Source organism: Aedes aegypti, chromosome 2, assembly GCF_002204515.2.
Source record: "Aedes aegypti strain LVP_AGWG chromosome 2, AaegL5.0 Primary Assembly, whole genome shotgun sequence".
Classification (NCBI taxonomy): domain Eukaryota; kingdom Metazoa; phylum Arthropoda; class Insecta; order Diptera; family Culicidae; genus Aedes; species Aedes aegypti.
The window spans coordinates 321,651,805-321,940,162 of record NC_035108.1 but is presented as its reverse complement, the minus strand read 5'-3'; the positions used below and the strand labels follow the sequence as shown (position 1 = coordinate 321,940,162).

Genomic DNA, 288,358 nt, shown 5'->3' with positions numbered 1-288,358 from the left:
CCCGAAGCTCAATTCTCGAAATTTACAGCAGTAGTTGCTTGCGCTAGAAATAATCAGCGATGCCAGATTTCTTAGGAAATCATTCCGTAGACGAAAAGTGATAAGTGGGGGAGAGATCCCCGGCATTGCAATTCCGTAGATTTCGGTTGGAAAAATCCGTAAATTACCGTAGAATAATGAGAATTTCCGTAGCTTTCTGTAGAAAATATACATTTTCCGTAGAATTATCTTACGGATCCGTAGAAAGTGCTCAATTCCGTAGATCTACGAAAATTTCCGTAGATCTGGCAACGCTGCTATTTACAACTCAAACGGAATCTATTGACCTCTTAGAATCTCAAAAGCTTTTCCAAACTATCCTGAAGCTCAGAACTTCAAATCTGCCCTTGTGGCAGTGTTTTTTTTTGCTAAATAGAGTTCAGTTATATAATCTACCAGGTTATATAGGGCCCCCATAGCCAAAGTTGTAAAGACGCGGGTATTCATCATGACCATGCTGAGGGTTCCGGGTTCGATTCCCGGTCGGTCCAGGATCTTTTCGTAATGAAAATTGTTCCCAAATCGGCAACAAGTCGGTCGACAGACTTCCGTAAATTTAAACAAATTCGCTGGTGTGATTTTACGTATATTGTATTAACGAATAAGTTAAATTTTTCCTAAAAAATACAATTGAATTTAATAGATATCTCTAGCACTAATACTAAATTAATTGTTCAAATGTTACTCACCTTTATTGCCTACACTTATCTTCGTTGGGTCCGGAAAGCGGTACACTACGGTAGCTTTATAATATGTGTATGCCTCGATTACTACTTTCTGCTTCGTAATGCACGCAGAAGTATTCATCAACGACGATTTGGATAATTTCACTAATTATAATAGAATAAGGACATGAATATTAGGATTCATTGAACAATAACTATTTCGAATTCATGCTTCTAAATTAATTTTACTTTAGTATTCACTGCCCGCACTTCTTACTAATTCAGTTCGGGTCTTAAGTACAATGGAGCACTTAGTAATTACAGGTTATTACTATGAAATTTTGATCTTAATGAACAGCGGTTTTAGAAAGCTTTGTTTGTTTTTGTCTGGGTTTTGATCAATATCAAGTAGATGACGTTTCTCCGCTCTTTCGGCTACGCTTAGCTGAGCCAGAGACGACGAGTCTTTGTGGGGTCGTTGGTAACGGAGGCGCGTCCGCAGATTGCGGAACAAAAATATTCTTGACTGCCTTGGGCATAGAGTAAAGGGTGTCCACGATGAAATTGCCACACTCAAAATTGATTCGCAAAATTCGAGTTTTCTTCCGATTGCCATCAAAACTTCAAGGATTGAGAAATAACTATTAAACTTCATTTTACCATTTTACTCGTATTTTATTTACAGTCCATACGTAAATGCCCTCACCTTGGCCTCAACCCCGGCCATGAGATTCTACACAACCTGTGAATCAACCGTTTTTTGCATGTAAACCCATACTTTCATGGACAACGAAACATATGTGAAGGCCAACTTCAAACAGATCCCCGGCAACCTGTTTTTCACGGCCAAGGATAAGTTCAGTGTTCCGGAGCATGTCCGCACTCAGAAGAGGTCCAAATTTGCGAAGAAATTCCTGGTTTGGTAAGCCATCTGCACGTGCGGGAAGCGGAGTGCACCTTTCGTGACCTAGGACACGATGAACGGACAAGTGTACATGAAAGAGTGCCTCCAGAAGCGGCTGCTCCCTCTCCAGAAGGCCCACAACGTCCCAACAATCTTCTGGCCGGATTTGGCCTCATGCCACTACTCCAAGGACGTGCTGAAGTGGTATGCGGATAATAAGGTCAATTTCGTGCCGAAAATGTTCAACCCTTCCAACACTCCGGAGCTCCGCTCCATCGAGAAGTACTGGGCGATTATGAACAAGGTTGTTAACGTTAATCAACGAGTAACGCCGTTTCGCTAATTCGTTAACGTTAACCAGTAACGGTTAACGAAGCTTGCGTTGATTCATTCGAAAATCGATTTAACGATAACGTTGACGTTCAGCGTTGATTTAACGTCAACGACTTCGTTATTTTTAACGTTAACAAAGATTTCAATATCTAAAAATAATAACTTTTGTCTTATGTGATGTATTTAAAAATAAGCAAATGTAGAACAGTAGAAAATGATTCAGTTTACGTAATAATAACGGCTGATCAATTTATTACCACCATAAGAACAAGATAATTACGAAATGTGTGGGCAGTTTGCATCAGTTTTAACTTAGACCCAGAAACATGGCATGTCCTTGGAAGAAAAATATGCGTGATGTTATTGCAGTTTTCATGCAATGTTAACTGAGAGAGGAAGCCCTTAGTCAGCTTCAGTGAGAAAATGATGTTTAGATTAGAGCTCCACAGTCTTGGAAGTAAGCAAATCTGTTCCACGGCCATTGCCAGTTTCAATTTAAATTAAAATTGAATCGGTCATGTTTAGTTAGGGCAGTATGGCAACTTGTATTTGAAAATGAGAGATCGGGGTCATCCTGGTGGCGGTTACTCAGAAGCATTTGATTGTTTGCTGGGTGCTTCACGGCGACAAAGAAAGTCGCTCTCTGGCAACGATTTCGGTCTATTGCTGTGGGGGCTGGAACGATGAGAGGATACAATATATTGCTTGGAAAATCTTTGCAATTTATGAAAGTTCTTCCAAGCAAAGTTTGTGACGTTTGAAGCGGCTGACTGTTGGGAGCCAAATAATTGCTCTGCACAGTGAACATAGATTTTTCATTCAATTTTCCATGGATACGGGATATCAGCATAGAAACAGGTTGTGCAGAATTTCATGGCCGGGGTTAAGGCCAAGGTGAGGGCATTTACGTATGGACTGTTAATAAAATACGAGTAAAATGGTAAAATAAAGTTTAATAGTTATTTCTCAATCCCTGAAAATTTGATGGCAATCGGATGAAAACTCGAATTTTGCGAATCAATTTTGTGTGTGGCAATTTCATCGTGGACACCCTTTATCTTTGTGCCTGCCACACTGTGGAAGTACTCAAAGAACACTAAGCTGAGGAGCAGGCATTGTCCCAGTGGGGACGTTACGCCAAGAAGAAGAAGAAGAAGAATCTACCAGGTTCACTGAACTTTCCGTGTGATCAAATGGTATTGCAAAATACTTTTGAGATCCGCAATGCCCTGCAGCAGTCCCTGAAATCTACAGTCGTAGCCTAGTCCGTAACAGCAGTTGTTTTCGCTTACATAACCAATCGAAATCTGTGAACCTGGAGGTCAGCTCTGGTCGCTTGGTTTGCTGCTAGGGTTTGATTAACATCAATAAAGAGGAGTAAATATCAATAGAATGATTCTTTTATAAGGATTTTTCAGTAACACCTTCAGAGAATGCTTCAGGAATAGTTCTTCTTTAGCCCTTTGGTGCCTCCAAGTTTTGACGCTAATCAAACTACAACACACACTCAACCTCGAATCATCTGAAACGTTTCCAAACCACACTTCCTCTTCTGATATGTATTGGAGATTTGTAATAAAAAACAAGTTTTTTACACGTTTTACGTCATTTGTTTTATTCGCTTGAAGCCTTGTAATTCATTCGGCAGGGAAACGTTTTGAAACGAAAAACGCACTACGATGCATTTTCCAGCCGAATAAAATGGAGCCGTTTAGCACCTAAACAAAGCCACCAAGTGCCCTATGGAAGACTCTCAACTAGATTTAGGTAAATCTCGTTAATAAAGTCAAACCAACCAACTAGATTTGGGTGAGAGTGTCGTGAAACTTCTAAAGCCTCTCGGCTATACGGAGCGACGCCGAATGAGAGAAAGAGGTGGAGATAAATAATGTCGTCACTGCGCAAGCTTCCATTGAAGTGTTAGCTTATGCGTGCGGAAAAATTTGCACCCTTGGCAAAGAGTGTACCAAGTGCTTAACTGACAATAAGGCAATCCATGAGACAGCTGTGATCAGCTAAATTTTTTTGTTTACCATGAATTTTTGACAATCATCGCTTGGGGAACAAAGGAGATTGGTAAGCACTGATGACGCTCAACGAAGTTTCGGTAAGTTTAGTGTTCACTGTGCTTGCACTTTGAGCTGTCAACCCAATCGCGAAGTGTCCTCATGGATAGTCTTATAGTCCACACTGCCATCTGTTGCAAGAACCGCGCGAAGCACAGTCTGCCATGATGGATTTTTAGTTGACGTTTGCCTAACAAGCACACTACTACACGAATTGCCTGTAAGTTTTGTTCGCATCATTCAGCAACGTGTACACTATCAAAAGCCAAAGCGGTCGAACACTAGCGCCTCTGGTGGAACGATCGCGTCGGTCAAATGAAATTCAAATTCATCGTTAAACGCATGTACCATGAGCTTCTCAAGAGTGTTACATCTGTTTGTCTGTGACAGTACAGTAGTGACGCCTCTTCACGGATAGTCGTGTTGCACGATTGCAAAAAAGAAGTAGAGCTCGAGATTTGTTTGACGATTACCGGATCTTTTCGTAAAGGAAAGAGTCTTGACTTCCTTGGGCACATAGTATGGGCGCATGCCTGCCACACGATATATCCATGCAAAAAGGTCATTAGCTGAGAAAGATCTCAGGTAATAAATGTGGAAGTGCTAAACTAACACTAAGCTGAGAAGCCAGCTTCCTCCCAGTGGGAACGATATGCCAAGAAAAAGCACAAAAAGTCGACAAGCACATATATTCAAAACGTGTTTCTACTCGTTTACGCATTAAGACTCTACTGACGTTTTCACAAATTGTTCTCAAACAAAAGGTGAAAAGCAGGGGGGTTGAAAATAGTATATTTTTACGTGACATAATTTATGGATGCTTCCGAATAGATGTCACTAATTATGACTGGAAACTTTGTCGAATACACTATGTTTCGGAAGTGCTTCGTTTCGTGGTTATTAATTTATTACCACTAAATCCTGACTCTCATTGCGTTGTAGATCTTATGTACTGAACATCCCGACAAGTTAGATAATCTAGAACATTCGAAATAATCTGATAATATTTGCTGAACACTCAGAAGGTTCAGAATATACGGTAGATTACAGTTCATCACCTTGTATGATGAACAAGGTTGTTATTACAAGCATAGACTTCAAGTTATGAACTCAAGAGCAGTTTGGAAGACCTAGCACCTCCCAAAAAAATATTTGCATCATTTCTTGTTATGTTTAGCATTTTGAGCACCAAAACTATCGAAAGGCGTTCAAAAAACTGTATAATAGTTCTTGGGAAAAATCAGGCCCCAAAGGGTTAAACAAGAGCTTCTTTATACCACACAAATCGCTCCCCGCCACTCCACGCGGATATATCTTGCTCAAACGCGCGTTCAAGACTAAGGATTCGATTGAAGAAGACTCTTCGTGCCTAAGCTTGCCTAAACGATAGTTGTTTGAAAAAGTTGAGAGCCAAAAATTGTATGAAAAACAGCATTTTCGTTAGAATTTGGCCCTATGACTACCAAAAAATTGTGACTATGCCCAAAATAGAGTCTACCACCTTGAACCATGTTCCAAAACACTTGTAATGGCTAAAAAATTGAAGTATATAGAATGCGCAATGTTTGCCGTGATTTTCCAAAACTGGACCAATGTGCGACGGCGATCTTGAAAACTTCTTAAAATGCTTGTAGATCACCACAGCTACTTCACATCGTTTTGGTGTCTTCTGCGTTGACAAATGTATAGCAAGTAATATTGCAGAATTTCAGAAAACAATTCCAAAATACTGTATATCAGCAAAACTATGTATTGCTGGAATGATTTCAGCAAATTAGATTCTAAACTTACCTCTACTGATCATTATAATACGATTATCCATAAAGCAACCAATATGTTGAGCTTTATTAAGCGTTTTAGCTTCAGCATATTAGATTCTAAACTTACCTTTACTGATCATTATAATACGATTATCCATAAAGCAACCAATATGTTGAGCTTTATTAAGCGTTTTAGCTACAATTTTCGGGATCCATATACGATTAAAACCTTGTACATTGCTTATGTAAGATCAGTTCTAGAATATTGTAGTATTGTGTGGTCTCCGCATATAAAAATACATGGTGATAGAATCGAATCAGTACAGAAGCAATTTCTTTTATATGCCTTACGCAAATTAGGCTGGACAACGTTTCCACTGCCATCATACGAGGCTCGATGCATGCTTATCGATATTCAAACCTTAAATGAGCGTCGCGAAATAGCCATGATTTCATTTATCAATGATATTGTATCGCAGCGTATTGATTCCACCAATCTTTTATCATGTTTGAATTTCTACACGCCCGCTAGACAGTTAAGAAATCGGAATTTGTTTGCATCAAATAATCATCGAATAAACTATGAAAAATTCGGCCCAATGAATCGAATGATGTCTCTTTATAATCAGCATTGCACAGAAATTGATCTGACCATGTCGCGAACAAAGCTAAGACAATATTTTAATTCCTTAAGATATAATACAACATAGAATTAAGCAAATGTGTAGTCTACTATTGATTGACGAAATAAATAAATAAATAAACGATTTGGTGTGTAGACATGTTGCCACGATAGAGGAGTTCCAATAAAATTGTCAGATTTAGTTAAGTATCATTAGTCCTAGATACTAGACAAAAAATTATCTTTCAAAATTTCTTTAAAATCAATGTATAAAATGCTTTTCAACCTGAATTTTCAGGTTGGCCGTGTTGCATGCTGTACTAATAGGAACTAGCTGTTGTTATAATAACAGGAAGAAACGTAGAGTTTTACAAATACGCTGTATTTTAATCTTTTAAAACAATGTATAGAATGTACTGATTTTCTATGCTGACCGAATTGTATGGTGGTATTTTTGCTACCAGCTACGCTCTAAAGATAAATCATTTGAACGAATTATACTTCCATGCGTCCTGTTCAGTACCATCTCCTTTGGCCAATGTGTTGAATTAGGATTAAGTGTACCATTCCCCTACTTGCGTACCTGTATAGAACATTGGCACATGGTTCCGAAGGCTCAAGCTTCCTTACGATAGAATAATAGGAATCTACTGAAGCAGAAATACTCATAAATGTAATCTAACAGATAGCTCAGTTAAAAATCAATGAGGTGGAGCATTATCCAGAGCTCAACTGGCACTGGTAAGGTGAAGATTGAACAACTATTGAAACGAACTTTCGCCTCAAGCCGATAAAGATGGGTTTGGACCGATTCATCGGATGAAAGGCCTCCCACAGGAGATTCCTTTCTGACCGGCCAAAGTGTCATGGCTCAACAAAGATATAACGATAACAATTTATCTCCGGCCAGAATCGATTTATGTGGCAGATAATTCATTCGATTCCAAATGGGCCGCCAGTTTCAGCCGGTGGGCGTCAGAAGCAGAAGGTAGGGATGTTTAAACACATTTCAACTTAAAATGGTTCCTTCAGTACGAAGTAATCGAATTCCGGCCCCAGACAGATTGTTTCAATGACAGAATAAACCATGTGGATACCGGAGAAGGGAAATAAAATGTTCCAGGACCCATCCATTATTTGCTACATCGTATTTTTCTGGAATACCTAGAACAATTAGTTGGTTCATCAATGTTCATGTCAACGTATAAATCGCTTTATGTGAGCAGTAGCCAGTAGCATTTTAATCCATTGATATGTGTCCCAGAATTCTCGATTTCGGGAAAAAATCCACATGTCAATTAATGTAGTTACTGAGGATGAATGAATGTAATAAGTGGAATCATTATGGGTTTGGCAGTGGCAACTGATGCTGTTGTTTGGCAATCAATTGAAGTTGACGATTGATTAATTAGCAAACTGATCTGGTGTGAGACAGCTCTGATACAATGTTGGACCCATAAAAGATTTATATTCGATAAATACTGTGTTGAATGCAGAAACAGGGAAAATATTGTGTTTGTTTCTGTTTTGCTCGAAATCGTGATACATACGTCATACATCTCTATTATAAGAGAATTTTTTTTTACATCTTAATAAGTATCATTTCAAACATCATATTCATTTCTTATGCACGGTGTCTTTGTGGAGTAACTTTATTACAAAAAATAGGTAAGTCTGAAATTTCGAACTAAAAACAATTAGACTTTGCTCTTTAATTTGCGACCAAAATCAAAATAATCAGTCGGGGGGTCCAGAACATTTTTTTTTTATTTTGTGTGATGTATGGATATGTGTTTTTTACCGACACACATTGCGTTGAACATAGATACGGGACAAACTGCAAGATCAAACCATTTGAACACCTTGGCTTGGAAGGTAAAGTTGTTCTTGCTCAAAAGAGCTGTAATAAGCATATATGACATATGATATACGCATAATTGCAAAACTGTCTCAAACGTCATTTTAGTTCTTATTCTTCTTTTTGGCGTTACGTCCCAACTGGGACAAAGCCTGCTGCTTAGCTTAGTGTTCTTATGAGCACTTCCACAGTTATTAACTGAGAGCTTTCTTTGCCAATTGACCATTTTTGCATGTGTATATCGAGTGGCAGGTACGAAGATACTTTATGCCCTGGGAAGTCGAGAAAATTTCCAACCCGAAAAGATCCTCGATCGGTGGGATTCGAACCCACGACCCTCAGCTTGGTCTTGCTGAATAGCTGCGCGGCTATCTGGGCCCCCACGTCATTTTAGTTATTGTTCACGAAAAACCTTGAAAATCGTACTTAAATTGGTCATAATGATGTAAGAAGTTATTAGGAAATATTTTTAATAAGTGAAGATGCATCGATATCAAACCTCGAATTTTCAAGAGCTTGTTTGTAGATTTGTATCTTGAGAACCTGACAACCTTTTGCGTTGAACATTTTATTGATTAGTCGCCACCAGCGAGTGACCAGTGAGTTACCGGTTGTCTGCTTCTCTAGATTTGTGCTTTTGAAAATTTGAGGTTTGGCTTCTATGTATATTCACCCTTAAAACCATTGATAACCGAGTGTGTGTGTGTTCGTTGTTATTAAGCAGATAAACGGACCAAAATAAAAACTGTCACCGCTGGGAGACAGAGGAAGATCTTCTCTTCGTCGTAGCATTGTGAAATAAAGTGTAAATCTATTCGTTTGCTCAGTAATAACAAGCTATGGCTTGTAACCGTTCAGTCACAGAATTTCTAGATTTATTTTAATTTTGTGCATTTTGTAGGGTGAGCTGTAGTGTTTTTTTGGTTTGTGTTTGGTAAAATTCGTAATTGTTTGTGACAAGCATAAATTGTAATTTAAATAAACTGTGGATAAAATGGGCGTTGGGTGGAAATCAACTGTGGTAGGAAATGTAGGCAACATGCAAGGTAATGGACGATGTTTATGCTACCAAGGATGGAAATATGGAGTAAGGATAAGGAACACAAGGAAATTATGGACTGGAGGGAATCATAAGGCTTGAGCTAGATCGCCATGATCACTTTTTGATCGGCGTTCGTGTGAGACACAAGTGAGTGAGAGTTAAGTGGCAAAATTTGTGAAGTTCGGTGAACCGTAGGAGAGGACATTGAACCCGTTCATTCAGGTATGCCACATTATTCGGCCACCATAATACCAGTGCCCTAATTCCTGTATGCCTTCAACAGGACCTTTTATTAGTGCCTTTTGGTACTGAGCGATAATACGCCATCCTCACAGTCCACACGATTCGGCCTAGATCGGGTATCCGATCTACGCCTAACCGCAAAAGACTACTCTCAGGTCTCATTCTTACCGACCGTATGAGAGATCCTCGGGCTGTTGTGCCCTAAACATAAAGGAGGACCCTTCTCGGCGTGGCCAATACGGTCTCGTCCGTGGTCCGTCGATTCCGACAAAGAAGGAAGACGCCGTTAGCCAAGCCTAGGTCACGTAAGTGGCCGATTCACAGTGGAAACGCCATTCCACTTGTCCACCGTCACCAGACCCGATCCTCAGTAACCGACGCCATCAACCGCCATTGCCATCAGCAGTCATCAGCGAGCGCTCGCCATCGCAACGGTACGTACCCAACGATCCTGAACCGCCCTAAAACCACAATAGCCCAATAAACACAATAGACACTCCACAGTAGCTTTTCAATAAATTAGATCTTTTTCCTCCAAACACACACACTTCTCAATAGCCAAAGAAAGACCATAGTTCCCGCACACTTAGATCCGCGTAGCCCATCCGAATTACCCAGTAGCATGCCGGCCCTGCGACACAGTTCAGGGGTCTCATGCTACTGAGCTAGATATCCGGGGGTCTTGGTTCTGCCGTGAGCCTATAGAGCTGCATCAGTGTAAGTCTCAAACAGTCTCAGGCTTTTAGGACGAGATCATAAATTATGCGAGATTTCTCTTTTTACTCGTTACAAAAGTGACTTATCCGCCTTTCAAACAACACAATTTCAGTTATTCGAATTAACTAGTAGAGGGCATGTGATTAACCTTGTTATAAGGCATGTAATATACTTGCCCCATGGTGCTGAAAAAAATTTTGTTTCTCAATATTTTTGAAAAAAAATAAAATTCCACAACTTCTCAAAAAACTCTCTTATTTTCAGAATCTGTATCGGTTTTGAGCATTGGTCATCTATATTCGGAGATATTCCAAAATTCCTTGGGGGACCGACGCATAGCCATAACTCTCGTAGCTATCTCTGGCTACAGATTTTTTCTCATATTCGATTATTCGCTTTTCAAAACTAAACTTTGATGAAAGTCTATTGTGAAGAAATTATACAAATCGGTGTAACTGTTTTTGAGCAATGAGCTTTTATGTCTTTGGTACCACTCTAGCCGTAACGAGATCTTGAAAACTTCTTAAAACATCATTTTGAAATTTTATATGGGAAGTGTCGGTCCCCCAAGGAACACCGAAATATTTTTGAAACTAGTTGACCAATGGTCAATACCGACATATATTCCAAAAGTGGAAGAGTTTTTTGAGAAGTTGTGAAAAAATGGTGGAAAAATATGGAAAAACAAAAAAGTTATCGCGATTCAAATATATTTTTGTGCTGAAAAAATGAAGCTGCCGGTAGAGGGGTTAAGCTAAATAATAGCAAACAAACTCATGAATATCTCTTCTGCTATCTGTCGAATTGACTTTCTCTCTTCAGCAAATTTCTTTATAATGGTTTCAAGAATGAGCTTTTACAATGGGATAATAAGTTTGTACTTACATTACAGTACAAGCGTGTTTGGAACATACCTCAAAATTTCTTCATAGTAATTTCCATATAAACTTAATTGTCTTTGGGCCACCTTAAATCACCACCTAGAAAGCTGCGAATTTCACAGAACACTATTGTTATAGAAAGGATAGTAAGGAACATATGTGAGATTGAATTCTCAAACATTTTTTAATTTTGAACCACCCTAATGTACATAAACACATAAATAGGCAAATTCAAACATATGTGCAAGTCTCTCGAAATCAAACAAAAAAAATTTTACTCTGGACCCCCCGACCGATTATTTTGGTTTTAGCAGCAAATGAACGCGAGAAACCTAGACTTTATTGTGGAGAAGTTTCAGACTTACCTATTTTTTTGTAATAAACTTTTTTTTGTAATTTCTTTATTAGGATCATTCCAAACATTACATTCATTTCTTATATCTAGGTGTTCTGTGTTATTAGACAACACTATCATCCTAATTTGGTAAAACTAATTTAAGATTTTATTAACATTTTGTTAACAACATATAACATTTCATTTGCCGTAGCAGTTCCAATTTTTTACAGGTGAGTTGATTTCACCTGCTTATAAAAGAAAAAAGAAGGTTTTGAATATACTTAACCTAACTTAACCTAAACATATAACGCATTAATCGTGGCAATAGAAGATTGTAACGATTTTTGCCTGAAATTATAAATTATTTTATTTGACATTTGTTCCAATGTTTCAACATTGGATATTCTATGTAACTCATTGGTACTATACCAGGGAGGAAGCCTCAGAATCATTTTCAAAATTTTATTTTGAATTCTCTGCAGAACTTTCTTCCTGGTATTACAACACCTAGTCCATATTGGTACAGCATACAACATGGCTGGCCTGAAAATTTGTTTGAATATCAAAAGCTTGTTCTTAAGACAAAGTTTTGATTTTCTATTAATAAGGGGATAAAGACATTTTACATATTTATTACATTTGGCTTGAATGCCCTCAATGTGATTTTTGAAAGTTAAATTCTTATCAAGCATGAGCCCTAGATACTTAGCTTCATCTGACCAATTTATTGGAATCCCTCTCATCGTGACAACATGTCTACTTGAAGGTTTTAAATAAAGAGCTTTTGGTTTATGTGGGAATATTATTAGTTGAGTTTTGGAAGCATTAGGAGAAATCTTCTATTTTTGCAAGTATGAAGAAAAAATATCCAAACTTTTTTGCAATCGACTACAGATGACACGCAGGCTTCGTCCTTTGACGGAGAGGCCTGTGTCATCCGCAAACAAAGATTTTTGACATCCCTGAGGTAACTCAGGTAAGTCAGATGTGAAAATGTTGTATAATATTGGTCCCAAAATGCTGCCTTGAGGAACACCAGCTCTTACAGGAAGTCTTTCAGATCTGGAGTTCTGATAATTAACCTGAAGTGTACGATTTGACAGATAACTTTGAATTATTCTAACAATGTATGTTGGAAAATTAAAGTTTTTCAATTTTACAATCAAACCTTCATGCCAAACACTGTCGAATGCTTTTTCTATGTCTAGAAGAGCAAGACCAGTAGAGTACCCTTCAGATTTGTTGGAACGGATCAAATTTGTTACACGTAAAAGTTGATGAGTGGTCGAATGTCCATGGCGGAATCCGAACTGTTCATTGGCAAAAATTGAATTTTCGTTGATGTGGGCAATCATTCTGTTCAAAATAACCTTTTCAAAAAGTTTACTGATGGAGGAAAGCAAACTGATTGGACGATAGCTAGAAGCTTCTGTAGGATTTTTGTCTGGTTTTAAAATTGGAACAACCTTAGCATTTTTCCATTTGTCAGGAAAATATGCTAATTGAAAACATTTGTTAAATATATCAACTAAAAATGATAAGCTACTTTCTGGAAGTTTCTTGATGAGGATTTAGAAAATTCCATCATCACCAGGAGCTTTCATATTTTTGAATTTTTTAATAATATTTCTCACTTCTTCCAAATCAGTCTCCCAGGCATTTTCGAAAACGTTCTCTTGATTGAGAATATTTTCCAACTCCTGAGTAACTTGATTATCAATTGGACTTACTTACTTTACTTTTGCTGGCGCTACGTCCTTCAAGACATGACCTGCGCCACAATGTTACGCCAACTAACTTGGACTAGTAAGTCCTAAATTAAAATTGTGCGCACTTTCAAACTGCATAGCAAGTTTTTGAGCTTTTTCGCAATTATTTAGTAATAATTTGTTTTCCTCTTTCAATGCCGGTATAGGCTTCTGAGGGTTTTTCAAGATTTTAGATAATTTCCAAAAGGGCTTAGAGCCAGGGTCCAATTGAGAAATTTTATTTTCAAAATTTTAGTTTCTTAATTGAGCAAAACGCTTTTTGATTTCTTTCTTTTTCCATATAATTTTCATAGCAGGATCGCGAGTGCGTTGAAATTGCCTTCTCCTCACGTTTGTAAGACGGATCAAGAGTTTAAGATCAACGTCTATAATCTCGGATTCAAATTTTACTTCACATTTTGGAATTGCAATGCTTCTGGCTTCATCAATGGAATTTGTTAAAGTTTCAAGAGCATTGTTAATATCAAGTTTAGTTTCTAAAGAAATGTTAACATCAAGATTAGAGTCAACATACGTTTCATATATATTCCAGTCGGCTCGTAAATAATTGAAAGTGGAGCTGATAGGATTTAGAATCGCTTCTTGGGATATTTGAAATGTAACAGGGACATGATCAGAATCAAAATCAGCATGAGTAACTAATTGGCTACAAAGATGACTAGAGTCGGTTAAGACCAAGTCAATCGTAGATGGATTTCTAGAAGAGGAAAAACATGTAGGGCTATCAGGGTATTGAATTGAGAAATATCCTGAAGAGCACTCATCAAATAAAATTCTGCCGTTGGAATTACTTTGAGAGTTATTCCATGACCGATGTTTGGCATTTAAGTCATCAATGACAACACATTTAGACTTATTGCGAGTCAATTTTCGCAAGTCAGTTTGGAGCAAATTAACTTGCTGTCCAGAGCATTGAAAAGGCAAATAGGCAGCTATGAAAGTATATATATACCAAGTTGTGTTTCAGCAGAAACACCTAAAGTTTCAAAAACTTTAGTTTCAAATGATGAAAACAGTTGATGTTTTATACGCCTATGAATGATGATTGCAACTCCCCCACATGCCCCATCAAGTCGATCATTACGATAAATAAAAAAGTTAGGATCTCTTTTGAGTTTAGATCCAGGTTTTAAATACGTTTCGGTAATAACTGCTATATGCACGTTATCAACCGTAAGAAAATTAAACAGCTCGTCCTCTTTACCATTCAGAGAACGAGCATTCCAATTTAAAATATTTAAATTATTATTTGGATCCATTAGAAAAACGTAATCCAATAACAATTTGATTTGTAAATTTTACACCTACTTGGACTGCTTCAGTCATAGTGGTGGCTTTGATCATTGCATCAATCATTAGATTCAATTGTTCAGTTAGAAAATTAAAATCAGAGGCAGACATGTCATGTGATTTCCCATTGGAATTTCCGGTAGACGAAGAAGCGGAATTACCTGTGGCGGTAGGGTTTTTTTCCATTTGATTTGAAACAAGTAGAATGGGTACCCATGGATCGAACAGGGGAGGAGTTAAATTTCCTGCTACGATATCGGCAAAGGATTTACCGTGGGTAGATACATTCGAAATTGAAAGATTCGAACGGCTACCCGACGGAATAAAATTAGTTTGTGAATGAGCATGATTATGATCTTCCTGATGGGTATGATTCATGATCAAGTCGTTAACTGAAAAATGAGCATTGTTCGATACTCTACCAGGCAAATTGCGGAAACGACCGTTATCGTAACGGATATTATCTTTCATTTGCCTGGCACGAGCCTCAATGACCCTTTTGCGTGAAGGGCATTCCCAAAAGTTAGCTTTATGAGGGCCCTTGTAATTGGCGCATTAAAACTTTCTGGTATCCTCTTTCACAGGACAGATGTCCTTAGCGTGAGAAGAACCTCCGCAAATCATGCATTTAGCATCCATGCGACAATTTTTTGTACCATGACCCCACTTTTGGCACCGACGGCACTGAGTGGGGTTCTGGTAATTTCCTCCAGGTTTCTGGAAATGTTCCCATGTCACACGGACATCGAACATAAGTTTTGCTTTTTCTAAAGCTTTAATATTATTTAGTTCTTTTTTGTTAAAGCGAACTAAATAATATTCTTGAGAAAGCCCTTTCCGAACAATGCCAGATTGGGTTCTCTTTTTCATAATGATTACTTGGACTGGGGAAAATCCAAGTAAATCATTTATTCCATTTTTGATCTCTTCAGGTGACTTATAGTCACTTGAGAGACCTTTCAAGACAATTTTGAACAAACGTTCAGTTTTGTCGTCATAAGTAAAAAAATTGTGCTTCTTCTCTTCAAGATGTCTGAGAAGAAGTACACGATCTTTAAGAGTTTCCGGCAAAACGCGACAGTCTCCTTTCTTTGCGATTTGGAAGGAAACCATGATTCCCCTAATGGAGTTCAAGATCTTCTGCCCAAATCCCGCAAATTCGGAACAACTGACCACGATAGGCGGCACTCTTTGCTTCCTCACTTGAATCAAAGAGCCTGGGCTAGAGGCTGCTTCGATTTGGTGTTCGGAAAATTTGTCTAGAGCATCGAACTGATTGCTCATTTCTATACAATTATTCATTTCACTCTTGGAAGAAAGTTCGCATTCCGGGGAAGCATCCTTTCTTCCATTCTTGCCACGTGTAGTGACAGTTTTAAAACCCACTTTTTTGGAAGGAAGTAGTGAATTCAGAGATTCACCCTTCCTTTTGTTAGTTGTTGATACCATGTTTAGTTAATAAACGAAAGAAGACGTGACCTTCGAGAGGTTTTTTCCCAAGACGGTGTCCAAGAAGAATTACCACCGCTAGCTTTCGCCAACGGGTCCAACGAAAAATCGAAGGCACGGGTCCAAACAAGGATCGTAAAGGGATCAATAGTAGAAAAAATAGTACTGAAAAGTACTGTTTTAGTAGCACTGAAAAGTACCGTTTTTAATTTTAGCACTGAAAAGTACTGTTTATGTAGCACTGAAAAGTACTGATTTATTGCTTTAGGTAGTTTTTAAGAAAACTTCCAAGAGTAGAGAGAATTCGTGTACGCACAGCACGAAGGTACGATGCGCACTGAGTTGTAATAACCCAAGGAACAATTGGTAGCTTTTAAGATACTTACGTGTTTAATACAAGCTGCATAGCAGCAACCATTGCTGAACAAATTTTTAGTTGAATCATTAATTGAATAAAATTAATTTCCGCTTATAAAAAAGCTGTTATTCCACTGGCAGTTTGTGTTTTGAATAAGAGCTGAATAAACCTCCGAAAATGCAAATATAGTAGCTTTTGTTCTACAACACATAAGAAGTTTAACAATTGACTGATTAAAAGCTTCTATAGGTTGTAGCCATCATTTTAGTAGCATATTGAACATTTGATTAACAACAAATCGTACAAAAGTTATAGTGTCTAATACTTAAAATGTTGACCAGCTTGATTAGTAAAACTTATAAACAATGTGAATAACAGTACATGAGTATGCTCTTATTCAAGCAAAACATATTATGTCTTTTTATGTTATTTTCAAATGTTTCAAATGTTTTTCAAATCAAATCCAAGACGTGTATGCGATGGATGGATTAACGTAATGGACGTAATGGCGACGTAATGGATCAACGAGGGAAAAGTTCGAATCACATTGGATTAAAAATATCAAAATTTAAATTTTCCAAATGTAGTGATCATCATCTGCGACGTTATTGATATCGGAAAAAGTTACTAATCATAACATTTTTAATGATAATCGAAGTATAAATAATAATTTAACAATAGTTACATGAAAGTGGTTACCCAACTTACAGTCAAGTGTCACAAATAAACATACATAGTTAATTATTGTTGAATAATGATGACAGCTGAAAAAATGCCCTACAAAGAGCTGAGAAGATGGTATTTAGATCCAAATTTAAGTCAATGTTCAACGTTTTTCATTGGAATGAATAATAGTAGAATCAACACTTATTAAACTTCTCCAAAGAATCTCTGCCGACTTGTTAAGATTGTTTTACTAATGAGTTGAACAAGTCATTTTTTCTTATATTAAAGAGCCAATATTCTACCAAACAAATATAATTGTGTAAACAGATGTACAGGAGACGAACTAACGTTTTGGTAGCTTCGCACTTCAGCTGTTTACATGTTTAACATGAACATGACCAAAAGCTGAATAGGTATTTTATAAAATCCTAATACAACATAGATATATCATCCGAGCAGGTCATCCAAAGAAGTCCAAAATAACGATTACTAAACACATTGTTCAGCAACAAAGAAGCCTTACAAAAGAGGTCACACCATAGCCAAATTTTTGAAAAATGGACAAAATATCTAAAAATTGCGTTGTATTCCTAATGTATTGCAATGTTCAACTTACTAATATTATTATTATTTATTTTTATTTGAGTGGCTTTTCGCCCTTGGCGAATTCGCCACTAACTTACTAATATATAAACACATGTTGGATACAATAATAACTGATGCTTTCTCAATACAATATTCAATTATGTTTAGAAAATATTTTGAATTAGTCTTCTGACATAGGATTATTGATTGAAATATATTTTATATTTGTATAATGTTTAATAGATGGAAAAAGTACGACAAATAATTAAAATATTAACCTAGTAGAAATATTATACATTTAATAAATGAATTTTAGTATAGTTAGATGAACAATTCAATTAAAGTTTTAATAAGTTAAAACATATTATGAAATACGATTAATCATTTCAGACTGTTTTTACTTTGTGAATAAACTTTATTTTTGACCAGCATTGAAATAAATTTTCTCACTGTGCGCTATAAATAGCCGACTAAGTTCAGCTCGCATCAGTACTGAACAGCAGCCGAAGTAATGCGCTTATTCAGTTGTTGATCAGCATAGCACGAGTTGACTTGTTATTGTAGAAGCTCAAGCATGATCAATAATCGGCTACAAGAGGTTTATATTGGGCACTGGAAGGCTGATATATGAATTCAAGGATGGCGCAGATGGCAAGGTATGCCGCTGACGATGGGAAGGTCTCGAGTTTGAATCCAGTATTCAGGTAATTATTAAAAGTGTGGTTATTAATTCATGGTAAAGGTATACACTGCATTTGATGTATAAAATGTTATCTATTTTTGATCATTCATTTGTTTTCAATCAATTTTGTGGCAGTTGAATAAAAGCTGAGATGAATGCTTATAAAGCGATTTTGAAGTTGTAGAATTAAGTCAATATACAACGACACGCTTTATAACTTCTCCAAATTTGTGTGAACAACGCCTGAACAAAGGCTTCACTTGCAAATAGTTAAAGTGTTGTTAAACATGATGCTGAATTAAACTGCAATAATGTAGTTTGTTAAACTAGCGTTGTTAAATCATCAAACCTTATTAAGCTGAGTGGAACCAATATATGATTACAGTCACTAAATGATAAGAAGCTTAATAATTTCGCCAGATTTGCTTGAACAATGTGTGCGTAGCAGCTGCAAAGTAATATAATAAAGCAACTAATCAGTATGTAGTTGTCAAAAATTGCTTAATAAATGATTATAAAATAGGCAAATGTTTCTTGGGAAACTTGTTCTACGAAACACACCGTGTATGTCTAGATGTTAGGCAACACCACATGGTGTACATTAGTGTGTGTGTGTGTGTGTGTGTGTGTGTGTGTGTGTGTGTGTGTGTGTGTGTGTGTGTGTGTGTGTGTGTGTGTGTGTGTGTGTGTGTGTGTGTGTGTGTGTGTGTGTGTGTGTGTGTGTGTGTGTGTGTGTGTGTGTGTGTGTGTGTGTGTGTGTGTGTGTGTTTTTTTTTTTTTTTTTTTTTTCATGCATCTCTAGGAGTTAAAAAATCTTCTCAAGACTGGCCTGTATTTGTTCATGCTCATGCCACAGTGTATGGTTTGGCACTGTGTGGGATTCGCAATGGGGCGCCTACCCACTAAAAAACAGTCTCCTAGGTACACCGTCACCGTAAAGAATTCTTCTCCGGCACCACCTTGCGGTATTACTTCGAAGAAGAGACGACACATGCTACGCGCACCCTTCATTAAGCCCTTCGGCTCCATCATTAATTTGTTAGTTCCTAATCCATGCCATGCTGAGCCCTTCGGCTCCCATTAATAATTTGTTAGTATTCCTAGTTTGTGATCTAAACATGCCATATTCAGCCATTCGGCTCACGATACCATGGGTGCCAGAAACTCCCTGACGAAGGAAGTTCTCTCGGTGCTGGACGCATGCCATTTAGCACTCCAGGTTCTCGCGCACTATTCGGATAGTCCCCGGCGGTGAATCTACCCTACCCCGACGAAGACTTCCCCGGAGGTGGAAGTTCTTCCGGTACCGATGCTGCCCGGATAGGTGCCAAGGTCGATCCTGCGATTCCGGTTGGTGGATGACTTCCGGTTCACAGGTGCCCTGACGACCAATTTGGCAAGACAATTTACACCGTCTTCAGCTCAAGGCTGCACAGACTGAACAATCACAAACATTAGGCAACGGACAACACGAAACACCCAGTAGCCCAATGATGAATTTTTCGTTTGACGAAAAGTTTCCACCGACTGGAGTGGGAATCGAACCCACACTTCATGGCACAATATGCCTAAACGACTGACGCCGCTAACCGCACGGCCACGAAGCCTACAATTTCCGGGGCTTTTCCACGATCTACTCGGTCTTGTCCCCGACGGTGGATCAAGCTTACCTACCGGTTGGGTGCCGAGGTCGGTTCGGCGATTCCGGTTGGAGACTGACTTCCGGTTCACCGGCTTGTTCCTCCCTCCACTTCCGCTGAAGCAATGACATTATTTTCGTCACCGCCATGTTCACCGCGTTCCACATCACCTCATCGCTACACATTCTATCCACTACGTTGTCTACGGTTACGTCAGCACCGCAGACCGCTGTCATCTCGCTACGTTCCGCAGCAAAACGTGGACACTCGAAAATGACGTGTTCCGGCGACTCCTCTACGACTGGGCACTCAGCGCAGAGCGGCGACTCTGCGTGGCCGAACCTGTGCAGATATTTCTTGAAGCAGCCGTGACCTGACAAGAACTGCGTCAAGTGGAAGTTGACTTCTCCATGGGATCTGCTCACCCATTTCGCCAGATTTGGAATAAGGCGATAAGTCCACCTTCCCTTCTCAGCGGTATCCCACTCGCGTTGCCATTTCACCATCGTGTCGGCTCGGGCAATCTTCCGGGCTCCTCTAGTACTACTAGCTTCGTAGCACTCCTTATCCTCTTCCAAAACGTAGCCGATAGGGACCATTCCGGCAATCACGCATACTGCCTCCGAAGATATGGTTCGGTAGGCACTCGCTACCCGCATGGCCATCAGCCTATACGTGCTGCTAAGCTTGACTCGGTTCCTCTTCGTCTTCATTGCGGTTCCCCACGCCGGGCTAGCGTACCTCAGGATCGACGTAGCCACGCTAGACAATAGCCTCCGCTTACTGCTGCAAATCGCTGAGTTATTCGGCATGATCCTGGACAGCGCCGTGACTGCCCTTGCTGCTTTCTCGCACGCGTAATCGACATGGCAGTTGAAGTTCAGCCGATCGTCGATCATTACGCCGAGGTGTTTTAGCTCCCGCTTTGAGGCTATGGTGTGTTCTCCCACTGTAATCTCAGCCTTCTGCACCACTTTTCGATTGCTGATAAGCAACAGCTCCGTTTTTTGGTGGGCTATCACCAGTTTCTTCTCGTACATCCAGTTTTCGACTGCGTCCACTGCTTCTGTAGCGAGAACCTCCACCCTTTCCAGTGAGTCACCAATGACCACAAGCGTGATGTCGTCTGCAAATCCAACGATTTTGACGCCTGTTGGCAGCCTAAGCGTCAGCACTCCGTCGTACATAGCATTCCACAACGTTGGACCCAGGATAGAGCCCTGTGGAACTCCCGCATTTACCGACCTCGTCTTCTGTCCTTCGCTAGTGCTGTAGCTCAAGACCCGGTTTTCAAAGTAGCTTCCTAGTATCTTGCACAGATAATCCGGAACCTTCATTTTATGTAACGCCACAGCAATGGCTTCCCAGCTTGCACTGTTAAAGGCGTTTCTCACATCTATCGTCACGACAGCACAGTAACGGTTACCTCTACGTTTTTTGTCCTTGCTTTGTCGGCTGTGTCAATCACTGTTTTGATGGCATCTACCGTTGACTTTCCTTTCCGGAATCCATACTGCCACTCCGACAGTCCACGCTCTCCCTCAGTGAACGCCATCAGTCTATTGAGGATGATCCTCTCCAACAGCTTTCCGAGTGTGTCAAGCAAACATATCGGCCGAAACGAGCCTGGTTCACCGGGGGGCTTACCCGGTTTCGGTAGCAGAACCAGTTTTTGCCTTTTCCACTGTGCTGGGAAATGTCCCTCATCTAAGCAGATCTGGAGTGATGTCCGGAACATATCTGGGTTGGCCGTGATAGCTGCTTTCAACGCTACGTTGGGGATACCATCAGGGCCAGGCGCTTTCTTCGGCTTCATTTTCTTGGCCGCCTCTATGAGCTCCTCATTGGTAATGATTGCTCTTTCTTCACCTTCCTGGCCATACGGTGTCGGTGGCCAGACCGTTGGCGCGTGTTGTGGGAACAACCCGTCGACGATAATCTGCAACTTCTCTGGGCATGTTTCAGCGGGTACGGCTGGACCACTGATCTTGGCCATCGCCACCCTGTATGCATCTCCCCACGGATTTGCATTGGCATCGCGACACAACTCCTTGAAGCACGTTCTCTTGCTCAGCGAAATTTCTCTTTTCAGATCGGCTTTCGCCGCCCTCAATGTTACTCTTCGCTCTTCCCTCTCGCCATCGGTTTTGGCTCTTTGCATCCGTCTCCTGGCTTGGAGACATCTTTTGCGGAGGTTGCCAAGTGTCTCATTCCACCAGTATACCGGACGACGTCTGTATTTCGGCTCGACCTTCCGTGGCATGGCAATGTCGCATGCTCGTACCATCGCAGCCGTTAACTCCTCCGATCTCAAGTTCAGAACCTGCTCTTCTCTTCTGAGGGCTTCCACGAAAAGCTCTTCGTTAAAACGTTTCGTTTTCCACATCTGCTCATGAGGTGTACTCGCTCTCTGTGAGCATTGTGTTCTTCCACCAATTCTATACCGGACCTCCTGATGATCGCTATGAGTGTACCCATCGCAGACTCTCCAGTTCAGGCCTCCCGTCAACACAGGACTACAGAAAGTGATGTCGATTAATGATTCCCGGCCATCTCTACGGTAGGTGCTGGTTGTTCCTTCGTTACCCAAGTCTACGTCCAGCCTTGCCAGCGCTTCTAGTAGACTACGCCCTCTTGGGTTGGTGAGACGGCTGCCCCACTCAACTGCCCAAGCATTGAAGTCGCCAGCGATGACGACTGGTCTCCGGTCGGCTAGCTTATCGGTTAGCTCGTCCAGCATCTCGTTGAACTGGTCCAATGTCCAGCGGGGGGGTGCGTAGCAGCTACACACGTACACATCGTTAAGCTTTGCAATAACGAAGCCTTCGTCCGCCTGGAACACTATTTCCTGGATAGGATACCTCCCCATCGTCCAGATTGCCGCTGTCTTCGCCTTATCAGCGATCCAGTTACCGTTTCCAGCTGGTACTCGATACGGCTCGGCAAGGATAGCTACGTCGCACTTCGATTCCGATACGGACTTCCACAGCAGCTGTTGCGCTGTGTCACAGTGGTTGAGGTTTAGCTGAGTTACCTCCACTGCGGTTTAGAATTTCTCGCTTGCTTGAAGGCCGGACACTTAGGGCCTCCCGTCGCGTGTCTGTTGCGACTTTTGTCCTTGCAGATCAGGCACCTTTGCTTATTGTTGCAATCTTGCGCCTTGTGACCTTCGTCGCCACACCATCTACAGAGCTTGCTTCTGTCTGGTCCTTCGCAGTTCCGTGCCAGGTGGCCGTATTCCAGGCACCTGTAGCATCCCTCCGGTCTCTGGGAGATCTTCAGTGGACATACTGAGCAACCGACTCGAATTTTCCCGACTTCCAGCGCTTTGTTGGCTGCGTCTACTGGGAGCTTTATGGACGCCGCCTGAGTACCAAGCGGTGCTCTTCTTAGCCGTACTGTCATCTGCACCGTTTCCAGATCGCACTGCTCCTTTATGGCGGTCCTCACTTCCTCTTCGGTGGTGATCCAATCCAGATCCCGCAATTGGAGTGTCACTTCAGGGCACATGGCTTTCACCTGCACCTTTTCGCCCATGACTCTCTCGGTTAGCTCTTTGTATGTCGAGCTTTTGTTCACCGAGTCTTTTTTTAGCTCGATGAGCATGTCTCCCGTCTGGGTGCGTCTGATCTTCTGAACGTCGGCACTAAACTCCTTTAGTTGAGGGTCCGTCCTCATGGCCCGCAAGACTTCAGCATAAGTGTCCTCGCTAGTTTTGACGACAACAGCTTCGCATTTTGCCTTCTTCCTGATTGGCCTTTGCTTTCTGGCACTCTCCTGTTTGCCTCTCTTCTTCTGGTTCCGGACCTCTTGCCATGGGATATCGCCAGGTCCCCCTCTGAGCACTTCATCCGCCGGTTTTGGATTTACGTTTTTCGGCTTCTTGGATACAGCCTGTCTTTCGTCTCCTGGTGACGACCTATGTCTTTTGGGGGTGAAACTTGGCGTAGTTCCTATTCCCGCTGACCTTTCTTTCCCCTTGCTGTCTTTCCGAGGGGCTATGCCGGTTTTTTCCGGCTGCACTACCGCAGCTGCCAGGGCCTTTTTGGTCGCCGCTAACTCGGTTTCAACAGCTTCAATCCTCTGCATCACTTTCCTCCAGTCCTTGACGGCGGATCCGAGGGTTCCTTGAATCCTTGCCACGAGGTCCTTAATGTCTTTGTGCACGTTGTGCCTCTTATCGACGAATTCCCGAAGCTCATCTACGACGGTTTTCGCCGCTTCCACCTTCGATTGCCTCGGGGGTAACTTCCACGCACTTTGCAGCTGATGTTGCTGCTGTCTCTCACGCTGCTCCTGCTCACTTTGCGACTTATCCCGCCGCTCCTGTTCACGTGTTCGCTGCTCGTGCAGCTCATCTTCGCTCTGCTGGTGTTCCAGCTGCTGCTGTTCCAGCTCCTGCTGTTGGCATTGCTTCGGTGGCGACCTCGGCAAGCCACTTTTTGCGAACGGATTCGCTGTTTCACCTACGTTGATGTTGTTAACTTCCATGCTTAAGGGTCCCCCCTCCAAGCCGCTATCTCCACCCGTCGTAAGTAGTCGTCCTTGTGATCCCATGGGTACCTTTGCTTGCAGTGAGGTCCACGCGAGGGCTGACACGGTCCTTCATGGGGTACCGGGTTCAGAGCCAGATCGACGCTAGTCAGGAATATCCATCTGAGCCTACTTCCACCAGCTAAGGTGGCGAGCTTTGAACGTACTAGGAGGCCTGCCACGGTTTTAACGGGACGGGGGCAACCGTTCCATTAGCCCACCTGCCGTTTCAGAATAGTGTCACCCATTCTTACTAAGGAAGTGGAATAGAGCGATTGTCAGCTCTATAACGTCGTGTTGATACAGTCCTTGACCTTGTCCTTGTCCTTGCAGCCAGTATGCCGTAATTAGGATCTTACTGGCATCGATCCTAATGTGCCGGTTGGCACTCCAATGGTTGGGCTAAGGCACTTTGAAAGCGGTACCAGGTCGCTTGTTCAGGGTTACTTACAGATATGTGGTTTTTTGTAGAGATTCACCAGAGCCCACTGATGAACCCCCGCCACATCCTAGGTAGACCATGCTTGAGCCCCTGGTCAGATGGACCAGACGCTCGGCCACCTCCCGAAGGAAGTACCAAAGGTGGTATTCCATACGGCTGTATGTATGAGTTTCGCTTGGAAAGGGTAAAAATCCCAAGCTTCCACCTGGCACCTCCTCACTCTAGCTGATGTCAGAAGGACAACAGTGCCCAGGTTGCACTACCAGCTAAGTACGCAACCCTTAGCTGGCGGTCTTTGTCATCGTTAGACCCGTGGAAGCGTGAGGTAGGGGCTTGTGAGGACCAGAGCTATGTTGGACGCTCCTTCCTGGTTGTCGACTCACCATTTTGCAACCCTGTGTGTGTGTGTGTGTGTGTGTGTGTGTGTGTGTGTGTGTGTGTGTGTGTTTTTTTTTTTTTTTTTTTTTTTTCATGCAACTAGGAGTTTAAAAATCTTCATAGACTGGCCTGTATATGTTCATGCTCATGCCAGTGTAATTTTTGGCGCGGTGTGGGATCCACAAAGTGCTTTCCCCACTAAAAACACTCTCCTAGGTTTAGTACCATAACCCTCCGGAACCACCTTCCGGTATTACTTCGGAGGGGAGGCTAACGTGCTGAGCGCACCTCTTCAATTTGTTATTCTACATGCTGAGCCCTTCGGCTCCTGAGCCCTTCGGCTCCTGAGCCCTTTGGCTCCTGAGCCCTTCGGCTCCTGTTAGCAGTTTTAAAACCGTTCAACGTTGTGCCTCATGCTGAGCCCTTCGGCTCCTCCCGTTAGTAATTTGTTAGTACCTATTTTCGCCCATTGGCGACCCGTCAATTTGTTAGTACCTACATGCAACATTCTGAGCCCTTCGGCTCCAGTTTGTACACTACTCTGCACTCATTCAGAGCGCGTACTCACACAATTACGACGACCTTCTCCTTTTCTTTGTTCAGCTGGTAGGATGCCGGGGTCGGTCCAACGATTCCGGTTGAGCATAACTTCCGGTTCGTAGGCGCCTCGACTACCCATTACCAGCGTCCCGACGCACTCTACTCGACTAGTCCCCGACGGTGAACCTAGTCTACACCGACGAAGAATTCCCCGGCGGTGAAAATTCTCCCGAGACCGATTCTTCTTTTTCTACGTTTCGAGCCGACCGGAAGGGTGCCGAAGTCAGTCCAGCGATTCCGGTGGAGCCTAGCTTCCGGTTCACTGGTGCCCCGACGACCCTAAAACCGGCGCTATGACACGTCTACTCAACTAGTCCCCGGCGGTGGACCTAGCCTACACCGACGAAGAATTCCCCGGCGATGGAAGTTCTTCCGAGACCGATTCTTCTTCTGCTGCTGCTACTGCTGCTCTTCAATTTTTTTTACGGGCCGACCGGTAGGGTGCCGGAGTCAGTCCAGCGATTCCGGTGAAGGCTAACTTCCGGTTCACTGGTGCTCCAACGACCCGGGACCGGTGCTACGTCGCGTCTACTCAGCTAGTCCCCGACGGTGGATCTAGCCTACTCCGGCGGAGAGTTCCCCGGCAAAGGAATATCTCCCGGAACCGAGCAGCCATTCTTCCCTTTCGTGCGTTCACTCTAGCTAGCAGATCGTTGGTCGCTACGCCACTTCCTCTGAAGCTCGGACATTATTCTCGATACCGTGCTATCGACAGCGTTCCAAATGCTTTCTTCTCGGCACATCTCTTCGACAACGTTATCGACAGTGACTCCTCGCATGTCCCTCCTCACTTCTTCGAACCTAGGACATTCGAAGACTACGTGCTCCGGTGTTTCCTCCACATTCTCGCAATCCGGGCAACAAGGTGAAGAAGCATGTCCGAACCGATGCAGATACTTCCGGAAACAGCCGTGTCCGGACAGAAACTGCGTCAGATGGAAGTTCACTTCTCCATGCTTCCTATTAACCCACAGTGACACATTTGGAATTAGACGGTAAGTCCACCTTCCCTTCTCCGCGTTGTTCCACTCTTGCTGCCACTTAGCCAACGAGTCCGTTCTAACGATCCTTCTCACATTTCTGGTGCCTCTTCGCTCATAACACTCCACGTCCTCGGCCAGGGTGATGCAGATGGGCATCATGCCAGCGATAACGCATACTGCCTCCGATGAAATCGTCCTATAGGCGCTCGCTACTCGTATGGCCATGAGACGGAATGTGCTGTTCAACATCCTCCGATTACGCTTGGTCTTTACCGCTGCGGCCCAGACTGGGACTCCATACCTGAGAATAGAGACCGCTACACTCGCTAGGAGACGCCTCTTACTACTTCTCGGTCCTCCGACGTTCGGCATGATCCTCGCTATCGTGTTGACCGCCTTCGACGCCTTTTCGCAGGCGTAGTCCACGTGGGCGTTGAAGTTTAGACGGTCATCTACCATCACCCCCAGATGCTTCAAAGCACGTTTTGATGAAATATCTTGCCTACCGATGTTGATTTCAACCCTCTGAACAGCTTTGAGGTTGCTAACCAGCACTAGCTCCGTCTTATGATGAGCCAGCTGCAGTTTTGCTCCAGTCATCCACGCTTCAATCGTGTCAATCGCTTCCGTCGTCAGCATTTTGACCTCTTCCAACGTCTCGCCAGTCACCGTTAGAACGACATCATCTGCGAATCCAACAATTTCCACTCCGTTAGGTAGCACCAGCATTAATACTCCATCGTACATCGCGTTCCAAAGCGTTGGACCAAGGATTGAGCCTTGTGGCACTCCTGCCGTGATCCTGATCGACTTTTGACCCAACTCCGTTTCATATACCAGGACTCTGTTTTGGAAATAGCTTTTTAGCATACTGCACAAGTAGCCAGGAACTCGCATTCTATGCAGTGCTAAGGCTATAGCCTCCCAGCTGGCGCTGTTGAAAGCATTTTTGACGTCAATCGTCACTACGGCGCAGAACCGATTGCCTCTCCTCCTCTGTTTGGATGCCTTCTCCGCATTCTGTACAACTGTCCGGATTGCATCCACCGTCGAGACCCCTTTCCGGAATCCGAATTGTCTCTTCGATAAGCCACTCTCGCTCTCTGTGCATTGTGTCAGCCTGTTAAGGATGATCCTTTCCAGGAGCTTACCAAGTGTGTCCAGCAAACATATAGGTCTATACGATGCTGGGTCCCCTGGTGGCTTCCCTGGTTTTGGCACCAACACCAGCTTCTGAACCTTCCAACTGTCTGGGAAACAGCCTTCATCCAAGAGTTTCTGCAGCGTCGTCCTGAACAAATCCGGGAACGCCAATATCGCCAAAATCTTCTTAAGACTGGCCTGTATTTGTTCATGCTCATGCCACAGTGTATGGTTTGGCACTGTGTGGGATTCGCAATGGGGCGCCTACCCACTAAAAAACAGTCTCCTAGGTACACCGTCACCGTAAAGAATTCTTCTCCGGCACCACCTTGCGGTATTACTTCGAAGAAGAGGCGACACATGCTACGCGCACCCTTCATTAAGCCCTTCGGCTCCATCATTAATTTGTTAGTTCCATTATTAATTTGTTTCGCTTTCAGCGAATGCCATGCCAAGCTGAGCCCTTCGGCTCCCATTAATAATTTGTTAGTATTCCTAGTTAGTGATCTAAACATGCCATATTCAGCCATTCGGCTCACGATACCATGGGTGCCAGAAACTCCCAGGCGAAGGAAGTTCTCTCGGTGCTGGACGCGTGCCATTTAGCACTCCAGGTTCTCGCGCACTACTCGGATAGTCCCCGGCGGTGAATCTACCCTACCCCGACGAAGAGTTCCCCGGAGGTGGAAGTTCTTCCGGTACCGATGCTGCCCGGATAGGTGCCAAGGTCGATCCTGCGATTCCGGTTGGTGGATGAATTCCGGTTCACAGGTGCCCTGACGACCAATTTGGCAAGACAATTCACACCGTCTTCAGCTCAAGGCTGCACAGACTGAACAATCACAAACATTAGACAACGGACAACACGAAACACCCAGTAGCCCAATGATGAATTTTTCGTTTGACGAAAAGTTTCTACCGACTGGAGTGGGAATCGAACCCACACTTCATGGCACAATATGCCTAAACGACTGACGCCGCTAACCGCACGGCCACGAAGCCTACAACTTCCGGTGCTTTTCCACGATCTACTCGGTCCGGTCCCCGACGGTGGATCAAGCTTACCTACCGGTTGGGTGCCGAGGTCGGTTCGGCGATTCCGGTTAGAGACTGACTTCCGGTTCACCGGCTTGTTCCTCCCTCCACTTCCGCTGAAGCAATGACATTATTTTCGTCACCGCCATGTTCACCGCGTTCCACATCACCTCATCGCTACACATTCTATCCACTACGTTGTCTACGGTTACGTCAGCACCGCAGACCGCTGTCATCTCGCTACGTTCCGCAGCAAAACGTGGACACTCGAAAATGACGTGTTCCGGCGACTCCTCTACGACTGGGCACTCAGCGCAGAGCGGCGACTCTGCGTGGCCGAACCTGTGCAGATATTTCTTGAAGCAGCCGTGACCTGACAAGAACTGCGTCAAGTGGAAGTTGACTTCTCCATGGGATCTGCTCACCCATTTCGCCAGATTTGGAATAAGGCGATAAGTCCACCTTCCCTTCTCAGCGGTATCCCACTCGCGTTGCCATTTCACCATCGTGTCGGCTCGGGCAATCTTCCGGGCTCCTCTAGTACTACTAGCTTCGTAGCACTCCTTATCCTCTTCCAAAACGTAGCCGATAGGGACCATTCCGGCAATCACGCATACTGCCTCCGAAGATATGGTTCGGTAGGCACTCGCTACCCGCATGGCCATCAGCCTATACGTGCTGCTAAGCTTGACTCGGTTCCGCTTCGTCTTCATTGCGGTTCCCCACGCCGAGCTAGCGTACCTCAGGATCGACGTAGCCACGCTAGACAATAGCCTCCGCTTACTGCTGCAAATCGCCGAGTTATTCGGCATGATCCTGGACAGCGCCGTGACTGCCCTTGCTGCTTTCTCGCACGCGTAATCGACATGGCAGTTGAAGTTCAGCCGATCGTCGATCATTACGCCGAGGTGTTTTAGCTCCCGCTTTGAGGCTATGGTGTGTTCTCCCACTGTAATCTCAGCCTTCTGCACCACTTTTCGATTGCTGATAAGCAACAGCTCCGTTTTTTGGTGGGCTATCACCAGTTTCTTCTCGTACATCCAGTTTTCGACTGCGTCCACTGCTTCTGTAGCGAGAACCTCCACCCTTTCCAGTGAGTCACCAATGACCACAAGCGTGATGTCGTCTGCAAATCCAACGATTTTGACGCCTGTTGGCAGCCTAAGCGTCAGCACTCCGTCGTACATAGCATTCCACAACGTTGGACCCAGGATAGAGCCCTGTGGAACTCCCGCATTTACCGACCTCGTCTTCTGTCCTTCGCTAGTGCTGTAGCTCAAGACCCGGTTTTCAAAGTAGCTTCCTACTATCTTGCACAGATAATCCGGAACCTTCATTTTATGTAACGCCACAGCAATGGCTTCCCAGCTTGCACTGTTAAAGGCGTTTCTCACATCTATCGTCACGACAGCACAGTAACGGTTACCTCTACGTTTTTTTGTCCTTGCTTTGTCGGCTGTGTCAATCACTGTTTTGATGGCATCTACCGTTGACTTTCCTTTCCGGAATCCATACTGCCACTCCGACAGTCCACGCTCTCCCTCAGTGAACGCCATCAGTCTATTGAGGATGATCCTCTCCAACAGCTTTCCGAGTGTGTCAAGCAAACATATCGGCCGAAACGAGCCTGGTTCACCGGGGGGCTTACCCGGTTTCGGTAGCAGAACCAGTTTTTGCCTTTTCCACTGTGCTGGGAAATGTCCCTCATCTAAGCAGATCTGGAGTGATGTCCGAAACATATCTGGGTTGGCCGTGATAGCTGCTTTCAACGCTACGTTGGGAATACCATCTGGGCCAGGCGCTTTCTTCGGCTTCATTTTCTTGGCCGCCTCTATGAGCTCCTCATTGGTAATGATTGCTCTTTCTTCATCTTCCTGGCCATACGGTGTCGGTGGCCAGACCGTTGGCGCGTGTTGTGGGAACAACCCGTCGACGATAATCTGCAACTTCTCTGGGCATGTTTCAGCGGGTACGGCTGGACCACTGATCTTGGCCATCGCCACCCTGTATGCATCTCCCCACGGATTTGCATTGGCATCGCGACACAACTCCTTGAAGCACGTTCTCTTGCTCAGCGAAATTTCTCTTTTCAGATCGGCTTTCGCCGCCCTCAATGTTACTCTTCGCTCTTCCCTCTCACCATCGGTTTTGGCTCTTTGCATCCGTCTCCTGGCTTGGAGACATCTTTTGCGGAGGTTGCCAAGTGTCTCATTCCACCAGTATACCGGACGACGTCTGTATTTCGGCTCGACCTTCCGTGGCATGGCAATGTCGCATGCTCGTACCATCGCAGCCGTTAACTCCTCCGATCTCAAGTTCAGAACCTGCTCTTCTCTTCTGAGGGCTTCCACGAAAAGCTCTTCGTTAAAACGTTTCGTTTTCCACATCTGCTCATGAGGTGTACTCGCTCTCTGTGAGCATTGTGTTCTTCCACCAATTCTATACCGGACCTCCTGATGATCGCTATGAGTGTACCCATCGCAGACTCTCCAGTTCAGGCCTCCCGTCAACACAGGACTACAGAAAGTGATGTCGATTATTGATTCCCGGCCATCTCTACGGTAGGTGCTGGTTGTTCCTTCGTTACCCAAGTCTACGTCCAGCCTTGCCAGCGCTTCTAGTAGACTACGCCCTCTTGGGTTGGTGAGACGGCTGCCCCACTCAACTGCCCAAGCATTGAAGTCGCCAGCGATGACGACTGGTCTCCGGTCGGCTAGCTTATCGGTTAGCTCGTCCAGCATCTCGTTGAACTGGTCCAATGTCCAGCGGGGGGGTGCGTAGCAGCTACACACGTACACATCGTTAAGCTTTGCAATAACGAAGCCTTCGTCCGCCTGGAACACTATTTCCTGGATAGGATACCTCCCCATCGTCCAGATTGCCGCTGTCTTCGCCTTATCAGCGATCCAGTTACCGTTTCCAGCTGGTACTCGATACGGCTCGGCAAGGATAGCTACGTCGCACTTCGATTCCGATACGGACTTCCACAGCAGCTGTTGCGCTGTGTCACAGTGGTTGAGGTTTAGCTGAGTTACCTCCACTGCGGTTTAGAATTTCTCGCTTGCTTGAAGGCCGGACACTTAGGGCCTCCCGTCGCGTGTCTGTTGCGACTTTTGTCCTTGCAGATCAGGCACCTTTGCTTATTGTTGCAATCTTGCGCCTTGTGACCTTCGTCGCCACACCATCTACAGAGCTTACTTCTGTCTGGTCCTTCGCAGTTCCGTGCCAGGTGGCCGTATTCCAGGCACCTGTAGCATCCCTCCGGTCTCTGGGAGATCTTCAGTGGACATACTGAACAACCGACTCGAATTTTCCCGACTTCCAGCGCTTTGTTGGCTGCGTCTACTGGGAGCTTTATGGACGCCGCCTGTGTACCAAGCGGTGCTCTTCTTAGCCGTACTGTCATCTGCACCGTTTCCAGATCGCACTGCTCCTTTATGGCGGTCCTCACTTCCTCTTCGGTGGTGATCCAATCCAGATCCCGCAATTGGAGTGTCACTTCAGGGCACATGGCTTTCACCTGCACCTTTTCGCCCATGACTCTCTCGGTTAGCTCTTTGTATGTCGAGCTTTTGTTCACCGAGTCTTTTTTTAGCTCGATGAGCATGTCTCCCGTCTGGGTGCGTCTGATCTTCTGAACGTCGGCACTAAACTCCTTTAGTTGAGGGTCCGTCCTCATGGCCCGCAAGACTTCAGCATAAGTGTCCTCGCTAGTTTTGACGACAACAGCTTCGCATTTTGCCTTCTTCCTGATTGGCCTTTGCTTTCTGGCACTCTCCTGTTTGCCTCTCTTCTTCTTGTTCCGGACCTCTTGCCATGGGATATCGCCAGGTCCCCCTCTGAGCACTTCATCCGCCGGTTTTGGATTTACGTTTTTCGGCTTCTTGGATACAGCCTGTCTTTCGTCTCCTGGTGACGACCTATGTCTTTTGGGGGTGAAACTTGGCGTAGTTCCTATTCCCGCTGACCTTTCTTTCCCCTTGCTGTCTTTCCGAGGGGCTATGCCGGTTTTTTCCGGCTGCACTACCGCAGCTGCCAGGGCCTTTTTGGTCGCCGCTAACTCGGTTTCAACAGCTTCAATCCTCTGCATCACTTTCCTCCAGTCCTTGACGGCGGATCCGAGGGTTCCTTGAATCCTTGCCACGAGGTCCTTAATGTCTTTGTGCACGTTGTGCCTCTTATCGACGAATTCCCGAAGCTCATCTACGACGGTTTTCGCCGCTTCCACCTTCGATTGCCTCGGGGGTAACTTCCACGCACTTTGCAGCTGATGTTGCTGCTGTCTCTCACGCTGCTCCTGCTCACTTTGCGACTTATCCCGCCGCTCCTGTTCACGTGTTCGCTGCTCGTGCAGCTCATCTTCGCTCTGCTGGTGTTCCAGCTGCTGCTGTTCCAGCTCCTGCTGTTGGCATTGCTTCGGTGGCGACCTCGGCAAGCCACTTTTTGCGAACGGATTCGCTGTTTCACCTACGTTGATGTTGTTAACTTCCATGCTTAAGGGTCCCCCCTCCAAGCCGCTATCTCCACCCGTCGTAAGTAGTCGTCCTTGTGATCCCATGGGTACCTTTGCTTGCAGTGAGGTCCACGCGAGGGCTGACACGGTCCTTCATGGGGTACCGGGTTCAGAGCCAGATCGACGCTAGTCAGGAATATCCATCTGAGCCTACTTCCACCAGCTAAGGTGGCGAGCTTTGAACGTACTAGGAGGCCTGCCACGGTTTTAACGGGACGGGGGCAACCGTTCCATTAGCCCACCTGCCGTTTCAGAATAGTGTCACCCATTCTTACTAAGGAAGTGGAATAGAGCGATTGTCAGCTCTATAACGTCGTGTTGATACAGTCCTTGACCTTGTCCTTGTCCTTGCAGCCAGTATGCCGTAATTAGGATCTTACTGGCATCGATCCTAATGTGCCGGTTGGCACTCCAATGGTTGGGCTAAGGCACTTTGAAAGCGGTACCAGGTCGCTTGTTCAGGGTTACTTACAGATATGTGGTTTTTTGTAGAGATTCACCAGAGCCCACTGATGAACCCCCGCCACATCCTAGGTAGACCATGCTTGAGCCCCTGGTCAGATGGACCAGACGCTCGGCCACCTCCCGAAGGAAGTACCAAAGGTGGTATTCCATACGGCTGTATGTATGAGTTTCGCTTGGAAAGGGTAAAAATCCCAAGCTTCCACCTGGCACCTCCTCACTCTAGCTGATGTCAGAAGGACAACAGTGCCCAGGTTGCACTACCAGCTAAGTACGCAACCCTTAGCTGGCGGTCTTTGTCATCGTTAGACCCGTGGAAGCGTGAGGTAGGGGCTTGTGAGGACCAGAGCTATGTTGGACGCTCCTTCCTGGTTGTCGACTCACCATTTTGCAACCCTGTGTGTGTGTGTGTGTGTGTGTGTGTGTGTGTGTGTGTGTGTGTGTGTGTGTGTGTGTGTGTGTGTGTGTGTGTGTGTGTGTGTGTGTGTGTGTGTGTGTGTGATCCAACTAACACCCACTGTCCGGCAGTGATATTATGGAAGAAATCTTTCTGCAATGCTTTTTGATGCTCTTGCAGAAAGCTTTAGTCCAGGAGTTAGAAGGTGATAGCTCTATTGCAGATCCAGTGACCCATTTCAGAATGGCTGAAGAGACACGTCCATTCAGAAGTCACTTTCACCAACAATAAGCCCCGCATGTGTGCATTACCGTTATCAAATGGATAATGATAATACAAACACACTTCCAAATCCAAAGATATGCTCTTTTGAACTGGCACGTATTTAGTTTATCAGGGTAACAATAAAGATCGGAACAATCTCACCGATTTCATCCAAGATGACTACGACGCTGTCTACCCATCAATTCGAAGCACTTACTCCAACTTTCCACGTAGTACAGAAACACTCGGTCATCACTAAACCACACGCCCAAACGGTATTTCTGTGCAACTATATCTCAAATAACAACGAAACAAACATCAATCGTGATACACAATTTGGCTCTGTGACACTGTGAAGCGTGCTTCGGATCCGGGTGGCATAGTACCATCCAAACCACGTACCGCAATCGCAAAATTATTTCTTGAAAATCATTCTCACACCAACACAAAACACTACTGATTATAAAAACCTAACTGATTTACCATCTTCACACTGATCACTAGCTTCACAAAGCATCACTTTTCTTCTGTCGAGTGGCATAGCACCATCAGCCATTTTGCTCTTCCATCAGCCGAATGGAAAACAACACGAAATCGAAATAAACGTGACAGCGAATTCCACACCACATGGTGTACATTAGTGTGGGACGAAATTTAAAATCTCGCTCCAGTCCACTTTTTGGATTGGATTTAGGTCCCACAACAACTGTGCAAAATTTCAGCTCGATCGGAGAAACTATATTTTAGCGCCAGCCGTTCAAAGTTTGTATGGGATTTACTATGGGAAAACTTACTTTTGCAAACAAAAATCGCCAGAGGTCGCCTATTGACCTCTATAAAATTCTGAAAACACACCTCGATAGGTATTTTTACGATGAAGAATATTGCCGAAGACCGCGAAACAATCCGACTCTTGTAAAAAAAGTTATTGAATGAAAACCTATTGGCAAGCCGACGTTGATTAACACGTAACGGAATAACAATAATAACAAAATCAGGTAAAATTTCCGAATAGTCTATGCTTAATAACTTTTGTCACAAGCATCCGATTGCTTTGCGGTCTTCGGCAATGTTGTTCATCGTAGAAATGCCTATCGAGATCTGTGTTCAGGATTTTTATAGAGCAATATGGGCGACCTCTGGTGATTTTTCTTTGCAAAAGTAAGGTTTCCCATAGTAAATCCCATACAAACTTTGAACGGCTGGCGCTATAATATAGTTTCTCCGATCGAGCTGAAATTTGGCACAGTTGTGGGACCTAAATGCAATCCAAAAAGTGGACTGGAGCGAGAATCTAAATTTTTCATATAACCGTGTCCCAGGCTAGTGTACATGTTCTCGCCATTTATATTAAGTGTTACATCTGTTTGCATGTGTTTCAACCGTTGGCTATACAGTAAAAAAATGTGCTATGTCAATTTTGTTATTTACAATAACTTGAAGACGACCAAAACATTACTACTAGAGAGTTTTAAATTGTTTCAGATATGTTTCGCAATAATTAAAAGTTCTGTTATATTATGACATATATGGAAATAAAGACTATAGCAGAAACTTTGCAACATAAAACCAATGAAGTGCTATTCCTTTCAATATCCCAACCTTCATTCAAAACTGAAAGACATAAACTTTAATATGACTATTCCTATTCCTTTTGAAGATGGAGTCCTTTTGAAGATGGAGTCTAATGTAAACGTCCAATATGATTGAAAGTTGCGATTACGAGTAGAAACAATCGCAAACGCTAAACGATAGTTCCATTTTCATTGACCGATTTAAATAAAAACAAAAAACTTTTTAATTAAATTTCCGAAAAACGATTGCTGTACTTATGCTGTAGGTCTGCATAACTACAAGAAAAAACTTCTCTGCGAGATCGTAGAGAGGGTGTACGGTCATGACAGGTCAAGGTTGGGCAGAAAAGTGGAAAAGTTAATTTTAATTTAACTTTGGTTACGTTTCATGTCGACGCTTTGGTCTCTGTCTGAATCTGTAAAGGATTCAGCATCTAAGGCAGGGACAGAACAAGTCGTCAACAGTCGTTTCCCCACTTAAAAAGTGTTTAAGCCGTTTCGTAGGTTGAAGGAAAGGGGAGAACGCCGTTTAGTAGGTTGGAGAAAGCCAAAAATAACTCGAAAGTGTAATTAAATTTATTATTCTCCTTACATAGGATTTTTACAACGTTGACTGTAAATCGCGAGCTCGAATATCCGATTTGTCCTGATCCGAATCTTCTGAAAGAAGCTAAGTCATTGAAATTCCTTCTGAGCGTAACTCTAATCTTAACCACATCGACTAAATTCCACTATAAATTCCTACAGAAAATCACCCATTAATTCCTCCATGGATTTCATCAAATAGAATGAAAAATTCTCCAGGTTTCACCAAAAGATTTTTTATATTCTCCAGAAACTCCTTTCCTGAAGTTTTTTGAGAATTCTCTGGATAAATTCCTGAAAGGATTCCAAGAGCAATCCATGGAGAAACCTCTTTAAAAAATTTAGAGTAATCTATAGAGGAATGCTCAGTGAAATTTCTGGAAAAAAATCCTGAAGAAATTTTTGCATAAGCTGATGGAGAGATTCCCTAGACAATCTCTGGAGGATTTCCTGAAGAAATCCCTGGAACATAAAACATGCTTTTGGGCTACACAATCTTTATTTTTTCAACGTTTTTTTATAATAAAGACTGCGTAGACGAAAATCATATTTCATTAAAATCTACAGACGATTCTCTACCAGCTCATCCCTGGAAAAAAATCAGGAGAAACCATTAGAGATTTTCTGGAGCCTTGAAGGAATTCCTGAAAAAACTGGAGAAATCCCTGTAGAGATTTTCCTAGACTAATTCCTGGAGGAGTCTCTGGGTAAAATCTTGTAGGAAGGATTATCTAAATTAATTGAGAAATTTTGTAGGAATCCCAGGTGAAATCTTCGGAGCGATCCATAAATAGATTTTCCAAGGAATTGATGTAGTGGAGGAATTTTTGTATACATATTCCTTATGTAATTCCTGGAGAAATTATTAGGATAAATTCTTTTGGAATTCCTGCAGGAATTCTTGTGAGAATCTCTGGAAGAATTCCAAGAGGAACTCTTAGAGGTATCCTTGGATGCTCTTTTGGAGGTACATCAGCAAACTGCCCATAACTGCATAACAGTCACATTCGACATTTTTCACAAATTGGAGTTAATACCATGGAGAGTCATCAAATGATAAATACTTTCGATCAACTTACTAAAATCTGTGAGATCGTTCAGAAATCTCGAAAAAATACCAAGTTGTTTTGTCACATTGGTAATTATAACCGCATAACAGTCACATTGAGATTATAAATGAGCCTCGTAATGTTATAACAATGAAATTTCTATCAGAATTATTTTCTGATTATTCACATAGTATGCGATATGACTTGTACAAAATATCAGCCTAAAATAATCACTTTTGAGTTCTTGGTAATTTTTAGACATTCTAGTTTCCTCCCATATGTAGAGAAGAAACTTGTCATGGATAAATCATTAAAATATCCTGAGTTGTGACTTTGAATCAATTTATAAATCAGTAATTAGAAAAATATCACTTTCCCCTTGTTCTGTTCGGGTTTACTTGTTGACATGAGAGAAAATCGAAAAGGCGGAGCCTACCATATTCGATGACACAGCACCGTTGTTCAATTATAAAACCGACAGTGCCATCACAGTGTGGCTCATTCAAGTGACGAACGGCAAGACGAACGGACCGGAATCGAGCGGAGCAGCAAAAGCGATCGGTTATAAAACCGACAGTGCCATCACAGTGTGGCTCATTCAAGTGACGAACGGCAAGACGAACGGACCGGAATCGAGCGGAGCAGCAAAAGCGATCGGTTATAAAACCGACAGTGCCATCACAGTGTGGCTCATTCAAGTGACGAACGGCAAGACGAACGGACCGGAATCGAGCGGAGCAGCGAAAGCGATCGGTAATAAAACCGACAGTGCCATCACAGTGTGGCTCATTCAAGTGACGAACGGCAAGACAAACGGACCGGAATCGAGCGGAGCAGCAAAAAGCGATCGGTTATAAAACCGACAGTGCCATCACAGTGTGGCTCATTCAAGTGACGAACGGACCGGAATCGAGCGGAGCAGCAAAGCAGTGCCATTACAGTGTGGCCCATCCAAGTGACGAACGGATCACGTGTTAGCAGCAGCAGTGATTGACTCTAAAGTCGATTGCACCTTGCTGTAGTGTTTATCTGAAGAGCTACTGGCGAAGTCATCAAGTTTGTCAAGATGGCTAACAACGACGAACAGCAGGCTTCCTTGTTGCCACGGTCCAGGAACGCAGCCGGAAATTACGACAATGGCGCAGCTGGTAGTAGCAGAACTAAGGCGTCTCCCTCTCGGTAAGTATCTGAAATGAAGTCACAAGGATCTGTAGTCGAGGCAGTTTCCTTTGTGTTGAATGGGAGCTCTGGTAGTCGAGACAGAGTATCCAATACTAGAAGCATTAGTGCTCTGATAGTCGAGGCAGAGTAACTAAATATGCGCTTTTCTGTTTTGACAGGAAATCGAAAACAAAGGTTACGAGAAAGATGCTTCTGGAAGAATTGGCGGCCATCAAAACCGAGCTTGCCACCGCGAGACTTGAGAACGAGCAGTTGATTCATGGCTCGGGAGCGAAGGTTGCAGGAAGTGATGTGAACTTCAGACCCAGTGAAGATCTGGATGATCGATCGACGTCATCGGGAAGCGGGTCTATGTTGACCACCATGAGCAACATGTCGCTTGGTGCCTTAAACATCCCTGAATGCAAACCATCAGATGGTGAGACCGATATAGACAAAAAGGCCTATGAACACTGGAAGGAAATTCTGAATGCATCCTTCAACCTGGTAAGAGCAGCTGATGAGCGTGCTAAGATGGATATATTCAGGATCAAGGCTGGCTCAAAATTACTGGAGGTGATGCAAGGAACCTCATCCACACCGAATATGCCAGATGAGTGTGTCTATCCTTACTCCAATGCTATCGCGCGGCTAGATAATTACTTTGGATCCAGAACCTACATTATCGGTCAACGGAGTAAATTGATGAATACAGTACAACAAAAAGACGAATCCAGCGTATCGTTTGTCAGGCGTGTTGCAGCTGCCGCAAAATTATGCGGCTACAAGAACGATGAGGAAATGGAAGCCGTAGTTCGTACTATTGTCAAGGGAACTTCCGACAGCCGTGTTCGAGTATTGGCACATCGAAACTGGGTTAACCAAGGTGATATGAACAGCCTCATTGCACTGGTACGTGATCGAGAAATGGAAATCTTCAATGAACAGGAATATCAAAAGTTCAACCGACCAAGTTGCTCGCCGATAGCTGCAGTGATGGATCAAACAGAGTCACGAACACCAAGTCGTCGCGGTTTTGGATCCAGGTTCAGCAGCACCCAGCGAGGTCGAGGAACATTCCGACGTGGACACGCACAATACCAAGGAACATCTCGGAGTGCTTGTTGGCGGTGTGCCAGCTTGTATCATGAACCATCGGCCTGCCCTAATATTGACAAGGTATGTCACAATTGCAAGCGTCGTGGGCACCTGGCCCGCTCTTGCGCAAGCGTACCTAAGTTTGCACCGGGGCAAAAGCGTTCGGCTATCGAACCAGGAGAGGACGAACCACGACCAAAAGTTGCAGCGATCAAACAAAATGGTGAAGAGAATATCGATAAGGTAACAGACAATCTTGATGTTGAATAAGCTCAGCTTGATTTCATAGCTATTTCATCTGATATGTGAATTGAATTTGAACTCTGTATTACTGAAGACCGAAATATTCAATAAATAAGTTGTTCCTCAAAAGCTGTTATTTCATTCTGAAAGAACTCCTTTGGTTTTCAGCTATTAGCAGTTGGTTTACAATTATTCGTTTTAGTCATCTGAAGAATCTTCCCTGATGAGAAAAGTGTGGATAAAAGTCAATTTCATATAGGCTGTTAGATGAGATAGCTAGGAATCAAATCTAAGTTGTAGCCAATATTCTGAAGGAGAGGTTGATTTCAGGTTCAACACGCATCTATAGACAATCTTCCGAACGAAGAGAGCTGTACTGAGCAGGTTATTTGTGCAATCCCCACTGTTAATCTGCCGACGGAAGAAGATGCCTTTGTTGTTGGGCACGTAGCAGGAGTCCGTGTAATTTTTTTCATTGACTCGGGTGCCCAAGTAAATACCATCACCAGGAATACTTTCGATAAAATGCTTCGCGATGAATCAAGGATGAAGAAACTGGTTGATTTAAGTTACTCATCAGATAAAACGTTGCGTGCGTATGCTTCGCACGGCGAGATCAGCGTATTTGCAACTTTTTCAGCGAAACTCCATGTATCTAAGGATAGACCGGTGTATTTAGAGAAATTCTACGTCGTTAATGAAACAAGATCATTAATGAGCTTCGGCACAGCAGCTCGATACAGTCTCCTAGATGTGGGCTTCCGGGTTCCTGTTGGTGGATATGGGAACGTCTGGAAATGTGAATTCGCAATGGTGAACAATATTCTGAGCACAAGTGTAGAGCAATTTCCTAAATTTAATGTACCACCGGTGCTGCTACATTACAACAAGGAAATGGCTCCGGCTAGAAATGTGTACACACACATACCACCAGGATTTAAAAATTTAGTACAACAAAAGCTAAGTGAGCTTTTGCTATCCGGGATCATAGAACCAGTAAAGGCCGGAGCACAATGGATACGTTGCGTTTTGCGTTTGAGTTTGCGTTTATCAATCCGTTTGATCCGGTTGGTACTAAAATGGAAAACGTACGCAAAACGGATAATCAACGCAAATCAATACGTTTGGTTGCAGTTAACCAGTTGGGAACAATCTCTTTTTTCACATTTTAAAGATTTGCATCAAGTAGATGCTGAACCGAGTCGAATTAAGAATTTTATAGGAAATTAAACACTATCATCAAGGTTTCAGAAAAATCACAGTACAGTTTTGACTGATGCCTTGGAAGGTGTTAGGTGGGATTATTTGATAACTGCTCAATACTTCTTGATGCAAATCCCTGAGACAATGCGCAAAGAAACATAGACGAAATTTTATTTTATTTTATTTTATTGATGTACAAGGGGGTCAGGGGCCAAGTCTCCAGCATAAGTTTGAAAACTCACACCGTCCATAATACACCAAGGGGGTTTTGGAGTTTGGGAAGTAGGCAACGCAACATCTTTGACCAGAAGGTTCTTTAAGTTTTGCTTCTACTCTTGACTTCCAATACACGTATGAATGATGCAAGGCCAAAAGAACATGAATCAGTCATACATATAGCGGTAGTGAAGTGTTTTGCCTAAGGATATGGAAAAGGAGGGATTTTGTGTGTTTTTTTGTAAATAGCTCTGTGGAACAACTTTGTTATTAGTTAAAAATTTAGTTGATCTTATTCACCTTGCAATCAAGCAGGTTTGCAAGAATATTTACAGAAACAAAAATCCACGTGCTCGGCTGGAGGACAAAAGATTTCTAGAACCGATCCGTAAACAGGTCCTTGGCCAACAGGTTAGATACCATCTTTCGAGGTGATATTGACCCACTCGGGGTGACTTTGGGCCACTATTTGTCAAATTGAAGCTTCGGCGTTCCATGAAGTGGCGATGCAGATGAATGGAAAGTCAAAATGCGTGAATTTACGCAGCGTCGACGCCATGGTAATCTATCAAATGTGCGCTCTTGAGTTGTTTCTGTATATCCCACTAGCGTTTTCCCACAATCTTTAGCTTATTTCTTTATCAAATCCACCAGCAGTTCTATCTGTGATTCCAACATAAGTTCAATAAGGAATTCCTCCATGGATTGTAACATGAATTCCTACAAGGTATTTCACCAGGAATTCCTACAGGTAACGCTGCAAGAATTTCTTTAGAAATTCTACCAAAATTTCTTCATGAATTTCATTGGTAATTCCTTCAATCATGATTTTTACCAGTGATTTAATTAGGAATTCCTGTAAGGATTCCTTTTAGAAATTTCTTCCGAAAGTTCACATGGAATTCTTCACGAAATTCCATCAGGAACTACATCAAAATTTCCTCCTGAGACATTATCAGGAGTTCTTCTAGGGGTCAGGAGATTTTGTGGGTATTTAAACACGAGCTCGTCCAGGAATTCCATCAGGAGTAGGGGGAGATCCCCCAGTGCCGGACAGCACCCAATACCGGACATTGGGTCGAATAGTCGAAACATTGAGAAATCATGGTCCAATCAAGATGGTGTATTAGTAGAAAAGAAAGCTATTATGTAGACTACTGTTTGCATAGAATAACACATCCTTGAAATATGCATGCCTTTTTAAAAAAGTAGAAAAGTTTGAAAATCTTTTAAAAATTGACGTATTCTCTTAATGTTGAGCCTATTAAGTAATTATTTTCAATATGAAAAAATACTTTGCATCACGCAAGCATGATCGGAAATAATTCTTATTTGATAGTATGAATGTATTTTGTACCATAATTGAACTAAATATGGACAAATTACAATTGGGTCCTAAAATTTTTAATGAAATCTTGTTTTTATTTAATAACACGAAAAAGCATGTTATTGTAACTACTTTAGCAATTTTTCCCCCTCAAATAATGGCTTAAACTTTAATTTAAAAATTTGGTTCATAAATGAACCTTGACACTTTTGATCATGTTTGACGTTTGCTTAGTCGACAAAAACACCACAGGGGTTTTAGTTCGACCACTGGGGTTGTTCCTATCTGACATTTCGTAAGGGACACGGAAAACAAAATACACCCAAAATTTGAGTTTAAGCCAAAGGATGTGACAAAATCTAAACAAATGTTTTTTGGGCTTAAACCAACGGAAAACATTAGAAAATTGAGTAAACATGAAGTTTCTCTAGGGATTCCATCAGGAGTTTCTTTGCAGATTATATCAGAGGTTTTTTAAGAAATTCTATCAGGATATAATCTTGGGATTTCATAAGGAGTTCCGCTGATATTTTATCAGGAATCCCATCAGGGATTTCATCAAGAGTTCCTGTAGGGATCCCCTCTGGAGTTCCTTCAGAGTTTCTATTAAAAGTTACTCCAGAAATTGCATCAGAAGTTCTTCTAGGGATTACAGCAGGAGTTTCTCCAGGATTTCCATTAGTAGTTTCTTCAGAGATTCTACCTATAATTCTATTAAGAGTTTTTCTTTTGAATTTCATCATGAATTCCTCCAGGGATTTCATCAGAAGTTCTTTAATAGATTTCATTAGGAGTTTCTGCAAGGATTCCATCAGAAGTTCTTCCATGGATTCCATTTGAAATATTTATAAGATTTCATTATAAAATCCTCCTGGGATTCCTCTATGGATACTTTTTGAGATTCCATCAGAAATTCTGTCAAGGATTCTATCAGTTTTTTTTCTAAACGTTCGTTCAAGAATTCCTCTAAGGTTATTTTGGGCCCATCAGGTCATTTACCACGGATTCCTCCCGGAATTTATTCAGGAATTCTATCAGAATTTTCTTCCATTGGTTTCTCTAGGGAATTCCTCAAGAGATTACTCCAGGAATTCTTCAATGGAGTCCTCACATAATACCTCAAAGGATTCCTCCTGAAAGGGATTTCTCCCAGAATTAATCAAGGGATGTCTGTCGAAATTCCCCAAGGAATTAATCTCGGAAGGCCTTAAGGAATTCCCTCCAGAATATTTCCAAGGATTCTCGAAGGTTATCTGGAATTCCTCCAGAGATTTTACCAGAAATTTCTTTTAAGGATTTCATCAATAGATTCCTCCCGGAATCCCTTATAGAATTAATCCCGGAAATCCTCAAGAGGTTACTCTCGGATTTTTTTAAGGAATTTTCCGTGGAATATCTCCAGACATTCTTGCGGGTATTCAGGAGTTCCTCCAGCGCTTTTACTGGAGAATATAAGGATTTAACTAGTGATTTGGGAATCCACCAGTATATCCTCCAGTAACAGTCATATCGGGGATTTGACATCGTTTTCATTAAAGATTCCACTAGTAATTCCTTCAGAGACTTCACCAGTATTTCCTTTGATTATTTCATTATTAGAATTTCCGCCAGAAAAATATACCAGAGTTTCACCAGTAGTTCTATCAGAAAATACTTGAAAGGTTTTACCAGGATTTCTTTTCTTTATTCGGGGGAGCTATCCTCCAAGGAATTCATTAAAAAATTTCCAAAGAGTCCACAAGATTTTTTTCTGAAAAACCATAAATATTTCCACGAAAGAATCGATCAGGAACCCTAGGTATTCCTGGAATTTTCTGCAAAGTTCCAAAAGAAAATTCCTCCAGGGATACCACTTAATTTATTCAGAGTATTAAACAAAGCATTTTCATAAGGGGTTGAACACCTAGAGTAGCACATGGAAGTATTTTTACGAAAATTTCTGGAAAAATCAATGGAGCAATGTCTTGGAAAATCCTTGGAGGAATCACCAAAGAAATCACTGGAAAAATTCCCAGGGAATTCCCTGGAGAAATTCCTTAATATAACTTTGGAAGAACTTTAAAGCGATCCCTGACGAAGCTCCTAAAGGATTATCTAAGTCGATTCCTGGTGAATTCCTTGGAAAAAATCCTGCAAAAATACTGAAAGAAATTGATGGATAAATTCCTTTGGGAATCCTCGGAGAAATTTTTGGTAGATCCTTGATGCAATTTCTGAAGGAATCCCAGGACGAATGCTTCGTAGGGTTTCTTCAGGGGTACAAAGAAGAATTTATAAAATAATTCCTGGTGGAATTTCTGAAGCAACTCCTAGTGGAATTTAAGGAGGAATCCTAGGAGGAACGCGTGGTAGAATCCATGGAACTAACTTCTAGAGAAATTCTTGAAGAAATTGTTATAGCAATCTCTTAAGAAATTCTTGGAGGCAGCCTTGAAGTAAATTCTGAAGAACTATTGAAGAAATCACTTGAGGATTTTTTTAGATTGATCTTTAATGGAATCATTGGAGGAAATACTGAATAGTTTGTAGAGCAATCTTTGAAGGAATCTCTGGAAGAATGCCACCTGAAGGTATGCTTGAAGAATTTTACTCGGAGGAATTTCTTGTGGAATCTGTGAATAAATGTATAGAGGAATTATTGATAAAACTCCTGGTGCATCACCAATAGCACCACTAGTGTGCATCTTTCTTCTTAGAGTAAAGATACATTTAAGCCCCAGGACCTGACAGCAATCATGCTGATCACAAGGTTGTACCTTTACCCAGGGATTTTTGTTTGTTTTTTATTTTTAAATATTGCTGAGGATTTAATAATGGATTTCAGAATCTTAAGAGAATGTCAAGCAACAAGCGGAGGAATTTTATAAAAGTTTATTGAAGAAATTCCAAACGCAAATGTTGGAAGAATTCCAGAAGAAACTCTTGTGAGAACATCAGGAGAAATTCTTGAAGAAATTACAGAAGCAATTTTTGGAAGAGTTTCTAGAAGCAAATTTTGAAGAAATTATTTAACCATTCGGTCGTCGCGCGAATTTTTGTAACGCGAGTAGTCGCGCGTTGTACTTTGTACAACACCCTTAGTTTTGCGAATATCTCAGGAGTCTGACCACTTAGATAGATGACGTTTTCGGCAAAATTGATCAGTAGCTTATGGGCTATCATTATTATAGGCAAAAAATTCGGAATTTTGCCACTAGGCGGCGCTAGAGAGCATTAAGCTTTTGTATCTAAGATCTCATGATCCTGACCATTTAGAAAGATGGCGTCTTCGGCAAAGTTGTTCGGTAACTCAAGGACTATCATTGTTCGAGCTAGTTGATTCAAAATGTTGCCACTAGGCGGCGCTAGTGAGCATAAAACATTTGTTTCGCAAATATCTTAGGAGCCTGATCACTTAGAAAGATGGTGTCTTCGGCAGATTTGTTCAGTAGCTCAAATTCTTTCTTTGTTTAATCCTTAAAGTAAGAGATTTATTAAAATAATAATAGTCCATGAGCTTCTGAACAACTTTGCCAAAGGTGCCTGTCTAAAAAGTCAAGATCCTGCAGTATCCGAAAAAAAAATTTCATGCTCACTAGCGCCGCCTGATGGCAAAATATCGTATTTCTTGGCTCAAATAATGATAGCCCTTGAACTACCAAACTACTTTGCCGAAGACACCATCTTTCTAAGTGGTCAGGCGCCTGAGATATCTGCAAACAAAAGTTTCATGCTCACTAGCGCCGCCTAGTGGCAAAATTTTGAATCAACTAGCTCGAAAAATGATAGTCCTTAACTTACTAAACAACTTTGCCGAAGACGACATCCTTCTAAATGGTCAGGATCCTGAAAAATCTGCAAAACAAAAGTAAAACTTCCATGCACACTAGTGCCAACTAGCGGTTAAATTCCGAATTAAATTAGGTACCATCAGATAGCGCTTCACCTCCAGAACAACTTTACTAAATACCCCAAGTTTAAATATTATCTGGATTTCGAGATATGACGATTTCAAACTGTGGTTTCCTCGCACCGTACATAGTGCGTTCATTATTATGCGACTTGCATGTACATTTGTTGATATTACCGTATTATAAAGGGTCATACTGTAAATAAAAACTGTCGAGTATTGTTCTTAAGAAGATTCTTGAGGAATACATTTTGGTTTGGTGTCGATAGATATCTTTGTTGCAAAATAATAGCATATAAATCACAACTGTTGTACAAAGTACAACAGCGCGACAGCCCGAAGGTTAAGAATCTCCGTGGCAAATTTCAGAAACTAATAAATTGAAGAAATGAATGCAAGTCCCAGATAAATATCAGAGTTCATTAAAACACCAGAAGTTATTAATTCAGTATTTCTAGAAGCAACTCCTTGAAGAATTTTACAGGCAACTCCCTGAGGAATTCCAATGGAAACTTTTTAAGGAATTCCAAAAGTATCTTCTTGAAGAATTGCAACAGAAACTTTTGTAGGAATTTCAGAAGCATCTCCTTGAGGAATACCAGCATCAACTACAAAGTAAATTGAAAAGCAACTTTGCGAGAAATTACAGAAGAAACTCGTGGAGGAATTCCGAATGAAATTCTTAAAAGAATTCCTTAAGCCACTCCTTGAGAAATTCCAGAAACCATTCTCTGAGGATTTCGAGAAGGAACTCTTGAAGGAATTCCAATACAACAACAATAACAACTTAATGAGTAATTCCAGAAGCATGGCAGAATTCGAAGAGCGTTAACGTGAGGAACTCCAAATTGATAAATTTCAGAAGCAACTCCTGGAGGAATACCAGGAGGATTTTCTAAAAGGATCCAATAAGTAATTCCATAGGGAATTGAAAAAATCCAGAGGGAGCTCCAGAAGAAACTTTTGAAGGAATTCCCGAAACGACTCCTTGAGAAATCCCTGAAGCAACTCCCACAGGTATTCCAAGAGGAACTCCAGACAGAGTTTCAGAAGCAATTTTTGAAGGAAATTTAAGAACAGTTTTATTCAAGAAGGTCGGCCAAATGCAACTTCGTGTGAAATTTCAGGAATATCCACTAAATCAATTCCAAAATCTATAACTTTAAGAATTCAGAAGCGGTTTGTAGAGTAAGCGTAGAAGGAACTTTCGGGAAAATTCCAGATAAAACTCAATTAGAGAAATTTCAATTTTCAAAACAACTCTTCAAGGGTTTCAGATAGACCTCCAGAAAGAATTTCAGAAGCAACTTCTGAAACAATTACAAAAGAGTTAAAAGAATCCAAGAGGCAATTTTACAGAATTTTAGAAGCAGCTCTTGGAGGAATTTGAGGACGAATTTCTAGAACAATTCCAGAAAAACTCTTGAAGAAATTTCTCGAGAAATACCCAAGGACGCCTTAAAGGAATTCCAGGAGACACAATTAAAGGGACTGCAAGAACAACTTTGTAAAATATACTCATGCAACTTCGTGGGAAGACCTTCTGAACGACATCCGGGAGCAATTACACAGCGCAACAAAAATGACATTTTCGCGTGTCTCAAGAATCAAATTATGTGTCTCTAGTAGATTTGGGGTTGCTGAATGTGATGCCGTTTTCAGAAATTTTCCAGCACGTCACAATTTTTAGCTACAGGTCGCCAAAGTTGTATAAAATATTGGTTTTATTGATGTTTACCTAAAATTTGAAGTATATTTTATCAAACATTTTTTTGTGATCTTATCCACCAAGCATGTAAAAGAGGACTTCAACTTTCGTTTTAGAAATATTTTGGTTGAAATTTCACGATTAAATTTAGATTAAACCGATTTTTTCAACATGCTTGCAGTCTCCATACGAAATTCTTCGTTACTCTTATATGGCAAAATACAATACTTCTCTAAACCATCAAAAAATAACTTTTCCGCATGAAAAGTATTATGAACTTTGATGATAAGTATTGTTATACACATAAATATTGAATTCTGTGGCAAATTAAGCAAATAATTTTCCTTACAAGCTGGCAAACTTGCATTCAAGTTGGCTGAAATAGGCAATTTTTGCATTTTCATCACCTAATATCTCAAAAACTAGACGTGCTATGATAATTCTGTAAACGGCAATGGATTTAGCAACCCTTAATTAAGTAAATAGAGGTATTTTGATGCTGGAGACAAAAACGTGTTCCGCAGTGTTATCAAAGGAACTCTAGGAGAAACTATTTCAGGAATCATTAAACTTTCAAAAATCACATTGAGGGCATTCAAGCCAAATGTAATAAATATGTAAAATGTCTCTATCCCCTTATTAATAGGAAATCAAAACTTTGTCTTAAGAACAAGCTTTTGATATTCAAACAAATTTTCAGGCCAGCCATGTTGTATGCTATACCAATATGGACTAGCTGTTGTAATACCAGGAAAAAAGCTCTGCAGAGAATTCAAAATAAAATTTTGAAAATGATTCTGAGACTTCCTCCCTGGTATAGTACCAATGAGTTACATAGAATATCCAATGTTGAAACATTGGAACAAATGTCAAATAAAATAATAAATAATTTCAGGCAAAAATCGTTACAATCTTCTATTGCCACGATTAATGCGTTGTATGTTTAGGTTAAGTTAGGTTAAGTATATTCAAAGCTTTTTTTTTCTCTTATAAACAGGTGAAATCTACTCACCTGTAAAAAATCTGAACTGCTACGGCAAATGAAATGTAATATGTTGTTAACAAAATGTTAATAAAATCTTAAATTTGTTTTACCAAATTAGGATGATAGTGTTGTCTAATAACACAGAACACCTAGATATAAGAAATGAATGTAATGTTTGGAATGATACTAATAAAGAAATAAAAAAAAAAAATTCAGGAATCAAAGAGGCAGCACTTGAAGGATTTTCTGGATCAAATTCGCAAAACATATATGTACTTCAGAAGAAATTTCTGGAGAAATTGAAGGAGTAATTTTTGAAGGAAATGCAAGAGCACTACCGGTAAAAATTTCAGAAGCAACACTTGAAAAAACTTCAGGAGCAACTTGTTGCGATTTTTCAAAAGCCTTTTCTACAGTAATTCTAGATGTAACTCCCGGAGAAATTCCAGTTGGAACTCGTGTAGGAATACCATAACAAATCTCGGAATAACTCCAGTAGGAACTCTTGAAGTCTTTTTACAAGCAACTCTTTACACATTTTCAGGAATTGAGGAGCAACTTCTTGTGAAATCCTAGAAGCAACTCCTGGAGGATTTCCAATGGGAACTCTTAAAAGAGTTCCAGAAGCATTTCTTTAAGGAAATCCATTACCACCTATTGATAAAATTCCAAAAACATCTCCATGAGAATTCATAGATGCAATCCTTGGCGGAATTCCAGGGGAAAATTTGGGAGGAATCCCAGAAGCAACACTTTGAGCAATTATAGACAATACCTTCTGGGGAACTCAATATAAATTCTTGAAGGATGTGACTATCTTGAACGATACCCTAAAGCTACTATCGGAGGAAATCCATAATCAAAGAAATTCTTAGAGCAACTTTCGGCAGAAATTAAGTAGGAATCAACTCTATGGTAAATTACAGAAGCAACTCTAATTCCAGGATGGTTTCTTAAAGTGATTCTAGAAGTAATTCCTTGAGGAGTTTCGACGCAACTTTCGGGGGAGTCCAGGTTGAACCCTAGAAGGAATTTCAAAATCATCTCCCGAAGCAACTTTTGAAGTAATTTCGATAGCGTTTATGTGAGAATTCCCAGACGCAACTCCTTTAGAAATCTCAGAAACAATTCTATGATGAATTCCAGAAATAAATCTTGGAGAAACTCCACTAGGAACTTCTGAAGGATTTCAGAAGCAACCCTAGAATTTATTTCTGAAGGAATTAATGAAGGAATTTCAGAAGCAACTCTTTCAGCAAGCAATTTCCGGAAAATACTAGGAGAGATTCTAGAAGCAAGAATTCCAGTAGCATATTTTTGAAATAATCTAAAATAATCTGGAAGAATTCCAGAGGTTCTCATGAAGGACACCCAGGATTACCTCTTGGGAGAATGGATCATTGAAGGTCACTCATTTGGCACTCAACGCATCAGAGCAGCGGCGCCACCGTATATGGGATATAACATTGTGACAGCATTGCTGTTCTGTCAAACACACACGTCTATGGTGGCGCTATCTTTGCATTTCATAGCGGCCGTTTTGGTTATTTTAATGATCCATTTCTGTAGCAACTCTTGTAAGAATTTCAAAGCATTTTTTGATGAAATTTTTGGATATAATTCTTTGAGGAATTCAAGAAGCATCAATCCAAGAAATTGCCTCTGAAATTTGAACTGCCAGAGAAATTCTAGGAATTACAGAAGAAAATTCTGGCGAAAATTTAAAGAAAAAATCAATGTTTAATTCCAGAAAAAAACTCTTTTGAAACATTTTAGAAGAAATACTTGAAGCATTTTCTGAAGCAGCCACAGAAGGAATTCTAGTAGAAACTTCTGTAAGATTTCCATTACAAATAGGAGAAATTCTAGAAGGAGACCCTGGAGGATTTTCTGAAATAAAATCAGAAGTCATTTATTGATGAATTTTTAAAACAACTCCTAGGAAAACTCTTTCACATTTTTTTTTATATATCCAAAAGAAATCACAGAAGGAACTCCTGGAGAAATTTACTAGCAATTTCAGAGTTAACTTCTCTAGATTAATTTAGAAGTAACTTCAAGAGGAACTTCTAAAGAAATGAGAGAAGCACCTTCTTGATGAAATTCAGGAGCAGCTTTCGAATGAAGAGGCATTCCAGAAGGAACCTCCAATAAAATACAAAAGGAATTCTTAAAAGAAATCAAAAAGATTTCATTGAAAGGAATTAAAAAAGAACTCCAGAAAAAACTCCAAGAGGAACTCTAGAAGAAAATCTAGAAGCAATTTTTGTAGTTATTGTAAAAGGAACTCCTAGAGGAATTCCAGAAACAAGCCCTTGTAGAGTTATAGAATACACTTCAGAAAAAATAACATAAGCAACTCCTGGAGGAAATCCAAAAGTTATGCCTATAGGAATTTCAGAAGAATCTGCTGGAAAATTTCCAGAGAAAACTCAAACAGGGATTTCACACATAACTCTTGGAGGAACTTATAAAAATCCTGTAGCACCTTCTGTAAAAATCCCAGAAGAAACTCATGAAATAGTTTAAGGAGGAAATCATAGAAAAATTCCTGAAGTATCTCCTGGAAGATTTACGGAACCAATATTATCGTTAATTACGAAATATGACCCTCGTTGCACTTCGCTACATGGTCGTTTCCTTCATCGACCAACGATGAATAGAACAGAAATAGATTAGAAGACCATAACTATCCGCAACATCACCAACAGCAGCATCGACTCCATGCAGGAAATGTTATTCAAACTTCACTGTGATGTTAATCACCGCTTCTGTTGCAGCCAATATTATGCATTGCCCACCAACGAAAATGCCAAATCTCACCACCTCACCACAGATCCGGTTGTATTTTATCTAGTGAAAATTGGACTAATTATGCACAAAAATCACTAAACTTAACAACCGTACACTGTAGAAACCGGTCAAAACAAACAAGCTTTCCGCAAACTCAAGCGCAAGATTTGAAACGAGTCAAATCTTCCGGTTGACTTTGCGGTCGATGTTGCGTTTAGTACAATTTAGTACCAAACCGCAAACTCAATCCGGATGCATTGTGCGTTGATCCATATGATCACGGCCATTTAAAATAGTTGTCAAAAATCCGGATTGCTAACCGGATCCATTGTGCTCCGGCCTTAACAGATGCGATGGATCGCTCCTTCTGTTCGTCTTTGTTGGTGGTGCCAAAAGGTAAAGATGACGTTCGCTTGGTTGTCGACCTTAGAGGCCCAAACAAATGCATTCATCGAACTCCCTTCAAGATGCCAACCTTCGAAGAAATCCTGATGCAGTTGCACGGAGCAAAATGGTTTTCAACCATAGACCTCAAGAATGCGTTTTTTCACGTGGAACTTGATGAACGCTGCCGCCATTTGACAAATTTTTTCTCTGGCGATGGATTATATAGGTGTCGACGACTTCCATTCGGCTTATGTAACGCACCGGATATATTCCAGGAAACGATGCAGTCTGTAATTCTCTCTGGATGTAAAGGCACAGTTAATTATTTAGACGACATACTTGTTTTTGGAATGACAAAAGAGGAGCATGATGCAAACCTTAAGGAAGTGATGAAGCGATTAGAAGACCACAACGTTAAAATCAATCAAAGTAAATGCTTGATAAGACAGGAAGAAGTTCCATTCCTAGGCTTTCATCTGTCTGGTGAAGGATGGAGTGTGGAAGAGGAGAAAATTCGGGCCATACGGAATTTCCGGAGACCAGAGAGCCAAGATGAAGTCAGAAGCTTTTTGGGTTTAATCAATTACATTGATCGATTTATCCTTAATCGAGCAGACCGAACATGGCGATTGAGAGAGCTGGCACGGTCTGATCACTTCTATTGGTCTGAGGAGTTGGACCAGGAATTTGAATTCCTTACATCGTCTGCCTGGACAAAGATCAAAACTCTAGGCTACTACAGTCAAACTGACGAGACGGAACTTTATGTTGATGCTTCGCCTCACGGACTAGGAGCCGTTTTAGTCCAAATCGATAAGGACAGTAAGCCTAGAGTTATTGCGTGTGCATCAAAAGCATTGTCTCCTACTGAACAAAAGTACCCCCACACCCAAAAGGAAGCTTTGGCCATGGTGTGGGGGGTGGAAAGATTCTCCAATTATCTGTTGAACACTATGTTCAAAATTCGCTCAGATGCAAAATCAAACGAGTTTATTTTTGGAGGAATGCATCGGATTGGTAAAAGGGCGATATCACGAGCAGAAGCGTGGGCATTAAGGCTGCAACAATATAATTTCACAGTTGTGAGTATTCCGGGGAATACAAATATTGCAGATGCGTTGTCTAGGCTGGTGATTGAAACAAAACCAATCGCGGATGTCGATGATTCTACTGAAGATCATTTGCTGTTTGCCTTGGATGCTGGAAGTATGGAGATAAACTGGAACGAGATTGAATTGGAAGCCGAAATCGATAAAGTGCAGATTGGAGTTCGAGAGTCCCTGAAATCTGGAAAATGGAGTAAACAGCTGCAAGCGTACGAATGTCACGCTAAGTATTTGCGGCTTCTTGGTGCCTTAATATTTAAAGAAGATCGAGTTGTACTTCCTGAAAATTTGCGAGATAAAGCAATTAAACTAGCTCACCAAGGCCATGTAGGAGCGGCTTCTATGAAAAGAATACTAAGGAACCATTTTTGGTGGCCAGGTATGAATGACCAAGTTCTGAAATATTTGGATAGTTGCGAAACATGCCTAAGGCTTTCAAAGAAAAATGCCCCGCTTCCACTTACTAGCCGAGAACTCCCTGAGGGACCATGGGAAGTGTTGCAGATGGATTTTTTCACGGACAAGGATTTCGGCCTTGGAGAATTTCTTGTAGTAGTGGATACTTATTCACGGTACATCCATGTGGTCGAGATTAAAAACATTGATGCCGACACCACTAATGCTGCTCTTGCAAAGATATTCGAAGTTTGGGGATACCCCTTGACAATCCACAGCGATAATGGACCTCCATTTCAGTCTGACAAGTTTGTCAAGACATGGGAAGCAAGAGGCATCAAAGTGCGAAAGTCCATTCCATTAAGTGCCCAGTCCAACGGTGCTGTCGAAAGACAAAACAGCGGGATAAAGAAAACCTTGGCAGCAGCCCGATTGGATAAAGTAAATTGGAGAACAGCTCTTGAACAGTATGTTCACACACACAATAAAGTTCGACCGTTGTCTCGGCTGGGAGTGACCCCCTTCGAATTGTTAGTGGGATGGAAATGGCGTGGAACCTTCCCTTGTCTATGGGATGCTTACGATTCGGATTCACTAGACCGGAATGACATTCAAGAAAAGGATGCAGTAACCAAATTAAAGAGCAAACAGTATGCTGACACGCGACGAGGGGCAAAGGATTCTAATATAAAAGTTGGAGATACAGTCATGATAGCTGTACAAAAGAAGCAAAAATCGGATCCTACCTTCTCCGCTGATAGGTTCATCGTAATAGCGAGAGACGGTGCTAAAGTCGTCATCCGTAGTGAGAGGGGCGTCCAATATTCTCGTAACGTCCAAGATGTTAAGAAACTGCCAGAATGCCTAATAGAGCCATCACGTGATATCCACGAAAAAATGGAAGAAGTAGAAGAAACCGTGCAGCCCGGAATTGATTCACCCGAAAACTTACCAGGTGTTGATCTGGATCATTCCACAACTAAGATCGACGATAACATTCAACGCCCAAGAAGAATAACGAAGAAGCCGAACAGATTCAAAGACATGATACTATTCAGCATTTTTGAGTAGTTTGAGGTAAGCTGTGAACTGAACTTGAAATTTGGACCATTGTAACTAATCCTTGTTTATTATTCTTACTAGGAACACAATGTACACCACACAGTGCAACCGCTGGCCCATTCTCGAGATCACATTCAAGGATTCATTCTGTATAACGGTACAATGAAACAGCAAAAAAAAAAAATGATATGATATTGAAGTAGAAAGACTAACAGATTTGCTAACCATAATTTGAACAATAAATATATTTCGAACAAACAAAGTGGTAAAAAAAAACAATAAAGTGAGAAAGGTGTTTAACAAGCATAAGAAGAGAATATAGCGCAGAGAGTAGAAGCGAGAAGTATTGTAGAGAAGAAACTTGTCATGGATAAATCATTAAAATAAACGCCATTAAAATATCCTGAGTTGTGACTTTGAATCAATTTATAAATCAGTAATTAGAAAAATATCACTTTCCCCTTGTTCTGTTCGGGTTTACTTGTTGACTACGGTATTCCTTCGTTTCCATCATGAGAGAAAATCGAAAAGGCGGAGCCTACCATATTCGATGACACAGCACCGTTGTTCAATTATAAAACCGACAGTGCCATCACAGTGTGGCTCATTCAAGTGACGAACGGCAAGACGAACGGACCGGAATCGAGCGGAGCAGCAAAAGCGATCGGTTATAAAACCGACAGTGCCATCACAGTGTGGCTCATTCAAGTGACGAACGGCAAGACGAACGGACCGGAATCGAGCGGAGCAGCGAAAGCGATCGGTAATAAAACCGACAGTGCCATCACAGTGTGGCTCATTCAAGTGACGAACGGCAAGACAAACGGACCGGAATCGAGCGGAGCAGCAAAAAGCGATCGGTTATAAAACCGACAGTGCCATCACAGTGTGGCTCATTCAAGTGACGAACGGACCGGAATCGAGCGGAGCAGCAAAGCAGTGCCATTACAGTGTGGCCCATCCAAGTGACGAACGGATCACGTGTTAGCAGCAGCAGTGATTGACTCTAAAGTCGATTGCACCTTGCTGTAGTGTTTATCTGAAGAGCTACTGGCGAAGTCATCAAGTTTGTCAAGATGGCTAACAACGACGAACAGCAGGCTTCCTTGTTGCCACGGTCCAGGAACGCAGCCGGAAATTACGACACCATACTGCCATAAAATCCACACTTGGTATTCCATTTACTCAATGCCTACTTTTGTCGAATGTTACAAATATGCAGTTATGGGCAGCAAAGGTCTCAGTCAATAGCTGTAGAAGTACAATAAGCTGAGAAACAGACACTATCCCGGTTGGGACGTAACGCCAGAAACAAGAAGGAAAGTTTGGATGCTTGATTTTTGGCATTGATATCTATTAATATATGGATGAAAAATCATGAAAGGTAAAAAGCTGTCGCACGATGGAACTATATGATGGTCGGAAAATGTCCACACCAGAACCGGTTCCGGAATACTCCTACCAAATCCGGCCAAATCTAGTTGTTGTAAAGACTTGATGCTCTTGTAAATTGGAATGGAAAACCCTGAAATTTGAACCGTCTACCACACATACGTATAAAGTACTGAATATGATATACCGTTAAGTGCCCTAATTCAGCGCATTGCATAATTGCGAGCATTTCATAAAAAAATATTTATATATGGAAATACAGATTGATATTACAGCAACTTTTTATGCTATTTGAGGCTTCTTTCATTTAGAATAAGTTTGAATCACAAATAAAAGCAAATAAGACACGACGTAAAAAAAAAAAAATAATCAGTTGAGGCCCGTCTAAGTAGACGCTATTTTTCTAATTTCGTTAGCGTCCGTACTAAGACTGTAGGTAGGACAAAAACAAAAGCGATTTCTACATTGATTTTTTTATTTATTTGTTATGCAATACCGTGGTGAATCGAAATCCAGACGGTACCAATATCCGGACACTTTAAATATATTAATTAATTACAGTTAAAATTAAGTAATGAAATGTTTGGTTTTTATTCACCCTCTTTCAATGAACAATTCTAATCATTTTACATTCATTTCCTATCTAGTAACCACTGTTAAATCATTTATAATGATAAAAACAAATAATTTGTTCATGTTGGACCTCATTTTGTCGCGATTTAACTTCAACTCGAGTTGGACGATCGATGAACGCGCGAACAACGTTTGTTTGAAGTAAAGGTTAGTGAAATATATCTTTATAGAATGTTTTATCCAAAACTGTTTAAAAAGTGATATTTTGGAAACTGCACTATCATTAAATATGTTTAAACTATACATTTATCGGTGTGCAAAAAGGCTGTCCGGGATTATGAGCCAGTGTTTTCAGATCCGGACATCGCGTAATGGACTCCCTTTTTACTAGTGTAAGTGAGATTCCCGAAAGTAAAAATAAGTGAAAACTTGAAAAACAACTATGGAAAGTGTAGTGAGTATTCAGAATGCAATTGATTAATGGATAAATTATATTTATCTTCAATAATAACTGTTCGAGCCGCATAAAATTCAGCTCAAGCTACGTGTGCTTCAGCTCAGGTAATCAAACAATTATTACAAACGTGTTATTCTTTTTACAATTGTAGGACAAAAGTGGGCATCAAGTTCATTAAAGATCGTTATTCAATAGCGTGTTGATATTATTTTAATTAAAATTTTACAAATGGTTAATGCAATTACACCGTTGTCCGGAATTCGATCCAAAAGTTTCCGGAATTGAAGATATCATTTGCCTAAGGTGTCCGGATTTATAGACAAGACATGCTTCAATATTTCATTGTATTTTGTGTTTAAATCATGATTTTTACCAAAAATTTTATCACTTTTATGAAGATCTGGCTTGAGACAATCTATGATGCAATATTACATTGAGGATTTTCTAAAACAACACGCTCATATTGAAGTTAGGACATTTGTGGCACCTTAAGCATCCGGGTATTGATCCACCACGGTATTCCATGGAACTACTTGCTACAGATATGTTTCATGATGCTTCTATAAAATCTTATAAAATATTAACATTTTTATTGAGTTTTATCCAAAAAAGTATTGCGCGGAATTAAGTGACGGCTTTTCCATAACGCCCTAATTCCGCGCACTGTTTTTCGCTGAACAACAACAAGAAGTTAAACATGCTAGGGTTTCAATGCTAGTAATGGACCCTCAATGAGAATATATACTAAGGCAGCGGTTTTCATATCGTGCTCCGCGGAGCACTTGGTGCGAAGCCATGGCAGGTGCTCCGCGCCAGTTTTTAAAACTTGTACCAATGCCTTCAAATATTTCAAGTTTTTGCTTTCAAATACGCTTTTCATTATACCAAATCAAGTCACAACTAGATTTTTTAAGAATATGTTTGAAGAACAAAATAACCGTTCGCGCTGAAAAATCGTAACAGTTTTTACGAGTCTTATGCACACAGTGTCAAAATCTTGATCAATATTCAACTTTCATGTATTTCGGATACTTTTACGAAAAATGCAGCATTTGGGCCACGGGTTAGTTTTTGGAAGGTTTAAAATGAACTGTCGGTGAAAATTTTCCTATAAAATTTGTATGGGACAGTTTTAGCTGAAAAATAGGGTTCCTCGAATTTATTGTGGAAAATAACGCTTAAACTTAAAGAAATCCAATTTTTCCCGACAGAATATTTCGAATATTCAGCGTGTGGAAGTTTTGGTGGGATCCCGAAAAAAGTCGGATAACTGTATGATATGAAATTGATAACAACTTTCAATATCGCTGTTGTCATTTTGATAATCTGTCATAAATTATAATTGAATGAAAAATAAATTTGTTATCATTGTATCCGTGACAGACAGCTTTGATAACAACATTTGTTATCACACAGCATTTTCATAACATTTTTTGAAGCATGTGTTAATAAACAAAGTAGACTTTTCATCATACATTTTTCCTTAAATTTAAGTTTCAGCCAAAACATCACAGAATTTTTCGTGATTTTTGACCATAATATTAAAAAAAAAAATAACGATGATACACATTCCGTTGTCAACTTTAACACAGGAATTACAGAATATACTGTTACTTTGTTATTCGATAAACAAATTTGAGTTCTAATTTTTGTTATGTTTACTGTTAATTCAGCCAAGATGACAACAAAATCTATAATCAGTAAAGGATGATAATCAGGTAACAATATTTCTTATAATTTTCTTCTTTTATAAATTTCTACTGGGGATACATATCATCGTCGAAAAATATGATGTACCGTGTTGATACGTATTGCCCGGACGCTTGAAATCTCGGACACCAGCCTTAATTCACAAACAAGTTATTATTTTGTCAACGTTTTCGAATGAAAAGTGTAGAAGACGTCATAATCATGGATTCTGAGTAAAATATAATAATCCAAAAATACCGTCGAAAACGCCAATTTTCGGTCTTCGAATCGTCCGGCTACTTTCAAGCCACAAATTTTGAAATATTTGTCGAAAAAACAAATAAAGTTTCTTTAAGAAACCTAATTGTCACAGCTCAGCCTTGAAAAAAAAAATGTTTGCTCAATCAAATAAACAAATCAACAAAACAAATCTTTTTTGATTATGATTCAAATTTTAAAATAAACCAAAAAATGCAACATAAAGTAAGACTTCACGACTCTTGAAGGAATTATAGGGTCGATTAAGGCTTGTAAAAACATCCAGATTTCAATCGAAGTGATGATAAAGATCAGGTGCTCCGCGCAACAATTTCGTTTCAAAAAGTGCTCCGCGAATTTAAAAGGCTGAAAACCCCTGTACTAAGGTGTGGAAAAAGATGCAATTACTATGTATTAGTAAAGAGAAAAAACGTAAACAAAAATAACTACGTCACTAATTTACATGGCTTCTTATGGGAACTCGTTCGCTTGTAGTTGTGAAACATTTTGCACCATACACGGATGTCACGCACACACAATGCCTTCTTCCTCACCTCGGTATATATTTTCATTGATTGACCCCTTAGTAGCTGATATTCATTCTCGACGCTTTTCCGCAAGGATATCTCAGACGAATATATGTTTTGTGGAGTCTAACTACAAGTTGAATGTTTTTACTTCATAGTACGCCTATGAAACATACACAATCATTCGATTTTTTCAGCGAAATATGCATTTGGAAAATTGTTGTCCGAATGCCTATTATGGACCCTCTCGGGGTTCATAATAGGAATATTTAAAAAGTTGACGTTTCCTATTATGGACCCTCCATTCGATTCCCATGTAATCCGGCTCGCTGTTAACGTGCCTATTATGGACCCACCTGGAAATGCGTTTTATGGACCCTCTTGTGTGCTTTCATTTACAAAACTGTTCAAATATCTGTATCTGTATGCGTCTCAAATCAAATATTTAGTCTGAAACTACTGACTAACAATGTAATCGAAGTTCCCCCGGTGGATTTTCATACAAATAAGGTTGCTTTGAGTGTTAATTTTATTTTTTCTGTAGGGGGTTCATAATACGCAACAATACCCAACTAACAATTTTAGCGCTATAAGCCAAGATTATTTGCTTTGCGCTGTATAACAGTTGAATTGAAGCAGCGAACGCAGCAAAAAATGAAGGCTGTCAAAAATAGAACGATTAGCGTTAATACAGGTGTTTTAAATGTGCGACTTAAAGATGGTTTCCAGCTATACAATCAAACCTAAGCAAACAAACAGCGGTTAGCACTGGTGGAAAAAAATATGTTCAAATTGAATGACCAAATGTTTGAGACCGCACCCCTCATGTCAGTACAGGTCGGACTCGATTATCCGGAGTATCGATTTTTTTTCACTCCGGATAATCGAATCACTAAGAAAATAATTGAAAAGAACTTAAATATTATCTTTTTTTAGTTGTTTTAATTATATGATGCGGTAGTGTAGCCAGAAATTATTTCTAGGAACAGTAAAGGTCTTTACAGAAAAAAAAATTGACCGGCATACACAAAAAACCACTTTTTCAAACCCCCCTTTTCTAAAATACGTTCAAAACTGCAAAACCATTCATATTGCATATTGCAATACCAAATTATCTCAGATTTATGCATAAAAATTGAAAAACAAGAACATCAAAAAACAAATTCCGGATAATCGAATCCCGGATAATTGAGTCTCTGGATAATCGAGTCCGACCTGCTATGCTAAATGGCCTGAGAGGCTGTTTACTGGTCTATTGTGGAACTGAATACAGTTTATATTGTAAGTGGTTATTTAGTGATGATAAAGAAAAAAAACGAAATTACATGGCAGATGACTTAGCTTATGATGAAGCATCATATGGACTCCATTCTCATTATTTCTATAGAAAAAAAAAATAACAGTGCAACGTTAGGCATGATTTTTCTTCATTATTTATTGTTCAGCCTACCGGGAAAGTGGCTTACAACGCAACGTTTCGCTTCTAGCTGGTGCCAATTTTAGATTTATTATAATACACAATTACCCACTAAATGTCCCACGTCCACCCGAAGCGGAAGCGGCCATTTACTTCCACTTGTTGTTATCGTAGTCCCACTTGGACGACAAACCGGTAATGTTGCCAACGCCGAGATCCAGCATACGCTTGAGCTGAGCCTTCTGGTGCTCGTCATCGAAGGTCACCGGGATGTCGTCGTAAACGAAGGCCTTCATCAGCAGCATGGTGGCCAAGCTCATCGAGATGGCAATCAGACCGAAGCCGAGGGACATCTTCCATTCACCGGTTGGGTACTTGATCTCGGAGAAGGTTTGGCAGAACGAAGCACGGTACAGGGCTTTCTTCTCCTGGATGGACAGCTTCTTCCAGTCTCCCTTCTCCTTCTCGCGCAGGGCCTGCAATGTAGGAATCGAATGATTGTGATTAGTAATGAAATTAGGGGTATGATGTCTTTGGCAAACTTTTTCCTCATAAATGTTCCCATCTTTCAATAAGTAAAGAACAACTCTAGCGTTAGGTTTGATATCCACTTTTTATGATATAAAATAAAAATGTACAGTATATCATTGGTTTCAAACATTCAAAAACTCAGTTTGCAAAATTTTTGAGCAAAACATAAAGTAAATGATTTTTCCTAGATAGTTTGGACCCCAAATCGCAAATAAAGCCGCGTTTTGTCGGAAACTCTTGAAGTTCGCGAACTTCTTCTCAATCCTCTTAAAGACTTTTTTTTTAATTTCTTTATTAGTATCATTCCAAACATTACATTCATTTCTTATATCTAGGTGTTCTGTGTTATTAGACAACACTATCATCCTAATTTGGTAAAACAAATTTAAGATTTAATTAACATTTTGTTAACAACATAGAACATTTCATTTGCCGTAGCAGTTCAGATTTTTTACAGGTGAGTTGATTTCACCTGCTTATAAGAGAAAAAAACGCTTTCCTCTTGAAGACTTATGACTTACAACTTATGACGACAAAACTGAACTTTTTTCAAGGTTGTATTGAAAGATTTGCCAAGTGACTATAAGCCACCCGAAGACATCAAAAATGGAATGATTTACTTGAATTTTCCCAGTCCAAGCATGAGGCCCTCATGACCCATAACTGTGATTTATAATTTCGAACATTACACAAGAGGGCTTAATTTTAATTTGAAATATGATCACCATTTTTAAGTTGAGCTTGTATGTTAAGGGTCATGCACAAATTACGTCACGTTCCAAGGGGGGGGGGCAAGCCAAGCGTGACAAGCCTTACAAAAATTTTGGAGGACTCATACAAAAAACGTGACAAAGGGGGGGAGGGGGTCAAAAAAGTTGAAATTTAGCGTGACATAATTTGTGTACCATCCGTTATAAATCAACATTATTTTTCAAAACTCAACTGAAATTCGCCAGATCTCGCTATGATTCCTCAAGAGCCCGATAGGAATCTTCAGGCGGTCAAAAAGAACCCACGGGGTCCCGCTGGTATACTGAAGTAGTTTGCTAGGAATCTACAGGATCTTGCTCAGAATATTGCTTAGGCTTCAGATAGGAATTAACATTCTTCCAAGAATTCGCTTCTAAGAGTCCGCTGCAATATTGCTAAAAATTCTCAAATCTCCAATGGATGTTCTTCAAAGTATGGTAATCCTAGAATTCCTTTGGAAACTTATTCAGAAATTTCAAGATTTCACCAGAAATACTCAAAACACCACTAGAAACCTACAGTACCGTGAGGGCCCCTAACTCTGCGCAGCTCCTAACTCTGCGCACTTTTACCAAAATCCACCAAAATCTGGTAAATTATTTGATTTTTTGTTTAAAATTTGTTATCCATATATTGATACAATAGTAATAAAAAAGTACGCGAAGAATTTTCTTGACAAATTTACGTTTATTACTTTAATAAAAAATAAAATAGCTTTAAAAATATTGAAAAACGTCCAAATTGACTGCCCGTTAGCAAAAATGCTAAGGGGGGACCTCATCACTTAAGTCATTTGAATCAAGTTAAAGAAAATATATTTCAGATTTTTAGTATGTAGGCACTAGTTTATTTATCGAGCAATCATCACTGGTAAAGTGCACCTTATTTTCTCTTCATTTTCTTATTCTTCTCAAGTGCGCATAGTAAGGAACCATTTTTCAACTATGTCCCTTACTATGCGCAGCAGTTAAAAAAACGTTATTTTCAACATACAATCAACCCTCCAGAGGTCGATATTGAAGGGAACCATCGACTTGTCGACACCATCGAGATATGGAATGGAAATGCTTTGGTAAATTGTTTAAGGGTATCATCATAGTAAGGGAAGATTAAAAAATGACGTCCAACATATTTTAAGGATTTCTACACTCCGTACCCTCAATCCCCTGTCGCGATTTTAACTGTACCTAATGGATGCATTGTCACATTTTCGTAGACTCCTCCTTCCCTGAACGATGGACGTAATTTTTGAATGCTCACTAACCATGCAATAGAATAGTTTTGATTTTTTGTATAGTTTCATGAGTCAATATCGAGTAATGGAACATCGAGTTTTAATCGTATTTGCTATATAGAAACGCCAATAAAGTACTGTTATTGATCTGAAATATGAATCGTTCATTAATAACGTCAAGCTTATACAGGGCGGCGATACTTCTCGATTGAGGGATGAACAATACATTAAGCATGGATATACCCTTTCGCTTAAACTATTCTTCGTATTTAGTAGGAATGTTCGGGTTTCACATATAACAAACCAGAACCAGGTTCTTATTAATTTTCTTCAAACCCGTACCCGAACCGAATAAAAGAAAATTTGGTTTTTATATTTTCTAGTGAAAATACATAAACAGTCAAAGCTAATTTTCCTTTACACGCCAAGGGAGAATGCAAAAAAGACGTAGTTTGTACTCTTTTTGTATGTTGCTTTGGATTTTAGAAAACTAAGTTAATTACATGTTTTGGAAATCATATGATGATTTCGATTATTTTGAGAGTTGCACTTAATGGCATTCAGTAACAGTAATTATCATGGATTGAATTGAAGATAAAATTCACTCCACTTAATAAACTTCTATGTTAGAGACATTCCACGCTCCACTGGGGACGTAAAGCCGTATAAAGCAAGAAAATTAAGATTAATTCATAGTTTGAATGCTAGTAATGCTTTTAGCAAAATACTTCAACTGTTATAAATAATGTATCGAGTGCGCAGAGTTAGGAACCTGAATGCGCAGAATAAGGAGCATCGCAAAAATGAGTGCGCAGAGTTAGGAACACGGACAACCTTGTGAAAAATTAAAAATTTGCAATAAAAATCATTACTTAGTGAAGCTTTTATATTTTTTCCTTATACATGAAATCAATAAGTATTTGCTCCCAAAATTTCAGAGGATTGTGTTTTGTTTTCAATTAATTACAGCTGTTTGAAATTTGAAAATCCTTAAGTGCGCAGAGTATGGGGCCTTCACGGTATTCCACCAGAAATTTACAGGACGGCTTTGAAATCTTAGCAGTTCAGTGAGAATCGCCAGGTTTTGTGCAGCATCCGCAATAACTAACTATACATGTTGGCAACATGATGTTGGTATTGAATATTAGATTTGTGTAAAATTAGGTATTGAATTCGTTTGGAATAGAAAGCTAGCAGTATCTCTCTGCATGTAATTGGTAGTTATAGAAGAGTTCCTCTTCGATGGAATCGAGTATTCTGGTTCCGAAGTTTCCGTGGTGCTCATAAACCCCTTTAAAACCTTTATACATTCTCAGGAAAACGCAAGAAACCTCTAATGTCCGATAGTAATACCCAGATTTCGTTCAGTATCCTTAAGAATCCGCTCTGAAAATTCTGAGATGCTCACTATAAGAACAAAGGATCCCGTAAGGAATCTCCAGAATTCTCTTATAAATATCTAGATAGGAACCACCAGGATCTCGCATGAAACACATTGATTATTTCATACGGTCAACATACTTGATTAAAATAATGGTATGAAATGTAGAATAATCTAATATGAGCATCCCTGGTATAGAATGTTGGATTTCCTCTTAAAAAACCACCGTTACACCCAAGGGAGAAACCCTAATTATGGTTTCCCAAGGTATAACACGGAAAGACTTCTACTCTCTCTATATTGAAAAGGCGAGGCTGAAATTTGTGATTTTGAATCATATACTTTTATGTTGCTCTTGTGTAAAACCTTGTGATTTGTTCAAACGAGCTGCTCCAAATCTAAAGAGAAAAAGTGTAAAAGCCTGAGAAAAGATTCCGAATCTCTAGTTGAGATTATTTATGATAATTAATGAAAAATACCTGGTTGAATTTGTTTAGGAATTCTTTGAAGAGTGTATAATAGATTTCATCGAAGGGGTTTTTGAAACAATTCTTACAAGTAATTGTTGATGATTTTTATAAATGAACCTTGCCTTGCCTTGAAAAAATGACAAAAATGACGTAGGAATTATTGTAGGGTTTCTTGGAAAAATGCCGAAACGATTTTTTTTTAACTGGAATAGATCTTTGTAGAAGAATTCCTGTAGGATCCGTAGGAAAACTCCTAGAAGTAACAACTGGAAACATCGGTGGAGTGTAAAAAACATGTGGAGGAAATCCTGGGATTTTCGTTAGGATTTTTCCAGAGTAATCATTGTGAAAATTACTGGATGGACCGCGCTGCTTCGAAATCCGGATATTGGTCTCTTGCACGGTGTTTTTGGACTAAGTTCCGATTTTTTTTTGTCTAGAATGCATTATTGCGACGTCTTCTACATGTATGAAATTTGTCGAAATAATCATTTTTGGGTAAATGAAGGCTGAAAAGATTTTGTACCACAAGAAGAACATATTCTACCGTGTATCACTGATTTAAAAAAAAAATACTATATCGTCGATATAGACATAGAACTCCATAGAATTCATTTTGCATTTTTTTATGATATTCAGTTGGAGCTGCCTGACAGCTTAACTTGTCAAGGCTGAACCCTCGGTCTGGCTTTTGCCAAGTTTCCCCTCTACCAGGACCAATACTCAGACGGACTAGGCTATGGAGCCCACATAAACACTGTTTTTTTATTAGTATTGTGACGTGATAGTTTTTGAAAAATACCCATATCCCCTTGCTTCTGAGAAAAGGAAGCATTGTGAAAATCAGCAGCTCCAACAGAATTTGTTTGAAATAGTACTACTACTGTCATTACAAATACTGTCTAGTCGAAATGATTTGACTAATTTGTCATTTAAGTGCTATTTTGATTACTCCTGTCTTTTACGTAAGATTAGAATCTTAAATGTCAATTGTCGTCAAGTCTTAACAAAATTGGCTGTTTAGTAATTTCGTTTTTTGTTGTTAACAGTATTTGTTGGTCATTACGTTCATATATCCTTAAAGAAAAAGCCACTTTCCTTGTCTGTTCAACAATTTCTCGAAACTAGCAAGTGTACCCTAATGATCGATCTCAGCGTCTTACTTTCAATAGTAATTATTATAGTGAATATTTAAGAGTAAAGTTACCTTAGGCTTCTATTACAGTCTCCAACAAGATTCACTTTTCGGTGGCAAATGCAAACAACGCCTACTTTCTACTTGTAAATTTTGCGAATTGGACTGTTTATAGGTACCATTGTTGCAAAAGAGGTATCCCTTGTTATGGTAATGTAAAAACCATATTAAAATAAGATTGTCGCCACTTATTTCTACTCAGTGAATCTACTAGTCATTTTCCTCAGAGTTATATTCCCTACGTCGTATATGACAACGATGTATCTAGCTAGCTAATAGTAAGAGTGGCTACGGATCATTCTGGTTAGCAAAAGGCAAACTGATCGTCGCGAATAATATTAATGTCGATTTCGAATAGATTAATTATTTGAAATGGGCATCAATGCTATCAACGACGCAGAACGGCCGTTGGATCACGTCCGAGATATTATGCCATATAAATTATGACGCGGTTTTGAGCAAAAATGCCAAAATGTGATACCACCACTACAGGTTACGCCTTTGGTGTCCATCTAATGGGCTAATGGATTGTGCCTTCCCATCGCGGCAAGGTCGCATAACCAAGGGGAGGGATCAACAACTACTCGTAGGAATTTCTCCAAAAACCTTATCGATGAAATCTATTATACACTCTTCAAAGAGTTCCTAAATAAATTTGACCAGCATTTCATCAGAATATTATTGCTACGAATATTTTTTATATATTATTGCTTAATAAAATTTCCAAATCTCAATGGATTCTTCATAACTTCATTCAAGATTCTACACCAGTTAATACTACAGCAATTACTACAGTCCGATCATTTATAAATACATTTCTTCATGGATTGTTTACAAACTTCTTCAAAGTCTTGTAGGACATTATTCAGTGATTCGAATGATTTTGTTTCAGTTGTTAGCAATTTATTAAGAAAATCCTAGTAAAAATTTCATCAAGAATTCAGGAGTTCTTTTAGAGATCATCGTAGGAATTCATCATGGCATATTTAGAACTCAGACAGGTTTTTCCGAAGATTATTGTTTGATTCCTTTTATCAAAATTCTCGCCTGAAATTCTGATTTGTTTTCTTGACATTTCCCATATGAATGATTGGAAACAAAATCTTTGAAGGCCTCCTTGGAAATTAAAAAAAAAAGGAATTTTAAATTATTCAAGATAAACTAAACGGAAATTTTGGAGAAAGGCATAGGGAAATCAATGGATAAATTTCTGGAAAACTTGGAACTTCCTTGAAACATGTAACGATTTTTGGAGGAAAATGATCCTTAGAAAAAAAAATCAGGTTGAATAAATAAAACGAAATTCTTAGAAAGTTCGTCAAAAATCACAAATGAAAATTCTGGAGAGATCTTCGGAGTAATGTGTATAAGAAATAGCAAAACAAGCAATTTTACTTGTCGTAATGTCTCTTGTAATTCCAAAAAAGTTTTCATTTTCATTTTCATTTTGCAGCGTTTGGTGGGGCAATGAGAGCGCAAGTCAGTCCAAAGCCGGGGTAAGGGATAGGTAATGGCCGTAATAGTCTATGCGGACCACTTAAACACCATCGGAAAGGATAAGAAGGGTTGGGGTAGGGTATAGGGAATGGAGAAGACTTGACACAGTAATGCGATTAATGCTGCAAAATGTAAATGTGCTGAAAGCAATTAAATTTGAGTTTTGAAGTTTGATTTGACTTATTAAAATTCCAAATAGATCGGCCATTGTACAAGTAAGAAAGAATATGCTGATCGCTTTCTAGAAATTTTATAAACAACAAAATAATAACAATATGAGAGTGATGCTAAGGGCTGCTGATGGCACAATGCGACGCTTTAGGAGATTTTGATACTGAATGAACATTACTATACAGAGCGCAATTGAATCGATGGTGATAACTTTACAAACTTTATCTGTTTTTACACTGATTGACGATGCTGATTTATGTAAAAATATTTAAAAAATATTTGATATTAGTTCATTTGTTTGTGTGATCTAGGTGTTAATAATGGAAAAAATTTACATACCCTTGATTAAATACTTCCCTGACCAGAAATATTATATTTTGAGCGCCCTTTTCGAAGCTATTCTATCCAGGTATCCATGTACTGCTTTCAATCCTGAAATTATTCTTATTGTGCATGCTCATGCATTATATTAGTGATGCTCATAATCATGCAACAGATAAGGAGAGAAAAAGAGAATATAGGAACAGTGATTAGTAATGAGTTAATTATGTAGTTTTGTTAGAATTATAAACAATTAAACAGCAGTAATGAATAACTTATAAAATTACTTTGCAGCATAGCTGAGCCTTTCGGAACGTAAGACCGATGTATAAAAATAATTTGTTTCGAAATTGTCCGCGTGGTCTTCTAGTGCCCCTATTAGATCAGAATCAGTCATAGACATACATATCGAATGCTCGCCATGACCCTATGACCAACATTTGTATATGTATAGACTTAGCTGATGTGGCTTTTCTAATAGGTAGTTCTTTCACTCATTGATTGTCTTCAAAACCTTGTCAAGTATAGAAAATTGATTTTATTTCATTTATTACTACATTAAAGCTACATTGTACTTATTAAGTATTAGGTATTATTTTATGTTTTTATCACTATTGATATTATCAAGGCCAGAATTCCCAGTGAGTGAAGAATTTTATAGTACTAGAACACCATAGAAGATCGCTTAACATTACCTAATCATGGAACGGCTTTTTGCTCTATTATTTTAGGTAGATGCTATTGATCTCCCTTTGCTCCTATCCGCAACCCGGTGCACGCGCCCTGTTGGTTTTCGAAAACCTCGTAGAAGATTACAAACCGTCAATGGCATTCCCAATCACTACCCCACATTGCACATTCAAGGGTCTGATTGTGCTCCTAACCCACCCTCAGTCTGTAATCTTCTCGCCAGTTTGAAATTATATTTTCCCGAAGTGAAAGTAATTTTGATGAGTGATAGCGTAGTGCAGCCCAACTGCATAGTACAGTAGTTTAACCAGAATCTTTAGGTCAGAAGATAATATCTAAATTTTGTAATAAAAAGGTTGCCATTGCTTTGAAATTTACCCAACATCTAATCAAAACTACTAACAACAGCGATCAATTATCAAAATTCATCGCTCCCTGGAAAATATAATCCCAAGCCCAGGGTCTCTTGTAATTCCAAAAAAAAAAAAAAAAAAAAAAAAAAAAGTTATAGAGAAATTCTCGAATAAAATCAAATTAAAAAATTCTTGAATTAATCTATGTTCAAATGAATTATTAAACTTTCATGTCGTAGTTCCGGTTAGGTATCTTTATTTTTTTTTTTAGGAAAAAGGTCTTTAAAGTTGTTATTTCACCCTGGTTTCCCTTAAGTTACCATCTATGATAACATATAAAACGCCCTCAAGAGAAATGTTCTAGGTTCAATAATCTGAATCCCATTTTAAGAAACGGACTATTTTTTTCTTAAGTTCATATAAACTATTTTCTTCGTATCTGACTTTGATGACTAAAGCACTTTCAGATCATTAGATAACCATTTTTGGTTTTTGTGGAATTAAATCTAAATCAGAAAACAGATATTTTTTTATTGAAGTGAAAAATACTATGAATTATCGTTAGATTTTTTTTTGTTAGGTGTTCTGTATTTGAAAATAAATTTGTAGTTCTTCTTCTTCTTCTTCTTGGCATTACGTCCTCACTGGGACAGAACCTGTTTCTCAGCTTAGTGTTGAGCACTTCCACAGTTATTAATTGAGAGCTTCCTTTGCCAAAGTTGCAAATTTCGCATTCGTATATCGTGTGGCACGTACGATTATACTCTATGCCCAGGGAAGTCAAGGAAATTTCCATTACGAAAAGATCCTGGACCGGCCGGGAATCGAACCCAGACAGCCTGGAATTGTTTTTTTTTTTAACCTGGAAATATCAGAGAATTTCATTTCTGTAAATGAGTAGACACCCTTTAATTATGTAAGACAATTTTGGCGGTTTTTAGACCCCCCTCCTCCCATAGGAAGATTTTTGGATGAAAGTTTAAAATAATGGCGCTTACTTATTCTATGTATTCCAGTCGGCTCATAAATAATTGAAAATGGAGCTGATAGGACTGAGAATCGCTTCATGAGATGGAGTGGGATTCTGTTTTTGGTATGCTCAATTTTTGGCACCCCTCGATTTTGGCAACAATTCTGCATTTCATACCATTATTTTAATCAAGTATGTTGGCCGTATGATATAATCAAAGCGAGATCCTGGTGGTTCCTATCTAGATATTTATAAGATAATCCTGGAGATTCCTTACGAGATCCTTTGTTCTTATAGTGGGCATCTCAGCATTTTCAGAGTGGATTCTTAAGGATACTGAACGAAATCTGGGTATTACTATCGGACATTAGAGGTTTCTTGCGTCTTCCTGAGAATGTATGAAGGTTTTAAAGGCGTTTATGAACACCACGGAAACTTCGGAATCAGAATACTCGATTCCATCGAAGAGGAGCTCTTCTATAACTACCAATTACCTGCAGAGAGATACTGCTAGCTTTCTATTCCAAACGAATTCAATACCTAATTTTACACAAATCTAATATTCAATACCAACATGTATAGTTAATTATTGCGGATGCTGCACAAAACCTGGCGATTCTCACTGAACTGCTAAGATTTCAAAGCCGTCCTGTAAATTTCTGGTGGAATACTGTAGGTTTCTAGTGGTATTTTGAATATTTCTGGTGAAATCTTGAAATTTCTGAATAAGTTTCCAAAGGAATTCTGGGATTACCATACTTTGAACAATATCTATTGTAGATTTGAGAATTTTTGGCAATATAAATCAGTTTAATGCTAATGAGTTTTAAAGTAGCTCTATTTTAGTTGTATAAAGATGAAAACATTTTTAAAATATTTTTAGCATTCGAATCAAATTTAAGTTATCGAAATTAGAGACAATAGTTCCTTCAAGCTAAAGCCTTCCCAAACAAAATTAAGAATACTGAAAGTTGGACAAGGGCATCTTGAGCCTACCAACACCAACACCCCACCAAGCTCGAACCTCGAACCGCGCTACTCACCTGAATGTCAGGGGTCACCTCCTTGAAGCGGATGGCCGGCATCGGGTAGTCAACCCGATCGGCATAAACCGGCAATCCGTTCCAGCCGTGGCCGACGACTTCCCGCTTGCCAATCTTCTGGGCAATCATATCGTGCGAAAAGCGAACGCCCATCTTTTGCCGCAGGGCATTGCGGAGCACCACCGAAGCCAGGTTCACGTTGGCCATTGCGATTTGTTTTGGATCTGTGGATGGAAGAAAGCCACGGATTAGAGATTAGATAACCTTCGGAGGGAATCATATGATCACTTTTTCTTTCTTTTTGAAGAGTCTGCGATTCGATGTAAACGTCAAATTCTCACGACCAGAACAGTTACTCAGCGCCTGCTTCGTGCAGACGAAAATTTGTTATGTAACCGATGACGATTTATTTCACGTATTTTTTCCGATATTTATGCGACGAAACCTGAATTATAACAAAGAAACTACAAAACACCGTTATTCGAACAATTAGGTAAAATAAACTACAATATATTGATAATTTTGTCGAAAAACTAAACGTCCTAACCCTAAATTTACAATTTCATCCGACACTTCTTACACAACTTTGATGAAAAACTTTAGGAACCTTTGGATTTTACCAAATGTTTACAAAAACTGGTACCACAATTGACACTTTCACAAGTTTTGCACTAAAAAACTGAAATAGTTTCCAAAATTCACCGAAACCTTTAGAAGAAGCACTCACCTTCGCAGAAATTTGTGACCGAATCGAAAATGCAGAAAGAAAAATCACCACTACTTGCGCACTACACAAAAGACAAACACAGATGGCCGATTTCACGGAACGGGCGGTGATCTGTCAAAATTTTACACACGCGCCCGAGCTGTCAGGAGTAAGACGTCACAAGACATCATAAGTGGTTAGAAAACACCGTAAACGCACAGCGCTCTCTTGCGGCGAGCGCTTCAAGTTTGGCTCGAATTCTAAGCTTGGATTGTGTCTATGCTGAGCCACGCACGCTAGAAAAGTGTCTACCAAGGATGGAAAAAATCGTCTACCGACCAACAACACAGTAAATATTTGAATGGTCTAAGAGCGCCGTTGCTCTTGCAGCAGTATTTCGCGCGCGTAGGACGGATAAATGAAGCATCCGATGGACTCTTTATCGTGGGACAAAGAGTTTGTCGGATATTGTTACAAGTAATGATCAACTTGAATCATGCCGTATTCACGCTATTATTTTTCGCTAGACCATTGTCCGAATGGCTATAGAATTACAAACAGCATATCTGGAGATAAATCATAAGGTAGGCCTGCTTCTCAGCTAAGTGTTCTTATGAGCACTTCCACAGTTATTAACTGAGAGCTTTTTTTGCCTATTGATCATTTTTTGCATGTGTATATCGTGTGGCAGGTACGAGGATACTCTATGCCCTGGGAATCGAGCGGCATACTCGAGCAAAATGACCAAACTTACGACATTTTTCGCATTGCTTATTCCGAGCTGGGCATTGCTGGTCGTTTCCGTAATGGGTTTTTTGTCCACATGGGTAACAAGCACCACTTGTTGGTTTACCACTTCCAAATATGCGGTTAACCTTGTCCTGATCTGATGGTTGAGATACCGGTGCCTCGCCAATACCGTTGCCAGCAATTGCTTGAACTTGCTGTTTAATTGATTCGAAAGAATTCACCATTCGGGATACTTGTGCGAGTGTGAGTGTTTCCTCATGCAGTAGTTTTTCCCTCAATTCAACCGGAGCGTGGTAGATGATTTTATCGATTACGCGCAACTCCCGACTTTCCGCTTCTGTTTTACCGAAGTCACATTTCTTCGCTTGTTCGTTGCACCTCATTAAAAACTTCGTCAAAGGCTCACGTGTTCCATCAGATGTTATTGCTGGAACCATTTTACAAAATTCGCTCCTTTCATACGAATCGTGTTGTTTTGGTGTAAAATGTTCATCCAATTTACCAATAGCCGTTTTGAATGGGTCAATCTCCTTTTCAGCATCTTCTTCCACGTCCGCGCCATCAATCGAGTAAAACAAGTCCTGTAGTTCCAGCCCACCCTTCGCTAGTAGTATATTCTTCAATTTGGATGCATTTTTCTCTTCACTTGCTGCAATGATTACTTCGAAATTTCTCTTCCAACGCAACCATTCCTTTCGAATTTGCGTGTCTGGAAGGTGATTGAATTTAAATGGATTGATGTTCCAATTTTCCATCTTACGCGAACAGTAGGCGCTGGAACGTTAGCTAAAAATATTTGAAATTTTCAATTTGACCTCGTTACCATAGCGACTGTACAACAAGCCCTAGGGTTCGTTTTTTTTTTTTACCTTTTTATAATTTCTGCAAATTTGTAGCGGCTAATGCCTATTTCTACTCCCGGTAGCGGCTTCTCGCCTTTTTTTCTGCCCAAACGCAGCGGCTACACGCCTTGTTTTCTCGAAGCGGCTCGGTGCCTGACCCTGCTCTATGGCAGCGGAAATGATCGGTTTCTGCTCAATACAGCGGCTGTTGCCTGTCCCTGCTCTACGGCAGCGGAAATGGTCACTTTTTTTTTGCGTTTTGCAACGGCTTTTGCCTGCCCCACGTGCGCTCACCTTGCAAAAGACACACGTGGATGTTTGTTGTAAGTATTTTATTTTTATTTATTTTTTCTTACCTACTAAATGCAGAGGGTACGTTTCACAAGCTCGTCGCCAGATGTGGTATTCCAAATACAGAATTAATGAAAAGTAATGATTCTGTACTAACTTATGTTTCGGATTATTCACATTAACATACAATTTCACCAAACACGTCTTACACTTCCAGAGTCACAATTTATTCTGCCCTTTCGTTTCATTGAGAGTCAAAGCCTACTATTTATAATTCAAACTCAGCATAGCACAACGGAAAAGATCCTTGACCGGCGGGATTCGAACCCACGACCCTCAGCATGGCCATGCTGAATAGCTGCGCGTTTACCGCTACGGCTATATGGGCCGTAAAACTTCTATTTGCGAACAATTAATCGCTAGCACACGTGCAACACGATGCATTATTCGAGGAGCGTAGATTATTGTGATTACTTGACGACAAAAGGTTAATCGTTGTTGCTATGATCGCAGGATAAAGAACAACCGCGATGCATCATAGATTTTGTCATGATCACTAGATTTCCATGCTTGGTGTCTACTCAACGGATTATTCAACTGATGGATTCAATGGATCATTGAAATAACCATAGAAAGCATAGATAGCGCCACAGTAGCCTTGTGTGTTTGACAGAACAGCAATGCTGTCATAATGTTAAATCCCATGTACAGTGGCGCCTTTGTTTTGATGCGGTGAGCACTTGCAAAAACTACCTTCAATGATCCATTTATTGTTTGATTTTCAATCACCAACGTTATGAAGTTCGACACAATCATGTTGTCACAGAACAGATATCTATGGGGCGATCCATTAATTACGTAAGGGTTTATGGGGGAAGGGGGGGTTTGAGATTTCTTACGCGGCATACAATTTATTTTTAATTTTCATACAAAAAATCTTATTATGGGGTGAGGGGGTTTCGAAAAATCCCGAAAATTGCCTTACGTAATGAATGGACCGCCCCTATCCTAGAACAATAAGTAATTTTCGTCTAGAGTGCAAGAAAATGCGAAGATGAGTAGGCGAATAATGACGTTAGTCTCGTCTAAAATGATCTATTTCGCTCGCATAATGTGTTTGACGTTATGTCAACACCATTGATTTGCCAGCACAGTAAGCATGAGGCTATGCATGCCATAAAACTTTAGACTTTTACTGTTCGCCCTGTTTTCAAGTTGCCCGTGAGAGAGAACGAGACAGCACCCACACACGGCGCACAGTAAAAGTCAAAAGAACAAAAGAATTAATGGCACGTACAGAGGCTCAATGCAGCCTTGGAGTGCACCTAAATCTAAAAACTTGCCAACAAAAGCCCGATACGTTTTGAATTGTAAACAATTAGCGTTCTTTTGGGTTCAAAATATCTTTTGGGATGTGTAATAACAATGGTGTGGTAACTGGTAACATCCTGTACGTCCGACTGGAGTTTTTGAACTGCAACAAAAATTATCAACCTCCTCCGCCCCGTTGCCATTGCCTTTGCCTTGAATTTGTCATTAAACCTTATATCGAAAAAAAAAAACGCTGACTCCATTCATGTGCAGTGTGCACCTTTTTCTCCATCGTTTAAAGAAATAAATAGATCAGAAAGTTTTTCTACATGTCAAGGGACACAGTTTTTGTTTGACTAGTTTGGTTTTTCCAACAAAAACGCATGCACGCAACGGCTCGTCCTACACGATCGCAGTAAAGCTTTCATGAAGGATGTCGTTGAAATTATTCAATGTTCAATTCCACTGTATCGAGTTTTGTTTATACTGCTTCGCGACTTAAAATGGATGAACCAACGTGCGAAGTTCGATTTTTGACCAACATTGCCACGTCGCGAGTCATTTCACTATGGTGCGCATCTATGCCCTCCGCCGTGTGCATTATGCGCACTATTGAGAATCGAGTTGCGACGCGGCGAAGTTGGTCAAAAATCAAACTTCGCACGTTGGTTCATCCATTTTAAGTCGCGAAGCAGTATAAACAAAACTCGATACAGTGGGATTGAACATTGAATAATTTCAACGACATCCTTCATGAAAGCTTTACTGCGATCGTGTTGGACGAGCCGTTGCGTGCATGCGTTTTTGTTGGAAAAACCAAACTAGTCAAACAAAAACTGTGTCCCTTGACATGTAGAAAAACTTTCTGATCTATTTATTCCTTTAAACGATGGAGGAAAAGGTGCACACTGCACATGAATGGAGTCAGCGTTTTATTTTTCGATGTAAGGTTTAATGACAAATTCAAGGCAAAGGCAATGGCAATTTTCTAACGCGAAGCAGTATATTGTTTTCCAACAAATGGCCGGTACGCTGATCATAAGTACTGTGCAAAAGGATAGGACAAGAAACGGTCAAGGAATGATTCCGCTACCGAAATTACTTTATGGTTTGTATCCACTTCGTAAGTACTGTGCAAAAGGATACGACAAGTAATGGCCAAGAAATACTTCAGCTGTCCAAATTACTTGAGCTGTATCCAGTTGACAAGTAGAGCTGATTTCGTAACATTGGTAACGTCTGCCGTACAAATCAAATGGAGCTGTCACTATTCCGTACGGAAAAATGTGCCGCTCAATTATTCCGCAAGTAAAAGTGACACTTCGTTCATTCTGGATCAGTTGTCAAAATTACTTTGGTAATTAGCAACAAATTGTACTTGACCGCTCTACTTAGGATGTGGATACCAGGCTTTAGCTGTACGCAGCTGAGAAGTAGAGCTGATTTCATAACGTCGGTAACGCCTGCCATACAAATCAAAGGGAGCTGTCACTTTTCCGAACGGAAAAATGTGGCGCTCAATTATTCCGCAAGTAAAAGTGACATTTCGCTCAAACTGAATCAGCTGTCAAAATTACTTTGGTAAAAAGGAGAAATTATACTTGAGTGATTTACGTTTCAGGTCCGTACTTGGCTAAAGGATTGCTATGATGTAAGTGAAGCAGGAAAACAGCTGTCGGTCTGATGTGCAAATTTTTAGATGAGTGCAAGGTTGATTAAATTGGCGCGGTGTTATGTTATCTAATTTCATTGAATTAAATGAATGCAATTCTAATTTTCTCCGGCACCATAAAAAGATTTGTCTCTGAATCCTTAGACATGGCGCCCGACATGACACGTTGTATTTTTAGCGCACCATGAGTTCATGAGTTTTTTTTTTCTTTTGTTGGGATTTGAACCACTGCGACCATTAAGTTGATCTATTGAGTTCATGAGTTGAAAAATATCAATTTTTTCCGGTACAAAAATGTTTTGTATTACACTAAAATGTAAAAGCAACAGGGTCCTAAAGCCCTATCCCAATTTTAGTGCCAAACGCTTAAGTTTAGGCCAAAAACACATGTTTACTCAATTTTTTAATGTTTTTCGTTTGTTTGAGCCCAATTTTTTTCATGTTTTTTTAGATTTTGTCACACCCCTTGGCTTAAACTCAAATTTATGGATGTATTTTGTTTTCCGTGTCCCTTCCAAAATGTCAGATAGGAACAACCCCTATGCTAAAACTGAAACCCCTGTGGTGTTTTTGTCGACTAAGCGAACGTCAAACATGATCTTAAGGGGTCATGCATAAATTACGTTACGCTGCAAGGGGGGGGGGGGTCAAGCCAAGCGTGACAAGCCTTACAAAAAATTTGGAGGACTCATACAAAAAACTTGACAAAGGGGGGGGGGAGAGGCGGTCAAAAAAGTTGAAATTTAGCGTGACATAATTTGTGTTCCATCCCTAAGTGTCAAGGTTCATTTATGGAACCAATTTTTAAATTAAAGTTTGAATGTGATATAGCCGTTATTTGAGCGGGGAAAATTGCTAAAGTAGTTGCAGTCACATGGTTTTTCGTGTTATTATATAAAAACAAGATTTCATTAAACATTTTAGGACCCTATTCTCAGAATAAAAAGTTTCTTCAATTTTGGATTGAAACCCCTACCGAAATATTATTCTAGGAATGGTTTAAAATTTGAATCCAACCAGTACGATTTTTTACGTAAATTATTATGCTTAGGGTTATTTGCACACTTCGAAAATTTCGGTTTAAAAGATGACATTAATGAGGTAAATGACTAAATAAAGGTTTTAACTAAAATATGATCTAGCCTAATAATTTCGCTTGATTTGCTTGAACAATATGTGCGTAGCAGTTGCAAAATTATATAACAAAGAAACTATTCAGTATATAGTTGGAAAAAATTGCTTAACCTTCCAATCGTCGCGCGGTTTGCCACCGTCAGAACCACCGCGCTGCTGTTGTGAACAAAAAGCGAGGTTTTTTCAGTGGTGTTGTTCAAAATACAACAGCGCGACGACTGAAGTGTTAATAAATGATTATAAAAAAGGCAAATGTTTCTTGGGTAAGATGAACCTGATTTACATAAGATAAGCTTGAATTTTTCCAGGGTGTTGAAAAAGCTAGAATTTCCTATTGATGTCCTAGAAGACGTTAAGATGTACCTAATATATGTGAGAAAAGAACAAATTAATTCAAGGCTTTCCAGGGCAGCAAAGGATAAAGTCAGATTACTCCAGGGCGTTGATACTTCTAAGAAATTTATATTGATCTTCAAGAGGGCGTAAATATGCTCCAGATTTTGTATAGATCAATATGGAATAAAGTCAAAATACTTCAGACCTTTGATATAGCTCGATCGATTGATGTCATACAAATGGTTAAGATGTTTCTGAACTACGTGAAATATGGCCAAATTACTCCAGGGCGTTGCTAATGCTTGGAATTGTTAATTGATGTCCTACAAGGCCTTGAGATGTACCTGATCTACATGGATTGAGGTCAAATTACTCCAGGGCGTAGATACACCTTGTAATTTTCAATGGAAATAGGGCATTACCGTAAAACGGGGTGAATAGAAAAAGTGGGGCGAGTAGAAACAAAGCGACCTTCAGTTGAAAATGCAATTATTATGTAATGATAAACTTTAAAAACCTACTGAAATATTATTTTCTTCATTAGTTCAATAACAACAGAGTATCGCTAGACTATTTTCAAATTATAAATTTTGCTATTTTTCTCATTAACAAATTGGGAAGAAAATATTGAAATCTCAATCATTTTTGATAGCTTGAAACATCCGCCATTTTGGCAGATTTCAAAAATGATCAAAAATTGAACTTAGTTTTAAAAATTTTATTTTTTTTTCTTCACTAAGTAAATACATGTTGACATTTCTTCAAGATGCACTTAAAATATGTTTATTTTTCCATTAAAATGTAACAAGTATTAATATTTACTGAACAGTGTTTCTATTCGCCCCATTGCGGGGTGAATAGAAACATACAACATTTTCATAAATCTTTGTACGATATAATTGTTATTTTTTAACAGCGATTGGGGTCTTAACAAAAGAAGACGCGATCCATATTTAAGGCTAATAAAATTGGTTGTTATCCACACGGTTTAAGTTGTACACATTCAAACATGTCGGAAAGTGTTTCTATTCGCCCCATTTTACGGTATGTTGCACCTGATCTACATGGGACAAGGTCGCAAGACAAGGACAATTGATATCGAACAGGGTGTTAACAAAGACAAATTAAAGACCTCGATGTCCCTTGCAGTTGCCCAAAATTTTATGGCTCATAAGGTTATCTAGAATGCCGTGAAAAGTATACTGCGATCTGTCAAACTTGGGTACCTTTTGTACCACTGAGGGACCAAATGCAGTACTAGAAGTGGTACACAATCTGAGCCCGAGTGTGACGGACCTGGTGTTAATATGAAGTTGATTTACATAATACTAGTCTAAATTACTCCAAAACGTTGATACAGTATGGAGTTTTCAATTAATGTCCTACAGGGCGTTAATATGCACCTGATCTAAGCTCTACGTAAGACAATGTCAAATTACTCCAGGGCGTTAATACAGCTTGGAAGACCTGATATCCTACAGAGCGTTAAGATGCAGCTAATCTATATGAGACAAGGTCATATTACTCCAAGGCGTCAATACAGATTGGAGCTTTCAATCGATGATCTACGTAAGACAAGTGCTTTTTTAAATTTTAAATAATGTCCTACAGGGCGTTAAGATGCAACTGATATATACGAGATAAGTTCAAAATACTCTAAGCGTCGATACAGATTGGAATTTTCATTCGATGCCTTTGCACCTCAACACCTGATCTACGTAAGACAAGGTCAAATTAGTCAAGGGCGTTTATACATCTTGACATTTGTCCCACAGGGCGTTAAAGTTTACATGGCACGAGTCCAAATTACTCCAGGGCGTTGATAATGCTTGGAATATTCAATTGATGTAGGGCGTAAAAATGGGCATGAAGATGCACTTGGTCAACATAATGTGAGGTCAAATTACTCCAAGGAGTTGATAAAGCTTGAAATTTCAATTGATATCATACAGGGCGTTATGATGCAACGGATCTACATGAAACAAAGTAAACTTACTCCGAAGCGTTGATACAGCTTGGAGTTTCTAATTTTTATCAACGTGGATAAGGTCAAATTACTTCAGGGCGTTGATAAAACCTGGAATTTTCGATCGATGTTCTACAGGCCGGTAGATAAGGTGAAATTACTCTAGGGCGTTGATACAGCTCGTAAATTTCGATTGATTTTCTACACGGCGGTTGAATGCTTCTGTTCTAAATGAAGTTCTATATGAAATAGAGTAGTAGTATTAGAGAGCGTTGGTACAGGTTGGAAATCTTGATTGATATCTAATGGGGCGTTAGATTGTTGTTGATTTCGCACATTATTTTTTATGCCTTCGGGCGTAAAATTCTAAAAAAAAAATCTGAGAAAAGCTTCTTAGTCGTCGATTAAGCGCGACTAATCAGAACGACAGGGATGGCCTTATCCGAAATAAATGGAAAAATTTAGCACGTTCTACTCTCTTCCAATTCAACTGAATGGTCTGAAAAGCTGAAAAAAACACGTTGATATATTCTGGAATCTTACTTATTGGTTTTCTGTGAATTTCGATTATCAATTACGGAGAATCAACAAAGTGAATAAGAAACATGTCATCATATAAAGAAAACCTGAACAAATCACCAATGTTACATTTGGATTCATATATTGATATATTTAGGGTAGAGCTTATAAATACACGTTTTTTTGCTCGCTTTACATAGGTGCAATTTATTTAGAAATTTCATAGTAAAAGATAATGTTTGTGTTTTGATTCATTTTAAAGTGATTCTATGTACAAATGGACGTCTCATTCATCTCACAAGTTCAACACATTCGCTTACAGTATGATACTTTTCTTTTTAATTTTCTTCGCACGAATCCTAATATTTTAACACAGATGTTTGATAGATGCAACAGTTTGCGCCGACAAGGGTGAGCATTTCGCCTTCCAAATGCTCTCCAACAATTAGTACTTGTTAGATTGTTACTTACAATTTCGCTATGCAGTATAAAGTACAAATCAATTTGATGCGAATTCAAAGCTACGCATTCATTTTGGATCAATTCATTATGTTTGAATTCGATTCTTTTGTTTGTTAGGACGTTTGTTACACTGGGAATTAGAACGAAAAAAATATTTCAGTGCGGAGGTTTACATGTTCATACATTTGAGAACTGATTGAGCAACATGACGCGATCTCTCAGGTTCAATGGGTGGGTAAGAATTTATGAGAAGTTTACTTTTTGAATACTGATGCTGATTTTTTATGATTTTATATGTATTTCAACTTTGTGGTAGGTAAGATGCAGGAGATTTTTTACAAAGTTTTCTCTATTGGTATATAGGGGATTTCAATATACACGTGGCTTACTTAAAAATGCTATTCATTGTATGTTCCTAAACTGACTCTGTCTTTTACACATTTCTTGAAAATGCCTAATTTCACTAGAATCTTAAATTTGCATTCACAGCGATTATGAAACAATACGTTGTTGCCACTGCCGCCGCAATCACTGCCGAAGAAACGTTCGTCGGTGAGCATCTTCATAAGAAATTCATCTCCAGCGCGGTATGCAGTGACCGGATATCGCTATGGCTAGATATCCGCCAGAAGGGGAAATTTAGATTTTTGGCAGCGCTTTCCTCGTCCTGGCCATCGCCGACGACCACGTACGTGCTCTTTCGGCCAAATCTGGTCACGATTCGCTCGAAGCAGGATTCCTTACCTGGAAAGAAAGCATAAATATCATAGTAATACAATAGTAAGCATATCCCAAGCCCCATTCATTAAATTTCTGTGCAACTTCGACTGCTCTGGTCAATCATGGAATAGCAATTACGAATTGTACGGTCATTTTTGCTCATGCTAATTATTTAAATGGTTGTTTCTGGTAACACACTGATCGTATGCAGATCTTGAAAACTTAAAAAAAACATCATTTTGTAGTTTTCATGGAGACTTTATTTATAAGATTGTTTAGAGCAAATCCTTGATAACTGAAGTTGTTTATCCCATAATGTGTTTGTTTGTTATCTGCTCAAAAACATATTTTATAAAGGAAATGTCGACCTCTAAGGAACATATGAATAACAGGTGACCTATGATCAAAATCGCCACAGATTCTAAAACAGTATTAGGTAGAGTTATTTGAAACTACACTAAGAACTGCAAAGTTGGTACAACAATATTGAAAAATAAAAACATCATCGCGATTTGAAAAAAATTGTGGTAAAATGTGATGCTGCTTAAAGAGCGGTTAACGAAACTTACCTATTTTATTTGCACTATAAATATTTTCTATGGGGAATATCTGCCCCAGTCCGTAGAGCAGCACTTTGGCCAGTGCTGGAACCAGTTGCGTTGTCGTCACCAACACGTTAACGCAGTTTTCCCGCTGGGCAATCATGTTCAAACACTTCAGTGTTAAACTGTGCCAATTGTCGGTTTCGAAGTCGATGTCGGACCGCACTTGCAGCCAGTGCTCCCTTTTCTGGGGCCCCAGAAGACCACCAACGCTATAATTAGAAAGAAATAAAAGTGTATAAGTTCGTTTCTGATGTTGGTCATAAATCATACAGCTTGTGGAAGACTGTCAACTTACTTATTTCGGTAGGTGTTGTAGGTGTCCTTAATTTTCCGATAGCGAAATGCCAGCTTTCGCATCCAGTCAACGCCCCCGCGAACGCCATTAGGAAGGCAAATATTAGGTGGAGCTCCTGTTCACACAAAGTGTCGGAAACGAAAGGAAAAATGAATTAGGAGATTGAAGTACTGCCGCATCGGGGACAAAACATTTATGGTAGGAATGAGAAATTGAATTGCAAATAGAGGCCGCCGCCGACATTGCTCGCTCTGCGAGACAAATATTTGCTTAGGACTGCTATCGTACACTACCGTGCAAAAGTTTGGAGTCACTCTCATATCTCTGGGCACAAGTTAAAATTAAGCAAACTAAATTAAAAAATGTGTTTTCTAAAATATTTACGATGAGATTAACTCATTGCCTTTTGTATTTGCATAGAGAGGTTCAATTGACCGTATAATACTAGAGACGTGGACAAAATACTTTGACCCCAAACTTTTGCACGGAAGTGTAGATGGGCGCGAATTGCGCGGGATTTGGACGAGATGAGGATTGTTGGCGCATACGTATATTTACATTACCTTGTGCTGTTCCGGGGTGGAACCCATCGGCGGAGAAATTGTAATTGCTCAGATCCTGGCCGTTGTCGTCGGAGGACACGTCGTCGATGTGAACCTGATCGCACTCCTCCAGATCGTTGAAGAAGAAGAACGCATCCGCCATGTTGAAGATGAGCTCCTCCATTCGGTAGCCCAGTTGGACGTGGTGGTCCCGGCTCTGTTGGAAAGGATGGAAGGGAGTTAGTAACTTTTATTCAAAAGAAATAAAAGTTAAAATTTAATATGGGAATCCAGTGTGAATAATTAAATAATTATTTCAGTCGTTCTATTTTGCATATGATAGCACCGAACTTCATTATGATTTTCAAAAACGCCTGAAAAGACTCAGGGTTGCACGACCCAAAATAATCTTTCGCCTGAAATTATCCTGTAAAATCTCCTGATACTGTCACAAGGTACATTGAAGATTACATTGGGAATCTGCCACCAGTAAACCAAAGATTTCTCACATATTCAACATATGACCTCTGGAAATGGTTATTCAAAATTTACCGATGAATATTTATTATTCTTAAAGTGAATGCTTTCCTATAAGATTTGACGAACACATAGCAAACTGTTCGCACTGGAACAACAATAATGCTTGTTATTTTCAATTTCAGATTTTTGTATGGAATTATATGAAATATTGTGACTTCTAAAATATTTGTTATTGTTTTGTTATTATTGTTTTCATAATCATCATTTCCAATCTAAATCAAGTTCACTAGTCTCTACCTTGAAGTTTAATTAAGAGAGAAAGTATTAGAAAAATAACAATATTCGATATAATTTGAAATATATTTGTTTGTGCTAATTTTGATACTAACGGCTCCCTCGTTAGAATTTCTGTCAAAAGAAACATCAGGTTCCTTAAACGAAAGCCTGAAAATGAGATGAAGTTTAAAAGTACTTAATTTCAAATAAACTTTGGGTAGGTAGGAAACATTGCAGTATTTGTTGACGAAAAATCTTCTCCAGTTTTTATTGTACCTTGAGGTTCAAGCCTTTAAGGGAATCGGATTTTCGTCCAACTTAATTGAACCTTAGTTGAATTATCATTCAAACTTGAATCATCTGAGAACTGTGTTTTAAGTTATTATGTTTATTATTAACAATGAAAAATGAAGCAAATAATAATAAAACTATTAAAATAAAAACAAAACAAACAAACAAGTAATACGAATATTGTGAATGATAAAGTTGTCATTTATGCAGTTTCGGATTAGAGCTTTGGAGGGAAGGGGGTGGGGCAGCGGATTAGATCCTTAGACGGGGCTCTTGGTACAAAATAAGCATGATGCGCTAAGCATATGAAAGTTTAGCATTATGCAAATAACTTATCCGGAAAACTCCAGAAAATTGTAATACTTCTTGATCTCGACTTTTTTGTAGATATTGCGTAACATAAATCATCTGTAAAAAACACTTGAAACGTCGTATATTATAGATGATGAGATAGAATTTCGATTGAATTGTTCTCAATGAAGGCTAAAATGAAAAATGAATTAGTTGAAATCAAGTGAATTGATTAACTATTTCTTTTTATTGTGTATTTTTTTTCTAACTTTCACATTCCCAATTTGCTCTTCGTAAGGGTGAAGGAACAAACGATTGTTTAGCGTCGCTTCCATCAGATATTCAATAAACCTTTGCGGACGAAGAGCAATAGGGCCCTAAAGCCCTGTCCCGTTTTTTGTGCCAAGCGCTTAAGTTTAGGTCAAAAACACATGTTTACTCAATTTTCTAATGCTTTCCGTTGGTTTAAGTCCAAAAAACATGTTATTACAGTGAAACCTCCATGAGTCGATATTGAAGGGACCATCGACTCATGGAAATATCGAGTCATGGAACCGCAATCCTTTGGAAAGCTGTTTCAAGGGACCATCATAGTAACCATAAAATTTTGTTTCTACTATGGTTCCATGAGTCGATATCGAGTCATGGAACATCGACTCATGGAGGTATCACTGTATGTTTTTTTTTAGATTTTGGGTGTATTTGTTTTCCGTGTCCCTTCCGAAATGTCATATAAGATACGAACAATCCTAGTGTTAAAACTAAAACCCCTGTGGTGCTTTTGTCGACTAAGCGAACGTCAAACATGATCTTAAGTGTCAAGGTTCATTTATGGACTCAATTTTTAAATTAAAGTTTTGTAAAAGATTTTGTAAAAAGTTTTAGGACCCAATTGGGTCCTAAAATTTTTAATGAAACCTTGTTTTTATTTAATAACACGAAAGAGCATCTTACTGCAACTACTTTAGCATTTTTTCCCGCTCAAATAACGGCTATATCTTGTTTAAACTTTAATTTAAAAATTGGGTCCATAAATGAACCTTGACACTTAAGATCATGTTTGACGTTCGCTTAGTCGACAAAAACACCACAGGGGTTTTAGTTTTAACACTGGGATTGTTCCTATCTGACATTTCGGAAGGGACACGGAAAACAAAATACACCCAAAATTTGAGTTTAAGCTAAGGGGTGTGACAAAATTAAAAAAAATGTTTTTTGGGTTCAAACCAACGGAAAACACTAGAAAATTGAGTAAACATGTGTTATTGGCCTAAACTTAAGCGTTTGGCACTAAAATTGGGACATGGCTTTAGGTCCCTATTGATTTCAGAAAAGTATATGAGCTTCACTCTCGGTCAACTGAAAACTTCCAGAATTAGCTAAATAAACCTTCCACAAGCTCATGTCCGTTGGTTTATAATTTTGATGTTCCAGATATTTTAATAGTTTGGATTAACCATACATGCTTAGACAATCGGCAGTTTATGCTTATAGTCTTTGTATATAGCTTAGCTTAGCCTTGATAAACTATCAACTTGGGCTAGTAATTTTGGTATCGAGGAAAATAAAATTGTATTTATGTTCGGTAAATTTAAATCAATTATATGGTAAATAAAGAGCTTTTAGTACAAATTGCAATATTTAAACAAACTCTGTAAATTTGGATCAAAATTATGATTATTTGAAATATTTATATATTTATATATATTTATATTGAAACTGGGAAATTGCAATACAAAATTATAAAGATCTGGCACACAAATATAAAAATAATACAGCAGAGTGTGAAAACATCGAGTTTTATGTAGATTTTCAGATGTGTTTGATGGAATAGTAGTTTATGTTGGAGAGCAGGTACATCACACACCCTGCAGTGGAGATGTCTGTGGGTAAAATGTATGAATTACTGAGTATCTTAGTCTTTTCAAGGGCATAGAGTATTATAACTTTGACAATATATTTCCAGAAAGCTTTGACAGTTTGCCGTTCTTTCATACAAAATGCTCAAGTTTTAGGATCAATATTTCGGCTTCTGATAGTTCGAATCGGTTGAAATTTTGATGACAAATAATCTGAAGTTCAAAGTGAATCTGTTACATTTCTGTAATTTTTGAAAGAGTTTCAGAGGGTTGTTCAAACACAAAAGTAAGCATCCGAGATATTTTTACCATTTAAACCCGTAAGTTGCGGGTGATTCGTGTGTTCTGCTTATTTGCATAACTTCTGAATACGTATAACTTTGCCCAACAAACCAATCATCCACAACTCACCTTTTATGAATTCAATGAAAAAATCACTTGGGTATTTTTTTATTTGAACGACCCTCTGGAACTCTTTGAAAAATTGTTGCAATGTAACGAATTCACAGAAGGCAAAATTTTGTATCGAAACCCAGGCAACCAGTAGTCGCATAAGAATAGGGTCCTGAACTTTTTGAAAAAATCTTGTTTTTATTAAATTAGCACGACAGAGCGTGTTCTTGAAACCACAAGTTTACCCGCTCAAATAACGACTATATCATATTTAAATTTTATTTTCAGTCGACAAAATCGACACAGCAGCTCAACGTTTTTTCATTGGGGTTGTTCCTATCTGACATTTCTAAAGGGACACGGAGAACAAAATTTACCCAAAATTTGAGTTCAAAGCAAGGGGTGTGACAAAATATAAAAAATGAGAAAAAAAAATGTGACATAATATAAAAAATGAGAAAAAATGCACTTAAACATGGAACCAACCAACCAGATGACTGCTTGGGACTAACAGACATCCTCAGTGTAGGATGATGTGTTAATATCCATCGTATTGAGCTTTGATTAGTAAGAACTTGCTATTTTCCCAGTATTGCAGTGAATGATGCTGACACATCAACTCTTTCCTAAGACGGATTTCCATTGTTCAATAAGATTTTGATAAATCTTGATAGTTTATTAGAAATAATGCAATGAAATTATTACTTACGGTTTTCGAATCGGTCGCAATCAGTTTTCAGATTCGTCTCACATCTGACGGTTCACTGTGATATATTGAGTGGTCATAATACAACACTGTGGGGTGGGGGGTGGGGGGTTTGTACCGTTGAGTGGTGTAGCTCAGTCAATCACTAAGCATTTCGCTCGGATTGTGTTCGCCCATGCGATATCGATGAAAAAGTGCAAAGTGGTTAATTGAACTGAAATTATTTATCCAAATACAGTAGTTCTATAGCACGAACCAGTAAAGCTTTCACAAAATTTCACTTAGAAAATTAATTTTTGTTGCAGGTTAGTTTGACTATCCGCCATAAAGGAAAATTTTAAGTTTGATACGACGAATAATAGCGCTTATGACGAAGTAGATCGAAACGCTATAAGTGCTGGTGATCTTGTATTTTTAGGCAAAAATGGCGCTTGCCAGATCAGAATGCAGATCAACGAGGGGAAGGGTAAGGAATTGATGATGCATGAAACTGGCTCCCACAGTAGACCGGATATACCCCTGCATCTACGCCAGTGAATGCGGGAATGTATAGGGGTAAATTCATGGCAGAGAGGCTTGCTGCTTGGTTAGCAGACTGCCAATGTATCAGGCGTAAGGAAAGGCGGTGCTATAATGATGGAAGAATGGAAGTGTAGGGAAACGGTTTTCTCATCCGTCTCGGATTCTATCCAATGCTATGAACTGTGATAAATCAACTGTCATATATTCAGAGTAAAATATATAAGCAATGGAAAGATACAACTACAAAGTACGAGGAAAGAGACTAGCCCGGGGTACAACCAATGACCTTCTGCTTATGTCCCAAGCAACATTGGTAGTTGAATAATAGCTTATTAAGCTAAAATGCACTTTATTCAGCCTCATTTCAGCTGTCTAAACTGTTATTCAGCTATCAATGTTACCTGGGGTTGCAGAAACGGTTCACGCTATGTCTGAAACAGACGATTATAAAAATCAAATGTACATCGGGTTTTTTTTCGCTAAATTTTAGTATTTGGGTTATATTTTCATAATCTGAAGGCTTCAAAATATTCCATCGGTGAAATTTTGAATTTTTCCTCTTTTTAGCTATTTTTCATTCTAAAACTCACGAAAATCCCGTTTTTCGACGCATTTCAGCCCAAACAAAATGTATGGAAAAAAAAATCACCGATAGAATATTTTAAAACCTTCCGATTTTGAAAACATAGACCAAATATTGCGCTGTAGCGAGAAAAAATCGGATGTACATTCGATTTTTATAATCGTCTGGTTCGGACATATGAAATTTACTACTACATATAATACAGTTATCTCTCCCTTACTCGATATTGAAGGGACCATCGAGTTAGGGAGGTATCGAGTTACAGAACACAAAACCAGTGCAACTGCGATCCAAGGGACCATCGAGTTAGCCATGAAAACCAACTTTTACTATGGTTCTCTAACTCGATATCGAGATACGGAATATCGAGTAAGGGAGAGTTAACTGTATTAAATAGTTTCATGTCATAATATCTCTATTGGAAATGGCATCGGACTTGAATTTTGAATTTAAAATAATTAATGTAAAAATAATGCATAAAACTGTGATTCGCTTTTTTTACTCCTCGGGGCCCGCTTCCCCGATCAAGCCCGGGACATTTGCTCGCTTGGCACCCCTTCAAATCCGGGCCTGCATATATGACAGCGTTGTGAAAATTCTTGTTATTTCTAAAACATATCTCGTTACTTGATAATGATCTTGAAATGCTATTGCAACAAAATATCTTATTGCTGTCAAAACAATGTGAAAATCTTGTTGACTTCATATCAAACATTGAAGGTTTTACAGTTGATTTCTTTGTGTGTATATATTAGGGTAAAATAAAGGCTTTATTTAATTCACGAATTCTTTGGGTTCATAGTCAACTTTGAACACGAATCCAACTTGGCGATTAGCGTAACGATATCAGCGTTCCTCATGCTTTTGGTATTTTTTCAGTTTCTATGAAATCAGTATTTTTTTATCTGCAAAAATAACTTAAACTCTGAAATGTTTGCACAAACTAATCAATTTGTTTTCCCAAGAGTTTTTGTTCCAAACATTTATCGTAAACCTGATGACTCTTTCTTATTTTTACCAGAGATTTATTAAGAATTTCTTGAGAGTTTTACCGAAAAAAAAAATTGTTTTTCCTGAAACAACTAAAATGATGTTTATGAGAATTCTTTCCAGAAATTCGCTCTATAGTTTTTCAGAATACTGATAGTGGTTCTAGCGATATTTCATTATAGATAACTCCAGGCTTACCGTATAGGATTCTGTAATGAATCTCGCCAACAATTATGCAAAGATTTCCTTAATGATGGATTTTTTAAGGTTTCCTATGAAATGCATTTAGAGATTCCTCTAAAGATTGCTCCAAAGATTACTGAAATAGCTTCATAAATTCTTTTAGAATACTTTGAGGCATACCATCTGGAAAACTACTACACGATTCCTTCAAATATTTCTAAATTAATTCCACCAGTGTTACTTCAGCTACTAAATCGGAATTCTTCCAGTAATTTCAATTGGTCACCAAGACCGCAGCAACAGTACCGTAATCCGGGGGCAAATTGATCAGTGGGGCGAGTTTGATCAGGTCGATACCAAAAAACTTTTCCTCCGAAGGATGCTGAAAGCTTCGTTGGCACCACAGACTTTCCATGTTTTCTAGTTTATGGATGTCTAATGATGATGTTGCACTATTTCATTTTTATTAGGCTCAGTTGTGCGTAGAAATATTCACACTTTTTGAAGGTGTAAGCAATACCGTTGGAAATGTCGGTGCTAAACAATCTACTGGTGCTATGCGTACATGTCAACTTTGAGTATTTAAAATATTGTGTAAGCTTAAGTATGAACTCCTGAACTCATTTTTGATATCATACGGTATAGCAAGTATAGTTTTTTGCTCATAGAACCGTTTATTCTAAAATAATGTGCTTATTTCAAGGAAAATTGCCTACATTTAGGCGTATTAGGCAGATGCTCAAAGTTTAATTTTGCAATAAAATGATCAAAAACTTGAGTTATAAGAATTTTGACATAATTTTCAGATTCAGGAGATCTACATTTAGTAGATGCGGATATTTTTCATTCTTAAACCTGCTTTGTTATAAAGTGATCAATTTCGCCCCAGTTATTTTATTTTATTTTTTTGATATTTAAACTATTTTTATGATATGTACAATATTACTTCATGGAAAGTTGATTACATAAACTGATAAAGATCAATGGAGTTCTGATTTTGTCGAAATTTATTTGACAATATTTGAATTCCCAAGGGTAACAGAACAAAAAATTGTAAAAAAGTGATCAATTTGCCCCCGGATTACGGTATAAGAATGTTGTAATAATTTTATTGAAATTACTTCAAGAATAATTACATTTTCACCCTTGGTTATTCTTCAAAATTTCTTGAGATTTCTTCAAAAATCTTTTCTTTTATTCCTCCAAAAAGATTACAATTATTTGGCAACATAAATTCCTAATCTAAGAATTATTCTAAGAAAGCTTTCAAGAGATTTTTTGTGTATTTCTCAGATTTTTATTTAAGAATTCATCTTCATTATAACTTCAGGATTAAGTCTTAGCTCCAGGATATGTTAAGGTTACTTCTCGAAAAGATCCAAGAATTTGGAGATCCTTGGAGAATTTCACCAGGAAATTTTCTATACTTCAAGATTGTCCTCGAATATTTCTTTAAAATGAAATATTGGAATGATTTAAAAAAATGAGCTTTTTTTCCTAATTATCTGTAAAAATCCTATAAACTTCTAGGATATATCAAAAAATGAATAAAAAGCATTCAGACCTATTTGTGTTCACCATTTGAAGCATTTAGAAAAAAAAAGATTCAACGATTTGAAAAGTGTCTAAACTTTAGTTTTTTTCTTATTTCTATGGGGCTTCACTTATTAGTACTTGAAGTTTCTCTCTAAAAAAATCTCAAAAAAATACAAGAATACCTCTAAGATTTTTGCAGACGTTTCTCAAAAATTCTGACTATGTCTTCTTAAGTTCAATTTCTAGAAATATTTAAACAGATTTCTCCAAAGGCATTTAAAAACATATCACGGAATCTTCAAGAGAATCAGAGGATTATGAAGGAATTAGCCGATAATAATATTGAATGTAAATCTCAAGAGTATTTTTGGATGAATTAAATTACATCACATTCATACAAATATGAATTTATATAGATTCTGGCAGTTAATCTTTGAAATTTTCTTAAACAAATTAGAAGGATTGTTGTTGTAATTTGAAATGAATATTACACAATGAACCTTCATCATACAATGAAACCTCCATGAGTCGATATTGAAGGGACCATCGACTCATGGAAATATCGAGTCATTGAACAGCAATCCTTTGGAAAGCTGCTTCTAGGGACCATCATAGTAACCATGAAATTTTGTTTTTAGTATGGTTCCATGAGTCGACATCGAGTCATGGAACATCGACTCATGGAGGTATCACTGTATTGCCTACAATGTTGCCTAACAAACTTGTGTCAAAATATTTATCCATTTCTAGTTATTACAATTTTAATACTGATTGTCTAAAAAGATCTTTATCCAACCGGCATGAAAAGAGTTCAAAACTATAGTTTAGGCTAAATTTGCTGGCTGAAACACAGAATATCGACACGTTTATGACAGGCTTACTTTATACCAGCCACAAAATTATGTTTGCAGAAAAATGCTCCCTGAATTTTTATAAAAAAAATTTCCCAAAACTGTGTTAATTGAAATATACCCAAAAATAGATAATTTTCGCAAAACTAAGTAAAACGTGATTTTGTTTTCACACGATAAGTATTACGCTAAAACAAAAGCGAATATGTAGAATTTAGGCAATTTGCTAATTTTTATGGCTGGAACTTTTGCCTCGCAAAAACTAATACGCTTCAAAGCATCTTTATGGCAGGCCTAGCTAGGCTCTTACATAGATAATTAGAAAAAAAAACTTTCTTTTTCTTTGTACCATGCAATAGAAGTTCAACCAAAAATTACAATTTTTACGCCTATAATAAAAAAAATAGCCATAACATTTCCAAATCTCAATCAATTTCTTCAATAGCATTCGAACCACCATCACATTCATAACATTAGCTTCGAATTGAGCCAATAATCTTAAAAAGAAACTCTTACCCCACTTTCCACTTTACTCTAAAGAATTTTCGGCGATTAAAGTAATTTGAAATCCACGGAAGAATTGTTAGACAAGCCATTGCAGAACTTCTTCAAGAATAAGGAATCGCTAGTGGAGTACATGTTGCGTAATGACTGTTTCGCAGCGCATTTTCATTTCGCAATTGTTTTGATTTGCATAATGAATCATTATTTGTACAACTGTGGTGAAAAACCTCGCTTATCGTACACAGAATCAGCGTGGTGGTTCTGACGGTAGCAAACCGCGCGACAACTGAAGGGTTAATAACTGTGGAAATGCTCTTAGAACTCTCAGCTTAGAAACAGACTTTGTTTGAATTAGAACGTAATGTAAGAAGAAGTAATTACGCGTAAAAACACAAAACACACTGTACATGACCCAAAAAACGAAAACATTAGCAGTAGGACCACTTTTACATGTAAAATAAATAACCTTGAACCGAATGAAAGCATCTTCCACTCACCTTGTTGTACTTGGCTGCGTGGGTCCCCGTCAGTAGCGAGTGGAAAATGATGATGGTCTCGTCCAGGTCCCAAACGAAGATCCGCTCGGGTGCCTTCTCCGTCACTCCAGGCTCCGACGTGGAACTTCTCGTCGGGCTGGGATGTGCGTGCCGTCGCCCCCGTGCTCGTCCTGGTTTTCCTGAGGGAGTTGATTTGGCGGCTGCCGCTGCTGCAGCCGCTGCCACAGCAGCTGCCGAGCCGGCTTGGATGGTTGGTGAGATGGAGAGGGGCGATTGTGGAGAATGCGAGTGGGCCAACATGGTTGGTGTTGCGGCGGAATGTCCCTCCGAGGGACTTTCCGCAGATAGACCCGCTGCCACGTGGAAGCTTTGGCTCCCACTGGAACCGGGGGAACTAACGTACGGTGGGTAGGTGGCGGTCTGGTAGTACGGCGAGTACGTTGGATCGTTGTAGTTGTAGTAGTCCTGCTGACTAGTGCCGAACTGTGCGAAATTGTTGTAACCGTAAGAGGAGTAGATTTGTGCTGAGTTGTTGTTAGCTGCGGCCGCCGCGTAGCTTGATGGAAGATATGTATTTGGTGAGGGGATTTTCGAGGATGTCCTCGTTTGGTACGGCGATCCATAGGATGAATACGTAAACGGTGCGTATTGCTGCATGTTGTAGGCGTACGGATAGTACTCGGACTTATCATACGAGTTGGTGCTACTCTGCAGCGCGTCGAGGTTGTTAGGGTTGGCACAGAATAGTGAGCTATCGAGATGGGCAGAACCAACCGCGAGGTTTCCCCCTGAGATGGCTGCGTCAAGTCCTGGGCTACGGATTTCCGATTTGACTGTCCCGTCGGTCAGCCAATGCGACATTCCCAGCTCGGACGAAGCCAGTGCGGTTGCTGATGTCCCGTGACCTGTAGAGTTCAGGCCCACACTACTGTTACTGAGAGCGTTGGACGTAGGAAGTCCATCCAGGGAGTTTCCTGCAGTGCCTGCACTACTACTACCCCCAGAGGTGATCGTTGATGAAGCTCCTCCGTTCAGGCGGGACACTACAGTACCACCAGATGTTGAACTATGATGACTTGCGCCGTAAGATAAACTTAATCCGTTATGTGCACTATGTATGTTGGATGACCCACTCAGAGGGCGGTAGTTGTTGTTCAACAGAGAATATGAACCAGCTGAATGAGAAGCCGTTGGATAATGCAGCGTTGAGCTACTCGGTGGCAAGCAGCTGTCCGTCGAACCACCTGAACTAAGACTGGATACTGACGTAGAGTTGTAGGTTCTGAAATGGAAAAGAAGTACGAAGAATTACGTTAATAAAAAATGCTATACCCATTCGATTGTTCAAGAGAGTGTGGCACATTTGGGCGAGTCAAATTACTACATTACTCATGGTTAAAGCGTATAAATCATGAACGCTTCTTCGGCAAACGAACAGGCTGATCTAATTTTTTTCCATGAATCATGGGACCGTTAAAAAGTGTATGATTTATGACGAGGAATATCACAAGAAGCCTTTGATAGCCTTATTTTACTCAAAGCTGTGTCACACCGTTCCAAGGGTTGAGTCAACCGCATTAATTTTATTGTAATTTCACACTTTCTTCCTAATTACTCGAAGGTCTGTCCCTGTTGGTGTTGCAAGAGCAGAGAAGAGTATTGAAAAATGCGACCCAATTATGCTTCCACGGTTATGTTCTACTTTTCTTTTAAACTTGTTTCAACAAACATCGTCTATCAGTAATGAGTACGTGAAGGAGGAGAAGGAGGAGGTAGTACCAGAGCGGCCAGCAATTCGAAACCAGACAGTCTGGCTGCGGCGGCAAACATGACGATGAAGTGAAATCCGTGGTTCGTGTCAACCGATTGAAAATTGATCTACCATGTTCAACCGATACCACGGACCGGAAGATTTTGATCCGGGGCCCGGCGGTTGGTGGACCGTGACATTTCAATCACAATATTTACGAACGGAGTATCGATCGGGCGGAGTTTTTCTTGTTCAATTGAATCCACCTCCAATAGATTGTGCAGCATTTTGAATGAGTTCACGCAAATGCCAACAAGACCACATTGGAAAAGGTAAGTAGGTGCAGTAGTAGTTGAACTTGATCCATTTCAATTCCTGCCGAAATGGCATTTTCTTGTGTGCCACGTGACAAGTCTGGCTAACGGTGTCTCAGCTCTGTGGGCACTTCCTTCGGGACTGACTTTCGAAGCCGGTCGGATGCACACGGCAAAGTCACTGTGGTCAGCAAATTTCATCGTTTTGCGCAATTGGTGAGCCCCTTTGGATGGTGCACAATTTTGCTTGCGCCTCCTGTGAATTAATAAACAGTAAATTTTCCCATGCCGATTGAAAATGCTAGGCGTAGCATAAAGGGGTCACTTTGAGGATTAATGGTGATTGTGCAATGGAATGTTTTGTATTTTCAAACATGCATATATTCATAGTTATATACCAAATTTTATTGAATCAAACATCTGAGTCCTGACTTTTTACATGTGGGATTTGGCGTATCGCATCAAAATTATACATATTTTTTTCATTGTACAGATTTTAAAAATATGAAGGCTAACTCTCTTGAGAAGGCATGTTTAATATTTCATGGGAAATGCCAAATGTGAGATTTCTGAATTGACTCATCTCAGGCTTTGACTCGCAATTTTCTACAATGTATTAACAACTGAATATTGATACCTATGCAATGACATGCATTACTTCGTTGATATGCATTAGGTTTAACGATCTGTAGCAGCCGAAAAATGTAAGATCAATTTCTAATTCTTGCCCTTAACGCACCAAATCAGAATTGACAGGCGCCACTGTTGCCTGAAAATGGAAGGTCACCAGCAGGTTTGCAATTTTACGAATTTCCCTCCTACGTAATTTGGCCAAACTTTAAATTGTTATTTGGTTTTCCTGGTTTGAATTCGGTATGAACTGTCGCAATACGAATAAATTCATTAATTTTTCGGGTTTGATTTATGTCTTCAAGATCTTCCAACATTGCTAAGCCGCTGGACTGACCAACGCATTTCGACACTCTTCCTTAACCCGTATAGGCCTGAGTGAAAGCAAAAATACTGAAACCCTAACCACTCAGAGAGATCTGAACGTATTCAAATGATTTTTTGTCAGTTCACTGGCCCACATATCTAGTTTCTAGAAGAGGCCAGAGGAACTCGGAAATATTCCTGTGGCCGGAGTTATTCCGGTGGGTCACTGGGTCAAGTCGGGTAAAAAAGGGCTGTTTTTTGGGACATGCCAAGTTACCTTTATTTATTTGCGATGGCAATCATTTTAATTTGCATAAATCATTAAGATCTGACATTAAACATTATAAATGAAGAGTTTTGTACCGTTTAAAATATACCGGATGTGGCCATTCGGACGTAACGCCCGGAAGAACCAGATATAGATTTGTATGATACTAATTGGTTTCAATTCTCTAAGAGTAGAAATCAAACATAATTGTGCACTAAAATGCGTTCCCATAAGCTTGGCACAGATGTTCAGATACAATTTGGTCACTTTATCGTAAGTTTGAGCCGTTCCGGGACCCGAAAATGGTCATATGTAGGATTAATCAAATGCAATACTCATAGTTATCCAATTCAATCGTTTCTCAAAAGGTTTACACTGATGCAATTTTCTCAAAATTCCGTCACGTAGTGGCCACATTATAACCGATTCCGGAAATTATCTGTGACTTGTAATTTGCCTACCTCCAGGGGCACAAACGCACAGTACCCTTCTCACACTACCTGACCCAGTGATCCACCGGAATAACTCCGACCACAGCAATATTACCGCATTCCTCTGTCCACTTCTAGAAACTAGATATGTGTGTCAGTATACTGACAAAAATCATTTGAATCCATTAAGAATTCTCTGAGCGGTGAGGGTTTTAGAATTTTTGCTTTCACTCGGGCCTATACGGGTTAATAAGGGCTTATCTGACTTCGTCGATTTCTTTTCATCGATCCTCTTTTTCGTGAATAACTCAAGTATGTGCTAGTATTTGCCCTAATAATGTGACATGATCAGGCGTTGCAGGATTCGTTCTCAATTGATATCGAAGCACGATCAAAGGAGGTGAAGAAGAATATGTATCTGTGTTGGTGCTGGATCGGCAATGATTCCCAAGTTATTTATAACAAGCTTGATAAATGGCAGAAACTAAAGAGAGCTCCTAAGAGCGAGCGATGATTAAAAACATTTTACTCGCTTATTTACCATGGGAGGTAGGTAACAATCCTCCAACAACCAACAGATTTGGAGCTTGTTTAGATGGGTTTTATCACCCTCTTCCGGATCTAATCAGAGCTGTAGCAGTAGACGATAAACAGTCTCTCATGATGTGTTGCGGATCATGATTGCGACAGAGAGTGATAAGTGAGAATTGCTCTCAATTCTCTCAGTATTCAACCCCTGAGCATGATCGATTTCTCTTTTCTTCGATTCTCTCTTCTGTGAATAAATGTGAAAAGATGCAAGTTTGCTGGCATGTTCCCATCTCAGGATGCAAGATTGCTTCGCTGACTAGCGTCCTGATGTGAAAAAGTAAAAAGGAACTTACATCTTGTAAACTTTTTCGAAAAAGCGAGGATCTATCAAGCAAACGCTTGACCATCGTCAAAATGAAAAAAATCGCAATGTTTCTAGATCACGATGCAAGTTTCGGCGATCCGTTATCGTACAAATTGAAAAAGAGTTTCGAAAAGTGAATCAGTTTTATGTGAAAATGCGAAGAGAGCAACGATGAAGAGCAATGGATGAAGACAGATAAGTCCCTATGAAGCAACAGTGTCGATTTCATCTCTTTAATACTAAACATAAATGTCTCCTTTTTGATCCTGACATTACGTCCCAACCGTGACAGAGCCTGTTTCTCAGCTTCCATCAAGAGTTCCTACCAAATCTCCAATGTTTACACCACCCATTTCTCCAGACATTCTTCCAGATTCCTCCAAGAATATTTTCAAAAATTCCTCCAGGAATTTCTTTGAAGATTCCTCCAAGGCTTTTACCAGACATTTACTCCAAGATTATCTTTATCGTAATCTCTACAGCGGTTTCTCCATAAATTCAACTAGGGATATTGTCAGAGATTCTTTCGGGAATGTCTCCAAGGAGAATTTTTGATTGTTACTACTCCAGGAATATCTTCAGCTATTTCTCTAGGAATTCATTCAGGTGTTCATCTAAAGATCCCTGTAAATATTTCTCCAAGGATTTCTACAGGAAAATCTCTACAACAATTCTTCTAGAGATGTTGCGAGGAGTTTCTCCAGTGATTCCGCCATAGGTTCCTGCAGTATAATCTCCACTGAGATTCTTCCAGGAATATCTGAAAGGATTTCTGCGGGAACTTCTCAAGAAATTATTCCAGGGATTCCTTCAGAGATTTCTTCAAGAACGCTTCAAACGATTTCTCCTGATATTCCTATAGAGCTTCCTCCAGAAATATTACCAGAGATTCTTCCAAGGATTCCACCAGGACACCTGTACAAAAATGTTTGTCTTTATCCAGGAATTCCTACAGGGATCTTAAAGAATTACTCCTGTTATTTCTAGTGGTTTCTGCAGAAATTACTCCAAGCATACTTGCAAAATTTTTCCCAGGTAGATCTCTCGAGATTCTTTCAGGAATTATTCCGGAAATTTCATTAGGGAATCCTCCAGGATTTACTACAGAAATTCTACAAAAATTTACTTAAAGATTTTCCTTCAATAATTATTTCAAAAAAATCGCTACATATAACACTTCCTCGAATTTTCCAAGTAATCCTCCAGGAATCCTCCGAGAATTTTTTCCAGAGATTCGTTATTGGTCTTTGTAAATCCTGTACACCTTTCTCTAGAAATTCTCTCATGAATTTTTCTAGGAATTGCTCGAGAAACTCCTTCACTGACGAAGTTTTTGAAAAGTACCTGGATAAATTCCTGGGGGAATCGCTGGAGAAATTCTTTGAGTCATCCCTGGACGAACCTCTAGAAAAAAATCATGAAGAAATCCTTTAAATAATCCCTACAGATCTATGAATGATCCCCTCTAGAAAAAAAATAGGGAGAAATCTCTGTAGTATTACACGAAGGAATTCTTAGAGTAATCTCTAGAAGACTATCTAGGAGTATTCTTTGAGGAATCCTCGCCTAATCCCTGGAAAATTCTGTAGAAAATCGTTGGATTTTTTTTTTGCAGGAATCTGTGGGTGAATACCCGAGGAAATGTCTGGAGGAATTCTTGAAGAAATCTCTAAAACAACTTTTAGAAGAATCCATGTAGAAATTTTTCAGGAGTAATCCTTGGAGAAATTCATGAAGTAATTGAGTAATCCTTGAAGTGTCTGGAGAAATTCCTGTCGGAATATCTTAAGGGTAACCTGGAATTGCTGAATGAATCAATGAAAGGGTATCTGAGTTAATTTAAGAAGTGATCTTTGAAGGATTACTTGAGTAAATTGCTGATGGAATCCCTGGAGGCATCTCAGGGGAGCCCCTAGAGGCATCTCAGGAGCAGTGGTGTAAATGTTCGCATCACAAAGCACCTCACGAGTGTAAACCTACGCATAACAAACAGGACAGACTTGGTGTGAGTAAGTTCGCACCCGCCTTCTCGGGGGAAAATATCAAAAGGAATAGCAAAAAGCTCGCAAACATTTACTCACGAGTAACCGAACAAGGTGTGATTTAATATGATTTTGACAGACAAATCAATTGTATATATTGTTGTATACTCATCAATTAAGTTAACCGTTAACTACCAGCTATCAAAACCCTTTGAAAACCAAAATTTCGGAGGAGAAACTGCTTTTTTGTTTGTTTTTCCAATAATCGCAATTGACACTAAACAGCTCCAAACGCGTTTACGAATCATATTAGTTTCGTTTACTCACGAGTACGATAGATGCGAGTAAATCAGCACAGCACGCGAGCATTTTGTGTTGTTTTTGTTCCGATTCAGCAAACATGTTTGCCACTCTCCAGCACTGCTCAGGAGGAATCCCAGAAGAAATTCCCGGAGTAATCCTTGATGGATCTTTGGAAGAATTACTGTGAAGATTATGCAGGAGGAAAGCCTGAAGTAATCCCTGCAGAGATATTTCAGGAGACATTTCTGGATTATCCTAGAAGGAATATATAGCGAAGTTTCTGGAGAAATATCTGGAGGAATCCATGAAGGGATTTTCCTAGAGGAATGTAGGTAGAGATTTTCCTAATATAATCCCTGGAGATATTCTTAGAGGATTTACTGATAAAATTTCTGGCGGATGATTCCATGGTTAATCTTTGGAGAAATTGCTAGAGGAATTCCCGAAGGAATCCCCGGAGCAATTTTTTAGAAGATCAAAACAAATCTCTGAAGAAATTTCAGAAGTAATCTATGGAAGTTTATTTGGAAAATTTCTTAGAGTAATTCACGTAGCACGGGGCCTTCCTTAGCCGAGTGGTTAGAGTACACGGCTACAAAGCAAAGCCATGCTGAAGGTGTCTGGGTTCGATTCCCGGTCGGTCCAGGATCTTTTCGTAATGGAAACTTCCTTGTCTTACCTGGGCATAAAGTATGCCACACGATATACGAATGCGAAGATGACAACTTTGGCAAAGAAAACTCTCAGTTAATAACTGTGAAAGTGCTCATAAGAACACTAAGCTGAGAAGCAGGCTCTGTCCCAGCGAGGACGTTAATGTCAAGAAGCCAAAGAAGAACATATCATACTTATTATACAGACAACCACTGTTCTACAACTACTCTCAGAGATTAATCCAATAACTCATAGCCCCATCATGACAGCTGCCACACGTTCCTCACTGTTCCACATTGCTATACATATTCGCCCATAGATTCGACCAGGGCGTCTCTACGAGCAAATCTTCTTTGATCCGGCGGTTGAGATTAAAGCGACCACATGTCATAAGAGGTTCCAAATAAAATGAGCCAACGACGACGTCGCCACCGCTGGGACCGGGACCAGTTACCAGTGTCTAACCAACCTGTCACGCAGGTTTTTGCCACCCAACTGAAAACCTCTTTGCACCCATTTCTGGTCGGATGGCGGCCTTGGTGGAAAGAGATGTCGGATCTCTATAATTCAAAGGTACTAATTGGATCATTATAATTGTTTCGTTGTTGCTCGACTCACGGCACGGACGAAGAATGAGTTGAGCAATTCTCTGTCAGTTTTGCGTTACTCTCAGGTTTGAGATTTGGAATGCACATATGATAAATCCCACTCGATGACAATTGGATGACTTGAGTTGAGATGCTAATTAAATTTGTTTTTCTGAATAAGGCACATACCAAGGTAACCACTAGGCCGCTAAAACGCCTTTTTGGACTTATCGTGCGGTTATACTAATAGCTAATCGAGAGCATGCCAACTGTATTATAGCGCTATATTAGCACGCAAGTGCTGCTTGGTTACTTTGATAGAGAAAGGAGTATTTCACAAGGACAAATGGTATCTCATCAAAACTATGAACTTAAGGCAACTCAATTTGGCGAAATGATAATTTAATGCGACATGAAATAACCAATAAATAAATTATACTCAATGAAAAAAGCACATTCAGGCACAATCCCATTGGATTCGTTGTTCATCACAATGGGTGGTCCCTTGAGTCTCAATCGAGGTTCGCGCCTTTCGGATTCACAATCGCCCATCGACAGGATCTTTTGGAGGTTTTGCACATGTTCCACTTGAGAGCCGACCAAACGGGCTGAACAAACAGTCCAACATCCGAAAGCGGAAGAACTGTCAACCTTCGTATGTATAAGACAGTCCACAGTCAAAGTCACTACGCTGCTGCTGCTGCTAGAAACCACATGGGCATGCGCAGCCTGTCAAGGGGCCACTTGAGATCAATCGATGGACCCTTTTCCGTGCCTTTCTCTTCAACATCGTCATCCGCTATTGGTTGGTGCGTTTTCCGTATCTTCGCCGTTTGTCGGGCCTTTGTTTCGTCGGTTCCCCATCATTGACTTCTCCCGCAGTCAATTCCTGGTTCTACGATCCCGAACCAAGGCACTATGGGCCGGAAAACAATATTTTGCGACAAAAGCTGAACGCATTTTTTTTTGTTATTGAGATACCAAATATTTCATTTGCCTTATCACAGTCACAGAATCACATTTAATGGAGTTAAACTTTGTTTGAACAGAAATACTACATAGTTCGTGGTAGAAAACACCAGCACTGAACAATGTGCGTATATTTCTAAACATAAGTTTATGATTTTTCACATATATTTGATATAAAAATCCCGAAATTTTTGGATTTTACAATGAATTGTACATTGTACTCTTAATTTTAACATTATATTATTAGTTCGTCTCTAAAGTTTCAGTAGTGTGAAGTCTTTATGCTCATGTGAGGCGAGCGACGAAATCAAAATCAATCGTGTCCGGTTCGCGTTGTGCGAGTACGAAAAGATTTTCGTGTTTACCAACTGGTGAGCTCGTTTCATGCTTATGATTACACTTTTTTTTATCGTGGCATCGTTATGTTTCTGTAATTATGAATGTCGACGTACTTGTTTTTATCTTCTACCAGTTTTTTTTATTTCATGGATTGCATCACCGACCAAAAATGACCACCCAGATATTTTTCCTTCCTCAACAATCAACACCTTTCTCGTGGAAATTTTGAAGATGCAGAGGTATTCTTGGTCTGTAGAAACAACTATCACTACACACTAGCATTTCTTCCCCATAACAACTGACTTAAGGATTTGGCTGGCGCCGTTATTGATCAACCATTTGAGAACTGGTAGAAGCGGAATAAGCGGTAATAAGCGGAAAGTCCCATCCCTTATTTATTTGGATCGATGTGCAATTCTCACCAGTTCCGATCCATCACGGAGAAGCAATCATTGAAATATAAAATCAGTATATGTATGCTATGGTATGCTATTTTACAAGTTCGCTTCAAAAGTTAAAGTATTCCACAGTATCCGATCTGTAACCAGTGTGAGCTGGAACTTTGAATCCCCTCTTTTATGTGCTACCATAATTTTATGCATATATTTGCAGGTGGTTGAGTTGGATCTATTGCCGTGTGAGCATTTTTTATTTAAGTTTGACCTTATGGTACCAACTTAAGAATAGCATTACTTTCAGTGTTTTGTTTTTACCTATGATGAAGGTAACGAACAACTTTAATTTTATCTAGAATCCGTCAACGAAGTAAACTTATTCGGTTTGTATGGTTGAAAACACCATGACCTTAAGAAATAGTTGAATATGATTCACTTGCCAACCTTGCAAGTTACTGTTTAAACTAGATTTGAATTATCGGTAATATATATGAACTACTTTTTGAAAACTTAAGATGAAAAAGTTGAAAAATTTGCGCGTCAAAATCAAAAGCATATTTTCCATATTACTTGAAAGAAATGTTAAAGTAAACCATTTTTCTTTAATCGCAGTACGCAGTTGAAAAGAAATGCCATTTCAAATGTAGCACACAGTAGAAAATTTCTTCAACATTTCTTTCGCAGATTTTTTTTTCTTTCCTTGAGTGGAACTGCATACACTCGATTCTGTTTTTGCACGGATTTTTTTACACGGCCGTGCAAAAAAAGTTTCCATACTTTTTTTTCCACCAAAACCTTATTTTTGCATGAAACGTCGAGAAATTGTGTTACTTTTTTATACGGTTTTTGAAATTTTGAACTGAAAACTTTATTTTGCACGGTACGCAAAAACGTGCAAAAACAGAATCGGGTGTACTTAGCTTGCAAGACGACAACATCAAATGTGATGAATTTTCGAAAAAGTTCTTAGAAACGTAAGTAGTAGGTTGCGGCTTATTTTTCGAAGTGTTTCAAAACCAATAATTCATGTGCTCCTCTTCAAATCACATAAAAAGGAAAACCTCAAATTTTGAGCCAAAAACATTAAGATTTAGAAGTGACGCAAACGCCTTGAAAATGAATTTTCAAGTTATGAAATTCGACCTTCAGTGAAGTCGTCATAGCTTTGTCATTTTTTCAAAATTAAGTTTATGAAAAGTTGTAGAATATCAAATTAGTCTAAAATAAAAAAAAAAATAAAAATAGTTTTCTTCCAATTTTTCCTCTTTTTACTACAAAAATCATTTTTGTATGACCATAGCTAAACGTATTAGAGCAAAAATAAAAAGATTTTTATGCGTAAATCAATTTTCAGGCAACCATAGGTTATACCACGGTGCTTCATTTACCGTTACTATCAAACAAAAATAGCCGTCAAAACTTTAGATGCCCGGTCGGTTTATATACTTATTTTACACTTTTTTGCGGATTTTGAAATACGCTCTTTAGGGGTTATGCACAAATTACGTCACGCTCCTAGGGGGGGGGGAGCGGGTCGAGCCAAGCGTGACAAGCCTTACAAAATTTTTGGAAGACTAATACAAAAAGTGTGACAAAGGGGGGGGGTAGGGTGTCCAAAAAGTTGAAATTTAGCGTGGCATAATTTGTGTACCATCCCTTAGAACAGTGTTGTGAAAAACTCAATTTCTCACAACTCACGCTTGAGATTTATCATGTGTGAGTTGTTAATCATGCAACTCAGCAGTCAAAAAATCATGGATGAGTTGGCTCACCTTTTTGACTCATTGTCTCGTATTTCCGCAGTTTACTCACACACGGCAATAATTTGTTGTTAGTCTGGTAAAGTAGAAATCCTTTCTAACGCAAACAACAACATTCGGGTTTCACGAGTTTTTGCCGGGTTTTGCGACTGAATCATTTTTTACGGTTTGAGTTGATTGAGTTGATTTTGCATCAAAATCTCAAGCATGAGATTTACGAAGCAGATCTCTAATGAGTTTGCTCTCACGGGAGAGCGTATTGATTGAGATTTTGAGTGTGAGTCTATCAACACTGCCTTAGAAGACGACGAAATTTTGAAATACGCCCTTTAGAAGGCGTACTTGTCAAACACTTCGATGTTTCATTCAATATAGATGTATTACAATACCGGAAGCTGATTTGGAATATTTTCAACTATATAGAATCATTCAGTTTCAAAAGAATTTACCATAATAACTGATTATGTGCAGACTCAAATGACATAACGGAGCCGATTTAATATCGTAATTATTTACACACTTTATTATTCAACAGAACAACGAACTGATCACAAATTCTGGTGCCTAAAACGTTGTGGCACTAAACCCTAACCCAGCTATCTAGCAAGGTCATGCTAAGAGTCGTGGGTTTGAATTCCACCGGTAAATAATCGTTTAGTAATGGTAATTTTCTCGAACTTCTTGCTTGCTATATGATATAAGAATGCAAAAAGGGTCAATTGGCAAACAAATCTGTGGAAGTGCTTATAAAAACATTAAACTTATGTCCTAGTTAGGGCGTAGCACAGAAATAACAAGAAGAAGATCTAGATTTTGGACGCGAACGAACGCTATGAGTGCGACATTGTATGCTGATTGGAAGTGAAATCGGTTTTCGTTCCTTATTTAAATTCATAAAAAGGCATATAATAAGATTGAAAATACAGTTATCTCTCCCTTACTCGATATTGAAGGGACCATCGAGTTAGGGGGTATCGAGTTACAGAACACAAAAGCAGTGCAACTGCGTTCCAAGGGATCATCGAGTTAGCCATGAAAACCAACTTTTACTATGGTTCTCTAACTCGATATCGAGATACGGAATATCAAGTAAGGAAGAGTTAACTGTAGTCCATTGCATAATTACACAATACAAAAATCGATCTTTTTCGGTTCTATGAGGGATTCGTATTAGCTCGTAGGTTCAAAGACTAGTATGATGTCATCTTAGTCAAATGAGAGATAAAACTGAAAAAAGCAATTCATGATTTCTTTGAATACAATAGGTTTTTGTTCTGAAGATTTATAACTTTTTATGTTGGTTTATAGGACAATACGGTGACTTGGATTATAATAGCATAAATACTGAATTTACATTTTAAATTTTCAATTAATTATAAACTAACCCTTTATTTTAGAGTTTTTGCTCAAGAATAACAATAAAACCAAATCACACAAATTTGGTCATGGAGGTTTCCAAGAAATATAAAATAATGTAGCGATCACCAGAACTCATATTCTTCAAATTATTAAGATTGTTATGTTGAGAAAAAAAATGAGTATCTACGTTATTATAAAATTGAATCGTCTCCGTAATGTCTAATATGGCTTGAGCCTGCACATAATGCGTTAATTATGTGAGTTCTTACGAAGTTGGAAGATTTTATATAATTGAAAACATTCCAAAGCGACTTCCGGTATTTAAATGCATAGTTAATTAATTAAAAATCAACGTTTTTGACAGTTACGTCTTTAAAAGGGTCAATAACCATGGTCCATATAAATTTTAAAATTTTTGTGTGGACAAATAACTACATTCTGAAAATCAAAAAAAAAAAAAAAAGATTACGGCGTAGTTAATGGACAGCCCCTATATGTTTATAAATATCCTTGAAAATTTCCTATATACCATGCTCACACAGTTACGGATCACCCACAGTGACGGATCACTTTGGCGTTCAACATCGGATAACTCGCTCAAAAGATAAACCTTTACGTAAAACATATTTTTCCCATGTTATACTATTTGTCTTCTACCATTTGTAATGTTAAGCATAACATTCTAGCGCTAAATAACGCTGTATTTGACAAATGTTTAGTTGGTACCACACAGCTATCATTATATAGTAGTTTTCTGTAAGAAGTGCCGTCAGCATTCATAAGCTCCCGCAGGTGGTAAAATTCAAATACTATAGCTTAAAAAATGCTCGTTTGCTTAGATTTAGTATCAATTCATCTTTGGAAAACATCTTTCTTGATTGTTGATTCTGAATATTGAATATAAGCAGTTCTAACTAGTGATCCATAATATGGGTCAGGAAATGATTGTTTACCACGGTTATGGATCACCTCCAAAGAATGTAGATTTCTGCCATTTTAAGCATTGGATTCGACATTTTCAGACAATAGCACTAACTAATGAAACATCAAGGTTTGTTAATTTGCAGACAAAAATGGGTGGAAAACTTGTTTTTTTTTTAGTTTCGATTAGTGTTAGTTTTGACATTACGACAAGTATTAGTATTAGTATAGCTATGATTTTCATTTTTCTTCTTAGATATTTCATCAGAAGCTTATTCAAGTATTCGCCCTAAGGGATTTATTTATTAATTGTTGATTTTTTTTCTTTAATTTTGTTCCGAATACCTACAAGAATTCAACCCATATTTTGTTTATTAGCAATTCCGAAATAACTCTAGAGTTTACACCCTGATTTTATTCAAAAAGTTCCCCAAAGAATTTTATTTCGTAAATTACTCAATTTAAAGAAAATCCTACCTGGAGTCTTCCAGTGATTCTTCCGTCGATCTCGCTAAGATTGCAACCAAGGACATATCCAAGAATTTAAGCAATGATTTCTCCAGAGATACTTCCTCTGATTTCTTAGGAGTTTCTCCAGAATTGTCGTTCAGTTACATTTTCTTCTTTAAATTCATTATGCTGACGATTTTACCCTAATAAATCCGAACTGCTTCTAAAGCATTCCTTACACGACTGTTTTACGTACATATATTTGAATATGTAATGAATCAATGTATATTTTTGTCCAATATTGAATGGCTTGGAATTCTGTCGCGAAATACTTACTTCTGACCCATAGTGCTAAGCCAGGAACCGGGTGGCTGTAGCGGTATGACCAACCAATTCACTCTTGAATGAACCCATCAATGTTTGTTTATCTCATAGAAAGGCCATAGGAGGAATCCTGGATATGGAAAAGGAACCAACTGTGCAACTATTGACTCTTTCGACGGTTTTCCCTTATTCGGCAATAGAAATGAGTTCAAATCCAGAAAGCTCAATAAATTTATGACAAACGAAAACATCATCTTGTTAGATTCCATCCATTGTGTCCGGGACTCGCTCGGATTGCGCCGGTAATGATGTCGTTTTCGCAAAGTGTCAACCTACATAATGAGCTACATCGGGTCGGAGTAGTTCGGAAAAAGTAATAAGGACTGTATCCGAAATAAGTTGCAGACATTAAAGGTGTCTGATCTCCAAGTTGAATTTATCTGTTTGTTTAGTATGTTTGTTGCTCAGGAAACCCTTCACAATCATATAATATTCATATAGTGTATACAGTCATATAATATTCAGGATGGGACAATAAGCTTATTAGAAACTTGTGTTTCGGTAAAAGATCTTGCCATAATGACGCAAAACAATATTATAGATCTTTAAACCCTTGCCATAAACAACTTTCACGCCTCAAAGTTCACATTTAACGCTCAAAAGTTTGCTTTCAACACTCTTATGTGTTGAAAGATATACATTTCCAAAACATTTTTTGACGATCGTCGTTGGAATTATATTTGCTTAATGTGTAATAAATTCATTTTTGTTCAAATTAATTATAATAAACCATATGATAAAAATCGTGGTTAAAAATTGTTTTTGTTTAAACCTTCTCGTAATTTTTTTTCGTTTTAAAGATGTTTCCAAATATAGGACATATGGTAACTGGTGGGCTCAAATAGCCTTAGAGGTAAACGCGCAGCTACTCTGATCTTGTTGATGGTCATGGTTTCGAATTCCACCGCTCGAGGATCTTTTTGTAAATCAATTATTCAAGCAATTAAAGAAGAAAAAAAAGAAGAAGAAAATATGATTACTGTTTCCAAATGTTTTCAAATACTATTGCTAGTTAAGGTAAAAAAGTACCACTAAATTGTTTCTCAAGGAAACGGACAATACTTGATATCACTAAATATTTTGTTTTAAATTATATTGGCCCAACTTTTTGGGGACTATTGAATAAGTTTCCAACTTATTCCCGATACAGTCCTTCAACTACCGATCTTCATCACAGCACGGTCTAATCACTTGACATTTCAAAGGTTGTTTTCTTTTTTCGGCGAGAAACCACTTGTTCTCTGCATTCTATGAGCATATTTAGCGACCAGCATAAACATCTTCAAGCAATGACGGAGGCATTTGTTGAACACATGTGTGCGCGGTTTTTTTTAGTTGCTCCTGCCATAAGCGATTAGGGCGCTCTTAGGAATAGAGCGAGTAATTTTTGGATGCTGCGAAGCGGAGAAGATTATGGCGCATCTTGTAGCATCCCAGCTATTCCCGGCACTCGTAAAATCTGTTATCGAGGGCGAGAAAATTTCAAGTGAAATGACCCATGTTCTGGAGGGAGGATGCGATGAGTTATGACCTGCTGGGAGATTTTACGCTAGGTACAAGAATTTTTACAGCTTATAGTAGGAATTTTCTGAGCGCAAATTACACTCGAGAGGATTTGTTTTGGTTGAAGTGCCGTTTTGTCTTCAGAGCGATGCTACACAATTAATGGGATATGTGTGTTTCCATTGCCTTTGGTTGTTAGTAACACGACATTTAGCAAGGAAATTAAATTTTAGCATGTGATTCACGCTGTCAGCGCGTGCTGACATGGCAGACATTACCCTGCCATTTTTTCAGGCACATACTATATTTTGTTTTATGTGATATTAAGGTTATACTTCAAATTTACAGTAAGACAATCGAACGTCATTTGGAATGAAATCAAATATGCAAATATCAAGAAACATGATTGATTGTGGATTGATTTCAGACTCCCTATAGCCACGCTTGTAGCATAGGCTCAAATCAGTACCAACGATTCTAAAAATCTGAACCACCTTAAAAAAATATTAAAGAAGAAACCTTCAAACTCTAGTAAATTTGAAAATCCAACATAGTTTCAGTTGGAAAAATTTCACGTTGGAATAGAAAGCATAAATGTCACGAAAGTATAATTTTGACTCAATAGTTTTGTGATAAGGGGCGGTCCATTAATTACGTAAGACAATTTTCGGGGTTTTTCAACCCCCCCTCCCCCTATCATGGGGGCCCCATGGTAAGATTTTTTGTATGAAAATTAAAAATAAATTGTATGGCGCGTAAGAAATCTCAAACCCCCTCTCCCCCCATAAACCCTTACGTAATTAATGGATAGCCCCTAAATAGTATACAACTAATGGCATTAATTGAATTGTTAACTGACTCAAAATGCCTACACAAAAACTCTCTAAAAATCTGTGAAATATCAGACTAATTTGTAGTCGTGACAACACTTTTTAGTATAATAACAATGTGAAAATGATACACTAGTTCAGCTCAGGAGGACCCGAGCAGAAGCAAAGTACTGACAATCAAAACGCGATATTGACTGGATTGGCACAACAGATAAAAGAAGTTCTGTAATATATGAATTTCGATAGTTCAGTTCGCTGCGTATTAGAATGCTGACGGTCTAAAGCTAATCTCAATGCACAATACCAACAAACCAAAGCCCATCAGCTATCTCGGTTAGCTACTCAATGCTCAATCATCAGTCATCGTTGATAACTATCAATTACACATCAGTTATAAACATGACTGATACCGTACATTTCAGCATGTGATAAGAGAGGTGTCGACATAATCGGAGTCTAGTACGTCAAGCCATTCAACAAATGAAAGAAACCGTATTGTGTTGGTCAGCGTTACAAAGGCCTGAAGAGGTGGGTTGGCAAAATTCGTTTTGTTGACATGAATGACAATCATTGGAAAATGATGAGAGTTACATTCTTCACCATTGCGAATTGTGTCTATATTATCCAGCGCAGTAACAATACAAAAATTGGACAGTAATAGCCGTGGCGCTTAACGCGCAGCTTTTCAGTAAGGCCATGCTGAGGTTCAAATCCCGCCGGCCGAAGATCTTATCAGGTTGGAAATTTCCTTAACTCCCTGAGACTGAGTATCTTTATGCTCTTGCCACACAATACACATATTAATCAAATTAACTATTTGGAAAATAAAGCTCTCAGTCAATAAATATGGAAATGTTCAGAAGCACGTTTATCCCAATTAGTGCATAACGCCAGGATGAAGTTTGATGACGTTTTTTGACACATTGGCGTAATGGAAAAAAAGTCTATTACGATGAGAAATTGCAAAAAATACAACAAATAACACTACTCTAAAAAATAAGTGCATTTTCAGATTGCTATCCTTCCAACCCGTTATCATCGCCTTCAATGCATTTGCTTATCTCGCCCAGCTAGCCGAAACAATTCATATTTTTGCGCGGAGTCAGATTTCCAACGCGAAACAATTTCGCTTCCCAAGCGTCGGATTCCTGCCGACCACAACCGTTATTTACAGCATAGATATCCCGTATCATTGCAGGACCGTTCATTCGTCTGTCTACCAGTGGCCGTGTCTCTCAATTGGTGACTAGCTGTAGCTGGTCTGCCGTAGACAACTCTTATCTAGTTTTATGCAGAGACACATTCCAAAACACGGTCTTCCACTATGCTACAAACATTAGGCTGGACGGCGACGAAGACGACGACGAGGCGATTAGGTTACAATCAACGTCCCCCATCATCACGTATTACACCTTCGTCCACCCCACCCATATCCAAAGTTTGCGAAAATCTCACACGGTAGCTCTATAACACGACACATTATGAGCATTATGGAAAATAAAACTCCATACAAACGAGCATGTTTAGATTACTTATAAATATAAATCACGGACCCTGACTCGCATAAGTCTTCACTTTCGTCAACTGTCAGTCTTGTTCCGTCGTGGTCGATGAAGTGGCCGCCGTTCGCCGTCGTCGGTGCGGTAGATCAGTGGTCACCAAACTGCGGCCCGCGAACACATTTTGAATGTTAATGTGAAGTGGCCCGCGTGTTACATAAAAGAAATGACGAGGCTTAAATTCTTTTGTCTTTGCAACTATGTTTTCGAAAATTGATCATTATTATATGAAAAAATTTTCTGTGGGAATTTATGGAATATCGGCCGTATTTATCAGCTCAGGAATAACCAGTGACAGAAGTTCCTATTCGATACAAAAATGAGATGGTTTCGAGGTTTTTCTGAGAAGTAAAAATTGAACTCAAAATTCACAACACGAATCCTCAAACGATGAGAGTGTATCAAAATGCAAGGATTTTTATTGATACTCTTTCTCTTTTGCTTCTATGCTCATTCTTACTGACACTTTAAAATAACTCTTTAGTGAATCGTCCAAACAAAACCTCGCGGAGTTGTGATTGCACTCTTTTTTATGGAATTTTTGCTCCGTTGTATTTTGTGTCGCGTCTTCCTCGCTCATTTTTTATTGCCTCTCTACTCAGTATATTTTCGCTACCTTACAAAGAAGCAAAGACAGCAAGCTTTCGAACTCTGGTGATACTGCGGTGTATTATCAAGCCTGGGGATAACTGGAAATCTATCTGAGACCGTCAAAAAATCCTAAATAAGCCAAGGGTTTAAAATTAGCTTCGAGTGCCTATAAACTTCTTCGCTTCGCGGAAAATCTTCGCATCGGTTTATTGATAAAATTATAATTCCTTTGAAGCAGTGTTCAAGATTCATAAGCATCCAAATTTAAGGAAGGATTTCAGGGAGCTCAGCTCTAACCCGTATTAATTAGGAGTCTGATTTTGTATTTATGGGACAATATTTTCGGTATTGTTTCGGTCAAGACCTTCTTCAACAAAAGATAACCGAAGGACCACAAAAATTATCTCCGTGTTAATAGAACAAGATTCATATTTTTAACATTCTCATTAAAAATTAAAAAAAAATCTCAAATACGTTGTGGCCCGCGCTATGTTTTGAAAACACCTAAGTGGCCCGCATAAGCATATAAGCTGAGGACCACTGCGGTAGATGATCGATGTTTTGTCAGCGTCTTTAGCGCTGGACTTACGTAGCAGTAACAGCTTACCGCAATTCACAGTGGCTTGAAACGCAAAAAATATGATCATCAACTTTATCATTGTCATTGCGGTGACGTCATCAGAAAATTACTTAGTGGCTGCTTGGGCACATCAGGAGTTAATCATCAATATTAACCTCCTTTTCCCGAGCAGCCTAGATAGCCGAGTGTCGGTAGCGGTTGTTTCAACTGGCTAAGAATTAACACTACGGACTGCCTGTTCCGTTGGTAAAAGTCCACCACAGGTGACCCCTAATTTATGGTGTAATGCGTACCGTGCCTAGGAATGAATGGTTAGGGGGGTCTAAATAAAACCTAACCTCTAACGGAGTCTGTGGAGTACCAGGGCGCCCTCTGCAGTATTGTGCCCTTCCTGTGCTACCCGGAGCAATGGCGCAGGTGACCTTGTGTTTCTCTGAGATAATCGGCTGCTCTTCTTCAGTCTCTAGCCTGAGGCTAAATAAGGGTGGGATTATGAATATGTTGCTATTTAATTTAAATTATCACTTATTGGGTTTCGCATTATGCGTTTTACACAGTGTATTCTGTGCTTTTTTGCCTATGGCGACTTTCAATAAATGTCGATCTGTTTTTTTTTTTGCTGCTGGTCTTTTTCGTGCAGAGATTGCAAAGAGCTCAATCCTGCCTAGTTTGGGTAGTGGCTACGGTTAGGTTAGCTCAGATCAATCTTCAGCATAAAAGAACAGCAACGATCAATCTTTGCAGACTCATGCAAAATGGTACAGCCCAAGTCGGCACTAGTTCAAGAACCCTACTTTCGTAGAGGGAACTTCTATCTAGGTAACCTTGTGGACCCAGTTTTTGCTTCTTCCAGCAAACTTGAAATAGCAAACTCACGCGCATGCGTGCTCGTTAATGAAGCAATCGTTACTACACTCATTTCTGAGTTAACTACCAGAGATGTATGTGCTGTCACAGTCGATGTTTCTGATGGTGACCTCAACAGGAAATACGTCTATTGTTCGGTATATTTACCACATGATAAACCATCCCCAACGGATGACTTCAAACGAGTTGTCGTACACTGCGTAACAAAAGGCCTTCCGCTGATTGTGGGCAATGATGCCAATGCTCATCCCATCATCTGGGGCAGCTCAGATATCAATTTGAGAGGCTGCAGTCTGATGGAATACTTAAGTAGTACAGATCTTGGATTACTCAACATAGGCAATCGCCCAACCTTCATGATATCTAATAGAGAAGAAGTGTTAGACATAACGCTCTGCTCGAATAGAATCAATAACGAGTTGACGAGGGTGTCCGGCCATTTGGCCGAACGCCGTTTGGCCGAATGCCGTTTGGCCGAACGCCATTTGGCCGAATGCCATTTGGCCGAACGGGTCATTTGGCCGAATGCCGTTTGGCCGAATAACGAACAAAAATATCTCTTTTTTTTTCAACACTGATGTGTACACGCAAAAAAAGTGTGCGGTAAAAACTACCATTTTAGGGGGTTAACTTAAGCGCTCGCACAGGCAATTTTCAGCAGACCAGATATGCGCTTGATTTTACCATGTCTGTAGTCGGAATCAGATTGTTGTAAATTATTTCTGTCAAATGTACCAGTAATGCGGTGAGGTGTACCGTAAACATAGTAAATTGGTCTGAATTTCCATGGTAATTTCAAGAATGGGCGTAGTCAGCTAAAATAGTTATTTTTACCACAGAATTTTGTTCCGTGTAGCATTATTATAAGTGTGGCCCAATAATTGAGCAACTAATTAATTTGTTGATCTTAACGATGAGGCGGGATATCATGTTTGTCGATGTATAAGTGCTCCAAGAGCATAATCAATACGATCCGTTCATTCCGGACGAAGTTGTGAGCTCGCGTCAAGACTCTAAGCTGTAGATTACCAACGGTGTGCTAGGGTTTGAAGTTTTTTTTATATTTTCATCAGAATTTTTTCCTTCTTTCAAACATAGGCTTTTCTTTCGATTTGTACTGGTTTCATTATTATTGGAAATAATTTAGCTTATATTTTCAAAGGGAATTTTACCTTCTTTAAATCATCGGCAGTTCTTTGTAGTTATACTGATATAACAATTATTTGCGTTACACTTGCTTAAAATTTATAAGAGATTTTTCCTTCTTTTGATCATATGCTGTTCTTCCATATTTGAATACTTTTCATAGTTATTGGAATTCAGTCTGAGTAAAGAGTTTTATTAAAAACATATAATTTTTAACACAAGGGATGATGTGATGTCATTCTCGACCAAGATTAATATTACAAAGTGTTAACTGAACTCTGCACCGTTGATTGCGTATATCAGAAAATACTAACATCAAATAAGCTCAATGTTTCACAGTTGTGGAGAAGAAATCAAACTTGTGGTTGCTAAAAATCAATTAATTTACTAAGTACGATCAGAATGATTGAAGCAAACTGATGCTACAGAAGGACGAATAAGTCGTATATCGTTTTAGTAACCGTCAAAAGCTGACTGACTACAAATGCAATGCGAAAACCTATGCTGGCAGCTATTTCCGCTAGCAAAAAAGTGAAAAATTGCTTATATCTAGGATGTTTCTCTTAACTGTTCTTTGAAATTCAGCTTTGAAATTAATTACAAAATGAATGGTAATTGTAGTTCACTATTTTTTTTCAAATTCGGCCAAACGGCATTCGGCCAAATGGCATTCGGCCAAATGACCCTTTCGGCCAAATGGCGTTCGGCCAAACGGCATTCGGCCAAACGGCGTTCGGCCAAATGACCCGGAACCGTTGACGAGTTGGCATGTATCAGATGAGGAATCATTATCAGATCATCGCTACATCTTCTTTGAACATTCAAATGTAACTGCGCAGATTTTGCGTTTTAACACTTCAGTCGTCGCGCTGTTGCATTTTGTACAACACAGATGAAAAAAGCTCGCTTTACGCTCACAACAGCAGCGTGGTGGTTCTGCCGGTGGCGAACCGCGCGACGACTGAAAGGTTAAGAATCCCCGGTCCACAAACTGGGAACTCTACACTGAATTGGTTGCGACCAAATTTCATGGATATTCTCCGTCCATTGAAAATCCAAGTGATTTGGATGATGCCGTTGATACTACAACATCCTACATTATGGAAGCTTTTGAAGAAGCATGTTCTCTGCGGTCTGTGAAGACTACAAGAGGGACCCCATGGTGGAATTCCCATCTGATTAGACTCAGGAAACAATGTAGAAGGAGTTGGAACAGACGCCATTCAACTGGATCAGAGTCGTTCAAGTCGGCTCGCAAGGCTTACAAGAAGGTTCTTCGTTCTGCTGAACGATCCGGCTGGAAAAACCTTTGTACAAATGTTTCCAGTTTGAGTGAAGTATGTCGGCTGAACAAAATCCTTGCAAAATCTAAGGATTTCCAAGTGAACGAAATTCGCTTTACTAATGGTGACTTTACTTTTTCTGATGCGGAAGTTTTAGAATGTTTATTCAATACACACTTTCCCGGATGTGTGGACATCTACGGATGAACCAAATGTCTTTTCATGTAGTTACGGGTCCCTGGCCTCGGCTGGCAGTATAAGTAACTACTGAATCGATTCAATGGGCACTTAATAGTTTTGCTCCTTTCAAATCTCTAGGAGCGGATGGGGAGTAGTGTTTGATCTTTCGACCTTGTCGCTTGCTCCTGCGTGGGCGAGTGACGAACACTTGTTCGGCGTACAATACGATTATTGAATTATTTCCCGAACCCGGTTAGGCGTGATCATATCATGGATCGCATCACCAAACATTGGTGACTCTCAGATCTCTACCTTATCCCACTAACCCAATATCATTTCCATGACAACTGTGGAGATGCAGAGGTGATCTCGGTCTCTAGTAACAATGGTTGTCGAACAAACATTCCTTCCCTTCCCCGAGACCATAAGGACGTGGCCGGCGCCGTTATTGACTTACAAAATTTGAGCTCTTGACTTGTGTACATTGAGAATGGTAAGCTAATCCCAAGCCTAATTCATTAAATCTCTGTACAACTTCGATTGTTCTAGTCAATCATCGAGTAGCAACTACGAATTGCATGGTCATCTATGCTTATGCTTTAAAATCTCCAGGAGCTGATGGGATTTATCCTGTTCTGCCCCAAAAGGGATTTGAGTTTATCAAACATGTTTTGAAATAGCTACTTGTAAGCAGTTTTGCTACCGGGTATATGTCCAGATCCTAGCGTGATATTACTGTAAAGTTTATCCCGAAAGGAGGACGTGCATCACATGAAGAAGTGAAGAGTTTTAGACCAATCAGTCTGACCTCTTTTCTTCTGAAATGTCTGGAACGCATTATCAATCATCACATCCGTGACGTTTATTTGGCAAACACGCCTCTTCATGTGAATCAACATGCTTAATGTGAATCTTTTACTCAAAGTTGTATACGATATCGATGAAGCAATCGCTCAGAAGCAATCCTGCTTGGGTGTTTTCTTGGATATTAAGGGTGCCTTTGATAACGTGTCTTTCGATGCCATATTGAAAGTTGCACGAAACCATGGGCTACCTACAATTATTACCAATTGGATTCATCAAATGCTCAAAAACCGACATCTCTTCTCGACATTGCGTCAAGCAGCGATTCGAAAATTGAGTGTTTGCGGATGCCCCCCAGGGGGAGTTTTTGTGTAATCTCGTAGCAGATACGCTATTGAGGCAACTCAATAATAGCGGTTTTCCATCTCATGGATTTGTCGATGACTATATGGCTTTGATAGTAAGCATGTGCAGTGTTGCCAACATGGCCTTTCTGTTAACCCAAATAATACATCTATTGTGCTCTTTACGCGAAGACGAAACCGCGATGGATGTCGACCTTTACGTCTTTTTGGCACTGAGATTAATGTGACTGATCAGGTAGAGTATGTCGGAGTCGTCCTAGATTCCAAACTTTCTTGGACACCTCACATTAATTTCAGAGTCAAAAAATCTTGCACGGCCTTTGGTCAATGCTTGCGAACCTTTGGTAAAACCTGGGGCCTCATACCCAAGTATATCAAATGGATTTACCCAACAGTTGTTCGACCAATATTGGCCATCTCCAAAGGATGTGCTTGATGGCGATGTCTGGTGCGTTCAGCACTACAACAGCGCGTACTGGGTTAAGTCAATTCATAGTCATGCAGCTATAATAGCTCTTGTTTCGGCCAACTCAAGGTCGAAGCTTGTAATCGAATGTCGAACTTAAAGTGCCCTTTCTAGGGCGCTGTTTGAACCCATTGTACTATGGAGCTACATGCTCTCATTTTGCTTATGCGATTTTCTTTCTTCAAGGGACTCCACTCCTATTTTCTTCCTTATGTCCCTCCCCTCTCCTCAGCCATCGGGTAGATGATGAAATAGGCTCAAATATGGCGATGGTACAAATCTCCCAACTTGTGGAGAACGTGCCTTTGGAGGCCGGCTGATACCTGAACACTTTCACTATCTTAGAAGAGATTCATATTAAATAACGAATTTCAATTATTCAGTAGAGCTGGGAACATTGATTAGATTGATGAGTTTTAATACGTTTTCTCTAAATTTATATAAGGTTATGTCAATAAGTGAAGTCCTTGAAAAACGGCATACTACCATTTGCTGGTCATATTGTGTGAATACAGGTAGAAATTATGATCAATTTGAAACATCTGATATTTCATTCGTGTTCAAGATATGTCAAATTGTTCTTTAAGTAAATATAATCTGATGATAGTGTTTTTTTTACGTATTAAACCACTGTGCATTCGTCGAAAGAAGAAGACATCATCATCATTGCCGAGCTTGTCGTCATCGTCGTCCATCGTGATCAGGCAGCGCGCATTAAAACGACATTAATTATCGCGCGGTGGCATCATGCTTGTTTTGCTTACTCGGTGAAATTGGTTTCGAATGACGTCCCGCGAGACAGACCAGCGGGAATGGGGCTCTCTCTAATGAGCGACTTGGCAAACGGTCATCACGATCATACCCGATTGGATCTAGCCCAAAGCAGACTTTCGACCACTACCGGAATTGAGCATTGGATTCATCTTCCTCGCGTTTCCCTCCTACTTTCTGAAACGCAGTTGTGATGGTCTTAATTTACACGTGAAACTGTACTCGACAGCAACAACGGAAAAGTGCATTGAAACCAAAGGCAATCGAGTGGGTTTCCATTTTTTTTTTGCTGAACCAAAAATACGCCGACTGTAAACTTCAAAACTTTCTCACACTTTGGAGCTGCCGAGGTGGGCAGTTTTTTTGGGCTATTGTTTTTAAATTTGGGCGACTTATGCTATTTGGCAGTTGCGTAGTATGTATAGCCTGGCTAATGAGTTTTGGTTATTATTGTAACAAGGGTCGATCCATTTACGTAAGGTGAGGTTTGGATTTTCTGTATGAACTTTTTAGAATCATATGGTTCTGAAGACAGATTCTTTAAACGTGGATTTTCGAATCAATATAAAACTTTTTTTCCTCTTATTAGAAATTGATGCTAAGAATATGGTCAAAACTGGTTCTGGCGGCCTCTATTCACCAACCTGATTTTTATACGAAAATTTGAGTTATGCTCAGTTAAAATATTTTTCATGCACAATATTAATTAAAAGCTTTCATTTAATGTATTTGCAGTGCATGAATAACTGGCAAAGTTCCCATATATTGTTTAATATTTTCTCTTAGGTTGTCAAAACCGTTGATTCCACCCTATACGAATTTCAACGATTTTGGATAACTATCACTCTCTCTAGGATTGATGTAATGACGATTGACGTCTCGAAAATTCGCAACTAGAACGGAAGTGTTTCCAACACACAGCGTGCAATAATGCTTTTGCATAAGAACAGTGGATGTTCAGTTTTTTATTTGTCCATTTTCCAAATATCGAATGCCTTCCTTGATATTCATTACTACTATTTTGAGTTTACAATACCATTCTCACCTGGTCCAAAAGTAGTTTACAACTGCGACTCGTGCCATAATATAGCCAAAAAAGTAGACTGTTTGTTTTACCAATAAGGAGAAAACATTTTATAGTGTTGAAATTTCATCTATGGGAAAGTAAATAATTTTGAATTTGCTGAAAAGTAGGAGTGACTGCAATCATTTTCGCTAGCATTTGAATTACAGATGGAAAAACTTAGACTCCCTCAATCGCTGTAGAAGTAGTCGTTATAGCAAACCAGTTCCTTACTAATCCAAAGGTGCCAAAATGGCAGTTCCCAACGATAATTAAATTGTTCTCACCACCGACATTTTCGACCCACATCGATCTGACACAAACACGAAATATCTGGTGCCCTTCCAAATCAATACGGCAGCCATTAAAACTCGATTCCATTTAATTGCTATTAGACACTAAATCTTATCGAACTCTTATATAGCACGCGTCTGATCCCTTCTCCCCGAGTTCAACCAAGCTGCTTGAAACTCAATCGGACCGTCATCATCTGTGCTTCTGCTTCCACAGCCCCAGCCGGGAGGTAATCCAATTGACCAACGCGCCATCGTCTTCGGAGGTTGGATCGTTGCAAGCATCTTCTACGTCAGAACCAGACTTTGGCCACCATCATCGTCGTCGTCGCAGTTCTTTGATTTATTGCTCCGATTTTAGACCTTCCCCTCACATTCTGAAGCTGGAGCCCAATCGAGACCAAGCGGGTGCCGTAAAACGAGGTATGTTTGATAAGGCGGGTAACTTTGTTAGTTACACTGTAAGACCAAAGTACCCTTTAAAGGGTAAAAAAGTACCCTTTTTGAGAGAAACTAGTTTAACTCATAAAAGAGTAAAGGGCCTTTACTCCTTAAAAAGTAAAGGGCTTGTACGTCAGATCAACGAGTGAATTTTACCCATTATCCAAAACATTTGTTCTGAGAAACAGAGTAAAATATACTCTTTTTCAATATATGAAATTTCTGTTTGATTTTAATATTTTTTCTCGTTTATAAAAATATCTACTAAAACACTTGATCATATACATAATTTTTATTGAATAAACTATTTGCAATTAATTATTGTTCAGGTGCGGGAGCATAATGAATTGGTTTACGTTGATGTTACTAGCCTAGCAAACTGACATCTACTATTGGCGGTTTTGACATGCATACGGGATGTATATGGAAGCAAAAGTATCCTGTAATCAAATGATTGTTTCATATTTATCAGAACACTAGAGGGAAAGAAATTATACATACCATTGATGTATCCAAATTTAGAAAACAGTTATTCCATCGTGTTACTGCAAGTATGTCTCTGCTCCATAAAGAACTATTATGAATTGCAAGATTTTTTTCACCCATTAAAGAGTAAGTCCGTGGAATATATAAAAGGGTATAAAATACTCTGTATCTGAAAAAATAAAGTACCCATCATTTTGACGTTTCCATATATCAGCAAACAATGGGTATTTTTTCCACATTAAAGGGTAATGCCGAGTTTACAGTGTATGGTATTTCATGTCAGAGTCTTTGGGCCCATTCACAAATTTCATAACGCCTTGAAATGTTACAGCTCATACAAAATTTGAAAAATATCCATGCAAAAAGCGTTACGAGGGGGTGGGTGGGTATCTAAAATGATCATTTTTAGCGTTATGAAATATATGATTAAACCCTTTTCATTCCAAGCTTGGCGGCTTAGGCTAGGTATGCACAAAAAAACGATTTTTTTTTTTTTAAATATATCAAAGATAAACCATTTTACGGTACCTCCTTTCAAAACAGATTAATTTGATTATTCCACTCGCAGATTAAAAACTAGTTAAAACCGTTGATAAAATCCCGTAGACGAGAAGCAGACGCAGGCGAACGCAAAGATAATGACGAACATGAACAATTTTATTTATTATCCGAAATTTCACGATCCGTGTACGTACAAAATGCTTTTCCATTCTATTTGAGCGTTTGGTTCTCGGTTGTGAAACATGATCCCGTTCTGCTACCCTCGTGCATCTCCCCGTCAAAATCGTACCGTTTCGATCGTTCACCACAGTCAGCGCCATCAACCAGCACAGTTCGAAATCCTGACGAACTGCTTCGCCGCCACTCGTTGCCCTATAATGCTCTCGTTGCTCATATGTAGGGGCCTTCGTAAAACGAGGGCCATTTGGTTGGCGCGTATGACACGCGTGAAGATTTTTCCCAAACCACCTCCCCCTGCTGGTGCATTTCAGTTTTACGTCCATCTGGGGTCGCAGAAGTTGCAGCAGAAACGGTTCTATCACTTTTCACCGAAAAACAATCGCCAGAAAATATCTTTCCCCCGAATCGTCCTATGGCATATCTTGGAATCAAGATTTCTGAACTTACTTCATGAACAAAAGAAAACAGCGAGCCTATAACAAACACATACCTAAAATGAGCTATAATACCCCGACTTATTTTTGACTTGCTGTTATATGGATAATTATGGATACCTGATGAAGTCCTTTCAATGCTAACATATCAGAATTAGCTGATCATAAGCTATTCTTTTTTAATTGGGCTTCAAAACCCTATCCCAATTTTAGTACCAAACATTTAAGTTTAGTCCAGAAACACATGTTTATTAAGGGGTCTTCCTTAGCCGAGTGGTTAGAGTATGCAGCTGCAAAGCAAAGCCATGCTGAAGGTATCTGGATTCGATTCCCGGTCGGTCCAGGATCATTTCGTAATGGAAATTTCCTTGACTTCCCTGGGCATAGAGTATCATCTTACTAGCCACACGATATACGAGTGCGAAAATGGCAGCTTTGGCTAAGAAAGCTATCAGTTAATAACTGTGGAAGTACTCATAAGAACACTAAGCTGAGAAGTAGGCTCTGTCTCAGTGAGGACGTAATGCCAAGAAGAAGAAGAAGAAAATGTTTACTAAATTTTTAAATATTTCTGGTTAGTTTATGTTCAAAAAACATTTTTTTTTCGATCATTGAGATGTTCTCACACCCCTTTGTTTTAAATCGAGTTTTCGGTGTGTTTTATTTTCCGTGTCCCTTCCGAAATGTCAGATCAGAACAACTCCTGTGTTAAAAAGTAAAACCACTTTGGCGTTTTTGTCGATTAAGTGGACCTAAAACATGATTACAAATGTCAAGTTTCAAATTTGGACCCATTTTTCAAATTTAAGTTTAAATATAATATAGCTGTTAGATGTAGGAAAAAGTAGGGAAAATACCGTTTTGACTCATATTCCGAACACTTAAGGCCAACAGTGACTTCAAATGCCTCTGATTGGCATAAATTGAATGATATTTGTGTGAATTTCAATTTCTTCGCAAAGGCTAACTGTTAGCTGGTAGGTGTACTAATAATAATGTTGGTTTAATTAGTTTTAGTATTGTTTTAACGTAAAAGTATGTAACAACATTTTGATTCAAATGCCGAACACTGTGCTTATTCTGTCTCATATTCCGAACACCTTGATTCAAATTCCGAACAGCACTAATAAATCGTATTAAAATGAATAATTTCGCAAATACATTTATCTGAGCGTGTTCTACTGGTATCAAACTCGAGAGTCATCACTACTCTCGCGGTTAAAATTATATTGGAAACATTAAAATTGAATTGCAATGGACTGCCATTTCCTTATTATTTGGTGACATATTTCAGCGAAACATTTCAACCAAATCGCCATACAAAAACCGAGTGTTCGGAATTTGAGTCTGTTCGGAATTTGAGACAAAACGGTATGCTGAAGTAGTAGTGCTCTGTCGTGTTTTAAAATAAAGATGAAATCCTATTAAACATTTCAGGACCCTATTTTTGCGATAAAGTATGGCATGGTCTGTTTTCAAATTTCCATGCAATAGCATGGTTTGCTATTAACTTGTTATTTAATAGCTACTCAATATTTTAACAATGTTTTGTTATGCATTCATTATTGAAATACTTTAGTCTGTTAATTTGCAGGTCTAACTCATAGACATCATAGACTGCCTTGCGAGGTGCTTCCAAAATGGTTACGCCAAAAAAGGTTATAATGCTGGAAAAAGAGTATTGGTTCTTTCAATAGGCCATACTGAAAACATCAGCAATTGTAAAAGCTGCCCAGAAGAAATTAGAGAATACTTCAACTCTCTAATGAGCATTTATTCTTCTTGTTTAACATGATATTATTTACAGGATTTATATCTTCTAGTTTGGTGTTATTTCTTATTTGTTAGAAATTGTAGAGAAATTTTGAGCCGTAGCAATGGCGGTTTGATCATGTTAGCCTCGTTGAACCACAAGAAGCATCATTGAACACTGTGCCTTATAACAAACAGGAATAAAAAAGTAGTAAATTAAGTTGCAGAATGATGATTTTCACAGTACGAGTCGTACACGGCGAGTGCTGTAAAAATCGAGTTCTGCAACGAGTTGCGTACAACATTTTGTACAATTTCGTGGAAGACCACTTAAGAGTATCAGTAATCATATCGGGATGCATTGCTCAGTGCTTTGATATTTCTGAAAATTGTTCTCTAATGACTCAAAAGAGTTGCGTAATAGTCATTACGTAACTGATTTCAGTTGTGTAATGACTGTAACAACTCTGCACGACAGATTAGCGAGATGAAAAACAGCCTATTACGATGAGAAATTGTAAAAAGTTCATTTACATTTAGGGTAAATGATGGCTTCGGCACCCTGAGAGTATTTTCGGCACCACTAACTTATCGTCCTTGTTAAAATTCATCTACGGAGCAAGAGTTATCTTCAATGTACTCAACATATTTCTACTATAATCTTCCATGTAAATCTCATCTTTCACAAAAATATCATATAGCATGGGTTTTATCATCAGGGGCCCGCTTTTGTTCGAGTTTGACGTTTGCTCACCACCCCCACCTAGTTAACGGTTGGCCAAACGTCTGTTTGTCTGTGCTTATGGCTTTCATCATCATGATTTTTGGAAAAGTCCTTCCAAAATATCGAAAATTATGTGGTTTCGATATTTGAATTATTCTTAGTTTCAGACGTTCTAAATTCGGACGAATGGTTTTCGGGTAAATTTGGTAAAACCGCATAAACAGCATTTGGTTGGTTACGTCTTTTGTTATTTTTACTCTCAATGAAAAACGAATGTGCTACGCGCATTCCCCGTATTGAACGATCTTTTCCCAAAAAAAAAACGTCCCACAAATGAAAAGCGATGAGAGCGTGCTGATTGGTGGAAATTTGGTGGGTGGAAGCAATGGTGCGGTTGGCCCCTCTTCGTCCACACACGCGTGTTCAACCAAACGACGTTCCCTTTCATCTGCTCTGGCCCGAAATCAGTGTGGATGGACGTACTTGCGCTAGTTGGAGAGCCAACGCTATGCATTGCGTGGTGGAAGATGTGTGACTATGAATTTGTACTACTACTGTAGTGCTAGCGGAAGACAACTCATCGTAAATAGGTTTTTTATGCTTTTCAATTCGAGATGAGCCATCCTCGGGCTGCAAATCTCGTTAATAAAGATTATAATAATAAAAATAATGCTTTTCAATTAACAATTGCTATGAAGGTTTTCAGTTTCACTTGCACAAATTGCAAAATTGAATGATCATCTATGGCCTGATGGAGACATTGTGAGAAAAAAAATCATTTAACTCTATCGTTTCATAATTTTAAGAAGAAAAAAAAATGCAGGACGCTGTGCTCAAGCTCTTATGAAAATTTCCCCTTACAAAACCTCATTGAGGTATTTTTTAAATTATCGTTTCCGCTTTCTAGACATTTAATAACGCGTTCGTTCAATTTTTGTGGTTCGATTTGGTAACACGAAACCATTCGATTTTGGCAGCAATCATTTTAACACCGTGTCAAAACTGTGAGTCAGCTGTTACAGTGTCCGCTTGATTTTGACAACTTGGCCAAAAATTTCATGTTGCCAAAATCGAACCGTGCCAAAATCGAATAGTCTTTTCATGGTGCGTTTTCCTAACACAGTTTTATTGTGAACTAAATCACAAAGTGTTCCTACAACCTATGTTTTGATTAAACTGTAGAAATTGTTCATAATAATTGCTGAAATCTAACAAATTTGATTTCAAAATTTCGATTTTGGCACGCTGTTAAATTTATTGTTGCCTAAATGGCACTGTAATGCATTAGTCGATAAAAACATGTTTCTACAGAGACTTCTACACAATCCTAAGCGTGGGGTTTCTTGAAAATCGTTTGAAAACTACTCCGCATGTTTGCTAAAAGTTCATGCTGATTTTTTTATTCTATCGCGAATTTCTCATGAGCTTCCTACGTGGAACTCCAACAAACAGGACTTCGCCTTGTACTTTAGAATTTTTTTTTCTAGAAATTCCGCATCACATTCTTCGCAATTAAGGTGATCGATTCAATTAAAAAAAATATTGCTATTTTTCAGGTTCTCTGCTCAACATAGGGGAAATACCGGGAATGTCCAAATTCCAAGCACGACAACTTTTATCTACGACTTCAAACTGAAGGTTCATCGATACGTTGTTTCTCTCTCTTGTTTTATAAAATTTTGTGAAAAGCAGGCATGGAAACATCAGTTCACGTTACATTCATTTTGCACTCCTGAGCCAACGTGTTTTACCTGTGAAGTCCGATCACAGCAACACTACATAGAAAGTGTCGCGCGTTCATCCCGAAGAGAGAGATAAAATGCAGACAAGAAAAATTAACCAACACTCTCTGATGTGTGTGTTCATTTGTTGATTCATTCGCATCAATATGAGTCACGCTGTGAATGTATCTCAACACAATCACAAGTGAATGCAATCTTTCATTCTTTCGGGAACGTTCGTAGGATTGTTTGCCGCGAACGTTTGTTGGTCGCGCTTTGTGCCGGCATCTGACCGATGCAAACAAAATAAATTGAAACAATTCTTCGTATCGAATATATCCAGTTTTTAGTTACTGGATGGGGGTGGACAATTAACAAGGCATTGTACACAAATTACGTAACGCATAAAGCAGGTGATTTTTTCGTTACTGCTGTTACAAGAAGGGCCAGCGTTTTGTAAGCAATTTTCACAACTGGTAATATAAACTTCTACAACGACAAAAAGTTGGCTTGGCAGACGAGAGGAAGTTATATTGTTTGAATCTAAGAAAAAAAAAACATGCACCTTGCAAAACGAAGTAGGGTATTCTTTAGTGAGCGTTATGAAATTATCAAGCAGGGGGGATAGGGGTTTGAAAATAACAAAAAGAAAAACAAAATAAGCAAATTGGCCAACTGCGATACTTTTAATTTTTTAGTTTTTTCGCTCGCGAAAAAACGGATTTTTTCGAAATCCATGCATCGGAGCTAGATCGAATAGGGTGCGCTTTGTAGCACACCCAGCTTCGCAGTCTAGCACTCTATGCCGAGCGTTGAGTTTAACGCAGAAAATTTGATTCCGGATTTGAAATGCAGTCGCGATATGAAAGTGTGTAAGCGTCATCGATCATATTTTTACACATCAACATTCTTTCCAAATATTACATAAGTTTTTGTAAATAATGAATCTTAAAAATCTGAACCATACCCCCAGACAGGGCTACTTTGGATTCTAGGTGGCCGCCTCTCACGTTTTGGTTTTATTTGCAACATAAATGTTGTGTCTTTGGTTCTTTTAACAACCAACATATGCTCTACAATCAGTCATGACCCAATTTGTTTTTGGAAGAAACAGCCTAATAAAAATCGATTTCTGATGAATAAGGACGTATTCCGATTGCAGATCTGTTTTTAATGCTTACCAAACCCGACACCAATCTGATATTTTTCAAGCTCGAATTCGACCATTACCCGATATTTATTTTTTAGCCTTTCAAATTCGACCCGCACCCAAAACTGAACAAAATAAAATTTTTAAACCCGAACTCGACCATCTCTACTACCTATGTATGTAACGCATCATCAGCTGCACAACTTGCGGAATCAAACACCAATGCTATGGATCGAAAGAATGAATGCAATTTCGCATTCAGTTGCGAACCAAGAATTGAATCACTTGTGAATGTTTGAGCGACAATCCTGCGATCCAAAACAAACATGCGAACTACGATCGCTTTGATTCATTTCTTTTTGCGTTAGTCATTCGCTGTTCTCATTCTTTCGGTAGTTCATCTGTATTTAGAGTCGTAGTGTTCCAGGAGAGGAATCATGCGACTGCGAATGAACAGTTGTAGCCTGACAACACACTGAACGGATTCATAAAGAAGAACGTCAATGAATGACTTTTCCCATGCCTGGTGAAAAGTATGCACACTCTTCGATTTTGAATTGAATTAAATTTGATTTTCCGATAGAACGAAACTCTTTTTCACAAGTTCTTCAAGAAATTTTGCAAGAAATTCTTTCGAAAAAAAAATCGTAGGTATTCCACCAGAAATAATATTAGGGATCGTTCAAATATTACGTAACGCAGCAGGGGGAGGGAGGGGGTCTTACTTAGTTTTACGGTCCATACAAAAATTTAAAATTTTCCATACAAAAGCTGTTACGTGGGGGAGGGAAGGGGTCTAAAATTGGCAAATTTTGCGTTACGTAATATTTGAATGAACCCTTAGACGAGTTTGGTGATCTAATGGTAATAATTACCAAGCAAAACGTCATAAGTTCAGTCAAAAGATTGTTTTTGAAACATGTTTTAAGTTTGAACTAGAAATGGGCAAAACGGCTAATTTTAGTGAACGAATTCGATCCGAATCACTCATTTTAGTGCAGCGGATCTTTTGAACGATTCAGTGGCTCAGCGGCACGCAAAGAGTGAACAGAACCAAGCGAACGGAAAAATAGAAAAATTGCGCTACCATATTGCCATTCAGGTAGGCTTTCTCTCTATTTTTCATCTGCCTGTGCATGCTGTAGTAAACTGTGTTTGCATGTGTGCCGTAGCGTGCAAAACAGGGCACGTGTCAAGCGTTATAATAAAGCCGAGAAACGAACGAAGGAGAATAGGTTCGTTTTTTCCGGGTCACAATTTTCCTGATCCGTGCTGATAAAATGAATCGACTCTCGCCAAAAAAGAGATACGGATCACTCGTTCCTTTGAGTGATCCGGATCTTTTGAACGGCTTCGATTCTTATTGTACATCTCTAGCTTGAACATAACCTAAATGTATCCCTTGGTTCTGACTTACCCACAAACAACATTTAAAAACAGTACGTGCTATGTAAAGGTCGTCAAGCAAACTGTCACGAATACCAACGCGCAATCAATCTTACACAAGTCGATTTCCTCTGAATGAGAACGTATATATGTTTGCTTGCTTTTTAGGGGCCCAGATAGCCGTAGCGGAAAACGCGCAGCTATTCAGCATGACCATGCTGAGGGTCGTGGGTTCGAATCCCACTGGTCGAGGATCTTGTAAAGGAAATTTTCTCGATTCCCAGGGCATAGAGTATCTTCGTACCTGCCACACGATATACACATGCAAAAATGGTCAATTGGCATAGAAAGCTCTCAGTTAATAACTGTGGAAGTGCTCATAAGAACACTAAGCTGAGAAGCAGGCTTTGTCCCAGTTGGGACGTAACGCCAGAAAGAAGAAGAAGATATGTTTGCTTGACATCATTTGAGCTTTCGGTCAACATCAGTCCAACAAGGAAGTGAATGCTCGGCAGCAATTCTGTTTATGTTTACTTTCTCATAGCAAACAAAAGCAATGTCGTGACAGTTCTCACAGCAAACAAAGAAACTTTTGTCAACATTGTACTACTACGCATGCAATTGGATTGGTCTAAAGCGCTCTTCAGCAGATTTAACTAATACATTCTCTCCCTTTCATTTTCTCTCGTAAAACGAGGAAGCTCTCGAACTAGACCGTAGACTCATACCTCTGTCTTATTAGTGCGATTTTCTGAACCATCCTGTAATTCAATCGATAATTCCTCAGGAACCTTACAAGAATGAAGTCTTTTCTTAATCTTCTCTAGAATTTTCTTCAATAAACCCGATATAACATATCCAAACCTGAATAATACGGCTTTTCACTAGGGATGGTACAAAAATTATGTCACATAAAATTTCGATTTATTTTTCGGAGCAACCCTCCCCCCTATTGTCACGTTTTTTGTATGAGTTCTTCGAAAATTTTATAAGGCTTGTCACGCTTGGCTTGAACCCCTCCCCCCTTGAAGCGTGACGTAATTTGTGCATGACTCCCAGTTTGTGAAGTAGATTTTTAGAAGAACTTGATTGCTAGTGGCTTTCTTTTTAAATATTACTCGTTCATTTATTTCAACACATTTGACATTATTTCAAAATAATTATGAAATATGTCCAATCTGATTCATCTCGCGCATCATTCACAAATCCAAAGCAGTTCTTGTAATGAAGTTGCCAATATTTCTAGTCGTAAATCTCGTTGCCTTCCGAGCGACGCAGACCGACACCGGGATCGTAAATGTTTGACGACCATAACCAGACTTGTCGAAACTTCCCGTGTTGTACGTAGAGGCGCGGGCAGACGATCAATTTACGACCCAACTTGATGGCAAACGTTTGGAGCTCCTCTAACGTGCAGAAATTTGTCAACTCGTCAGCCCGTCGTCAGCTCTTCCAATGATGAGTTCCGCATATTTATGACCCGTGCGTCTCAACTTACGCATCGTGGGCTGTAGGAGAACTATCCGTTCGGCGACATATGTGCGTTCAATGATTCTGGACGTTAACACTCAGTCATTGATGATCGTACAATTCGTAGTTGCTACTCAGTGTTTAGCTAGAATTATCGATATTTTACAAGGACATGCAACTTTGGAGTGGCATGCCATCTTCAAGGAATGTGGAAGAAATGTGACTTCCATTGTTACTACCGAAATTAAATTGTTAGAGACCGAAATCATCTATGCATCTCCGCGGTATGAAACGAGCTCACTAATTGGTAAGATATCCTTGACTGTATTGAATTGACATCAACAAAAATAGGATATTTTCAAAATTTTACTTGAGTGAATATTTTTGGAAACGGCAACAGGTGGAAGTGAATATTCATTTCAGTTGAACGCATATAAGGGGCCTGAGCTTCATTTTTTGAAGTCTTCCGAATATTGAACTTCTCCGTATGAACTGATATACTTGTAACTTCAATTTCACCTTGGCGTGGAGTAGGTCTTTACTTTTTAAACAAAATAGTTCATAAAGCACATTATGGACTTCAGCCACAGAGTTTATGAAAAGCATAAAAGCCTTATGAAAAGTTAATTTTCTTAATTAGTTTTGTTTTATAAGGCTTACCTATCGATATTCATATGTTCAGTTTTCTGAGTCTACTAACCAATTTGCATACGTATGTTACATTTGCGTAATTTTTGGTTGATTGTGATGGTGCAAGAGATAGGTGCAGTGAACCAATCAGTGGGACACCCATTATCACAGGGGGGAAGCCATTCGAGGTGGATTGTTTTCTGGAGACAGCTTATTTATGGGCCCATAGGTGCCATCACTCAGCTTGACAACGACAACCACGACGACGACTGCGAAGACGCAACAACGCATGAGATAGACCTGTGGGAAAAGTTCATTTGTTGTTCTTGGCTTTCTTCTGTCTCAGCTACGGGTCTTGGCCAAGATGCTGCAGCGGATAGGGAACCGAATGTTCTATGAATAAAACATTAATTTATAATTCGAAAACCCCGCGTGTGACAAGCGCTGCGGGTCCAAAATTAGGTGGACATGGAAAAAATTAGACGAATAAAGTCCGAGATAAAACAAACAAGACAAGATGCTACGAGGAGATCTACGCAAGACGAAAGATGGGGCCCATCACTATGCAGATTAGCAGGGGGGACGATTGAATGGGCCCAGGACAGCACCGAAGCATAGTTTGAACCGCATGGCTCACATCACCTCCATCAGACATCCGGACGGGGGTGCTGTTGGTTTTGGCTTATCGTTTTGAAAAAATTTCAGATTATCTGGCATATTTAGATAAACGCCTGTCCGACCATTAAAGTGATAATATGATGCTAAACGGCAGCTAGCTGGTTATCGATATCGGTTCGGAGTCACAACGATCACCTTTATGGCGATAATATTTGATGGGATATTTAGGCACACGGAAAGGCTCATTTTTGACACGTTAGTCATCGGCAGGAATTTCGTGCCGAAGCTATTTCTGCTTGTTCGCACAGTGAACTCCGTCGAATAAGTCTGCATTTTTAATTTGAATAATCAAAAATGCACAAAAAAGCTTCAGAAAGGTAACATTTGAAGATATTTTACTTAGCTGAATTAACTTTTAATCATTAGAGGAAGAAAACTTAAAATAACCGTTGTAAATACGAAATATAAGTAAACTTTGAATCCGTGATTATTGACGTTGATGGAGGATGCAAATTCAACTTACTGGCGATCATGATATGAAAATTAGATGGCAGAATCTGCAAACATAAATTAAACAAAGTCTTCTCAATTGAGAAACAATAATTCTGAAAATAAAATTTCTCAATTGGACCCTGGCTCTAAGCCGTTTTGTTATGTATATAAGAAATTAAAAAAAAAAAAAGAGGAAAACATATTATTACTTACTAATTACTAAACGAAAAAGCTTAAAAACTTGCTATGGAGTCTGAGAGACCGCACAATTTCAATTTAAGACACTAATTGAAAATCAAGTTACTCAGTATTTTGAAAGCATTCTCAACCAAGAGAACGTTTTCGAAAATTCCTGGGGACTAATTTGGAAGAAGGGAGAACTATTCTTGAAGAAATTTCATGGTGATTATGGATTTTTTTACATCCTCATCGAAAGACTTCAACGAAAATTCATTTTTTTTGCCATAAACAGTTCGGATTCCAGCATGGACATTAGAGCACTCATCAACTTTTACGTGTAATGAATTTTATTCGTTCTAACAAATCTTGGGGCTTTTAACTGGTCTTACTCTTCATGACATAGAAATTGCATTCGGCAGTGTTTGACATGAAGGCTTGAGTGTAAAATTTATACATTGTTAGGATAACCCAAAGTTATTTGTCAAATCGTTCACTTCCGAGTTATTGTTAGAACTTCAAATCATAAAGACTTTCGGTATGCGGATGTTTCTCAAGGCAGCATTTTTGTACAATATTTTCATAAGCTCTGCAGAGCATTCAAAATATTTTTTTAAATGATTCTGAAGCTCCCTCTCTGGTAAAGTACTAGTGTGTTACATAGTTTATCCAATGTTGAAACATTGGAACGAATGTAAAATAAAATAATGATAAAATTAAGACAAAACCCGTTGTAATCTTCTTTTGTCATATATATGCGTTATATATTTAGGTTAAGTTAATGGGAAGCTTTTTTTTCCTCATATAAGCAGGTGAAATCAACTCATCTGTAAAAATTCTAAACTGCTACGGCAAATGAAAAGTAATATGTAGTTAACAAAATGTTAATGAATGCCTAATTTAAATTTACCAAATTAGGATGATAGTGTTGCCCAACACAGAACACCTAGATATAAGAAATGAATGTAATATTTAATATGATGCTAATAACGGAATCAAAAAAAGCTGATTGTTGAGCATACATCAACTTGAAAACTATTTGCTACAGCATCCATATACCGCACATTTCCCCAAAGCTCCACCACAACTCCTCAACATACTAAGTCAACCGGAAACTGTCATCCCAGCGACGCCAACATTACGCTCTGAAATCCGAGTATTATTACCGCATCGTTCTTCAAAAACAATAGAACCAAAATAGGTAGCAGTCAAATAAAATCCTCCCTGATGCATCATGCGCTTCGCTGTTCATCGCCATTCGCCATAAATTAACGATTTTCAAGAGCACAAACAAAACTACCAACAGCAATAATGGTGTAAGCTTGCGGAGAAATAATAAAAAAAACACTTCCCAGTAGATTCCTCCTGGCCCCTGGTTCCCCCTCTTGAACTAACGTCTCAGAGAATTTGATACTTTCAAGCGTGATCAGCCGTCGTCGGGGGAAAAAAGCAAATAGTTTTTTATGGCATTTCAGCTTCAGAACCGAACAACAAACGTTACATAACTCGAGTTGAACCGGCTATAGCTTGAGTCCGACATTGTATCCGTTCAGCAGCCCAATGCACCACGTGGAGGACCGAAGAGGTACCTACTTGACGATCGCTAATTATTATGTGTTCATCGCGTTATGATGACTCTCTCTCTCGTGGATGATGTTGCAGCATTGAATATAATTAAGACAACGCAACAAAAAAAAACCCTATGAAACTGGAACGTTCATCATCGGAGCGCGGAATATATGTCACACATCACAAAACGGTTGTCGGAACACTACTTATAGTGCCCTCATGGGCGTAGCCAGAGGGGGCTAGGCAGAGGGTCGTTTCCGCTCGTTGCCTCACGAAACCAAAATCTAAATCAACTGGAACATCCTTGGAGTTCACCAAAAAAGATTTCTGCCAAAGTCTGACAGAAATTCTACCAAAAATATTTTATGAAACTCAAACTTACTATGAATTCTTCGAAGGAATAATCTTCAGGGATACCTTCATGCAGGACCCAATTTACAATGGTTGGGGCTTCGGAGCTGTGGAATTCCGCCGAACATCGCCAACTGAACGATCGGCTGTTCGGCGGAAGCCGATGGGCTCCATGCGGAGCAACTCACCTACGCGTGTAGTCTCGACGATGGTCTGCAAGGGAAAGGCCCGAGTATCGTAAAGCAGTGTTGCCACATTTATATCTGTAAAAAAGGCTCAAAAATCTTTTTTATCTGTACCAGAGATTCCGAAAATCTGTAACCAAAATCTGTGCCACACCCAACATAAATTGATGAAAAAACCCTTCAAATCCTAATTAATATAGATATTTACTAAGGTTTTGATTGTAATAATTTCACTTATTACATAAAAAATATTGTTAAATTCTATGGGAACAGTATTTTTCAATAATAATTTTGTGGGAATTTTCCGCATCCTTTAGATTTTGTGTTACAAAAATCGCCATTTCCAAAAATCTTTACCAATCTGTACTTTTTCGTGAAAATCTGTAATCTGTACCGTACAGAATCTGTACCAAAACTTATCAGAAAATCTGTACCTTTCCAGATAAATCTGTACTTGTGGCAACACTGTCGTACAGTCACGCTGTCGGCCGTGATGCTTCGGGTGCCGAAGGGCAATCGTGCTGTGGCTGTGATCGCTTGTGTCAGTTGACGTCTCTCATAGGGTGACCAGTATCTCACATCCCCCTTTCCCTCCCTTTAAGGAAAGACATAAGGAATATATTATCCATGGTCTCCCAAGAATACCGTTGTCAGTTATTTGGGTAATTGGGTCCTAAAGCCCTGTCCCAATTTTAGTACCAAACGCTTAAGTTTAGGTCAGAAACACATGTTTACTCAATTTTTAAATGAGTCTCTTTGGTTTGAGCCAAAAACTTTTTTTTTATGGTTTTGGAGATTTTGTCTCACCCCTTGGTTTAAACTCAAATTTTGGGTTTGTTTTGTTTTCCGTGTCCCTTCCGAAATTTCAGATAGGAACAATCCCAGTGTTAGAACTATAGGCCCTGTGGCATTTTTGTCGACAATGCGAACGTCAAACATGATCAAAGGTGTCAAGGTTCTTATTTGGAAGTATTTTTAAAATTCAACTTTAACTATTTATAGCCGCTATTTGAGCTGAAAAAATTGCTAAAGCAGTTGCAAGAACATGCTCTTTCATTAATAATACGACAAGAAAAAAACAAGAATTCATTACAAATTTTAGGACCCAATTTTATTATACAGTCTACTTCTATGAAAGCAATGCGCTCACATAACCGATCAATGATAAATGGAATACCAACCCACCAGTTACTGCCCTCATTTTCCTTGTCGCTGAGTCTAACGCCGAATGCTTGCGAAGGAAAGAAAAGAAAAACAGTAGTAGCATCGTCATACGGGAATATTTTGCCTCTTAAGTTTGAATTAGGATAAAATCGTTTGTTATGCTTGAATAGTTTGCGATTCCGTGTAGTTCTGAAAATTCCATTTCTTTTGCAGTGGGCCATTCACTTGTGCACTTTACTCAACACTGGGTTGTGCGATGACGTTTGCTCATTTCGTCACCGTCATCAAAAAGTAAACAATCATTCTCTTAGCCATCCCAGAGTGGATCTAGATAAGAGTGGCGCCAATGTCAAAATTGGAACAGCGGCGAACTGTCATTTCCATACAAATCGAGCAAGAGACCTGTCAAAACTGGAATATGACGTCACTCTTATTTACAGGCACTCTAAGCCATCCTAGTGTTGCAAAATTTAATTTATTTATGATAATTCGTAAAAATTATCACGGGAAAGGCTTGGTGGAAGGATAGGTGGGTTTTGTCGTGCTAATAGTAGTAACTCTCGTTACTGCAGCCGAACCAAACCACCTTTTCTTTCATTCACGAAACTGGACGATTCAGAATATTTCCTGAGGTAAGTTATAGTTGTTTATGTTTATTAGTTTTCAATCATATGATATTCAGATCTTCCGTGAGGTGAGAATAATCGATTTCTCTGTTTATTTCAGGTTTACTCTTCTACAGATTGCACATAGTTTTTCAGATATGCTGGTGCTTTCTTTTCTCGAGATGGTCGTTTTTGGTTGTCATCAGTAGGGGGATCGTTGGCAAGGCTTTCATATCGCCACTCGCATACCTTCTTCGTCTGGCTGACGTGCCTCTTTAGGATCTGCCCGTCATTGTTTAGTACGAGGTTTCCGTTATGTTCTTCCATAACAGTGTATCGCTGCGGCCCAAATCGTGTATCGCCTTTACCACGGTTCGAACGCTCAACTATAGCGGTATCGCCTGGTTTGACGCAGCACTCTCGAGCACCTCTCCGCGCATCTTCACGCTGCTTGCTGCGTTCTTTTGCTTCCTGATCCTTCATGTTGAGAACATTATCATCATAGTCAGCTTTCTTATGTACCAGGAGCGGTAATCCACGCTTAATTTTCCTACCCAAGAAAACTTCCTCGGGAGGAACCCCGGTCACTGTGTGAGCAGCAGCATTGTGTGCGTGAACGGTCGCGCGTAATTCATCCATGAAGCCTTTGTTATTAGTGATAGCAGTAGACATCGCTCGATTTATCAGCTTCATGTAATTCTCGACCAACCCGTTTTGTTGGGGGAATAACGGTGTCGAAAAGGTTGTCTGAATTCCTCTTTGTGAGCAGTAAGTTGAGTATTCCTCTCCATTGAACGGAGGTCCATTATCGGACCGTATACATTTTGGGAAGCCCTCTCGCTCAAAGATTTCCTCTAGGACTTTCTTCGTTTGCTCGAAACTTGTCGTCTTAACGGGACGAGCCATGATGTACCTGCAACAACAATGGAATGTTTCATATCGAATTCTTCTATACAACTCATATACATTACCTAGACCTATAGTCTACGATTACCAACACGGATATCCCACCGTATTTTGAATACGGCCCATTGAAATCTAAGGCGATCGTTTCCCAGACCGCCTGTGGTGCAAGAACTCTTCTCATTGGCGTTGGCTTCTCAGGGCGACCGTTTGTGGCACACGTTTGACAGGATTTTACCCAGTCTTCAGCTGCTGAAGCCATGCCGGGCCACCATACACGCTCTCTCAGTATACTTTTCTGTTTAGCCACCATCGGGTGACCTTCATGTGCTACTTCAAGGGTCTTTTTGCGAAGAGATGTTGGGATTACAGCGCAACCGTTCTTCACTAGAATACCGTCGCTCACAGAGAGGTCACTCGCAATACTTTTATACCTTTTATGTGCTGTTGGCCATTCATTGCTTTCCAGCGCGTTCATAACCTCCTGTAGCTCTTGGTCTCGTGAAGTTGCTTTCTTGATTTCATAATCGGTTAGGAATCCTGTACAGTTAACTTCCAGGGTGGCTATTTCCCACGGACTCTGGTTGTCATCAAACGGAGCATCTTCACCAACGTACAATCTGGAAGAAGGGTCAGCGATATTGTCCCGACCCCGAACAAATTCGACGTCATAATCGTAAGGACTTAATCGAAGAGCCCAACCATCTGCTCTCGTAAGCACACGCTTAGAGCTTTCACGAGTCCGGTTTAGGATGAACGTTATTCCTTCTGCATCTGTCCGTAGTGTGAAGTGTCTCCCGAGAAGGAAAAACGCGAAGTGCTCTACTGCCCAAACTGCGCTTAGAGCTTCGCGCTGATTCTGGGCATATTTCCGTTCAGTCGCAGTTAGTGCTTTCGAAGCAAAGCTAATGATTCGTGGTGGTTCATTGCCATCTTGCTGTACGAGAACTGCACCGAGTGCGTTTGGGGAAGCATCGGTGTATAGTATAGTTTTATCGTTTTCAGAGAAGAATCCCAGCGTTGAAGTGCAGTTTGTAATTTTCTCTTTTACTTCTTCAAAGGCGTTCTTTTGGTCAGAACCCCAAAACCAAGATTTAGCCGAGCATACCGCCCAAAGAGGACTCGTAATGTCGGCAAAGTTCTTGATGTATGAGCTAAGGAACGAGGCAAGCCCGAGGAAGCTGCGGAGCTCTGAGACAGAAGTGGGTTCTCGAAACTTGCGGATATCCTTAACTTTCGCTTCGTCAACGTGGAATCCTTCGTTGTCTAATTCGTGGCCAAGGAATTTCATGTGCGTTCTCTCGTACTCACACTTCGCTACGTTTAGAGTGAGATTGTTTTCTCGTAGTATTCTCAATACCTTTGCTGTAGTGTTTCGGAGTTCTTCCAAAGTGTCGGCGAAAATGAGAATATCATCAATATAAACGATTACATGCTCCACTCCTTCTAATAACCGACACATTTCCCGCTGGAAAATTTCCGGCGCACAGTTCACGCCGAACATCAGCCGGGTGAACCGGTACATGACGTTTTCGGTGAGGAACGTGGTGAGGTCCCGCGATTCCTTAGCAAGTTCTAAATGGTAGAAGGCGTTGCTCAAATCTAGTTTAGTGAAGAAACGGGATCCGTGTAACTTGATCTTCATCTCTTCCAGGAGAGGCAGGCGGAAGTATTCCCGTTTAATTGCCTTATTCGGCGAACGCATATTTACGACCAAGCGGAAGTCGTTCTTACCCTTCGGCACCGCCGACATTCCGCTGATCCATTCGGGTGCTGCCTTAACGCGTTCTATTATGCCACGGGCTTCCATTTCTTCCAGACGATGCCTAGCTCTTTCACGATAGGCCGCTGGAACGTTATAATAAGCGTTCTTCTCGGGGGGGATCGTCTTGTCCACACTAAACTTAACTTTAATTCCCGGCATTTTTGGTAAGACCCCCGTGCCGCTGGAATTCTCGCAATTATTTACTGCAACACCTACTTCTAAGAGCCTCATCTCACTAGCAGTTGATCTACCAAGCAAGGATCGACGGCCCTTAGCTACTACTAAGAACTCTGCTAGAACCGTTGGTTTCGTCATACCCACTACTTCAATGTGCGCTTTGAAGGCATGTCGAACCGGCATAGGCTTATTGACTGCATATGCGCGCAGTTCCTGGTTTTGTGGAAGATTAATTAGATTCAAATCAACCAGCTTATTCTGCAACTGATGCTCGAGTATTTCCCAATCAGAACCACCAATGATGTTCACATCAGACCCGGAGTCAATCATAAAGGTTATTGGGCTCGATGATCCGATGCGGCAATTTACCAGAACATCCTCGACCGAAATCGCGTTTATTCCCTGCAATGTGATGATTTCCAATAAGCTAATTGTTTATTTTTGTAGGGTGAAGTAATCTTTATTGAACTCTCAACTTTGTTAACAACACATCATACCTGTTGCGAATTCTCGTCTGCAGTGGAATCCGACGATTCTGCTCGCAATCGTTTTCCGCTGGTGATCTCCTGCACATGGTTGGCACGCCGTTTTCGGCAAGCAGCAGAAAAGTGCCCAATTTTGCCGTAATTGTTGCATGCCTTGTTCATCGCGGGGCATACATTCCCAGCGTGGGATAAACGGTTGCACTTGGAACATTTTGAACGCCTACCTTGACCATATCTTTCTGATCCGTGAAGCGGCTTTCTGTCCTACTGGTCTTGTGCGCTTCTTCATGGTTCGCCCATTGTTGCGCCGCTGAGCAACTGAGTTGACAGCTTGAGTAAGGTGGTCAGCTGGCTTATTTTCTGCCTGATAAGCCTCGTCTCTGGTGGCAGATTGAACAATGAAGTTTGTGTCATGGTCAAGAACGCGAGCGGTTTTGGCGAACTCTTTGTTCAGCATGCCCTTCCTGATCGTCAGGGCTATAGCCGCACAATGTCACCTTATGCGTCAGCCTAGAGTGAAAGGAGACAATAGATTCGCCTTTTACTTGCTGCATTCTGATAAACGCTTCGTGCTCTGATGATGTATCGGTCATTGACTTCAAGTATACATCTATGTTTGCCACAAATGTTGAGTAGCAACTAGGTCCCTCCAAGTTCGGCCGCAGCTTGGCCGCCCGGACTATTCCTTGTAATTCGGAGCCCATTGATAGGAAAAGAACCTTGGCACGGTAGGCTGGATCAGACACGCTAGATAGCGACACTGCGATCTCAAAATTCTCCAGGAAACGCTTCCACGTTTCCCAGAGCTTGTTGGCCGGTATATCCTTCGGGAATGGAGGAATATGCTCCCAACGGATGTTCGCGTTAACGTGATTCGTGATATTATTCTCCCCGGCGCTTGACCACCCTTGTGGCTCGTCAGCTGTAGAGCGCGCGGGGGGCACACTGTGCTCGCTGATCGGGTTATTGTTTTTCGTAGGTTGCGATGATTTGGTGAGCTGCTCGATCACCTTTTCGAGTTGAGCTATTCTTTCGTGCAAGCTTGCATCACTTGGCGGCGTGGACGCTGCTATCTCTTCCTGAATGGTGGACTGACTTCCTTCATCGATCATCACATAACCTGGCGTAGTTCCGTTAGATTCGTCGTAAGACTCCATCTCATCAGTCTCGATCACTTCTACAGCTCCGAGCTCGGTTGAAAGCAGCTCATCGGAGTAGAATGAGTCATCTTGACCTTCTTCCATGTGATTGCCGTTAACTGCGGCTCGGACGTATTTTCCTTGAGTAGACATTTCAAAATGACAGATCTACGGGTGTGTAAAGACGGACAGTTGTATTAGCTTTATGTATTTAATAGAAAATACGTGTTATCAGTGGACGTCCCATCGCACTAAGCTGCACTAGCATTAAAGTCGGAAGAAAGTCTGTAACGAATGCTTCGTTATAGGAAACATAACCTCTCATTTCAACGCAAACCGCATTCTATGTTAGTAGATGTCCTGTTCCACTTCAAAATCTTTTAAACCAAGCTTTACAAAGATCGGGGATGGCTTTCAGTCGATAAGTCAGGTTTGTTCCCTACATAGTCATTACCAGTGTCGAGTAAATGTCCCTATTCACTCCGACTCGAACGTTTGAGTTTCTATAGAATCGCATAGTATGATGTTGCGGTCGTCTCGATTTATGAAGCGTCTCTATTATTAGGTATTTTGTTCCTCGTTTTCATTTTTTTTTTACTTTATGTTTAGTAAATGTCCCTTTTCACTCTTAAAAGCAACATACATTCTCCGGAAATGCGGTCGTACCGATCCGCGGAAAATGTTCATTCATGTTTTTAGATTTCCTTTTCCAGGTTTGCAATTTATTTGCCATTTAATGGCAAACCTGGCAGGATCGCCAATGTGGAATTCCGCCGAACATCGCCAACTGAACGATCGGCTGTTCGGCGGAAGCCGATGGGCTCCATGCGGAGCAACTCACCTACGCGTGTAGTCTCGACGATGGTCTGCAAGGGAAAGGCCCGAGTATCGTACAGTCACGCTGTCGGCCGTGATGCTTCGGGTGCCGAAGGGCAATCGTGCTGTGGCTGTGATCGCTTGTGTCAGTTGACGTCTCTCATAGGGTGACCAGTATCTCACAGGAGCCACAGTCTTGCTGGGGTCTTTTCCCATGACACTTTTGAATTCTATTGAGTAAACTAAGATGCAATTACTTTAATAACTTTCTCGTATAATGTTCTGAGTAAGGATATAAATACTAGAAGTCCGTACTGATTTAAGAAAGTCATTAAGTCTAGAATGAACTAGAAGTCAGTACTGATTTAAGAAAGTCCTTAAAAGTTAGAAATGAATCGGATGGGATTTAGAGTCCATGATAATTGAAACATTTTGGTTTGAGTCTATTTATAGACTTTATAGATGTAAGAGGTAAATTAAATGAATTTAGTCCAGAAACATCGTGAAAACGACTACTGTACGGATTTCGAAGCGTCCGGCAATCCGAAGCAGCACAGTATGCCATGGGACTCTTCCAGAAATAAGAATACCTTCAAGCAATGCTGTAGATTCTCAAAAAAGTTACTTAATTTATTAAGAACTTTTGGAATCCCTGCCAAATTTACTCCACGAGTTTTTTTTTTTTCAGTTATTTAATTTAAGTAGTTTTCACACCGGGGCAAGGTATCATAGTGAAATCTTGTAATGATGGGAAATTCAACTACAAAAACATGGCATTCTTTCGGGTCTCCCAAGTCCGAGCCGATTTTTGGTTTATCTCAATCATTTGTGATCCGTAGGGATTGCGCTCACCTTGATTGTGTTCGGTTGTAACCGATATTTTGCTATTTTTCATCGGTAGCATTCGGGCGAGTGAGTGAATTTTCCCTTGCTTGGACATTTCCAATACAACCAACATTCTTACAGCATTGGGAGTTGGAAATTTTACTTTTTAAAAAACCCAAATAGTTGAAAAGTTGAAGTGTAGAGCAAAAGCGAGTCGTGTCAAATATTATCACGCCCTAGAAGACTATAATTATCACTAGTTTGTCCAAAATCAGACAACAAAATAATTTGGAACTAATAATAATTTTAAATTTTTAGTGCCATTTTTTTATTATGGTGTTCTTTATTTACAATTTTTCATGGAAATATCGATTAATTTTTTGCTAGCATCCTATGTATCACAGCTTTTTTTAATCGATTCATCGGTAAAAGCTCAGTTTCAAATGCATTTTGATTTTTTATTGTTGAAATATTCAAACCATTGCTAATGTCCAATCACAGACAACAGATGTTTATGCTTGAACAAACATCTACTAAAATCCTGTGTAAATAGTCTAATTTATATACAGTGAAATCACTAGTGCCGCCATACAACGTATTGCGTCAATCAATGGTGAATATGATTATCTAGATAAGTTAATTATTCACCTCTGTCGACAGCATGGCAACTTAGCGATACCAGTGCCACCATTATGTTACTACTAGTGTTGCTATTTGAAACGACCGTTAATTGTCTTACATAATTTTTTAACTAGTCTTGATAACTGATAACTTTTAATTTGTATTTAGCTCTGAGTAAATAGGTATTACAGGGTTGGGTACAGTAGCCAAACAAAGCTTGTCACGGTCAGCGAAGCCAGTGAAACTCACGCCCATGGCTGCTGTAGGCAAAAAGCCTTGAAAATTGCAAAACACTTGTTGCTAAGGGCAACCCAAAATTACTGTGGAAAAATGTTCTATTTCCCGCTGCATTCCCCGCATTTAGAGCCTTCAATAACACTAACGATTTAGAAAATTCATTCACTCAACATAGGCTACTTGATGAGATTCACGTTTACTACTATACTGTACTGAATATTACACTCAAAATAGTGTACCATCCGAAGATTCAATGTCAAACGGGATGATTTATGTTTTTTCATTGAAATTGTATATTTTCATTTTGTTTTGTTGTGTTTAATAGGTAATATTTAACGCTTATTGATTCATAATTGTGGAGTGAGGTTATTCTAGGAAATAAAATCCTAAAGGAACTACTTGGATGCATTCCTATAAGAACACATGAAATAATTAACACGACAAAGTCAGCTGTCAGCGCTATTTTTAAGATTAAACAGAAAGTATCGTCGTCTGATAAAACATAAAATGTTGAAGCACAGATGGCACCAACGGCACCAATGCTCCACTTAATTCTACATATACGGTAGCGACAACTTCATATCGTCTTTCGAAATTAATAATAAAACTTTAAGAAAAGGCTTCGTTGCAGTGGCTGCGGCCAGAAGGATATTTCTGATAGGAGGCCATTTTGATTACTGGTTTTGAAAAAGGAGCTCATTTTGAAGTTTTGTCATAAAAGAACTTAGTTTTTGATAAAATAAACCTGTTGCGCATAATAGCGCAGTCTAAATTTGATGCATTATATAAATGAGATTTTATAGTACTCCTAGAAAACGTACAATGCGATACACTACTGTATTGCTTAGAGCAGCTGAACCATAGTCACTAGTCAGTAGATATATTGGGTGATATGAATCAAAAACTTTGAACTTTACTACATGTAGCATCTACTCAAAAACAAAATCCACAAAGTTTACTACACTTTTGGTAAGAATAAAAAACTTTTCGAACATGTAGTACTTACTACTTTCGAACATGAGCAGTGACTGAAGCTGCACGTTAAGAAATTTCCATTCAGAGTGCAGAGTGATTCTGCACGTAAAGAACAGTCTATTCAGAGTGACGCCTAAATACAATCATGCATATGAAGAAAATGCATGGAATCTAATCGATTACGCGACAATTTGCACAAATCATGAAGGTGCTGTTATTTGACAAAATTTGTAGTGTCATTTTGCGATTAGTCTGGTATTCTATTTGGGCTTGTTCACAAATTTCATAACGCTGAAGGGGGTGGGTGGGTGTTCTGTGGTGTTACGGCTCATACAAAATTTGTAGAATATTCATACAAAAAGCGTTACGAGGGGGTGGGTGGGTGTCAAAAATTGCCATTTTCATGAACCCTTTATGTCTATGATTTTATGATGATGGTACATCAAAGAATTTTTTGGGTGGTTTTCGGCCTTCGCCAACGCCAGTGATTGATGATTTTTTAAATGGTAGCTTAACATCTATGACGAGATCTTGAGATTACAGCTATCAAATTTGGAACCACATATCTTCTAGCACCAGTACTGAGATTCTGGTGAATTTGCGGTAGAATTATGATGCTCCCCGTGTGTTTTCTTAACAGCATGTTGAATTCCGGAAGTTCTAAGTGTTTCTGCGATATTCTCGTTATTTTGGTGGGGTTTCTGATAGTATCCTTGGAATGTCTAGAACTTAGAATGTCGAGATTTTTATGGGAATTGTAGTGATTCCATTGGTAGTCGTTGGAATTCAATGAGGATCTCCCCTAAAACACCAGGGTTCCCTTTGAAATTATCAAAATTCTTGTCGATTTCACAAAAAAATCCCATTGAAATCTATAAAATATTTACCGACATTCAAATCGTTTATATTAAAGCTTTGCTTTGAAATTCCAACGGAACTGGACATCAACGGAATCTTAAAGGTTTTTACAATTATTACGAAGATTGATTTTCAGAATTACAAATATTCACACAATAATTCGCAGGAATCCCACCGCAATCTCATAGATTCTTACAGAAATACCGTCTCAAAGATACCCACAGAATTCCAAGAGATTAATATTCGGAATCCCATTCCCACCCCAATTCTAGAGTTTTTACCAGATTCCTAATATTTCCGCAATATTCCTAGAATGGTATTTAAACTTCCTGAATTATCATACAAAATCCGACATCCCTATCGGAATCCCAAAGTTCCTACAGAAATTCCGGAATTCAAAAGGAAATCTGAGATGTCAGAGTTTACAAATAAAATTCCAAATTACATTATAAATATCTGAATTCCTATCGACATCCTAAAATTCCTAGAAAATAACATAATTATCGTAATGCCAGTATTCACACGGATATTACAAATTGCTACTGCCGGTAATCTTACCGGCATCTCAGCATTGGCGGGGCGAATGTTTTCGTAACCTCAGAATTCCTAAGCAAAACTCAAAATACCTTCCGAAATATCAAAACTCATATCGGTTTCCCATGATTTTTACTCAAAAGTTAATTATTCCATTCAATTCCGCAATCTCAAAGCATGTGTAGCAACCTCTGAAGCTAACTACCAGTAGCTTTGTAGTAAATGCTACCTTTATTCACAGCAACGCGTTGTTTGTAGTATGTTCGAAAGGTGTAGAAAGGAAAATGACACAAACATATTCCACTCATGTTCCACATATAGCGTTTACTACCGAGATTGTAGTAAACTCAACTTTACTACATTTTATTCATACGGCCCATTGTATAGCTGTAGTGAGGAGGTGTCTGCAGGAAACAGCAATGTATCCCCAATAATATCACCGAATTTGTAAGTGATCATTAAATACTTTAAATCCTTATTTTCATAAATACTTTTATAGCTTTGTAGCTGATCAGAAACAATAAAAGATGTTTCACTTTCGGCTGAAAGACTCGGTGTTCTCCGGGGCGCTTCCTCCAGCGGCAACATTACATAGAAATTCGTTCAATAAAACGAATCAATAGCTCCAATTACTTCTGATTCAGATGAAGGGACCGTATCACAAATAGGTTGATCACCGCGAGATGCACGATCATCTATCTATTTGGGAAACAACTCTCAGATTCGTTATCAAATGCTGATGGATCACCAACCATAGAATGGCTGTTATTCTACAAAAGAGATAGAAGACAACGCGAGCAGAAGCCGACACAACAATACGTGTAACGAGGATACTGCACAAAGCCTTTGCATCGGTCAAGATGGATTTCATCAGTGAGTGGGAAAAACGTGTGTTGCCCCAAATGGTCAACGTTGTCACAAACTTCTAATCGCCTCGGTGCCACTATAACCAGCGCAGCGCTTTGTATGCACGGTCATGTCTCCAAAAGATGGTAGTTGTTCTATGATGTAGTGAAAACTGAATCGTTACGAGTGCGAAATTTTACTATTTGCTCTGTGCAATTAAAATGTACGTGTATTTACTGAATTGCAGTGAAGGTTTAGATATTCCATCCAAATTAGGTAGTTCTACATAAGATACCAACAAATTCATATGAAATGTATGTATGCTATATAGTACAGATCTAAATTGCTATGTTTATGTGTTAATGTTTAAAGTTTCAAATTTAAATAACTGTAAAACTTCTTAAGGCTTGAAGTGTTACGGGGGGGGGAATGTTGCGCATAATAGCGCAGTCTAAATTTGATGCGTTATATAAATGAGATTTTATAGTACTCCTAGAAAACGTACAATGCGATACACTACTGTATTGCTTAGAACAGCTGAACCATAGTCACTAGTCAGTAGATATATTGTATAGCTGTAGTGAGGAGGTGTCTGCAGGAAACAGCAATGTATCCCCAATAATATCACCGAATTTGTAAGTGATCATCAAATACTTTAAATCCTTATTTTCATAAATACTTTTATAGCTTTGTAGCTGATCAGAAACAATAAAAGATGTTTCACTTTCGGCTGAAAGACTCGGTGTTCTCCGGGGCGCTTCCTCCAGCGGCAACAAAACCCGAATGTTTGAAATTGTGCTTCTGCACCAAAAGAAGATAAAAATAATAATAATAACAATAATAATAATAACCAAACAAACCTCAATTGTCTACCCCCTTTGACACAAAACTTAAGTTATGTCCAACCTTAGATGATTTAGGCCATTTATATATTAATATCTTTTGTTTGTAGAATTGCCGAGAATTTTTAATTGTGGTTTCGTGAATTAGCAAATAGAACTCTAGAAGGTTAGTTATCGATTTTTATTTCTGAAAAGTGTATATTTGGATGAAGTTTTCTCATTTTGCTAAATACATTCATGTTGACAAACAATGAGGGACTAATATTCTACAAATCCTCATTTATTTGACTTTTCTGATTGTTATGTATTGAGTATAAGGAACTTAAAAATTTTCACCAAATGATCCATTGGCCCCACCATGATGGAGTAAGTGGATCACCAATAAAAAAATCGTTTCTTAAAACAAATATAGTGTATGTATAGTAAGAATGATATTACTCTCGTTCTTGTTATTAGTAACTAGCACTATGTTACATTTTGATAATTTAAATTTCAAAAGAATCTTCACTTTATCCAAATACTCTATCCGTTGATTCACACTACTTCGAACAAAAAGCATCGTAACTAGAATAATTTGGAGAAAATTCATCCATTTATACACATAAGTTATACAGAAATAATGTAGGACTTTTTCTAACGATGCAAAATATTAGTTACATTTACTTTCGTTAAGCAAACTGAAATCGTTTTATTCTATTTATGAATTCATCAATATCGTCTGACAATTTATATGGTCAAATAAGATACCGTAATTTCGGGTGAAATTGATCATTTTTCACGGTTTTTCTAGTCTGTTTTCTATAATGTTAACAATGCCAAACAACTAAATGCTGGAAAACAAGTACGAAGGTGAGCCTCATCGACTCATGTAGCGAAATTTTCTAACAAATGTCATTTTAGTGTTAACAAATATGTTTAAAATAAAAAATCAGGGGATCTCATTTCGGGGTGAAATTGATCACTTGTCAATGCCATTATTGTTAGTTTTCAAAACAACTCTGCATGATAAATTTGAGCTCTCTGAATCCGAATATGCTTGTCAAATTCTTAACAATGCAATATTTATATAAATTACGAACAGTTAAATGTCAACAATTACGCGGAAAACGCCCAAATGTATGCAATTTCCAATGGAATTCAATGATATCTAACAGAAATTCAATTAGCTCATATGGTTGAAATGAGCTAATTGGTACGAGTTTTGGTAATGAAATCTGGTTTAGGGATATATCTCAAGCATCCTCACAAACTTTCAGGTTTATACCATGTTCAAATCCTTGCTTAGAAATAGAAGTTTATAGGTGTTTGTCAATACTGCACCGTGCATGATTTTGAAATTTTACATTATTTTCATAATAATAAACATTCTTTAACGCAAAAAAACTTCACAACACACAATTCGACAATAGTTACGACAAACAACGTTCATTTATTGCAGCTTACATTGATATTTGTGCTCCATTACGAATAAATAAAATCGTGTGATACGATGATCAATTTCACCCTTCTGATCAATTACACCCGATTTTACGGTACTATAATATGATTTCAATAGGAAAATTTGTATATTTTGCTCTAAACCACGAAAAGTTTTGTTTAAATTTTGCAAAATTCATTCTTTTATATTTTTCACTCATAACTTTAAGGTGCATTAATTTAAAATTTCTATGGTCAAATTTAAGCTAGGAATGAGAAAAGATAGATGAAATTAACATTTCTGGATATTAAAAATTATTCATATTATCGTAAGCAGTCTGCCAATACATGATAATACTACTTGATCCATTTACCCTACCCCATTAAAAAGCAGGGGTAAGTGTACCATGTACAATATATCTGTATTAATTTATAAAAAACACTTTTTTTTCATTGTGATTCATTCAATTAGAACTGAAATGCTGACCATGAGTTGACAAAACTAATAGTATTCGATTTTAGACAGAGATACAATAGATTTTTGATTGATGAAAAAACAATTGTAAAATTAATCTATTTTGCAGCTAACAAGTTTGCTTGTGTTAGTTTACATGTAGTATTAGTTTACAATAGTATCAGTGTTTATTGAGTTTATTGAGGAATCTTCGCTAGACCCCACCTCACAGACAGAAATCCTAACCACACCTATAGCGCTACGCCATGCGTTATGGTTTCTGCTCTTTGTAATAATTTTTCGGGTCTTTTTCTGGTCGGCGCAGCATCCATCGTTAGATGAATGAGTGACGTGCCGTTCTGGAAGGGATTCCCAGACGACTCGGATGCGCAACATCAAAAGAATCATTCATATGCGCGCTCGCGGGAGAGGTCCCATCACATAATGAGGCTACGATGGGAATCTATTTATGATTTCTGTCTAGCCTAGCTCAATTGCCATACAAAGAGCAGGCAAATTATGATGGTATGAAGCTTTGAACAACCATGTTGTTCGATGCGGTCCAATTACATAGAAAAACCACCATTAGACGAAATACGCTTCCAGCTCGGCAAGGAATCTCAAAGCAGGTGCCGGAGGACAACCTCCAGAAATGATTCAGCTTTGTTATTCAGCGTTTAACGGTGAGGTATTGCGATGTTGCTCTTCTGGCTGGTTAGCAGCAATCTGGGTAATGTGGTTGCGTACCTACCTACATTCAAATGGCAGATTTAAATGCCAGCAGGGAGCCTCCATTATGTCAGAAAAATGCAGATGTGTAATTTGAGATTTATCAGGCCAGGCAACCTATTGTTGTAGTCTTCTTGAATGGTTGATGTGATTTTTAAATGTCTCTCCAATTGTTATGCGGAAAACGTCAGCTGGAAGACAGCAAATGGTTACGAATTTTTTCGACGCACATCGCTCAAAGCAATGCCAATTGATCCGTATTATTTATATCTCTTTGAATGAATTCTCACATTGACGTGTTTATCATAGCAACGCCTATTGCTGAAGGTGTCTGGGTTCGATTCCCGGTCGGTCCAGGATCATTTCGTAAAGGAAATTTCCTTGACTTCCCTTGGCATAAAGCATCATCGTACCTGCCACACGATATACCAATGCAAAAATGGTAACTTTGGCACAGAAAGCTCTCAATTAATTACTGTGAAAATGCTCATAAGAACACCAAGTTGAGAAGCAGGCTCTTCCCCAGTGAGGACTTAATGCGAAGAAGAAGAATAAGAAGAAGAGGAAGACGAAGAAGAAGCCTAATCTAAATCATAGTGATTCTAGCGCTAATTTTAACTTGGTTGGAACCCATGTAACCAGAAGTGTGCATAGAAGGACGATTTCATAGCTAAGCACCAAAGAATCCATTGATTCGACTTTCTACGATAAAATATCCATTCAAGCTCAAACAAAGGAATCAAGTTTCAAGCAGAACTTCCTAACCGTATAGGAGGCTGAAGTAAGGTCATGCGAAGCATAGAGTTAACCGAATGTAAATCTATAGAACTTTAAAGTTCCAATCAAGTTCCGCTTAAACTTAATAAGGGTCCCACAGTGAGCATTTCCAAAAATTCAGGGAAAAGTTTCTAACAAATCGCTGTGATACTCCTAAGCGGCTTCTAAGTTTAATACAAGTTTCACGTGAGAATCATTAACAACATTTAAGTGTTGGAAGGTGTTGACTAGGCGAAATATCATGGTTTTCCTAAATATCAATTTTAAACAGTTTAAAATTTACTGCAGGTCTGAGGCCAAATTAAACGAAAAATTTAGTTCGTTGCTGAAATTTCAACTTTTTCCAGCCACGGGATACAAAATTCAAAGTACATATGCGCATGCCGTATAGTTGAAAAGCTAACTTTTGTCAATGAATGTACTATGACGGACCAAAGATTATTATTCTATTTTCATCATATAGATTGTTAAGACGGTAAAGGAGATGGGAACTTTGAACTTCTTTTTATTATATTTTTTGAACCATCTTAATATACCACAAACTTATTGGATGATGAATCGTTTTGTAGAAGTTCCAATTACAGTACAGATACTAACCGACTTCTCTCTGCAGTTTCAGGTCCTTCAGTGCGTGATCGTTTACCCTGTAATCGAAAAAAGAAAATAAAACACACGTGTCGTTATTCTCTATCGTGAGAGGTGGCAATTATGAATTTCAATAAATTAACAATCAAAATTTATTGCAAGTAATAAAGTTTGTTTCATTCATATTACAATAACTTCTGTGTTGGTAGAGGGATCATATTTTGTATGATGTAAATCTTTTTATATATTTTTGATACTTTAACTAGGAACAAACAAGAAAAATTTTAAGCAAATTGTGTTTAAAAAAACCGTTCTTAACAATAAAATCTGTTTTCAATTCTGTCTTAGACTTTTAAGTAATAACAGTCAAACATTGAATGACGAATGAAAAACTTAGCTTAGGATTAAAATATTGTATATCAATATCGAAATAGTGTGAGGCAAGAGTTTGCTGGTTGAAGCACAAAATATTGATAACTTTTTGACATTTCTAATTTATACCCGCTTTGATGTAATACATACAGTAAATCAGAATTTTACCCATGATAAGGTTCATTGAAAAGTACTCATATATCAGTTTTTCGAAAAAAAAATAAGGAACTTGGAATTTTTGTGTGATTTAACTAAATCTGAAAACAATATGTACATTTTTGTCGATGTGCAAGTTGTCTGACTCGAAAATTTACCCCACTGATATGAACTTGTATTCTACTATGGACCCAAAATGACTTTCAAGTTTGTATGCACCAACTATTGCATTTCGAAACATGTCTTAGCTATATCTTTACACATAAAATCTAGAAAGAATTTTTAGCGAAATATCTTGCGGTGAACATTTAATCGAAAATTGTAATCTTAGTTCTCCTATTTTCAATATTTTGTTCTCCAAATATTTGTGGTTTAAGCATTTGAACTACAAAAATATTAATTTCAATTGATCCCCGACCATGCGAAAAAGCTTAGCGTCGTAGCAAATTTTATATAGATATCTTAAAGTGATATTAACCTTCACAGTACTGGGATCCGACAACGAAGTTAAAAATTATGTAATTTCGTAATCGTTCGAACGATTATAATGAAAATTTCGGGTAAAATCACAAACGAGTATTATTTTTGATTCAGATATTGAAAATTTCGAATTCAATGATAGTTTTGGGTTTAGGTCAAAATTTGTTGGGGTAACTAGGGTATTTCAAAATGAAAATTATGGGGAAAATGCAAGAAACCTTGTCGAAAACGTTACAAATTCAATGTTACATTGATTTACTAGACAGAATGTAATGTGATAGAGCTGCAAATCGCCACTATTTTGACCTCTTGTGCAGCTGTCGTGTGATGGCTTAAACAACATGATTTTTCGCAAAAAATTGAATATCAATCTTCTCATATGCTCCCTTTTCTATTTGGCTTTGCTTACGACCCAACCAGAATAGGCCTTTTTCTTAGCTTGGTGTTTTGCACGTTCATTAATATTGATTTCTTTGCAAATTCACCATTTGTCGTATTTCTATGCAATATTCTAAAAACTTCAAAAAGTTAATACATTCTGCCAAGCAAATCAGATTAACATTAATTTAAAAAAAAAAACTATTGCTAAGGTACCTTAAACTCACACCTAGTTTCCAATTCGGAATGCACTAGGTACCCCAATTAATTTAGACCGAAGTTCAAAACCATAACCGAATTCGAAATTTTCAATGCATCAAGCAAAAATGTAACTTTTTTTCTGAAAATTTCATCAAAATCGATTGAACGATTGCGAAGTTACATAATTTTGAAACTTCGATATCGGCACCCAGTACTGTAAAGGTTAATTTGATAGGTACCGGGTACCCCCGTTGGTTTGACCACATTTAATCTGAAAACTTTTCAATCTGTACCCCGCTAATTTGCACATCGTTCAGATTAAAAATGGTTCAAACGTCATTTAGCTCATGGAACGGAGTGAAGTGAGATGGAACGCTGTGGAACGGAACGCAGAATCAAAACAAAACAAGAGGTACCAGAAGCACGTTTGTAGGGTGACTAGATGTTCAAATTATAAATGAACGTCGATTGTTTGCATGAAGTACCGTTCAAATTAGCGGGGGTACACAGTATAAGAAATAAAAAAAACTAAAAATGATATTTAAAATTTATTTAGCTTGTGTAAATTCCAACCAATAGAAGCAGGAAGCACGTCGTTGGGTCGAATGCAGTTAAGCCATATGCCTTTAGGCCGTATGTCGTTAGGCTGAACAGCTTTTTAGGTCGAAATAACATTTGATTGTTCAGGGGGGAAAATACGAACTACTGTGTTGATGGCACACATTTATCAGTGATTTTTCATTCGGGCTTCAAGGAAATACAGATAACCTTGATCAAACTCCTAACATGTCCCATTCGGCCCAAAAGCTCATGCCGTCTTACGACCCATCAGAACAATCAACCATTTCTCGCCTAATGGCTCTTTCGGCTTAATGGCTTCCAGCCCAAACGGCATTCGACCTAACGGGATAATACCTAGCCTTGAGCTAGTCATTAAATATTCAGCTGTATATCTAACGCCGAATGCCGTTCAGGCTGGATGTTGTAAATTTAAGAACATTTTCATGCACATATTCGGAGTATCAAAATAAACCTAATTTTCAAGAACCAATAATTTAATATTTAATCAAATTCACTTTAAATTTACACGATCGTGTAACATTAAAGCAACTTTAGTTGAAAATTGAATATTTATTAATTTATGATTACAAGACTTAAAATTGTTCAAAAAAAAAAAAACAATCTGCCCCACAAGCATTCGTTTACTTCTGTGCATTAAACTAGGTGAATAAATTACTTTCGACGATTTACAATTTATTTATGTCAACTAAAGCTTGCATACAATTCAGACTGAAGTTTTTAAATGTTCAACCGTAAACAAAATTTAGCATGTTTCTGAGATTCGCAGATTCTTAAACCACCAGCAAAGTTCAAGTTTGCTTCAAAGAGCAATAACAATAAGAAACAAAAGGACAAACATTTATCACACTTCCTTACATGTTTCTCCTCTGTGTTCTTCTCAGTCATGTTTTCCTTCCGATTCCCCCGAAAATCTTCCCACCAGCCACTGTCGCTTTTTCGGTAATGCACATATTTGTTTCTCCTTTCGTTCCACTTTGTTCTCATTGCATCAGGTCCGCGGCGAAGGCGATGCACAGTGGTAACGCTCGTGGGTCAAAAATTGAAAAATAAGGTGTGTTGATTTCTATTCCATCACCTTTACATCCCAAGCAACCACTAGCCCGGTAATTCACCTTTTTACTCTTATATGGCCATTATACGACACATATTGGACATATCAGCTCTGTAATATCATTATATTAGCACACATGGCGAATTATAGTGCTACTTGATTACTTGGGATGGATCGATTGTGATTTAAAGATTGAAGAAACATAAATTCTATAGATGTATTGGTTTGATATATGCAAAAATGAAACACCAAATTTGGCACTATACCATTTAATTCCGCTAGAGTTTGCATCCTTTGACAGATACGCGTATTTCGACCTCAACTGTAAGGCCGTCTTCAGTGTCGTGTGACTTAAGTCGAGTCTAGTACACGACACTTATAAGTATTCCACTAAACAGGTCGAAGATTTATTATCATAATATTGTTTGTGAAGTGATATCGACCTATAATAAATAATTGAACGATTTCTGATGAATCCCTTCATCAGACATGGTAAAAGATGATTTATGACCGCATCGTAGAACATATGGAACCACTGTGCAATGTGGACAAGTGACCACCGTGAGCCACATGTGCCGCACTGTCTGGTCCAGTTCACGGTACCTCGACAACCCATGATTCAAACTGGCGCAACCAGCCAACCAAGAGTCAGTGGATAGATTCGGAACCCAAATGGAGAGAAAACAGTTCTGACCTGATCTACTACCATGGGATCTAATAAATCTGTTTGAAAAGTGGCCTCGGTCAGCTGAAATATTAGCTAAATGATTTTCCGAGAAATTGAAGGCTGACTTGGGCTTGTGCTGGACGGGTGTGCGAGCAAATGTTTACCATTCCAACACGTTCCACCGTATGCGGCAGATAAATCCTCCCGAGATGAACAACGACGACTACAAACAGCAAACGAAGACAACGGTCGAACACATAAGCGGCAGCATAATTTACAAACATAATTAATTTTATATTATTTTTTAATTTATTTTTCATTATGTTCCACGCTTTTGTTTATCGTTTATTTTTTGAAGTCATATGCTTGTTGTAGGGGATGCTGGGGTAGTAATCAGTACATTTCCAATTCACAAATCTTTGATTACGAATTTTCTCGAATCAGATAAATTATACTTTCAATCATATTTATATTTCAAATAATTAATCTGAAAATAGTCTTGATGAACAAAAAACTATACCAATTTAAAACAGACCTAATCCGATTTCCAAATCGTTCAGTTTGTCCGTTAAAATTGAACAAGTAGTAATAGGCTCATTTTACCCAAACACGGTTCTGCGAAATATGGGCTGTAGTCACGTCATAGTCCTGAGGCATTGGTTCTGCACTCGAAAGTTTATCAAAGAAAGACTTTCAATTTTCTCGGTTTACATATAATACCTGATATAAAAAGTTTAAATTAAAAAAAAATATATTGTAGAGAAACATTATTTTGCTAAAAATCCGAATGATTTCACATAACTTCGCCAAACTAATGTATTATTTTTCTATAGGTATTCTACTAAACAGCTAGAAGATTTATTATCAAAATATTATTAATCAATTGCGAATAAGCTCAAGTAAGGAAGGAAAATTTCATTGAGAGCTCACTAGTCCAATTAAAAATCAAGAGAGGTTATTGATTATATTTTTTAACTACTAAACGGTTTTGACTTTTCATAGTACAAGGTACTCAAATCTACTTTTTTGATTCTCTATTAAGATTCTATTGAGAGGGTTCGAATACATTAAAAAGAGTATGAATTTAGGTTGAATATGCTGCTGATACAGAATATTTGAATATAAGTAATGAATATAATGTTTTAAATGAACTTATAAAAGAATAAAAAAAAAACAGTTCTTCAAAATGGTGATTTTGTCACTCCAGCATCCCCTAAAACAGCGCCTAGTGGCATGTGGACCAACAACAACGTGTTGATCTTATCACATACAGCACATCACCACAGAGATTTCTCTTCCAGCCTTCTTCGCTCACCCAAGTGAACCGGTATGCTGTGCTTCTCGTTCTGTTCTCCGTGCTAGGGAGCCCCCGGGGGAGATATGCTAATAAGACACGCAGTCAAAACGAACCATAATCGACGATGGTGTCAACTCATAAATTTCCACATTTATTGATTTTTATCGGGAAGCGTAATTTGTTGAGTTGGTTCCACATCCCGATCGTAAAATATATCAAACCGCGAATGGCACTGCACTGCGAGAGGAGGAGCAACGCTCGAGAACGGTTCCAGCTTCCGTGAAGGTGCGTGAGAAAAAACTACAAGCCGGGTACCTACTGCAATTTGACATGTTTATTCTTCCTCTAATCTTGCGGAGTCACAGTAAACGATCGCACAATTTATGACCTACTTGTTGTGCAGTTGAGGTGGTGATTTATCAACTCACTAAGCTCGTACACGTTTCCTCACATGATACGTGAATGGTGGGAAGATGCTGTGCGTTTCCCTATTTTATTTGATGCCTACACCCCTCCTTGAAGGAAGGCCGTAAAATCACTAAACGGGAACACATCGTCTTAATGTTTCCAAATATGCGATAACAATCACTCCCCGGGGAATTACGCAACATGCCATTGGTTTGTGTTATGCGAGGGAGAATTGTGGTGGACGACGAGTACTTACTTAACTCAGGAGGTTTTAACATTGTTCGAAGCTTTAGAAGACTGAAACAAAGATTATGATCGTGCAACAAAACCTACAAACGCAATCTAAAAACGTTATGGGGCTAAACAGTTCAACATTGATCTGTTGCCGAAATGGTTCATCACCCTACGTAATAAACATTCATTGCTGAAATTCAATAACCATTCTCAAGCATCATCGACCCATTGCTCGCACGATAACCCCCATCATTTAAATCACATCCCAAATTGATGTTTTTGCATCATCTCCAAATCCCCACCACAAGCCATACAAATATACAAAGACAAAGGGCAGCCCCCCGATCGATTGCGTGAACTGCTTGAACGTGCGAGAAATGACCCCATGTCAGAGACACATTAAAAGAAAAATTTGCCCAAAGAAAACAGGCATAAAAATCGTCATCATCACCCGGGGGTTGTCCCGCATCGTCCAAAACGCGCGAGAAAACAAATAACATCTACGATATCTGACGGGGGGATATCGGAGATCTCATCTGATGATGCACTCGTGGGGAGCGCACATTTTTGCCCAAATCTGCGGATGTTTCATCCCAGCAATGTTGGGATACAGAGACTCAAGTTCATATTTGAACAGGGTACTGTTTCCACCGCCAGTTGGTAAAAAACTTTTTAATAAAACCTATATCGAATTTAAAATGCTTAATGTTTGTATGTCCCGAAGTGGCTTTGAGCAGTGACTGATGCTGAACGTTAAGAAAGTTAAGAAAAAACCTTAAGAAAAATCTGTTCAGGGTGACGCTTAAAATCAGTAAAATCATGCATATATGCCATGTTTGACGCTTATTCAGTAATATATAATACTACTACATTCCCGCTATACATCGCGTAATCGAGCATAGCCACAAATTCATGTAAATTATGTAATTTTACACGGTTTGAAGTATAAATTTGCGATAAATCTAGAGTTTATTCACAAATTTCATAACGCCAAAAAGACCATTTTTGACACTCACCCAACCCCTCGTAACGCATTTTGTATTAATATTTTTCAAATATTGTATGAGCTGTAACATCTTAAGGATACCCACCTTCAGCGTTATGAAATTTGTGAATGGACCCCTAGGGCCCTAGCACTCCCTCTATGTGCATGAGAATTTTATAATGATTTGACAACAAAGATTTTTCTGAACATTTTGGAATTTTAGCTAAAAATCTGTATCCTATGAAGAGATCTTGAGATTACAGCAACATCCCAAGTAGCACACGAAACATCTTCCAAAGAAATGCTTTTCAAAAATGGTTTCAATCGCGTATCAATAAGAGCATCTGTAACTTATCTGGTTCTAGTTTGGTTCCATAACAATATCAAGGCTCATAAAGTTTCATTGCCGTTCCAATGAACATGCATTTCACTCCTTGTTTGACATTCAACATATTTGAAATGATAAGATTTGCTGTGTCCCTTGCAAATTGCAATAAAATCAAATTTATCAAGATGTTTTCAACAACATTTCAAACAAACTCTTGAAACTTCTCCCAAAATGCCGGTTTTAATGTTATGTTTCACATTACTTTCATTTAAAGCATCCGCATCTTGCATTCAACTTTCGTTCCCATAGAAGATTCATCTCAGTTGCGAGAAAGTTGCACTAAACTTCGTGAATGACAGCTACAAGTTGGCTTGTTTCAATCCAGTTGCAATATGTGGTTGAGTTGCACCTTACGTATCATCTAACAAAGAACACATGGTCTAGCAACAGTTTGTTTGTTTAAAAGGTGTTTCTCAAGTGTTGCGCGGAAGTTTTTGCGAAAAGTTTAGATTATTTCAGGCGTGGCCTAATTTCGCCAGTAATGAACTTGTATTCCGAAGGGTGCAGTCAAGTTATAAGCAACAAGCTTTGATCTATGGGCCATGTGGTCGCTTTTATAATGCATTGGCGAAGCAATTTTTCGAAGAGCTGGTGGAGTAGTGAGTAGAGGTGAAAATTGGTGATTTTGAGGTCGGAAATTCGATTCTCGTTCATGTTTTTGTTTTTATTTTTTTTCTTTTAAGTATTTTGCAACAAATAAGCAATTTCGATATTACTTAAATATGTTGCAAACAGACTCCGCCTCTTGCGCTTTTTGCGTTGCTATTCAGTGAAATTGTAAGTCATATTTTCACCAATTGACAACTCTGATTAGTTTCACGAGAGAATTTTATTCTTGAGTTGCAACAGACTGTGCTGCTTGGGATACAATAATGACATCACTAGACTTTTTTGTATTGCAGTACTGAGATTCTGATGTACAAACCGTAAATCTTAGAAATACTTTCTTAGAGATCAATACCCGAATCAAATGGCGATTTTTAACATTGCCACAAGAATCCCAGAAAGCCTAACATAATCCCAGAATGTCTATCGGAATCCCAAATTTTCCTCAAAAATTCTGAAATTCCCAAGTAAATCCGAGAATCTCCCAAGTAACATTAGTAGCTGAACAACAGTTTATTAAACTGAAATAAGCTTAAGAGTGATTTGTTAAACTTTGTTCTGCAAAAATGTTTGTTGGGCTTGGATATCACAATTCTCACATAAAGTTCAGTAATACTTTAAAAATAACTGATTTGCCAAATTTCACGTGAAAATTCAAAATTCCTACGGTAATCTTACCGGAATCTCAAAACAATTATGGACCAATGCACGAGTTCACTAATTTGACCATGGCCACATAAATAACATGGCACCGATCAAACGTCAAACAGTGAACTATTGCACCGGTCCATTGAAATCTTAGATTTTTTACGGATATCTCAAAACTATAGCATCCAAATTTTCACAACGAATTAACTTTATTTGAATGAAAATTTCCGATTGCAAAAATGTCTGCCATACATCATGACTGGCTATTCTCTTTCGAAATACCAAAGCTGACATTATTTTCAATGATTTTTTCTCACAATTCAATTATTTCATTCAACTCAACAATCTCAAAGCATGAGTAGCAACCCCTGAAGCTAACTACCAGTAGCTATGTCGAAAATGCTACTTTTATTCATACCAACGCGTTGTTTGTAGTATGTTCAAAAAGATTAGTGAAGTAAAATGACACAAACATGTTCACTCGTGTTCCACATATAGCATTTACTACTGAGAACGTAGTAAACTCAACTTTACTACATTCTATTCATACCGCCCACTTAGTAAGATGCACTTTCGCAGCCTAATGCTTGACAATACGAAACGTTTGCCGGGACAGCAAGTCAAATATAAAGGAAATACAGTATTGGACAATATATTTGCAACATTTTCGATTTTCCATACAAAACGATCAACTTAAGTACGCTAGATTTCAGATATTTATGGACCGAATTACATGAAATTTTCACAGCGCTTCAAATATTTGTAACATTTCTTTGGAATTGAGCTGCCCTGAATCGCAAGTCAGTCCCATATGTAAAAGGCACGGTAAATGGCTGGGCATGGCGTATCATTGGTACCTCGCAGGAATAAAGTAGACCCCATTGTGTGGTCCTTAGCCTCTTGCCCAGCAAATCCTATCCCTACCTCCTCGTGGTACTGGCCGGGGCTTCTATTATGATATTACTGGAATATTAGATGATACAGTTGTCAAAGTTGAAGTTTTTAAGAAAAATGAAGTATTAACTGGTACCTTGTGTTTGCAGTTTGCAGTACCGTATACTGCATAATCGTAATATTTGTACAGATCTTTATTATTTATTAAAGATTAAAATCAAATGAAATAAAAAATCGTACTTTGATTCGTAAAAATGCGGAGAGTGCACTGAAAAAAATATATTTTTTTTATATTGAAACTTTACACATCTTATACTTTTTTGTCCCAAGTTGTCCCAGGCTAAAATTTATTTCCAAGAGTACTTTGAGATTTTAACTAAAGGATCGTGAAGAATTAAGCCGCTCAAATTTGCAATTTTCAATTAAGGGCTAATGCTCCTGCAAACCTGGAGCGTCTGTACGCCATGTTAGGAGCGGCTCACAACAGCGTCTGTTCCCCATGTCAGGGGCAGCTGATCATCGTCGGAGTGCCAGAGAAGGACTCAAAGCTAAACTGCGAACTGTGGCGCTCCGAAAATTTAGGGGAAATGGTCCTCCGGAAATCTAGGGGGTTGGTGTTAGGCCCTGCAAGCCAGCCGTAAAAATACACCAGCACAGGAACGTCAACGAGAGAATACGGACCAGAACAATCGGTCAAGACCACAGTGACGAAAATGGATTAGCGATTGGAATTCGGTACGCGGAACTGCAAATCTCTCAACTTCATCGGAAACACACGCATACTCTCCGATATACTGAAGATCCGAGGTTTCGACATCGTAGCGCAGCAGGAGGTGTGATGGACACCCAGACAACCAAAATGTACGTATAACAAAATCAGCTGGAGGCTTTATATGTGCAAAATTTCACTTATAAGATGTCGCGAAAAGGCCTTCTACGTACAAAAGTGGAGGCGATATACGTGCATATATTATGTGATGAATAATAACATACAATACGAGTGAATAAATATTCTACCGAACTAACCTGTGATCTAATGCGACTTAACTTATGATAACAAATGTTGATTTGACAGCTGCTACGGATTGATTCGACTTACTTTGTACGAGTGTACGAGACGACATAAAATGTACAAATGAACTCAGAAAAGAAGTGATTTATGCGAGGATACTCATCAATCTGACGAGTTTATCCACTGTGTTGTGCGGGTTTGAAGTAATTAGTATGAATAAACGAGTTGTAACGTGCACTTTCATGCGATTTCTGGTTGTCTGGGCAGGTTCGATGGTGCGAATGTTTAGAGGTAATTATACCATCTACCAGAGCTGCGGCAACACATACGAGCTGGGAACAGCTTTTATAGTGATGGGTGATATGCAAACGCGCAGCTCAAATGCGAGCACGACCGTTGCCCAAGCCACGTCGTCAAGATCATCATAGGAGATTTGAACGCTCAGGTTGACCAGGAGGAGGAGTTCAGACTGACGATTGGAAAGTTCAGCGCCACCGGCTGACGAACGAGAACGGCCTACGACTGATAGATTTTGCCGCCTCCAAGAACATAGCCATTCGCAGCACCTATTTCCAGCACAGCCTCCAGTATCGATACACCTGGAGATCACCAAAACAGACGAAAACACAAATCGACCACGTTTTGATCGATGGACGGCCCTTCCCCGATATAAGCGACATCAGAACCTATCGTGGCGCTAACGTTGACTCTGATCACTAACTAGTGATGGTGAAACTGCGCCCAAAACTATTCGTCATCAACAATCTACGGTATCGACGCCCGCCTCGGTATAACCTAGCGCGACTGGCCCAACCGAACGTCGCCGCCGCATACGCGTAGCATCTCGAGGTACAGTTGCTGGAAGAGGGCGAGCTTGACGAAATTATTAAATCCTGTATCCTATATGAATATGAATATCAGTCACTGTACGCGGGAATGGCCATGTTAAACAACACCAAAATGTCTCCACCGTTCGTTTTTTTTTTTTCTTTTTTTGCTGAATTGTCATGAGCGCGATGGGTCATTCGTTGGTTCGCAATGGCATAAGAAGCAGCATATATGGAAGGAGAAACCAAGCTGCCTCCGAGTCTGGGATGCGCACACTCTATGTGTGTGGTTCATAAAAATTAAAAGACAACATAATTTTTCATCCATTAAATCTGCTTTTATGGATTTTATTTATGGGGATAATATATAGCACTCTTCACTCCTTTGTTCGCCATAAAGGAGATGCGATGAGAAGAGAATGGACAATACTAACGATGCGATGCGTGCGACACAAAGCGAGGCACATCAGTGACGAAAAGTGCAAATTGATAAATCTCTTAAGGTGATAAACGTTGAACAGGAATTGTGGAATGTGGGTTATGAATTCCTCAAATTAGCAATTTTACGTTTGGTATTTTTCAATTATTTGTATGATATTCAGTGCTACTTATTTCTGCCTATTATTCCCTTTTCGGTTTTTTATTGGGACCCGTGTCTTCGATTTTTCCTTTGACCCGTTAGTGAATGCATTGGAACAAATGTCGAATAAAATTATTATTAATTTTAGACAAAAATCGTTGCATTCTCCTACTTCCACGATAAATGCGTTATATATCTAGGTTAAGTTGGATTAATTTAATTGAAAGCGTTTTTTTTCTCTTATTAGCTGGTGAAAGCAACTCACCTGTAAAAGTTCTGAACTGCTTCGTCAAATGAAATGTTATAAGTTGTTAACAAAATGTTAATAAAAGCGTAATTAGGTTTTACCAAATTAGGAATTATACTAATAAAGAATTAAAAAAAGAAACAACTACATGTTCTAATCATGACACTTCCATCTTCTCAAACCCGTACCCATGTTCCGCATTTTCCAATCGAATGCGAAATCCCACACAGCGATAATCGTAACAATAAATGTATATCCACAACGTCAACGCCATCCCACACCCGAGGCGAGTAACTCGCGAAGAAATCACACTTAAAAACTCGTAAAACCCAAGCTGTCCAATTAATTGCCAACCACCAATAAGGTGCGTGGAAATCTACAGCAGCGTTAACCGAAGACAATAATTATACATCTCTGGCTGCAGATCGACATCTTGGCCATCGTTGGCGTCGTCAAACCAAAACCGATTTTAACTATCGTTTCTACAACAAATCTCATAAACACGGCCATCAATTTCTACCACCAACATCACCAGACTGCGCCAATATAGTGGAGTGGTTCAGAACAACCACCACCGGAGAAGTTCGCTGCCTCGCATAAACGACTGGTAACGATTCGAGGAGGGGAGAGAGGGGAGAGAAAATTAAATTAATAAACAAAAGGACAGTATATTAACACGGAATATTTTAAGGCTTGGGGAAGACGAAACGGGCAAATGAACACAATATGTGACTGCGAGTGCTCCTTTAAAATAGTGAGAAGTGAAGAACACACGTTAGATCGCAGGTTCCCAAATTTATCGGAGGTGCATCCCAGCTAGCCTTCAGGAGATTTTTTTCCTGATTCATTAGAGAAAAGTCATACATTAAAAAAACCAGGTGTGGTTATCGATTATTTATATTCGTGCTCCCCACCGGTGGGGCTGCATTGAAGACAATCAATTTTAAAATTTTACATACATATACATATTGTTGAAGGTTTTTTAATGGTATAAATTTCTATTTTACCAAATACTATATTATAAAATATAGTTTTTCTGGAAATATTGATTATTCCACTAAGGTCGAACTTTTTGTTCCACCTTATTCTAGGTGGAATACTAAAAAATGATTATTTTCGTGATACCTCTTGAGCATCGTGACCCTCAGTTTGGGAGCCTATGCGTTAGATCGTTTCTCGCATACGGAGAGAGAAACGATCGCGAGAGGCACTCCCGAACGTAAACGAGCGACGGAGGGCGGGAGGTATGAGAAATGATCGAACAAATAAAATTTGAAAAATAGCCATAAATATTGGAGGTGATTGGGAAGACAGATTGGGCGGGGGCAGCGGGGAGGTGGTTGGGCAGGGATACGAAACAAATCACCAGGCAGCATTCAAAATCGTAAAATACAGCGCGATGAGAATCTGTGCCTGGTGACTTCTCGCGCCAATCGCGCTGGTCGCTGTAGTAAGCAGCGAGCCCCTTTTTGATTTCGAAGAGAAAAAGGTGAGAGTGATGGGGATGACCAATTCCGCACGTTGCCGTATAGCTGTTCACAGTAGATCACAAATATTTTTATTTTGAGAGCGATAAAGTGTAAAACACCATGTTCCACCATAATTTGATTTCTTTGACTCTTATATTTAGTGAAAACAAAGTGATTATTTTCCATATGACTATATGTTGTAAGCAATTATTCGAAATCCCATATGTCACAGGTCTCAGGATCAGGCATTTCAGAATTCGTCCTCAATGGATCATAGAAGGTAGTTTTTGTCAGTGCTCACCGCATCAAAACAAAGGCGCCACCGTATATGGGATTTAACATTATGACGCTGTTCTGTCAAACACACAAGGCTATGGTGGCGCTATCTATGCTTTCCATAGCGGCCGTTTTGGTTATTTTAATGATCCATTGAGTACGGTCAAAGCAAGCGCATCTGTGATCGGCAATGTTTCACAAGTTGTATAAGCTTGATCAATATCAGCAGCGAAGGAGAACCTCAAAGAGAGAGCGATACAACCCATTTTTCTCACTTATTTACCATTGACCATAGGTGTTTTACTTTACTGGCATGATAAACAATCCTCAAACATTATATAGCAAAGTGCCTCATAGGTTTTGAGCTTGTTTAGATGGGTTTTTATTTTGCACTGTTGACCCCCGATATAATCTGAGCTTTTTCTGTAGACGATAGATAGACTCACATGATGTGTTGCAGATCATGATTATTACAGAGAGCGATAAGTGAGATATACTCTCAATTTTCTCAAGTTCAACCCCTGCTCAGGAAAAATTGTGTTATTCGCGTCGTCCACGTAGTGCGGAGACAAAGTGTCGCAGATCGCCTTAGTATTGTTTGATCTTTTTATCGTGTCTCTTACTCATGCTGGGGATTGAGTGACCGATTTGTAAGGCTGTTTGGTTGACTTTGCTCTGCTAATTACTGTTAACGATCAACGCTCCGTCATTGTAATCATCGACATCATCGAAACTTCAAAAGCAGTTTTTCTATTCAAAACTAAAAATTATACAATGAAAATGTGTTCACTGTGTTTCGTTGAGACATCCGAATACAGTAAACACATTTTCCTGTAAATTTCCTTGATTTTGAACGAAAAAACTGCTTTTGAAAATTCAGAAATCAATGACGGATCCTGCCCCCTTAACGCGAGACCGCTATACTGTGTGCGAGGGAAAGTGTGCAAAACGTTATCACGCCAAATGCGTTGGCTTATCTGAGGCTACCGTGTGCGCTCTTTTCTCCAAAAATATTCTAAGGATGTGTGACGAATGCTTGCTGGACTTCTGCAATTCCCGAGATGGCAATGTTGACAGTCAAGAAGCCGATACGTGCTGCACACATCAATCAACATGTGAAGCCGAAATTGAGGAACTGAAGATTAAAGTTAACGAAATCATGGAAGCTCTTGGCACGATGGTATCCGAAACTACTCAGCAGCAACAGCAGCAGTTAGATAGACAAAAACAACAACACTCTACTCCTGTATCATCACTTGTGCATAGCAGTCATCTATCAAGGCGGTTTTAATTCTGTAAGGTGTCCCATTATGCTCACTTTATGGAGAAAACCAGGCAGGGTAGGTGAGGAAGGGCTGGCCGTTTTGTTTACAAACATCTGAGACAGATAGTCGAGAGATTGATTCCTGATTGGTTGGAGAAACAGTGTTGTCAAGAATTATTCTACTCTGTTCGGCCCTGCTCCGTGTGTGCTCTACTCATTTCTTTCTCTTTTTACTATTTTGTCCGCACTATTGGCAGCACGATTGGTCTCAGTTTCAGCATCATCCAGACCAGGCAGTAATGTTTGTAAACAAAACGGCCAGCAAGTTAAAGATGGCCTCCTAGTCGCTTTCTCCAAGTGATTACACCTTACTCTGGCTACAGAGTAAAATGCACAAACCTTGTCATCTATTACATGGAACGAGAGATACGAGTGCGTGCGCAACTATGAGTGACGATTCCTCTCCAATGTCTGATTCCGGAGAAACATTTTCTTTGTTTGTGACAAACATCGATCGCAATGCCACTGATTTAGATGTGAAAAATCTTGCATGCAAAGGCGTTCAAGTTGATCGCAGCCAAGTTAGGGTGAGAAGGCTTGTTTCGAAGCAAAACGAAAATGAGTTGGATTATGTATCGTTTAAAATTGATTTCGATAGAAACTGGAAAGCGTTGGCATTGAAACCGTCTACTTGGCCCAAAAATGTTAGATTCAGGGCATTTGAAAATCGTTGTACTGTATGGAAACCGAATATCACTTGTGATTAGTAGTTAAATTGTTGTGTTCCATTTATCATTACGCTTGATGTTATTGATTTTTTTTAATGAACAAAAATCTCTGTAGTTTCGAGCAGTTGTATTTGTTATTCATGTTTTTGTGCTGTATGTATTCATTCATTAATTTTAAGGTAAAATTTCAATAAGACCACAATGTTCAGTTGGAAGTAACAATAAATAAATGCAAATGCAAATGCTGGGGCAAGCGATGAACACATGTTCGTCGTACAATGCCATCATCGAATAATATCGTGCATCCATTAAGGCGTAAATTCATTATAAGGCTCTCCCAGCCTTCTCTTTCCAGCAACAAGAGTGAATGTACTTTTTTGTTATTTCTTTTTATACGGAAACGGTTTTTGTATAAAAACAATTTATTTACGCAAAGTTGCGGGAAAGAAAAAGAACATTGAACGTCAGATTGCCTTGCGCATCACCAATCAAAAATTACTCCCAGATCCCCACCTTTTCCCTCTTACCCAATATCCTTTCCATGACAGAGAGGAGATGCAGAAAATTCTTCGGTCTCCAGTAACAATGGCTGTCCAACTAATATTCCTTCCCTGGCCGACGTGCAAGGACGTGGTCAGCATTGTTATCGACTTTTGAATTTTAAGCTCTCTATTTGTGCACATTGAGAATAATAAGCTAATCATTAAATCTCTGTGCAGCCTCGATTTTTCTGGTCAATCACAAAGTAGTAACTATGAATTGTACGGTCAGCTATGCTCATGCTCATTAAACTATCAAACTTGAACGCAAGCAACAATCCGAAGGTGCCTCTATTTATATCATATCATGTTATTTGCAAAAACTAGATGATCAAGAAAAGTTTTCTTTATATTCTGATTTATCTCTACCCGGGCAGACGGAAAAATCAAAATAATATCTCGAAACGAACAAATTTTGATCGCATATCTCAATTTGATATTGAAATGATTTCCGAAAAATCGGTAAATTTTATCAACTTTTGAAATTATGCCCATAAGATCAAAATTAGTTCTTTGACATGAAACAAAACACATTTAACAGCAGAATGGCCGGACTGAACAGTGTGACGTTGGGACGACCTCTAAGAACAACACATAATCTTAGACAGAAAAATGATGTAAATATTATGATCTTATTTTTGGTTGGTTGGTTTGACTTTATTAACGAGATTTTTAGCCCTGGGCTAGTTCATCTCGGGACCAACGGCTTTACTTCCCTTCCGAAGGAAGTCGTCACTATAACTTTTTACGTCATAAGTGACTATGTCTGAGAGGCGAGTGTTCTAACCACTACACCAGGTCCGTCCCCTATCTTATTTCTTTCGTATTCCTGTTGTGAGGCATAGTCAAATGGTTAGCATATCTGTGTATAGAACTGAAAGTCGACAGTTCGATGCTTATTGTCGACTTTTCGTTTATTTCTATTCTTCGCATCTGTCACATCATATTTTGATATTGATTTGTTGATCAATCAATAAACTTAGCAGATATTGTTATGATCTCATAATATCGTATCCATGTACGGATCAATACTTTTCTATATTATTTTTTTTTTGATCTTCCATCTCTTATCTTCAACAAACTGATTATGATCTTCAGTAATTACTTTAGGACAACAAATTATGATCTTGTTCAGCATTTCCAACCTGCTCGGGTAAGTTCAATTCATGTGACCATTCTTTGGGAAATTTATGAAGGACTTCTTTTCAATATATTTTTTGCGAGACTTGTAATATTTATGTTAGAAACAATTCTGCCCAAAGAAGCATAACCGTCCACTATGAATTAAAAAAAAAACACACCTATTTCTTCCCAAAACTCTTGTTCTAATAATGTATACTTTACTATGTCTTATCACACCTTTCATGGAATGTTGAGAAAAATGGAGTTAGTGCAGGCCCATATTGAAAAATAAAGGGCTATTAGTTAGTTTGAGCTTGATTGGCCGCCAGTGGTTCCTACTCCAATATCTTCAGAACATCTGTACTTACATAAGGTACCAACCAGATGAATACTTGGCACTAAAAGACACCTTCAGTGTATAAGTGCTGGTGATCTTCTATTTTAAGGCAATAATAGGGCCTGTCACGTCAGAATGCTTATCAATGAGGTGAAAGGGGGAGGATTCATTCGAAACTGGCCTAGAGCAGATCGGATATACCCCTACATCTACGCCAGTTCATGTGGGAAGGTGCAGGAGTGGTAATTTTATGGCAGAGAGGCTTGCCTATTGGTTTGCAGTCTGCCTATGCAACAGGCGTTAGGAAAGGCGTGCTATAATTATGGAAGAATGGAAGCATATGGTAACGTTTTTGTTACGGTTTCTGGTTCTAGCAAATGCTATGAACGAATAAATCAACTAAGATTGACTAATAGTGACTTCTATCTTTCACTATTAACAGTGAAAGGTACATAAAGTACGAGAAGCGAACGGGCCTTGCATCGAATCCATGACCATCTATTTTTGAAGCAGAAGCGGTAGGACCGCCAACCCCGTCAACAAAAAAATAAAGGCATATCAGTTAGTGCCAAAAAAGTCATCTTTGCACTATGGGAGGTCTCCATATAGACTGGCGGCCAAAAATATTATTGCCATCCCATGTCAAAAATCTGAGTTTTATGATACAAATTTGATGTTTTGTTTCCCAGAAATAAGTTTTCGCTGCAAACTTTTGAAAAGGGCCTATAGTGAAATAATGAGTTTTTTTACCAAGATAATTATACGCCATTTGTGCGAAAAACTACAAACATTAGAACTCATATATTAATGATGATATGAATCATATTGTGATATTTGACTATCCTCTAAAACAATCTTTGGCTGTTTTTAAAGGAAAATCGTTAAAAATACTGAAAAAAGTCAAAATTTACTAGATAAAAAAGTTCAAATATGTGCAGCTAAACTGCTCACCATCCTTTAGTTTACATCTTATACCGTGGTGAATCAAAATCCGGACGGTACCAATATCCGGACACTCGAATATTATCCATTAATTAAATGTATAATTGTGTATTAAAGTGTTCGGAATTAGTCACAATTTCAACTTATAATAATGCTGATTATTTTACTATCGTCTATAATATAGTTATAATTGCTAAACAAATAAGAAAAATAAATATTAAAATTTGCCTCATGTTGAACTTCATCCTTCTACAGTGCAAGTTTAAGTGCTTATCACTCACGCAAAAGTACCATAACGTGTAATTGATAATAACTAGTTTGAACAATATTTTTAGCAACTTTTGTATCATAAAAGTGAACGAAGTGATAGCTTAAGAGTCTGACAACACAACTGCCGTGAAATATTAAGTGAATATACATTAAATGGCATTAAAAACTGCTGTCCGGAATCATGTGCGAGTGACATCAAATCCAGACATCGTACTAAAACCTTGTGTTCTGCCTGCTTGTGTGAATATTTGTGAAATGGCTTTATGTGGAAACGTGAAAAATAGTTATTTAAAGTGTTATGAACAATCAGAATGCTGTTTAATTCTAAAATGAACTACGTGAATGCAGCTTCGTGGTTGCGGCTTGAACAAGTCACCCTTAATAGGATGTCAGCAGTTTCATTAGAGGTAATTACGACATAAATTCGCTTACAAATAGCTCTGTAAAATATTCTGCAGCCAATTAATGGTAGAAATCCGTACGACTGTTATATTCAATTGTGTTGGAACATGTTTTATGAATACATTCACGACCCAGACAACCAAAATGTACGTATAACAAAATCACCTGGAGGCTTTGTATGTGCAAAATTTCACTTATAAGATGTCGCGAAAAGGTCTTCTACGTATAAAAGTGGAGGCGATATGCGTGCATATATTATGTGATGAATAATAACATACAATGCGAGTGTATAAATATCCTACCGAACTAACTTGTGATCTTATGCGACATAACTTATGATAACAAATATTGATTTGTAGCTGTACAAATGAACTCAGAAAAAAAGTGTTTTATGCGAGGAAACTCATCAATTGGACGAGTTTATCCACAGTGCGGGATTGATGTAATTTGTATGAATAGAATATGTTAAATCGAATTTCATTACATTATAGTAGTTTTTACCATGAAATTCATCATTACTCCCAAGATCTGATGTAAGACTGTTGGTAGCATAACTGAACTTCAACTAAATCTGAATAAAACTTAGTGAAAATAGTGTTTGAACATGGTCTTGCTTAAGTGTCCGGGTATTGATGCCTCACGGTAGTACCCTTGTAAATAAATTTTAGCCTGGGACAACTTGGGACAAAAAAGTATGGAATGGCAAAAGTATCGATAAAATCTTATTTTTTTTCAGAGTGTACCTCACATTTTCCCGATCTAAAGTACGAATATTTATTTCATTTTATTTTTTTCTGAGGTAGGTTTTCAATAAGCTTTCAATCAGTGTATAAAGATCTTTATAAATATTACCTCGAGTTTGCTTTAAATTCTTTATTTTTCCTAAAACTTTAACTTTGACATACTTTATCAATGAATCTACAAAAGATCTTGCTCTTATATTCCAGGAATACCTTAATAGAAGTGTTCACTATGTAATGATGTAGAAGAAAAACCTATTAGAAACATTGAGTTTTTCGATTATTGGCCCATGGCAGGTGATCGCCCATAGTACTTTGCGGTGATGCTAAATTATAATAACATGCAGAAATGTAAAAAAAAATATTTGTTTGAGAAAACAAACTTCAACATTTGAATAACATTTACTCACATTTTTTTCATATGAGAAGGTTATGCATTTAAAGAAGTAATGGGGTAGATTTTTTTTTTTTGAGAATCTTACATTAGAATTTCAAATTCGTTCCTTTCCATTCCTGTTCAAATTTCTGGATAAAGCTTAAATAGAAAAGAAAACTTGGGTTTCTCTACAGATATTACTCCAAACGAATTTAAAAAAAAAACTTTCATGCTAAACATAGATTTAAATTTTAAGAACAATTTGTGTCTAATGATTACAGTGCACCCCCGCTAATTTGAACGGTACTTCATGCAAACCATCGGGGTTCATTTTTAATTTAATCATCTAGTCACCCTAGAAACGTGTTTCTGGTTAACTCTTTCACTGTTTTGTTTTGATTCTGCGTTTCGTTCCACAGCGTTCCATTTCACTTTACTCCGTTCCATGAGCTAAATGCCGTTTGAACCATTTTTAATCTGAACGATGTGAAAATTAGCGGTTTTACAAATTAAAAAGTGTTCAGATTAAATGTGGTCAAACCAACGGGGGTACCCGGTATCTTATCAAAAAAATGCCGAAAGAAAAGATTTATAGGATAAGTAACTTCTGATTTTGGAATAATTTTAAATAAGCACTGTGACGAACTAAATTTGGAAAATTCAAAGTTTTGTATCTTTTTCCTTTGCTTTAGTACCACTCTTCAAATATTATTGAAATTTGAGTATATGCTTCAAAATTATTGTACCATAAGTGAAAGTTATTTGCGTTTACTGTTCTATTTTTGAATGAACATCGTAAAAACCTCTGCCATGAGATTCTCAAGATGATTTTGTGACTGGTAAAATTCAATTTGCAACAACAATTAAAAAAAATCTCCCAATCTTTCACCATTTTTCTGTTATGCGTGTTTTAAAATTATTGCTTTTATGGTTCTCTGTGTTTTTATCCCATTTTCATCGAGAAATTTAAATGCCTTACAATTACCAAAAGAACTTTATTGACAAAACTCCGAAATGTGAAAAGATCAAAACTGCAACCGTTCCTGCTAATAAAATTCATTCTCGATTATCGCTTTAAATGAAGATTAACAACATTTTTTACATTTTTAATCTCTAAAACTATCTAAATGCTTAAAACTTTAAGCTCACTTGGCGAAATATTTTATGGAACGCTCTTTTTGATCAAAGACGACAAAGCTAAGAAGAGTTATATTTTTACGCTTAACATATTTTTTTGACCTTTGCTTATTAAACGGGACAAACCTGAAGTGTATAGATGCATTGGTCTTGAAATTGTCTCTGTCCTTAATAATTTTTGGATCTTCCTTACATAAACTCATCTTCAATGACAAATAGATCCTTAAGAGATGCTGGAAAAATATTTTGGGAATTCCAGAATATCAGGAATATCAGAATATGGAATATCTTTGAAATTCACAAATTGCAGAAAGTGTGACACAAAGCTCAAGGAATGCCAAAACAAATTCAAATTTGAAAAGGTTTTCAACCGACGGGGTTCTAACAACCCTTCACACTTAACATGATTTTGCTGTAAATAGATGCACGTCACGTTCCTGAGTCCTCTATAAACTTTGCCAGTGATTCTTTAAGGGGTTTGCTGATAGGGATTCTGAAATATATTGATCTGTTTTTTTATAGAAAATAACAGAAATCAAGTTTGAAGAGCAAGAAAAAAAAAGAACAATGTTTATTTGTAACAAAACATCGCAAAAAATATAGATGTTGATCGTGAAGTTTGTTCAAGGACAGCCCCAAAACTTTTTCTTGGAATTTAAGAAAATTTGCCAGATGTTCACCCGAAACCTTTCCTGAGGGAATCCCTCGGCAGGGAATCCTCCAAAACTATTGCCAAAAACGTTTATAATCCAACAACCATTGATCTATAATTTTGACAAAGAATACTTAGACAAATCTGACATAAAATCACGAAAAATTCTTCTAATATTTCCGCCAAAAACAATATAGAAGAAATTATTCATTCTTCAATTCCATATTCAAGAGATTCCTCCATAAATTTTGGCAAAGGTTGTTTCAGGGATTGATTTGGAAATTTATCCTGAAATACTCCCGACTTTCTTATAAAACTTCTTCAGTTTTCTTAGTACTTTTCTTGTATGATATTCCAGAACAAATATGGCGTAATTTTCTACATGTGGGTCTTAAAAATATTTCCATCAGAGCTGGGAATGGTAATAGTAGTAGGCTTGAGTTTATGCGAAAATCACGTGTGTGGTAGATGCCCTACTAACAAACTTTCTCCACTTCACTTACTTGACCGACGGAGTCCCGCATACTGTGTGGGACATCGTGGCAGTCGCTCTCACACCTCTGACGAGGATAGTTCGTTCGCTCCGCAGCGCGCGTGGTTTTTGGATGCATTATACAATGTGGTCGTTACCACATAATGGCGACGAGGATGTAGAACCCAAAAAGAACATATTAGCCACTGAGCTGTTGAGATTTAGTTTGATAATTGGAGAAAAAAATAGTGGGATCATGTGCTGTGAAAAAAAAAATTGCTGCCGGTAACGATGTTCTGAGTGAAAGTGCGTGTGCCAGGATGCAAAAAAAAAAGTGATTGGACCCGCCACTCTGTGAAGTGATAAAGGTGATCGGCGACGGTGGCCCGATGTTTTTTGTTCTCCTTATGTGGTGCTGTTTTTACTTCTGCTTATGCATTTCAAGGTCAGCAGTTCGGTGTGGTAATAAATGAGGATCGTCTAAAATACAATGAAGTGAAGTGAAGGTCATTGTGACCTATGTGATGATCTGATATACAGAACAGATACTTCTGTTCACACTACTGTTGCAGTCAGGCTGAGCTGATTCGAAAGCATAAAGTGGAACGGACTATTTATCTACTGTTATTTGATCTGTGTTTCCGAATGTAATTGCAGTGGTAATAGAAAGGTATGTTATGATGATGTTATGCTGTTATTCAAGGTAAGTCGAATGCAGTTGTCGACGTTTGCTGAATTGTAAGTTCAGTTTTTTTCTTCGCTGTTATGTGGCGGTCATACTGCCACAGCATTAGTAGCAATTGAAATGTGAGGAAATATTCCCACCTTCAACGGAACTGATACGTAATGTTCGTATATCGATTGAAAGAAGTTTTTGTATTTATCATAGAGCTAGTCAACCAGAGCCTGATCAGTATGCCTGGTGAATTAGAGTCTTTTGTGTAAAGTGTAAAGTTGTGCTAATGTGCAGTGATACGCGTTTTTAAGATTGAACCGCATATACAGGCTGGAGATCTGTAGAGCCTAAAATTATGCTTCTTCTTCTCTATGGCCTACTTGCACTTTAAACAGGATTTTATAGAGGATTTGGGTTTTGTTAAAACAACAATTTTCTGCTGTTTGAGGAAGCGTCAATTTCATCTATGATGTAAACCCTGTTTATAGTAACAGACGAGATGAAAGCAACGCTCATATAATGGTTCAGGTATTCAAATCGCTCAATGCTAATGATAATCATTTGGATTTTGTTGAAATTTTATGTATCTTTCTAAAAAGTCTCTCTGTGTATACTGCAAAAGCATGTATATTTCGAACCGATGAGTTCATTGCTGTTGATGATTTAAAATGAGCTCTTTAACAATACTTTCTAAAAGACAGACAACAAAACAACAGTGAGTATTAATGGAAAAGTTTGACTTTCAAGCACGGTTCACCTGAAAGACTGAATCGTTTGAGACCGCACTTATTTGGCTAAAATGTATAAATCTATGGAAATTTTGTATAATGTATAAAATTATCCAGGAACTTAAATACAAGAACAATGATGCGAGAAACTACACGAAGGCTTGGTTTGCAAAACGTTTGTTTATATGATAATAAATTTGAGTGCATACAGAATAGTGCCTAAAGTTAACACAATAAGTTTTAATTTAATGAAGCCTAGAAACAAATGGTCACTGCGATAAAAACAAATGGATGACGCAAAGAAAAATAAATTAATACTCTTGAAAGGTGTGAAAAAACGTGATAACTCTCGTTTGATTCTAAAATTGAGATAATAACGCACTTAGATGATGAAACATACAATGGCCGCTCTTGAATAATGGTAAGGACGCTCTTCGATGATGCGTGATACGTTAGAAAAATGAATGAACGCTCGTGAATGATGCGTAAACGAAAAAAAAACATGAACCGATAGATGAACCTGGATGGGTGAGAAAAAAAAAAGATATAAAAGATCGCTCTTAAATGATGCGAAAAGAAAAGAAAATGATGGACGCTTTTGGATGATGCGAGAAAAAAAAAAACAAAATCATAATACGATCGTCGATGAACCTGAATGGAACGAAGGAAAACAAAATGATCGCTCTTAAATGATGCGAAGAGAAATAAAAATGGACGCTCTTGAATGATGCGAAAAAGAAACATGAACCGATAGATAAACCTGGTTGGTTAAAAAAAAAAGAAAGATATAAATGATCGCTCTTAAATGATGCGAAGAGAAAAAAATGATGGACGCCCTTGGATGATGCGAGAGAAAAAAAAATCATAATACGATCGTCGATGAACCTGAATAGGACGAAAGACAAAATGGTCGCTCTTAAATGATGCGAAGAGAAATAAAAATGAACGCTCTTGAATGATGCGAAAAAGAAACATGAACCGCTAGATAAACCTGGTTGTTAAAAAAAAAAGAAAGATATAAATGATCGCTCTTAAATGATGCGAAGAGAAAAAAATTATGGACGCCCTTGGATGATGCGAGAGAAAAAAAACATCATAATACGATCGTCGATGAACCTGAACAGGACGAAAGACAAAATGGTCGCTCTTAAATGATGCGAAAAGAAATAAAAATGATCGCTCTTGAATGATGCGAAGAGAAAAAGAAATGATGAACGCTCTTGGACAATGCGCAAAAAAAAAAAACCTATGAGATGAGAAGTAAAGATGAACGCTCTTGGATGATGCGTAAGAAAAAAAAAACATAATACGATCGGTGATCTTGAATGAATTGAAAGAAAACAAAATGATCGCTCTTAAATGATGCGAATAGAAAAAAAAAATACATTAACGCTCATTACTGATGCGTAGAAAAAAATGATAACTCAACCGGTAAACCAGGATAAAACTAAACAAAATACGAAAAAGGTTATCGCTCTTAAATGATGCGATGAGAGAAAAAAAAATGATGATAGCTTCTGAACGATGTGACAAGAAAAGTTATATGATCGTCTTTGAATGGAGTAAAATTTATGCTCTTGCATTGTAACTTTAGTCTAATGTTACCAATAAGAATAATTTACGCTTTAATGATGCGTGGAATTTTATGGACATTGTCTAGTACGTGCATGTTGTATAGTAGACATATGAAAATATATATGTATATATATTCTACAATGATACTACCCATAAATCATGTACCTTAGCGTTATACATAGCGCAGATCGAAATGTATTAGCAGAAAGTCTTGTGATAAAGTAGCTGAAGACGAGGTTAAAGGTGCAATACTGTTTGGATTTCAGAGAGACGTACATATAAGCGAAAAACTGAAAAAAAATGTCTAAGAAGAGCAACACTGAGTGCGTTGCTGCCATTGACAAGATCGTTAAATTGATCTTTATTATAGTATACACCAGATATTTTAACAACGGTGCTTTTTAGACAGCTATCGGCGCTCATAGGCTTTGAGCCACTGGTTTGATTCTTTTGAAATGATAGTGAATGCATGTGAAATATCGCAGAATAATCCAAAGACTCTGTAGCTTGATGAAATGAAAATGTTTGCTTCCCGTTCGAACTCCGAATGGCTCATTCAAGTTTAATCAATCGTTTAGATTGCGTAGGAAACAACACCAACCGACACGTAATTGAATATTATGTATTGCCCTGTGGTCACTATTGTTAATTTGGGATCAGGAACACAACGCTATTGTTAACATGACGAAGCACAAAAACGTCACAATAAACGACCATACTCCTATGTGCAACCGAGATGTAATTAAACTAAAACTCCACGATATACGATAGATGGCCAACAGTAGTTTGAGCAGAGTAATGTAGTTTTACTCTATTGTCAGCTCTTGTGAGATTTGATAGTTCCAATTAGTTTTGCTTATCAGCATTAACGGTAGTTTTGAATGAATTAAACCAAATATTCATTTAAGCATAACACTAGGGCTAGTTTTATGTGTACAATATTTACAAATTGAAGCCCATTCGGACAAATTCAAAATGTACTTCATGTTCGGTGGATACCAATCAAGTTTATTAAAATATGTAAGGACAACAACAGTGGCCCCTTAGAATTCGTAGTACACATAACTGTTCAATAATTTCGTCAGCTCTTGATTATGTCTGCTACAGATTAGACGACACACTAAGCATTCGATCAAGGAAATCAAAAAATCTGAATAAACATCCAAATATTCCGTTCGTATAAGATGTTAAAACAGGATTTTATAGAGGTGTAGATAATGTTTGCATGAAAAATTTCTTGATAAGGTCCTCCCAGAAAAACAGAGCTCTTGCAAAGCTCTATGCATAGGTGCCCACACTTTTGACATACCTTAAAATCTAACCGTCAAAACAAGTACTTTTCGCGACACACATTGTGAGAAACTTTACTCAAATTTGGTTTTCGTTGTTAACTTCTATGAAGAAATGGTTAATACCTGATCGAACAAATTTTGAGTTCAAAGACTAGAAGCAGAGTAGCCAATTGAGATTATACAATATTTTCAACCATTATCTTAGTTGTCATTTTAATGCATTAACTTCTATGGAATCAATTGGATGTCAATATTGAGAATCTATATGAACATTGATCGTGTTCGAACCATTCGACTGAGCTGAAGTATACTTCAAGTTAAGGCAGAGAAAATGTGTTCATCATTTTGAGTTTCTAGTTTAGACCATCAAAATCGTGATATTGCTGACACCTTCTCAAACAGGCATGTATCTGCAGCCCAAATCATTGCGTTCGTGTGCGGTTCATCTGGCAAACTAAACAGAGTCAAATTTTCGGTGCATAATAGCGATACATGTATAAAAATAAATAAATTAATTAACAAAAATGCGTACATCATAAGCTGATAATAGGTTTCTCACTTCTCAAACTGAATCGTGCGTTAAACAGTTTCAATTATTTCAACGGTTTTTCAAAACTGAATATAACATGTTATGATTATATTGACATGATTGCTCTTCCTTGCCCTTGTCTTTATAGCTCGGAATTCCAATACACATCATCTTAAAAAAAAAAAAGATTCTGATGCCATTGAAGATCAACAATTTGTCAAAACCAAATCATTCGTTTCACACAAAAGATATCTTTCATTAAAAAAAAAATCAATAAATAAATACATAAATATATTCGTGAGCATTTTCCCGCGATAAATTAGGATTCACCCATACAGTTAAACGTAAATGAAGTTTTGTTTAGATAAAAATGCACAAACACACAACATGTTATGTGATAATAGACATTAAAAAAAAAGCATCGGAAAGATTCTAAAAACAAAACTAGACTAGAGTTGTGTAGGCTGTGATTTGGGATTTAAGTAGTATCTTTCATTGAATGTTTGGAGAAGAGTTATAACAGTTTTAAATACATCACCGGAACAAAATTTACTAATATAAGTATAGGTTTGCTAGTGACTAGATTTTCTAATTTATTTTATAGAATGTTTGATAATCTACTTTTCCGAGGAAAAAGGGGATGTGGTAGATGCCCTACTAACAAACTTTCTCCACTTCACTTACTTGACCGACGGAGTCCCGCATACTGTGTGGGACATCGTGGCAGTCGCTCTCACACCTCTGACGAGGATAGTTCGTTCGCTCCGCAGCGCGCGTGGTTTTTGGATGCATTATACAATGTGGTCGTTACCACAACGTGGTTCTTCTAATACAGTAGTTCAAAATTGTGAATCTCATCAAGTAACCTATGATGGGTACATGAATTTTCTAAATCAGTAGTGTCATTGAATGCTGTAAATACGGGAAATAGAACATTTTTCTACAGTAGTTGCCCTTAGCAACGGGTGTTTTGCTATTTTCAAGTCAGTTTGCCTACAGCAGCGATACGCGTGAGTTTCACTGGCTCCGCTGACTGTGATTTGCTACGCTTGCCTACTGTAATGTGAATTTCAGAACTTTTCCCAGCTCTGATTGCCATAACAAGAGCAGACATAACAAAAAAATCATTTGTCATTTCTTCTCGATCATCAAAGAAATTTGTATAGCAAGCTGCTCTATATCCCTCAGACATCAAAGAAATGTATAAGAAACCAAGCTTGAGCCCCTTTTGGTCTTTCTCCTTTAATACCGTAAAAATTTCCTGCGATAAACGTAATCAACGTGGTAACTACATGAAGATGCTATTTTTTCCCATAAAACATAACAATTCGAATAAAATAAAAATGAGTTATACAAAAGCATCCCTATCATGTAGAAAAGCGAGAAAAGTCGAGTTGTCAAATAATTTGTAACTCCCGAGCACTCACATAAAAAACAACCAAATTTATTGCTCAGGGTGCACCCTGGCACAAATCACACATTTGGTTCCCCAATACCTCAAAGAACAGCAGACGAAACGGAACAAAACAAAAACAAACATCGGATAAAAGGGCTTTTCTCCCATTAACTGCTGGGACGACTTTAATCATTATTACCATATCTTTAAAGCTGAACGGCTGAAACAAAAAAAAAAAAGAGCTAAACACAAAATCAAGCATCAAGTTTGTACCTTTGGTTCTATCTCTATCATTTTATCAATGATGGAGATCCGGGGGGCCGATATATAGCTACAAGGCATTAATGTCACCATTTCATATGATTTTTCACATTAAGAGCACAAACACTACACGCACGTTCGGCAGGCACAATTGACTGACCTCCCCCTCGTCTGGACTTCTACTTCTCGAAGCAGCGAGCAGAGGTTTCCTGTTTCGTCGCTTGCACTATCAGATTCACAATCACTTCACCGGTTTTTTTCTTCTCTGTATTCCTCCTGGTTTAACACTCTCAGCCAGGGCTGTGCATTTTCGAAAGCATTTTGTGAAACACGAAGGCTTGGTTGCGTCGTCTCGATGGTGACGAACAACTGCGTCGCTTCGTTCTTCTTTCACCACTCATTCGTTTCTCTACCTGATTGAAAGCAGCGAACAAGAAAGGTGAAATGAAAGCGTAAGAACTTCGTTTCATTTGATTTCATTGAAATCTATCAAAATGTTTCAAATTGGATTTTACCTATTATTTGCAATAGTAATGTAAATGACTTGTTAGGTAATAAATTAAGATGGAGAAAGTATGCGGGCCACCACGTCGTTCATTTAAATTAATCAGCTCCTAAAGTTAGAGACTACCGATTGAAAGTTCAGCTCGCTGCGGTGAGGCTCTGATAGATGACGCGCGACGCACTGGCAGCACGAAAGAAATGAAAGACTACGCTTGCTGCGATGAAAGGAAATATTTGTCGGATTGAAATGAAACAGTAGAGTTTCAATCGAAAGGGAAGCTTGAGTCAGTCAGTTGGGGACTGAAAATGCTTTCAATGAATTGAAAATGGACGGCCCTGCTCTCAGCTGACTCAATCACTGCTTTAACTGTTCGTCCATGGTGCTTTCAGGCGATCGATTGGCTCCTCTCGTTCGACACTCTGTGCAAACTGTGAAAACATCCAAATTTTATGTCCCGCAATTACTCACTCGACGCGTTTCCGCGATTCTGCCCTAAACTTCCTTCATGCCCTGCCCACCGAGGAATGGTCTTTGGTCGTTCTCTGACTTTTTTTTATTTTTTTGATGATGTATCATCACTCCTAGAGATTTATGATCGCATTGCAAATTTCTCACACAACGAACCGACGGACATTCGCGGGACGAAAGTTGATGGAGAACTGCGAAACATCGTCGGTTGACAACCCAACAGTCAACGACAGCCAGCGAGGTGGCCTGCACCAGATGTGGCGATCTGTCATCGCGAGTTTGCGCACTTCAGCAGATAGATAGGTATCTCGCGCGCTCGGGAAGGCCGACGGGTTGGGTCTCAAGAAGCGGGCATACCGTCGGCATTCGTGCTGGTCAATTTATTAATTAATCGCGTGAAAATTAACATTGTTTCGAGCTGATTGTGGTCAGAGTGAGTCGGCGGTCTAGTAGTACATTCGGAGGAAGTATCTATTATTACAGCGGTTATGCAAATGACACACATAGTAATGTTTTTTTTTATGTGGAACAGTGCACAGTGGTCCAGGAATCAGTTTTACGCGGAAAGATGAATTTTGAGCTTTAGAATGAAATATTAGACAAAAACGGTCTTCTACAAAGTTGTTTGTATTAGTAATGTCCTTTGTTTGGTGTTATTGAAAATTAGGGTGGACCACATTTTCATAGAAATTATGTAACTAACTTTCTTATTTGTAGAAATTATACTATACATGCTTCAGCAAAGTTGTAGACCATTCAATTTTAAGCAACTTTGCCAAAAAAAGTTTTTTTATATCTCTTAAATTGACCGATTTAGAGCTATTTTACTACGGTGACATAGGGTGGTCCGAACAAAATTGGTTTTCTGGCTCTAGAGTTTTCAATTCAAATTTCTCATCAAAGTAGTCTATGAAACACTTTTAGAGCTTTGAAAAATGCGTAGTTTGGTGAGTGAAGATACTCGTTATCTCTTTCCGTTTGGGAGTTATTGTTGTTTTTCTCTCAAAAACATGCCTACTTTGATTGTGAATATTTTTGATTGGGGCAAACATAAAAAATATCTTTTGACGGCATTCAAAAGACAAAATAAAATTGTATATTATATCAAAAAATTACAAATGTGTTATTTTTGTAACTCTAATAAAATGCCCTTAAAAACAAATAATTTTAAGCAGAAAAACTTTAATAACTTTTGAACTAAAAAAGATATCATCAATCTTTTTGCATGAAAATTTGCGTTTTGTTAAGTTCTAAAAGTCGTTCATAGACCGCTTTGACGAGAAATCTGAAATAAGAAAGATAGGGCTTTAAAACTATTTTGAAGATTTTCATAGTATGTATTTCTTTATTATTTTGCAATTTGAGCATGAAAATAAAATTTTAGACAAAAATGATCTTCTACAAAATTGTTTATAAAAATGTAGGCTTTCATACTGAGTCATTCAAAACTAGGGTGGTCCACAATTTCACACAAATCATATAATCAACTTTTTTATTTGCAAAAATACTGGTATATTTTCTTAGGCAAAGCGGTAGAACTTGGAATTTTGACCAACTTTGCCAAAAAAAGTTTTTCTGTAGCTCAAAATTTGACCAATCTAGAGCATTTTTTCCTAATCATCAAAGGGTGGTCCAACAAAAATCAGTTTTTTCAATTTTAGTGTTTTTAATACTAGTTTCTCGTCAAAGTCGTCTATGAACGACTTTTAGAACTTAACAAAACGCAAATTTTCATACAAAAATATTGCTGATATCTATTTTAGTTCAAAAGTTATTAAAGTTTTTGTGATAAAAAATATTTGATTTTCAAGGTGTTTTATTAGAGTTACAAAAATAACACATCTGTAATTTTTTGATATAATTTACAATTTTTTTTTGTCTTTTAAATGCCGTCAAAAGATATTTTTTATGTTTGCCCCAATCAGAAATATTCACAATCGAAGTAGGCATGTTTTTGAGAGAAAAACAATAATAACTCCCAAACGGAAAGAGATAACGAGTTTCTTCACTCGCCAAACTACGCATTTTTCAAAGCTCTAAAAGTGTTTCATAGACTACTTTGATGAGAAATTTGAATTGAAAACTCTAGAGCCAGAAAACCAATTTTGTTCGGACCACCCTATGTCACCGTAGTAAAATAGCTCTAAATCGGTCAATTTAAGAGATATAAAAAAACTTTTTTTGGCAAAGTTGCTTGAAATTGAATGGTCTACAACTTTGCTGAAGCATGCATAGTATAATTTCTACAAATAAGAAAGTTAGTTACACAATTTCTATGAAAATGTGGTCCACCCTAATTTTAAATAACAACAAACAAAGGACATTACTAATACAAACAACTTTGTAGAAGACCGTTTTTGTCTAATGTTTCATTCTAAAGCTCAAAATGCATCTTTCCGCGTAAAACTGATTCCTGGACCATAGTGCAGTGGTTCAAGGGGATATGTAGTGGAATAAACAAAACAGTTTTGTAGTTTAAAGTTTGGGACTTTTTCAAAACATGCAATTGATTCGAATAACAGAGCGGGATTGTTTCGAGAAAGATGATGCTGAATCGATTTGAGCTCGACCTATGATTGATTCCACCAATTGAAGCTTTATGCAATCTCTGGGAATTGATTCTAATCATTAAAGCATCCAATTTAATGATTAGATTCAATTCCCAGAGATTGCATAAAGCTTTCACTTATTCTTACTTTTTAATTGGTTTTGAACTAGGACAGAATCAGGTTCTCAGCATTATGTTCTCGTGAGTATCTTCACAACTTCACCTTCAAATAAGACATTACTTCGTCAAATGAACATTTTTGCATTTGAATATTGTATAACAAGCACGAAGATATAAATACTATGTTCCTGGGAAATCGAGAGAATTTCCAACCCGAAATGATCCTTGACCGGTGACATTCCAACAATAGATCCTCAACATGGTTTTGTCGGAATTCTCACGAATTTTTATTTTTGTTTTGTTGGACGAAAATATTTGTCACTATATGTTCTGCATTTGAAGTAAAATTTTGTTATAATGAATAAATATTTTAATCACTAAACCCAACTAGAGTTTTAGTACTGGTAGTACCGGTATCGAAAATACCGGCACTACCGAGGCACTAATCTCAGTATCAATATATTCGGTACTCAGAATTCTTACTTTATCATTACGTTTTATTGTTTTTTGTCATGGTATGACATGATAGGGTTCTCATAATAGGGAGTCGATGCCGGTTATGGACCCTTTGCGTATTATGGACCCCCTACAGAAAAACATAACATTAACACTCAAAGCAACTTTATTCCTATGAAAATCCACCGGGGGAACTTCGGTTACATTGTTAGACAGCAGTTTTAGGCAAAATATTTGGTTTGAGACGCATAAATACAGATATTTGAACAGTTTTGTAAATTAAACCACACAAGAGGGTCCATAATACGCATTTCCAGGTGGGTCCATAATAGGCTCGTCGGCAGCGAGCCGGATTACATGGGAATCAAATGGAGGGTCCATAATACGCAACGTCAAATTTGTAAACAATCCTATTATGGACCCCGGGAGGGTCCATAATAGGCATTCGGACAACAGTTTTTCAAATGCATATTTCGCTGGAAAAATCGAATGATTTTGTATGTTTCATAGACGTACTATGAAGTAAAGACATTGAATTTGTTGTTAGACTCCACAAAACGTATATGCGTCTGAGATATCATTGCGGAAAAGCGTCTAGAATGAATTTCAGCTACTAAGGGGTCCATAACTAGCATTGAAACCCTATATTGTACACTAGATCTGTTTTCTTGTTGAAAAAAGGTCTCCGATTCTCTGAGCCACATCAAAATTCAAATTTATTTATCAAAACATGTTATATGTCCGAAATTGAGCCAATTTGGTAAAGTTTTAGAGGTGTATTATTTCAGTTTCGTGGTTTTTTGGACCTTTCCACTTAAATGCCTTCCTGTAATTGGAAAATATAACAAATGTGAATGATTCAAAAATACGAAAAGTCTTTCCCTAAGATAATTGCACTGCGGAACACGTGTTTTGTCTCAAGTAGAAAAATACCGTTATTTACTATATTAAGGGTTGCTGAATCCATTGCCGTTTTCGAAAATATCATAGCACGTAGTTTGTGAGATATTGACTGTTGAAAATGCAAAATTTGACTATTTCAGCCAACTTGCATACAAGTTTCGTTACACACATGAAGTTTGAATTCTAAGATAAATTAAACGAATAAATTGCCATACAAGGTGCCAGCTTGTATGGCAATTTATTCGTTTAATTTGTCTTAGAATTCAAACTTCATGTGTGTAACGAAACTCAATTTTTTGGATTTTCAAGTCAAGTTCTCCAATGCTGATTTACTTCTGACCTACTGCAAGAATCGTGGCAATGAGTTCTATTGTAAATTGATGCGGTCATTGTAGAAAAACTTGAAAACATATTTAAGCAGATGAAGATGAAGAGCGATTGAATTGTATCATGCAAATATATTGTTATATTGTTCAATCTATTTTTGATATATGTGTTAAAAAGGTGTAATATACATGAATTTCTCGACTAATTTTTAAACATAACTACGTTTTCAAAAATAAACCTTAAAGTTTACAAAACCCCCCCTAGAACCAAATCCTGGTTGCCCTACTGTACTACAGTATTATTTGTCGGTCTTTAAAAAAACTATCAATACCGGTATTTTACAGGTACTGACGGTCCTCAGCAAAGGTAATTTTACAAACAACCTTTTTTGTTTGTAACAAGGCATGCCTGTCAGATGTACTAAGTGTCACAGTATGGCTCAAGTATTCAGAATTTGAGCTTCAGCTAAAGACATTCATCACAAATTATATATTAATTTTTGATTAACTATGACTGGTGCGGGAACTTCCACGTCAGAAATAAGAAGAATTTTTCTTCTCGTTTCAGAGAACGTGTAATGGCGCTTAAACGTAGGCTTTACAGCCAAAACATGAGATAGAAATACTCATGTCCTATCCCAGGAATCAGAAAAGGACCTCAAACGAAATGTGCATAAACTTAGCGAAGCCACTCACAATAATTGTATGTTTCTTTAATTCATTTCATTGAGTCTAGTACACGACACTCATGACAGCCTAACAGTTGCGAAATGGAGAGAAGGGAGTGAAAAAAGGCTTTTCGAGAAGCTAGGACTACACTCAAACGGGAGATCAAGCTTAGTAAATCTAATGGCTTCAATGAGCTGTGCCGAGAGGCTGACACCAATCCGTGGGGTAATGCGTATCGAGTCATTATGGCAAAGATCAAGGGCCCTTCGACACCTGCTGAGATGTGTCCAGATTAGCTGAAGTTGATCGTGGAAGGTTTCACCGCGGAACACGTTGGATCGTCCTGGTGCCTTGCAGAGGAACGGCCAGTGTCTAACGACGAGATTGTACATAGAAGCGGCTAAACGATCAAAATCGAAGATAGCCACTGGTCCAGATGGAATACCGAACGTAGCGCCGAAGGCGTGGCATATCCGAACATCTTAAGGAAGGTGTTGCAGAAGTGCTTTGATGAAGGTAACTATCCAGGCATATGGAAAATCCAAAAAATAGTACTGCTGCCAAAACTAGAGAAGCCACTGGAAGATCCAGCCTTGTTTAGGTCAACACTGCACAGAATGCAGGTTCCCGACTATCTGAGCAAGATCCTGAAGAGCTACTTCCAGAGCAGAATCCTGGTGTACGAAACAAATGAAGGGCAGAAGTCGATGCAAGTGATAGCGGGTGTCCTTCAAGGTTCCATTCTCGGTCCAACTCTTTTGAACGGGATGTACGACGGAGTCTGGACATTACGGCTACCCAGGAAGGAGAAGATTGTAGGTTTTGCGGATGATGTGTCACTAACGGTGATGGGCAAGACGCTGAAAGAAGTGGAGCTGTCCGTGATGGAAATAATTAACGCAATCGAGGGCTGGATGAGCAGATTCAAACTGCAGTAGCTCACTACCAAACAGCCCAAGCAGCACAGTTAGTTTCAACTCAAGAATAAAATTATCTCTTGAAACTAATCAGAGTTTCCAAGAGTTGAAAATATGACTTACAATTCGGCGTTAAGTCAGAGGGGACCATGTACAAAACTTTGGAAAATTGGATTATTCTTCTAATTGATGGGAGTGATATGTAATAAATTTACTTTGGATGATAAAAATAATCAATAAAAGTATGCAGTCAGAGTGGACCAAGTGCTTATTACCATATCAGCGCGCTGAAGAATGCGAGGAAATGAAAACATTTCAAGAGATTTGTCAGATTTTTCGACATCGAATGATTCTTCTACTCATCCATCAATAGAAATTCATAATAATTACTTAATTCGATGCATTTGATTTTGATTTTTGACCGTTCACCATATTTGGATGGGTGGTCAGAAATTGCAACAATTTATGTGCAGACAGAGCGGACCAAGTGTTGAAAAGCAATAAACTGATTGATTATTGCATTTTTTGAGACGATTTCAGAGCCCGATAGAAGTTTATGGTAGTTCTATGGTGTATGTATGGAATATCCTAGAACCCGCTCATTGGACCAGTATATTGTGGCCGGTACTCATGATTTTAACTTGGTCCACTCTGATTGAACGCATATTTGAAAATTTATGGTCTTCAATGCTCTGGCCCTGCAAAACTCCAATTTTCAAGCTATCGTTATGCCACTGATTTCGGGATTGACGATATGGATTATTGAAGAATTAATGATACTGGTGTCGAAGTGTCTTGATAACCTGTTTATCTGAGAGATCGCACCCAGTTTGACCATGATCGTCAAATGATTGTTATTTTCCTAGAAATTGTTCAGTCAGAGTGAACCAACTCACTGAACGGTGGTATTTAGTTCAGTCAGTGTGGACCAAGTACACATAGTCGATCAAAAAATCGTTCTATCAGAGGCTTTGATTATGGTTTTTCATGATTATCACTTCACGTTATATAGTTTGAAAGTAACACAAAGATGTGTAGAAATATTGAACCAAAATTTCAACGAGTTGAAAAATTACAAAGCTTTATACTTTAAGCCCATTTTTCTCAAAATATTCAAAATGTCACTTGGTCCACTCTGACTTAACGCCGACCAATTGTACTGAATAGCAACGCAAAAACGCAAGAGGCGGAGTCTGTTTGCAACATATGAAAGTTATATCGAAATTGCTTATTTGTTGCAAAATACTTAAAAGAAAAAAAAATGAAAACAAAAATGGTCGGGGTTCTGCTAAACCGCACCAAACGCCATTTTTTTCTAAAATGAGTTATTTACACTAGAGGATTCAGATTATCATAACCTATCTACATTTAAGATATCGAATAATTTGAACCATCCCTCGTTGAGTTAATTCAAAATTTTTCTCTAGCAGGATATGTAAAACTGAAATTGTATCCAACCAGAGCGAACCATAAACCTTAGCTTGTCATTGGAAGTAATTTAGAATTCTGATTAAAGACGGCATTTTTTTTTAATTCTTCCTTAAATATTGCTAAGTGGCCATTCGGGACAACATACAGCAACAACGCCAAAGGATTTTAGTATGTCATGTAAGTTAACGGCTTTGTAAAATATAGTATTGTTTCGGTGGTGCTGATCTAATATCATTGTAATTTTGTTCAGCCACACCACACCAAGTGCCATTTATATAAAAATCGTGTTTTTGTATGAAGAATAGATATCAACATGCGCATGACGCTTACCTTCGCTTTATATATAATATGTCGATGGGTTCATGCAGGAGCCGTGATGAAATAACAAGACATTTAAATTGGATGTTATCTGAATAATTTGGAAGCACTTGGTGCGCTTTAGCTGTTCAGAAAATGACGTTTTCACCTATTTTCATCATCAAGCCTCCTAGATCAGATCGCGCACAGCTTGTTTCAAGTTATTCGCTCTCAATTCAACAGTTCTAAATGACCGAGAGGTAGCACGCCTTATCACCACTCGAAGGACATGAGTTCGAATCCCGATTAATAATTTTTTACGTTGTCCCTAACAGGGAGTTATATAAAATCAATCAACTTTCAGCTCTTATGACTGTTTTGAACAATAAAGCACAAGCAGTTTCATGTACAACGGGAATGATGAAACGCATGCCATTCCTGGTATCCACTTCACATAAAATTTAATAATCGTGAACTTGTTCAGCCAAAGTGTATTAAATGCGAGTAACTTGGTGCGCTCTGGCAGAACAAATTCATGGTTTTCTTCGTTCGGCATATTCTATAACTACATCATTATTGTCTTTTTCGAATCTTTGAATGCGTGAGGGACTTGGTTCAATAACTCTTCTGTTGAAATAGATAATCCATCAAGAGAAAGTCGGTAGAATACGAATTGGCTGGTACCAATTCATACCACAACATTGTGGCCAGTTCTATGAAAAATTACAAATCTTTTCCGTTCACAGTGCATAAACATTTGTGACAAGCATTCCAACATGCATGGCGGTGATATGAACCCTTTTTATTTCTTTCTTTTTCCTGTGTTCCTGGAAATCATGAAACACATTCAGCCATACCGAACTGAAAACCATTTTCTTCAATTTTTGTTCAGCCAGAGTGAACTGAGTACCTCTTGATTTGAAATCAAATCAAATTAAATGAAAAATAATTGATGATTATTTTGAATATTCTATCTTGAGTTACTTCTTGGACCCTATTAGTCATTTGTGAATGGTGAAATTTTCAAAAGAGTCATTTGCGATTTACTTGCAGATGAGTGAACTTTAAAGTTAAATATCTCGAAATAATGCTTTTGGCACTTGGTGCGGTTTAGCAGAACCCCGACCAAATATGAACGAGAATTGAACTTCCGACCTCAAGCACACCAATCTTCTCTTCTTCTCACTAATCCATCAGCTCTTCGAACAATTGTTTCGCCAATGCACTATAAAAGCGACCACATGACTTGATGTTTATAACGTTAGTGCACCCTTCGGAATACAAGTTCATTCCAGGTGAAATTAGGCAACGCCTGAAATAATCTAAACTTTTCGCAAAAACTTCCGCGCAACACATGAGAAACACAATTTAAACAAACAAACCGTTGCTGGACCATGTTTTCGCTGTTAGATGATACGTAAAATACAACTGAACCATATTGCAACTGGATTGAAACAAACAAACTTCTAACTGTCATACACGTAGTTTAGTGCAACTTTCTCGCAACTGGTATGCATCTTCTTGAGTTGTGGGTATGGGAACGAAAATTGAATGCAAGTTGCGGATGCTTTAAATGAAAGTAATTTGAAACATAACATTAACAAGTTGCTGAAAACATCTTGATAAACTTGACTTCATTCATCTTGTTGTCTCAAAAATGTTGAACGTCCAACAAGGAGTGAAATGAATGTTCATTGGAACGACAATTAAACTTTATGAGCCTTGATAATGATATGCAACCGAACTAAAATCAGGTAAGTTACAGATTTATTGATACGCGATTGGAACCATTTTTGAAAAGCATCTCTCTGGAAGATGTTTCGCGTGCTACTTGCGAGAGGTACTGCTAGGCAGCACCTGCAAAGAGAATAAAGGTCAACGTTGGATGGTATGTGATTACACCGAAGCGCGTGTTGAATCACCTGGCAGTAATGATCGACGATCGGCTGAATTTCAACAGCCACGTTGATTATGCATGCAAAAAGTCCCAGAAGGCAATGAACGCAATAGGGAGAATCATGCCAAACTTGGGCGGTCCAAGCAGCAGTACGAGGCGTCTGCTAGCTAACGTCTCATCATCGATACAGAAATGCTGAATAGTGCGTTTTCGCTGAGGGGCTATCCATTAATTATGTAAGGGTTTATGGGGGGAGGGGGGGTTTGAAATTTCTTACACGCCATACAATTTATTTTTAATTTTCATACTAAAAAGCTTACCATGGGGGAGGGGGGGTTGAAAAACCCCGAAAATTATCTTACGTAATTAATGGATCGCCCCTGACCGCAGTGCGAGTCGTGAATGCGTATAGAACGATATCGTCAGATGCTGTATGCGTTATAGCCGGTATGATCCCCAACGAAGAGACGTCAGAAACGTACGAAAGATGGTCAAATTCGGATCTATGGCGAAGTGGCAGCACGAGTGAGAGTGCCCGGGAAACGATAACGCACATCATGTCGCTGCAACAGAAATGGTGAGAAGATCATAGGACGTCGGGAAGCGATCGGAATAGGTTAGATCCACCGTCAGGGACTAAGCCGAGTAGTTCAAGCGGCACCTACAAACCGGAAGCCTTCCTCCACCGGAATCGAAGGACTGACCTCGGCACCATACCGACCACCATCGAGTCGAAGTAGGCTAGATCCTAGCCTAGGAACTAGCTGAATAGATCGCGAAGCAGCACCTGCAAATGATCATCGGGGCGCCTGTGAACCGGAACTATCCCTCCACCGGAATCGCAGGACCGACCTTGGCATCTGCCCGGTTCGGGAGATCTTTCGCCGTCGGGGAAATTTTTGTCGGAGTAGAATAGATCCACCGTCGGGGACTGATAAACAGCTGGGATATTTTGGAAATGTTCTTTGAACTATGCTTAAAAATTATTTTCATATTCTGTTTGATGCTTTAAACTACGAAATTTCAGAAAAACGTTTGAAAATATTTAAAAATCTGACAAACTTTACTACAGTATTGATTCGAATTTTCTGGATGCTTCGAATCCCGGACACCGGCCTTGAACTACCCAAAAATTCTTTTTTCAACAACTTTTGTACATGGAAAATGTAGAAGACATCATAATTATGGAATCTATGCGAAAAAAATATCATAATTTTGTCCAAAACCACCGTCAAAAAGGCTAGTGCCCGGCTTTCGGAACGTCTGGCAATTCGAAGCAGCATGGTATATGGATCTTGTTTTGATTATTGAAATAAAAAAAAAAACATAAAAATAAATCATTGCTTAGCAAGAGGTAATTTTCTAATATAAAAAACGACTTTTTATCAGATTCGAACAGTGGAACCTCCAACAAATAAAAATCACACTACTCATAACCACTGTTCCGCTCTCTAACGTTTCCGTTCCAGCGAACAAAAATAGGTTACTCGAAACAATGCCGCACCCGTCACTTTCAGCCATTTAATTGCCTTGCTAAATGGTGCCATTTATTTCCGTACGCGCCATTTTTACGCCTCAATTGGTCATATCCTGTCTTCTGCCGCCGAATAGAGATCGTATTTACCGACCGGCACTGACTGCGGCCAAAGCTCTCCACAAGGGCCAGTTATTTTTCACTGCCGGTAAAACTTTACTCCGCAAACTGCTTTAATGAGCTGGTTTAATTTTTTCCGGCACCACCGCGATTAATTAACAGCCCGAATGTTTAATTGTAATTATTAGTTTTTTATTGTGTCATTAATTCGCATGCTGCTTTCCACGAATCGTAGCACTTGATACCACCGAAGGGCGCCTGAATTGCTAAAGTACTTTGTTTTCTCGTTGGGCTGTTGGGTTGACTTGAGTGCAATTTTCTGACATTGAGTGTAAGATTTCACACCGTCGAGCATGTATGTAAGTACCCCTACTATCACTTGCTTTCCTTTCCTTTTTTTTCGTAAGTTTTGGTTTTAGCACTTTTTTCGATTCTTACCCCCAAAAGTGGCACTGTAACACGTTCTTGAGTGTGATATTACGTGTTCTTTCATATGACAATTCTTCTTTTTTGCATTGTAACGCGTTCTTCTGTCACAGACACACTGTCACTGAGGAAGAGAGGAGAAAACAAAAAAGACACACATAAGATACGCGATTTGGCGGAGGATTTTTCGGGCGGGTGTAAGATAATATGCTGTTGGGGAACGTGTGTTAATGAGTAAAAGGCGAAAGTGGGTGAGTGTGTGCGAAGTATGAAATGACGATGGAAAGCTAGTACAATTAGTGAGGAAGGATTAATTAATATGAATTCATTAAGAAGTATAATGTTAAGCTATGTACTATTTAAACTTTAGTTGTAACATGTTTAGGCTTGTTCACCTGGGTCAGTAACCAGTTAACTTTCAAAGGGTTGTGATCTAGACTGATATTGATACATTCTTGTTTGTGGATTCGAAGGCTTTTACTCAAAGGAGTTCAATGATAAACTAGACGTACTGTCGGATCTAAAACTAGGTTGAACATAATTATATGAGGCTGCTTGAGACTTTTACTTTTACCTTCAAAATATAACTAGATACATTTGTTGATCCAATGCCTTGCGATCAACAGATTTCTCGAATAACCTCAGACAGCCGTTGGACTCAACCCGTTCGAGCTGAAAACTTAATCGATTGGTCACCACCAGCGAGTGACCAAACGATTAAGTTTTCAGCTTATACGGATGTATGGTTCTCTAGATCCGTGCTCTTGAAAATTTGAAGTTTGGCTTCGATTCATCTTCACCTTAAGAATCAAAATCACTTATTTCAAATTAAGAAAACCTTAGACAAGCATTGAATAATTATATGCACTGCCGTTATACGCATAATTGTCCCATGATACTTTTGTGCATTTTGACTTTATGCCATCGAACAGTTTATCTGTACGTATAGTTTTAGGAAATACTTACATTAAATTAACTTTGTTCGAAAACTCAATGAAAAGCAAATCAAGTCAATTTGTTCCAATATTGAATTTTTCACGTTGTTCGATTGTAATATTTGAATTGGAATATCTTATCAGTCACCTTTACGATCACCGCTCATATTTGTCTGCCTAACACAATGCTGCTTCAATTCAACACTGTGGGGCTGAGCAAGAACGATCTATCACTTCATGCGATCAGGGCACAAAAGGCTATAAATCAGACAGCAAGAGATACGATTCGATCTATCGTGCGGGACGGCAAAATTTGTCTTTTATGTGTTATTTATTTGAAACTTAGATTAAGCAAACATTAAATAGTTTAAGAATAAAATTTATATACAGTGCATGCAACAAATAAGTGTCTATCAATAAACTTAAATGTCTAAAATCTATGTGCTAAGTGTTTAAAATGATTGATTGAGTGCTGAAAGAACCGTAAATGTTTTGTGTACAAAAATTGCTCCGCTGACCTCCCTGGCTATTCGAACATGGTCCTTCGAGCCGGATTGGTGCGTCGATAAGTATCCGCCCAACCAGAATATCTTCAGTTTACGCAAATATCCCAGCAAAGACGCCGTTGGATAGCATCAAAAGAGTTGAATGGGGAAAACAACTGGCATGGCGAATGTGGCACCTAATTGCATGCAGTAATAAATAACAATACAAGGCATATTCCATGCCTCACTAAGGTGAGTGTGGTTCCATTCTCTTACGATTTGATGAAATTTTCTACCGGATCGTTTTATTTTGCACATGTTCTGATTTACCATCGCATTACTGGCTCTCGATGAAGTGGATGCTGATTCAAGAATCTTTCAACCGAAGTTTTGGATGTCGGTCGATGAACTCGATGACCGGTCAATGAACTCATATCATTCAACGTTAGACAACTGGAGAAGTTGCCATATTGAACCTTCAGCTTCACGGCGTGTATCGGCAGAGAAATCATTTGTCACTGAGTCCGACCAACCCAAATTACTAATAAGCAACCTGAAAGCGGAAGTGATCACGAGCTATTTCAAATAATACAAGGCAATAAATTGCCTGTTACCAGGTAATTGCGATTCCATATCTGTTATCCTGTGTTGCGTGGTCTACGCGGATCCTTTGGTTTTAGATTCTTCCATCGCTATGTCGGCGGCCGACCGGAAGTTGCGCGGTTTAAAGAACCGAAAACGCAGCATCGTTTCATCATTTGCTGGCATCAAAACGTACGTTACCGGTTATCAAGCTGAGAGAGATAAATGTGAAGTCCCAGTCCGTTTGGAAAATTTAGTTGCCCTGTGGAACGAGTTCAACGAAGTGCAGACTGAACTAGAAACACTAGAGGAATCCGAAGAATCGCTCGATGGTTATTTAAAAGAGCGAACCGAATTTGAGCGGGCTTATTATCGCATCAAGGGTACACCTTTGATGCTCAATCAACCGTCGCCCGAAACCCAAATCGTCGCTGCACGGCAAGAAGGGTTGAATCAGTCGAACGTCAAGCTACCGGATATAAAGCTACCGGTATTTAGCGGAGAATTTGAAAGCTGGATGAATTTCCATGACTTGTTCATTTCTCTTGTACACTCTTCGACAAATTTGTCGACGATTCAAAAATTTTATTACTTGCGATCCTCATTATCAGGCGAAGCACTTAAACTGATCCAAACCATACCGATCAGTAATGAGCAGTACTCGGTTGCGTGGAATTTGCTAGTATCTCACTTCCAAAACCCAAGACGGTTAAAACGTTCTTACGTACAGTCCTTGTTCGACTTTCCAAGCATGAACAGAGAGGCTGCGCCAGAACTGCACGCTCTCTTAGAAAAATTCCAAACGAATGTGAAGATCCTTAATCAGTTGGGGGAAAACACAGACCACTGGGATGTATTGCTCATATATCTTCTAAGCTCACGACTAGATGCAATTACCAGGCGTGACTGGGAAGAATTTTCCGAAACGCACAACGCTACAAAGTTCCAGCAGCTAATTGAATTCTTAGAGCATCGAGTTAATGTTCTTGAAACCGTCGCCAGCAATTCAGCAAACTTGCCTCCAGTTGTAAAGAAGAGCAATCTTCCACGTTCAAGCAGTTACGGTGCAGTCCAACAAGCGTTTCGGCCATGTCCAGCGTGTTCAAATCAACATTTGCTGTATCTGTGTGACATATTTTCGGGCATGACTATCGACGAAAAGGAAAACTTAGAAACAATCACCTATGCCGAAACTGTCTGAGATGGGGACACTTGGCGAGGAACTGTGTATCTGAAAGCAGTTGTCGTAAATGCAGTGGACGTCACCATACGCAACTATGTATCACAGATTCAGATGCAAACAACCAATCAGCGGTCGAAGCTTCTAGTTATTCAAACGGCATTGAGAGACAAGAAGATAACACAGCATACAGTGGGATCACGAGCTGCACATCTCAAACCATAACGAACAGCTCAGTGCTTTTAGCAACGGCAAATATCATCCTGGTGGACGAAAGTGGCCACGAACATCATGTAAGAGCACTGCTTGACTCAGGCAGTGAATGCAATTTTGTAACAGAATCTTTAGCTCAACGAATGCACACTCGACGTTATTCTGCAAATTTGTCAATAGTTGGAATCGGACAATCATCGACGAGGGTACAATGCAAGATTCGATCAACAGTGAAATCTCGAATAACTGATTACAAAACCACAATTGAAGCATGCATTCTCCCCAGAATTACAATAGAGCTTCCATCAAAAGCCATTGATGTTTCAGGTTGGCCAATTCCATCTGGAATTCATTTGGCGGACCCCTAATTTGATCAGTCTAGACCAATCGATGTGGTGCTTGGAGCTGAAGTATTTTTCAACATCTTCAATGTTGCCGGACGTATTTCATTAGGAAATTCACTTCCAACACTGATTAATTCAGCATTCGGCTGGGTTGTGAGTGGTACTGCTGGGACACAAGGACACGTTTCTTCATCTGCCGTGTGTAACCTGGCTGCAATGGCAAACAACGGGCGCTTCTCACAACCACGTCACTCGCAATCTAGAGCTGGAAGCAAATCTGGTCGTTCACAATATGCCACTCACGATCAACAACCTCAGAAATCACGAGTTTTCCGTTCTTCTACTTTATGTTGTGTTCAACCACAATTTCGACGAAACGATCGTTGTTATCCTGCAGACATTATTCGTCATTCAGACATGAACCGTCAGAGTTAACCGACATCAGTTTCTCAACTAGCAGGCAATCCACAACGATAAAAAATCCAAGGCCCTTATAATTATGGGTCCAGGTAAGGACCTGTCCATTATTTTCACTTTTAAAAATTAGGCTTCCGGTCTTATTCTATGTTACATGCTTGCCTAATCAAACATCATAAGTTTCAGAAATGGTTATTTCTGCGGGGGGCAGGATGTTCGATTGTAATATTTGAATTGGAATATCTTATCAGTCACCTTTACGATCACCGCTCATATTTGTCTGCCTAACACAATGCTGCTTCAATTCAACACTGTGGGGCTGAGCAAGAACGATCTATCACTTCATGCGATCAGGGCACAAAAGGCTATAAATCAGACAGCAAGAGATACGATTCGATCTATCGTGCGGGACGGCAAAATTTGTCTTTTATGTGTTATTTATTTGAAACTTAGATTAAGCAAACATTAAATAGTTTAAGAATAAAATTTATATACAGTGCATGCAACAAATAAGTGTCTATCAATAAACTTAAATGTCTAAAATCTATGTGCTAAGTGTTTAAAATGATTGATTGAGTGCTGAAAGAACCGTAAATGTTTTGTGTACAAAAATTGCTCCGCTGACCTCCCTGGCTATTCGAACACACGTATAACTGACTAACTTTTCTATTTCTACGCACAACTGTCTCACTATACAATGCGCAGCGCTAATCTCGAACGAAATATTTAGTACGCAGTTTTTAAATGACTGTGGTTTTGGAAAAACCTTTTTGAATATCATCTTCTTACGTTCGCTTCACATCCCATGTTGAACACAACATGTCTTTGTGTTATCGGGGTACACTCATATTAATACGTCAAATTTGAACAATTAAATTTATCAACTTATTATGCCTCATCCGTTTTCCAACAAATTCCTAGTTTTTGGAACCAATCATCGATTCGTTACGGTTATTGCGGATTTGTCACGGAGAGTACAGAGGTAACCCCACCTAAAGAATCGGTAACTACCTTAATTTAGAGTCCATGGCTTGTAACACATCAAACTTCATGATTTAGCAAACCAAGTCTAAAGAAGAATAGTTGAAGGGTTTTTAGATGTTTAGTCACATTATGGGTTATTCCGAATACCCGGTTCCCTGGTGGAAGTGGTCATTATACTGAAACCTAGCTGGCGACATGTTTAATATAAAAATTTCTAAATCCATGCTAAAATAGGGTGATTTAAACGTTTTTTGAATTACTTGATCACATGACAGATTGTTTGTTCCCCAGCGGAAATGGCCTTTATATTTTCGGTTCTTAGACCTATCTTGTAAATAAAATCTAAAGAAGAATAGTTCAAGAGGTTTTGCATGTCCTGGCAACATACTGGAATATATGGGCGGATCATGATTTTGCAAGCCAAGTCCAAAGAAAGATCAGATCGTGCATTCTGAGTTGAATATTTATTTCGCAGAACAACCTTGAAAGCGCAGATAAGTTTCTGTCAAACCTGCAGCTGGAAGAGTCGATATAGCTATTTATCACCTCAACTCATCAACTCATATATTTTCTCATTATCTCACACACAGAAAATTTTGCTTTCCATGTAGCTCCGTTTGACACATGTCACTTGAGCCTTCATTAAGTACTTCAACATATTCTAGAGGAAATAAATCCTCTATATTCAGTACAATTTATACGTAAGAATGGTCAGCTACAGCAGTATGCTCAGCACATATTTGGTCACTACTATCAGTGGGACTGTTATGCATAGAAATTCACCAAAATCCCCGTATTTCTATCCAAAACAGTCCCACTATGAATTTAAAAGCAAAATTTACTTTTTTCCCATAATAAAACCCTAGATTCTATTAAACACGCTATTATTAATACTATTGCATCGATTTTATTTAAATTTATCATAAGCATAAATTTGATAAATTCTTTAAACGCGTTTTTCTCGTTTGCATATTTTGGGACATGGGACAATTGTGCGTATAACGGCAGTGTAAGCACATTATATCACAGCTGTTTTGTCCTGCGTGAGTTTGAATTGCAAAGACAGGGCACAAGTTCAAGAAAAATCCAATACAAAACCAGAACCGTGTAGAGCCCCATTAATGGCCAATAAAAGTTCAATTGCAGTGAATCAATTTTTACTCAAACAGACGTAAAACAAACAACAAAGCAAGCGCGCTCTCGATCGTTTGTCTCTGGGAGGGAGAAACCGATACAGAATTTATGTACGTCATAGTGAGCCGAGATTCTGCTGTCACGAACTGTCACTGTGAGCCCAGATCTTGAAGAAAGGACAAACTTGATAAAAGCGCGTAATTGATCAAAACATGTTTATTGCATTTCGACAAAGTTGACAACAATCGGTTGAAAATCAATTCCTACACACGCAAAACCAATGCCACGATAGCACCTTTTAATTTGATCGAATATAAAGTATTGAAACTCGCATCTTTTTACTGTTTTCCAATAGAAATTAAAATTGAATGCACAAAAAACTATGGCCCTTTTTCCAAGTTTGTCCAGAAAGATCGAGGGTATACAATAAAAGAAAACTAGCAATTTTTCTCAAGCCTGCCTTGATTGTTGGTGTGCGGGAGTTATTTTGTAATTTGGAGAAGTGTTGTGTATTGTATAGTATCTGTGGAGAAGTATTGTGTATTTCATGTGTAGTATCTGTGCCTCCCTCCCAGGTTTGTCCCATTGGATACAATGTCAATGAAAATTGTCATGACAAATTCAGGAAACAACATTGTTGAAACCTTTTCAACTCATGATTTATTAGTTATTTTAAGTACAAAATCAAATTTGTATTACGGTTGTTATTAGAAAATGTGGTTGTATTTGCGAACACGGAGTAAGTTCTCGAAAATCTCGTAGCCTAGAAAATCGCTACGCACGCGATAAACGATTAATGTCAAATTCTGTACAAGTTATGATAAACTGTTGTTGTGGAATAAGATTGTTGCAACAATAAAAGGAGAGTACAATGTCTTTGTTGTTTCGTGTTGGTTGACAATTGATTCGCTGCTCAATTGCCATTTATTACCCCTACAGGTTTACAGGATGTTTTCATTTACTCAAATGTACGTCATTTGATGGAAAGTTTTGATAAATATTTATCAGTTAATCAGTGTAGTAAATCAGTGAGCAAATACTCAAAAATTTGCAACAAACGATCTTGACCACTTCCTCAAGAACTTTTTCGTGAATTTTGTAAGGATTCCCTGTGGAAATGGCTTATAGTATTACTGAAAAATATTAGGGATTTCTCATGTAATTTTTAAACAAATTTGCTTTTTAAAAAACTAGGAATAAAATTTTGTAAGTTCTTTTGTAACAATTCCTGTAGGAATCTAAAGGATATGTCCTGGAGTAACAGCTAAAGAAATTAATGGAAATAATGGTTTAGTGGATAATAATAATTAGTGGAAATAAAATAAGTGGTGAATAAAAAATCTTATTTTTGCAATACATAATCCAGATAGTGGTATTGAAATAAATATATATATAAAATTACGTCATGATAAACTTTGTAGATCTCTCTTGGATTCGTAAAATCAGATATAAGAAATCATTTAGAATTGGCGTGATAGAAATTAATATTGTGTTTGAATTAATCAAAAAATATCCTCAGCATTTACATGTATTAAGTAATTGCGTCCTGATTGATTCCTTGAGAAATTTTTGGAGTCCTATTTTATGCCAAAAGTCTGACTAGAAATCATTTCGCAATATTTAATTAAGGATAATGCCAAATATCTAATATGGAACTCGAAAGGTTAAGGCCAAGGATCTCTCAAGTTGAAGCTTAACATAGGAATTCGTCCTAGAAATAATATGGATGCATTTTTTTCGATTGTTCAAGAAATTTCTTCGATAATCATTTCAGGGTTTATGTTTAGTAATCGCTCTTTGGAGTACCGTAAAATGGAGTGAAGTTGATCACTTTTGAGCGATGCTGTTCTATAATTCCTAGTAGGATGCATGTATTCTCATCCAAATATTTTTAAAACCTGTACTGGTTGGATGTTTATCGAATAATACAAATGAAATTTTTACGAATTGTTATCATTATAACAAAAACATTTTTTAGAAATAAAAAAATAGAATTTTTGATTCCGGGGTGAAGTTGATCAATTACTGTGACATGTATCCTAAAATCAAGAGATATGCTGTTCACTAAAATTGGGATCACTGATCCCGAATCAAGTCTCCAAAATCTTACAACTTGTTTATAAATCGGTAAATTTTAGATTTGAATGTTGTGAAATCCAGAATACACCAAATAAAACGCCTAAAGGTATGCAACATTACATATAATTTGTATGCAAAACTGGATTCACAGAACATATATGGAATGTACGAAACAGTTATTTGAATGGTGTCTTTATATAGCGTTGGCAATAGTCGAATGTTTGGGGTAGAATCCTTCAACAGTTCATCGAACATTTCCTTAAAAATCTGTTTTTTCCATTATATAACAATCTTGAACGACAAACCGAATTTAGAAACATCAAGAGCAGCTATCAGGTAATACGATATGACATAACTTGTGATAATTGAAACGGATAATAGTTCTCCTGGCAGTTCATACATGTGGGTACGGGAATGATCAACTTTTCCCCACTGACCAACTACACCCCGAATTACGGTACCAAGAATTCACCCACGACCCGTCAACAAAACTTCAAGGCATTTTTTGGGTTCACCTTTGGAAACCTACCAGAATTTGTATTTCAAAATACAATTAACTGCTCCATGATATTTAAAAAAAGTTCTAGCAAAAAACTCAGAGAAGTTTATAGGGATGACACATTCTGAACAGTTTTACTTCTGGAATTCTTCTACTTATTTTTTATGCGTTTTCTCTCTCAATTCCTTGTTCCTAATAACTATCTTGGGATCAATGGCTAACATCATAAACTCTTCTTCCTTCAACGATGCATTTCCTGCCTTCCTCGTTTATGAACTCTTTAAGAAATTTTTACAGAAATTTCACAAATTTTTCTTCGGGATTTGTTGCAGATTTTACAACTAAATCAATTATTTATCAACTACCGAACAGCTAAACATTACATATAATTTGCAATTGGATTAGATGGACAAATTGATGTGAAGATTTGCGAAAAAGTTACACGTCTTCTCAGTGAGAATCGAACTCACGACTCCCCGATCTCTAGTTGTGGCGCGTTACCACTACGCCATGAGAGGACTCATGAACGCAGAAGTTAATCTGAATTCGATTTCAGCTCAATAATCACGTGGTCCTTTTTCGCAAAGTGCACCTCTTTCGGAAGAATAAGATGCCCATCCAAACAACGTTTTCTATATATATCCAATGCCTAGCCCGAGAGCGCATTGTATAATGCAAATTATATGTAATGTTTAGCTTTTCGGTAGTTGTTAAACTTCCACTCGGCTGGTTGGCCGTAAACCACGATTCATAATTAAAAACAAGCAATTATTTATGATAATTTCGGCAAATTGCACTAGAAACAGCTGATATTAGCGAAGTATTCCTACAGGAATTGCTCCAGAAACCTTTCAAGGATTTAATAAGAAATTTCATTAGGAACTAGGAAGCATTACCTAAGGCAGGAGATCCACAAGAAATTGCTCCAGGAATTCTACAAAGTAATTGGCTTTGAACAGTCTTTGGTTACTAGCCTAGGAAGTTTCTTGTCAACATATTTCGAGCTTCAGCAAAAAAGTTTTTAGAAATACCTCCAAGAATTATAATTCGTTTAAGAATATCCCTTACATAATTTGTAACCATTTTATACCGGATTTTGGTGAGATTTACTCCAGGTATTTTATAAAAATATCTTTTCATGATTCCTGCCCAAATAAATTCTCTAGACAGTTCTCTGAGATATAATCAGAGATTTGGCTAAGAATTTAATCTTACAAATTCTCCCAGGAGTTCTTTTAAGCACTTCTCAAAAAGTTCCCCTTATATTATAAAATAGAACTCGTTTTTTTCAAGACTGCCTACAGATAAACTATTTGACGGATTAATGAGAAAGTACCTTATGTGATATCCCTTTCTTTTTCATACTTTATTTTTCATTTTTTCATTATTGGTTTGTTCAAGAAATAACTTTGTTGGCAATCATCAATAGAAAAAAGTCAGAAATTTTTCAACTTTTGCTTCTTGAATTCCAAAAGTTGCTCAATGGATATTAACAAGATTTATGTAGAAATCCTTGTTGAATTTCCTGCAAGAATTTCTAAAATATTCCTTAAAGGAATTTATTATTACTATTTTGAAGAAATATTTAATAAATCGCTGTGAGATTTTTTGTGATCTAAAATGAATTCTTAGATTCTTGGTATTTATTTCAAAGTTATGCCATAAAGAACTAGAAAGAAATAATTCTTAAACAACTTTTCAGAGATATCTCTAAAATAAATTTTGATTCTAACATAACAAAATAATATATGAATTTCGTCAAGGATCTATAAGGAAATTCATCAAAAAAGAGATCAATGGTACAATCGTTAATGAAATTCATGCAAACTTGATGGAGAGTTTCAGAAAACTTAGGAGGAGTAATGTATTAAGAAAAATTTGGAGGAAAAATTGTAAATCAAATTTAAATAATTTCTTGAAAAAATCTTTTGTTGATTTCTTAAAATATATTAACAGTATCGCTCAATCAATCCGTAAGAAAATTCCGAGTGTAATTCCTGACAATTTAGGAGAAATTATTTGGAGGCATATCTGCAATAAATGCTTGTATGAAATCCATGCAAATTGGTGCTATTTTAAATGACGTCAGTCTTGGTGCTTTCCAATACTTTTTGATTTGCTAATACCCTCTAAAAATTCTGGTGGGGTTAATGTTCTTCCGGCCACAATGCATATCGAAGTTGCAAGAAAATGTTTATAGGGAGTTGATGCCGGTTATGGACTCTTCGCATATTATAGACCACCTATAGAAAAATTTGGTCTGAAGAGCATAAATACAGAAATTAGAACAGTTTTGTAAATTGAACCACACACCTGGAATTGCTACTTATGGACCAAGCTATGGACCCTAACTTGGTTCATAATTAGCAATTCCAGGTCGGTAGCTTAAGTGATTCGTGAACATGTTCGGAGCTTTTCAGAGTCAATTGCGAAAATCATTTCCCCTTTGAAATTGATGGTTTTCATGGGCTTTTGACTACAAACTGGTAGTTTACTGCTGATTTGATGGATATTCAATTGTCAATATTATAGTATATCAGACTTCGACTACTAGAAAGTAAATGTTCGCGATCATTTTACTATTATTTTTGGTATGTTCTCCGGAGAAGGCGTGTACGATGCACTATGACACTCGTGAGATGCTTCGTGAAGCGAATATTTCCAACACTGGCCCAGAAAACATGGGAATCAAATGGAGGGTGCATAATGGCATATGCATTTTTTTTTGTTCGAGAACAAAATATTCAAACATTCAAACAATTGAAAGTTAGTATTGTTTAAACGACTATTTTTCAAACAGTTTTTTAACGGATATTTTGTCGTTATTATACTTAACATCACAAGAGCAAAATTTAATTTCATGATCAAGCAACTTCCAAGCAAAACCAGACAATACAAACTGTCGCACCGAAGATAACATAATACCAGATGTCGCATACGCCCCACATTTTCGCTCTCTGTTCTTATCGTTTCTGGTCTGTCGAAATTGCTCGATAGATCCATCACAGTAACAGACATTCCTGGCATCGACTTTGCTCCCAGGCCCCTTCAAAGAGCACATTTAGCTAATGGCAAATTTATTGGCCCCGTCACAACTCAAATAGACGGCCATAAATATCTGACCGATCCAGCTGAGAGGTAAAAATACCATCCCGCGGAGCGCGTGGGAGTTTCCGATGATTTGCTGTTCGCCACCTAGTTCTTTGGCCCACTAGAAACTACATCGCGACCACCACCATCTCCGTTCGGGGTGACACTACGCGCTTGTTTGAAATATAGCTGTTGTAGCACTCAATGGGCTGACTACAAATGTCCAATTTACGCCCAAAAGTTGGCTTGTCCTTCCCACTCGTTAATGTCACTGTTACGGTGTTCGAGTAGGACTCTCCTCTGACCTGGCGCCTCGTATGCTAATTCAGTTCAACTCGAACGCATCGTGGGATTTTTATTCCACCGTAACATCTCTATACATATTTACAAATATTGTTCCCCTTGTACCAAGCTAGAGACTTAATCCTTCTGCTTCGTTTACCTTGTATCGTTCTTAGCAGGAAATCCATTTTCATGAATCAACGCATTTGTGCACCGGCCTGCGATCAGGTACCTGGCTATTTTCTAGAGCAGATTCAGCATCGCGATAGGACAAACAGCTAATCCGCATTTCTCAGGAGCAGTCCTTTTTCTCTCGCAATCCAGCTGATTACAATGATCCGGGACAAATCTGATAACCCAATACCGATGGCAGAGAGCTTGTCGCCGGATGTTTGCCATTCCTGAAAATGTGCCGCCTTTTAGCAGTTGTTTCTGTTTCCTTTCTTTTCTGTGATGTTGTACACGGTGTGTTTGAAACTGTCATTAATGTAAAAAATGACCATCAATTCTGCACTCACCACTCAAAAGAAAAGATATCCTTTCAAGTGGTGGGAGCAGACTTCGTGGTCATTTTTTTCGTATATAACGCTTTCAGTCACACCGTGGCGTTATATTTTTCAAATTTTAAAAGCAAATCGCCTCGCATTTAGGCATTATCGATCTCCATATAATTGTGTGCTGCTTGCTGTTGAATGCACCAGACATTGCTGCGCACTCGCTGCAAAAGATCGTATCAATCTTCGCCTCATAGCCGTAGTCGTAGTTTCCCTTCATCCATTCACCGGGAACTGAGCCGGAATGTCTCCGACGGTCGTCGGTTGGTTGGGCTTTGGTTCGATACTCGTAGCACTTCAATATGGGCGAATTTGAAACCGTTTCTAGTGAAATTTTACGGGTCACATTTCAAAAGAGACACTCTCACCCGGCTGGCTGTGTAATTGGAGATTGTGCGAACCATTCACTGTGCATTTCATCCCTGGTTACGATTGGTATTAGCCTCCAACACGGCCATCAGCAGCAGCATACGGTATACGGGGCGAATCGAATCGAGTTTGCCGAGTGGGGTAATGTTGGACGGATTGGTGATGATTGAATGACTGTGTCGATTTAATTACGCACGTTCGTACGCCGACGGGATTCGAGTTGTAGGGTAACTCGGTATAATATGCCCCTCCTTAAGCAAAAATGGATATAACTCGGTCAAAAGCACTATCTCTAATGAAAAAAGCACTTCAATAGGACCATTATCTTACTAGTTGTTAAACAAATGTAAGCTTTTCCGCAACATCTATTTAATTATCTGAAAATAACATCTTTTTTACAATCATCTGAATCACGCACTTCAAAAAGAGCCTGGGCAATATGCCCCAGTATCAGTATAATATGCCCCACAACAAACGGATAGTACGCTCCATGACAAATGGACAGTATGCCCCACAACACAGGGGTTATATGTCCCAGGACTGTCAGCTGCTTATGCACGATGAAAAACTGCTAAAGAGCTTGCTCGGGAATAGATGGCATCAAGAGTGGGGCATATCATCCGTCCGTGATGGGGCATATTGCCCAGGGCTGAGAAGTTGTTGGAAAACGAATATTTCAGTGAATTTCCACTCTTTTTGGTCATTCTAACTAATGATATTCGTTCATTAGTTCAAGAGCCAACGTTTTACAATTGGTTGCTTTAATGTTGTGGTATTTGACTCAAAAAATGCTTAAAAACACTGCGTGAAAAATTACATCGAAATTCGACTTTTGATACTTTTTGCATTATCTCTGTTTTGCTGCGCGTTATAACTGTCAAATTTTCATAGTAAGACAGTCTCATGAATTGTAAGGATTCTCAGTCATTTTCAATTTCATATTGAATCTGGTTCGTTAAATATCGAGGAGGGGCGTATTGCCCGGGTGGGGCGTATAACACCGAGTTACCCTAGTCCAGAGCAGTCTTTTGCTAGGTCTACAGACTTAGTTTTTACAGGCAATGGATTTGAGCGGGGCCTTCTTTAGCTTTAGTTAACGGTAAAATCCGTGGCTATACAGCAAGGCCATGCTAAAGGTGTCTGGGATCAATTCCCGGTCGGTGCCCGATCTATTTGCAATGGAAATTTCCTTAATTTCCCTTAATATAGGGTATCATCGAGTTCACTATACGATATACAAATGCTAAAATTGCAACTTTGACAAAGAGGGCTTACAGTTGATAACTGTGAACAATCTCTTAAGAACACATACTCTGTCTCAGTGGTCAATGACTGGTCATCCCATGCCGAAAAATCTGACAAATCCCTTGAAATGTGTTGCATTTTCTCGAGTTACTCAGTGCGATGATCGTTTTCGTTGTTATGGTATAATTAGCTGCATGTTTTTATAGATTTTTTTAATCTTCCTAAGTAAATTTGTTGCATGTTAAAAAAAAAAAGAAATGGAGATAAGGTGATCTTTTGACCGAATAATCCAATTTTCCCAATTTTTTGTACTTGGTCCGATAAAATTTGATTGACCAAGATTGATAAGTTTACAATTTGTAAACAGATTTTGCACAATAAACCAAAACCATTCAAATTGTTGGTAAAATAAAAAACAAACTGTCATTATGTTACCCGTTTGTCTATTTTAACCCGGTTTGTTCAATTGATTTCTCGCGTTTTAAATATGAGAAAAATCTGAAAGAAAAACTGTTGTGCTCAGAAAACGAGCTTTTATGTAGACACCAAATTTGACTACTTTTGAAAAAAAAATCAAACACCCAATTGTAGCCATAGTGCATTGAACATCGTTTTACACAGAAAATTAACTCGGAACATTTCGTTGAACACATTTAATCGTCCGAAATCAGTCAAAACATAAAATAAAACATCATTTTTCCTACACTTATCACTCCTAATTCGGCTGCTCTCATTAGAAATCAACGTGATTGGTCAATTAAGAAACCGAATTTACGAATGTGGCTGGAACTGGTTCTAGTGGCTTATATTATAGGGTATCCCTGAAACTATGGGCACGACTTTGCCATTGTGCCATTTCGAGACTAGTGCAGATAAAAATCTAATTTTCACACATTTTATTCTTGCTCGTATCGATAGCAGATTTTGAATTTTAGGCGTTTTTTTCGCTAGCTATCTGTTGATGGTGTTACATTTTTAGAACCAACTCTTATCAGTTTTGCACAAATCGCATTATATCTGAAAAACTTTGTTGTACGAAATTTGTGCTAGGTCATATATTACACACAATAAAATTCTAGAAACAAATATGATTGCCGATACGACAAATGATCAGGCCATCACTTATATTGATGGAAATTATTATCTTAGGTACATGAAATTTGAATAGAAGCTAAAAACCCGATTTCAGCTATGGTCGATTTATAAAAGGGTTAAAACCAAATTCTCATACACTCCCGTGCAAAAGTTTGAGTTCACCCCCTAAAAAACATACAAAAGTTTGTTATCCACAACTCTCTGATTCCATTTGAAACACTCTACGGCGCATTCGAAAATCAATGAGTCATTCTTACTTCGTAGGAGTTTTCTCAAAAACAGTTTATAAATTTTGTATACTATTTTTTTGGGCCCAGATAGCCGTAGCGTCGTGGGTTCGAATCCCACTGGTCGAGGATATTTTCGTGAAGGAAATTTTCTGGATTCCCAGGGCATAGAGTATCTTTGTACCTGCTACACGATATACACATGCAAAAATGGTCAATAGGCAAAGAAAGCTCTCTGTGGAAGTGCTCATAAGAACACTAATCTGAGAAGCAGGCTTTGTCCCAGTTGGGACGTAACGCCAGAAAGACGAAGATACTATTTTTTTACTTATATTTGTGATATTTTTCAAAAAAAAAAGCACTTAAAAACATGGCCAATTTCCTCAGAATTGGATCGACAAATTTTTTTTTTGCAATTTTTCATCGTAATAGGCTGTTTTTCATCACGCTAATCTGTCATGAAACGGCTTACTTTCCTGCACTGAAATATACAGTGCGGGAATAGGCATTACCTAACTGAAACTAGTACTGTAATGATTCATTACGCAACGCTTTCTCATTACGCAACTGTTTTGAGTTGGGTAATGAATCACAACACAACAATTTCTCAGGAATTGTAAAATAATGGTGAATGCATTCCGATATAATTTTTGATATCCTCAAGTCGTCTTCTACGAAATTGCAAAAAAATGTTGTACGTAACTCGTTGCAGAACTCGATTTTTACAGACGACTCGTGCTGTAAAAATCATCATTCTGCAACTTGTTCCGTAAATTACTATAAATCAATATATCATTAGAATTGTAATCTTATATTCTTTGAAAAGCGCTCACGAAATTTTGGCGGAAAAATCTAAAAACAATTTCAAAATCAATGAAAACGTCATTTAAGTAATCGTGCGAAAATTTGGGTTCACCCCTAAGTATGATGCGTATCCGGCAAATGTTTGGGATCACCTGAGTCGCACGGAAATCATTTTTGTCAATATTTCTGACATTGTTCAACTAATTTCAATAGTTCATAGCTTTTTCAAAAGAAAATAATGACGCGTACATAATCATCATCATTTGCTCTTCGATAAAAAACATGGAACATACTCCTCCTAGTTGGTACTCCGTGATCAATCAGGATAATGATAATGCACAGAAAACCATTCAGATGGAACTTGGGTTCTTGCTTTCTATAATCTTCAATGTACAATCACTCTACCCTCAAAGTCGATTTATTTAATTCTTGCGATAGATAGAACTGTTTGATCTCATAATGACGCAGAGATAGAGAAAAATAGGTAAATTACCCAGCAAAAAATAGAACCCACTTATTTTTCATCAATAGGTTTTAAGAATATCATCTACTAGCATGTTGTTACATGCATCCTTATGAAACCATATGATGGCCAGGCTTCGGAACGGTCCATTTCTTTAAAGTAAGGACTATGCTATGCATTTATTATGTAAACTATTTGTATGTATGAGTCATAAATAGTCACATAATTAGCATAAGTGACCTGTAATCAAGAACGAGACACTTCCTCAGAACTGTGTAAGAGTTCCAAAATACAATACAAACGTGGGTGATACAAATTCAATGGTGAACGAATAAATGTACTTTCAATTTTATGAACTTAATTATCAGTATATCTTTTGAGCCCTAGCGTCAAATTTGACACTATCCGGTAAATTTAAAGTTACTTTTCAAAAATGTTGTTTCGTTCAGAGTAAGACGTCTCATATCGAATGCTTAACTGCAGTTGAAAGGCTAAACAAACATGTGAAACCATATGCTGTTCACAGATTTTATGGTATTTTTTAAAACAGACAATTGAGAAAACTTCAATAGGATTTTCCATAGAAATATGGATGTGGAATGCACAAAGATATTTGAATAGAACAGAGGTGCTCATTCTGTGGCCCGCAGGCCAAATAAGGTCCTCATCCAAATTCGCAGGATTCTGCTATGAAAGCTCAAGAGCCCGACATTAACCTTTAGGTGCTTGTGATGGATCTGCAGGGGCCCGTTAGGACTCTGAAGTATTTCGCTAGGAATCCACAGGATGCCGCCTGTGATTCTCCCGATCTCGCTAAGGATTCTGATAGGAATTGATATCTACTCAGGAGCTCGATAGGAATTTTGAGGATATTGCTAAGTGTTTCGTCCAGGATGCGACGGCCCTACCTTGTGTTTTATGTTAAACCGACGAGACTCCGGGCGACGAAGAAACAACACATTCATATACTGTTTGACTTTACTGTTTTATTGCTCATCACCGAGAGGCAGTGCTCCTGCTCGGTGACAGATACCTAGAGATACACACAACATACATTCAATTTGCGCTTCCCTGTTTTAAGGAAGCGGTACGGATAGATAGGAAAGTACAAATCGCACGGGTACTTGTTTCATAATGCGTATTGCTGGGCCTTTTACTACACGAGTAACAATCAGTTGAATGGCAGTAGGCTGATACTGTGTTGTACACTACTGCGCACGGTAAAAAGAAGCAAGGTATTATAGGCCTTTTCATGTGACAGGTCCGTCTATGCATTTGTTTACATCGGTGGAGAACCGGTGCTAACACGGGTCTGTCATATTCATAGAAGAACTGTCAAAGAGCTTCTGGATGAGCTGATTTGAAACGTCATTTGAAAAGGCCTATACTCCGAAAAATGACATTTGGCAGTGACGTCATTACTATCGCAAACTCGAACGAGTGCAAAAGAAAGCAAGGCCTGCTCTCCTTTACTATGCTCAAGGCCTCATGCTTGACGATAGGAATTACGACACATGTTTTGATGGAAAATCGTTGTTTACACGTGGGAATAGCTTACCTTGTTGTGTCTACCGTGCTACTGCGCTGCTATGGGAAAAGCCTACTGCGTTGCGAGATCGAAAACTGAGAATTTTTGGATATCGTTGAGAAATTCTCAAAAGTCTATAAGGATTACTAAGGCTACGTAAACTGGGATTTTATTCGGAATCCTCGAAACTTTGCCATCAAAACTCAAAACACCAATAGAAGTCCAAATTATTTCGCTAGAAATTAACAAGATGGCCTTGAAATCTTAGGAGTTTGCTAGGATTCGCCTAATTTCACGCAACAGCTCGAATAACCAATTATACTTTCTCAGTATCCCGTAAGGAACTCCAAATGATCGTTTTAAGTTCCCAGATTTCACTTAGTAACCTCAAGAATCCGCTAGAAATTCTCAGAATTCATCTGAAAAATAAAAAAAAGAATCCCGTAAGGGTTGTCCAGAATCGAGATAGGAAATTCCTAGATCCAGTTAAGGAAAGGATCATGTTGCGGCTCGAATTATTGATTAAAAATCTTGATATGGCTCGAGAAATACTCCAGACTGAACACCACATGTATAGTATGTTCATCACCTAAAAAATCGAAAGTTATACAGAATCTCAACATAATAGAGAACGTAGCTCTAAACAATGAACCTATATTAATATATATTCATTAGAGAATCGCAAATAAAATACTGTGAATGATTTGCAATAAGAGCCGCATAGACTATGGACAAAATTTATGTTTAAAACTCTCTGTGAGTTATAGAGTTTTTCTTGCTATTGTGTCAGTGTTTATGCTTTGTTCAAACGAGCTGTTCCATAAAAAATGTGAAGAATAGAGATTTTTATTAAGCAGCACCACACTTCAGTGGACTGGTCACATAGTATCTAGTGAAATATAGTTGAGATATTTGTATATGTATTATAAATTTCATATTTTTAATTTCACAAAACGTCGCAATCACATAACCATCACAAAGTAGATGAATGCGTTTGGGAGCCCTAGTAGTTAAAGGGATTTTGGGAAATATCGACGTAGGTGGGTATCTGGAATGAAGTCGGCATGAAGCTAACCTGCTGTTCAAATGACTAAAACTAAAAAAAAAAAAACATAATATTTACAAAAAAATACAGATTTCAATTGTATTAAAACATGTTGCCAAAAATGGATCCGTTTTGTTGCCAAAATCGGGGGATGCCAAAAGGGAGCATGCCAAAAACGGAATTCCACTGTTTAAGAGAGGGACAGGCCTGGGATTGAACCCACCACCTCTTGTTAAGGAGGTAGGTATCAACCCGTTTTCCTATATAACATGTGCTGTTTGTGACTACAAAACTATAACTGTAATTGTAATGCTTTGTGATATTACAGACACTTTTTGAAACTCCTCAAAATGTACCAGATTCGACCAAAACATCGTGGTAGCTCATAATATTGTGTTTTCAATACCGCAAATACTGCTCAAGCAAAATTTAATGTTAAGCATCTGAAAATAGCCTTCTTGTGCCCTTATTCACATTTTTGAAGGCTTTCGATTGAAGACGTAGTAAATCAACAATCCTGACTTCTGTTTTAAAGTTTTCTGCTGAATTTAAAATTGTACTGTTTTTTTTTTGTAATTTGTATGGTGAGTCTTCAACAATCCCCTTTTCCTTCAAGTCCTCGGAAAGTTCTAACAAGTGAAAAACAATAAAGTTTATTGAATTTAACACTCGTTTTACTGTTTTTGTTTTCTGTGAGCTGAAAATTCATTTGCTGACCTCATGCTTTTTTCAATACGGAACCTATTTTATTAACTTTTTCCAAATTCATGTGTACAATATATATTACCATATGTTAAACAGTCATTCAGTGATGAAAAAGATTTCAAAACCAATGAAGGCTGCAAATCAGTTTAATTGAAAGAATACCCAGGTAAATATTGATTGTCCCACCCAAATGTTAGTTATAATTCGATCGTATTTGAGGCCTCATGTTCAAAAGATGATATCTACGATGATCATTTAGTTTAATCTTAATTTTTCGCTATAAAAAAGCTACAATTGAAACAATAGAAATCGGACATTAAGCAATTCAGTACTTGTATTGAAAATGACACATTTCCCCATCTTTTCAATAAAAGTTTTGCGCTATTTTAACGAATACGCTTCTTTCGCTATACCTAATCAAATAACGAAAAAAGAATCAATTTATGGAAAAAAAAATTTTTTCAGTTTTTCACAAGTGTGCCTTTGCACAGGAAGCTGAGTTACCATCAAACGGGGTAACTTGCAACACTTTTCAACTTCAAAGCTATATAGGTGAAAATTTTGAGGATTCAGATGAATCAAAACTAATCTGATATTCTAATCGCCACGTAAAGAATCAGGATCAGGAGAACCTAAAAATATACATTAATCATGCTACCCCTGATGTGGGGTAACATGAAAGACATTGTGTTGTTTTCATCTCTCAGTATCTTACTACAGTAAAGGCATGTCAATAATCAGAAAAAAGGACCTGAAAAATCAAATAGTATTGTATTGGGTGTCTATACGTGAAAATTCTAGCAAATCACAAGTCTTGACGGCAAGTGAAAAGCCTTTCAAGAATGTAAGTGCAACTTACTTTACAAACGCAATGAGTTTTTGAGTGGAACATAACCTATGTTTATTCATATTTTAACCAGAGCGACGTATCATATATTGATATTCTATGTCTTGAAATGGCCTCTATTGGTATTTTTACATAGCAATCATCATATTCCATGCAGAAAAAAATTGTTAAGTCTCAAGCCTCCCTTGCCATTTTTACCATAGAAATCGTGTTCTACGAAATTTTCAGCTCTTTAGGATGGCAAAAGGCAATGTAGGATTGTGTGAAAATTACTCTGAAGAAATGTTGAAAAATGTTCCAATTACCTTAGTACTGTAATGTAAGTATAAACATATTACCCAATAGTGAAAACTCATACTTCAAATCCTTATGAAGGATGTTACTGAAGGAATAATTCCCTTTTAAGCTAATTTCATTTGGGATTTTTGTAGATGTTTGCAGGGCTATAATACCATATAGAGGTATATAATAGTGGAAAAAAAACTCATGATTTTTTTTCTCGTATCCGTCGATATGAATTGCTCTTTTCAGAAAATTTCTTCATTATGATTTGAAGAATGAGTTTTTACTATGGGATGATAAGTTTGTACTTACATTACCATACTAAAAGTGGAGATTGGAAATTTTGAAATTTTGAACAGCCCCAATCTACATGTTACCTTCGATACATTTTTTTATAATAATCACATTTTTACGAACAAAACAAAAATGAATAATTCTATTAATAATGCGGTACATGTATATTTTATGATGTTTTGTACCGAACGTATAATTAATTGGTTGAGGTGCAATAATATCAACTGAATTATACAAATAAATCGTCCCCTTGATGCTACAACTAGATAACTCGAAAATATAAATTTCAAACTATTCAACATTGGAAGTTTGACCGTTTCACAAAGTGATGGATAATCACAGATAGTATAATCTTTGACTTGTTCATATTGAATCAAAGGCGTATGATCTTTGGATATCTGGCAGATTTAATAAAGATTTATGCTTCGACAAAATGAACACTAAAAATCGAAAGTTCTAGTTATCTAGTTGTAGCATTAAGGAGACGAAATATTCAATATTGCTTTTTAATGTGTTTTTGCTGACAAACTGCAAGAATTTTATGATTGAAATTGATGTTGCAAGTTACCCCACAAGGGTACTCAAAGACGTTTTATTTTTTTTAGTGTTTAAGCGTGAAATTAACAAAACCTTTATATGGTCCTTTGGTACACTACCCAATACTGTAACTGATGGCAAATACCTCGGATCACTTGTTTTCGTCGTTTGTGTCTTATTTCTTATTTCATACGATCAAACGTGCTATATAATTTTCACCTCCAGCAAATTAAACAAAACAGAAACAATACCGAAATACTCGCAAAAACCTTCTGTTTAATATCTAAGATCGGAGTAATGAATCAAAATAATTGTATTCTTTGCTACAAAAAAACGTAAATTCGGTTACATGTCGATATATTGCAAGTTTCACCCCAGTTGCAAGTTATCCCGTTTGATAGTATGCGGAATATGCATTTAGAGCTTTAGAATGAAACTTCCGATTGTCTTCTACAAAGTTGTTTGAGTTATTTAAGCTTTTTATTTTGTGTTATTCATAATAAGCATGGTTCATATTTTCAATTAAATGAAAAAGTCAACTTTCTTATTTGTAGAAACTTGTGAATGCTTTAGAAAAGTTATAAAATGTTCGATCTCAAGGAACTTTGCCAACAAAAATTCTTCTATAGCCCTCAAACTGACCGATTTGGAGCTGGACCGACTTGTGTCAACAAAAAAAAAACAGATTCTATAGAAAACTGGTTCTTTGACTGAAACGTTTTCAATTATAATATTAAATTGAAGTCGTCCACTAACCAATTTTAGAGCTTTGAAAAAAAGCTTTTTATGGAAACTCGCTATAGATCGCTATTCGATTGTGAATATCTTTGATTGGGGCAAACATTAAAAAAAATCTTTTGGCGACATTCAAAAGATAAAATAAATGTCTTTATTACATTATAAAATTACATGTGGGTTGTTTTGTGTCTCTAACGAGAAGCATTGTGAAACAGTGCATTATTCATAAACGAATCTTCAAGGAACTTTAAACTATAACAAATATCAATATTCTTTTTGCATGAATATTTGCATATTACTTAATTCTTAAAGGGCCCATTCACAAATTTCATAACGCTGGAGGGGGTGGGTGGGTGTCCAAACGATGTTACGGCCCATACAAAAACTGAATAATATTCATACAAAAATCGTTACAAGGGGGTGGGTGGGTGTCCAAAATAGCCAATTTTAGCGTTATGAAATAAATGAATGAGCCCAAAGGCCACCAGACAGACAGAAATCCTAAAAAAAGTCTCCGCTTTAAACTTCAGCTAATTTCATTTGGCAAAATTTAGTACCATTAATTCGCTTCAAGTTGCTTGCCCCTCTTTGTTGATTTGCATCCCATTCATTCTTCAATCCTGTGGCCTTTATTTTCCCGTATCATCTTCGAAGGGATAATAGGGGCGTTCATTAATTGAGTGGTTGGAAAACACGGCTTCAAAGCAATGCCATGCTTAAGGTGTCTAGGTTCGATTCTCGGTCGACCCAAAATCTTTTCGTAATATCTTAGACAGTCCATTCAACCAATATTCTAAATCATGAAAATATTTGATTGCATGTTATGGTGCGATGAGAGTAATAGAGGATAGATGAAATCCCATTCACCTTGAAAAACAGAAAAAATATACTTAATCACAACATACCGTCAACTTGCAATTATCCCAGCTATCCACACTCAGCTTCAACATGAATACAACAAATCGTCCAATCGTTGTCTTTAGCGTGCAACACTAAGAATCACTGTTTTCCATTCCTTCCGTCCTTCACCCGACAGCTTGTCATCATTATTGTTGGCGGTTCAATCCATCATCAATCACAAGAACTTAGCGACAATTAACTGTACACAAAAGCTTGCACTGAAACCTCACAAAGGGCAATTCCCACAGCCAGAGCGAAACGAAAGCACAGGCGATCAGTAAAAGTGCATTCAATTAGTGCCGCCAATTGCTTTGACCTGTTTCCAAGGATTTGGTCTCAGTTGAACTGCTGTCGTGGTATCACTATACCTATATAGAGTATCACGGGTTATTCTACCGAGTTGCAACGTAATCGGATGTTGCGGGATATAATGCCCATTTGTTGTAAATACGCAGATTTAGAACACTTTCACACTTGCTCCTTGCACTGCATTTCTTCGCGCGCTAAGCTGCTTGTCGACCCAACAGCTTGTCACCACAATCCGTGAGTTTTGTCACACTTCGTCTTTCGCTACCTTGCTTTGGATGCTATTTTCCTGTTTCCTTTTTCTGGTTCCACACATGTATTCGTCCTTCCGAAACTCCCACAAAGTTGTTCGATTTGACAAATTCCTTATTGATCTTGTTTCCTTCACTACAATGCAGCGAGCACAAAAACTTGCTTTGAAATTTGAATCTTTTCTCGCTTTTTGCTGAATTGAAATCGTTCCTTCTGTTCCCTTTCGGTTGCACTTCGCTTCACGTGTCCTTCTGCGATCCCATTCACTGAGTATTTCACGCGAAAAAAGCAATATCCTTCCTATATGCTTTGAATACCGACTTGATTGTTCGTTTCGTCCTTACGGCTTGATCCTTTTTTTTTTGTGGCGCGTTCAAAATCTACGAAACGATCTCTTAACCGACGAAGTATCGATCAACGCAACAAAAGTGTACCGAAATTCAAACAGACAAAAGACGGTCCTCTTCTTCGGAGAGTCAAACAACAACTAAAATGTTGTCGTAGATTTTTTTTCATCCTCAATCCATCGTTCCGACCCGCCTTGAAATCGACCGGTTTTCTCGCTCACTCCAAACCGTTCACTCCTATACGATTTCCAACAAACCAGCGTGGAACGTCGTACCGGTATTGGGAACCCTCCCGTAGAGTCGTGAGCAGTCGTACCTCAAGTGCGGCGCGAGGCGGAAAAACGAGAGGCGCAGGTTTTCCTCCTCACCACCTCAATGCTGAACGCACTTTGTTCGAGTTGGTTGCTCATTCTATGCTCTTCTTCTAGCAACAACGACGACATGGTGTGCGTTTTGATTCGGGCACCAACACACATGCTGATGGCCTTTTATTGCGATATGGTTCTGCGCAAAACAGCTTCTTGAGGTTCACATCACAGCGTCATGCAGGATCCACCACAGTTGAAGCCAGAGGCTGTTTCCCCCATTTTTGCGAGCATAAAAATTTCTTATGATTCAATTCAACCGTGGTGGTGAAGTGGTAATGGTGTTGTGCATTTGGGTTTTTGTTTATTCTGCTGTTGCTCTTGTAGCGGTCGCTTTTGGGCAATGCTGATAAATGAGCAGTTTTAAAGAACTTCGACATGCTGTTGTACAATTTGTTGTTGCAGACGATTACGTTGGATTTTTCAATGTATGTTTGTGTTGGAAAGTCTTTAATAAAATAAATGATTTTACACCCGTTTATACTCAATGGGTATACAACACATTTTGGGCATTTTTTTCAATAAATTTCTCAGTAAGGCGGTTCAAATTACAAAAAAAGTTCAAAAATCCATCTTCCATAATGTTTATATAATGCTTATAATGGAACTAGAGTCCTGTTTAATTTTCATCCACTTTGATGAGAATATGAAGGTAGCCCAAAGACGATTATTTATTTAAAGAAACTAGGATCATAGGTATTTCATACTCTTCTACGTATTCAAACCCTCTGAGCAGAATCTCAATAAAAAGTAGATTTGAGTAGGTACCGTAAGTTGCAAGGGGCAGCAATACTCCTCAACTTCAAAGCTCTAGAGGCGAAAATTCAAAAGTTTTGAATTAATCAAAAGTAATATAATACGACAGGGCAGGATTAGGGCTGTCGCACTTTTGTACTTTGTACAATACTTTTGATTTATCATTATCATTTTGTAACGATGATATCTATCAACACCAAACCAAAATGTTTTCCTCGAGAATATTCTTAAGAACATATTTCAAGGCATCGAGGATCAGGCTCCTATGATGGTTGCGAAACAATAGTTTCATGTTCACAGGCGTTATTTGGCGGCAAATGATATTGACAATTGCACGAATTTTTAGATTGTAATGAAATTGTTCATTTGCCAGATAAAATTTACGCACTCACTAATACCAGTAGGCGTATGCTTCAAGAGCTATGACGTTTCAAAATTGTTCAGAGCAGTAAGACTGATAAATGTCGGGCATGGCGTGCGATTGCTACCTACATGAATAATAAATAGACACTTTTGTGTGACACTGTCCTGCCCAGCAACTCCAATCGCTACCCCCCCTCGGTGCCACATGGGACACGAGCTACTCTAAGAAAGGTGGTAACTGCTGACAGGGAAGAGAGGATACGCTTTTGCAAACCTGGAGCATCTGTACTCCATGTTATAGCTCACAACTGTGTCCGTTCCTCAGGGATAGTTGATCTTTCAGCAACTTCAGTCTTCTTTGTTGACCATGGGTTCTCCTAAGTATTCCACGTTGACGAATGAACTGAAATTACAAGGAATTTTCCTGCATTGCTCACTGGAGAATTCTTACGGTGGCGAAACACTTACCAGGGATAACATTTTACTTTTTATGTAAATCCTTATTATTGCAGTAGTTTTCGCAAAACACTAATGCCTTGTTTATGTGATAATTTTCGTTCACACAAAATAAGAATCAAAACAGGGACGAAAAACGTTGGTAACGAAACAGCTGTCAAACTGTTATGCAAGTGTATGTGTGAGGTGTGAAAATGTTCACTGTGCAAAAATTTTCTGCACAGTAGTCTAATGAGGTGCAAAATGCTCAAAATACTCTAAGAAATGTCAGTATACCGTTTCACTTTTTTTTCACCTTTTTTTCGAATGGTTTTCACAAAAGAACTAAGACATAAACACGTCGCAACCCTTGTCCACCCCAACAGTGAAAGAATGATATCACCCCGTTGAATCGTTTTAACCTAACTCATGACAATACAAACAACGTTTCATTTTTATGTATGTACATTAATTTATTTATATAAAACATATGTGTATCAAACACCATTTTTTTAACTTTAAATTGATGTTATCTTGAAAATAATAATCATTTTTGATAAAATCTTGATACACTGTGAATGCATCTGATTATTATAATTCAATTTCTACAGTGCATAGCTACAAACTGTTACAGAAAACATAGTCGACCATGATTCTTGCTGTATAAACAATTGCACGAGTTTATTAATTTGGCTTTTAAGTGTCACCAAATCCACTGGTTGCCATGGTCACACGGCACCGCTAAAACGTCAAAGAGTGAACGCTTGCATTGGTCCATTTTGTATAAAATCCTCATTATATTTAATAATTATTTAAGCGCACACATTATCGAAGTTTTTTAAAACACCTACCTTAGACAAACAGGATATAATAAACGCGCAATTAACAGGCATTCAGTTTTTCATCACTCACGTGCATGCGCGTGAAAACAAATCCTCAGAGTTAATCTTTTCAAAGCACGTGTTACTTTCCTTTCTTCATTCGGTATATCCATTACCCACACAATCGATTGAGGCGAATAACACTGAAAACTGTTCATTGTCACGGATACTTTCAGATTCCATTTTTCAAATCCCCACAAATTAACAGGAAAAATCGAAAAACGGTAATTTCACTAACAGGTCCTCAGTTCTACACACGTTCTTTCTATCACCTCTAGGAGCAGATGCGCCATGTAGTGACTAGACCTTTTAAAAGAGCTTAATTTACACACTTTTCCGATCACGCTTCCCATAGAAATTCAATCGAGTTAGACTAAATAATTACACTTTCTTCATCATTTTAAAACCACGTTTATTCTTCCCAAAACACATCAACAAACTGATTCCTCTTTTCCTTTCGTAAACCTATGCCTACTATGATCTGAATTGATTCCTTTTTCAGTGCTAGTTGAACAGTTCGTTGGCTCACGAACATTTTTTGTTTTAACTATACTTTGCTTCCAACTTCTCATAATCCCTACAATATTCACAAAACAAAACATTCATGCTCACTGGTGGTGGAATTCCGTATCTGAGTAACCACCTCATGTCAACCCTTGACCTCTTTAATAGCTTAACCGTAGATAACCGTTACAAAAATTCGCGTGATAACCGAAAGGTTAAAAATAATACCGTAATTCGGGGTGTAGTTGATCAGTGGGGAGAAGTTGATAATTCCCGTATCCACATGTATTGCTGTTTGCGTTTGACGTGCAAATCTGGCTTGAATGCGTTCCAAATGCGGTAACACAAATTAATCAAAGGACACTTAGCAACCATGATCCATATCACCGCCAACCTAGCAAAGAAAAACGATCTTTGACTTCGCCTTCCTTGTTAAATATTTAACCGCGTTTGGTGTTCCCGCATTTGATATTTGCATTTCAAACGCACACAGCAATATAAACTGCCAAGAGAGCTATGATCCATTTTTAATTATCACAACTTCTGTCATATCGCATTACCTGATAGCTGCTCTTGATGTTTCTAAATTCGGTTCGTCGTTCAAGATAGTTATACCATGAAAAAACAGATTTTTAAAGTAATGTTCGATGAACTGTTGAAGGGTTCTACTCCAAACGTTCGACTATTGCCAAGGATATATAAAGACACAATTTAAATAAACTGTTTCATACATTCCAGATATGTTCTGTGAACCCTGTTTTAAATTTGCATTGAGAATAAAAATTAATTTTCAGAGCAAAAACATGTTCTTTTTGTTAGCGAGTTGCTAATTTCAACGAAAATTGCATACCATTAGGCGTTTAATGTGGTGTATTCTGTAATTCACAACATTCAATTCAAAAATTGACCGATTTATCCACAAGTTGTAAGATTTTTGAGACTTGATTCGGGATCAGTGACCCCAAATTTAATAAATAGCATGTCTCTTAGAAAACCTGTCGCAGTGATTGATCAACTTCACCCCTGAATCAAAAATTCCACTTTTTGATTTCTAAAAAATGATTTTGTCATTATGAGAACATTTTGTAAAACCCGAGCAACACACATGTTATAATTGTGTATTATCAACTAATATATGACTAATTTTGGTCATATATCAGTTGATAATACACAATTATAACATGTGTGTTGCTGGGGAAGTTTCATTTGTATAATTCGATAAGTATCCATGCATCCTACTAGGGATTATAGAACAGAATCTTTGCAGGATTGTTGTCCGGTAGTCTTGCAACATGCCCTGCCCAGTGCACCCTTCCAGCTTTCGCAACCTTCTGGATACTGGGTACGCCGTAGAGCCTAGCGAGCACGTGGTTCATTCTCCGCCGCCACACACCGTTCTCCTGCACTCCGCCAAAGATCGTCCTAAGCATCCTTCGTTCGAACACTCCAAGTGCTTGCAGGACCACCGGTCTTATAAGCGTTTTGTACATGGTAGGGGAATTAGGGGCATAATGAACCCGTTAAGCAAATGTTCGTTTTAAGACCATAAAATGGCATTTTTTTTTTAATTTACCCCCGGCTAGTTTTCAAGTTTGATGTACGACGTGCTACATTCATTCATGATGATAAAAATCAAATCATATGCCAGAAAAGTGAGATAGAAAACAAGGCTGGTAAATATTTCCGCTTGAGCCTTGTAAATAAATGAATAAGTAAAAAAAAGAGGCAAAGGGCTCTCCCTCAATCATAATAACTAAAAAGAACCTTTCTGGGTTCATTACTTTGCTCAAAAATAAGATTCTTCCACGGCCTTGCTTATATGCCAATTTGAAACTGAGAAAAACTTTAGGTCAAATTTTGAAGAACAATTGAAGCAAAAAATAAACTTTTATACCATCCAACAATACAGATTTCATGCAGTGTATGAACTTTTGATGAAATATGCATATTCTCATATATTGAGGGGGTGTCCATTTCGTCCCGTATGTTCATTATGCCCCTAATCCCCCTACATTTGGTGCGGGGTTGAATCTTTCAGTAGAAGCATTAACCTAAGAATGCTAATGTCGCTACTGTTCATGTTACCAACATCTAGTTTTCCACGTGTCAGCGCCTGAGTACCGGGCCTCAAAGTGTCAAATCAATTTTAAAAACAAAAACAAATCATTGGCATTCAACAAACAGTGAAAACCCATAACTGAAGGTAAACATATTCAAAATCAGTTTTGTTATAACAGCGCCACTAGCGTTCTACTACTAATATTTTTATTAATCTTTCTCGACCGTAGCTTCTTCTAAAGCCCATAGTAGGCGCGACTTCCACCGATGATGCGTTTCTGCAAAATTTGCTCAGTTCAACTATTTTTTACACATAAAATATTATAATATTGCGTTCGGAACTGGTTTGAAGCAAAAACCAGCTCTCCTGAAATTTATTGCAAACCTATTTGTATTCAGTTGTGTAGTGTGGATGCCGTAGAAATTATTTAATTATAGTATAACTATATTAAATTATATGTTATGAGTCCAAATTTCTCGAAAATTAATTGAAGACGCGATTCGAAGCAAACTTCATTACTATTTTTTGTTTTCTCATTAATACATGAACATTTGCGGGAATCCGTGTCTTAAGGTACTTTGGATTTGCAGAAGCAAAAGTTGGTTAGGGTAAGTGTTCCCTTAGTTGTGGGTGTTCCTATAGTTGCGGTAGTGCCGTTTTCACTGATTTCATTAAATTAGCCACAGAACCGACACTGCCAATCGACGTATTGGCCTGTTGATACACGAAATAGTTGAAAAGAGCGTTCAAATTGCTTTAAAAATGATGAAATATCACTAAAATTGCTAAAACTGTTATTGCTTGTACCAATAGTTGTGGTAAAGTGTTCCTATAGTGGAGGATCCCATAAGAAAACAACGGATACCGCAACTATAGGAACACAAATTAAAAATATACCGCAACTAAAGGAACAGTGAACCAATAGTGGAGGTATTATTTTTCACTGACATGCCGTCGATTACCGCGATGAAATATTTTTTCTCATTAAGCTAATGGTCGTTACTTCCCGTAACAACACTAACATGTACATTAATTGCGCTTCTTGAATTTAGGTGGTTAAATGAAGTTCAATAGTGCTAAGTACCTCCACTATTGGTACATCTACCCTACCCACGGTGCTCCAATTACCGTTATTATCAAATAAAATATACCATTCAAACGGCAGTCAGCAGTTGATTCCTAACGTTGTTCTGCACCTCTGGCCCGATTTTGAAAAAAATCCTTAGGCAGAATTTTGAGTTACGCCCTTTTGAAGTTTATATGATAGAAATCACTGAAAATATGCCATTTTTACTTGTTTAAACCAAGAGATTATACAAAAAATGTGGTTTTGATTTTTTATCTGGTTTTATATATTGAAAAACATTTTCATAAAAAAAATCTAGACCGACATTTGGAAAGGGCCAATGCTATGATAAGTTATTATTTATCAACCAATACACGAACAATTATATCTAACAATCTAACGCCTGATAGTGATTTTAGGAAATTGTCCAAAGCATTCCAATATGAATGAATAATTCTTGGACAGGATATGCAGATACGCCCTTTTGAAATGTATGGAAAGAATATTGCATTGTGAATTCCGTTTCATCTATAATCAACAGTTAGGTGCATACATAATCATTACACCTCTGCGGTTGTTCTTATTTCATTCAGTTTAGCAAGTTGCACAAAATTTACAGGTACACATATTGTCTAGATTGACATTATAAAAGGGCCAAAGTATAATTGAAATATATACACATCAATATAGCTGAACATCAAAGTTGATCGCAACATTCGAACATTACATATCTGTATCTACATAATTCTATATTCTATATTCTATACAATTCTATTTAGGGGGCCAGATAGCCGTAGCGGTAAACGCGCAGCTATTCAGCTAGACCAAGCTGAGGGTCGTGGGTTCGAATCCCACCGGTCGAGGATCTTTTCGGGTTGGAAATTTTCTCGACTTCCCAGGGCATAAAGTATCATCGTACCTGCCACACGATATACGCATGCAAAAATGGTCATTGGCATAGTAAGCTCTCAGTTAATAACTGTGGAAGTGCTCACAAGAACACTAAGCTGAGAAGCAGGCTCTGTCCCAGTGGGGACGTAACGCCAGAAAGAAGAAGAAGACAATTCTATTTAATTCTTCTCTATTCTAATCTGTTCTATTCTATTCAATTTTACTCTACTTAAATTTATTCTATTCTGATCCACCCTACTTGATCTTATACATATTTTTACAAATGCCAATGTTGTAATCAAAAACTGCGCGCAAAAGAATTGAATGATACACTTTCGATGTTTGTTCGACTTTATAGCGCAGACAGGTCTGTGAAACAGCGTTATGCACAGCGTTATCCGACGCCAGCTCATTATGTCAGCCTAGTCCTCGACCAGTTGCATTGCAGAAGTCTTTTACATTAAACATGGTGTAATGATATTTCGAAGATTTTGTCAGACTCTGCTCTTCCCAGCTCTTGACAAACTACCTTTAAAACGAGGATCCAGCTCAAATGAAAAGCATTTAATACAAAAAGCTTAAATTCCTTAAAATACATAAAAACTATCATATAAAAGTTGAAACCCTTATTTGGACTTACTGTGAAATAATAATTCAAATCTTCATTTTTATGGATCATATGAGAAGCACGCATTAGGAGTTAGAATCTGTGCATAGCATTTTTTTTACAGAGCTGGGAGCGCTAAAAAGCCGTACAAATATCGAAAGAGTACCGTTCAAATCTTTTGCGCGCAGTTGGTAATTTTTACAGTGTCCATTTGTAAAAATATGTATAAGAACAAGTAGGGTTGATCAGAGTAGAATAAATTTAAGTAGAGTATAATTGATTAGAATAGAACAGATTAGAATAGAAGTATGTATGTATGAATATATAATATAGATAAAGATAAGTGATGTTCGAGTGTTCCGGCCAACTTTGATACAGTCATTGTTCAGCTATATTGAAAAGTGTATATTTCAATTATACTTTGGTCCTTTTTCAATGTCAGTATAGACAACATGTGTGCGTGTAAATTTGGAATCGTTCAAATGTTACGTAACGAGGAGGTTCGGTAGTGTTACGGTTCATACATTTTCCATACAAAAGCTGTAACGTGGGGGAGGAAAGGGGGTCTCAAATTCTTCAACATTTGAATATAACTTGAATCATTCCTTCTATGCAACTTGCTAAATTCAATGAAATAAGAACAACCGCAAAAGTGTAATGATTATGTATGCACCTAGCTAACCGTTGATTACAGATGGAGCAGAATCCACCATATCCCATATTCCATATTCTTTCCATACATTTCAAAAGGGCGTATCTGCATATCCTGTCCAAGAATTTTTCATAAAAATTTGAATGCTTTGAACAATTTCCTAAAATCACTAACAGGCGTTAATTTGGTAGATATCATTTTTCGTGTATTGGCTTATTAGTAATAATCAAACACATTGGCCCTTTTCAAATGTCGGTCGAGAAAAATTTTAGAAAAATGTATTTTTCAATATCTTAAAGCATATAAAAAATTAAAACTACAAAATTTTATTATAATCTCTTTGTTTAAACAAGTTAAAGTGGCATATTTCGTGTGATTTCTATCATATAAACTTCAAAAGGGCGTAACTCAAAATTCTGCCTAAGGATTTTTTTCAAAATCGGCCCAGAGGTGCAGAACAACGTCAGGAATCAACTGCTGACTGCCGTTTAAATGGTATATTTTATTTGATAATAACGGTAATTGGAGCACCGTGCTACCCGATCAACAAACTATTGTTTGCTTTTCAAAACTGTTGAAAATAGAACATTCTATTTGAACTTGGAACCATTCAATAAACAATCCTGCATAAAGGAGCGGAGTCAATTGCAAACCACTAATCAATCAGGTAGATCAAATCCTATTGGATATATTCAGAACCAGTCGCAGATAAGCTGTTCCCTACGCTCTCTCGAAGGTATGAAGTTTTTACGGTCGTTCTATGATTGTTGTGAACACATACAACCTAAAACCTTTCAATAAAACGTAACCATCACAGTAAAAATATTCAAACTATAATATTTGACAGAGAGCTGATAATCCAGGACAACATTATAACCCACGTTTCAAATGGACAAATTTCTCCTGAACTGCCGGCTTGTCTTCGTGACCGTGATACAATGGTCTTATCCACTGGTGTACTAAACTAACTCGGTTGAAGAATTTTGACACTAGAGCGGGTCCAGATCACGTGGTGATCATACGGGAGCGTGCCCCGCTCAAGTGTCACAATTTTCAGACCGAGTGAATTTAGTACACCGGTGGATTAGACCATCAGTGCCGTAGCGTGCGGTTGGCCAAGTTGGCACCCGTCAAGGGCGGCGAAACGCGTCACGCACTTAGTAAATTTTGAATGACATTTATTAAATAAGGGCGCCTCTTGAATCACACATTAAAAGATAAAAACGTTCATATTAAGAAAGAATTTTAACGTTACTCAAATTGGCTTTATAATAATCTGTCTAGACTTTATAAATTATATAAAAAACCTTTTATTGTATGGGGCGCAAACAATTCTTGGGCAGGGTTTTTAAAATACTTGTTGATCGTTGAAGCTACTTCAAATCGTTTTGTTGCCTTCTGCGCGACCATTTCTTGGACAATAAGAAATAGTCGCGCAGAAAAGACCACAACAAATTAAATTACTTCGACGATCTACATTTTTTTTTTTTTGAGGAATTTAACTTTTAATTTTGGGGGATCGTCGTCGCGATAAATAAACGCGCAATGTACAGTGAATCTCAATCGAAGTTATTGCGTAACAGCCAGGGCCACCACATATACAGATTTTTTGAATGTTGATACGGATTCAATTTTTATGGAACACAGATTTTCTTTCAACAATTTTTGTATAAACACAGATTTTTTTTGTATAAGACATGGATTTTTGAACATGGTGGAATCCAATAGAAAACTGCGCATAATAATCCCAATATCTCAAGCCTAACTATTGTATAACTTAGAGCAAGACTCTTGGGAATTCTTAGATAGAGTACTCACATATATCTTAAAAGGATTTTCATAGAGTAATTAGCCGAATTCTCACAGCAATTCCTGGCTTTTTACATAGTGCAAGGTTGGTTTTGGGCTGATTTCTTTTGAAAACTTTTTTGTAGTCAAAGATAAACTTTGACTATTGCGCAAAATTTTCAAATAAATTAAGCCTGGGAAAAAGTGTCACAGAATGCTGGTAAAAACCAAACATAAGGAAGAAAAAATAAAATAAGATTTCATTTATAGAATTTAGAATATGATCAAAATATTTTACATTGACTGACAATCGTTTGATTTAGTAGATATGACTGGACACGAAAAAAATGTAGGTCAGCTTACAATATCGTATCTAAGTTTTAATTTGCATTTTACTATTACATTCATTGCGAATTGTGAAATCTTGGGGGTACTATAACAGTTTTTATATGATTTTGAGATCAAATAAGAAGTCTACCTATCTACACCCGATACTGTTTTTGCACGGGGGTTTCGTACAATAGATATGCCCAAAAAGATTAGGAGCCGTTCAACAGATCCGGATCACTCAAAAGAACGAGTAATCCGTGGCTCTTTTTTGAAGAGAGTCGGTTCATTTGATCAACACGGATCAGACGAAAAGTGACCCGGGAAAAGAACGAACCGATTTTTCCCCCTATTCTACTTCGTTAGTTAACGAGGCTCTACGGCGAACCTAGTATCCAGAAGGTTGCGAAAGCTGGAAGGGTGCGCTGGGCAGGGCATGTTTCAAGACTACCGGACAACAATCCTGCAAAGATGGTGTTCGCGTCGAATCCGGTTGGCACAAGAAGGCGGGGAGCACAGCGAGCGAGGTGGCATGATCAGGTGCAACAAGATCTAGAGAACGTGGGCCAAAATCGAGGTTGGAGAGACACAGCCTTGGACCGAGTAAATTGGCGTAACATCGTTAACGAGGTTTTATCAAATTAATTGATGTAACACCAACTAAATAAATAATAATACTTCGTTAGTTTCTAAGCTTTATTACAACGCTTGACATGTGCCTTGCTTTGCGCACCACGTTACACATGCAAACACAGTTTGCTGCAGCTCAGCACTCTCAGCATACACCGCCAAACAACTAATTTGCATAGAGGCAGAGGAAAGACAGAGAGCAAAGTTCAATAGGTCGAGTATGTTGAGAGTTTCTGAGGATGAATGTACGAAAAATGAGAGAGCGAAAGATACGACGCTTGTCACGCAATAGGGAGGGATCTACTCTTTTTCCGTTCACTCTATTCAGATCATTTTTCTTTTGCGAGCCGCTGAGCCACTAAACCGTTTTAAAGATCCGGTTCACTAAAATGAGTGATTCGGACCGGATCCGTTCACTAAAATGAGCCATTTTGCCCATCTCTGGCGTACAATGTTAAAAAGTTTTCAGTTCAGAGTTTCAAAAACCGTGCAGAAAAAAAAGTATTACCATTTCTCGACATTTTTTGCAAAAAAAAAAAAAAGTTTTGACGAAAAAAAAAATGAAAACTCTTTTTGCACGGCCGAGTAAAAAAAATCCGGACAAAAACAGAATCGGGTGTACTTTGTTGATCTACACATAATACATATTGGAAATTATTCTTGATTGATCGTTTCCTTTGAGAATAACATCTTTTAGTTTCCTTGTTGCTTTTATTCAAATTATTCACACGAGTTATACTGAACAAAAAACAATTGATACGAGTGAGAGTTAAACTTGCTTGAACTTCTAGATAAAATCTTGGCCAAACGCAATTTTCTTGAAAATTTCCTCTGATTCCACTAAAACACTTGCTTCCAATGGTTGGAAGATTCACGGAAAAATAAATTAAAACAATGCTCTCTGGAGTAGTTGTTAAACAGATCGATTACGCCGCCGAAGCGAACGATGCGGGTCGTCCGATTGATTTTGCTGACGGATTCGCGCGTATTTTCGTTGCCGGAGAATTTTTTCTCCTGTTTTGGAGCGCCTTGCTGGGTAGTGCTTTGTGAAGCCCAAGCAGGACAGTTCGGTTTTGCGAGTTCTGTTTGATATTTTGACCTTGACGCTTGCTCCTGTGGGAGCGGGTGACGAGGGCAGGATCAAACATGTCGCGCGTCGGTCGAGTGAAGTGAAAAAGTTCCACGATCGGTTAGTTCTGTTTGATCTTCGACCTTGGCAGTGCGTCAAGAAAGCCCGAGCAGTCGTCAGCTGTTTTCCCTCTCGAGTCGTGCGCCTATTTTCTCTGAGTGCTTTTATATGGCCGAGCAAACGAGTTAAGCTGAAAGTGGATTGTTGCTGCTCAGTCAAGGATGACGGATCAATTGGTGAGCTCGTTTCATGCTACTATTTCTAATCTATAAAATATGTATGACTGCACATTTAACCGATACAACGGTAGGACGTAAATATGATTTTTCAACAAACTATGAATGGTTCGTCACTGTGAGTGTCGACATAAACTCTAATTCATGAAGTATTTATGTTTAACATTTTTTTGTTTTCAAAACACTCATTTCTTTTTATCTTTATTTTTGTAATTAAAAAAAAACTTTGAATGGTTCGACACTACGAGTGTAGACTTGCGAAAGGTTCACTTTATTCAACAAACTTTGGATGGTTCGCCACTGTAAGTGTCGGCATAAGAATAAGAGTGTTCTATGATGTTCCAGACAATCGAGTTTTTGTTTCTTTTCAAATTACTAAAATATAATAACACATGCTTTCGTCCTGACAGCTGTAGGAATGTTACATTTAGGTATTTGTTCAACAAACTTTGAATAGTTCGTCACCTCAAGTGTCGGCATAATTTTCCTCTACATAGAAATTGTTAATATCAAATGAAAATACTATATTTTCATAAAAGCATATTTATATTTGACAAATAACTATTTATCATGGTCTAATCACTTATCAAAGTGAATTCTTTGACCCAACGATCCTCCCCATTAACAAACATCCCTCCCAGTAACCTTTGTGGAGATGCAGAGGCAAACACGGTCTCCAAATAGCAAAGGTTACACACTAGCATTCCTTCCCTCAATCCCACTTGACTGCAAGGACGTGGCCGGCGCCGTTATTGACCTTGTATAAATAGAGGCACTGAATTATGCACACTGAAGAAGATTATGGCCAATCCCAGCCGAACTTCTAGTTGATTCTTTGTGCATTTTCACTGACTTCGGTCAATCACGGAATAGCAACCATTGATATGTGTAGTCAGTCTAAGCTAAGCTAAGCTAAGCTAAGCTCTCTGGAGTAGTTGTTAAACAATATCAATATAAAATCTAGAAGCATCTGTGTTTTTAAAGCAAACACATATTTAGTCAGCACATTTTGTTAAATGTGTTATAAAAAGATTTTATGATAATTTTCTGATTCTCTGCATTCAATTAAATTCTTCATCATTCAATTCAAGAGAATTTTTTTAATGTAGTGCTTTTCACTAAAATTTTAGCGACATTTTTTGCTAACTATAACCATTAGTTTCTGCAGATGCATCACGCAAGCAATATTTTTTCATGAATTTACTCAATATATCTGTAGGATAAGCTTCAATACTTCGCACAGTTCCTTTCGAGAAGAAGGTAAAGCTGTTTTGTATACCTTCTTGTTTCAATAAAGTGCTTAAATCTCATCATAATATTTCGATGATTATTTTATATAGTTGTCGTCCAAGAGTTATAAAAAGATTCTCATTTGAAAATTGTCTAGTATTTTCTCAGTAAACATTTGTCACACACAAACTTGCACCATGAAAAAATTAACAAAATAATTCTTTGACCAAGGGGCGCTCAAATGCAGGTTTGCCAAGGACGCCATTAGGCTACGCTACGGCTCTAATTACAATGAGCAATTATAATGCTTCCTGTTTGTCCAATATAGCACAAATTCTACGAAAACATCCATTATAATCAACTGTTAGAACGATTCGCTGAGTAACCTTCTCCCAGATTCCAAACAAGATGCTCTTGTTTGCTCCGTCTAATTTGCCTCCAAGTGGCATTCCTGCACTTAATTCCTGGGAACTCTAAATACTAAACAAAAAATGAAATCGAGAAAAACAAACCGGGAGCACTCGTTAAAAAGAAATAGCCCTTCATCCTCTCGGCTAAAATCATAACAAAATCCTAAAACACAAAAAGGAGAAAATACCGTAAGCTTCGGCTGAGCAAAGCATAAACAGCCCGTAAAGAAGTGCCGCATTAAACGTGATCATAAAAATTAAAGCGTAAACTCATCAACCGGCAGCATGCAAACATACTTTTTTTTTGCTTAAGCCCCGTCCAAGTTCAGTTCAGACTGATTAGCACGTCTCACATTCGAACGTGGCGAAATATTATCGCATCACGAGACTTGCCAGTTGGCAGTTTTCCGTCCGTCCAATAATGCTTCGCCAGAATGATACAGCTTGTTTACATTAGGGATAATTGAAATCTCATTTGAAAATAACGCACTGCTGACTGACTGGCATGCAGCGGCAACGGATTCTACTGGATCGTCAAAGATCAACTCCGCGCGCCTTTGCTGGATGGATGTGACGTGGAGACCATCGATCTCCCGCGGTACTGCGACTTCCCCCTATCAGGACTGAAGTGAAACTCATATCCAAACCAAACATTCAGCATCACCGTCATGGTCAGAAAACGTCGTCACCCGGTTTTCGCACTCCAGCACACATAGGGGTAATAGGGCCAATTTCTTGGCTCGAAATCATAAACACATTTAAATGGCCTGTTATATATTTCAAGCATAATTTTTCAAATCGGCGTATCTAACATTTGGATGGATTCGAGAAAAATGCGATGCAATATATTGTAAAGCATTTTAAATCCTATTTAAAATGTGTTACATTTTTTCTATTGTTGTGTCTTCTACAAGTTGAAAAAAAGAACACTGTTTCTAACCACTATTAAACAATTCCGATTCGTTTTGAATTAGATTGAAAAACTGGTGAAATTATCGAATAAACCGTTTTGCTTTGTGCTGCTCACATACACCATGATGATTCGTCGATACCATACCTTGATTGATACATACACCTTGCTTGATGCGTCGGTTTGACAGTTCGTTTTTCACATGCGTCACGTCATATACACCAGTATTGTTTTGAAGTTGCACATACACCGGTTTGCAAATTCCCTTAAAACCTAATAGAGTTCGTTAATTCGACAATTTCTACGTTCAACTACAACGAATATTGGTTTGCGAATGTTTCCAATTTCAACTCGACTAACAGGAGCACCGGACGGAGCTGTGAGTAACAAAAGTAGATGGAGAACAGTTCTTGTGAGAAATTTGGTAAGAAATATTGTCTAGAACCGAATACTGATGATGTTCCACATCAGTTTGCCGACGCGTCAGCTAGCTTCAATTGTAGAAATCCGAATTTCTCGATTTCCAACATGTTTAGTGATTCGGAAACGGTATGACGTATCTGCTGATTCAAATTATATGTTTTGATTCGGCATATAGGTCGCTTTACTATGAGCGTATGTGCGGTGTATGTGCTAGCATGAAAATGTTGACAGTTGAGTCGCTTTACAAACACATGGTGTATGTAGCCAAATTAAAAACACTGAGTAAAGTGCACATAGGGCAGAATTGAAATTTATTTCAAAAAATCGAAAAATGGTTTTAGGAATACTTTTGTTGGCTCAATATGTAGATTATGCGTTTGTCAAGCCCATGCAAAGCAAATCTCGGTTTGTTTATTTTTGCAAATACGTCGGATTGAAGAATTATGCTTGATTTATAGCTCGTCAAAGTTTAGATTACATTCTTTTGAATACATTCGGGATGTATTCAATTGCTCTTAAACCATGTAGTGGTTTGAAAAAAAAACAAGTCATAGTAAAAGTTTTCATTAGATCCAGCTTTGAACCTTCATTTCTGGAGTGCAAGTCTTGTATCTTATCATATGTTTCTACAACGAGCTGTCAATGATTGGTTTCACATTATGAACCTGATGTCCAAAATTAACAACCTTTAACTTCGAATTATAAAATATATCTTCAAATCTGGTTTTTATAGTGGTCTCACCACAAATCAATAGGACAAATCATGTGCAAGCACACTGTTAAACATAATGAAGATTAAACGTCATGTAAATTTCATTCATGTGATGTAAACATAATGTCATGTAAATTTAAATATGAAACAATTTGAAAGTGTGTTATATGCCATGTAATGCACAGGATCCTGCTGGATTACATGACATATAATTGAACTTTACATGACATATCATGTAAGTATCCATGATATTCCACGCTCTAATTATGTGCATAATATGTCTCAGAAATTTACACGTTTCGTTCGAACTGTGCACTTTGATTTTTTTATTTTTTATTTGAACATTAGCGCAAATGAGTATACTAGAATAACAAATTATAACACTGTGAAGTAATCCTGGAACGTCCGTAACATCTAGAGCATAGTTTCCCAAACTGTGGGTCGCGACCCCCAGGGGAGCCGTGGACTCATCTCTGGTGGGTCACGAAAATAAATTCTCATTTATTTTCTACGTTTCTGTTGAATGTCCTCTAGATTTTTGGCAAATAGTTCGAAAGTGTTGTTCATTTAACTTTAGTTTAAAGGTTTATTATAGTTGATACTCTTGATCAAAGTTAAATTGATAATTTTTACTTTTTATTTGCAGCTAAAACATCTTATTTTGAATTTCTCAGAAATTTTAGGAAAGATTCAAATATGACCATCGCTTTTCGGGTTTTCTAGACCCCCCGTCCTCTCTATCACGCTTTTTTCCAAAACATAGTACACGTACTGTCACACTTTCATAGACCAACCCTCTCCCTCCGTCAAATGATGGACTTAATTTTTAAATGATTACTGTTAACAAGGCCTGTCAAGGCCAATCAAACCTATCGTACATAAGTTCTACAAAAATATCGTGATTTTTTCCAATAATGAAAATTTTGTGGAATATATCAATTATTTCCCCACAAAAGTTGAAATTTCATCGGATTTTAACAAACTATTGTTTTTATTATTATTATTATTATTATTATTATTATTATTATTATTATTATTATTATTATTATTATTATTATTATTATTATTATTATTATTATGTTTATTAAAGAAATTCGCAGCCCAATCATCTCGGTTAACAAATTATCTGTACTCCTTGTGCTGAAAGCTTTCGCATGGCAAAATTGATGATAACTAATGTAAAAGCGAAGTTTGTGAAGAACTTACTTAGAGTTAAGCCGCCATAAAAACCGATTTTTCTACTGGAAGGCTCAAACCCATGAAATTTAAAATACTTAAACGAGCTTTGCAAAAATTGTTCAAACTGCATGTTTATCTTGGAAGTTTTTTTTTGCTGAAAAAACTTCATATTTTTACTTTGTAATGCTTGTTAAATATTAAATGTTTCATGATTTGATTTCTGTTGATTGTATTTCGAGAAAAGCTTTGTCTTAAAAAATAAATTGAACGAAAATTGAGGATTTGTGAATACTGCAAACATTGCAAGCTCTGTAATTTCAAGCGGAGTAAATCTATATTAACTTTTGATCGAAACTTATCAACAACAAATTAACGAACGAACTTGAATGTTTGCAGTACAAATCTAATTTTTTTAACGTTGTTTTTCCTGGTGAGTTGCGAAAAATATGCCTACTCGTTAGGTGGATCGTGCACTCGAAAAATTTTGGGAACCTATGATCCAGAGAATAGCTAGTATAACTAATCATTCATATGTTATTAATTTAAGTGGCTGGCCATTCTGGTCTGATGAATGGTCACTCTGTATAGATGTTGCATCAAAACTAAGAATAAAATATTACCTTGGCGAGACCCCACGGTTGAGCTCGAAGACGGACCCTTATGATTCGCCTTACTTTCCTCTTTACACGAGTACCCTTCAGGCACTTCATGTGGCAGTTATGAACTAGCCAAACGAGTTAAAAATTACTATAATAAACGCCTTTTATTTCTGCTTATCTGTATTTTATGAAGTGTTTTCAGCAGGATTTGCAGCATGGCTCATGACACCATGGGGTTTTATTACTCATTTTCATTCTAACGGGTGTTCAGTAAAAAATGAGAATTATTTCAATACCTTTCTGTAATTAAAGTAAAGAGCATATTTTTATTTTCTCTCCAAGAGAATTGCTCTCTGGACTCCCGTAAAATGGGTGGCCTGTTTTTTTCACTCGGGTACTGTCAGTTCAATCTAAGATAGCGTCGAAGGAGCAATCATTTCGTAAGCGTGTTGTACGGTTTTACCGTACGTGCCGAAGGAAAGGAACCCGACCAACTTGTCCCAGTGCCGTTCCTATTCCTATATTTCGGCTCCTTTAGCGCCCTTGTGTACAAAAATAATATGGCGGGCCAAGGATACGATGTAATTGAATTGTATCCGGAAGATGGACAGTGCCATTAGGCGCTCTTGTGAGAGCATCGCGACTAAGTTTTTAGCGAACACCCATTAGAGGCCAAAAATTTAGCGAACACCCATTAGAGGCCAAAAATGAAGAGGCCAAAACATGAAAAATCTATCCCAAACATTTGGAAGATTATCTCCCAGAGATTTATCCCGTTATTGGGAAGAATCTTTATTCCAAAGATTCAGGAGAATCACAACCCAACATTTGGTAGAATTTCTTCATTAATTTCTATAGAATCTCATTTCGAGATTCGGTAGCATCTATCCCATAGGTTCGGAAGAAACACTCCACGATGTATAGCTGAAAGAGGGGCCCAGATAGCCGTAGCGGTAAACGCGCAGCTATTCAGCATGACCATGCTGAGGGTCGTGGGTTCGAATCCCACTGGTCGAGGATCTTTTCGTAAAGGAAATTTTCTCGACTCCCAGGGCATAGAAGTATCTTCGTACCTGCCACACGATATACACATGCAAAAATGGTCAATCGGTAAAGAAAGCTCTCAGTTAATAACTGTGGAAGTGCTCATAAGAACACTAATCTGAGAAGCAGGCTCTGTCCCAGTTGGGACGTAACGCCACAAAGAAGAAGAAGAAGCTGAATCACTCTCCGAGATTCAGGAGAATCTCACCCCAAGATTCGAGAGAATCTCACCCCGAGATTTGGGAGAATCTCACCCCAAGCTTCAGGAGAATCTCATCCCGGGATTCAGGAAAATCCCACCACGAAATCCTAGAAAATCTCACCTCCAGATTTGGAAAAATCTCGTTTACTATCATTTACTTTTTTAGATTTGGAAGAATCTCGTTACCCGAGAGAATCTCTCTCCCAAGGATTCGGGAAAACCACATCCTGAGATTCAGTTTAATCTTTTCACGAAATTCGTTAGAATCTGTTTCCGTGATTCGGTAGCATCTCTCCCTAGGTTTCGAAAAAAATATCGAAAATTTTTCGGGTCCATTTACAAATTCCATTACGTTGATGGGGGTGGGTAGGTGTCCTTAAGTGTAGCAGCTCATAAAAAATAGTGGAAAATTCATACAAAAAGCTTTACGAGGCGGTGTTCATTGGTGGGTTATGAATTACTATTTCCGGTGTTATAAAACTTGACAATGAATCCATTATCGCAAGATATGGAAGAAGATTGTTATCATGGTTATTGTGATCATTCTAAAACCCAGTTCACTCCATTTTTGTAAGTATTTATTTATATTCGCGATTTGCAAGAGTTATTTATTTTTAGAGATGTTTAGTTTGGTGTATATATGACATTTGTGTTATATTTCTCTTACATTATTGCGTAAGGGGGTGATATCTTCTAAAGAATGGAAATCTTCTAAATAATTATTATTAATTATAATGCAGATGATTAATTTGAAGACAACAATCTAGAGTCAAGTCAAAAATTCATGTTAAGGGCGATCCATTAATTATGTAAGACAATTTTCGGAGTTTTTCAACCCCCCCTCGCCCCATGGTAAGATTTTTTGTATGAAAATTAAAAATAAATTGTATGGCGCGTACGAAATCTCAAGCTTTTAGTATGGCGTACATTTTTTTATGGGCATATTTATATCTACAACTACAATAACTATTAGAACAGCATGGATCCACAAAAGAGCATGCTATTGGAAGAAGGTCCCTTTCTTACAGTCATATAGTTGACCGTATAAATATAAAGAATAGCCTATGATTCAAAGAAGGGAAAATGTATGATGAAAATATTAAGAGCAATAGTGACATTAAGTTTTTAATAATTATGTCTCGAAAGAATGGTTTAATTAATAAAATAAGAAAAAATTTCTGATGAAAACTTTAGCAGCACTAGCTCCAATAATTTTGTCGACAGTATAACTGTAAAAAATAGCCTTCAATTGAAAGAAGGGATAATCTCTGTTGAAAAAAATAACAATAATACAAAATCAAAAGTTATACACACTGTTGCTTATCAGTTACAGCGTCGTTCATATTCTTGGAACTACGCCCCACCCCAAGCTCTTAACTCAGAACACTAAGCTAAAGTCGAGTCTAGTACACGACACTGAAGACGGCCTTACAGTTGAGGTCGAAATACGCGTATCTGTCAAATGATACAAACTCTAGTGGAATTAAATGGTATACAGTCGACTCTCCGCATCTTGATGTTCTACATCTCGATATCTCTCCCTATGTCGATGATTTCATAAGCCCCTTCAGTCTGCATACATTTTCACTCTCCATATCTCGATATCCTCCTTATCTCGATATCTCCAGATCTCGATGTGTTTCTGTTGAGTTTTCGTTCTCATTTTTCTCTCCGTATGTCGATATGACTAATATCGAAGGTTACTAGACCAAAGTTCTTGGATTCAAAACAAATTAGGAGCTCAAAATGACGTCTGTTTGTGTATTACTTTCTTGGCAACGGAGTGGTTTTCAATCTAGTATTCATCAAAAACTTGTTCTTTGTCTCGATCTCTCACTATCTCGATGGTCCCTTCGATATCGAGATGTGGAGAGGCGACTGTAGTACTAAATTCGGTTTTTCATCTACTTATAGGTATTCCACTAAACAGCTCGAAGATTTATTTGTTTATTCTACAAATTATGCCTATCGTCCATTATGCCTAATGTCCATTATGTCAAACATCCATTATGCCAAACGTCCATTATGCCTATCGTATTTATGCCTATCGTACTTATGCCTAACGTCCTTATGCCTAACGTCGTGCACCCAGAGGATCTCGCCATGAGATTCTGAAAAATATCATCCCATCTCGAAATTTTTTTTCCCAAAGATTTGTGAGAGGCTCTCCAAGAAATCTGGGAGAATATTATCCCGTTGTTCGATTGAATCTTTTTCCCAAAGATTCGGAAGAATCTCTTAACGAGATTCGATAGCATCTATACCTTTGGTTCGGAAGAATCTCTCCCCAATATTCAGGCGAATCACATCCCAAGATTTGGGAGAATCTCTTTCCAAGAATCGAGAGAATCTCACTCCGAAATTGGGGAGAATTTTACCCCAAGATTCGGAAGAATCGAATCTCAAAATTCGGAAGAATCTCACCCCAAAATTTGAAAAAAAAAACTCATTTCGAGATTCGGGAGAATTGCTCCCAGACATTTGGGAGAATCTTATCCTGTTATTCGAGAGAATCTCTTTCCCAAATACTAGGGAGAATGTCTTCCCGAGATTCAGTAGAATCTCTTCATGAAATTCGGTAGCATTTCTCCCTAAGATTCGAAAGATTTTTTTCCCGATGTTCAGGAGAATCACTCCTCGCGATTCGAAAAAATAGAGGGGCGCCAAAATACGTGAATCAGTTGGTCCAAATTTTGAAGATGCATATTAAATTAAGACTAATAAAAAGCCTTTTTGGGGGGGTCCGTAGCCTTGAGGTAACGCTTTCGCTTCATAAGCGGAAGGTCATGGATTCAATTCCCAGCCCCTCCAAAAAAATAACCCGTCCAGCCACCAGAAGACGCCGCACGGAGGACCGTGCTTAGAGGAACACATCCATCCTCCGTCAGTATCAGATGGTGACTGAGACAAACTGACCCACTTCGCAGGCAGCTAGCCTCAAACGACTCAGGAACACGGCAAAACGAACCACCGCAAGAGCAATTGACTATGGCTTATGGAAATCGATTGGATCAACAGCAGAGCACTCTCCTACCTGCTCGGTGTGAGAGCAAAAGAGCAGAAGAGAGTGAAAGCAGATGTAAATATAGATTAGCTAAAAATAAAACTGTATCGGTAAGGAAGATACAGATAAACTGATTCCGGCACAGTAGTGGCCACAAGCACGGAGTGCCTTAAAAAAAAAAAAAAAAGCCTTTTCAAAAGAATTATTGTGGGCTTCGTAGCCGTGTGGCTAGCGGCGTCAGTCGTTTAGGCGCATTGTGCTACGGAGTGTGGGTTCGATTCCCGCCCCAGTCAAAGAAAACTTTTCGTCAAACGAAACATTCTTCACTGGTCCACTGGTCGTTCCGTGTGTCCATTGTCTAATGTAAGTAATGTTCAGTCAGTGAAGCCTATGGCTGAAGACGGTGTAAATTGCCTTTTTTTAAAAATAATTATTAGACATAACACAGGAAATATAAAACAATTTATGAAAGGCTTTTAACAAAATGTACAAAAAGAATTTCAAAAGATTTTGTTCATTTTTAATAACCTAAAAAATGTTCCACGCTAGCTGAAACTCGTTTGGTTCACAAAAAAAATGTTGTAGAATGGTTGACTGTAATTATTTAAGCCTCTTGAACATTGTTGTTAAGATTTGACCACCTTTCAGAAAGTTTGCCTGGTTGAGATTTTCTGTATTCATTTGTTGGGTGAATTTTTTTGTAAATGTTTCTATTTTTTGGAATCATGCTGTATAAAAAGCTTTAAATTTCAATGGTTACAGCAATTCCTTAGTTATAATTGAAATATTCTTTGATATATTTCAAATTATTTGTTATTGATTAATGATAAAATTTGTGATTTCCACATTGCTATTTTGCAATAAAACTTCTAGAGAATATCTTGACTAATTCTACGTGAAATTCCAGAAAACTCTTTCAAATCTCACACTTTTTTTTAAATTTTAATGTCAATGTTACAATGTCCTGAAAAATGAAAAATATTTTGATTTCTGAAGAATCTAAGCCATAACACATTTTCTCTTTAATTACAATTAAAAGATAAGCGTTTGTAAAACATTCTTAATTTTGTAAGGAATAAGGCTGATACAAATATTAATTTTCTTTTATGTCACCCCCCCCCCCCCTTCGAAAATCCGAAAGTTTTGAAGGGGAGAAAAAAAAAGATTCATCATTTTTTTGACATCAGTTAGGTTTTTTCAATTTACAAAGTAAAAAACAAGTAAAATAATGATCCAGAGGATGATTAAAAACAGTTTCATTAAAAATAAAAAACAAATAAAAAAAATAAAAATCGGGACGGACCTGGTGTAGTAATTAGAACACTCGCCTCTCACGCCGAGGACCTGGGATCGAATCCCATCCCCGACATAGTCACTTATGACGTAAAAAGTTATAGTGACGACTTCCTTCGGAAGGGAAGTAAAGCCGTTGGTCCCGAGATGAACTAGCCCAGGGCTAAAAATCTCGTTAATAAAGTCAAACCAACCAACCAAAAATAAAAATTCGAAAAAATAACTTTTTTTTCATTTTTATTTTTTTGTTCCTTATTTATTTTTATCCCCCCCCCTCGTACCTTCCAAGTGGTCTCGGACATAAAAGAAATTTAATATTTGTATCAGCCTAACTATGGCTTTTATATTCTCTTTCAGGCATAAGCTCTTAAATTCTTTCCAGTTATTCAGGACAAAAAACTCTATCTGAAAACAAACAATTCAGAGATGTTTAGGAGAATTTCTTCAATTACTTGTATTTTACCTAAATTTTCAACGAAAAAAAAATTGTTTGAAACATCCAGAAGATTCTGTAAACTGGTTTCATATAAATACTGTGAATTTCTACGGAATTTTTCAAAGCATATTTCAATAATATTTGTTTAACGCTCAACGCTCCGTCATCGTAATCATCGTCATCATCGAAACTTCAGAAGCAGTTTTTATGTTCAAAACTGAAAATTATTCGACGAAAATGTGTTCACCGTCAGTGTTGTGAAAAACTCAATTTCTTACAACTCAAGCTTGAGATTTTTCATGCGTGAGTTGTCAATCATGCAACTCAGCAGTCAAAAAATCATGGATGAGTTGGCTCACCTTTTTGACTCATTTTCTCGTATTTCCACAGTTTACTCACACACGGCAATAATTTCTTGTTAGTCTGGTAAAAATATAGTAATTCTTTCTAACGTAAACAGCAACATTCGGGTTTCACGAGTTTTTGCCGGGTTTTGCGACTGAATCATTCTTTACGGTTTGAGTTGATTGAGTTGATTTTGCATCAAAATCTCAAGCGTGAGATTTGCGAAGCAGATCTCTAATGAGTTTACTCTCACGGGAGAGCGTATTGATTGAGATTTTGAGTGTGAGTCTACCAACACTGTTCACCGTGTTGTGGTTGGAGAATTGAATACAGTGAACACTTTTTCCAGTAAATTTTCTTGATTTTGAATGAAAAAACTGCTTTTGAAAATTCCGAAATCGATGACGGATCCTGCCCCCTTAAAGCAGATTAAAAATGACTTTCATAAAAAATCTTGTAATAAGGGTCGCTGAAATGGGCTTTCACCAAGGGCACCATGAGGCCACGCTACGGCTCTGCGTATATATGTATAATGTTAAGTTTTTCGCTAGTTGTTAAAACTTCGGCTGGTTAACCATAAAGCACGAATTATTATTTAAAAAAAAAATCAAAACTTAAAATAGTTTATAAAAGACAAATCAAGCTGGAAAATTGAGAAGTGTGTATCTCCAAATATTGAACCAAAAAAAAAGATATGGTTTTGCAAATATAAGTGTGTACCTTCCGAATCCAAAGCCAGATTTTTTTTATATTCGATGGCCTTGAATAAATGTTACACCATGTAATGTTAAACTGCAATAGCTCTAAATGAAATTGGTATGAGAAATGATTCCATTGTTCATCGGTTAAAATACTTTCACGTCAAGTATAAATATGATTATTTTTTTATGAAGTGCAAATGTCTAAAGACAAAACGTTGAATCCCAAATCGTCGAATGCCAAAACGTCGAATCCCTAAATGTCGAAAGGGACAAAACGTCGAGTTTTTTTATTCTTTCGGAAGAAAAACATTTTCCATCAAATTTTCGTTACCAATTACGCCTATTCGACGTTTTCTACTTTCGACGTTTTGGCATTCGACGATTTGTCTTTTGACGTTTTGTCAATCAACATTTTATCTTGGCTAAATAGTCATATTCTTCGATCATAACTTTCCCAATTACCTGGATAAAAAAAGAATCTAACTTTATACTTCAAGTATACGCTTCGCAATAATAAAAGGGATGCAAAATTTGTTTCTTTTATAACTTAGCTATTGCTTTAATGGTCTTTTTATTTTGACTATATTTTTTACCTTCTGTCCCTTTATTATTATTAAGTTCTACAAATATGTACAATCGTAAAAAGGGCCATAAAATAAACGAAATACAACAAACATCATAGATAATTACATATAAATCATACATTTCCAAGACATAATTGGTCATGTTGTTTTGTCCGTTAATATATAGGAGTGGTTGATCAGGTAAGTTCTATGAAAAAATGTTATAGAAAAACACATATTTTTCTCTAATTATTTTTCTTTTTTAATCTCTGTTCCTTTTATGTATAAAACAATTTCATTTTCATTTTTGTTATCACAAACTTTATTATTATCATTATTGTTTGTCTTTATTTGAAAGGCTTTCAACCTGGCAGCCAGTTCTCCTCAACTATCATATACTTTAACAAATCTATCCTAAGCTGATTTCTGGTAGAATATCATAAAATTTGAGAAAAATTCTTGCAAACCTGATTAAGTACAATCATGGATATTTCGTTATGTTAAATCAAACAAACAGTTTGTTGGGTTTTTGAACAACAATTTGGTTCCACTAAAAACCATGTTTTACCATAGCAATTATCATATTAGTTGTACCAACCATGCGACTTTTCGGTTCAACAAACTTTTGTTTTTAATATGAAGGCTTGATAAGTGTTTACAAAAAAAAATCAGTGAGTAAACGTTTTTAACAACAAGATATAACCAACATTTTAGTAATTTATGTCACTGATCGCTAGTTTTCGATAAAACTAAAGGGTGGTCCTTTCTGTTTTCTCAAATTGGTGGACCCCTCGTACGCCAGCTAGCTGAACAGTTTGCGAAAAAGCCCATTTTTCGATAAATCTTGGGTATTTCTTCACGGGATATGTCTCATATTTCGCTTGGAACACATAGCAAACTTAGTGGCATCGTATAGAGAAAGGATATAGCTTTCATTTAAACTCGAAAAAAATTTGGCGGCCATTTTGAATTTGGCCGCCATCTTGAATTTTGTTAGAAAAATCGTTTTTTCACCATTAGCGCACCGCTAGTTTTAAATTCTGAGATCACCATCACAAAGCTGTGGAAAAATTGCGTAAGATAGGCTACAGAAACTAGGTGAGCAATGGTATTTACCCTATCAAATGAACATTTTCTAAATCATGTTATACGATTTTGACGTATATGGCGAGTGCAATCAATACAAAAATCTTTTTTTGTACTACAAAGAAACAAGTTTTCAACCTTTGATGTTTTATTCGAGTCGAATGAAGAATAAGAATATTATTTTGAGTGAAAAAATCTGGCAGCCATCTTGGATTTGACGCCATCTTGATTTTAGGTAGAAGAATGAATTTTTCACCTTGATAGCACTCAGCATGTTGAAATTAGAGGTTATTAATAAAAAAAGGTTACATATAATCTTCTTCTTTTTATTCTTATTTTTCCTTACGTTACGTCCCTACTGGAACCGAGCCAGATACTCAGCTTTATTGGTCATAAATCCAGGATATTTAATAGGAATTTTCTTTTATAATGCGATTTCTGACAACAGAATAATTCTTCGACATATCTTTGAATTCAGTAGTAATGAATGAATAAATTCAATAAATGAAAATCGTCCAAAAACATTGATTGTATTAAACAAACATTTTTTTTTTACCATATGTATTGTTGTTCATTGAATGAAGTTTATAAATTGCGCGTCGGGACATTAGTAAGTCTTGTGGTAATATCTGTAGTTTTAACGTAAAACATTGACAAAAGTGCATTAATTCAAAATGGAAATCTTAAATTTTGAAACAAAAACAACATCCTTGATTTTCTGAGCCATAAAGTATCGTTTTAAGTACCGCCCAACATGCATGTGAAATATAGCGAGATTGAAAGATGAGAAGCAGGTTTTGTTCTAATGTGGACGTAATGCCGAAACGCAGGTGTATTATTTCGAGGTTGTAAAATCTGGTGGCCATCTTGGATTTCGACGCCATCTTGGTTTTTAGCAGTTGAATGATTTCTTACCATCTCAGTGCTCATCATGTTAAATTATGAGGCATCTGTTAAAAAAACAATCAGATTCTATTTTTCTTATCTTATCTCAGCTGTTCAGCTGATTGTTTTTCTATTTCTATTAATGGTTTTAGACCAAATAAATGAAAGAAATAATGCTATTTTTAACTCGAAGATATGCAGAAGAATCATTCAGGTAGCAAATAAGCGTTAAACAATCATATTTGATAATTTGTTTTCAAAGCTAGTTAAGCTGAGGGGCTGGCTCTGTTCCAGTAGGGACGTAACATCAGGAAAAAGAAGAACAAGAAAAAGAATAAGTCTAACGGTAGCATTAAAATTCAACATGCTGAGTGCTATCAAGGTGAAAACTCATTCTACTACCTAAAAACAAGATGGCGTCAAAATCCAAGATGGCCGCCAGATTTTTTCACTCAAAATAATACTCCTATTCTTCATCTGTCTCAAATAATTCACCAACGATTGAAAACTTGTTTCTTTGTTGTACAAAAAATTATGTTTGCATTGATTGCACTCGCCATATACGTCAAAATAGTAGAACATGATTTATAAAATCGTTCATATCATAGGGTAAATACCATTGCTCACCTAGTTTTTGTAGCCTATCTTACGCAATTTTTCCTCAGCTTTCTGATGGTTATCTCAGAATTCAAAACAAGCGGTGCGCTAATGGTGAAAAAACGATTTTTCTAACAAAATTCAAGATGGCGGCCAAATTCAAAATGGCCGCCAAAATTTTTTCGAGTTTAACTGAAAGCTATATCCTTTCTCTATACGATGCCACTAAGTTTGCTATGTGTTCCAAGCGAAATATGAGACATATCCCGTGAAGAAATACCCTAGATTTATCGAAAAATGGGCTTTTTCGCAAACTGTTCAGCTAGCTGGCATACGAGGGGTCCACCAATTTGAGAAAACAGAAAGGACCACCCTTAAGTTTTATCGAAAACTAGCGATCAGTGATATAAAATTTTAATTCTAACGATGGGTGCCGATGGCGGCCTGGTTTCAGCGAGAATTGCTCAAAAACAATAAGACGTAATTTAAAAATATTTGAAAGTTTTTTTGTTTTTCTTTTCTAAAATGACACGTTTGGATGTGTTTGGCATTCAAATTTGCCTGTTCAGGAGGAAAATAAAATTGGCCTATTTGGGACCGGTTCCACACTTGCCAGATAAAGAACCGAAAAAATAACCAAGACCAAAGCTGGTTCCATTGAATAATTTAGTTCTCACATTACATTCGTAGTCGAAACTAAAAAACAAGTTGGGTTGGAGTCAGATGTTTAACCATAGTTTAATAAAATATGATGAGAATCAAAGTTGATTCCACCTTCACTCGATCTCACCCAGTGACCCACCGGAATAAATCCGAACCAGTGGTCATACCATTCCATTGGGGTTAACATGGATAAAATCAGTCGAAAATTGCCGAAATCCCAGCAATTCAATCTTTTTTAATTGTTGGACAGATACACTAGAATCCGCTGGGAAGTTTTTTATTCAGCATCATTTCTTAGATTTCATGCCTTTTGCATCGGATTGCAGAATGTTGTAAGATGTTCAAACTTTTTCAATACCGATAATTTAGAAAAATTAGTTGCAAACACTATATTTCATTTAACTCAGATTGATGTCAAAATTAACATATTTTTGCGTAACACGTATCATTTTGAGAAATAATTTCCAACAAAATAAATAAAAATGTGTCTTGTAATGTTTGTAATATATTATATATGTAGTAAATGAAACGCATAAATTATGATCTCTCCCAACAAGCCATTAGTAATCAAGTGTGTAGCTATACAACGAGCAAATGAAGCAAATGAATGAATCAAAGGAAAATAACTATTTACAAAATCGATCTTTGGGGGCCTTCCTTAGCCGTGCGGTTAGAGTCCGCGGCTACAAAGCAAAGCCATGCTGAAGGTGTCTGGGTTCGATTCCCGGTCGGTCCAGGATCTATTCATAATGGAAATTTGCTTGACTTACCTGGGCATAGAGTATAATCGTACCTGCCACACGATATATAAATGCGAAAATGGCAACATCGGCAAAGAAAGCTCTCAGTTAATAACTGTGGAAGTGCTCATAAGAACACTAAGCTGAGAAGCAGGCTCTGTCCCAGTGAGGACGTTAATGCCAAGAAGAAGAAGAAGATCGATCTTTAGATCTCTAGATCTCTAGACCTCTAGATCCTTACAAGGGAAGGTCACGATGGTGTTACACGGGGTTTTCAACCAGACTATTTTGTTAGATTCTACATGTCGAAATATGAAAAACCCCAAAGCCTTTCGGGTGATGGACCAGTGGTGTAGCCAGGAGGGGCTCTGAAAGGGGCAATTTTGTGCGTATATTATATTATTAAGCTAATTGGAAATTTGACTAAAATATTTTTTTAGTAATTATTGTGATGGTAGAGAACAGAATTGACATTGATGTATGTTTTAAATGTATTTTTTCCATACTATAGGTGCAATCGGGATGGGTTTCTTTTTGGTATATAGAATACCAAATAAAACCAAATAAATTTGTTTTGGTGTCCATATTCCATGTTAGTCACGCCAATGGCATAAAAATACATTACAAACATACATTAATGTCAATTCTGTTCATTACTATCGTAATAAATACTGAAAAAATCTCTTTGACAAATTTTCAATTGACTCAATAATTATTATATTCTTACAAAATCGACCCTTTCTGAGCCCCTCCTGGCTACACCACTGGTCCATCACCCGAAAGGCTTTGGGGTTTTTCATATTTCGACATGTAGAATCTAACGAAAATAGTCCGGTTGAAAACCCCGTGTAACACCATCGTGACCTTCCCTTGTTAGATCACTAGATCTTTAGATCTCTGGATCTTAAAATCTCTAGATTTGTAGATCTTTAGATTTATAGATATCTAGATTTGTTTTGTAGATCTCTAGTTTTGTAGATCTTAAGATTTATAAAATCACAAGGTAAAGGAACAAATCTCCAAGTGTTTCACTTCAAAATCCCCAAAAAAATGTTTCGACTTATGGCCAAGCATTTTGTCCAGTTACTCTTATGTGCAACGTATCGACCATCAGAAATCACAATCCTCTGAGACTTGTAGGCAGGACTGTTGCAACCGGCACGATCATCTCCCGGGACCACAAAAGTACTTACTTATGCGAGTTAATTTGCATAACAGTCACTGTTTAAAATTAAGATGTTAAATACTCGGAACGAGCTGAGCTCCCCGGAGAAGTTCATTCAGCACATAAAAAGGGACGACGCAAAGATGACGACCGAGTCATGATCGTTTACAAACGCCTTCTTCGTAACGAAAACAACCTCTATACCGATCGAAGTCGCTTCGGCACGCAGATCGATCATTTCCGATCGTTTTGTGCATAGTAGCCAAGAGCCGGTGCCAAAAAGCGTGAATGAACTAATAAAAATGTTTTTGCTTCTGTTATGATGAAAGTTTAGTAAATATCGCAAGTGGAATGTTTTGAGCGGCGGAGATATGGTCCGATTGATTGATGAGACATGAATGAAAGCACGATCGGCGGTTGGGTTCACAGAAAACGAATGGACACAGGCAAACGGTTGACAACTTTATCCGGGATTTTCCTCGGTCCGAGGAAGACATAACAATGCAGCGGTAGTGTTTATTTTATGCATACTGGTCGGTTTTGCAGTTTGTGGGTTTATGACTTGCGTGGGAACGGATTTTGCCATTCCGAATGGCGATGCGAAATAGTTTTGCGAATGTTTGTAGATAAAATTCGTGATGGTTTGAAAAATTAAAAATTTGAAATTAAATAGATATTTTCATTGGAGAACACTATCTCTACATCTTTTTATTTCAAAATTGTTAGTATTTCAAAAACTCAATATCACTAGATCTCTAGATCCCTCGATTTTTATATTTCTAATTAGAGACAAAAAGGGGTCATAGATATCTAAATCTCTAGAGTTCTAGATCGCTAGATCTCCTGAACTCTGCATCTCTAGATCTCAAGTTCTCTAGATTCCTTGATCCCTCGATCACTAGATCTATAAATCTTCTTCTTCTTTTTGGCATTTACGTCCTCACTGGGACAGAGCCTGCTTCTCAGCGTAGTGTTCTTATGAGCACTTCCAAAATTATTAACTGAGAGCTTTCTTCGCCAAAGTTGCCATTTTCGCTTTCCTGGACCGACCGGGATTCGAACCCAGACACCTTCAGCATGGCTTTGCTTTGTAGCCGCGGACTCGAACCACTCGGCTAAGGAAGGCCCCAATAAATCTCTGGATCTTAAAATCTCTAGATTTGTAAATCTTTTGATTTTTAGATATCTAAATGTGTTTGTAGATCTCTAGATTTGTAAATCTTCAGACAGAGTCGATGTACCAATAACCGCAAAGCTAAGAACCAGACATCATGTATACGCGCTTCACATCAAGAGCTTGAGATCAGCTTGCCATGAGCGCACAAAAATAACCGCGCGCTTGAGCACGTGCTATGGTGAGACACATTTTTTAGATCTCATGTAGCAATGTACTAGCTCAAACGATCACATCTGCACTGACTCATGTGCCGTCTCATGAGAAAATCTCAATGTGACAGTGCATTTGAGACTCGCTGCCAAAGGTTCCAAAAGCAAGGGAAAGGGATCAAATCATGGATTAAACTGCCTGTAAGCACTGACGCGGTTCAACGCGGTTAAGGTGATTATAAAACGAAGCCACACCTCAAATTTTCAAGAGCACAAGACTTGAGAACCAAACAGCGCTCCGCGTTGAAAATTTATCCCATTGGTCACCTCCAGCTAGCAAGCAATTTGATTGATTTTCAACGCGAACTGTTGACAGATTCTCCAGTCTTGTGCTCTTGAAAATTCAAAGTTTGGCTTTGTTTTATAATCACCTTAAGATTCTAGCATTTGAATTGAAAAACTTGTGCTAGCCACCAAAGAAGCATAGGCATAGACCGAAGCCGTATGCTTCCGTGGAGCTGTTATACTAGGCAAACATAACTGCAAAAAAGTACTCCAAGTAAGCGCATGCGACGAGCCTCACGAGATGTCTCATGAGACTCGCTCACTAAGATATATTTTGTACGTTTCTGCATCTCGTGTCTCACATAATCTGTGAGCTGCGATATGGGATATCGCATGGCACACTAGCTCATTTAGGTATACACGAGAAATACGACACTCTGCTAAGAACAAATATTCGTATAAAATCGAAAAATAACGCTGGCGTCATTATTTTTACATCATCTCAAAGCTTTTTATCTTGGTTTTGTGGGGAAAATATGAAAACTACGAAAACTCATATTTTTCTATTTATTCTCGCTTCTGCCACTATAGGTATACATGTGCCTATAGTAGCACTATTTCTAATGTATGTTCCTATAGTAGCACTAGCATCACGGCGTTGGCAATATACTAATCAATACCGTGTTTTTACAAAGCTTCTATATTTTTCCTTCAAAGTGTGGATCAAAAACTTTCGTTTGATGTAAAAAAGTTCTTATTTGATTAATTATTTCGTATAATAAAAAATAGTTTCTCTCAGTAGTGCTACTATAGGAACAATAGGTTTACTATAGGCGCAAGGGAGCTGAAATTTTAAGCAAAACTAACTATTTCGATCATTTTTTGAACAAAATCAATTTTTGTATCAATGGTACTTAGATAAATAGCTCCTGACCTTCATGCCAAAAATTATTTTGAAAAGATTTATAGCAAAACGGCCGTAAAAAGCCACTAGTGCGACTATAGGGGACTGTCTGCTAAGGGAACACTGACCCTAAATGTTTAAATTCCTAGAGATCTAGGAATCATGAGTTCTAGAGATCTAGTCATCTAGAGATCTAGAGACATAAGAAATCTTGAAATTTTGAGATCCAGAGATCTAGAGATCTAAGAATCAAGAGATCTAAGGATCTGGAGATCTACAGATCAAGAGATTTAGAGATCTAGAGATCTGGAGATGTATGTAGAGATTTAGAGATCTAGAGATCTTGAGATCTAGAGATCTAGAGATCTAGAGATCTAGAGATCTAGAGATCTAGAGATCTAGAGATCTAGAGATCTAGAGATCTAGAGATCTAGAGATCTAGAGATCTAGAGATCTAGAGATCTAGAGATCTAGAGATCTAGAGATCTAGAGATCTAGAGATCTAGAGATCTAGAGATCTAGAGATCTAGAGATCTAGAGATCTAGAGATCTAGAGATCTAGAGATCTAGAGATCTAGAGATCTAGAGATCTAGAGATCTAGAGATCTAGAGATCTAGAGATCTAGAGATCTAGAGATCTAGAGATCTAGAGATCTAGAGATCTAGAGATCTAGAGATCTAGAGATCTAGAGATCTAGAGATCTAGAGATCTAGAGATCTAGAGATCTAGAGATCTAGAGATCTAGAGATCTAGAGATCTAGAGATCTAGAGATCTAGAGATCTAGAGATCTAGAGATCTAGAGATCTAGAGATCTAGAGATCTAGAGATCTAGAGATCTAGAGATCTAGAGATCTAGAGATCTAGAGATCTAGAGATCTAGAGATCTAGAGATCTAGAGATCTAGAGATCTAGAGATCTAGAGATCTAGAGATCTAGAGATCTAGAGATCTAGATCTAAAGATCTATAAATCTTGAGATCTACAAATTTAGAGATCTAGAGATCTAGATATCTAGAGATCTAAAGATCTAGAGATCTATAAATCTTGAGATCTACAAATTTAGAGATCTAGAGATCTAGATAACTAGATATCTAGAGATCTAGATAACTAGATATCTAGAGATCTAAAGATCTAGAGATCTAGATATCTAGAGATCTAAAGATCCAGAGATCTAGATATCTACAAATTTAGAGATCTGCAAATCTAGAGATTTTGAGATCCTGAGATCTAGAGATCTAGAGATCTAAAGATCTAGAGATCTAGAGATCCAGAGATCTGTAAATCTCGACATTTAGAGATCCAAGGATCTGCAAATCTAGTGAACTACAGATCTGCGACCTACCGATCTAAGATCTACAGATCGAGAGATCCAGAGATCTAGAGATGACAATTTTGTTTATGAAAATCAGTGTAACTATTTGGAGAAATATTTTGAATGAACAATAACGATCAATTTTAATTACTAAAATAATCCATTCAATTATTCTCACTAATCATCGTTTATTCTCAAACGAGCTCCCAACCACCAACCTAACGCAAATCGGCTTACCATCGACCGAAAACCAATTTGCAAGCTTCCTTCTTCAACCTCCGTAACGAGATTAACACCTCTTCATCACGCAAATTTGATTTGATTCATTTCCATCGTAATCTATTATTCGCCTCCACCATTCCTATTCGTTGCAGCACAGATGGAGATGGAAACTCCATTCAGCACCAACCCCACTCACTCGGTTGCCAAGCCGGATTCAATACTTTGTGACGCGCTTCGAGCCAAGTCAAACAGACAACGTGAGGAGGTACCATTACTTCTAGAGGCAATTCAAACCGATCCAGCAAACCAATTTATTACGGCAGAGCAATAGGCACCACCATTACTCTCGCAAATGCTTCCTCCTCGAAGTAGAGCAGGGGTTCTTAATTTAAGATAGGTAGTTGTTGAAACTTCTTTATAGTTATCGTTATAGTTGTCGTTGATATAAATACTTTTTTCTAGTGTACTGTAAAAGGTTAAAAGGAGTTTGTGTATTGAAAATATGCAGTTTTTAAATATCAATGAGTTTATAGTTTGTCCCTTGTGCTTAAAAACTTTACGATTTAAACATGGAAAACTTAATAAAAAACATTTTGAGGTTGTTAGCAACCTACTTTTTTTCCTTAAAAACAAAATCCGAGCACATGAGTATCTTTAGTAGACAACACTGATTCTCAGAAAAAAAAAAGTTTTTTAAACCTTTTTTAGAGAGTTTTCTCCTGTTCGCCATGTGGCTTAACCTCAAAATAATTTGTTACAAAAGTGTAGAATAAAATTTTGAACATATTCTCTGAAGACGCTGATACGCTACCTAAAACCGCTTTAAAGTTTTGATTCGACAGGTCTCGTTGAACACCTTGAACGTATCTCTGTCTACCGTCATACTGCTTCGGTCGAGACTATTCATATAATCTGCGAAGCAAACAAACTGACTGGATCTGTTGAGAATACCTCGGCTGTTAAGCTGGACTCTATCATAATATCTTCAGGTGCAATATTGAACAACAGACAAGAAAGCCCATCACTTTGTCGTACCGGTAGTTTCCAGCGGAATTCGAATGAACTGTTATTCTGTTCACGTCCACTATTTTTCATAGCTCTACGCGGTTGTTACTATCATATGCTGCCTTGGTATTGATGAATAGGTGATGCAATGGGGCCTGGTATTCACGTCATTTTTGAAGGATTTGCCGTACAGCAAAGACCTAGTCTGTTGTCGATCAATCGCCAATGAAACCGGCTTGATAACTTCCCATGAACTCGTTTATTACGGGTGACAGCCGAAGGAAGATGATCTGGGATAACACTTTGTAGGTCATTTTTAGAATGATAGTCGCTCGAAAGTTCTTGCAATCCAAATTGTCGTCTTCTTGTAGATGTGGCATCCCATCTTTCTAATTCTTCGATACCAGTTTCTCAAGTTGTGCCTGTCAGCTGTTGCAAAGAAATAGCCAGCTTTTCCTGACTCATCATTTTGAGCTTAGCTTTGACACCATCATTCTGCTGGTATTGTTCTTGAGCAAGTAAACGACATCCTTGACTTCCCTGAGAATAATTGGTTTGCATTGCATTCATTACTTGCACTTTCAGTATCATTCAGGTGTTCATCGAAATGCTAGCACCACGTTTCAATCACCTCCCGTTCGTCCGTCTAGATGCTCCCATCCTTATCCCTCTATATCTAGGCTGGCGGCACAAAGCCTTTACGGGATACCCCTGGTCGAAACTCCATTAAGATTCTGGTAGAACTTTGTTAAGCTTCTTCTACGTTTTTCGACACAGTTGTTCCATCTCCTTGCACTTCGCTTCCTTCAGGTGGTGTTTTTCTCTCCAGGAAAAGGTTGCTTTGCTGTTACACTCAACGTCTAACCAATCATTCCGTCGACTTCGTCCTACGTTCCCCCCGTTGCTCTCAGCTGTATCGTTGATGGCTACTCTCACTGTACTCCAGCAGTCCTCAAGATGGGTTTCATCAATCTCATCTTTAGATGAGTTAATGCAGCCTCGAGGCGTGAATGCAGATGCGATATCTGGTTGCTGTGGCTAAGGTTATTCCGAGGTGGCCTTGTCGGAGCCGAACATTGTTGAAAACGGATAGTTTTGGACGTATCTTTACCAGATAGTGTTGAAAGTCGATGAAAGCGTCATGATAGATCCTGACGTCAATAACGTCGGAGAAGTGTTGTCCATCATTTCATCAATGAAAGATCTTAAATATGCCTTGTACAGTACACTACAACATTCTTACCGTTTTTACACTTCTGTCTAGAAGATAACTAGTTCAATCGTGTTTACTTTAATTGAGAACCACTATCCTATCTCTCTCTCCTGTAGCTAGCTACATCGGTACATAGTGTATCCAACCAAACAGACACGACTTACGAAATTCAATTTATTTTTCTTCACACCTCACGCTTCACGGTTTATAGCTCCTACATACAAACCATCCACCATTCAAATTCCATCCAACCAACTGAAACGAAGCATTCGCCCATATTTACCTACTAAAATGTGTATGAACGGCTGAAAACAAAATAAACTCCTCCGCGCGGTTCGGCTAGAATCTTCGGCTTCGACCGAGTACACTGTTAATTTGTTTGACCAAGTATTTTGATTTAATGTTAGTGATCTCGAACGCTCACCAACACTACATATCGGAGTGTAAGCCACGCCCATCGTTGCATACGACTGTTTTCAACTCACAGCGCGCCAGAACGAGAGACAACGTTAACAAAACGAGTTTTCCCTAGCTTGAAGCCAACACTCATACAACCATAGAATAACCTCTTTGAGAAGAACACCAGCAGGTATCAATCGTGCCATCCATACCGGCCGGTATTCGTTCCCGTATCGCACCGAAATGGGAGGCGGCCCGTACCGTGGATAGATCTACCGCAGTAGTTGTGCATGGACTATAGTAGAAGTTAAGCAACGCGTGAGATCTGCCAGCAGCGCCCAAAGATGATTAATGATGCTGCGGCGGCAGGAGCACTAGAGAGCATTATCGACTACTGTGGCATGGTGCGTCAAGAGGAGTTTGTTTTTCTGTTGTGTTCGTCATATTTGGAAATGTTCCGCTTGGTCTGGCTCAACTCGGCTGAAGTAAGTCGAACAGAAGGAGAGCATGCGGATGGTGATGGCGCCGGAAGTTGGATTGAGCGACGGCTGCTGGATTTGGTGATGTTTGATTATTTGTCGTGGGCAAATAAAATTTCGGAATTTGTTTAAAGACACAGCATGTGATGAAAACGAAGCCGAGTGTTTGAAAAATCAAAATTGAAATCCTTGTTTACTTAAGTTTTTTTTTTACTTTATTATCGTGAATTAATTAAAGTGAATTGATTTGATGATATATTTCATTTTTTATTGTTCAAATAGTACTAAAAATTATTTGTACCTTCAATTATCAATATCATAGGCTACAGACTTTTAAATAAGCTCTAATTAACATTTTATAGTATTAGATGCCATTATAATTATGAAAACAGTTTTTGAATGCATTGTACAGTAAAGAAACGGCAAGAATGTTTCAAAACATTTTAACATTAAATCAAATTGTTCAAAATAATCAATAACTCAACATTTTAATAAGTTATGGAGTAGGTACTGAATAACAAATCAATAGCAAACCATGCTGTTTAAAGGTATTTGAATTTTGGAATTTTTCATGTGGTTTTTAGAGTACCAGATGATTTTTTTTTCTGATAGCATAATACTCGGCCAGACGAGAATTCCAGAATCGAACGAACAAATTTTGATTTCAAATCTCAATCTGATATTGAAAAGATGTTCGAAAACTTGGAAAAACTCAATGCGATAGCACGACATTAGAAAATATGTAAAATTAGTTCTTTGACATAGGCAACGTTTGACACAATTCAACAGCAAAATGGCCGGACTGAACAGTGTGACGTTGGGATATAACATCTAAGAGCAACCAACCGTGAAGAACGTGATGCTTTCATTTGCTTCTCCTTCCAGCTGTGAAGCACTGCAAATAGTTTGCATAACTGGGCATAGATCTAAAGGTCAAGAATTCCATACTGATTGTCGACTTCCTGATTATTTTTATTCTTTGGCAACTGTCAAGTCCTATTTTGTTATTGATTTGTTGGTCAATCAATGCACTTGCCAGATATTGTTTTGATCTTATAATTTGTTGACAGATATGGTTCAATATTTCTTAATACATATGTATGATATTATTTTTGATCTTTTATATCTTATTTTCAGCAACAAATGTTGAACTTTCAGCTTTCTCCACTTGATCGGGTTATTCTTCATCATTATCTTTTGATCGGGTTATCCCACTATGAGCAGCTTTCATATACACTGGAGATCAAAAATAGTTTTGCTATCTCATGTCATATGTATAAGTATTTTTTATTCAAATTTAATGTTTTGTTTTCCAAAAGTTTTGTAGACGAACTTTTGAATCAGACGTTTAGTGAAATAATTATTGCTTATAGGCCACTTGAACGATTATCGTTGCGAAAACCATTATAAATATATGATCTGACATAGCTATGATAGTATGAACAGAAAATTTCTTATGATTTGAAGCGAAGATTCCATCTGAAAATTGTACTAAGATTGCACAGCATCTATAAATGTTCCTTCTATATTTCCTCTGTGAATATGTCGTATGTGCTTTCTTAGATTTTTTTAGGAATTCCTCGACAAAAAATCTTAAATGAAGGACTTTTTTTTTCAAAAATCCAGTAGATAAAACTCATGGCATTCCATCCAGTTGTTTCCCCAAATGGACTTCTGTGAGGAGTTAAACAAGTATTCCTGCAGGATTTTTTTAGGTTCCAATTAGAATTCCTTCAGAAATTTCTTCAGTGATTCTTATTAAATTTGCTTTAAATATTTCTTCATAGAATTGCTTCAAAGAATCCATTGAAAAATTCTTCCACAATTTCTTACTTTAGTTCTTCCAAATATTCCTACAAAAGTAAGTCCAGTTTTTTTTCATGGTTAGAATTTCACTATGGAGTTCAAATATTTGTGCAAGAATTATTCTTTGAATTCTCAAAAGGAATACTCTATAGATTTATGAAACAAGTTTTTTTTTCTGAGATACATCCAGGATTTTTCAAGAGAATATATCATGGATTCCTAAGAGGATTCCATAAGCAATGGCAAAAGTAGAATATGCCAAAAAATTATTTAATAATTAAACACCTAGATTCCTGCACGTATTCATCCAATCCTTCTTCCATGAATTCATCTAGCAATTCCTATAAGGATTTCTCCCCTCGAGTTCTTGCGGAGCTACATTCAAGACTGAATTAATTTATATCTTAATTAATAATTTTAACCCAACCACGACAATAGATCAAAAAAGAGATCTGTATTTTTAAACATTTTCGATGAAGTTTAATAAGAGAATTATTATGTTTACCGTAAAACAAGGTCTCTTTGATAATGCGGGTAACTTCAATAACACGGGACCCATAGCATACTAAACGTAATAACATAATTTCTGTTAATCAGTTAAGCAAAACAAGTGAAAAAGTAAAGAGTATTAGTTTGACACTTCATGTTACAGATATTTTCATTTGAACCGAGGCAATTTGAGGCTTCATACTCGAGTATTGAAAATAGATGCGATTTTAGCATATAAGTAACGCTAACAAACAATCTCATTCATTCAATTTTGTTCGTTATGTTCTTATATTAATTCCAAATTCGATTGGTTTATGTTGAATTCAATGTGAAAACAGGTAAAACAATTAAATTTATTCAAAAATATAATCTTATGCAAATTCCTCTCGACTAATAAGAATGTTAAATATATTTGTTTCAACTTACAACACAATTGTAGTTAATTTTCCGATTAATTCTATACTTTAATGCATAAAACATATTCTACGTTCTTTATTACTAATCTCCAATTAAGTTCCAACTACAATGAAGCAAAACAGTTGATTAGTTTTGGATTTCCAAGTGTTTACATACCCATTGTCAAAGTAACCCCAAAACAGAAAATCGACTTTTAATTATGTAAACAATTTAAGGTTCAATCAATATAAATTTTTATGCACAGAGATGAACCAGCGTCTGGCTGAAAATCTCTCTAATAAAGATAAAATAAATAAAATCTTTGCGCAATCTATTAACAGCAACGATTAGCTGGAAACCAGTAACTTGATTTGAAATATAGAATAAAAAATCTTTTTGAAACAGAAAGCAAAAATATTCAGATTTCCTTCAAAAAAAAACTATCAAAGTTACCCCGTTTTACGGTACTTGAAGAAGAAAGAAAAATGAGCTTCATTATATATTTTTATTTCAAAATTTATTCGTGTAAATTGTTAATTGATGCACATACCGCACATTTTCATAGGTGTCAATTACTTGGTCGATTTTGTTGTGATCATCAAACAATAATTCAAAAACTAAAATGACATTCAACGTTATTCTAAACACCGAATAAATCTCTTGTGTGGAATTTTTACTCTCATTATGCATAAAACGTACAACACTTGAGTCTTAAAGGATATAATTATAAATTTTAAAGTTTGTGTTATTAGGTTGTTCTAAAAATGGAATGCTTCCATATTTTTTATTAATTTGAAAACATAATCAATTTAAAAAACATTGATTTGATTCAATCAGCGATATAATGCAAACATTAAAATGGTCAGGCCCACTGTGCAGACTTAGGGGTTGAATACGGATTAAAGAAAATCATGACGGTTAATCATGATCACGTTATTCACTTACGAATAAACTGATAGACACAAAATTTTCAATTCAATGATAGAAGAAACGGGGACAACCGTACCAACCGTTTCAATTCAAAGTTATAGGTAATATCGTTGAGAGTGGCAATGCTAAGAAAGTTATTGCGCACTCCCTTTTTGATCTCCTGGGATGGGACAAAGACATTTCTTTCCAATGTCCTAGCTCTAGAGCTTTGGTTTAAGTGCCATTGCTCGCTCTCTGAAACGAGATGAAAACTTATTTTGCTCATTTCCCGCTATACAGCGACCACATACAGTTTTCCATAAATTTAAACACATGGGCAAAATAATTAACATAATTTTAAAATTAGTATATAAGGTTGAAACAAGCATGAATTAAGGATAACAGCAATATGAATAATAGAGTGATACAAATTTTGAAATTTTAGAAAGCGCCAACCTTTTGTGTTCAGCCCTCTAACTGCTCGTCATATTTTTATGGAAAAAGTGAACAAACTCGTCACATAAGAAATCCTTCTTGCTACAACTTTGCCAAAGACCACATTTTGATTGGACGTCAGGGTAAATTGTTATTCATGGTCATAAAGTGGATGTGTGTCATTTGCATGTAGAAGGCTTCACTAACTGTTCGGCAGGCAACAGTGGAGAAACAATTAGCAAACTGCGAATTGTGTTATCGTTGAGTAGTGCGTAGTGTAGTCAGTCCCACCCCCTAGATTTTTAACACCCAATGTTTAATGGCACTACAAGAAGCTCCATCTCTCCTTAAAATTTGTACATTATTTGACGAGAGACGGTTGACTGCTTATCCCTTGAAAAAGTTCCAATACACGGGACCGAAACGTCAGGCTTAGCCAAACAAGCCGTTTTAATTTATTAGACTGAGAAAGCCATAAAATTACAATTTTAAGAGAATGATTTTCATCCTAATTGACACCGTTTAAGCATAGGGGAGCCAAAATTCCGAAATTTGCATCAGACTAATGAATACATTTAGATTAAAAAGTATAATATTGAGTATATTAAACGACCTCACCAGCTTTCAGTAGTGTACCAACGTCTGATGTGTTTTACCCCTGGATTGTGGATACTGTAAAACGGGGTAACTTTGATAATGCGGGTAACTTGGATAGTGTGAGACCCACAACATACTAAACGAAATAACAAAGTTTCTGTTAATCAGTTAAACCTGATTCGCTGCTGACAAATAATTTCTCGGCCTATCTTGATGCATGGAAAATTTCTGCAAGGAATCAATCAAGAATGCGCTTTTTTCTGATCGCAGTACGCAGTTGAAAATTGGCAAAGAAAGTTCTCAGCAGAAGTGCTCATAAGAAAACTAAGCTAAGAAACAGACTTTGTCCCAGATGGGACGTAAAACAAAAATAAGAGAAGAAGAGATAGAATAAAACGATTTTGAGGTCGGCAACTTCAGGTCACAAATACGCTGGCTGTATGCAGCGGAAGAATACCTTGGACTTAAGGTTCGAGATAACTGAGGAAACATCACCCAAAACCAATAAGCATAAAACTGTATAGTACGCTCGTAATGCCGTCATTGTTTTCATATATTTCGGCAATTTTTGATAAATTTTACTAAATTCTAGATCTATGATTAGCAAAGAATTCTCGTAAGTTGCTAACTTTAGCTTTGACCGTAGTTATCTCATCTCCGACCAAGCAAGAATAAAAATAAGTTTCTGCATGAATAAAAGCAGTACAGCTAGTTATCATAAATTTCTGATTACAGGTAGAAACCGAAACAAACCTAAGCTAAATTTAAAAAATCTAACGTGAGAAAGTTTCTCGTGAGAGCAAACTCAGCCTCAACTTTCAATAAATCCTAATCAAACTACAATCGTTATCGGAAGAAAGAGTCAAATTTAGAAGGAGCTCTATTGCCACAAGATTTTTCAAAATTGCATTATTTAATCAGCGAACCCTTTAAGGTGAACTCTTTGACCCTCTATCGATTGCCTTCCGAGAAGCTCAGCGTTCCCACAGTACGCACGAAAGGTGCCACCTTTTGCCAACGGAGAACCGTCGGACAAACAAGCCTGACCCCTGGTAAATCAATCAACTCGTATCCCGATATCCCGCGATAATTTCGAAAAAGGGGTGACCTTTTTCCAAAAAAAAAACTACATATCTTAACGACCGCACAGGCCGTTCCCTATCCGACGACGGCTGAAATGGGAATGGAAGAAAGTACAAAACGAACTCTCCAAGCAGCAACAGCAGCATCCTGACCTTTTAATTATCGAACCTTTGCACTGCGGAGTTCAAAGCCATTAATAAAATTGGTTATTCGATATTTTTTATTGATTTGCCAGTCTTCTGCTTGATGATTTCTTTCTTTTTTGCGCTGCATTTGCCACAGGGAGTGCGGCAATTTCTGTATACCGAGTTCTATACATAGTTGTCGTGACGTCGAACAACCGATACACAGATGATGTACCGGGTAGAATGGTGAACTGTACGGACAGATGAAGGGGATTATGGCGAAAAATGCCAACAAAGTAAAAAAATAAACTCAAAACTCTTAATAAAATCTTAATCAGAATGCAGACCAATGAGGGGAAGTTGGAGGGAAATGAGGTTGCATTTGAAACTGGTCCATAGTAGACCGGATATACCCCTGCATCTACGCTAATTCATGCGGGAAGGTATAAATAATGTGATTTTCATGGCGGAGAAGCTTGCTTTTGGTTAACAGACTGCCTATGTATCATGCATTGGACCATGCTGGAAAAGGACCTGCAAGGAGTGTTTGAACGAAGGGTGCTTAGGACGATCTTTGGCGGAGTGCATGAGAACGGTGTGTGGCGGCGGAGAATGAACCACGAGCTCGCTAGGCTCTACGGCGAACCCAGTATCCAGAAGGTTGCGAAAGCCAGAAGGGTGCGCTGGGCAGGGCATGTTGCAAGACTACCGGACAACAATCCTGCAAAGATGGTATTTACTAGAGATGGTCGGGTCTCGGGTTTTCGAACCCGAAACCCGACCCGAACCCTGAAAATTTGAAATTTTTCGGGTACGGGTTCGGGTCGGGTTTGAAGGCTACAAAATTATCGGGTACGGGTCGGGTTCGGGCTTGAAAAAAGTCGAGTTGGGTCGGGTTTCGTGATAATTGTGAACAGAGTAGCAACCTGAATACTTCCTTATGCATCAGAAACGATGAATTTACCGTCTTTACGAGCTCGGGTTTTATTCGGGTTTTCTTACATTTTTTTCGGGTTTCGGGTCGGGTTCGGGCTTAAACAGCGAAATATTTTCGGGTTCGGGTCGGGTCCGGGTTTGAAGAAATAAAATAAGTCGTGTACGGGTCGGGTTTGAAAAATGTGAAACCCGACCATCTCTAGTATTTACGTCGAATCCGGTTGGCACAAGAAGGTGGGGAGCACAGCGAGGAGAGACACAGCCATGGACTGAGTAAATTGGCGTAACATCGTTAACGAGGTTTTATCAAATTAATTGATGTAACACCAACTAAATAAAAATAAATAGAGTAAGGTGGGGCAAAAGTTCGACCTTAGTGGTATAATCAAAGTTTCCAGGAAAATAATAGCAGATGAAACAAAACAAATACCATACAGCGAACCTTCAACATATTGGCTATAACTTTGCTGAACAAATTTGTGTCAAAATATTTACCCATTTTTAGTTATAACAGTTTCAAAATTGATTGTTTTAAACGAACTTTTGCCCCACCGGTGGGGTAAAAGTTCGAATCTAGTGTGGGGCAAAAGTTCGTTGGTCAAAACTCAAAATATCAATACTTTTATGCCAGGCATACTTTATACCAGCCGTAAACTTATGTTTGCCGAAAAATACACACTAAATTTTCATCAAAAAATGCCCAAAACAGGGTTAATTGTAATAAACCCAAAAAATAGCAGTTTTTCGCAAAACAAAGTGAATATGTAGAATTTTTGTGACATTTTTCGCACGATCAGGTGAATTTCGCTAAATTTGAAGATAATATGTAGATTGAAGGAAATTTGAAAAATTTTCCGTGGGTTTATACATGGGTCGAACTTTTGCCCCGCAGATTCGAACTTTTGCCCCGCTATGGGCCAAAAATTGATTCCAACTATTTATGGAAAAACTAATACACGTCAAAGCATCCTTATGATAGGCCTAGAAACGCCCTTAGATAAAATATTGAAACATATTTTATCTTCATTTGGTTGCATGCATCGAAAGTTTGACCAAATATTACAATATTTACGTCGAAAAACAACAAATAGCCATAACTTTTCCAAATCTCAATCGATTTCTATGATATTTGGAGTGAAATTCTCTTACTTGAATAACATTCGAACCACCATGACATTTCTAAGTTTTGATTTGATTTGAGCTAGAAATCTTAAAAAGAAACTCTTGCCCCACTCGAACTTTTGCCCCACTTTACTCTAATGTATCATGCATAAGGAAAGCGTGCAGAATCAAATCGTAGGGAAACGGTTTCGTGCCCGTCTCTGGTTCCGGCGTTTGCTATGAACGAACTGTTTGAGTGTGATAGATTAAGAGTGGAAGATAGAAGAAAGTGAAAAATTTAACTGCAAAGTACGAGGAAAGGGATGGGCCTGGGGAACCCATAATCTTCTGCTTATAAAGCAGAAGCGATAGCCATTAGACCACCAACTTTGTGGACGTCGTGGCCAAACGGTTAGAGTCTTTCTCGGTTGTGCCTTTGAAGCATACTTGTCCGTTGAGTAGTCTGAGCTATCTTTGATGATTGATCATATATGCATGTGTATATCGTGAGGCAGGTACGAAGATATTCTGTGCTCTGGAAAGTCGAAAATATTCCCGAAAAGATCCTCGATCGGTGGTATTCGAATCCATATGCAATTGAACTAGAACTAGGTAAGTCGTTTACCGCTACGGATAAATGGACCTCCTAGACATTAAATTAAAATTTAATTTCGGTTACTGTCAAATCAGAGAAAAAATAATAATATGAGGAATCAGTATCATTCGAGTAGTGTGTTATCCTCTGACTGCGACGCTTGCTCCTGCGGAGGCGGGCAAAGGGGTCAGGATTAATCGTGTCAGTTGCGCTGTTCGTGTCGTGCTCTGAAATAGTGATAGTGTATTGTTCATGTAATGCAGTGAGATTATGTGTTCTTTTTTAATCATCTAATTATTTTTTTTCTTGCAGTAATGATTCGGATATATCAGGTGAATTCAAAATTACTATTTATGTAACCTTTTATCATATGTTACCAATAATGCGCTAAATTGTCGAATTGATGTCCCTATCTCGTGACGTATATGAAGATAGTTCCCTGTATCTTCTTAAGTAGACGTTGAACTACATTCCTTCCCTCCAGCGCAGAGTTGCTCGCTGTCACTATCATATCATTGGATCATATTATTGGAAAGAGATTCTCTATTTCCCGCAGGTTTCGCGTAAGTGTCTCTGCATACGGGTCCACCACACCCCATACAATGGTATGTTGATTTCAGATTGAAAATGAAAATTGACTCTACTGTTAAGTGGAACCGCATGCAGAGCAAGACTCAGGCTACCAACATACATACATACATATATACGAATTATAACTGTTCACAGCAATTGACTCCTGAGATTTCATCAAGTATTTCTCTCGATATATCACCAGCGACTCTTTTAGAGATTTCTACCTGAATTCCTTCAAAGATTTCTTCAGGGATTTCGCGAAGAGTTTCTTCAGGAGTTCCTGCAGGAATGCTTCCCTTGATTCCTTCATAGATTCCTCCCATGCACATTGGTCTCAAAGCCTTTATCTGGGAAGACAAAAAATGATTGCGCCTAAACCGTCAATTTTAGATATATGGTGTCTCCGGTAAAGTTTCTCCATATTTGTTAGATATTTTCTTCAGTGATGTTAAATTAGGGTGGTCGCATGGTTTACGATATCAGAATATAAACTTTTTTGCTAACGCATTTTCGTCTCTACAATGTTCTACAATGTTTTAGAACAACCGATTTAGAGCAACTTTGTCCAAGAACTCAAATTTCTATCTCTTATGATTTGCGAGTTATGATTTTTTTAATAAATGAGTTAGGAGGGCACTGAAAAATCAGTTTTTTTCTCGATAACTTTTTATACGATAATTTCTCGCAACAACTTCGTTTCAAGCACTTTTAGGACTTTGGATTGTGCAACTTTTTGATGAAGACTATCGTTCAATCTCTTATGGTTGTAGAATTATCAGAGATTTACTTCCAAAAAATGGTTATTCACAAATGCCGATATCTCTGAAAGGCGCAAGCGGATCCTCAATGTTTTGTCGCCATTAGAAAGATATTTATTTTCTCTATTTATGGTTAAAAATCAGAGGGGTTGTGTACAAGACACGACCGCATGAAGTTAACTACGCCATATTATTTGTTCCATATTGATAGTTTCTGAGTTCAATTCAGTGGCGATCCATAATAATAATAATAACAATAATAATTTCTTTATAAGCTAGGTATGCTGTTCCGCTCAGGAAAAGTAAAAATTTCTAATCAAGAAATGGTCAAGAAGTTTTCTACAGTGAGCTCCATTTGAATTGACATTTCTTTTCAACTGCGTACTGCGATCACAGAAAAATGCTTTTCTTGAGCATTTCTTGCAAGAAATTTCCCACGCTCCTAGATAGGCGATTACTTTTCTGTTGAAGTGCATATTTCCCAATAATGTAAATTTTCCTACCTGAAAACAGGATATGTCATCGTAGCCACAAGTATCCGGGGGGACGGACCTGGTGTAGTGGTTAGAACACACGCCTCTCATGCCAAGGACCTGGGATCGAATTCCATCCCCGAGATAGTCACTTAAAATTTCAGTGACGACTTCCTTCGGAAGGGAAGTAAACCCGTTGGTCTCGAGATGAACTAGCCCAGGGCTAAAAATATCGTAAAAAAAGATAGAAAAAAAAACAAGTATCCTATACGATATCAGAATGGCAAAATTGAGAATATCGCTCTGTTTCAGTGGAGACACAATGCCATGAATAAGATGGTTGTGATCAAAATTGTAAGCTTTCTATTATTATTTATAAATTAAGAATGGTTTTTCAGTGTAGTTGTTGTATTCGTTTGTAGGTACATTTGTCTGTTAATTCAAAAGGGTGCGCGATCGTCTGAATTATCATTTTGAAATTGTATTATTCACTCTAGCAGTGCTGAATACTAAGGAAGGTTTGGTTTAAGAATCTCACATCATACTTAATTTCAAAATTTGTTCAATAATAAGATATTGAACAGCATCGTACATATTGTACACTGGCGAATTAAACGAGGGTTTTTAATTAAGTAGGAAACAGTAGTCCAAATCCCTATTGAGTCTGCTGTCATCTTAGAAGAATATTTATCCACTGATTGTTGTGAATGACGTGATAAATAAAAAAAAATATTTCTCACTTAATTCCACCTCGAAGGTATCCCCGTCTATCGTGACACTGCTTCCTAGGCGGGCCCTGTCGCGCTCAGTTGCGCCTACCAGCATGGACTTTGTTTTCGACGCATTCACCATTAGCCCGGCTCTTGTTGTTTCGCGTTTAAGGCGGGTCAACAAATCTGCCACCGTTTCAAATTTTCTCCTAATAATGTCCATGTCGTCCGCGAAGCCGGGTCTCGTGAAAATCGAGCCTCGACTGTTAAGTCCGTCTCTCCACATGACACCTTCAAGCGCAATATTGAACAACAGGCACGAAAGTCCATCGCCCTGTCGTAGTCCCCGCCGAGACTCGAACGAACTGGAGTGTTCGCCCGAGATCTTCACGCAGTTTAATACACCGTCCATCGTTGCTCTGATCAATCTCGTGAGCTTCCCGGGAAAGCTGTTCTCGTCCATGATCTTCCATAGCTCTACACGGTCGATACTGTCGTATGCCGTCTTGAAATCGATGAACAGATAATGCGTAGGGATCTGGTACTCACGGCATTTCTGGAGGATTTGCCGCACGGAAAAGATCTGGTATGTTGTCGATCGGCCGTCGATGAAACCTGCTTAATAACTTCCCACGAACTCGTTTGCTATGGGTGATAGACGACGGAAGAGAATCTGGGAAAGCACTTTGTGGGAGGCGTTAAGGATGGTGATTGCACAATAATTTTCACACTCCAGTTTGTCGCCCTTTATGTAGATAGGGCATATAACGCCTTGCTTCCACTCCTCCGGTAGCTGTTCCGTTTCCCAGATTCTGACTAACAGCCGATGCAGATAAGCGGCCAACCTGTCCGGGCCCATCTTGAGTTCAGCTCCGATACCATCGTTGCCCGCGGCCTTGTTGTTCTTGAGCGGTTAAATGGCATCCTTAACTTCCCCCATCGTGGGAGCTGGTTGGTTTCCACTGTTTGCTGTGCTGACGTAGCCATCGCTTACGCTATCCTGACCTTCTGTGCCTATGTTCTCTGCGCCATCCAGGTGTTCATCGTAGTGCTGCTTCCACCTTTCGATCACCTCGCGTCCGTCCGTCAAGATGCTCCCATCTTTATCCCGGCACATCTCAGCTCGCGGCACGAAGCCTTTGCGGGATGTGTTAATCTTCTGATAGAACTTCCGCGTTTCTTGAGAACGGTACAGCAACTCCATCTCTTGGCATTCCAGCTCTTCCAGGCGGCGCTTTTTGTCCCGGAATAGGCGGATTTGCTGTTTTCACTTCAGTCTGTATCGTTCCACGTTTTGCCGCGTACCATGCTGCAGCATTGCATCCCGCGCTGCATACTTCTCCTCTAAAAACTCCTGGCACTCCTCGTCGAACCAATCGTTTCTTGAACTCCGTTCCACATATCCGACAATGCTTTCGGCTGCGTCGTTAATGGCTGCTTTGACTGTCCTCCAGCAGTCCTCAAGAGGGGCCCTATCGAGCTCGCCCTCATCCGGCAACGCTGTCTCGAGATGCTGCGCGTACGCATTGGCGACATCTGGTTGTTTCAGCCGCTCGAGATTGTACCGGAGCGGGCGTCGGACCGTACATCATTGATGACGGATAGTTTTGGGCGCAGTTCCACTATCGTCAGCTAGTGATCGGAGTCAATGTTAGCATCACGATAGGTTCTGACGTCGGTTATGTCGGAGAAGTGCCGTCCATCGATCAAAACGTGGTCGATTTGCGATTCTGTCTGCTGAGGTGATCTCCAGGTGTACCGATACGGGAGGCTGTGCTAGAAATAGGTGCTACGAATGGCCATGTTCTTGGAGGCGGCAAAATCTATCAGTCGTAGGCCGTTCTCGTTCGTCAGCCGGTGGGCGCTGAACTTTCCAATCGTCGGTTTGAACTCCTCCTCCTGGCCAACCTGAGCGTTCAAATCTCCTATGATGATCTTGACGTCGCGGCTTGGGCAGCGGTCGTACTCGCTTTCGAGCTGTGCGTAAAATGCGTCCTTGTCATCATCAGTGCTTCCGGAGTGAGGGCTATGCACGATTATGATGCTGAAGTTGAAGAACCGGCCTTTGAGCCTCAACTTGCACATTCTTTCGTTGATCGGCCACCACCCGATCACGCACCTTTGCATATCACCCATCACTATAAAAGCTGTTCCCAGCTCACGTGTGTTGCCGCAGCTCTGGTAGATAGTATGATTACCTCTAAACGTTCGCACCATCGAACCTGTCCAGCACACCTCCTGCAGCGCTACGATGTCGAAACCGCGGATCTTCAGTACATCGGAGAGTATGCGTGTGCTTCCGATGAAGTTAAGAGATTTGCAGTTCCACGTACCGAGTTTCCAATCACTAGTCCATTTTCGTCGCTGTGGTCTTTGCCGATTGTTTCGGTCCGTATTCTCTCATTGACGTTCCTGTGCTGGTGTATTTTTACGGCTGGCTTGCAGCGCCTGACACCAACCCCCTAGATTTACGGAGGACCATTCCCCCTAAATGTTCGGAGGGCCATAGTGCGCAGTTTAGCTTAGAGTCCTTCTCTGGCACTCGGATGATGATCAGCCGCCCCTGACATGGGGAACAGACGCTGTTGTGAGCCACTCCTAACATGGAGTACAGACGCTCAAGGTTTGCAGAAGCAAGAGCAAAAGCAAACCCCCCCCTTCCCTGTCAGCATACGACCAAAGTTCCCACCGGGGGTTGGTTACCCGATCTTCCCCAAGGTTACTCGTACCCCGGCCAGTACCACGAGGAGGTAGGGATAGGATTTGCTGGGCAACAGGCTAAGGACCACACAATGGGGTCTATTTTATTCCTGTAGGTACGCGAGGTACCAATGGTAAGCCATGCCCAGCCATTTACCAACCTTGAGTTTATCATACACGTTTTGAAAAAGCTACTTGTAAGCAGTTTTGCTACCGGGAACATTCCCAGATCCTGGCGTGATATTACTGTAAAGTTTATTCCGAAAAGTGGACGTGCGTCGTATGAAGAAGCGAAGAGTTTTACATCCATCAGTCTGACCTCTTTTCTTCTGAAATGTCTGGAACGCATTATCGATCATCACGTCCGTGATGTTTATTTGGCTAATATGCCTCTTCATGTGAATCAACATGCTTACCAATCTGGAAAGTCCACTGTGACTCTTTTACACAAAGTTGTATACGATATCGAGAATCAATCATGATTGGGTGTTTTCTTGGATATTCAGGGTGCCTGTCTTTCGATGCCATATTGGAAGCCGCACGAAACCATGGGCTACCTACAATGATTACCAATTGGATTCATCAAATGCTCAAAAACCGACATCTTTTCTCGACATTGCGTCAAGCAGCGATTCAAAAATTGAGTGTTTGCGGATGCCCCCAAGGGGAAGTCTTGTCACCACTTTTGTGGAATCTCGTAGCAGATACGCTATTGAGGCAACGCAATAATAGCGGTTTTCCAACTTATGGATTTGCCGATGACTATCTAGCTTTGAAAAAACCTGTGCACATACACAGGACTGATTACAGGGCATTGTTCAGCCAAACATCACCCAAGCAGCACAGTTTGTTTCAACTCAAGAATAAAATTATCTCTTGCAACTATTCAGAGTTGTCAATTGTTGAAAATATTACTTACAATTGCACTGAATAGCAACGCAAAAAGCGCAAGAGGCGGAGTCTGTTTGCAACATATTCAAGTAATATCGAAATTGCTTGTTTGTTGCAAAATACTTAAAAGAAAAAAAATTAAACAAAATATAAACGAGAATCGAACTTCCGACCTCAAGATCACTAATCTTCTCCTCTACTCGCTACTTCACCAGCTCTTCGAATACAAGTTCATTACTGCCGAAATTAGGCCACGCCTGAAATAATCTAAACCTTTCGCGCAACACATGAGAAACATCTTTTAAACAAACAAACTGTTGCTAGACCATGTTTTCGCTGCTAGATGAAACGTAATGTGCAACTCAACCATATTGCAACTGGGTTGAAACAAACAAACTTCTAGCTGTCATACACGTAGTTCAGTGCAACTTTCTCGCAACTGGGATGAATTTTCTTGAGTTGTGCGTATGGGAACCAAAATTGAATGCAAGTTGCGGATGCTTTGATTGAAACTAATTTGAAACATAACATTAAAACCGGCATTTTGGGAGAAGTTTCAAGAGTTTATTTGAAAAGTTGCTGAAAACATCATGGTAAATCTGACTTCATTGCTATTTGCAAGGGACATTTGCAGAAAATCTTGATGGGAAAGGTTGAAGATGGTATTTGTCGTTTTTGTCAAGAGAGTTGTGAAACCTCTGAACATTTATTATGTAGTTGTGATGCTTTTTTTCAAAGAAGAGTAAAGTTTTTTGACAAGGGAGATATACAGCCCTTTGAAATATGGTCTCTGCCTCCCGGTAAGGTTGTGCGTTTCATACGTCACATTATACTTAATTGGGATAATACCTAAATCATGCGCTGATAATTACTTTTATAGTAATTTATCACTTTGACAAGGTACATTAAAAAGGGTTGTGTATCACAAAAGATCAGTCAGTGGTCGCAGTGATAATATACCCAACAACAACAAAAAATCTAGCTTTGATAGTTGGTTGAGCATAAGCATCCTATTCGACCTGATGCAAAGTGCTCTTCAGGTAGTCGAGAGTTGATGTCGCCAATATAGCCTTTCGGTTAACCCGAATAAAACATCTTTTGTTCTTTTTATGGAAAGACGAAACCGCGATGGAATTCGAACTTTACGTCTTTTTGGCACTGAGATTAATGTGACTGATCAAGTAAAGTATGTCGGAGTCATTCTAGATTCCAAACTTTCATGGACACCTCACATTGATTTCAGAGTCAAAAAAGCTTGCATGTGTGGTGGCAAAAATGCGAAGTGAGAACAATCCAATCAAAATTGGGCCATCTCCAAAGGATGTGCTTGATGGCGATGTCTGGTGCGTTCTCTACAACTCCCACAGCAGCGCTCGAGGCCCTTTTCAACGTTGCGCCAATACACATACATCTTAAACAATAAGCACTTTCTTGCTCTTACCGTTTATGGGTACTGGATCTACTGGAGAAAAATCCAGTGAATTTTAGATCTACACCCACTTCGTTGTTTCCACTTTTGGTGAATTGGGACAAAATTGTCCTTTCACCAAGTGATCTCACAATTGCTTGTCACTTTCCTTACAGGACATTTACCATACAATTCCCTTCACGGGAAGAGTGGACGTCGGGCTATTTGGAAAAAAGTATTTCAAACAATATAGTATGTTACACTGATGGCTCCTTTCTTAAAGGTAGAGCTGGCGCATGTGTATATTCTCGTGAGCTAAGGCTGAATCAGTTTTACTCACTTGGTAGAAACTGCACCGTTCTTCAGGCGGAAATATTTGCTTTTATGTGTTACGCTCATGCGTTTTACAGTACCCTTTTTAGGGCGCTGTTCGAACCCATTGTGGTACGGAGCTACATGCTCTCATTTCGTTCATGCGATCTTCCCTCTTCAAGGGTCCCCACTCCTATTTCTTCCCATCTTTCCCTTCCCTTTTCTCTCCCATCGGGTACATGATGAAATAGGCTCAAATATGGCGATGGCACAAATCTCCCAACTGGTGGGGAACGTGCCTTTGGAGCCGGCCTTCTGAAACCTGATACCTGATGTATCTATTTTGAACCAGAGGTGCATTCTCCACCATCCTCCCCAACGGCACAAAAAGAACAAGCGAAAATTTCCGCCTTTCTGCTCTGCTACTGGACATATCTGATGGTTGATCCTTTTCGTTGATCGGTTCGAATCGGACCAGCCGGCCGTCAGGGCGGGAAAGTGGCAAACGCCATGACGAGTAGGTAGGAACAGGCGGATGCTGGTTGTGTGGATGATGGTACCTTTAGGCATGGCCGAATTTATCGCAGGTATTGATGATTAGATATCGATTCACGGGAACTAGGGCTGTGGTAGTGGGCGCCTACATATATTTTGCGATCTTGGGATGTCAACTTTTCGACAATTAAAACGGTGGTACTATAAAACAATAATGATTATGACTTTTGAAGTGACGCACAGTTTGTGCGTCTAGTCGATAATTTATGAAGACAATTTGGATCGACGAAGTTCGCTGAATTGTAATAATCACTAGCGTTATCATGAAAGAAAAATATAGCTTTACCCATGTTATGTAATTTGTTTTGTTGTAATACTGGAGATACGGCTCCACGAATTCCTTCTACATATTTTTTATTTATTTTTATTTTTATGATACTTCTCTGATGGCCTGCAAGAAATTATTATAATCGCAATCGGATAGTTTACATAATATGAAAAAAAAAATAAATGTTAAGGGCATCTGACAAAATATTTCTATAAAAAATCTGCGAGCAGTTTAGTGGAATACCTGTAAGTAAATGAATACCGAGTTTAGTACTGTACCGCTGTTCCATATGGAAAAAAGAGGCATTGAGAAAATTATGTTCAAAGTTCTAAGTTTACCGTCTCATACTATTGATCATCAAATTATATATTATCATTATTTTTCATTTCCATTATATTTCAAGTTTTGCAACTCCTACTGGCGTATTAAGTTCATATAGAGACAGTTATGCCTTTATTTTTCAATATGGAACTATACCACACCAACTTCATATTTTTTGACAAAATTTTCAAACAAAGTGTGTAAATTTTTATATGCATAGTAAAGTGTATATTGTATATAATAATACAATTCTCGCATACTCTGAGATAACGCCCTAAAAGCCATTGGTAGCCATGTGTGTAGTTCGTTGTTTCTGACCATTTGAATGGATTTTCATGTTATTTAACAACACTATGTGGAAGAAAGGATCACTATCACTGTGAGAATTAAGGTCAAAATTCGCGTATTTTTTTAGGAATATGCGGATTTTTAAGATCATCCATCAATTAATTAAGTATGGGTTGGATTGCTTTGAGAATATTGGGATAAAATGGAAAGATGGCAGATCACAGCTCATGAATACTCCATGTTTTCCGAAAACACTTTTATATCCCAAAACAACAGAAAAGAACAATTTTCGACACCACTATGCTAGCTAAAATCTAACCGCCTTCTAGTGTGACCATATGTTTGACGCGTATGAGACCCAGTATGATTGTTCATTTCACTTGCTCGGTGTTGCATCGGGACCAGACTTACAATGAAGCCGAAATAAAATATCGATTTCCATCGTGGTTCGTGCACCAAATACAATGGTCGGTATGTTTTTTTTTCGTTTCGTTTGGGAAATAATTCATTTTTGGCTATTTTCCACCGGTACAAATTTGCGGTTGATCGGTTTTCAAAATGGTATGACCTCTGCATCGATTTCGATGATTTGGGTAGTATCAAATTTCGTTATTTCCAATAAAATCGAAACTGAAAATGCACTACCATATCATACTGGATTAGAAAACTTTACTTATTCTAACCGCAGATTCCACATGATTAGTTACAAAGAGATTTAGCATTTACTTCCCCCCACTCGTCATTCATTGGAAATGAAACTATGGCCTGGAATCCGTGCATAGTGGTTGGAAAAGAATAAAGTTTGGCAAAAACTAGTTTCACCGCATTTATCGAAGAAATATCTAATCTTAATATGCTACTTGGTGTTCCTAATGTACAAGAAGGGACTATTCAAATGCTTTATAACATTGTTGAACCGGAAATTCAAGTAGGGGGAGATCTCTCAGTACCGAAGTCGAATAAAATATAAAGATTTAAAAGGAGACTGTCCAATCACAGACACTCGATGGATGGCCAACTCCTTCCTTCGAAGAGAGTGCCAGCGAGAACAACAGCTGACGGAAACCTCAAAATAACTCGAGAGCCTTGAAAGAGTCTGTTTTATTTCTGTTGTCTAAGAAAACACTTACCTTTTAAGTTTAAACGATATTTTATGTTTTATATCATTTTATTCCTGCACTTATCAAGAGCAGATTTTGAATTTCGAGCGATTTTTCGCGACCTTTTTGTTGATGGTGTTACATTTCTAGAAGCTCCTCTTATCAGTTTTGCACAAATCATGTTATTTCTGAGCAGTTTTATTGTGCGAATTTTGCGCTAGCCATAAATTACGTACAATGAAATCTGAAAAATCTCGAAATACTAGTAGTTTTGACCACCTCTTTATATGGAGTCCAACTATTGTGCAGTGCTCTCTGATGGAGTCCAGCTGTGCGTGTGCGTGCTACCGTTACCGAGTACTGAAGACGTCGGAGGTCGCCTCAGATCAATGCCTTGACGCGGCTACTGTGTATCATCGCGGGCTTGAACTCATGTCAGTAACGAGCCGTGCCATGGTGCGTGGAAGTACCCCTGCTGGCAGGCTGACTGATTTGAAGGTACCGTAGTGATGTCTTCATATCTCTGGGCCAACCGTTCGTCGTTCCCTGGAAGCAGTCCTGCAGCAGCAGTTCACCGACCAAATCATTCCATCATGTCATAATTATGGGATGCCACGCCGTCACCCCGAGGGGGAGAAAGGAGATGGGACGTATCTCTTTTTATTCAGAAGCTGTCAGTCGTTTGACAGTTGATAATTTTCAAATCGCGTACATTCTTCTCGACTTGTTGCTTCCGACTGATTGCTACCGGGTGGTGGCCGAGTTCGGACAAAACTTGATTCTTCTCGAGAAATTCGTTCGAAGTTGCTCCTGCGTGTGTGGAACAAAAAATATCGCTTCTGGTTTTGGTTTATGGCTGGCTGGGTGCTTTCGGACGCTGCTATCGTTTGATCTGAACCGAAATCAGTCTGACGATTTTCTGTAGTTTTTTTTTTTCGACTGAAAACATGTAGGCGGATAATGATCAGATGTTCTTTTGAAAAAAAAAACACGATAAAAAAGATTATTTTTCAATAGACGTTGTAATACATAATTCGTGTATTTCGCAGATACAATATTTCAAATTTACAAAACACTCTTAAGTATGTGTGGCCTTAAATTCATACATATTACACATCAATATTACACATGTACATATTATATTCTTTGAAACTTAAGGCTCTATTTGCTTTCGAAGTCAAAGAAAATTTCCTCCATCGTCGCTAAGCACCAGCAAGTCTGTTCTAATTGCCCGGACAGGTTTGCAAAACGCATCTAATTGCGGCTGAAAATTTCTCACAACATCGCAAGTATAATTAATTCCCACCGTCAGGAACACGTGCTCAACATGCTGCCACGTCAACATCACCAAAGGTAAGAAGCCATGACAACGTCATCCTCCCCCAGAATGCCAATCGCTGACATCCAACAACCAACCAGCTCGGAAGCGAGTAGCTAAGTCAATTCAAGCTCACCGAGCAACAGTGAGTGAGTATGGTGAGTGGGTGCGAACGTGTGTTACTGCTTGTTAAAAATAATAGAATTTATCTGTCATCACTCATTTGATAATAAAGGCATAAAACAGCATTAGACAGACAGTAACTTCGGTCTGCTGAGTTTGGCGGCGCGGCGGTGGTGATGATGCTCGCTACATGTTGCTACTTTCGTTCGTTGTACAGGGTGTGTCGTTCAACATGTTAACGTTTTTATCGGTTGGTCTTCTTCGCTTCTTTTTTATTCTGGCTTAACGACTCAACTGTAACAGAGCCTGCTTCTTAGCTAAGTGTTCTAATGAGCACTTCCACAATTATTAACAGAGAGCTTCATTTGCCAATTGACAACATGAAAACTGGTACGTTCGATGAATCAAACTTTACAATTTTTTTGTACCATATTGTACCCTTACAACAGAAAGAATATTGCTGGCAAATGGTCCTCCGTCCGTGCTGCCAGCCACCCGTCATGACAGCAACCGCGTGTTTCCGACCAAACTAGGACGGATCTTATCATCCCTCACCTCTTGGCACCTCCTCGCTGATCATTCCGTTACAATGAGATAAAAAAAACATACTGAGTAATCCACATTTACAACCAGTGACTTGATTTACTAATATTGATCTGAGGATTCTATACCTTTACCCGGAATACCATTACCCGGAATGCAATTTACCGGAATACTACTTACCGGAATGTACCATTACCCGGAAAAACCATTTACCGGAATGTACCATTTACCGGAATGCACCATTACCCGGAAAACCAAGTCTTCCATTTTCGACGACCTTTTCCAGTACATTTGTATACAATATTTATTCTCTTTCATTGTTGCTCAGCACAAATTATGTCACGCTAACCATGGACATTCTTGACTCCCTCGGTTTCACACTATTACAAAAGACATCTTCAAACAGCTATGGACCAAATATGTTTTTCTTCTTGCCGGCGTTACGAATCAACTGGGACAAAGCTATTCTAGTATCATTTCTACAGTGAATAGAAGGGAGCCTATGTCAATCGACTACTTTTGTATTTGTTCATATTTGACAAGTATGTAAGTACTCTAGCTCTGAAACGTCGTCAAATTTGCCAACCATAAATAATTTTGAACCGGCGGTATTCAATTCTACCAACCTCAGCTTGATCTTTATGAATAGCTTCACTTTGCCGCAACGAATATAACGATACCAAAATTTAATTGCACAAATCATTTACTTGCGATTTAATTTTAAAAGAATCGCCTGATACGGTGCAAAGCTACATGGGCACTTCCATGATTCACTTTGGCATGGGGGGTTTTTCTCGGCCAAATTATCTGCAAATTTGCAAAAACAGGCACTCCAGTACGACGCACATTGTGGCCAAATATGAACTAAGTAGCTTTCGATAAAACCACACTGCCGAAGTGAATCAAAAGTGTCACGAATAGGATCCGGCTATGTCTTCAAATTTTGGCTATACAACTAAACATTACAGGCAAGGATAAAAATAATGAAAAGAATTTTTTTTTTTGTTATATATATTTGATGTCAAATATTAACGAGATCAATGTAAAAACCGCCTATAAATTAAGGTAGGGTGCATTTCAGTTAATGAAACATCCCAGCATTTGAAAAGGTTTGGATTTATGATGGTTTTCATATTCCCTTCAGTTAAAACAGTTTAGAATCCAATTTAAATATTGTATCAAAAAAATAAAAAACACGGTCCTAATCTTGCGAGGGAAGCGACATACAACAGTGCAATTCTCATGTTAGCTTCGACAAAAAATCGACGTGATTTCGTTGTTGAGTCGTTGCAAACACTCTTATATGGGACCATCTAGACCGACACGACGAAAATCGCTGCGAAATTGCGTCGCTGTGGGTTGGATACGCGCACAAATGGCACAAATCTCCCAACTGGTGGGGAACGTGCCTTTGGAGCCGGCCTTCTGATGTCGCTGTCGCCGTAAAAAAAACGCCTCTATTTAGGGGAGCCTTTATGGTGTGAGGAAATTTAAAAAATCAAGACGAAACTAAGAGTGTCGTCTTGGTGATCGAGAGTAGGGACACTATACGCCATTGTGACGTCCATCTCTGGATTTCGAAATACTGAACGTCAATAGATCTACTTTTCCTTTGAATTTCCTTGATTGTGCTATTTTGCTACGGATGTCATAACTCGGAATGTCTGTACCCCGAATCCAGGATAATATACTAGAAAGGATCTAGTAAGCAATCATTAGTAGAAGATATTTGGTCATTTTCGACTAAACACATTTTGCCAAAAATGCCGAGATCGGTGGAACTCGAAAGAACCGCCAACCAAATAGAGAAGGGTGAATATCATATGACTCGAAAAAAGTCATTCTAGTAAAAGGGATATACGGAAGATTTGCATTCAGTTAATTGACGTTTACAGAAACGAATTGAATTGACACTTGGTAAAAAGTAGCACAACCAATCGTGTTAAAAGTTCTAACCATTGCTTATTAATTAACATTTGGACACTTGGAGAACCGACAGTCAAATGTCAAAAGTAGAATTACATAGTTGTAGCCAAATTCAGCCAGTTCAGCCAAGACAAGCTGCAAAGATAAGTTAAAAGAACAGCTTATTTTTAAAAGAAGGGTGAATCATCTATGAAATGCAAATATATGAATATATAATGAGAAAATATGGGCACGATTTGATAACAAGAACCACAATATTTTTTAAACAAATAAATATTTTTATATTTTTGTTTTTTTTTATATATATATCGTATCGGCAATAATTAATACACTTTTTCAGATTTTTATTTTACGCACTTTATGACCTAGCCCAAATTTCGTACAACAAATTCGCTCGTATATAACGCGAATTGTGCCAAACGGATAAGAGAAACTTCCAGAAATGTAACACCATCAGCAAAAATGACAATATGGTAAAGTCGTGCCCATACATCCTATACATAAATTTCACATAAGCTATGATTTCGTTCAAAAAGTCATTAGTAACCGAGTGTTTTAAGCAAATTAATAAACCAAGATAAAAACTATCACCACTGTGAGATAAAGGGAGATCTGTGATTCATCGTTGCATTTAAAAAAACAAACGTGTAAATTCATTGGTTTGCTTAAGACGAATCCATTGGTTTGCTCGGAATCCAAAGATGGCCGTTTTTAAAGGCACTGAACTGGAAAAATAGTAGGTAAACGTTCCTGATTATCTTTTTTTGAGCTTCCTGCTCGTTCACTCAGAATAAAAAATGCACCTTTGTTGGATGCTTCCTTCGCAAGATTAGTCTTTGAAGTTTTAGTGCAATCTTAGGAGATTGATTCCAAACTGCTTCTCCTTAATAACAACATGCTACACACTTGATTACCAATGGCTTTTAGGACGAGATCCTTAATTTATGATAAGAGATATTTTTAAATAAAAAAAAATATTTTTCATTTTTGATAATTTTATTGTTAAGCAAATTGCAATTATATTTTTTGCTTCACTGAAATTTTTGATCGAATAAAAAAATTTTTTTTGAGGTTTGAAAATTGTTACACATTAAAATAAACTGTCTTATTATAGAATTGTATGTTTATGTATTGAATCGTGATATCTAGTTTTTCTTAAAAAAATTAATTGAATAATTTGGTGTTTCATTTGGTTTTATGGTTTAATTGCTGTAGTGCAGTTTGATATGAAACAAAGGATGGAGAAGATTGTAACAATGACGCTTATCGACTGTATCAGCAAATGTCGGAATTAAATTTAACATTATTAAATAACTATATCTTTTTTAACTCATATTTGTATGATTGGTGTTTGTAGAATATGTATTTTACCACTAAAGCAGGATTATTTCATACCATTCAGGTGGTAAATAATGAAGTTATCTGGTATGGAAAAACCCTAGCTTGGTATTTTACAGAAATTCCCTTCTGACCGGTAGTTTACGTTTGATGGTCAAAACCGGTATTTCAACCCTACAGATTTTACAAAGAAGCTATATCCTTTCAGTGCACGCAGCTAGTAACAAATGGAAAATCCCTAAGCATATTACATACCGCACACTCGTTATCCACTCTCTTCTGATGATACAACACAGTCATCGTCCCTACCGCCACCCCTCCACCGTCAACCCACGCTTCCTTATATCCAATCTTTGGCTTAGGCGATGTGAGAAAAACGAAACCAAATTAAAAGCATAAGGCACAAGTTAAGTTGTTATAGAAACGCCCCTACAATTTGATTTGCTCGCTTTTCTTTGAGGACGCGCGGTATGGTGTTGGCTGATGTTCGGCTTGTCTACGCGCAGCAGCAGCAGCTCTGAGGATAGGAAGCGGTAATGCTCGTTATTTTTCCTCACGGGAAAACGGAAAATTGTGCCGGGGAAAAACTTCTGTGTTTTCCCGAGTTGGAAATAATTTATCCGTTGTTATTGTATATAATTTAATTTGCACAGGAAAAAAGGAAATTGAGGGAAAATCCCTCGGCACGCACGTACGGACTGGAGTTTCGGGTATCAATTCAGATTATCATTAGTGGGAATATAAATTTGGGATTTTAACTGCTTCTGGGTTTCGAAAATTGTGAAGCCATTTCTGGTCATTATATAAAGTTGATGTTTCAACAGAGCATGATAACATGAACCATTTGGCCGGAAAACTTCTTATATGATACTTTTAGAAAATAAATTACTAATCAATCCCAAAATTTATAAAAATTTAATATTTGTAGACTACTATTCAACTGTATCAAATAGAGTAATTCTTTAGAGTATTCAGAACCAGTTGATAAGCTGCACAGTGAGTTTTCCCGAAATCGTGATCTGTAATATCGGTATAATTTTAATCAGAACTTTAAAGAAACTTATCATTGAGAGAACTTATCTAATATGGCCGTCATAATTGCTGACTTATGTAAATCTACGTAGCCGATTTTTTTTTATAGCAACCTACGTACAACTGAACAAACCTAAAGTAAGAATCGCAATACTCACTGCTAGAGATTTGAACGTTGATTGTCTAAGTGCAACTGTTTAGTAAGACTCTAAAATGGTTCACCGTAAGAATTTCTCTTGGAATTTTAAGAAATCCTTGAGAGGAGTGTGAAAAAGGTCTTCTTAGTTTCCAATCACATTTCATGCTATAGGGAACCGGTACAAATGGTGGATTACCTAAGCAAAAACATTCATAACAAAATACCGAGAAGTCCTATACATATTGTTTTGGCTTATTTCGAAAGATTCCAAACTCTACCATAAGGAAAAAAATATAGGGTTTCAATGCTAGTAATGGACCCCTTGGTAGCTGAAATTCATTCTCGACGCTTTTCCGCAATGATATTTCAGACGTACATACGTTTTGTGGAGTCTAACAACAAGTTCAATGTCTTTACTTTGTAGTACGCCTATGAAACATACAAAACCATTCGATTTTTCCAGCGAAATGTTCATTTGGAAAACTGTTGTCCGAATGCCTATTATGGACCCTCCCGGGGTCCGTAATAGGAATGTTTACAAATTTGACGTTTCCTATTATGGATCCTCCATTTGATTCCTATGTAATCCGGCTCGCTGCCGACGTGCCTATTATGGACCCACATGGAAATGCGTATTATGGACCCTCTTGTGTGGTTTCATTTATAAAACTGTTCAAATTTCTGTATTTATGCGTCTCAAACCAAATATTTGGTCTAAAACTACTGACTAACAATGCGATCGTAGTTCCCCCGGTGGATTTTTATAGGAATAAGTTTGCTTTGAGTGTAAATTTTATGTTTTTTTGTAGGGGATCCATAATACGCAAAGGGTCCATAACCGGCTTCGACTCCCTAACAAGAGTAATATTTTTTTCTTTTGCATGAAATCGCTTGTGTGTTACCAATCATAATGTCCTGTGGGTAGTAATTTTTGCTGCTGCTAGAGAGATGGCAATCTGCAGTACCCACATCGCACGAAAGAATATCCGCAAACATACCTGGCAACACCCGAGTGGAGATGCCTGCTTCAAAATAGACAACGTGCTGATTGATGGGCGACATTTTTCAGATGTCATGGATATCAGGACTTTCTGAGGCCGTAATAACGACTCGGATCAGTATCTCGTTGTAGCTAAAATTTGGGCGCGGTCATCCAGCGTCAGTTCCAGAAATAACAGAACGCTGGGCTTCAATATCCAACGCTTATCGACTGACGAAACGACTGGTTCGATGAAGAGTGCCAGAGAGTGACAAACATAAAGAATGTCAACATAAACCGTATGCTTGTGGCCAGAACCCGACAGGACAGAGAGTGGTGCAGGGCAGCGAGAGCCGAAGAAAAGCGAATCCTCCGCGGAACCGGAACGATATGCGCAGTTTATATGCAATGGTCAATGGCACAGTTTATATGCAATGGTCAATGGCACGCGGCACAATACCGTATCAGTACCCGCTATGTACAATGATCGAGAGGGAAATTCGCTGGCTGCCGGGTGACAGAGCACTTTCAGCAGTTGTTGAACGGTGAAAATGCATATGTAGCGAGAAACAGGATGAACATCGATGATGACGATCAAACTATGGACCCTCCAACCATAGGGGACTATCAGCGAGCTGAAGAACTGTAAGGCTGCTGGAAAAGAGAGATCCCGGTCGAGCTTCTCAAGCACGGAAATGAGCAGCTTTACTAGTCGTCCCATCGAGTACTTCTGAAGATATGGGAGGACAAAGAAAAGCCCACCGATTGGTAAGATGGCCTCATATGCCCAATATACAAGAAATGGCACAGACTGGAGTGTGCCAATTACATACGAATTACTCTGCTCAATTTGGCGTACAAAATTCTGTGACTCATCCTTTTTAAATTCGTCGGCGAATACAAAGCAGGTTTTTGTGAAGGCCGCTCGACAACGAACCTGATACTTTGCGAATGGTCCTAGATAAATTCCGGGAGTATAACTTGCACACTCATTATTATTGATTTCAAGGCAGCGTACGACTTAGTGAAAAGAAATGAGCTGTGGCAGATAATGTCTGAACATGATTTTTCGGCGAAACTAATTAGGCTGATACTTGCTAAGCTGGATGGTTCTAAATCATGTGTTTGGATTGCAGACAAGATGGCAACCTCGTCCGTGACGATCGACGGGTTGAAGCAGGGAGACGCACTTTCGAATTTACTGTTCAACATTACACTCAAGAGTGCTATTATGAGATCTGGCGTGCAGAGAAACGGCACTATTATGACACGGTCGCACATGCTCCTGGGCTTTGCGGACGATATCGACCTTATTAGAATCGATCGCAGGTCAGTGGAGAAGGCCTTTGTGCCTCTGAATCTCCCTCTTCGATAGCGAGGATAGGCCTGCCCAGAAATTCTACCAAAACGAAGTACATGGTTGCTGGTAGAGATAGAGGTAGGCTATGTGATGGAGGTGCTGAAGAAGTGTTTGATGGGGATGGGTTTGAACTTGTTGACGAATTTGTTTACCTTGGATCACTCGTGAAATGTAAAAAAAAATGACTACGACGTTTCCTGCAAAGTAAAAAGACGTGTTGTGGCTACGAATATCTCGCATTGAGTATCATAAGGTGTATCTACAGTGATCGATTTATCTTCGTCAATTATCTCTTCTGATCAGTAACGAAGTTCGAACATATACGGATGAGATAGTGATCACTACCGTACAAATCGGAGTCTACAGCCTCACTGAAAACGGTTGACGAAGGAGCGACATACTGTGGCCACGTCGATGGCTGAGGAGATATGCCCGTTGAACAAGGTATTTTCACCATTGCTAAGGACAATAAGGTCATGTTCCTCGAAAATATTTAGTAGGGCAATTCCTCTGGTATCGGAACGCTGCCCGTCCCAAATAGGATGATCAGCGTTATGTCGCCAACAAGAAGGGTAGGTCCGGGTGGCGCTTCAATGATTCGATTAATCCATTCACGGAGGTTAGGAAGGTTTCCGCAAGGAAAATAGATGTTCAAAACGGAAATCCTGATAGACCCGTTGAGGCGACCCGACAACGGGTTGATCCGAGTCGAGCCTGAGGACCTCAAAAGGGATGGCCGTCGATACACCCAGAGCGACTGAGTGTCTCAAGCTATTACCACGGTACATAATCCAACGATATTGGCCACGAAGCGAGCGGTCGAGTTGCTTGATCGATACCCTGTTTACTACCTGCAGAGCTAAGCATCACGGTGGAAACCATGAATTACAAGTTCGAGTTTTGCGAGGTTATTGTAAAAACCGATCATGTTCCATTGAAGAAGAAAACTAATTGGTTTTGGTAAAGTTGGCGTGGGAAAAGAAGTCTGGGAAATCGATGAGCCTCCGCTGAGGTTTGGAGACGTTTGCCGCAGAAAGGATCTGCCACCCAAGTTGAGGTGCTGAGAAAGAACTGCCGCTGAACCATCGGTGGCCAAAATTGTGCCCGCTGTGCTTAAATCAGGGTGACCCCGCATCGAATGTTGAGGTAAGGAAAAGTTGGTGTCCAAGCTGGGAATTCCGGAACGCCTGGTGGTCAAACCGAAGGAGGTGGTGGAGGATGCCATGCTGGCACCAGTAGAGCTAGTGATGGAGAGGGACTTACCACCCGGGTTGGAGCGCCCGGAGAACCTCGACGGGGTATCTATCCGCTGGGACTGGTTGTCTGAGAGGGATGCCCTGACGATGGCGTTGAAGGAGCAGTCGGTGACAGTGAAATTTCGATGCAATTGCTGTAGGGTTGTTTGTTATGTCTAACAGAGAGTGCAGGTACTGTGGAGTTAGGTGAGCTGAGATTACCGGAAAAGCTATTGACAGAGTGGGACTTACCAGCAAGGTTGGGGTGCCCGTGTGCCGAGGCTGCTTCACGAAGAAGCCGGCAGGGATACTGGAGGGTAATAAGGCTTCAGAGTTGCTGGTCTTAGTTACTTTGGCATTCGTTTGGAGTATGAGGGCTTGACTTTCCACGTTGTCCATTGGGGTTCTAGGTAGAGATTGACGCGTCCCGATTGCTTGAAAACCTTCATCTCCCACGTCGTCCAGGGAATTAGGCTCAGAGGCTTGATTCCCCTCTTCCAGGTCGTCTCCCAACGCCAAAGGTTGTCCGTCAGTTCCTCAGTTCCGGAGGAACGAACCGACCGCACTGACAGACCGGAGGAAGAAGCAGGAGCTCTTCTTCCATTTCTCCTTCAACCCAGACAACCAGAAGTCGTATAAAAGTTCTCGTTAATTCATATAAATTACATCAAACCCGCAAAACACGGTGGATAAAATCGTCAGGTTGATGAGTTGCTTCGCATAAAACGCTATTTTTTCTGAGTTCATTTGTACTTTTTGTTTCGTCCCGTACACTCGTACACGGTAAGTCAATCGGCAGCTACATTTCCGGGTATTCCACAATGTCCGGGAATCCAGCCGTAGGTTGTGATCGGCAAAGCATTTTTCAGCGTCCCCTAGATCCATGGATGTGTGGGCCTTTCACGTTACAACGATTGCTGAATCTGTAAGGATTACTACTACCAGTCGGATGGCTGGTGTGAAAATAGCAGCAGCTTCCGCGGAGCACCCTTCAGTTAAGATAAAGATCCTTTCGCCTCCAGATGTTTTTTCGGTAATAGCAGCAGCTTTTCTGCAGGCAGTCGTGAAAATGAAAAAGCGGAAGGGGAGAATACCTGCTTCAACGCAGCTTAATTCGCCGGAGTTGATGGAAGTAACCCTGATATTATACGTATGTACCCTAGCGTTGGGCGATTTTGAATCGATGTTCCAAAAATCGATGTTTTCATTTCGATTAATCGATTTTTTGAATCGATGTTTGGATCATCTTAAATCAGGTGAATCGATTCTGTTCATTCGATTTTTTTATTCGATTCATTTGCTTAATGAGTTGTTGGAAAAGAAATCAAATTTTGAACTAGCCTTGAAGTAGTAAATCTGTTCGATTGATTTTCAAAATTCATTCGATTGAAAGATGTTGAAATCGAATGCAAATGCATTTGGTTCAATTTTAAACTATATGAATTTCAATTTGCATTCGATTCGAATCGATTCAAAAACATCGATGCAAACGATTCGATTAAATCGGTGAATCGATTCGGCAGTGCAAATGTGAATCGATTCAGTAACATCGATGTTCTAGACAAATTCGCCCAACGCTAATGTACCCGTGGTATACGGGAGCGAGAGTGCTAATGAGTCGGTCTAAACAAGAAGCTGCGGCCAAAAAAGATTCATACCCGCACCAAATGTGCCATGTACAAAACGCTCATAAGGCCGGTAGTCCTCTACGGGCATGACTCGTGGACGATGCTCGAGGAGGACTTGCAAGCACTTGGAGTCTTCGGCCAGAGCTGGAAGGATACGATGGGGAGGGCATGTTACAAGAATGCCAGACAGCAACCCTGCAAAGGTGGTGTTCGCTGGTTCGGTTGGCACAAAAAAAGCGTGAAGCGCAGCGAGCTAGATGGGCGAATCATGTGCGTATCGATTTGGCGAGCGTGGGTCAGAACCGAGGATGGAGAGATGCGGCCATGAGCCGAGTATTGTGCCGCAAAATTATTGATTCAGTGTTAGGGTGCCGGTACCAATGGTTGTACCAGTAGATTGGACTATGGAATAAAACGTACATGTTTTGATAAAAACGACACGTGCTATTTTTGGTGGATAGATCACCTCTAGTTCAGTCGATTTGCCAAATTTCAGCTTTTTATTTCATCAAAAAGTCATATAAATAATTAAGTTTACGCAAAAAATTTGCTCCCTTGCACCAATAGTTGCCGTCGTGTTCCAGTAGTGGATCAACGGATGGAAGCAGTTTTTAAAATTTATGTATAAAAATGAAGAACAGTCCCAGAGATGTTCTTAATGCTTCATTCGAAAGATATTAGTTGCTGTTCGAAGGGAAAAAACCTGTGTAAAAATGTGCCTGTTTGTTTAAAATTCCTTGTATAATTCCCAAACGTCTACTACTGGAGCACTAGCGCAACTACTGGAACACGTGTACCAATAGTGGCTCAAGCGATTTTATGTTAAAAAATTAGTTTTATCACTCTTTTTATATTTTTTCCATATAGTAGAGGTTGAAATCTT

The 288,358-nt window shown here is 38.5% G+C and overlaps 2 protein-coding genes and 2 long non-coding RNA genes across 6 annotated transcripts; 2 read left to right on the top strand and 2 right to left on the bottom strand.

Annotated features, from left to right (window-relative positions):
* Positions 1 to 55,148: 55,148 nt before the first annotated feature.
* On the top strand, positions 55,149 to 55,859 carry LOC110675775. Its single transcript, XR_002499788.1, has 2 exons — positions 55,149 to 55,453; positions 55,520 to 55,859. It is a non-coding gene; the product is annotated as an uncharacterized LOC110675775 (long non-coding RNA).
* A 5,885-nt stretch (positions 55,860 to 61,744) lies between these two features.
* LOC5566092 lies at positions 61,745 to 73,233 on the bottom strand. 2 transcript variants are annotated; one of them, XM_021845817.1, is made up of 3 exons: positions 73,085 to 73,233; positions 72,358 to 72,581; positions 61,745 to 62,227 (listed from the first exon to the last, which is right to left on the bottom strand). In XM_021845817.1, the coding sequence occupies exons 2-3, from the start codon at positions 72,562 to 72,564 to the stop codon at positions 61,901 to 61,903; spliced, it is 534 nt and encodes a 177-aa protein (XP_021701509.1). In that variant the 5' UTR covers positions 72,565 to 72,581; positions 73,085 to 73,233; the 3' UTR covers positions 61,745 to 61,900. The 2 variants fall into 2 exon arrangements, with proteins under 2 accessions (XP_021701509.1, XP_021701510.1); XM_021845818.1 differs by lacking the exon at positions 73,085 to 73,233 and adding an exon at positions 72,646 to 72,788.
* Positions 73,234 to 82,005: 8,772 nt separating this feature from the next.
* LOC5577110 (developmental protein eyes absent) lies at positions 82,006 to 219,132 on the bottom strand. Of its 2 annotated transcripts, none has more exons than XM_021845816.1 (7): positions 218,104 to 219,132; positions 152,501 to 152,547; positions 94,471 to 95,752; positions 84,530 to 84,725; positions 83,967 to 84,081; positions 83,636 to 83,880; positions 82,006 to 83,090 (listed from the first exon to the last, which is right to left on the bottom strand). In XM_021845816.1, the coding sequence occupies exons 1-7, from the start codon at positions 218,146 to 218,148 to the stop codon at positions 82,909 to 82,911; spliced, it is 2,112 nt and encodes a 703-aa protein (XP_021701508.1). In that variant the 5' UTR covers positions 218,149 to 219,132; the 3' UTR covers positions 82,006 to 82,908. The 2 variants fall into 2 exon arrangements, with proteins under 2 accessions (XP_021701508.1, XP_021701507.1); XM_021845815.1 differs by lacking the exon at positions 218,104 to 219,132 and adding an exon at positions 181,697 to 182,198.
* LOC110676748 lies at positions 147,221 to 152,612 on the top strand. The gene is made up of 3 exons (XR_002500684.1): positions 147,221 to 147,286; positions 147,339 to 147,712; positions 152,517 to 152,612. It is a non-coding gene; the product is annotated as an uncharacterized LOC110676748 (long non-coding RNA).
* Positions 219,133 to 288,358: the final 69,226 nt, after the last annotated feature.

What these genes read in the sequence shown, in the direction of transcription:
- LOC5566092 (XM_021845817.1), bottom strand. Translation starts at nt 72,564, where the DNA reads ATGGCCAACGTGAACCTGGCTTCGGTGGTGCTCCGCAATGCCCTGCGG. An exon ending in AGGTGACCCCTGACATTCAG is followed by an intron (nt 62,228 to 72,357) that starts GTGAGTAGCGCG and finishes CCTACATTGCAG; the next exon opens with GCCCTGCGCGAGAAGGAGAA.
- LOC5577110 (XM_021845815.1), bottom strand. Translation starts at nt 181,777, where the DNA reads ATGGTGACATTAATGCCTTGTAGCTATATATCGGCCCCCCGGATCTCC. An exon ending in ACGCAGCCAAGTACAACAAG is followed by an intron (nt 84,726 to 94,470) that starts GTGAGTGGAAGA and finishes CCTTTCCAACAG; the next exon opens with AGCCGGGACCACCACGTCCA. An exon ending in CCACCCCGGAACAGCACAAG is followed by an intron (nt 84,082 to 84,529) that starts GTAATGTAAATA and finishes TTGTGTGAACAG; the next exon opens with GAGCTCCACCTAATATTTGC.